A 284,367-nucleotide genomic window follows, 5' to 3' on the forward strand; every position below is an offset into this window, starting at 1 on the left:
GGAAAGCCTCGTGGGAAAGACTCGTGGGAAAGACTCGAGGGAAAACCATAGATCCTTTGATCCACGCGGCGGACTGCGTGACACTGCTGCTACCGCTCTGGAGGAAAGCGCAAGTGCATGCCCGCATTCGAGACGAGGACTGACTCCCCTGGGGAGACTCCAGAAGTACCCCAAGATCCATGTCAGCACTGGAGAGGAATCCTCAGGTTCCGGCCCCGACTCCACACAAGGTTTTAGGCGCCGGCATCGACGGGAGAGGAATCCCGAGAGGCCCCCGAGGAACTCGCATGGGGACTGGCCTTTCCTGAGGCCACCAGAGCGGGTCCCTGAGGTCCCCGTCGTAAGTCGAGAGCACCTGCCGCAACTCGAGAAAATCCAGGAGGTTTTGCCCTCCAGGCGAGATGAGGCCCATTTCCACTGAGGCTTCTCGAGGCTAATCACGTCTAACCACTGGAACTTCCAAAGGGTCCTTCACACCCTTGCTGCAACTCAAGAAGTTCCCCGACATACCCGTCTCCACTCGAGAGGAAGCACGTGGGTCCCGCACACATCCAGGGGAGCCCCGTTTCCGCCTCCTAGCTCGAGATGAGGGATCCTTTCCCTGTTTTGCAGGGAAAGAATTCCCGGCGTTCCCGTCGCATCTCAAGAGGAGGCGCTCTCCACAGGAAAGGCGAGAGGAACTCCAGGGTCATGCCACCATTCCAAGAGTCCCCCAGATGTGTCAGTCCATTCCAGAGGAACCTGTTTTCCCTGCACTGACTTGACGTTCAAGCCGAGGATCGACTCCCACCACGTGTGCAGGTGGGACAGCCCTGTGAGAAAGCCTCGTGGGAAAGCCTCGTGGGAAAGACTCGAGGGAAAACCATAGATCCTTTGATTAACGCGGCGGACTACGTGACACTGCTGCTACCGCTCTGGAGGAAAGTGCAAGTGCATGCCCGCATTCGAGACGAGGACTGACTCCCCTTGGGAGACTCCAGAAGTACCCCAAGATCCATGTCAGCACTGGAGAGGAATCCTCAGGTTCTGGCTCCGACTCCACACAAGGTCTTAGGCCCCGGCATCGACGAGAGAGGAATCCCGAGAGGCCCCCGAGGAACTCGCATGGGGACTGGCCTTTCCTGAGGCCACCAGAGCGGGTCCCTGAGGTCCACGTCGTAAGTCGAGAGCACCTGCCGCAACTCGAGAAAATCCAGGAGGTTTTGCCCTCCAGGCGAGTTGAGGCCCATTTCCGCTGAGGCTTCTCGAGGCTGATCACATCTAACCACTGGAACTTCCAAAGGGTCCTTCACACCCTTGCTGCAATTCAAGCAGTCCCGCGACATACCCGTCTCCACTCGAGAGGAAGCACGTGGTGTCCCGCACACATCCAGGGGAGCCCCGTTTCCGCCTCCTAGCTCGAGATGAGTGATCCTTTCCCTGTTTCGTAAGGAAAGAATTCCCGGCGTTCCCGTCGCATCTCAAGAGGAGGCGCTCTCCACAGGAAAGGCGAGAGGAACTCCAGGTTCGTTCCACCATTCCAAGAGTCCCCCAGATGTGTCAGTCCATTCGAGAGGAACCTGTTTTCCCTGCACTGCCTTGACGTTCAAGCCGAGGATCGACTCCCACCACGTGTGCACGTGGGACAGCCCTGTGGAAAGCCTCGTGGGAAAGCCTCGTGGGAAAGACTCGAGGGAAAACCATAGATCCTTTGATCCACGCGGCGGACTGCGTGACACTGCTGCTACCGCTCTGGAGGAAAGCGCAAGTGCATGCTCGCATTCGAGACGAAGACTGACTCCCCTGGGGAGACTCCAGAAGTACCCCAAGATCCATGTCAGCACTGGAGAGGAATCCTCAGGTTCCGGCCCCGACTCCACACAAGGTCTTAGGCCCCGGCATCGACGGGAGAGGAATCCCGAGAGGCCCCCGAGGAACTCGCATGGGGACTGGCCTTTCCTGAGGCCACCAGAGCGTGTCCCTGAGGTCCACGTCGTAAGTCGAGAGCACCTGACGCAACTCGAGAAAATCCAGGAGGTTTTGCCCTCCAGGCGATTTGAGGTCCATTTCCGCCGAGGGTTCTCGAGGCTGATCACATCTAACCACTGGAACTTCCAAAGGGTCCTTCACACCCTTGCTGCAACTCAAGCAATCCCGCGACTTACCCGTCTCCACTCGAGAGGAAGCACGTGGTGTCCCGCAAACATCCAGGGGAGCCCCGTTTCCGCCTCCTAGCTCGAGATGAGTGATCCTTTCCCTGTTTCGTAGGGAAAGAATTCCCGGCGTTCCCGTCGCATCTCAAGAGGAGGCGCTCTCCACAGGAAAGGCGAGAGGAACTCCAGGGTCGTGCCACCATTCCAAGAGTCCCCCAGATGTGTCAGTCCATTCCAGAGGAACCTGTTTTCCCTGCACTGCCTTGACGTTCAAGCCGAGGATCGACTCCCACCACGTGTGCACGAGGGACAGCCCTGTGGGAAAGCCTCGTGGGAAAGCCTCGTGGGAAAGACTCGAGGGAAAACCATAGATCCTTTGATCCACGCGGTGGACTGCGTGACACTGCTGCTACCGCTCTGGAGGAAAGCGCAAGTGCATGCCCGCATTCGAGACGAGGACTGACTCCCCTGGGGAGACTCCAGAAGTACCCCAAGATCCATGTCAGCACTGGAGAGGAATCCTCAGATTCCGGCCCCGACTCCACACAAGGTCTTAGGCCCCAGCATCGCCGGGAGAGGAATGCCGAGAGGCCCCCGAGGAACTCGCATGGGGACTGGCCTTTCCTGAGGCCACAAGAGCGGGTCCCTGAGGTCCCCGTCGTAAGTCGAGAGCACATGCCGCAACTCGAGAAAATCCAGGAGGTTTTGCCCTCCAGGTGAGATGAGGCCCATTTCCGCTGAGGCTTCTCGAGGCCAATCACATCTAACCACTGGAACTTCCAAAGGGTCCTTCACACCCTTGCTGCAACTCAAAAAGTTCCCCGACATACCCGTCTCCACTCGAGAGGAAGCACGTGGGGTCCCGCACACATCCAGGGGAGCCCCGTTTCCGCCTCCTAGCTCGAGATGAGGGATCCTTTCCCTGTTTCGTAGGGAAAGAATTCCGGCGTTCCCGTCGCATCTCAAGAGGAGGCGCTCTCCATAGGAAAGGCGAGAAGAACTCCAGGGTCGTGACACCATTCCAAGAGTCCCGCAGATGTGTCAGTCCATTCCAGAGGAACCTGTTTTCCCTGCACTGCCTTGACGTTCAAGCCGAGGATCGACTCCCACCACGTGTGCACGTGGGACAGCCCTGTGAGAAAGCCTCGTGGGAAAGCCTCGTGGGAAAGACTCGAGGGAAAACCATAGATCCTTTGATTAACGCGGCGGACTACGTGACACTGCTGCTACCGCTCTGGAGGAAAGCGCAAGTGCATGCCCGCATTCGAGACGAGGACTGACTCCCCTTGGGAGACTCCAGAAGTACCCCAAGATCCATGTCAGCACTGGAGAGGAATCCTCAGGTTCTGGCTCCGACTCCACACAAGGTCTTAGGCCCCGGCATCGACGAGAGAGGAATCCCGAGAGGCCCCCGAGGAACTCGCATGGGGACTGGCCTTTCCTGAGGCCACCAGAGCGGGTCCCTGAGGTCCACGTCGTAAGTCGAGAGCACCTGCCGCAACTCGAGAAAATCCAGGAGGTTTTGCCCTCCAGGCGAGTTGAGGCCCATTTCCGCTGAGGCTTCTCGAGGCTGATCACATCTAACCACTGGAACTTCCAAAGGGTCCTTCACACCCTTGCTGCAACTCAAGCAGTCCCGCGACATACCCGTCTCCACTCGAGAGGAAGCACGTGGTGTCCCGCACACATCCAGGGGAGCCCCGTTTCCGCCTCCTAGCTCGAGATGAGTGATCCTTTCCCTGTTTCGTAGGGAAAGAATTCCCGGCGTTCCCGTCGCATCTCAAGAGGAGGCGCTCTCCACAGGAAAGGCGAGAGGAACTCCAGGTTCGTTCCACCATTCCAAGAGTCCCCCAGATGTGTCAGTCCATTCGAGAGGAACCTGTTTTCCCTGCACTGCCTTGACGTTCAAGCCGAGGATCGACTCCCACCACGTGTGCACGTGGGACAGCCCTGTGGAAAGCCTCGTGGGAAAGCCTCGTGGGAAAGACTCGAGGGAAAACCATAGATCCTTTGATCCACGCGGCGGACTGCGTGACACTGCTGCTACCGCTCTGGAGGAAAGCGCAAGTGCATGCTCGCATTCGAGACGAAGACTGACTCCCCTGGGGAGACTCCAGAAGTACCCCAAGATCCATGTCAGCACTGGAGAGGAATCCTCAGGTTCCGGCCCCGACTCCACACAAGGTCTTAGGCCCCGGCATCGACGGGAGAGGAATCCCGAGAGGGCCCCGAGGAACTCGCATGGGGACTGGCCTTTCCTGAGGCCACCAGAGCGGGTCCCTGAGGTCCACGTCGTAAGTCGAGAGCACCTGACGCAACTCGAGAAAATCCAGGAGGTTTTGCCCTCCAGGCGATTTGAGGACCATTTCCGCTGAGGGTTCTCGAGGCTGATCACATCTAACCACTGGAAATTCCAAAGGGTCCTTCACACCCTTGCTGCAACTCAAGCAATCCCGCGACTTACCCGTCTCCACTCGAGAGGAAGCACGTGGTGTCCCGCAAACATCCAGGGGAGCCCCGTTTCCGCCTCCTAGCTCGAGATGAGTGATCCTTTCCCTGTTTCGTAGGGAAAGAATTCCCGGCGTTCCCGTCGCATCTCAAGAGGAGGCGCTCTCCACAGGAAAGGCGAGAGGAACTCCAGGGTCGTGCCACCATTCCAAGAGTCCCCCAGATGTGTCAGTCCATTCCAGAGGAACCTGTTTTCCCTGCACTGCCTTGACGTTCAAGCCGAGGATCGACTCCCACCACGTGTGCACGAGGGACAGCCCTGTGGGAAAGCCTCGTGGGAAAGCCTCGTGGGAAAGACTCGAGGGAAAACCATAGATCCTTTGATCCACGCGGCGGACTGCGTGACACTGCTGCTACCGCTCTGGAGGAATGCGCAAGTGCATGCCCGCAATCGAGACGAGGACTGACTCCCCTGGGGAGACTCCAGAAGTACCCCAAGATCCATGTCAGCACTGGAGAGGAATCCTCAGGTTCCGGCCCCGACTCCACACAAGGTCTTAGGCCCCGGCATCGACGGGAGAGGAATCCCGAGAGGCCCCCGAGGAACTCCCATGGGGACTGTCCTTTCATGAGGCCACCAGAGCGGGTCCCTGAGGTCCCCGTCGTAAGTCGAGAGCACCTGCTGCAACTCGAGAAAATCCAGGAGGTTTTGCCCTCCAGGCGAGATGAGGCCCATTTCCCCTGAGGCTTCTCGAGGCCAATCACATCTAACCACTGGAACTTCCAAAGGGTCCTTCACACCCTTGCTGCAACTCAAGAAGTTCCCCCACATACCCGTCTGCACTCGAGAGGAAGCACGTGGTGTCCCGCACACATCCAGGGGAGCCCCGTTTCCGCCTCCTAGCTCGAGATGAGGGATCCTTTCCCTGTTTTGCAGGGAAAGAATTCCCGGCGTTCCCGTCGCATCTCAAGAGGAGGCGCTCTCCACAGGAAAGGCGAGAGGAACTCCAGGGTCATGCCACCATTCCAAGAGTCCCCCAGATGTGTCAGTCCATTCCAGAGGAACCTGTTTTCCCTGCACTGACTTGACGTTCAAGCCGAGGATCGACTCCCACCACGTGTGCACGTGGAACAACCCACTGGGAAAGCCTCGTGGGAAAGCCTCGTGGGAAAGACTCGAGGGAAAACCATAGATCCTTTGATCCACGCAGTGGACTGCGTGACACTGCTGCTACCGCTCTGGAGGAAAGCGCAAGTGCATGCCCGCATTCGAGACGAGGACTGACTCCCCTGGGGAGACTCCAGAAGTACCCCAAGATCCATGTCAGCACTGGAGAGGAATCCTCAGGTTCCGGCCCCGACTCCACACAAGGTCTTAGGCCCCAGCATCGCCGGGAGAGGAATCCCGAGAGGCCCCCGAGGAACTCGCATGGGGACTGGCCTTTCCTGAGGCCACCAGAGTGGGTCCCTGAGGTCCCCGTCGTAAGTCGAGAGCACATGCCGCAACTCGACAAAATCCAGGAGGTTTTGCCCTCCAGGTGAGATGAGGCCCATTTCCGCTGAGGCTTCTCGAGGCCAATCACATCTAACCACTGGAACTTCCAAAGGGTCCTTCACACCCTTGCTGCAACTCAAAAAGTTCCCCGACATACCCGTCTCCACTCAAGAGGAAGCACGTGGGGTCCCGCACACATCCAGGGGAGCCCCGTTTCCGCCTCCTAGCTCGAGATGATGGATCCTTTCCCTGTTTCGTAGGGAAAGAATTCCAGCGTTCCCGTCGCATCTCAAGAGGAGGCGCTCTCCATAGGAAAGGCGAGAAGAACTCCAGGGTCGTGACACCATTCCAAGAGTCCCGCAGATGTGTCAGTCCATTCCAGAGGAACCTGTTTTCCCTGCACTGCCTTGACGTTCAAGCCGAGGATCGACTCCCACCACGTGTGCACGTGTGACAGCCCTGTGAGAAAGCCTCGTGGGAAAGCCTCGTGGGAAAGACTCGAGGGAAAACCATAGATCCTTTGATTAACGCGGCGGACTACGTGACACTGCTGCTACCGCTCTGGAGGAAAGCGCAAGTGCATGCCCGCATTCGAGACGAGGACGACTCCCCTTGGGAGACTCCAGAAGTACCCCAAGATCCATGTCAGCACTGGAGAGGAATCCTCAGGTTCTGGCTCCGACTCCACACAAGGTCTTAGGCCCCGGCATCGACGAGAGAGGAATCCCGAGAGGCCCCCGAGGAACTCGCATGGGGACTGGCCTTTCCTGAGGCCACCAGAGCGTGTCCCTGAGGTCCACGTCGTAAGTCGAGAGCACCTGACGCAACTCGAGAAAATCCAGGAGGTTTTGCCCTCCAGGCGATTTGAGGTCCATTTCCGCCGAGGGTTCTCGAGGCTGATCACATCTAACCACTGGAACTTCCAAAGGGTCCTTCACACCCTTGCTGCAACTCAAGCAATCCCGCGACTTACCCGTCTCCACTCGAGAGGAAGCACGTGGTGTCCCGCAAACATCCAGGGGAGCCCCGTTTCCGCCTCCTAGCTCGAGATGAGTGATCCTTTCCCTGTTTCGTAGGGAAAGAATTCCCGGCTTTCCCGTCGCATCTCAAGAGGAGGCGCTCTCCACACTAAAGGCGAGAGGAACTCCAGGGTCGTGCCACCATTCCAAGAGTCCCCCAGATGTGTCAGTCCATTCCAGAGGAACCTGTTTTCCCTGCACTGCCTTGACGTTCAAGCCGAGGATCGACTCCCACCACGTGTGCACGAGGGACAGCCCTGTGGGAAAGCCTCGTGGGAAAGCCTCGTGGGAAAGACTCGAGGGAAAACCATAGATCCTTTGATCCACGCGGTGGACTGCGTGACACTGCTGCTACCGCTCTGGAGGAAAGCGCAAGTGCATGCCCGCATTCGAGACGAGGACTGACTCCCCTGGGGAGACTCCAGAAGTACCCCAAGATCCATGTCAGCACTGGAGAGGAATCCTCAGATTCCGGCCCCGACTCCACACAAGGTCTTAGGCCCCAGCATCGCCGGGAGAGGAATGCCGAGAGGCCCCCGAGGAACTCGCATGGGGACTGGCCTTTCCTGAGGCCACAAGAGCGGGTCCCTGAGGTCCCCGTCGTAAGTCGAGAGCACATGCCGCAACTCGAGAAAATCCAGGAGGTTTTGCCCTCCAGGTGAGATGAGGCCCATTTCCGCTGAGGCTTCTCGAGGCCAATCACATCTAACCACTGGAACTTCCAAAGGGTCCTTCACACCCTTGCTGCAACTCAAAAAGTTCCCCGACATACCCGTCTCCACTCGAGAGGAAGCACGTGGGGTCCCGCACACATCCAGGGGAGCCCCGTTTCCGCCTCCTAGCTCGAGATGAGGGATCCTTTCCCTGTTTCGTAGGGAAAGAATTCCGGCGTTCCCGTCGCATCTCAAGAGGAGGCGCTCTCCATAGGAAAGGCGAGAAGAACTCCCGGGTCGTGACACCATTCCAAGAGTCCCGCAGATGTGTCAGTCCATTCCAGAGGAACCTGTTTTCCCTGCACTGCCTTGACGTTCAAGCCGAGGATCGACTCCCACCACGTGTGCACGTGGGACAGCCCTGTGAGAAAGCCTCGTGGGAAAGCCTCGTGGGAAAGACTCGAGGGAAAACCATAGATCCTTTGATTAACGCGGCGGACTACGTGACACTGCTGCTACCGCTCTGGAGGAAAGCGCAAGTGCATGCCCGCATTCGAGACGAGGACTGACTCCCCTTGGGAGACTCCAGAAGTACCCCAAGATCCATGTCAGCACTGGAGAGGAATCCTCAGGTTCTGGCTCCGACTCCACACAAGGTCTTAGGCCCCGGCATCGACGAGAGAGGAATCCCGAGAGGCCCCCGAGGAACTCGCATGGGGACTGGCCTTTCCTGAGGCCACCAGAGCGGGTCCCTGAGGTCCACGTCGTAAGTCGAGAGCACCTGCCGCAACTCGAGAAAATCCAGGAGGTTTTGCCCTCCAGGCGAGTTGAGGCCCATTTCCGCTGAGGCTTCTCGAGGCTGATCACATCTAACCACTGGAACTTCCAAAGGGTCCTTCACACCCTTGCTGCAACTCAAGCAGTCCCGCGACATACCCGTCTCCACTCGAGAGGAAGCACGTGGTGTCCCGCACACATCCAGGGGAGCCCCGTTTCCGCCTCCTAGCTCGAGATGAGTGATCCTTTCCCTGTTTCGTAGGGAAAGAATTCCCGGCGTTCCCGTCGCATCTCAAGAGGAGGCGCTCTCCACAGGAAAGGCGAGAGGAACTCCAGGTTCGTTCCACCATTCCAAGAGTCCCCCAGATGTGTCAGTCCATTCGAGAGGAACCTGTTTTCCCTGCACTGCCTTGACGTTCAAGCCGAGGATCGACTCCCACCACGTGTGCACGTGGGACAGCCCTGTGGAAAGCCTCGTGGGAAAGCCTCGTGGGAAAGACTCGAGGGAAAACCATAGATCCTTTGATCCACGCGGCGGACTGCGTGACACTGCTGCTACCGCTCTGGAGGAAAGCGCAAGTGCATGCTCGCATTCGAGACGAAGACTGACTCCCCTGGGGAGACTCCAGAAGTACCCCAAGATCCATGTCAGCACTGGAGAGGAATCCTCAGGTTCCGGCCCCGACTCCACACAAGGTCTTTGGCCCCGGCATCGACGGGAGAGGAATCCCGAGAGGGCCCCGAGGAACTCGCATGGGGACTGGCCTTTCCTGAGGCCACCAGAGCGGGTCCCTGAGGTCCACGTCGTAAGTCGAGAGCACCTGACGCAACTCGAGAAAATCCAGGAGGTTTTGCCCTCCAGGCGATTTGAGGACCATTTCCGCTGAGGGTTCTCGAGGCTGATCACATCTAACCACTGGAAATTCCAAAGGGTCCTTCACACCCTTGCTGCAACTCAAGCAATCCCGCGACTTACCCGTCTCCACTCGAGAGGAAGCACGTGGTGTCCCGCAAACATCCAGGGGAGCCCCGTTTCCGCCTCCTAGCTCGAGATGAGTGATCCTTTCCCTGTTTCGTAGGGAAAGAATTCCCGGCGTTCCCGTCGCATCTCAAGAGGAGGCGCTCTCCACAGGAAAGGCGAGAGGAACTCCAGGGTCGTGCCACCATTCCAAGAGTCCCCCAGATGTGTCAGTCCATTCCAGAGGAACCTGTTTTCCCTGCACTGCCTTGACGTTCAAGCCGAGGATCGACTCCCACCACGTGTGCACGAGGGACAGCCCTGTGGGAAAGCCTCGTGGGAAAGCCTCGTGGGAAAGACTCGAGGGAAAACCATAGATCCTTTGATCCACGCGGCGGACTGCGTGACACTGCTGCTACCGCTCTGGAGGAATGCGCAAGTGCATGCCCGCAATCGAGACGAGGACTGACTCCCCTGGGGAGACTCCAGAAGTACCCCAAGATCCATGTCAGCACTGGAGAGGAATCCTCAGGTTCCGGCCCCGACTCCACACAAGGTCTTAGGCCCCGGCATCGACGGGAGAGGAATCCCGAGAGGCCCCCGAGGAACTCCCATGGGGACTGTCCTTTCATGAGGCCACCAGAGCGGGTCCCTGAGGTCCCCGTCGTAAGTCGAGAGCACCTGCTGCAACTCGAGAAAATCCAGGAGGTTTTGCCCTCCAGGCGAGATGAGGCCCATTTCCCCTGAGGCTTCTCGAGGCCAATCACATCTAACCACTGGAACTTCCAAAGGGTCCTTCACACCCTTGCTGCAACTCAAGAAGTTCCCCCACATACCCGTCTGCACTCGAGAGGAAGCACGTGGTGTCCCGCACACATCCAGGGGAGCCCCGTTTCCGCCTCCTAGCTCGAGATGAGGGATCCTTTCCCTGTTTTGCAGGGAAAGAATTCCCGGCGTTCCCGTCGCATCTCAAGAGGAGGCGCTCTCCACAGGAAAGGCGAGAGGAACTCCAGGGTCATGCCACCATTCCAAGAGTCCCCCAGATGTGTCAGTCCATTCCAGAGGAACCTGTTTTCCCTGCACTGACTTGACGTTCAAGCCGAGGATCGACTCCCACCACGTGTGCACGTGGAACAACCCACTGGGAAAGCCTCGTGGGAAAGCCTCGTGGGAAAGACTCGAGGGAAAACCATAGATCCTTTGATCCACGCAGTGGACTGCGTGACACTGCTGCTACCGCTCTGGAGGAAAGCGCAAGTGCATGCCCGCATTCGAGACGAGGACTGACTCCCCTGGGGAGACTCCAGAAGTACCCCAAGATCCATGTCAGCACTGGAGAGGAATCCTCAGGTTCCGGCCCCGACTCCACACAAGGTCTTAGGCCCCAGCATCGCCGGGAGAGGAATCCCGAGAGGCCCCCGAGGAACTCGCATGGGGACTGGCCTTTCCTGAGGCCACCAGAGTGGGTCCCTGAGGTCCCCGTCGTAAGTCGAGAGCACATGCCGCAACTCGACAAAATCCAGGAGGTTTTGCCCTCCAGGTGAGATGAGGCCCATTTCCGCTGAGGCTTCTCGAGGCCAATCACATCTAACCACTGGAACTTCCTAAGGGTCCTTCACACCCTTGCTGCAACTCAAAAAGTTCCCCGACATACCCGTCTCCACTCAAGAGGAAGCACGTGGGGTCCCGCACACATCCAGGGGAGCCCCGTTTCCGCCTCCTAGCTCGAGATGATGGATCCTTTCCCTGTTTCGTAGGGAAAGAATTCCAGCGTTCCCGTCGCATCTCAAGAGGAGGCGCTCTCCATAGGAAAGGCGAGAAGAACTCCAGGGTCGTGACACCATTCCAAGAGTCCCGCAGATGTGTCAGTCCATTCCAGAGGAACCTGTTTTCCCTGCACTGCCTTGACGTTCAAGCCGAGGATCGACTCCCACCACGTGTGCACGTGTGACAGCCCTGTGAGAAAGCCTCGTGGGAAAGCCTCGTGGGAAAGACTCGAGGGAAAACCATAGATCCTTTGATTAACGCGGCGGACTACGTGACACTGCTGCTACCGCTCTGGAGGAAAGCGCAAGTGCATGCCCGCATTCGAGACGAGGACGACTCCCCTTGGGAGACTCCAGAAGTACCCCAAGATCCATGTCAGCACTGGAGAGGAATCCTCAGGTTCTGGCTCCGACTCCACACAAGGTCTTAGGCCCCGGCATCGACGAGAGAGGAATCCCGAGAGGCCCCCGAGGAACTCGCATGGGGACTGGCCTTTCCTGAGGCCACCAGAGCGGGTCCCTGAGGTCCACGTCGTAAGTCGAGAGCACCTGCCGCAACTCGAGAAAATCCAGGAGGTTTTGCCCTCCAGGCGAGTTGAGGCCCATTTCCGCTGAGGCTTCTCGAGGCTGATCACATCTAACCACTGGAACTTCCAAAGGGTCCTTCACACCCTTGCTGCAACTCAAGCAGTCCCGCGACATACCCGTCTCCACTCGAGAGGAAGCACGTGGTGTCCCGCACACATCCAGGGGAGCCCCGTTTCCGCCTCCTAGCTCGAGATGAGTGATCCTTTCCCTGTTTCGTAGGGAAAGAATTCCCGGCGTTCCCGTCGCATCTCAAGAGGAGGCACTCTCCACAGGAAAGGCGAGAGGAACTCCAGGGTCGTGCCACCATTCCAAGAGTCCCCCAGATGTGTCAGTCCATTCCAGAGGAACCTGTTTTCCCTGCACTGCCTTGACGTTCAAGCCGAGGATCGACTCCCACCACGTGTGCACGTGGGACAGCCCTGTGGAAAGCCTCGTGGGAAAGCCTCGTGGGAAAGACTCGAGGGAAAATCATAGATCCTTTGATCCACGCGGCGGACTGCTTGACACTGCTGCTACCGCTCTGGAGGAAAGCGCAAGTGCATGCTCGCATTCGAGACGAAGACTGACTCCCCTGGGGAGACTCCAGAAGTACCCCAAGATCCATGTCAGCACTGGAGAGGAATCCTCAGGTTCCGGCCCCGACTCCACACCAGGTCTTAGGCCCCGGCATCGACGGGAGAGGAATCCCGAGAGGCACCCGAGGAACTCGCATGGGGACTGGCCTTTCCTGAGGCCACCAGAGCGGGTCCCTGAGGTCCACGTCGTAAGTCGAGAGCACCTGACGCAACTCGAGAAAATCCAGGAGGTTTTGCCCTCCAGGCGATTTGAGGCCCATTTCCGCTGAGGGTTCTCAAGGCTGATCACATCTAACCACTGGAACTTCCAAAGGGTCCTTCACACCCTTGCTGCAACTCAAGCAATCCCGCGACTTACCCGTCTCCACTGGAGAGGAAGCACGTGGTGTCCCGCAAACATCCAGGGGAGCCCCGTTTCCGCCTCCTAGCTCGAGATGAGTGATCCTTTCCCTGTTTCGTAGGGAAAGAATTCCCGGCGTTCCCGTCGCATCTCAAGAGGAGGCGCTCTCCACAGGAAAGGCGAGAGGAACTCCAGGGTCGTGCCACCATTCCAAGAGTCCCCCAGATGTGTCAGTCCATTCCAGAGGAACCTGTTTTCCCTGCACTGCCTTGACGTTCAAGCCGAGGATCGACTCCCACCACGTGTGCACGAGGGACAGCCCTGTGGGAAAGCCTCGTGGGAAAGCCTCGTGGGAAAGACTCGAGGGAAAACCATAGATCCTTTGATCCACGCGGCGGACTGCGTGACACTGCTGCTACCGCTCTGGAGGAAAGCGCAAGTGCATGCCCGCATTCGAGACGAGGACTGACTCCCCTGGGGAGACTCCAGAAGTACCCCAAGATCCATGTCAGCACTGGAGAGGAATCCTCAGGTTCCGGCCCCGACTCCACACAAGGTCTTAGGCCCCGGCATCGACGGGAGAGGAATCCCGAGAGGCCCCCGAGGAACTCGCATGGGGACTGGCCTTTCATGAGGCCACCAGAGCGGGTCCCTGAGGTCCCCGTCGTAAGTCGAGAGCACCTGCTGCAACTCGAGAAAATCCAGGAGATTTTGCCCTCCAGGCGAGATGAGGCCCATTTCCCCTGAGGCTTCTCGAGGCCAATCACATCTAACCACTGGAACTTCCAAAGGGTCCTTCACACCCTTGCTGCAACTCAAGAAGTTCCCCCACATACCCGTCTGCACTCGAGAGGAAGCACGTGGTGTCCCGCACACATCCAGGGGAGCCCCGTTTCCGCCTCCTAGCTCGAGATGAGGGATCCTTTCCCTGTTTCGTAGGGAAAGAATTCCCGGCGTTCCCGTCGCATCTCAAGAGGAGGCGCTCTCCACAGGAAAGTAGAGAGGAACTCCAGGGTCGTGACACCATTCCAAGAGTCCCCCAGATGTGTCAGTCCATTCCAGAGGAACCTGTTTTCCCTGCACTGCCTTGACTTTCAAGCCGAGGATCGACTCCCACCACGTGTGCACGTGGGACAGCCCTGTGGGAAAGCCTCGTGGGAAAGCCTCGTGGGAAAGACTCGAGGGAAAACCATAGATCCTTTGATCCACGCGGCGGACTGCGTGACACTGCTGCTACCGCTCTGGAGGAAAGCGCAAGTGCATGCCCGCATTCGAGACGAGGACTGACTCCCCTGGGGAGACTCCAGAAGTACCCCAAGATCCATGTCAGCACTGGAGAGGAATCCTCAGGTTCCGGCCCCGACTCCACACAAGGTCTTAGGCCCCGGCATCGACGGGAGAGGAATCCCGAGAGGCCCCCGAGGAACTCGCATGGGGACTGGCCTTTCATGAGGCCACCAGAGCGGGTCCCTGAGGTCCCCGTCGTAAGTCGAGAGCACCTGCTGCAACTCGAGAAAATCCAGGAGGTTTTGCCCTCCAGGCGAGATGAGGCCCATTTCCCCTGAGGCTTCTCGAGGCCAATCACATCTCACCACTGGAACTTCCAAAGGGTCCTTCACACCCTTGCTGCAACTCAAGAAGTTCCCCCACATACCCGTCTGCACTCGAGAGGAAGCACGTGGTGTCCCGCACACATCCAGGGGAGCCCCGTTTCCGCCTCCTAGCTCGAGATGAGGGATCCTTTCCCTGTTTCATAGGGAAAGAATTCCCGGCGTTCCCGTCGCATCTCAATAGGAGGCGCTCTCCACCGGAAAGGCGAGAGGAACTCCAGGGTCATGCCACCATTCCAAGAGTCCCCCAGATGTGTCAGTCCATTCCAGAGGAACATGTTTTCCCTGCACTGCCTTGACGTTCAAGCCCAGGATCGACTCCCACCACGTGTGCTCGTGGGACAGCCCTGTGGGAAAGCTTCGTGGGAAAGCCTCGTGGGAAAGACTCGAGGGAAAAACATAGATCCTTTGATCCACGCGGCGGACTGCGTGACACTGCTGCTACCGCTCTGGAGGAAAGCGCAAGTGCATGCCCGCATTCGAGACGAGGACGACTCCCCTTGGGAGACTCCAGAAGTACCCCAAGATCCATGTCAGCACTGGAGAGGAATCCTGAGGTTCCGGCCCCGACTCCACACAAGGTCTTAGGCCCCGGCATCGATGGGAGAGGAATCCCGAGAGGCCCCCGAGGAACTCGCATGGGGACTGGCCTTTCCTGAGGCCACCAGAGCGGGTCCCTGAGGTCCCCGTCGTAAGTCGAGAGCACCTGCCGCAACTCGAGAAAATCCAGGAGGTTTTGCCCTCCAGGCGAGATGAGGCCCATTTCCAAAGCGGCTTCTCGAGGCTAATCACATCTAACCACTGGAACTTCCAAAGTGTCCTTGACACCCTTGCTGCAACTCAAGAAGTTCCCCGACATACCCGTCTCCACTCGAGAGGAAGCACGTGGGTCCCGCACACATCCAGGGGAGCCCCGTTTCCGCCTCCTAGCTCGAGATGAGGGATCCTTTCCCTGTTTCGCAGGGAAAGAATTCCCGGCGTTCCCGTCGCATCTCAAGAGGAGGCGCTCTCCACAGGAAAGGCGAGAGGAACTCCAGGGTCATGCCACCATTCCAAGAGTCCCCCAGATGTGTCAGTCCATTCCAGAGGAACCTGTTTTCCCTGCACTGCCTTGACGTTCAAGCCGAGGATCGACTCCCACCACGTGTGCACGTGGGACAGCCCTGTGGGAAAGCCTCGTGGGAAAGCCTCGTGGGAAAGACTCGAGGGAAAACCATAGTTCCTTTGATCCACGCGGCGAACTGCGTGACACTGCTGCTACCGCTCTGGAGGAAAGCGCAAGTGCATGCCCGCAATCGAGACGAGGACTGACTCCCCTGGGGAGACTCCAGAAGTACCCCAAGATCCATGTCAGCACTGGAGAGGAATCCTCAGGTTCCGGCCCCGACTCCACACAAGGTCTTAGGCCCCGGCAATGACGGGAGAGGAATCCCGAGAGGCCCCCGAGGAACTCGCATGGGGACTGGCCTTTCCTGAGGCCACCAGAGCGGGTCCCTGAGGTCCCCGTCGTAAGTGGAGAGCACCTGCCGCAACTCGAGAAAATCCAGGAGGATTTGCCTTCCAGGCGAGATGAGGCCCATTTCCGCTGAGGCTTCTCGAGGCCAATCACATCTAACCACTGGAACTTCCAAATGGTGCTTCACACCCTTGCTGCAACTCAAGAAGTTCCCCGACATACCCGTCTCCACTCGAGAGGAAGCACGTGGGTCCCGCACACATCCAGGGGAGCCCCGTTTCCGCTCCAAGCTCGAGATGAGGGATCCTTTCCCTGTTTCTTAGGGAAAGAATTCCCGGCGTTCCCGTCGCATCTCAAGAGGATGCGCTCTCCACAGGAAAGGCGAGAGGAACTCCAGGGTCGTGCCACCATTCCAAGAGTCCCCCAGATGTGTCAGTCCATTCCAGAGGAACCTGTTTTCCCTGCACTGCCTTGACGTTCAAGCCGTGGATCGACTCCCACCACGTGTGCACGTGGGACATCCCTGTGGGAAAGCCTCGTGGGAAAGCCTCGTGGGAAAGACTCGAGGGAAAACCATAGATCCTTTGATCCACGCGACGGACTGCGTGACACTGCTGATACCGCTCTGGAGGAAAGCGCAAGTGCATGCCCGCATTTGAGACGAGGACTGACTCCCCTGGGGAGACTCCAGAAGTACCCCAAGATCCATGTCAGCACTGGAGAGGAATCCTCAGGTTCCGGCCCCGACTCCACACAAGGTCTTAGGCCCGGGCATCGACGGGAGAGGAATCCCGAGAGGCCCCAGAGGAACTCGCATGGGGACTGGCCTTTCCTGAGGCCACCAGAGCGGGTCCCTGAGGTCCAAGTCGTAAGTCGAGAGCACCTGCCACAACTCGAGAAAATCCAGGAGGTTTTGCCCTCCAGGCGAGATGAGGCCCATTTCCGCTGAGGCTTCTCGAGGCCAATCACTTCTAACCACTGGAACTTCCAAAGGGTCCTTCACACCCTTGCTGCAACTCAAGAAGTTCCCCGACATACCCGTCTCCACTCGAGAGGAAGCACGTGGTGTCCCGCACACATCCAGGGGAGCCCCGTTTCCGCCTCCTAGTTCGAGATGAGGGATCCTTTCCCTGTTTCGTAGGGAAAGAATTCCCGGCGTTCCCGTCGCATCTCAAGAGGAGGCGCTCTCCACAGGAAAGGCGAGAGGAACTCCAGGGTCGTGCCACCATTCCAAGAGTCCCCCAGATGTGTCAGTCCATTCCAGAGGAACCTGTTTTCCCTGCACTGCCTTGACGTTCAAGCCGAGGATCGACTCCCACCACGTGTGCACGTGGGACAGCCCTGTGGGAAAGCCTCGTGGGAAAGCCTCGTGGGAAAGACTCGAGGGAAAACCATAGATCCTTTGATCCACGCGGCGGACTGCGTGACACTGCTGCTACCGCTCTGGAGGAAAGCGCAAGTGCATGCCCGCATTCGAGACGAGGTCTGACTCCCCTGGGGAGACTCCAGAAGTACCCCAAGATCCATGTCAGCACTGGAGAGGAATCCTCAGGTTTCGGCCCCGAATCCACACAAGGTCTTAGGCCCCGGCATCGACGGGAGAGGAATCCCGAGAGGCCCCAGAGGAACTCGCATGGGGACTGGCCTTTCCTGAGGCTACCAGAGCGGGTCCCTGAGGTCCCCGTCGTAAGTCGAAAGCACCTGCCGCAACTCGAGAAAATCCAGGAGGTTTTGCCCTCCGGGCGAGATGAGGCCCATTTCCGCTGAGGCTTCTCGAGGCCAATCACATCTAACCACTGGAACTTCCAAAGGGTCCTTCACACCCTTGCTGCAACTCAAGAAGTTCCCCGACATACCCGTCTCCACTCAAGAGGAAGCACGTGGTGTCCCGCATACATCCAGGGGAGCCCCGTTTCCTCCTCCTAGCTCGAGATGAGGGATCCTTTCCCTGTTTCGTAGGGAAAGAATTCCCGGCGTTCCCGTCGCATCTCAAGAGGAGGCACTCTCCACAGGAAAGGCGAAAGGAACTCCAGGGTCGTGCCACCATTCCAAGAGTCCCCCAGATGTGTCAGTCCATTCCAGAGGAACCTGTTTTCCCTGCACTGCCTTGACGTTCAAGCCGAGGATCGACTCCCACCACGTGTGCACGTGGGACAGCCCTGTGGGAAAGCCTCGTGGGAAAGACTCGAGGGAAAACCATAGATCCTTTGATCCACGCGGCGGACTGCGTGACACTGCTGCTACCGCTCTGGAGGAAAGCGCAATGCATGCCCGCATTCGAGACGAGGACTGACTCCCCTGGGGAGACTCCAGAAGTACCCCAAGATCCATGTCAGCACTGGAGAGGAAGCCTCAGGTTCCGGCCCCGACTCCACACAAGGTCTTAGGCCCCGGCATCGACGGGAGAGGAATCCCGAGACGCCCCAGAGGAACTCGCATGGGGACTGGCTTTTCCTGAGGCCAACAGAGCGGTTCCCTGAGGTCCCCGTCGTAAGTCGAGAGCACCTGCCGCAACTCGAGAAAATTCAGGAGGTTTTGCCCTCCAGGCGAGATGAGGCCCATTTCCGCTGAGGCTTCTCGAGGCCAATCACATCTAACCACTGGAACTTCCAAAGGGTCCTTCACACCATTGCTGCAACTCAAGAAGTTCCCCGACATACCAGTCTCCACTCAAGAGGAAGCACGTGGTGTCCCGCACACATCCAGGGGAGCCCCGTTTCCGCCTCCTAGCTCGAGATGAGAAATCCTTTCCCTGTTTCGTAGGGAAAGAATTCCCGGCGTTCCCGTCGCATCTCAAGAGGAGGCGCTCTCCACAGGAAAGGCGAGAGGAACTCCAGGGTCGTGACACCATTCCAAGAGTCCCCCAGATGTGTCACTCCATTCCAGAGGAACCTTTTTTCACTGCACTGCCTTGACGTTCAAGCCGAGGATCGACTTCCACCACGTGTGCACGTGGGACAGCCCTGTGGGAAAGCCTCGTAGGAAAGCCTCGTGGGAAAGACTCGAGGGAAAACCATAGATCCTTTGATCCACGCGGCGGACTGCGTGTCACTGCTGCTACCGCTCTGGAGGAAAGCGCAAGTGCATGCCCGCATTCGAGACGAGGACTGACTCCCCTGGGGAGACTCCAGAAGTACCCCAAGATCCATGTCAGCACTGGAGAGGAATCCTCAGGTTCCGGCCCCGACTCCACACAGGGTCTTAGGCCCCGGCATCGACGGGAGAGGAATCCCGAGAGGCCCCCGAGGAACTCGCATGGGTACTGGCCTTTCCTGAGGCCACCAGAGCGGGTCCCTGAGGTCCCCGTCGTAAGTCGAGAGCACCTGCCGCAACTCGAGAAAATCCAGGAGGTTTTGCCCTCCAGGCGAGATGAGGCCCATTTCCGCTGAGGCTTCTCGAGGCCAATCACATCTAACCACTGGAACTTCCAAAGGGTCCTTCACACCCTTGCTGCAACTCAAGAAGTTCCCCGACATACCCGTCTGCACTCGAGAGGAAGCACGTGGGGTCACGCACACATCCAGGGGAGCCCCGTTTCCGACTCCTAGCTCGAGATGAGGGATCCTTTCCCTGTTTCGTAGGGAAAGAATTCCGGGCGTTCCCGTCGCATCTCAAGAGGAGGCGCTCTCCACAGGAAAGGCGAGAGGAACTCCAGGGTCATGCCACCATTCCACGAGTCCCCCAGTTGTGTCAGTCCATTCCAGAGGAACCTGTTTTCCCTGCACTGCCTTGACGTTCAAGCCGAGGATCGACTCCCACCACGTGTGCACGTGGGACAGCCCTGTGGGAAAGCCTCGTGGGAAAGCCTCGTGGGAAAGACTCGAGGGAAAACCATAGATCCTTTGATCCACGCGGCGGACTGCGTGACACTGCTGCTACCGCTCTGGAGGAAAGCGCAAGTGCATGCCCGCATTCGAGACGAGGACTGACTCCCCTGGGGAGACTCCAGAAGTACCCCAAGATCCATGTCAGCACTGGAGAGGAATCCTCAGGTTCCGTCCCCGACTCCACACAAGGTCTTAGGCCCCGGCATCGACGGGAGAGGAATCCCGAGAGGCCCCCGAGGAACTCGCATGGGGACTGGCCTTTCTGAGGCCACCAGAGTGGGTCCCTGAGGTCCCCGTCGTAAGTCGAGAGCACCTGCCGCAACTCGAGAAAATCCAGGAGGTTTTGCCCTCCAGACGAGATGAGGCCCATTTCCGCTGAGGCTTCTCGAGGCTAATCACGTCTAACCACTGGAACTTCCAAAGGGTCCTTCACACCCTTGCTGCAACTCAAGAAGTTCCCCGAAATACACGTCTCCACTCGAGAGGAAGCACGTGGTGTCCCGCCCACATCCAGGGGAGCCCCGTTTCCGCCTCCTAGCTCGAGATGAGGGATCCTTTCCCTGTTTCGTAGGGAAAGAATTCCCGGCGTTCCCGTCGCATCTCAAGAGGAGGCGCTCTCCACAGGAAAGGCGAGAGGAACTCCAGGGTCGTGCCACCATTCCAAGAGTCCCCCAGATGTGTCAGTCCATTCCAGAGGAACCTGTTTTCCCTGCACTGCCTTGACGTTCAAGCCGAGGATCGACTCCCACCACGTGTGCACGTGGGACAGCCCTGTGGGAAAGCCTCGTGGGAAAGCCTCGTGGGAAAGACTCGAGGGAAAACCATAGATCCTTTGATTCACGAGGCGGACTGCGTGAAACTGCTGCTACCGCTCTGGAGGAAAGCGCAAGTGCATGCCCGCATTCGAGACGAGGACTGACTCCCCTGGGGAGACTCCAGAAGTACCCCAAGATCCATGTCAGCACTGGAGAGGAATCCTCAGGTTCCGGCCCCGACTCCACACAAGGTCTTAGGCCCCGGCATCGACGGGAGAGGAATCCCGAGAGGCACCCGAGGAACTCGCATGGGGACTGGCCTTTCCTGAGGCCACCAGAGCGGGTCCCTGAAGTCCCCGTCGTAAGTCGAGAGCACCTGCCGCAACTCGAGAAAATCCAGGAGGATTTGCCCTCCAGGCGAGATGAGGCCCATTTCCGCTGAGGCTTCTCGAGGCCAATCACATCTAACCACTGGAACTTCCAAAGGGTCCTTCACACCCTTGCTGCAACTCAAGAAGTTCCCCGACATACCCGTCTCCACTCGAGAGGAAGCACGTGGGTCCCGCACACATCCAGGGGAGACCCGTTTCCGCCTCCTAGCTCGAGATGAGGGATCCTTTCCCTGTTTCGTAGGGAAAGAATTCCCGGCGTTCCTGTCGCATCTCAAGAGGAGGCACTCTCCACAGGAAAGGCGAGCGGAACTCCAGGGTCGTGCCACCATTCCAAGAGTCCCCCAGATGTGTCAGTCCATTCCAGAGGAACCTGTTTTCCCTGCACTGCCTTGACGTTCAAGCCGAGGATCGACTCCCACCACGTGTGCACGTGGGACAGCCCTGTGGGAAAGCCTCGTGGGAAAGCCTCGTGGGAAAGACTCGAGGGAAAACCATAGATCCTTTGATCCACGCGGCGGACTGCGTGACACTGCTGCTACCGCTCTGGAGGAAAGCGCAAGTGCATGCCCGCATTCGAGACGAGGACTGACTCCCCTGGGGAGACTCCAGAAGTACCCCAAGATCCATGTCAGCACTGGAGAGGAATCCTCAGGTTCCGGCCCCGACTCCACACAAGGTCTTAGGCCCCGGCATCGACGGGAGAGGAATCCCGAGAGGCCCCCGAGGAACTCGCATGGGGACTGGCCTTTCATGAGGCCACCAGAGCGGGTCCCTGAGGTCCCCGTCGTAAGTCGAGAGCACCTGCTGCAACTCGAGAAAATCCAGGAGGTTTTGCCCTCCAGGCGAGATGAGGCCCATTTCCCCTGAGGCTTCTCGAGGCCAATCACATCTAACCACTGGAACTTCCAAAGGGTCCTTCACACCCTTGCTGCAACTCAAGAAGTTCCCCCACATACCCGTCTGCACTCGAGAGGAAGCACGTGGTGTCCCGCACACATCCAGGGGAGCCCCGTTTCCGCCTCCTAGCTCGAGATGAGGGATCCTTTCCCTGTTTCATAGGGAAAGAATTCCCGGCGTTCCCGTCGCATCTCAATAGGAGGCGCTCTCCACCGGAAAGGCGAGAGGAACTCCAGGGTCATGCCACCATTCCAAGAGTCCCCCAGATGTGTCAGTCCATTCCAGAGGAACATGTTTTCCCTGCACTGCCTTGACGTTCAAGCCCAGGATCGACTCCCACCACGTGTGCTCGTGGGACAGCCCTGTGGGAAAGCTTCGTGGGAAAGCCTCGTGGGAAAGACTCGAGGGAAAAACATAGATCCTTTGCTCCACGCGGCGGACTGCGTGACACTGCTGCTACCGCTCTGGAGGAAAGCGCAAGTGCATGCCCGCATTCGAGACGAGGACGACTCCCCTTGGGAGACTCCAGAAGTACCCCAAGATCCATGTCAGCACTGGAGAGGAATCCTGAGGTTCCGGCCCCGACTCCACACAAGGTCTTAGGCCCCGGCATCGATGGGAGAGGAATCCCGAGAGGCCCCCGAGGAACTCGCATGGGGACTGGCCTTTCCTGAGGCCACCAGAGCGGGTCCCTGAGGTCCCCGTCGTAAGTCGAGAGCACCTGCCGCAACTCGAGAAAATCCAGGAGGTTTTGCCCTCCAGGCGAGATGAGGCCCATTTCCAAAGCGGCTTCTCGAGGCTAATCACATCTAACCACTGGAACTTCCAAAGTGTCCTTGACACCCTTGCTGCAACTCAAGAAGTTCCCCGACATACCCGTCTCCACTCGAGAGGAAGCACGTGGGTCCCGCACACATCCAGGGGAGCCCCGTTTCCGCCTCCTAGCTCGAGATGAGGGATCCTTTCCCTGTTTCGCAGGGAAAGAATTCCCGGCGTTCCCGTCGCATCTCAAGAGGAGGCGCTCTCCACAGGAAAGGCGAGAGGAACTCCAGGGTCATGCCACCATTCCAAGAGTCCCCCAGATGTGTCAGTCCATTCCAGAGGAACCTGTTTTCCCTGCACTGCCTTGACGTTCAAGCCGAGGATCGACTCCCACCACGTGTGCACGTGGGACAGCCCTGTGGGAAAGCCTCGTGGGAAAGCCTCGTGGGAAAGACTCGAGGGAAAACCATAGATCCTTTGATCCACGCGGCGAACTGCGTGACACTGCTGCTACCGCTCTGGAGGAAAGCGCAAGTGCATGCCCGCAATCGAGACGAGGACTGACTCCCCTGGGGAGACTCCAGAAGTACCCCAAGATCCATGTCAGCACTGGAGAGGAATCCTCAGGTTCCGGCCCCGACTCCACACAAGGTCTTAGGCCCCGGCAATGACGGGAGAGGAATCCCGAGAGGCCCCCGAGGAACTCGCATGGGGACTGGCCTTTCCTGAGGCCACCAGAGCGGGTCCCTGAGGTCCCCGTCGTAAGTGGAGAGCACCTGCCGCAACTCGAGAAAATCCAGGAGGATTTGCCTTCCAGGCGAGATGAGGCCCATTTCCGCTGAGGCTTCTCGAGGCCAATCACATCTAACCACTGGAACTTCCAAATGGTGCTTCACACCCTTGCTGCAACTCAAGAAGTTCCCCGACATACCCGTCTCCACTCGAGAGGAAGCACGTGGGTCCCGCACACATCCAGGGGAGCCCCGTTTCCGCTCCAAGCTCGAGATGAGGGATCCTTTCCCTGTTTCTTAGGGAAAGAATTCCCGGCGTTCCCGTCGCATCTCAAGAGGATGCGCTCTCCACAGGAAAGGCGAGAGGAACTCCAGGGTCGTGCCACCATTCCAAGAGTCCCCCAGATGTGTCAGTCCATTCCAGAGGAACCTGTTTTCCCTGCACTGCCTTGACGTTCAAGCCGTGGATCGACTCCCACCACGTGTGCACGTGGGACATCCCTGTGGGAAAGCCTCGTGGGAAAGCCTCGTGGGAAAGACTCGAGGGAAAACCATAGATCCTTTGATCCACGCGACGGACTGCGTGACACTGCTGATACCGCTCTGGAGGAAAGCGCAAGTGCATGCCCGCATTTGAGACGAGGACTGACTCCCCTGGGGAGACTCCAGAAGTACCCCAAGATCCATGTCAGCACTGGAGAGGAATCCTCAGGTTCCGGCCCCGACTCCACACAAGGTCTTAGGCCCGGGCATCGACGGGAGAGGAATCCCGAGAGGCCCCAGAGGAACTCGCATGGGGACTGGCCTTTCCTGAGGCCACCAGAGCGGGTCCCTGAGGTCCAAGTCGTAAGTCGAGAGCACCTGCCACAACTCGAGAAAATCCAGGAGGTTTTGCCCTCCAGGCGAGATGAGGCCCATTTCCGCTGAGGCTTCTCGAGGCCAATCACTTCTAACCACTGGAACTTCCAAAGGGTCCTTCACACCCTTGCTGCAACTCAAGAAGTTCCCCGACATACCCGTCTCCACTCGAGAGGAAGCACGTGGTGTCCCGCACACATCCAGGGGAGCCCCGTTTCCGCCTCCTAGTTCGAGATGAGGGATCCTTTCCCTGTTTCGTAGGGAAAGAATTCCCGGCGTTCCCGTCGCATCTCAAGAGGAGGCGCTCTCCACAGGAAAGGCGAGAGGAACTCCAGGGTCGTGCCACCATTCCAAGAGTCCCCCAGATGTGTCAGTCCATTCCAGAGGAACCTGTTTTCCCTGCACTGCCTTGACGTTCAAGCCGAGGATCGACTCCCACCACGTGTGCACGTGGGACAGCCCTGTGGGAAAGCCTCGTGGGAAAGCCTCGTGGGAAAGACTCGAGGGAAAACCATAGATCCTTTGATCCACGCGGCGGACTGCGTGACACTGCTGCTACCGCTCTGGAGGAAAGCGCAAGTGCATGCCCGCATTCGAGACGAGGTCTGACTCCCCTGGGGAGACTCCAGAAGTACCCCAAGATCCATGTCAGCACTGGAGAGGAATCCTCAGGTTTCGGCCCCGAATCCACACAAGGTCTTAGGCCCCGGCATCGACGGGAGAGGAATCCCGAGAGGCCCCAGAGGAACTCGCATGGGGACTGGCCTTTCCTGAGGCTACCAGAGCGGGTCCCTGAGGTCCCCGTCGTAAGTCGAAAGCACCTGCCGCAACTCGAGAAAATCCAGGAGGTTTTGCCCTCCGGGCGAGATGAGGCCCATTTCCGCTGAGGCTTCTCGAGGCCAATCACATCTAACCACTGGAACTTCCAAAGGGTCCTTCACACCCTTGCTGCAACTCAAGAAGTTCCCCGACATACCCGTCTCCACTCAAGAGGAAGCACGTGGTGTCCCGCATACATCCAGGGGAGCCCCGTTTCCTCCTCCTAGCTCGAGATGAGGGATCCTTTCCCTGTTTCGTAGGGAAAGAATTCCCGGCGTTCCCGTCGCATCTCAAGAGGAGGCACTCTCCACAGGAAAGGCGAAAGGAACTCCAGGGTCGTGCCACCATTCCAAGAGTCCCCCAGATGTGTCAGTCCATTCCAGAGGAACCTGTTTTCCCTGCACTGCCTTGACGTTCAAGCCGAGGATCGACTCCCACCACGTGTGCACGTGGGACAGCCCTGTGGGAAAGCCTCGTGGGAAAGACTCGAGGGAAAACCATAGATCCTTTGATCCACGCGGCGGACTGCGTGACACTGCTGCTACCGCTCTGGAGGAAAGCGCAAGTGCATGCCCGCATTCGAGACGAGGTCTGACTCCCCTGGGGAGACTCCAGAAGTACCCCAAGATCCATGTCAGCACTGGAGAGGAAGCCTCAGGTTCCGGCCCCGACTCCACACAAGGTCTTAGGCCCCGGCAATGACGGGAGAGGAATCCCGAGAGGCCCCCGAGGAACTCGCATGGGGACTGGCCTTTCCTGAGGCCACCAGAGCGGGTCCCTGAGGTCCCCGTCGTAAGTGGAGAGCACCTGCCGCAACTCGAGAAAATCCAGGAGGATTTGCCTTCCAGGCGAGATGAGGCCCATTTCCGCTGAGGCTTCTCGAGGCCAATCACATCTAACCACTGGAACTTCCAAATGGTGCTTCACACCCTTGCTGCAACTCAAGAAGTTCCCCGACATACCCGTCTCCACTCGAGAGGAAGCACGTGGGTCCCGCACACATCCAGGGGAGCCCCGTTTCCGCTCCAAGCTCGAGATGAGGGATCCTTTCCCTGTTTCTTAGGGAAAGAATTCCCGGCGTTCCCGTCGCATCTCAAGAGGATGCGCTCTCCACAGGAAAGGCGAGAGGAACTCCAGGGTCGTGCCACCATTCCAAGAGTCCCCCAGATGTGTCAGTCCATTCCAGAGGAACCTGTTTTCCCTGCACTGCCTTGACGTTCAAGCCGTGGATCGACTCCCACCACGTGTGCACGTGGGACATCCCTGTGGGAAAGCCTCGTGGGAAAGCCTCGTGGGAAAGACTCGAGGGAAAACCATAGATCCTTTGATCCACGCGACGGACTGCGTGACACTGCTGATACCGCTCTGGAGGAAAGCGCAAGTGCATGCCCGCATTTGAGACGAGGACTGACTCCCCTGGGGAGACTCCAGAAGTACCCCAAGATCCATGTCAGCACTGGAGAGGAATCCTCAGGTTCCGGCCCCGACTCCACACAAGGTCTTAGGCCCGGGCATCGACGGGAGAGGAATCCCGAGAGGCCCCAGAGGAACTCGCATGGGGACTGGCCTTTCCTGAGGCCACCAGAGCGGGTCCCTGAGGTCCAAGTCGTAAGTCGAGAGCACCTGCCACAACTCGAGAAAATCCAGGAGGTTTTGCCCTCCAGGCGAGATGAGGCCCATTTCCGCTGAGGCTTCTCGAGGCCAATCACTTCTAACCACTGGAACTTCCAAAGGGTCCTTCACACCCTTGCTGCAACTCAAGAAGTTCCCCGACATACCCGTCTCCACTCGAGAGGAAGCACGTGGTGTCCCGCACACATCCAGGGGAGCCCCGTTTCCGCCTCCTAGTTCGAGATGAGGGATCCTTTCCCTGTTTCGTAGGGAAAGAATTCCCGGCGTTCCCGTCGCATCTCAAGAGGAGGCGCTCTCCACAGGAAAGGCGAGAGGAACTCCAGGGTCGTGCCACCATTCCAAGAGTCCCCCAGATGTGTCAGTCCATTCCAGAGGAACCTGTTTTCCCTGCACTGCCTTGACGTTCAAGCCGAGGATCGACTCCCACCACGTGTGCACGTGGGACAGCCCTGTGGGAAAGCCTCGTGGGAAAGCCTCGTGGGAAAGACTCGAGGGAAAACCATAGATCCTTTGATCCACGCGGCGGACTGCGTGACACTGCTGCTACCGCTCTGGAGGAAAGCGCAAGTGCATGCCCGCATTCGAGACGAGGTCTGACTCCCCTGGGGAGACTCCAGAAGTACCCCAAGATCCATGTCAGCACTGGAGAGGAATCCTCAGGTTTCGGCCCCGAATCCACACAAGGTCTTAGGCCCCGGCATCGACGGGAGAGGAATCCCGAGAGGCCCCAGAGGAACTCGCATGGGGACTGGCCTTTCCTGAGGCTACCAGAGCGGGTCCCTGAGGTCCCCGTCGTAAGTCGAAAGCACCTGCCGCAACTCGAGAAAATCCAGGAGGTTTTGCCCTCCGGGCGAGATGAGGCCCATTTCCGCTGAGGCTTCTCGAGGCCAATCACATCTAACCACTGGAACTTCCAAAGGGTCCTTCACACCCTTGCTGCAACTCAAGAAGTTCCCCGACATACCCGTCTCCACTCAAGAGGAAGCACGTGGTGTCCCGCATACATCCAGGGGAGCCCCGTTTCCTCCTCCTAGCTCGAGATGAGGGATCCTTTCCCTGTTTCGTAGGGAAAGAATTCCCGGCGTTCCCGTCGCATCTCAAGAGGAGGCACTCTCCACAGGAAAGGCGAAAGGAACTCCAGGGTCGTGCCACCATTCCAAGAGTCCCCCAGATGTGTCAGTCCATTCCAGAGGAACCTGTTTTCCCTGCACTGCCTTGACGTTCAAGCCGAGGATCGACTCCCACCACGTGTGCACGTGGGACAGCCCTGTGGGAAAGCCTCGTGGGAAAGACTCGAGGGAAAACCATAGATCCTTTGATCCACGCGGCGGACTGCGTGACACTGCTGCTACCGCTCTGGAGGAAAGCGCAATGCATGCCCGCATTCGAGACGAGGACTGACTCCCCTGGGGAGACTCCAGAAGTACCCCAAGATCCATGTCAGCACTGGAGAGGAAGCCTCAGGTTCCGGCCCCGACTCCACACAAGGTCTTAGGCCCCGGCATCGACGGGAGAGGAATCCCGAGACGCCCCAGAGGAACTCGCATGGGGACTGGCTTTTCCTGAGGCCAACAGAGCGGTTCCCTGAGGTCCCCGTCGTAAGTCGAGAGCACCTGCCGCAACTCGAGAAAATTCAGGAGGTTTTGCCCCCCAGGCGAGATGAGGCCCATTTCCGCTGAGGCTTCTCGAGGCCAATCACATCTAACCACTGGAACTTCCAAAGGGTCCTTCACACCATTGCTGCAACTCAAGAAGTTCCCCGACATACCAGTCTCCACTCAAGAGGAAGCACGTGGTGTCCCGCACACATCCAGGGGAGCCCCGTTTCCGCCTCCTAGCTCGAGATGAGAAATCCTTTCCCTGTTTCGTAGGGAAAGAATTCCCGGCGTTCCCGTCGCATCTCAAGAGGAGGCGCTCTCCACAGGAAAGGCGAGAGGAACTCCAGGGTCGTGACACCATTCCAAGAGTCCCCCAGATGTGTCACTCCATTCCAGAGGAACCTTTTTTCACTGCACTGCCTTGACGTTCAAGCCGAGGATCGACTTCCACCACGTGTGCACGTGGGACAGCCCTGTGGGAAAGCCTCGTAGGAAAGCCTCGTGGGAAAGACTCGAGGGAAAACCATAGATCCTTTGATCCACGCGGCGGACTGCGTGTCACTGCTGCTACCGCTCTGGAGGAAAGCGCAAGTGCATGCCCGCATTCGAGACGAGGACTGACTCCCCTGGGGAGACTCCAGAAGTACCCCAAGATCCATGTCAGCACTGGAGAGGAATCCTCAGGTTCCGGCCCCGACTCCACACAGGGTCTTAGGCCCCGGCATCGACGGGAGAGGAATCCCGAGAGGCCCCCGAGGAACTCGCATGGGTACTGGCCTTTCCTGAGGCCACCAGAGCGGGTCCCTGAGGTCCCCGTCGTAAGTCGAGAGCACCTGCCGCAACTCGAGAAAATCCAGGAGGTTTTGCCCTCCAGGCGAGATGAGGCCCATTTCCGCTGAGGCTTCTCGAGGCCAATCACATCTAACCACTGGAACTTCCAAAGGGTCCTTCACACCCTTGCTGCAACTCAAGAAGTTCCCCGACATACCCGTCTGCACTCGAGAGGAAGCACGTGGGGTCACGCACACATCCAGGGGAGCCCCGTTTCCGACTCCTAGCTCGAGATGAGGGATCCTTTCCCTGTTTCGTAGGGAAAGAATTCCGGGCGTTCCCGTCGCATCTCAAGAGGAGGCGCTCTCCACAGGAAAGGCGAGAGGAACTCCAGGGTCATGCCACCATTCCAAGAGTCCCCCAGTTGTGTCAGTCCATTCCAGAGGAACCTGTTTTCCCTGCACTGCCTTGACGTTCAAGCCGAGGATCGACTCCCACCACGTGTGCACGTGGGACAGCCCTGTGGGAAAGCCTCGTGGGAAAGCCTCGTGGGAAAGACTCGAGGGAAAACCATAGATCCTTTGATCCACGCGGCGGACTGCGTGACACTGCTGCTACCGCTCTGGAGGAAAGCGCAAGTGCATGCCCGCATTCGAGACGAGGACTGACTCCCCTGGGGAGACTCCAGAAGTACCCCAAGATCCATGTCAGCACTGGAGAGGAATCCTCAGGTTCCGTCCCCGACTCCACACAAGGTCTTAGGCCCCGGCATCGACGGGAGAGGAATCCCGAGAGGCCCCCGAGGAACTCGCATGGGGACTGGCCTTTCTGAGGCCACCAGAGTGGGTCCCTGAGGTCCCCGTCGTAAGTCGAGAGCACCTGCCGCAACTCGAGAAAATCCAGGAGGTTTTGCCCTCCAGACGAGATGAGGCCCATTTCCGCTGAGGCTTCTCGAGGCTAATCACGTCTAACCACTGGAACTTCCAAAGGGTCCTTCACACCCTTGCTGCAACTCAAGAAGTTCCCCGAAATACACGTCTCCACTCGAGAGGAAGCACGTGGTGTCCCGCCCACATCCAGGGGAGCCCCGTTTCCGCCTCCTAGCTCGAGATGAGGGATCCTTTCCCTGTTTCGTAGGGAAAGAATTCCCGGCGTTCCCGTCGCATCTCAAGAGGAGGCGCTCTCCACAGGAAAGGCGAGAGGAACTCCAGGGTCGTGCCACCATTCCAAGAGTCCCCCAGATGTGTCAGTCCATTCCAGAGGAACCTGTTTTCCCTGCACTGCCTTGACGTTCAAGCCGAGGATCGACTCCCACCACGTGTGCACGTGGGACAGCCCTGTGGGAAAGCCTCGTGGGAAAGCCTCGTGGGAAAGACTCGAGGGAAAACCATAGATCCTTTGATTCACGAGGCGGACTGCGTGAAACTGCTGCTACCGCTCTGGAGGAAAGCGCAAGTGCATGCCCGCATTCGAGACGAGGACTGACTCCCCTGGGGAGACTCCAGAAGTACCCCAAGATCCATGTCAGCACTGGAGAGGAATCCTCAGGTTCCGGCCCCGACTCCACACAAGGTCTTAGGCCCCGGCATCGACGGGAGAGGAATCCCGAGAGGCCCCCGAGGAACTCGCATGGGGACTGGCCTTTCCTGAGGCCACCACAGCGGGTCCCTGAGGTCCCCGTCGTAAGTCGAGAGCACCTGCCGCAACTCGAGAAAATCCAGGAGGTTTTGCCCTCCAGGCGAGATGAGGCCCATTTCCGCTGAGGCTTCTCGAGGCCAATCACGTCTAACCACTGGAACTTCCAAAGGGTCCTTCACACCCTTGCTGCAACTCAAGAAGTTCCCCGACATACCCGTCTCCACTCGAGAGGAAGCACGTGGTGTCCCGCACACATCCAGGGGAGCCCCGTTTCCGCCTCCTAGCTCGAGATGAGGGATCCTTTCCCTGTTTCGTAGGGAAAGAATTCCCGGCGTTCCCGTCGCATCTCAAGAGGAGGCGCTCTCCACAGGAAAGGCGAGAGGAACTCCAGGGTCGTGACACCATTCCAAGAGTCCCCCAGATGTGTCAGTCCATTCCAGAGGAACCTGTTTTCCCTGCACTGCCTTGACGTTCAAGCCGAGGATCCACTCCCACCACGTGTGCACGTGGGACAGCCCTGTGGGAAAGCCTCGTGGGAAAGCCTCGTGGGAAAGACTCGAGGGAAAACCATAGATCCTTTGATCCACGCGGTGGACTGCGTGACACTGCTGCTACCTCTGTGGAGGAAAGCGCAAGTGCATGCCCGCATTCGAGACGAGGACTGACTCCCCTGGGGAGACTCCAGAAGTACCCCAAGATCCATGTCAGCACTGGAGAGGAATCCTCAGGTTCCGGCCCCGACTCCACACAAGGTCTTAGGCCCCGGCATCGACGGGAGAGGAATCCCGAGAGGCACCCGAGGAACTCGCATGGGGACTGGCCTTTCCTGAGGCCACCAGAGCGGGTCCCTGAAGTCCCCGTCGTAAGTCGAGAGCACCTGCCGCAACTCGAGAAAATCCAGGAGGATTTGCCCTCCAGGCGAGATGAGGCCCATTTCCGCTGAGGCTTCTCGAGGCCAATCACATCTAACCACTGGAACTTCCAAAGGGTCCTTCACACCCTTGCTGCAACTCAAGAAGTTCCCCGACATACCCGTCTCCACTCGAGAGGAAGCACGTGGGTCCCGCACACATCCAGGGGAGACCCGTTTCCGCCTCCTAGCTCGAGATGAGGGATCCTTTCCCTGTTTCGTAGGGAAAGAATTCCCGGCGTTCCTGTCGCATCTCAAGAGGAGGCACTCTCCACAGGAAAGGCGAGCGGAACTCCAGGGTCGTGCCACCATTCCAAGAGTCCCCCAGATGTGTCAGTCCATTCCAGAGGAACCTGTTTTCCCTGCACTGCCTTGACGTTCAAGCCGAGGATCGACTCCCACCACGTGTGCACGTGGGACAGCCCTGTGGGAAAGCCTCGTGGGAAAGCCTCGTGGGAAAGACTCGAGGGAAAACCATAGATCCTTTGATCCACGCGGTGGACTGCGTGACACTGCTGCTACCGCTCTGGATGAAAGCGCAATGCATGCCCGCATTCGAGACGAGGACTGACTCCCCTGGGGAGACTCCAGAAGTACCCCAAGATCCATGTCAGCACTGGAGAGGAATCCTCAGGTTCCGGCCCCGACTCCACACAAGGTCTTAGGCCCCGGCATCGACGGGAGAGGAATTCCGAGACGCCCCAGAGGAACTCGCATGGGGACTGGCTTTTCCTGAGGCCAACAGAGCGGTTCCCTGAGGTCCCCGTCGTAAGTCGAGAGCACCTGCCGCAACTCGAGAAAATTCAGGAGGTTTTGCCCTCCATGCGAGATGAGGCCCATTTCCGCTGAGGCTTCTCGAGGCCAATCACATCTAACCACTGGAACTTCCAAAGGGTCCTTCACACCATTGCTGCAACTCAAGAAGTTCCCCGACATACCCGTCTCCACTCAAGAGGAAGCACGTGGGGTCCCGCACACATCCAGGGGAGCCCCGTTTCCGCCTCCTAGCTCGAGATGAGGGATCCTTTCCCTGTTTCGTAGGGAAAGAATTCCCGGCGTTCCCGTCGCATCTCAAGAGGAGGCGCTCTCCACAGGAAAGGCGAGAGGAACTCCAGGGTCGTGACACCATTCCAAGAGTCCCCCAGATGTGTCAGTCCATTCCAGAGGAACCTTTTTTCCCTGCACTGCCTTGACGTTCAAGCCGAGGATCGACTCCCACCACGTGTGCACGTGGGACAGCCCTGTGGGAAAGCCTCGTAGGAAAGCCTCGTGGGAAAGACTCGAGGGAAAACCATAGATCCTTTGATCCACGCGGCGGACTGCGTGTCACTGCTGCTACCGCTCTGGAGGAAAGCGCAAGTGCATGCCCGCATTCGAGACGAGGACTGACTCCCCTGGGGAGACTCCAGAAGTACCCCAAGATCCATGTCAGCACTGGAGAGGAATCCTCAGGTTCCGGCCCCGACTCCACACAGGGTCTTAGGCCCCGGCATCGACGGGAGAGGAATCCCGAGAGGCCCCCGAGGAACTCGCATGGGGACTGGCCTTTCCTGAGGCCACCAGAGCGGGTCCCTGAGGTCCCCGTCGTAAGTCGAGAGCACCTGCCGCAACTCGAGAAAATCCAGGAGGTTTTGCCCTCCAGGCGAGATGAGGCCCATTTCCCCTGAGGCTTCTCGAGGCCAATCACATCTAACCACTGGAACTTCCAAAGGGTCCTTCACACCCTTGCTGCAACTCAAGAAGTTCCCCGACATACCCGTCTGCACTCGAGAGGAAGCACGTGGGGTCCCGAACACATCCAGGGGAGCCCCGTTTCCTCCTCCTAGCTCGAGATGAGGGATCCTTTCCCTGTTTCGTAGGGAAAGAATTCCGTGCGTTCCCGTCGCATCTCAAGAGGAGGCGCTCTCCACAGGAAAGGCGAGAGGAACTCCAGGGTCATGCCACCATTCCAAGAGTCCCCCAGTTGTGTCAGTCCATTCCAGAGGAACCTGTTTTCCCTGAACTGCCTTGACGTTCAAGCCGAGGATCGACTCCCACCACGTGTGCACGTGGGACAGCCCTGTGGGAAAGCCTCGTGGGAAAGCCTCGTGGGAAAGACTCGAGGGAAAACCATAGATCCTTTGATCCACGCGCCGGACTGCGTGACACTGCTGCTACCGCTCTGGAGGAAAGCGCAAGTGCATGCCCGCATTCGAGACGAGGACTGACTCCCCTGGGGAGACTCCAGAAGTACCCCAAGATCCATGTCAGCACTGGAGAGGAATCCTCAGGTTCCGGCCCCGACTCCACACAAGGTCTTAGGCCACGGCATCGACGGGAGAGGAATCCCGAGAGGCCCCCGAGGAACTCGCATGGGGACTGGCCTTTCCTGAGGCCACCAGAGCGGGTCCCTGAGGTCCCCGTCGTAAGTCGAGAGCACCTGCCGCAACTCGAGAATATCCAGGAGGTTTTGCCCTCCAGGCGAGATGAGGCCCATTTCCGCTGAGGCTTCTCGAGGCCAATCACATCTAACCACTGGAACTTCCAAAGGGTCCTTCACACCCTTGCTGCAACTCAAGAAGTTCCCCGACATACCCGTCTCCACTCGAGAGGAAGCACGTGGGTCCCGCACACATCCAGGGGAGCCCCGTTTCCGCCTCCTAGCTCGAGATGAGGGATCCTTTCCCTGTTTCGTAGGGAAAGAATTCCCGGCGTTCCTGTCGCATCTCAAGAGGAGGCACTCTCCACAGGAAAGGCGAGCGGAACTCCAGGGTCGTGCCACCATTCCAAGAGTCCCCCAGATGTGTCAGTCCATTCCAGAGGAACCTGTTTTCCCTGCACTGCCTTGACGTTCAAGCCGAGGATCGACTCCCACCACGTGTGCACGTGGGACAGCCCTGTGGGAAAGCCTCGTGGGAAAGACTCGAGGGAAAACCATAGATCCTTTGATCCACGCGGCGGACTGCGTGACACTGCTGCTACCGCTCTGGAGGAAAGCGCAATGCATGCCCGCATTCGAGACGAGGACTGACTCCCCTGGGGAGACTCCAGAAGTACCCCAAGATCCATGTCAGCACTGGAGAGGAATCCTCAGGTTCCGGCCCCGACTCCACACAAGGTCTTAGGCCCCGGCATCGACGGGAGAGGAATCCCGAGAGGCCCCCGAGGAACTCGCATGGGGACTGGCCTTTCCTGAGGCCAGCAGAGCGGGTCCCTGAGGTCCCCGTCGTAAGTCGAGAGCACCTGCCGCAACTCGAGAAAATCCAGGAGGTTTTGCCCTCCAGGCGAGATGAGGCCCATTTCCGCTGAGGCTTCTCGAGGCCAATCACATCTAACCACGGGAACTTCCAAAGGGTCCTTCACACCCTTGCTGCAACTCAAGAAGTTCCCCGACATACCCGTCTGCACTCGAGAGGAAGCACGTGGGGTCCCGCACACATCCAGGGGAGCCCCGTTTCCGCCTCCTAGCTCGAGATGAGGGATCCTTTCCCTGTTTCGTAGGGAAAGAATTCCGGGCGTTCCCGTCGCATCTCAAGAGGAGGCGCTCTCCACAGGAAAGGCGAGAGGAACTCCAGGGTCATGCCACCATTCCAAGAGTCCCCCAGTTGTGTCAGTCCATTCCAGAGGAACCTGTTTTCCCTGCACTGCCTTGACGTTCAAGCCGAGGATCGACTCCCACCACGTGTGCACGTGGGACAGCCCTGTGGGAAAGCCTCGTGGGAAAGCCTCGTGGGAAAGACTCGAGGGAAAACCATAGATCCTTTGATCCACGCGCCGGACTGCGTGACACTGCTGCTACCGCTCTGGAGGAAAGCGCAAGTGCATGCCCGCATTCGAGACGAGGACTGACTCCCCTGGGGAGACTCCAGAAGTACCCCAAGATCCATGTCAGCACTGGAGAGGAATCCTCAGGTTCCGGCCCCGACTCCACACAAGGTCTTAGGCCACGGCATCGACGGGAGAGGAATCCCGAGAGGCCCCCGAGGAACTCGCATGGGGACTGGCCTTTCCTGAGGCCACCAGAGCGGGTCCCTGAGGTCCCCGTCGTAAGTCGAGAGCACCTGCCGCAACTCGAGAATATCCAGGAGGTTTTGCCCTCCAGGCGAGATGAGGCCCATTTCCGCTGAGGCTTCTCGAGGCCAATCACATCTAACCACTGGAACTTCCAAAGGGTCCTTCACACCCTTGCTGCAACTCAAGAAGTTCCCCGACATACCCGTCTCCACTCGAGAGGAAGCACGTGGGTCCCGCACACATCCAGGGGAGCCCCGTTTCCGCCTCCTAGCTCGAGATGAGGGATCCTTTCCCTGTTTCGTAGGGAAAGAATTCCCGGCGTTCCTGTCGCATCTCAAGAGGAGGCACTCTCCACAGGAAAGGCGAGCGGAACTCCAGGGTCGTGCCACCATTCCAAGAGTCCCCCAGATGTGTCAGTCCATTCCAGAGGAACCTGTTTTCCCTGCACTGCCTTGACGTTCAAGCCGAGGATCGACTCCCACCACGTGTGCACGTGGGACAGCCCTGTGGGAAAGCCTCGTGGGAAAGACTCGAGGGAAAACCATAGATCCTTTGATCCACGCGGCGGACTGCGTGACACTGCTGCTACCGCTCTGGAGGAAAGCGCAATGCATGCCCGCATTCGAGACGAGGACTGACTCCCCTGGGGAGACTCCAGAAGTACCCCAAGATCCATGTCAGCACTGGAGAGGAATCCTCAGGTTCCGGCCCCGACTCCACACAAGGTCTTAGGCCCCGGCATCGACGGGAGAGGAATCCCGAGAGGCCCCCGAGGAACTCGCATGGGGACTGGCCTTTCCTGAGGCCAGCAGAGCGGGTCCCTGAGGTCCCCGTCGTAAGTCGAGAGCACCTGCCGCAACTCGAGAAAATCCAGGAGGTTTTGCCCTCCAGGCGAGATGAGGCCCATTTCCGCTGAGGCTTCTCGAGGCCAATCACATCTAACCACGGGAACTTCCAAAGGGTCCTTCACACCCTTGCTGCAACTCAAGAAGTTCCCCGACATACCCGTCTGCACTCGAGAGGAAGCACGTGGGGTCCCGCACACATCCAGGGGAGCCCCGTTTCCGCCTCCTAGCTCGAGATGAGGGATCCTTTCCCTGTTTCGTAGGGAAAGAATTCCGGGCGTTCCCGTCGCATCTCAAGAGGAGGCGCTCTCCACAGGAAAGGCGAGAGGAACTCCAGGGTCATGCCACCATTCCAAGAGTCCCCCAGATGTGTCAGTCCATTCCAGAGGAACCTGTTTTCCCTGCACTGCCTTGACGTTCAAGCCGAGGATCGACTCCCACCACGTGTGCACGTGGGACAGCCCTGTGGGAAAGCCTCGTGGGAAAGCCTCGTGGGAAAGACTCGAGGGAAAACCATAGATTCTTTGATCCACGCGGCGGACTGCGTGACACTGCTGCTACCGCTCTGGAGGAAAGCGCAAGTGCATGCCCGCATTCGAGACGAGGACTGACTCCCCTGGGGAGACTCCAGAAGTACCCCAAGATCCATGTCAGCACTGGAGAGGAATCCTCAGGTTCCGGCCCCGACTCCACACAAGGTCTTAGGCCCTGGCATCGACGGGAGAGGAATCCCGAGAGGCCCCCGAGGAACTCGCATGGGGACTGGCCTTTCTGAGGCCACCAGAGTGGGTCCCTGAGGTCCCCGTCGTAAGTCGAGAGCACCTGCAGCAACTCGAGAAAATCCAGGAGGTTTTGCCCTCCAGACGAGATGAGGCCCATTTCCGCTGAGGCTTCTCGAGGCTAATCACGTCTAACCACTGAAACTTCCAAAGGGTCCTTCACACCCTTGCTGCAACTCAAGAACTTCCCCGAAATACACGTCTCCACTCGAGAGGAAGCACGTGGGGTCCCGCACACATCCAGGGGAGCCCCGTTCCCGCCTCCTAGCTCGAGATGAGGGATCCTTTCCCTGTTTCGTAGGGAAAGAATTCCCGGCGTTCCAGTCGCATCTCAAGAGTAGGCGCTCTCCACAGGAAAGGCGAGAGGAACCCCAGGGTCGTGCCACCATTCCAAGAGTCCCCCAGATGTGTCAGTCCATTCCAGAGGAACCTGTTTTCCCTGCACTGCCTTGACGTTCAAGCCGAGGATCGACTCCCACCACGTGTGCACGTGGGACAGCCCTATGGGAAAGCCTCGTGGGAAAGCCTCGTGGGAAAGACTCGAGGGAAAACCATAGATCCTTTGATCCACGCGGCGGACTGCGTGACACTGCTGCTACCGCTCTGGAGGAAAGCGCAAGTGCATGCCCGCATTCGAGACGAGGACTGACTCCCCTGGGGAGACTCCAGAATCCCCCAAGATCCATGTCAGCACTGAAGAGGAATCCTCAGGTTCCGGCCCCGACTCCACACAAGGTCTTAGGACCCGGCATCGACGGGAGAGGAATCCCGAGAGGCCCCCGTGGAACTCGCATGGGGACTGGCCTTTCCTGAGGCCACCAGAGCAGGTCCCTGAGGTCCCCGTCGTAAGTCGAGAGCACCTGCCGCAACTCGAGAAAATCCAGGAGGTTTTGCCCTCCAGGCGAGATGAGGCCCATTTCCACTGAGGCTTCTCGAGGCCAATCACGTCTAACCACTGGAACTTCCAAAGGGTCCTTCACACCCTTTCTGCAACTCAAGAAGTTCCCCGACATACCCGTCTCCACTCGAGAGGAAGCACGTGGGTCCCGCACACATCCAGGGGAGCCCCGTTTCCGCCTCCTAGCTCGAGATGAGGGATCCTTTCCCTGTTTCGTAGGGAAAGAATTCCCGGCGTTCCCCTCGCATTTCAAGAGGAGGCGCTCTGCACAGGAAAGGCGAGAGGAACTCCAGGGTCGTGCCACCATACCAAGAGTCCCCCAGATGTGTCAGTCCATTCCAGAGGAACCGGTTTTCCCTGCACTGCCTTGACGTTCAAGCCGAGGATCGACTCCCACCACGTGTGCACGTGGGACAGCCCTGTGGGAAAGCCTCGTGGGAAAGCCTCGTGGGAAAGACTCGAGGGAAAACCATAGATCCTTTGATCCACGCGGCGGACTGCGTGACACTGCTGCTACCGCTCTGGAGGAAAGCGCAAGTGCATGGCCGCATTCGAGACGAGGACTGACTCCCCTGGGGAGACTCCAGAAGTACCACAAGATCCATGTCAGCACTGGAGAGGAATCCTCAGGTTCCGGCCCCGACTCCACACAAGGTCTTCGGCCCCGGCATCGACGGGAGAGGAATCCCGAGAGGCCCCCGAGGAACTCGCATGGGGACTGGCCTTTCATGAGGCCACCAGAGCGGGTCCCTGAGGTCCCCGTCGTAAGTCGAGAGCACCTGCCGCAACTCGAGAAAATCCAGGAGGTTTTGCCCTCCAGGCGAGATGAGGCCCATTTCCGCTGAGGCTTCTCGAGGCTAATCACATCTAACCACTGGAACTTCCAAAGGGTCCTTCACACCATTGCTGCAACTCAAGAAGTTCCTCGACATACCCGTCTCCACTCGAGAGGAAGCACGTGGGGTCCCGCACACATCCAGGGGAGCCCCGTTTACGCCTCCTAGCTCGAGATGAGGGATCCTTTCCCTGTTTCGTAGGGAAAGAATTCCCGGCATTCCCGTCGCATCTCAAGAGGAGGCGCTCTCCACAGGAAAGGCGAGAGGAACTCCAGGGTCGTGCCACCATCCCAAGAGTCCCCCAGATGTGTCAGTCCATTCCAGAGGAACCTGTTTTCCCTGCACTGCCTTGACGTTCAAGCCGAGGATCGACTCCCACCACGTGTGCACGTGGGACAGCCCTGTGGGAAAGCCTCGTGGGAAAGCCTCGTGGGAAAGACTCGAGGGAAAACCATAGATCCTTTGATTCACGCGGCGGACTGCGTGACACTGCTGCTACCGCTCTGGAGGAAAGCGCAAGTGCATGCCCGCATTCGAGACGAGGACTGACTCCCCTGGGGAGACTCCAGAAGTACCCCAAGATCCATGTCAGCACTGGAGAGGAATCCTCAGGTTCCGGCCCCGACTCCACACAAGGTCTTAGGCCCCGGCATCGACGGGAGAGGAATCCCGAGACGCCCCCGAGGAACTCGCATGGGGACTGGCCTTTCCTGAGGCCACCAGAGCGGGTCCCTGAGGTCCCCGTCGTAAGTCGAGAGCTCCTGCCGCAACTCGAGAAAATCCAGGAGGTTTTGCCCTCCAGGCGTGATGAGGCCCATTTCCGCTGAGGCTTCTCGAGGCCAATCACATCTAACCACTGGAACTTCCAAAGGGTCCTACACACCCTTGCTGCAACTCAAGAAGTTCCGTGACATACCCGTCTCCACTCGAGGCGAAACACGTGGGGTCCCGCACACATCCACGGGAGCCCCTTTTCCGCCTCCTAGCTCGAGATGAGGGATCCTTTCCCTGTTTCGTAGGGAAAGAATTCCCGGCGTTCCCGTCGCATCTCAAAAGGAGGAGCTCTGCACAGGAAAGCCGAGAGGAACTCAAGGGTCGTGCCACCATTCCAAGAGACCCCAGATGTGTCAGTCCATTCCAGAGGAACCTGTTTTCCCTGCACTGCCTTGACGTTCAAGCCGAGGATCGACTCCCACCACGTGTGCACGTGGGACAGCCCTGTGGGAAAGCCTCGTGGGAAAGCCTCGTGGGAAAGACTCGAGGGAAAACCATAGATCCTTTGATCCACGCGGCGGACTGCGTGACACTGCTGCTACCGCTCTGGAGGAAAGCGCAAGTGCATGCCCGCATTCGAGACGAGGACTGACTCCCCTGGGGAGACTCCAGAAGTACCCCAAGATCCATGTCAGCACTGGAGAGGAATCCTCAGTTTCCGGCCCGGAATCCACACAAGGTCTTAGGCCCCGGCATCGACGGGAGAGGAATCCCCAGAGGCCCCAGAGGAACTCGCATGGGGACTGGCCTTTCCTGAGGCCACCAGAGCGGGTCCCTGAGGTCCCCGTCGTAAGTCGAGAGCACCTGCCGCAACTCGAGAAAATCCAGGAGGTTTTGCACTCCAGGCGAGATGAGGCCCATTTCCGCTGAGGCTACTCGAGGCTAATCACGTCTAACCACTGGAACTTCCAAAGGGTCCTTCACACCCTTGCTGCAACTCCAGAAGTTCCCCGACATACACGTCTCACTCGAGAGGAAGCACGTGGGGTCCCGCACACATCCAGGGGAGCCCCTTTTCCGCCTCCTCGCTCGAGATGAAGGATCCTTTCCATGTTTCTTAGGGAAAGAATTCCCGGCGTTCCCGTCGCATCTCAAGAGGAGGCACTCTCCACAGGAAAGGCGAGAGGAACTCCAGGGTCGTGCCACCATTCCAAGAGTCCCCCAGATGTGTCAGTCCATTCCAGAGGAACCTGTTTTCCCTGCACTGCCTTGACTTTCAAACCGAGGATCGACTCCCACCACGTGCGCACGTGAGACAGCCCTGTGGGAAAGCCTCGTGGGAATGCCTCGTGGGAAAGACTCGAGGGAAAACCATAGATCCTTTGATCCACGCGGCGGACTGCGTGACACTGCTGCTACCGCTCTGGAGGAAAGCGCAAGTGCATGCCCGCATTCGAGACGAGGACTGACTCCCCTGGGGAGACTCCAGAAGTACCCCAAGATCCATGTCAGCACTGGAGAGGAATCCTCAGGTTCCGGCCCCGACTCCACACAAGGTCTTAGGCCCCGGCATCGACGGGAGAGGAATCCCGAGAGGCCCCCGAGGAACTCGCATGGGGACTGGCCTTTCCTGAGGCCACCAGAGCGGGTCCCTGACGTCCCCGTCGTAAGTCGAGAGCACCTGCCGCAACTCGAGAAAATCCAGGAGGTTTTGCCCTCCAGGCGAGATGAGGCACATTTCCGCTGAGGCTTCTCGAGGCCAATCACGTCTAACCACTGGAACTTCCAAAGGGTCCTTCACACCCTTGCTGCAACTCAAGCAGTTCCCCGACATACCCGTCTCCACTCGAGAGGAAGCACGTGGGGTCCCGCACACATCCAGGGGAGCCCCGTTTCCGCCTCCTAGCTCGAGATGAGGGATCCTTTCCCTGTTTCGTAGGGAAAGAATTCCCGGCGTTCCCGTCGCATCTCAAGAGGAGGCGCTCTCCACAGGAAAGGCGAGAGGAACTCCAGGGTCGTGCCACCATTCCAAGAGTCCCCCAGATGTGTCAGTCCATTCCAGAGGAACCTGTTTTCCCTGCACTGCCTTGACGTTCAAGCCGAGGATCGACTCCCACCACGTGTGCACGTGGGACAGCCCTGTGGGAAAGCCTCGTGGGAAAGCCTCGTGGGAAAGACTCGAGGGAAAACCATAGATCCTTTGATCCACGCGGCGGACTGCGTGACACTGCTGCTACCGCTCTGGAGGAAAGCGCAAGTGCATGCCCGCATTCGAGACGAGGACTGACTCCCCTGGGGAGACTCCAGAAGTACCCCAAGATCCATGTCAGCACTGGAGAGGAATCCTCAGGTTCCGGCCCCGACTCCACACAAGGTCTTAGGCCCCGGCATCGACGGGAGAGGAATCCCGAGAGGCCCCCGAGGAACTCGCATGGGGACTGGCCTTTCCTGAGGCCACCAGAGCGGGTCCCTGAGGTCCCCGTCGTAAGTCGAGAGCACCTGCCGCAACTCGAGAAAATCCAGGAGGTTTTCACCTCCAGGCGAGATGAGGCCCATTTCCGCTGAGGCTTCTCGAGGCCAATCACATCTAACCACTGGAACTTCCTAAGGGTCCTTCACACCCTTGCTGCAACTCAAGAAGTTCCCCGACATACCCGTCTGCACTCGAGAGGAAGCACCTGGGGTCCCGCACACATCCAGGGGAGCCCCGTTTCCGCCTCCTAGCTCGAGATGAGGGATCCTTTCCCTGTTTCGTAGGGAAAGAATTCCCGGCGTTCCCGTCGCATCTCAAGAGGAGGCGCTCTCCACAGGAAAGGCGAGAGGAACTCCAGGGTCATGCCACCATTCCAAGAGTCCCCCAGATGTGTCAGTCCACTCCAGAGGAACCTGTTTTCCCTGCACTGCCTTGACGTTCAAGCCGAGGATCGACTCCCACCACGTGTGCACGTGGGACAGCCCTGTGGGAAAGCCTCGTGGGAAAGCCTCGTGGGAAAGACTCGAGGGAAAACCATAGATCCTTTGATCCACGCGGCGGACTGCGTGACACTGCTGCTACCGCTCTGGAGGAAAGCGCAAGTGCATGCCCGCATTCGAGACGAGGACTGACTCCCCTGGGGAGACTCCAGAAGTACCCCAAGATCCATGTCAGCACTGGTGAGGAATCCTCAGGTTCCGGCCCCGACTCCTCACAAGGTCTTAGGCCCCGGCATCGACGGGAGAGGAATCCCGAGAGGCCCCCGAGGAACTCGCTTGGGGACTGGCCTTTCCTGAGGCCAGCAGAGCGGGTCCCTGAGGTCCCCTTCGTAAGTCGAGAGCACCTGTCGCAACTCGAGAAAATCCAGGAGGTTTTGCCCTCCAGGCGAGATGAGGCCCATTTCCGCTGAGGCTTCTCGAGGCTAATCACGTATAACCACTGAACTTCCAAAGGGTCCTTCACACCCTTGCTGCAACTCAAGAAGTTCCCCGACATAACCGTCTCCACTCGAGAGGAAGCACGTGGGTCCCGCACACATCCAGGGGAGCCCCGTTTCCGCCTCCTAGCTCGAGATGAGGGATCCTTTCCCTGTTTCGTAGGGAAAGAATTCCCGGCGTTCCCGTCGCATCTCAAGAGGAGGTGCTCTCCACAGGAAAGGCGAGAGGAACTCCAGGGTCGTGCCACCATTCCAAGAGTCCCCCAGATGTGTCAGTCCATTCCAGAGGAACCGGTTTTCCCTGCACTGCCTTGACGTTCAAGCCGAGGATCGACTCCCACCACGTGTGCACGTGGGACAGCCCTGTGGGAAAGCCTCGTGGGAAAGCCTCGTGGGAAAGACTCGAGGGAAAACCATAGATCCTTTGATCCACGCGGCGGACTGCGTGACACTGCTGCTACCGCTCCGGAGGAAAGTGCAAGTGCATGCCCGCATTCGAGACGAGGACTGACTCCCCTGGGGAGACTCCAGAAGTACCCCAAGATCCATGTCAGTACTGGAGAGGAATCCTCAGGTTCCGGCCCGACTCCACACAAGGTCTTAGGCCCCGGCATCGACGTGAGAGGAATCCCGAGAGGCCCCCGAGGAACTCGCTTGGGGACTGGCCTTTCCTGAGGCCACCAGAGCGGGTCCCTGAGGTCCCCGTCGTAAGTCGAGAGCACCTGCCGCAACTCGAGAAAATCCAGGAGGTTTTGCCCTCCAGGCGAGATGAGGCCCATTTCCGCTGAGGCTTCTCGAGGCTAATCACGTCTAACCACTGAACTTCCAAAGGGTCATTCACACCCTTGATGCAACTCAAGAAGTTCCCCGACATACCCGTCTCCACTCGAGACGAAGCACGTGGGTCCCGCACACATCCAGGGGAGCCCCGTTTCCGCCTCCTAGCTCGAGATGAGGGATCCTTTCCCTGTTTCGTAGGGAAAGAATTCCCGGCGTTCCCGTCGCATCTCAAGAGGAGGCGCTCTCCACAGGAAAGGCGAGAGGAACTCCAGGGTCGTGCCACCATTCCAAGAGTCCCCCAGATGTGTCAGTCCATTCCAGAGGAACCGGTTTTCCCTGCACTGCCTTGACGTTCAAGCCGAGGATCGACTCCCACCACGTGTGCACGTGGGACAGCCCTGTGGGAAAGCCTCGTGGGAAAGCCTCGTGGGAAAGACTCGAGGGAAATCCATAGATCCTTTGATCCACGCGGCAGACTGCGTGACACTGCTGCTACCGCTCTGGAGGAAAGCGCAAGTGCATGCCCGCATTCGAGACGAGGACTGACTCCCCTGGGGAGACTCCAGAAGTACCCCAAGATCCATGTCAGCACTGGAGAGGAATCCTCAGGTTCCGGCCCAGACTCCACACACGGTCTTAGGCCCCGGCATCGACGGGAGAGGAATCCCGAGAGGCCCCCAAGGAAATCGCATGGGGACTGGCCTTTCCTGAGGCCACCAGAGCGGTTCCCTGAGGTCCACGTCGTAAGTCGAGAGCACCTGCCCCAACTCGAGAAAATCCAGGAGGTTTTGCCCTCCAGGGGAGATGAGGCCCATTTCCGCTGAGGCTTCTCTAGGCCAATCACGTCTAACCACTGGAACTTCCAAAGGGTCCTTCACACCCTTGCTGCAACTCAATAAGTTCCCCGACATACCCGTCTGCACTCGAGAGGAAGCACGTGGTGTCCCGCACACATCCAGGGGAGCCCCGTTTCCGCCTCCTAGCTCGAGATGAGGGATCCTTTCCCTGTTTCGTAGGGAAAGAATTCCCGGCGTTCCCGTCGCATCTCAAGAGGAGGCGCTCTCCACAGGAAAGGCGAGAGGAACCCCAGGGTCGGGCCACCATTCCAAGAGTCCCCCAGATGTGTCAGTCCATTCCAGAGGAACCTGTTTTCCCTGCACTGCCTTGACGTTCAAGCCGAGGATCGACTCCCACCACGTGTGCACGTGGGACAGCCCTGTGGGAAAGCCTCGTGGGAAAGCCTCGTGGGAAAGACTCGAGGGAAAAACATAGATCCTTTGATCCACGCGGCGGACCGCGTGACACTGCTGCTACCGCTCTGGAGGAAAGCGCAAGTGCATGCCCGCATTCGAGACGAGGACTGACTCCCCTGGGGAGACTCCAGAAGTACCCCAAGATCCATGTCAGCACTGGAGAGGAATCCTCACGTTCCGGCCCCGACTCCACACAAGGTCTTAGGCCTCAGCATCGACGGGAGAGGAATCCCGAGAGGACCCGAGGAACTCGCATGGGGACTGGCCTTTCCTGAGGCCACCAGAGCGGGTCTCTGAGGTCCCCGTCGTAAGTCGAGAGTACCTGCCGCAACTCGAGAAAATCCAGGAGGTTTTGCTCTCCAGGCGAGATGAGGCCCATTTCCGCTGAGGCTTCTCGAGGCTAATCACTTCTAACCACTGGAACTTCCAAAGGGTCCTTCACACCCTTGCTGCAACTCAAGAAGTTCCCCGACATACCCGTCTCCACTCGAGAGAAAGCACGTGGGATTCCGCACACATCCAGGGGAGCCCCATTTCCGCCTCCTAGCTCGAGATGAGGGATCCTTTCCCTGCTTCGTAGGGAAAGAATTCCCGGCGTTCCCGTCGCATCTCAAGAGGAGGCGCTCTCCACAGGAAAGGCGAGAGGAACTCCAGGGTCGTGCCACCATTGCAAGAGTCCCCCAGATGTGTCAGTCCATTCCAGAGGAACTTGTTTTCCCTGCACTGCCTTGACGTTCAAGCCGAGGATCGACTCCCACCACGTGTGCACGTGGGACAGCCCTGTGGGAAGGCCTCGTGGGAAAGACTCGAGGGAAAACCATAGATCCTTTGATGCACGCGGCGGACTGCTTGACACTGCTGTTACCGCTCTGGAGGATAGCGCAAGTGCATGCCCGCATTCCAGACGAGGACTGACTCCCCTGGGGAGACTCCAGAAGTAGCCCAAGATCCATGTCAGCACTGGAGAGGAATCCTCAGGTTCCGGCCCCGACTCCACACAAGGTCTTCGGCCCCGGCATCGACGGGAGAGGAATCCCGAGAGGCCCCCGAGGAAGTCGCATGGGGACTGACCTTTCCTGTGGCCACCAGAGCGGGTCTCTGAGGTCCCCGTCGTAAGTCGTGAGCACATGCCGCAACTCGAGAAAATCCAGGAGGTTTTGCCCTCCAGGCGAGATGAGGCCCATTTCCGCTGAGGCTTCTCGAGGCTAATCACATCTAACCACTGGAACTTCCAAAGGGTCCTTCACACCCTTGCTGCAACTCAAGAAGTTCCCCGACATACCTGTCTCCACTCGAGAGGAAGCACGTGGGGTCCCGCACACATCCAGGGGAGCCCCTTTTCCGCCTCCTAGCTCGAGATGAGGAATCCTTTCGCTGTTTCGTAGGGAAAGAATTCCCGGCGTTCCCGTCGCATCTCAAGAGGAGGCGCTCTCCACAGGAAAGGCGAGAGGAACTCCAGGGTCGTGCCACCATTCCAAGAGTCCCCCAGATGTGTCAGTCCATTCCAGAGGAACTTGTTTTCCCTGCACTGCCTTGACGTTCAAGCCGAGGATCGACTCCCACCACGTGTGCACGTGGGACAGCCCTGTGGGAAAGCCTCGTGGGAAAGCCTCGTGGGAAAGACTCGAGGGAAAACCATAGATCCTTTGATCCACGCGGCAGACTGCGTGACACTGCTGCTACCGCTCTGGAGGAAAGCGCAAGTGCTTTCCCGCATTCGAGACGAGGACTGACTCCCCTGGGGAGACTTCAGAAGTACCCCAAGATCCATGTCAGCACTGGAGAGGAATCCTCAGGTTCCGGCCCCGACTCCACACAAGGTCTTAGGCCCCGGCATCGACGGGAGAGGAATCCCGAGAGGCCCCCGAGGAACTCGCATGGGGACTGGCCTTTCCTGAGGCCACCAGAGCGGGTCCCTGAGGTCCCCATCGTAAGTCGAGAGCACCTGCCGCAACTCGAGAAAATCCAGGAGGTTTTCACCTCCAGGCGAGATGAGGCCCATTTCCGCTGAGGCTTCTCGAGGCCAATCACATCTAACCACTGGAACTTCCAAAGGGTCCTTCACACCCTTGCTGCAACTCAAGAAGTTCCCCGACATACACGTCTGCACTCGAGAGGAAGCACCTGGGGTCCCGCACACATCCAGGGGAGCCCCGTTTCCGCCTCCTAGCTCGAGATGAGGGATCCTTTCCCTGTTTCGTAGGGAAAGAATTCCCGGCGTTCCCGTCGCATCTCAAGAGGAGGCGCTCTCCACAGGAAAGGCGAGAGGAACTCCAGGGTCATGCCACCATTCCAAGAGTCCCCCAGATGTGTCAGTCCACTCCAGAGGAACCTGTTTTCCCTGCACTGCCTTGACGTTCAAGCCGAGGATCGACTCCCACCAAGTGTGCACGTGGGACAGCCCTGTGGGAAAGCCTCGTGGGAAAGCCTCGTGGGAAAGACTCGAGGGAAAACCACAGATCCTTTGATCCACGCGGCGGACTGCGTGACACTGCTGCTACCGCTCTGCAGGAAAGCGCAAGTGCATGCCCGCATTCGAGACGAGGACTGACTCCCCTGGGGAGACTCCAGAAGTACCCCAAGATCCATGTCAGCACTGGAGAGGAATCCTCAGGTTCCGGCCCCGACTCCGCACAAGGTCTTAGGCCCCGGCATCGACGGGAGAAGAATCCCGAGAGGCCCCCGAGGAACTCGCTTGGGGACTGGCCTTTCCTGAGGCCAGCAGAGCGGGTCCCTGAGGTCCCCTTCGTAAGTCGAGAGCACCTGTCGCAACTCGAGAAAATCCAGGAGGTTTTGCCCTCCAGGCGAGATGAGGCCCATTTCCGCTGAGGCTTCTCGAGGCTAATCACGTCTAACCACTGAACTTCCAAAGGGTCCTTCACACCCTTGCTGCAACTCAAGAAGTTCCCCGACATAACCGTCTCCACTCGAGAAGAAGCACGTGGGTCCCGCACACATCCAGGGGAGCCCCGTTTCCGCCTCCTAGCTCGAGATGAGGGATCCTTTCCCTGTTTCGTAGGGAAAGAATTCCCGGCGTTCCCGTCGCATCTCAAGAGGAGGTGCTCTCCACAGGAAAGGCGAGAGGAACTCCAGGGTCGTGCCACCATTCCAAGAGTCCCCCAGATGTGTCAGTCCATTCCAGAGGAACCGGTTTTCCCTGCACTGCCTTGACCTTCAAGCCGAGGATCGACTCCCACCACGTGTGCACGTCGGACAGCCCTGTGGGAAAGCCTCGTGGGAAAGCCTCGTGGGAAAGACTCGAGGGAAAACCATAGATCCTTTGATCCACGCGGCGGACTGCGTGACACTGCTGCTACCGCTCCGGAGGAAAGTGCAAGTGCATGCCCGCATTCGAGACGAGGACTGACTCCCCTGGGGAGACTCCAGAAGTACCCCAAGATCCATGTCAGTACTGGAGAGGAATCCTCAGGTTCCGGCCCGACTCCACACAAGGTCTTAGGCCCCGGCATCGACGTGAGAGGAATCCCGAGAGGCCCCCGAGGAACTCGCTTGGGGACTGGCCTTTCCTGAGGCCACCAGAGCGGGTCCCTGAGGTCCCCGTCGTAAGTCGAGAGCACCTGCCGCAACTCGAGAAAATCCAGGAGGTTTTGCCCTCCAGGCGAGATGAGGCCCATTTCCGCTGAGGCTTCTCGAGGCTAATCACGTCTAACCACTGAACTTCCAAAGGGTCATTCACACCCTTGATGCAACTCAAGAAGTTCCCCGACATACCCGTCTCCACTCGAGACGAAGCACGTGGGTCCCGCACACATCCAGGGGAGCCCCGTTTCCGCCTCCTAGCTCGAGATGAGGGATCCTTTCCCTGTTTCGTAGGGAAAGAATTCCCGGCGTTCCCGTCGCATCTCAAGAGGAGGCGCTCTCCACAGGAAAGGCGAGAGGAACTCCAGGGTCGTGCCACCATTCCAAGAGTCCCCCAGATGTGTCAGTCCATTCCAGAGGAACCTGTTTTCCCTGCACTGCCTTGACGTTCAAGCCGAGGATCGACTCCCACCACGTGTGCACGTGGGACAGCCCTGTGGGAAAGCCTCGTGGGAAAGCCTCGTGGGAAAGACTCGAGGGAAATCCATAGATCCTTTGATCCACGCGGCAGACTGCGTGACACTGCTGCTACCGCTCTGGAGGAAAGCGCAAGTGCATGCCCGCATTCGAGACGAGGACTGACTCCCCTGGGGAGACTCCAGAAGTACCCCAAGATCCATGTCAGCACTGGAGAGGAATCCTCAGGTTCCGGCCCAGACTCCACACACGGTCTTAGGCCCCGGCATCGACGGGAGAGGAATCCCGAGAGGCCCCCAAGGAAATCGCATGGGGACTGGCCTTTCCTGAGGCCACCAGAGCGGTTCCCTGAGGTCCACGTCGTAAGTCGAGAGCACCTGCCCCAACTCGAGAAAATCCAGGAGGTTTTGCCCTCCAGGGGAGATGAGGCCCATTTCCGCTGAGGCTTCTCGAGGCCAATCACGTCTAACCACTGGAACTTCCAAAGGGTCCTTCACACCCTTGCTGCAACTCAATAAGTTCCCGACATACCCGTCTGCACTCGAGAGGAAGCACGTGGTGTCCCGCACACATCCAGGGGAGCCCCGTTTCCGCCTCCTAGCTCGAGATGAGGGATCCTTTCCCTGTTTCGTAGGGAAAGAATTCCCGGCGTTCCCGTCGCATCTCAAGAGGAGGCGCTCTCCACAGGAAAGGCGAGAGGAACCCCAGGGTCGTGCCACCATTCCAAGAGTCCCCCAGATGTGTCAGTCCATTCCAGAGGAACCTGTTTTCCCTGCACTGCCTTGACGTTCAAGCCGAGGATCGACTCCCACCACGTGTGCACGTGGGACAGCCCTGTGGGAAAGCCTCGTGGGAAAGCCTCGTGGGAAAGACTCGAGGGAAAAACATAGATCCTTTGATCTACGCGGCGGACCGCGTGACACTGCTGCTACCGCTCTGGAGGAAAGCGCAAGTGCATGCCCGCATTCGAGACGAGGACTGACTCCCCTGGGGAGACTCCACAAGTACCCCAAGATCCATGTCAGCACTGGAGAGGAATCCTCACGTTCCGGCCCCGACTCCACACAAGGTCTTAGGCCTCAGCATCGACGGGAGAGGAATCCCGAGAGGACCCGAGGAACTCGCATGGGGACTGGCCTTTCCTGAGGCCACCAGAGCGGGTCTCTGAGGTCCCCGTCGTAAGTCGAGAGTACCTGCCGCAACTCGAGAAAATCCAGGAGGTTTTGCTCTCCAGGCGAGATGAGGCCCATTTCCGCTGAGGCTTCTCGAGGCTAATCACTTCTAACCACTGGAACTTCCAAAGGGTCCTTCACACCCTTGCTGCAACTCAAGAAGTTCCCCGACATACCCGTCTCCACTCGAGAGAAAGCACGTGGGGTTCCGCACACATCCAGGGGAGCCCCATTTCCGCCTCCTAGCTCGAGATGAGGGATCCTTTCCCTGCTTCGTAGGGAAAGAATTCCCGGCGTTCCCGTCGCATCTCAAGAGGAGGCGCTCTCCACAGTAAAGGCGAAAGGAACTCCAGGGTCGTGCCACCATTGCAAGAGTCCCCCAGATGTGTCAGTCCATTCCAGAGGAACTTGTTTTCCCTGCACTGCCTTGACGTTCAAGCCGAGGATCGACTCTCACCACGTGTGCACGTGGGACAGCCCTGTGGGAAGGCCTCGTGGGAAAGCCTCGTGGGAAAGACTCGAGGGAAAACCATAGATCCTTTGATGCACGCGGCGGACTGCTTGACACTGCTGCTACCGCTCTGGAGGATAGCGCAAGTGCATGCCCGCATTCCAGACGAGGACTGACTCCCCTGGGGAGACTCCAGAAGTAGCCCAAGATCCATGTCAGCACTGGAGAGGAATCCTCAGGTTCCAGCCCCGACTCCACACAAGGTCTTCGGCCCCGGCATCGACGGGAGAGGAATCCCGAGAGGCCCCCGAGGAAGTCGCATGGGGACTGACCTTTCCTGTGGCCACCAGAGCGGGTCTCTGAGGTCCCCGTCGTAAGTCGAGAGCACCTGCCGCAACTCGAGAAAATCCAGGAGGTTTTGCCCTCCAGGCGAGATGAGGCCCATTTCCGCTGAGGCTTCTCGAGGCTAATCACATCTAACCACTGGAACTTCCAAAGGGTCCTTCACACCCTTGCTGCAACTCAAGAAGTTCCCCGACATACCTGTCTCCACTCGAGAGGAAGCACGTTGGGTCCCGCACACATCCAGGGGAGCCCCTTTTCCGCCTCCTAGCTCGAGATGAGGAATCCTTTCGCTGTTTCGTAGGGAAAGAATTCACGGCGTTCCCGTCGCATCTCAAGAGGAGGCGCTCTCCACAGGAAAGGCGAGAGGAACTCCAGGGTCGTGCCACCATTCCAAGAGTCCCCCAGATGTGTCAGTCCATTCCAGAGGAACTTGTTTTCCCTGCACTGCCTTGACGTTCAAGCCGAGGATCGACTCCCACCACGTGTGCACGTGGGACAGCCCTGTGGGAAAGCCTCGTGGGAAAGCCTCGTGGGAAAGACTCGAGGGAAAACCATAGATCCTTTGATCCACGCGGCAGACTGCGTGACACTGCTGCTACCGCTCTGGAGGAAAGCGCAAGTGCTTTCCCGCATTCGAGACGAGGACTGACTCCCCTGGGGAGACTTCAGAAGTACCCCAAGATCCATGTCAGCACTGGAGAGGAATCCTCAGGTTCCGGCCCCGACTCCACACAAGGTCTTAGGCCCCGGCATCGACGGGAGAGGAATCCCGAGAGGCCCCCGAGGAACTCGCATGGGGACTGGCCTTTCCTGAGGCCACCAGAGCGGGTCCCTGAGGTCCCCATCGTAAGTCGAGAGCACCTGCCGCAACTCGAGAAAATCCAGGAGGTTTTCACCTCCAGGCGAGATGAGGCCCATTTCCGCTGAGGCTTCTCGAGGCCAATCACATCTAACCACTGGAACTTCCAAAGGGTCCTTCACACCCTTGCTGCAACTCAAGAAGTTCCCCGACATACCCGTCTGCACTCGAGAGGAAGCACCTGGGGTCCCGCACACATCCAGGGGAGCCCCGTTTCCGCCTCCTAGCTCGAGATGAGGGATCCTTTCCCTGTTTCGTAGGGAAAGAATTCCCGGCGTTCCCGTCGCATCTCAAGAGGAGGCGCTCTCCACAGGAAAGGCGAGAGGAACTCCAGGGTCATGCCACCATTCCAAGAGTCCCCCAGATGTGTCAGTCCACTCCAGAGGAACCTGTTTTCCCTGCACTGCCTTGACGTTCAAGCCGAGGATCGACTCCCACCAAGTGTGCACGTGGGACAGCCCTGTGGGAAAGCCTCGTGGGAAAGCCTCGTGGGAAAGACTCGAGGGAAAACCACAGATCCTTTGATCCACGCGGCGGACTGCGTGACACTGCTGCTACCGCTCTGCAGGAAAGCGCAAGTGCATGCCCGCATTCGAGACGAGGACTGACTCCCCTGGGGAGACTCCAGAAGTACCCCAAGATCCATGTCAGCACTGGAGAGGAATCCTCAGGTTCCGGCCCCGACTCCGCACAAGGTCTTAGGCCCCGGCATCGACGGGGGAAGAATCCCGAGAGGCCCCCGAGGAACTCGCTTGGGGACTGGCCTTTCCTGAGGCCAGCAGAGCGGGTCCCTGAGGTCCCCTTCGTAAGTCGAGAGCACCTGTCGCAACTCGAGAAAATCCAGGAGGTTTTGCCCTCCAGGCGATATGAGGCCCATTTCCGCTGAGGCTTCTCGAGGCTAATCACGTCTAACCACTGAACTTCCAAAGGGTCCTTCACACCCTTGCTGCAACTCCAGAAGTTCCCCGACATAACCGTCTCCACTCGAGAAGAAGCACGTGGGTCCCGCACACATCCAGGGGAGCCCCGTTTCCGCCTCCTAGCTCGAGATGAGGGATCCTTTCCCTGTTTCGTAGGGAAAGAATTCCCAGCGTTCCCGTCGCATCTCAAGAGGAGGCGCTCTCCACAGGAAAGGCGAGAGGAACTCCAGGGTCGTGCCACCATTCCAAGAGTCCCCCAGATGTGTCAGTCCATTCCAGAGGAACCGGTTTTCCCTGCACTGCCTTGACGTTCAAGCCGAGGATCGACTCCCACCACGTGTGCACGTGGGACAGCCCTGTGGGAAAGCCTCGTGGGAAAGCCTCGTGGGAAAGACTCGGGGAAATCCATAGATCCTTTGATCCACGCGGCAGACTGCGTGACACTGCTGCTACCGCTCTGGAGGAAAGCGCAAGTGCATGCCCGCATTCGAGACGAGGTCTGACTCCCCTGGGGAGACTCCAGAAGTACCCCAAGATCCATGTCAGCACTGGAGAGGAATCCTCAGGTTCCGGCCCAGACTCCACACACGGTCTTAGGCCCCGACATCGACGGGAGAGGAATCCCGAGAGGCCCCCAAGGAAATCGCATGGGGACTGGCCTTTCCTGAGGCCACCAGAGCGGTTCCCTGAGGTCCACGTCGTAAGTCGAGAGCACCTGCCCCAACTCGAGAAAATCCAGGAGGTTTTGCCCTCCAGGGGAGATGAGGCCCATTTCCGCTGAGGCTTCTCGAGGCCAATCACGTCTAACCACTGGAACTTCCAAAGGGTCCTTCACACCCTTGCTGCAACTCAATAAGTTCCCCGACATACCCGTCTGCACTCGAGAGGAAGCACGTGGTGTCCCGCACACATCCAGGGGAGCCCCGTTTCCGCCTCCTAGCTCGAGATGAGGGATCCTTTCCCTGTTTCGTAGGGAAAGAATTCCCGGCGTTCCCGTCGCATCTCAAGAGGAGGCGCTCTCCACAGGAAAGGCGAGAGGAACCCCAGGGTCGTGCCACCATTCCAAGAGTCCCCCAGATGTGTCAGTCCATTCCAGAGGAACCTGTTTTCCCTGCACTGCCTTGACGTTCAAGCCGAGGATCGACTCCCACCACGTGTGCACGTGGGACAGCCCTGTGGGAAAGCCTCGTGGGAAAGCCTCGTGGGAAAGACTCGAGGGAAAAGCATCGATCCTTTGATCCAAGCGGCGGACTGCGTGACACTTCTGCTACCGCTCTGGAGGAAAGCGCAAGTGCATGCCCGCATTCGAGACGAGGACTGACTCCCCTGGGGAGACTCCAGAAGTACCCCAAGATCCATGTCAGCACTGGAGAGGAATCCTCAGGTTCCGGCCCCGACTCCACACAAGGTCTTAGGCCCGGCATCGACGGGAGAGGAATCCCGAGAGGGCCCCAAGGAACTCGCATGGGGACTGGCCTTTCCTGAGGCCACCAGAGCGGGTCCCTGAGGTCTCCGTCGTAAGTCGAGAGCACCTGCCGCAACTCGAGAAAATCCAGGAGGTTTTGCCCTCCAGGCGAGATGAGGCCCATTTCCGCTGAGGCTTCTCGAGGCTAATCAGGTCTAACCACTGGAACTTCCAAAGGGTCCTTCACACCCTTGCTGCAACTCAAGAAGTTCCCCGACATACCCGTCTCCACTCGAGAGGAAGCACGTGGTGTCCCGCCCACATCCAGGGGCGCCCCGTTTCCGCCTCCTAGCTCGAGATGAGGGATCCTTTCCCTGTTTCGTAGGGAAAGAATTCCCGGCGTTCCCGTCGCATCTCAAGAGGAGGCGCTCTCCACAGGAAAGGCGAGAGGAACTCCAGGGTCGTGCCACCATTCCAAGAGTCCCCCAGATGTGTCAGTCCATTCCAGAGGAACCTGCTTTCCCTGCACTGCCTTGACGTTCAAGCCGAGGATCGACTCCCACCACGTGTGCACGTGGGACAGCCCTGTGGGAAAGCCTCGTGGGAAAGCCTCGTGGGAAAGACTCGAGGGAAAACCATAGATCCTTTGATCCACGCGGCGGACTGCGTGACACTGCTGCTACCGCTCTGGAGGAAAGCGCAAGTGCATGCCCGCATTCGAGACGAGGACTGACTCCCCTGGGGAGACTCCAGAAGTACCCCAAGATCCATGTCAGCACTGGAGAGGAATCCTCAGGTTCCGGCCCCGACTCCACACAAGGTCTTAGGCCCCGGCATCGACGGGAGAGGAATCCCGAGAGGCCCCCGAGGAACTCGCATGGGGACTGGCCTTTCTGAGGCCACCAGAGTGGGTCCCTGAGGTCCCCGTCGTAAGTCGAGAGCACCTGCCGCAACTCGAGAAAATCCAGGAGGTTTTGCCCTCCAGACGAGATGAGGCCCATTTCCGCTGAGGCTTCTCGAGGCTAATCACGTCTAACCACTGGAACTTCCAAAGGGTCCTTCACACCCTTGCTGCAACTCAAGAAGTTCCCCGAAATACATGTCTCCACTGGAGAGGAAGCACGTGGGGTCCCGCACACATCCAGGGGAGCCCCGTTCCCGCCTCCTAGCTCGAGATGAGGGATCCTTTCCCTGTTTCGTAGGGAAAGAATTCCCGGCGTTCCCGTCGCAACTCAAGAGGAGGCGCTCTCCACAGGAAAGGCGAGAGGAACTCCAGGGTCGTGCCACCATTCCAAGAGTCCCCCAGATGTGTCAGTCCATTCCAGAGGAACCTGTTTTCCCTGCACTGCCTTGACGTTCAAGCCGAGGATCGACTCCCACCACGTGTCCACGTGGGACAGCCCTGTGGGAAAGCCTCGTGGGAAAGCCTCGTGGGAAAGACTCGAGGGAAAACCATAGATCCTTTGATCCACGAGGCGGACTGCGTGAAACTGCTGCTACCGCTCTGGAGGAAAGCGCAAGTGCATGCCCGCATTCGAGACGAGGACTGACTCCCCTGGGGAGACTCCAGAAGTACCCCAAGATCCATGTCAGCACTGGAGAGGAATCCTCAGGTTCCGGCCTCGACTCCACACAAGGTCTTAGGCCCCGGCATCGACGGGAGAGGAATCCCGAGAGGCCCCCGAGGAACTCGCATGGGGACTGGCCTTTCCTGAGGCCACCAGAGCGGGTCCCTGAGGTCCCCGTCGTAAGTCGAGAGCACCTGCCGCAACTCGAGAAAATCCAGGAGGTTTTGCCCTCCAGGCGAGATGAGGCCCATTTCCGCTGAGGCTTCTCGAGGCCAATCACATCTAACCACTGGAACTTCCAAAGGGTCCTTCACACCCTTGCTGCAACTCAAGAAGTTCCCCGACATACCCGTCTCCACTCGTGAGGAAGCACGTGGTGTCCTGCACACATCCAGGGGAGCCCCGTTTCCGCCTCCTAGCTCGAGATGAGGGATCCTTTCCCTGTTTCGTAGGGAAAGAATTCCCGGCGTTCCCGTCGCATCTCAAGAGGAGGCGCTCTCCACAGGAAAGGCGAGAGGAACTCCAGGGTCCTGCCACCATTCCAAGAGTCCCCCAGATGTGTCAGTCCATTCCAGAGGAACCTGTTTTCCCTGCACTGCCTTGACCTTCAAGCCGAGGATCGACTCCCACTAAGTGTGCACGTGGGACAGCCCTGTGGGAAAGCCTCGTGGGAAAGCCTCGTGGGAAAGACTCGAGGGAAAACCACAGATCCTTTGATCCACGCGGCGGACTGCGTGACACTGCTGCTACCAGTATGGAGGAAAGCGCAAGTGCATGCCCGCATTCGAGACGAGGACTGACTCCGCTGGGGAGACTCCAGAAGTACCCCAAGGTCCATGTCAGCACTGGAGAGGAATCCTCAGGTTCCGGCCCCGACTCCACACAAGGTCTTAGGACCCGGCATCGACGGGAGAGGAATCCCGAGAGGCCCCCTAGGAACTCGCGTGAGGACTGGCCTTTCCTGAGGCCACCAGAGCGGGTCCCTGAGGTCCCCGTCGTAAGTCGAGAGCACCTGCCGCAACTCGAGAAAATCCAGGAGGTTTTGCCCTCCAGGCGAGATGAGGCCCATTTCCGCTGAGGCTTCTCGAGGCCAATCACGTCTAACCACTGGAACTTCCAAAGGGTCCTTCACACCCTTGCTGCAACTCAAGAAGTTCCCCGACATACCTGTCTCCACTCGAGAGGAAGCACGTGGTGTCCCGCACACATCCAGGGGAGCCCCGTTTCCGCCTCCTAGCTCGAGATGAGGGATCCTTTCCCTGTTTCGTAGGGAAAGAATTCCCGGCGTTCCCGTCGCACCTCAAGCGGAGGCGCTCTCCACAGGAAAGGCGAGAGGAACTCCAGGGTCGTGACACCATTCCAAGAGTCCCCCAGATGTGTCAGTCCATTCCAGAGGAACCTGTTTTCCCTGCACTGCCTTGACGTTCAAGCCGAGGATCGACTCCCACCACGTGTGCACGTGGGACAGCCCTGTGGGAAAGCCTCGTGGGAAAGCCTCGGGGGAAAGACTCGAGGGAAAACCATAGATCCTTTGATCCACGCGGCGGACTGCGTGACACTGCTGCTACCGCTCTGGAGGAAAGCGCAAGTGCATGCCCGCATTCGAGACGAGGACTGACTCCCCTGGGGAGACTCCAGAAGTACCCCAAGATCCATGTCAGCACTGGAGAGGAATCCTCAGGTTCCGGCCCCGACTCCACACAAGGTCTTAGGCCCCGGCATCGACGGGAGAGGAATCCCGAGAGGCCCCCGAGGAACTCGCATGGGGACTGGCCTTTCTAAGGCCACCAGAGTGGGTCCCTGAGGTCCCCGTCGTAAGTCGAGAGCACCTGCCGCAACTCGAGAAAATCCAGGAGGTTTTGCCCTCCAGACGAGATGAGGCCCATTTCCGCTGAGGCTTCTCGAGGCTAATCACGTCTAACCACTGGAACTTCCAAAGGGTCCTTCACACCCTTGCTGCAACTCAAGAAGTTCCCCGAAATACATGTCTCCACTCGAGAGGAAGCACGTGGGGTCCCTCACACATCCAGGGAAGCCCCGTTCCCGCCTCCTAGCTCGAGATGAGGGATCCTTTCCCTGTTTCGTAGGGAAAGAATTCCCGGCGTTCCCGTCGCATCTCAAGAGGAGGCGCTCTCCACAGGAAAGGCGAGAGGAACTCCAGGGTCGTGCCACCATTTCAAGAGTCCCCCAGATGTGTCAGTCCATTCCAGAGGAACCTGTTTTCCCTGCACTGCCTTGACGTTCAAGCCGAGGATCGACTCCCACCACGTGTCCACGTGGGACGGCCCTGTGGGAAAGCCTCGTGGGAAAGCCTCGTGGGAAAGACTCGAGGGAAAACCATAGATCCTTTGATCCACGAGGCGGACTGCGTGAAACTGCTGCTACCGCTCTGGAGGAAAGCGCAAGTGCATGCCCGCATTCGAGACGAGGACTGACTCCCCTGGGGAGACTCCAGAAGTACCCCAAGATCCATGTCAGCACTGGAGAGGAATCCTCAGGTTCCGGCCCCGACTCCACACAAGGTCTTAGGCCCCGGCATCGACGGGAGAGGAATCCCGAGAGGCCCCCGAGGAACTCGCATGGGGACTGGCCTTTCCTGAGGCCACCAGAGCGGGTCCCTGAGGTCCCCGTCGTAAGTCGAGAGCACCTGCCGCAACTCGAGAAAATCCAGGAGGTTTTGCCCTCCAGGCGAGATGAGGCCCATTTCCGCTGAGGCTTCTCGAGGCCAATCACATCTAACCACTGGAACTTCCAAAGGGTCCTTCACACCCTTGCTGCAACTCAAGAAGTTCCCCGACATACCCGTCTCCACTCGTGAGGAAGCACGTGGTGTCCTGCACACATCCAGGGGAGCCCCGTTTCCGCCTCCTAGCTCGAGATGAGGGATCCTTTCCCTGTTTCGTAGGGAAAGAATTCCCGGCGTTCCCGTCGCATCTCAAGAGGAGGCGCTCTCCACAGGAAAGGCGAGAGGAACTCCAGGGTCCTGCCACCATTCCAAGAGTCCCCCAGATGTGTCAGTCCATTCCAGAGGAACCTGTTTTCCCTGCACTGCCTTGACGTTCAAGCCGAGGATCGACTCCCACCAAGTGTGCACGTGGGACAGCCCTGTGGGAAAGCCTCGTGGGAAAGCCTCGTGGGAAAGACTCGAGGGAAAACCACAGATCCTTTGATCCACGCGGCGGACTGCGTGACACTGCTGCTACCAGTATGGAGGAAAGCGCAAGTGCATGCCCGCATTCGAGACGAGGACTGACTCCGCTGGGGAGACTCCAGAAGTACCCCAAGGTCCATGTCAGAACTGGAGAGGAATCCTCAGGTTCCGGCCCCGACTCCACACAAGGTCTTAGGACCCGGCATCGACGGGAGAGGAATCCCGAGAGGCCCCCTAGGAACTCGCGTGAGGACTGGCCTTTCCTGAGGCCACCAGAGCGGGTCCCTGAGGTCCCCGTCGTAAGTCGAGAGCACCTGCCGCAACTCGAGAAAATCCAGGAGGTTTTGCCCTCCAGGCGAGATGAGGCCCATTTCCGCTGAGGCTTCTCGAGGCCAATCACGTCTAACCACTGGAACTTCCAAAGGGTCCTTCACACCCTTGCTGCAACTCAAGAAGTTCCCCGACATACCCGTCTCCACTCGAGAGGAAGCACGTGGTGTCCCGCACACATCCAGGGGAGCCCCGTTTCCGCCTCCTAGCTCGAGATGAGGGATCCTTTCCCTGTTTCGTAGGGAAAGAATTCCCGGCGTTCCCGTCGCACCTCAAGCGGAGGCGCTCTCCACAGGAAAGGCGAGAGGAACTCCAGGGTCGTGACACCATTCCAAGAGTCCCCCAGATGTGTCAGTCCATTCCAGAGGAACCTGTTTTCCCTGCACTGCCTTGACGTTCAAGCCGAGGATCGACTCCCACCACGTGTGCACTTGGGACAGCCCTGTGGGAAAGCCTCGTGGGAAAGCCTCGTGGGAAAGACTCGAGGGAAAACCATAGATCCTTTGATCCACGCGGCGGACTGCGTGACACTGCTGCTACCGCTCTGGAGGAAAGCGCAAGTGCATGCCCGCATTCGAGACGAGGACTGACTCCCCTGGGGAGACTCCAGAAGTACCCCAAGATCCATGTCAGCACTGGAGAGGAATCCTCAGGTTCCGGCCCCGACTCCACACAAGGTCTTAGGCCCCGGCATCGACGGGAGAGGAATCCCGAGAGGCCCCCGAGGAACTCGCATGGGGACTGGCCTTTCTGAGGCCACCAGAGTGGGTCCCTGAGGTCCCCGTCGTAAGTCGAGAGCACCTGCCGCAACTCGAGAAAATCCAGGAGGTTTTGCCCTCCAGACGAGATGAGGCCCATTTCCGCTGAGGCTTCTCGAGGCTAATCACGTCTAACCACTGGAACTTCCAAAGGGTCCTTCACACCCTTGCTGCAACTCAAGAAGTTCCCCGAAATACATGTCTCCACTCGAGAGGAAGCACGTGGGGTCCCGCACACATCCAGGGGAGCCCCGTTCCCGCCTCCTAGCTCGAGATGAGGGATCCTTTCCCTGTTTCGTAGGGAAAGAATTCCCGGCGTTCCCGTCGCATCTCAAGAGGAGGCGCTCTCCACAGGAAAGGCGAGAGGAACTCCAGGGTCGTGCCACCATTCCAAGAGTCCCCCAGATGTGTCAGTCCATTCCAGAGGAACCTGTTTTCCCTGCACTGCCTTGACGTTCAAGCCGAGGATCGACTCCCACCACGTGTCCACGTGGGACAGCCCTGTGGGAAAGCCTCGTGGGAAAGCCTCGTGGGAAAGACTCGAGGGAAAACCATAGATCCTTTGATCCACGAGGCGGACTGCGTGAAACTGCTGCTACCGCTCTGGAGGAAAGCGCAAGTGCATGCCCGCATTCGAGACGAGGACTGACTCCCCTGGGGAGACTCCAGAAGTACCCCAAGATCCATGTCAGCACTGGAGAGGAATCCTCAGGTTCCGGCCCCGACTCCACACAAGGTCTTAGGCCCCGGCATCGACGGGAGAGGAATCCCGAGAGGCCCCCGAGGAACTCGCATGGGGACTGGCCTTTCCTGAGGCCACCAGAGCGGGTCCCTGAGGTCCCCGTCGTAAGTCGAGAGCACCTGCCGCAACTCGAGAAAATCCAGGAGGTTTTGCCCTCCAGGCGAGATGAGGCCCATTTCCGCTGAGGCTTCTCGAGGCCAATCACATCTAACCACTGGAACTTCCAAAGGGTCCTTCACACCCTTGCTGCAACTCAAGAAGTTCCCCGACATACCCGTCTCCACTCGTGAGGAAGCACGTGGTGTCCTGCACACATCCAGGGGAGCCCCGTTTCCGCCTCCTAGCTCGAGATGAGGGATCCTTTCCCTGTTTCGTAGGGAAAGAATTCCCGGCGTTCCCGTCGCATCTCAAGAGGAGGCGCTCTCCACAGGAAAGGCGAGAGGAACTCCAGGGTCCTGCCACCATTCCAAGAGTCCCCCAGATGTGTCAGTCCATTCCAGAGGAACCTGTTTTCCCTGCACTGCCTTGACGTTCAAGCCGAGGATCGACTCCCACCAAGTGTGCACGTGGGACAGCCCTGTGGGAAAGCCTCGTGGGAAAGCCTCGTGGGAAAGACTCGAGGGAAAACCACAGATCCTTTGATCCACGCGGCGGACTGCGTGACACTGCTGCTACCAGTATGGAGGAAAGCGCAAGTGCATGCCCGCATTCGAGACGAGGACTGACTCCGCTGGGGAGACTCCAGAAGTACCCCAAGGTCCATGTCAGCACTGGAGAGGAATCCTCAGGTTCCGGCCCCGACTCCACACAAGGTCTTAGGACCCGGCATCGACGGGAGAGGAATCCCGAGAGGCCCCCTAGGAACTCGCGTGAGGACTGGCCTTTCCTGAGGCCACCAGAGCGGGTCCCTGAGGTCCCCGTCGTAAGTCGAGAGCACCTGCCGCAACTCGAGAAAATCCAGGAGGTTTTGCCCTCCAGGCGAGATGAGGCCCATTTCCGCTGAGGCTTCTCGAGGCCAATCACGTCTAACCACTGGAACTTCCAAAGGGTCCTTCACACCCTTGCTGCAACTCAAGAAGTTCCCCGACATACCTGTCTCCACTCGAGAGGAAGCACGTGGTGTCCCGCACACATCCAGGGGAGCCCCGTTTCCGCCTCCTAGCTCGAGATGAGGGATCCTTTCCCTGTTTCGTAGGGAAAGAATTCCCGGCGTTCCCGTCGCACCTCAAGCGGAGGCGCTCTCCACAGGAAAGGCGAGAGGAACTCCAGGGTCGTGACACCATTCCAAGAGTCCCCCAGATGTGTCAGTCCATTCCAGAGGATCCTGTTTTCCCTGCACTGCCTTGACGTTCAAGCCGAGGATCGACTCCCACCACGTGTGCACGTGGGACAGCCCTGTGGGAAAGCCTCGTGGGAAAGCCTCGTGGGAAAGACTCGAGGGAAAACCATAGATCCTTTGATCCACGCGGCGGACTGCGTGACACTGCTGCTACCGCTCTGGAGGAAAGCGCAAGTGCATGCCCGCATTCGAGACGAGGACTGACTCCCCTGGGGAGACTCCAGAAGTACCCCAAGATCCATGTCAGCACTGGAGAGGAATCCTCAGGTTCCGGCCCCGACTCCACACAAGGTCTTAGGCCCCGGCATCGACGGGAGAGGAATCCCGAGAGGCCCCCGAGGAACTCGCATGGGGACTGGCCTTTCTGAGGCCACCAGAGTGGGTCCCTGAGGTCCCCGTCGTAAGTCGAGAGCACCTGCCGCAACTCGAGAAAATCCAGGAGGTTTTGCCCTCCAGACGAGATGAGGCCCATTTCCGCTGAGGCTTCTCGAGGCTAATCACGTCTAACCACTGGAACTTCCAAAGGGTCCTTCACACCCTTGCTGCAACTCAAGAAGTTCCCCGAAATACATGTCTCCACTCGAGAGGAAGCACGTGGGGTCCCGCACACATCCAGGGGAGCCCCGTTCCCGCCTCCTAGCTCGAGATGAGGGATCCTTTCCCTGTTTCGTAGGGAAAGAATTCCCGGCGTTCCCGTCGCATCTCAAGAGGAGGCGCTCTCCACAGGAAAGGCGAGAGGAACTCCAGGGTCGTGCCACCATTCCAAGAGTCCCCCAGATGTGTCAGTCCATTCCAGAGGAACCTGTTTTCCCTGCACTGCCTTGACGTTCAAGCCGAGGATCGACTCCCACCACGTGTCCACGTGGGACAGCCCTGTGGGAAAGCCTCGTGGGAAAGCCTCGTGGGAAAGACTCGAGGGAAAACCATAGATCCTTTGATCCACGAGGCGGACTGCGTGAAACTGCTGCTACCGCTCTGGAGGAAAGCGCAAGTGCATGCCCGCATTCGAGACGAGGACTGACTCCCCTGGGGAGACTCCAGAAGTACCCCAAGATCCATGTCAGCACTGGAGAGGAATCCTCAGGTTCCGGCCCCGACTCCACACAAGGTCTTAGGCCCCGGCATCGACGGGAGAGGAATCCCGAGAGGCCCCCGAGGAACTCGCATGGGGACTGGCCTTTCCTGAGGCCACCAGAGCGGGTCCCTGAGGTCCCCGTCGTAAGTCGAGAGCACCTGCCGCAACTCGAGAAAATCCAGGAGGTTTTGCCCTCCAGGCGAGATGAGGCCCATTTCCGCTGAGGCTTCTCGAGGCCAATCACATCTAACCACTGGAACTTCCAAAGGGTCCTTCACACCCTTGCTGCAACTCAAGAAGTTCCCCGACATACCCGTCTTCACTCGTGAGGAAGCACGTGGTGTCCTGCACACATCCAGGGGAGCCCCGTTTCCGCCTCCTAGCTCGAGATGAGGGATCCTTTCCCTGTTTCGTAGGGAAAGAATTCCCGGCGTTCCCGTCGCATCTCAAGAGGAGGCGCTCTCCACAGGAAAGGCGAGAGGAACTCCAGGGTCCTGCCACCATTCCAAGAGTCCCCCAGATGTGTCAGTCCATTCCAGAGGAACCTGTTTTCCCTGCACTGCCTTGACGTTCAAGCCGAGGATCGACTCCCACCAAGTGTGCACGTGGGACAGCCCTGTGGGAAAGCCTCGTGGGAAAGCCTCGTGGGAAAGACTCGAGGGAAAACCACAGATCCTTTGATCCACGCGGCGGACTGCGTGACACTGCTGCTACCAGTATGGAGGAAAGCGCAAGTGCATGCCCGCATTCGAGACGAGGACTGACTCCGCTGGGGAGACTCCAGAAGTACCCCAAGGTCCATGTCAGCACTGGAGAGGAATCCTCAGGTTCCGGCCCCGACTCCACACAAGGTCTTAGGACCCGGCATCGACGGGAGAGGAATCCCGAGAGGCCCCCTAGGAACTCGCGTGAGGACTGGCCTTTCCTGAGGCCACCAGAGCGGGTCCCTGAGGTCCCCGTCGTAAGTCGAGAGCACCTGCCGCAACTCGAGAAAATCCAGGAGGTTTTGCCCTCCAGGCGAGATGAGGCCCATTTCCGCTGAGGCTTCTCGAGGCCAATCACGTCTAACCACTGGAACTTCCAAAGGGTCCCTCACACCCTTGCTGCAACTCAAGAAGTTCCCCGACATACCCGTCTCCACTCGAGAGGAAGCACGTGGTGTCCCGCACACATCCAGGGGAGCCCCGTTTCCGCCTCTTAGCTCCAGATGAGGGATCCTTTCCCTGTTTCGTAGGGAAAGAATTCCCGGCGTTCCCGTCGCATCTCAAGCGGAGGCGCTCTCCACAGGAAAGGCGAGAGGAACTCCAGGGTCGTGACACCATTCCAAGAGTCCCCCAGATGTGTCAGTCCATTCCAGAGGAACCTGTTTTCCCTGCACTGCCTTGACGTTCAAGCCGAGGATCGACTCCCACCACGTGTGCACGTGGGACAGCCCTGTGGGAAAGCCTCGTGGGAAAGCCTCGTGGGAAAGACTCGAGGGAAAACCATAGATCCTTTGATCCACGCGGCGGACTGCATGACACTGCTGCTACCTCTGTGGAGGAAAGCGCAAGTGCATGCCCGCATTCGAGACGAGGACTGACTCCCCTGGGGAGACTCCAGAAGTACCCCAAGATCCATGTCAGCACTGGAGAGGAATCCTCAGGTTCCGGCCCCGACTCCACACAAGGTCTTAGGCCCCGGCATCGACGGGAGAGGAATCCCGAGAGGCCTCCGAGGAACTCGCATGGGGACTGGCCTTTCCTGAGGCCACCAGAGCGGGTCCCTGAAGTCCCCGTCGTAAGTCGAGAGCACCTGCCGCAACTCGAGAAAATCCAGGAGGATTTGCCCTCCAGGCGAGATGAGGCCCATTTCCGCTGAGGCTTCTCGAGGCCAATCACATCTAACCACTGGAACTTCCAAAGGGTCCTTCACACCCTTGCTGCAACTCAAGCAGTTGCGCGACATACCCGTCTCAACTCGAGAGGAAGCACGTGGTGTCCCGCACACATCCAGGGGAGCCCCGTTTCCGCCTCCTAGCTCGAGATGAGGGATCCTTTCCCTGTTTCGTAGGGAAAGAATTCCCGGCGTTCCCGTCGCATCTCAAGAGGAGGCGCTCTCCACAGGAAAGGCGAGAGGAACTCCAGGGTCGAGCCACCATTCCAAGAGTCCCCCAGATGTGTCAGTCCATTCCAGAGGAACCTGTTTTCCCTGCACTGCCTTGACGTTCAAGCCGAGGATCGACTCCCACCACGTGTGTACGTGGGACAGCCCTGTGGGAAAGCCTCGTGGGAAAGCCTCGTGGGAAAGACTCGAGGGAAAACCATAGATCCTTTGATCCACGCGGCGGACTGCGTGAAACTGCTGCTACCAGTATGGAGGAAAGCGCAAGTGCATGCCCGCATTCGAGACGAGGACTGACTCCACTGGGGAGACTCCAGAAGTATCCCAAGATCCATGTCAGCACTGGAGAGGAATCCTCAGGTTCCGGCCCCGACTCCATACAAGGTCTTAGGCCCCGGCATCGACGGGCGAGGAATCCCGAGAGGCCCCCGAGGAACTCGCATGGGGACTGGCCTTTCCTGAGGCCACCAGAGCGGGTCCCTGAGGTCCCCGTCGTAAGTCGAGAGCACCTGCCGCAACTCGAGAAAATCCAGGAGGTTTTGCCCTCCAGGCGAGATGAGGCCCATTTCCGCTGAGGCTTCTCGAGGCCAATCACATCTAACCACTGGAACTTCCAAAGGGTCCTTCACACCCTTGCTGCAACTCAAGAAGTTCCCCGACATACCCGTCTCCACTCGTGAGGAAGCACGTGGTGTCCTGCACACATCCAGGGGAGCCCCGTTTCCGCCTCCTAGCTCGAGATGAGGGATCCTTTCCCTGTTTCGTAGGGAAAGAATTCCCGGCGTTCCCGTCGCATCTCAAGAGGAGGCGCTCTCCACAGGAAAGGCGAGAGGAACTCCAGGGTCGTGCCACCATTCCAAGAGTCCCCCAGATGTGTCAGTCCATTCCAGAGGAACCTGTTTTCCCTGCAATGCCTTGACGTTCAAGCCGAGGATCGACTCCCACCACGTGTGCACGTGGGACAGCCCTGTGGGAAAGCCTCGTGGGAAAGCCTCGTGGGAAAGACTCGAGGGAAAACCATAGTTCCTTTGATCCACGCGGCGGACTGCGTGACACTGCTGCTACCGCTCTGGAGGAAAGCGCAAGTGCTTTCCCGCATTCGAGACGAGGACTGACTCCCCTGGGGAGACTCCAGAAGTACCCCAAGATCCATGTCAGCACTGGAGAGGAATCCTCAGGTTCCGGCCCCGACTCCACACAAGGTCTTAGGCCCCGGCATCGACGGGAGAGGAATCCCGAGAGGCCCCCGAGGAACTCACATGGGGACTGGCCTTTCCTGAGGGCACCAGAGCGGGTCCCTGAGGTCCCCGTCGTAAGTCGAGAGCACCTGCCGCAACTCGAGAAATCCAGGAGGTTTTGCCCTCCAGGCGAGATGAGGCCCATTTCCGCTGAGGCTTCTCGAGGCCAATCACATCTAACCACTGGAACTTCCAAAGGGTCCTTCACACCCTTGCTGCAACTCAAGAAGTTCCCCGACATACCCGTCTGCACTCGAGAGGAAGCACCTGGGGTCCCGCACACATCCAGGGGAGCCCCGTTTCCGCCTCCTAGCTCGAGATGAGGGATCCTTTCCCTGTTTCGTAGGGAAAGTATTCCCGGCGTTCCCGTCGCATCTCAAGAGGAGGCGCTCTCCACAGGAAAGGCGAGAGGAACTCCAGGGTCATGCCACCATTCCAAGAGTCCCCCAGATGTGTCAGTCCACTCCAGAGGAACCTGTTTTCCCTGCACTGCCTTGACGTTCAAGCCGAGGATCGACTCCCACCACGTGTGCACGAGGGACAGCCCTGTGGGAAAGCCTCGTGGGAAAGCCTCGTGGGAAAGACTCGAGGGAAAACCATAGATCCTTTGATCCACGCGGCGGACTGCGTGACACTGCTGCTACCGCTCTGGAGGAAAGCGCAAGTGCATGCCCGCATTCGAGACGAGGACTGACTCCCCTGGGGAGACTCCAGAAGTACCCCAAGGTCCATGTCAGCACTGGAGAGGAATCCTCAGGTTCCGGCCCCGACTCCACACAAGGTCTTAGGACCCGGCATCGACGGGAGAGGAATCCCGAGAGGCCCCCTAGGAACTCGCGTGAGGACTGGCCTTTCCTGAGGCCACCAGAGCGGGTCCCTGAGGTCCCCGTCGTAAGTCGAGAGCACCTGCCGCAACTCGAGAAAATCCAGGAGGTTTTGCCCTCCAGGCGAGATGAGGCCCATTTCCGCTGAGGCTTCTCGAGGCCAATCACGTCTAACCACTGGAACTTCCAAAGGGTCCCTCACACCCTTGCTGCAACTCAAGAAGTTCCCCGACATACCCGTCTCCACTCGAGAGGAAGCACGTGGTGTCCCGCACACATCCAGGGGAGCCCCGTTTCCGCCTCTTAGCTCCAGATGAGGGATCCTTTCCCTGTTTCGTAGGGAAAGAATTCCCGGCGTTCCCGTCGCATCTCAAGCGGAGGCGCTCTCCACAGGAAAGGCGAGAGGAACTCCAGGGTCGTGACACCATTCCAAGAGTCCCCCAGATGTGTCAGTCCATTCCAGAGGAACCTGTTTTCCCTGCACTGCCTTGACGTTCAAGCCGAGGATCGACTCCCACCACGTGTGCACGTGGGACAGCCCTGTGGGAAAGCCTCGTGGGAAAGCCTCGTGGGAAAGACTCGAGGGAAAACCATAGATCCTTTGATCCACGCGGCGGACTGCATGACACTGCTGCTACCTCTGTGGAGGAAAGCGCAAGTGCATGCCCGCATTCGAGACGAGGACTGACTCCCCTGGGGAGACTCCAGAAGTACCCCAAGATCCATGTCAGCACTGGAGAGGAATCCTCAGGTTCCGGCCCCGACTCCACACAAGGTCTTAGGCCCCGGCATCGACGGGAGAGGAATCCCGAGAGGCCTCCGAGGAACTCGCATGGGGACTGGCCTTTCCTGAGGCCACCAGAGCGGGTCCCTGAAGTCCCCGTCGTAAGTCGAGAGCACCTGCCGCAACTCGAGAAAATCCAGGAGGATTTGCCCTCCAGGCGAGATGAGGCCCATTTCCGCTGAGGCTTCTCGAGGCCAATCACATCTAACCACTGGAACTTCCAAAGGGTCCTTCACACCCTTGCTGCAACTCAAGCAGTTGCGCGACATACCCGTCTCAACTCGAGAGGAAGCACGTGGTGTCCCGCACACATCCAGGGGAGCCCCGTTTCCGCCTCCTAGCTCGAGATGAGGGATCCTTTCCCTGTTTCGTAGGGAAAGAATTCCCGGCGTTCCCGTCGCATCTCAAGAGGAGGCGCTCTCCACAGGAAAGGCGAGAGGAACTCCAGGGTCGAGCCACCATTCCAAGAGTCCCCCAGATGTGTCAGTCCATTCCAGAGGAACCTGTTTTCCCTGCACTGCCTTGACGTTCAAGCCGAGGATCGACTCCCACCACGTGTGTACGTGGGACAGCCCTGTGGGAAAGCCTCGTGGGAAAGCCTCGTGGGAAAGACTCGAGGGAAAACCATAGATCCTTTGATCCACGCGGCGGACTGCGTGAAACTGCTGCTACCAGTATGGAGGAAAGCGCAAGTGCATGCCCGCATTCGAGACGAGGACTGACTCCACTGGGGAGACTCCAGAAGTATCCCAAGATCCATGTCAGCACTGGAGAGGAATCCTCAGGTTCCGGCCCCGACTCCATACAAGGTCTTAGGCCCCGGCATCGACGGGAGAGGAATCCCGAGAGGCCCCCGAGGAACTCGCATGGGGACTGGCCTTTCCTGAGGCCACCAGAGCGGGTCCCTGAGGTCCCCGTCGTAAGTCGAGAGCACCTGCCGCAACTCGAGAAAATCCAGGAGGTTTTGCCCTCCAGGCGAGATGAGGCCCATTTCCGCTGAGGCTTCTCGAGGCCAATCACATCTAACCACTGGAACTTCCAAAGGGTCCTTCACACCCTTGCTGCAACTCAAGAAGTTCCCCGACATACCCGTCTCCACTCGTGAGGAAGCACGTGGTGTCCTGCACACATCCAGGGGAGCCCCGTTTCCGCCTCCTAGCTCGAGATGAGGGATCCTTTCCCTGTTTCGTAGGGAAAGAATTCCCGGCGTTCCCGTCGCATCTCAAGAGGAGGCGCTCTCCACAGGAAAGGCGAGAGGAACTCCAGGGTCGTGCCACCATTCCAAGAGTCCCCCAGATGTGTCAGTCCATTCCAGAGGAACCTGTTTTCCCTGCAATGCCTTGACGTTCAAGCCGAGGATCGACTCCCACCACGTGTGCACGTGGGACAGCCCTGTGGGAAAGCCTCGTGGGAAAGCCTCGTGGGAAAGACTCGAGGGAAAACCATAGTTCCTTTGATCCACGCGGCGGACTGCGTGACACTGCTGCTACCGCTCTGGAGGAAAGCGCAAGTGCTTTCCCGCATTCGAGACGAGGACTGACTCCCCTGGGGAGACTCCAGAAGTACCCCAAGATCCATGTCAGCACTGGAGAGGAATCCTCAGGTTCCGGCCCCGACTCCACACAAGGTCTTAGGCCCCGGCATCGACGGGAGAGGAATCCCGAGAGGCCCCCGAGGAACTCACATGGGGACTGGCCTTTCCTGAGGGCACCAGAGCGGGTCCCTGAGGTCCCCGTCGTAAGTCGAGAGCACCTGCCGCAACTCGAGAAATCCAGGAGGTTTTGCCCTCCAGGCGAGATGAGGCCCATTTCCGCTGAGGCTTCTCGAGGCCAATCACATCTAACCACTGGAACTTCCAAAGGGTCCTTCACACCCTTGCTGCAACTCAAGAAGTTCCCCGACATACCCGTCTGCACTCGAGAGGAAGCACCTGGGGTCCCGCACACATCCAGGGGAGCCCCGTTTCCGCCTCCTAGCTCGAGATGAGGGATCCTTTCCCTGTTTCGTAGGGAAAGTATTCCCGGCGTTCCCGTCGCATCTCAAGAGGAGGCGCTCTCCACAGGAAAGGCGAGAGGAACTCCAGGGTCATGCCACCATTCCAAGAGTCCCCCAGATGTGTCAGTCCACTCCAGAGGAACCTGTTTTCCCTGCACTGCCTTGACGTTCAAGCCGAGGATCGACTCCCACCACGTGTGCACGAGGGACAGCCCTGTGGGAAAGCCTCGTGGGAATGCCTCGTGGGAAAGACTCGAGGGAAAACCATAGATCCTTTGATCCACGCGGCGGACTGCGTGACACTGCTGCTACCGCTCTGGAGGAAAGCGCAAGTGCATGCCCGCATTCGAGACGAGGACTGACTCCCCTGGGGAGACTCCAGAAGTACCCCAAGATCCATGTCAGCACTGAAGAGGAATCCTCAGGTTCCGGCCCCGACTCCACACAAGGTCTGAGGCCCCGGCATCGACGGGAGAGGAATCCCGAGAGGCCGCCGAGGAACTCGCATGGGGACTGGCCTTTCCTGAGGCCACCAGAGCGGGTCCCTGAGGTCCCCGTCGTAAGTCGAGAGCACCTGCCGCAACTCGAGAAAATCCAGGAGGTTTTGCCCTCCAGGCGAGATGAGGCCCATTTCCGCTGAGGCTTCTCGAGGCCAATCATATCTAACCACTGGAACTTCCAAAGGGTCCTTCACACCCTTGCTGCAACTCAAGAAGTTCCCCGACATACCCGTCTGCACTCGAGAGGAAGCACGTGGGGTCCCGCACACATCCAGGGGAGCCCCGTTTCCGCCTCCTAGCTCGAGATGAGGGATCCTTTCCCTGTTTCGTAGGGAAAGAATTCCCGGCGTTCCCGTCGCATCTCAAGAGGAGGCGCTCTCCACAGGAAAGGCGAGAGGAACTCCAGGGTCGTGCCACCATTCCAAGAGTCCCCCAGATGTGTCAGTCCATTCCAGAGGAACCGGTTTTCCCTGCACTGCCTTGACGTTCAAGCCGAGGATCGACTCCCACCACGTGTGCACGTGGGACAGCCCTGTGGGAAAGCCTCGTGGGAAAGCCTCGTGGGAAAGACTCGAGGGAAAACCATAGATCCTTTGATCCACGCGGCGGACTGCGTGACACTGCTGCTACCGCCCTGGAGGAAAGCGCAAGTGCATGCCCGCATTCGAGACGAGGACTGACTCCCCTGGGGAGACTCCAGAAGTACCCCAAGATCCATGTCAGTACTGGAGAGGAATCCTCAGGTTCCGGCCCGACTCCACACAAGGTCTTAGGCCCCGGCATCGACGTGAGAGGAATCCCGAGAGGCCCCCGTGGAACTCGCTTGGGGACTGGCCTTTCCTGAGGCCACCAGAGCGGGTCCCTGAGGTCCCCGTCGTAAGTCGAGAGCACCTGCCGCAACTCGAGAAAATCCAGGAGGTTTTGCCCTCCAGGGGAGATGAGGCCCATTTCCGATGAGGCTTCTCGAGGCCAATCACGTCTAACCACTGGAACTTCCAAAGGGTCCTTCACACCCTTGCTGCAACTCAAGAAGTTCCCCGACATACCCGTCTGCACTCGAGAGGAAGCACGTGGTGTCCCGCACACATCCAGGGGAGCCCCGTTTCTGCCTCCTAGCTCGAGATGAGGGATCCTTTCCCTGTTTCGTAGGGAAAGAATTCCCGGCGTTCCCGTCGCATCTCAAGAGGAGGCGCTCTCCACAGGAAAGGCGAGAGGAACCCCAGGGTCGTGCCACCATTCCAAGAGTCCCCCAGATGTGTCAGTCCATTCCAGAGGAACCTGTTTTCCCTGCACTGCCTTGACGTTCAAGCCGAGGATCGACTCCCACCACGTGTGCACGTGGGACAGCCCTGTGGGAAAGCCTCGTGAGAAAGCCTCGTGGGAAAGACTCGAGGGAAAAACATAGATCCTTTGATCCACGCGGCGGACTGCGTGACACTGCTGCTACCGCTCTGGAGGAAAGCGCAAGTGCATGCCCGCATTCGAGACGAGGACTGACTCCCCTGGGGAGACTCCAGAAGTACCCCAAGATCCATGTCAGCACTGGAGAGGAATCCTCAGGTTCCGGCCCCGACTCCACACAAGGTCTTAGGCCCCGGCATCGACGGGAGAGGAATCCCGAGAGGCCCCCGAGGAACTCGCATGGGGACTGGCCTTTCCTGAGGCCACCAGAGCGGGTCCCTGAGGTCCCCGTCGTAAGTCGAGAGCACCTGCCACAACTCGAGAAAATCCAGGAGGTTTTGCCCTCCAGGCGAGATGAGGCCCATTTCCGCTGAGGCTTCTCGAGGCCAATCACGTCTAACCACTGGAACTTCCAAAGGGTCCTTCACACCATTGCTGCAACTCAAGAAGTTCCCCGACATACCCGTCTCCACTCGAGAGGAAGCACGTGGGGTCCCGCACACATCCAGGGGAGCCCCGTTTCCGCCTCCTAGCTCGAGATGAGGGATCCTTTCCCTGTTTCGTAGGGAAAGATTCCCCGGCGTTCCCGTCGCATCTCAAGAGGAGGCGCTCTCCACAAGAAAGGCGAGTGGAACTCCAGGGTCGTGCCACCATTCCAAGAGACCCCCAGATGTGTCAGTCCATTCCAAAGGAACCTGTTTTCCCTGCACTGCCTTGACGTTCAAGCCGAGGATCGACTCCCATCACGTGTGCACGTGGGACAGCCCTGTGGGAAAGCCTCGTGGGAAAGCCTCGTGGGAAAGACTCGAGGGAAAACCATAGATCCTTTGATCCACGCGGCAGACTGCGTGACACTGATGCTACCGCTCTGGAGGAAAGCGCAAGTGCATGCCCGCATTCGAGACGAGGACTGACTCCCCTGGGGAGACTCCAGAAGTACCCCAAGATCCATGTCAGCACTGGAGAAGAATCCTCAGGTTCCGGCCCCGACTCCACACAAAGTCTTAGGCCCCGGCATCGACGGGAGAGGAATCCCGAGAGGCCCCCGAGGAACTCGCATGGGGACTGGCCTTTCCTGAGGCCACCAGAGCGGGTCCCTGAGGTCCCCGTCGTAAGTCGAGAGCACCTGCCGCAACTCTAGAAAATCCAGGAGGTTTTGCCCTCCAGGCGAGATGAGGCCCATTTCCGCTGAGGCTTCTCGAGGCTAATCACATCTAACCACTGGAACTTCCAAAGGGTCCTTCACACCCTTGCTGCAACTCAAGCAGTTCCGCGACATACCCGTCTCCACTCGAGAGGAAGCACGTGGGGTCCCGCACACATCCAGGGGAGCCCCGTTTCCGCCTCCTAGCTCGAGATGAGGGATCCTTTCCCTGTTTCATAGGGAAAGAATTCCGGGCGTTCCCGTCGCATCTCAAGAGGAGGCGCTCTCCACAGGAAAGGCGAGAGGAACTCCAGGGTCGTGCCACCATTCCAAGAGTGCCCCAGATGTGTCAGTCCATTCCAGAGGAACCTGTTTTCCCTGCACTGCCTTGATGTTCAAGCCGAGGATCGACTCCCACCACGTGTGCACGTGGGACAGCCCTGTGGGAAAGCCTCGTGGGAAAGCCTCGTGGGAAAGACTCGAGGGAAAACCATAGATCCTTTGATCCACGCGGCGGACTGCGTGACACTGCTGCTACCGCTCTGGAGGAAAGCGCAAGTGCATGCCCGCATTCGAGACGAGGACTGACTCCCCTGGGGAGACTCCAGAAGTACCCCAAGATCCATGTCAGCACTGGAGAGGAATCCTCAGGTTCCGGCCCCGACTCCACACAAGGTCTTAGGCCCCGGCATCGACGGGAGAGGAATCCCGAGAGGCCCCCGAGGAACTCGCATGGGGACTGGCCTTTCTGAGGCCACCAGAGCGGGTCCCTGAGGTCCCCGTCGTAAGTCGAGAGCACCTGCCGCAACTCGAGAAAATCCAGGAGGTTTTGCCCTCCAGACGAGATGAGGCCCATTTCCACTGAGGCTTCTCGAGGCTAATCACGTCTAACCACTGGAACTTCCAAAGGGTCCTTCACACCCTTGCTGCAACTCAAGAAGTTCCCCGAAATACTCGTCTCCACTCGAGAGGAAGCACGTGGGGTCCCGCACACATCCAGGGGAGCCCCGTTCCCGCCTCCTAGCTCGAGATGAGGGATCCTTTCCCTGTTTCGTAGGGAAAGAATTCCCGGCGTTCCCGTCGCATCTCAAGAGGAGGCGCTCTCCACAGGAAAGGCGAGAGGAACTCCAGGGTCGTGCCACCATTCCAAGAGTCCCCCAGATGTGTCAGTCCATTCCAGAGGAACCTGTTTTCCCTGCACTGCCTTGACGTTCAAGCCGAGGATCGACTCCCACCACGTGTGCACGTGGGACAGCCCTGTGGGAAAGCCTCGTGGGAAAGCCTCGTGGGAAAGACTCGAGGGAAAACCATAGATTCTTTGATCCACGAGGCGGACTGCGTGAAACTGCTGCTACCGCTCTGGAGGAAAGCGCAAGTGCATGCCCGCATTCGAGACGAGGACTGACTCCCCTGGGGAGACTCCAGAAGTACCCCAAGATCCATGTCAGCACTGGAGAGGAATCCTCAGGTTCCGGAACCGACTCCACACAAGGTCTTAGGCCCCGGCATCGACGGGAGAGGAATCCCGAGAGGCCCCCGAGGAACTCGCATGGGGACTGGCCTTTCCTGAGGCCACCAGAGCGGGTCCCTGAGGTCCCCGTCGTAAGTCGAGAGCACCTGCCGCAACTCGAGAAAATCCAGGAGGTTTTCACCTCCAGGCGAGATGAGGCCCATTTCCGCTGAGGCTTCTCGTGGCCAATCACATCTAACCACTGGAACTTCCAAAGGGTCCTTCACACCCTTGCTGCAACTCAAGAAGTTCCCCGACATACCCGTCTGCACTCGAGAGGAAGCACCTGGGGTCCCGCACACATCCAGGGGAGCCCCGTTTCCGCCTCCTAGCTCGAGATGAGGGATCCTTTCCCTGTTTCGTAGGGAAAGAATTCCCGGCGTTCCCGTCGCATCTCAAGAGGAGGCGCTCTCCACAGGAAAGGCGAGAGGAACTCCAGGGTCATGCCACCATTCCAAGAGTCCCCCAGATGTGTCAGTCCACTCCAGAGGAACCTGTTTTCCCTGCACTGCCTTGACGTTCAAGCCGAGGATCGACTCCCACCACGTGTGCACGTGGGACAGCCCTGTGGGAAAGCCTCGTGGGAAAGCCTCGTGGGAAAGACTCGAGGGAAAACCATAGATCCTTTGATCCACGCGGCGGACTGCGTGACACTGCTGCTACCGCTCTGGAGGAAAGCGCAAGTGCATGCCCGCATTCGAGACGAGGACTGACTCCCCTGGGGAGACTCCAGAAGTACCCCAAGATCCATGTCAGCACTGGAGAGGAATCCTCAGGTTCCGGCCCCGACTCCACACAAGGTCTTAGGCCCCGGCATCGACGGGAGAGGAATCCCGAGAGGCCCCCGAGGAACTCGCATGGGGACTGGCCTTTCTGAGGCCACCAGAGCGGGTCCCTGAGGTCCCCGTCGTAAGTCTAGAGCACCTGCCGCAACTCGAGAAAATCCAGGAGGTTTTGCCCTCCAGACGAGATGAGGCCCATTTCCACTGAGGCTTCTCGAGGCTAATCACGTCTAACCACTGGAACTTCCAAAGGGTCCTTCACACCCTTGCTGCAACTCAAGAAGTTCCCCGAAATACTCGTCTCCACTCGAGAGGAAGCACGTGGGGTCCCGCACACATCCAGGGGAGCCCCGTTCCCGCCTCCTAGCTCGAGATGAGGGATCCTTTCCCTGTTTCGTAGGGAAAGAATTCCCGGCGTTCCCGTCGCATCTCAAGAGGAGGCGCTCTCCACAGGAAAGGCGAGAGGAACTCCAGGGTCGTGCCACCATTCCAAGAGTCCCGCAGATGTGTCAGTCCATTCCAGAGGAACCGGTTTTCCCTGCACTGCCTTGACGTTCAAGCCGAGGATCGACTCCCACCACGTGTGCACGTGGGACAGCCCTGTGGGAAAGCCTCGTGGGAAAGCCTCGTGGGAAAGACTCGAGGGAAAACCATAGATTCTTTGATCCACGAGGCGGACTGCGTGAAACTGCTGCTACCGCTCTGGAGGAAAGCGCAAGTGCATGCCCGCATTCGAGACGAGGACTGACTCCCCTGGGGAGACTCCAGAAGTACCCCAAGATCCAAGTCAGCACTGGAGAGGAATCCTCAGGTTCCGGCCCCGACTCCACACAAGGTCTTAGGCACCGGCATCGACGGGAGAGGAATCCCGAGAGGCCCCAGAGGAACTCGCATGGGGACTGGCCTTTCCTGAGGCCACCAGAGCGGGTCCCTGAGGTCCCCGTCGTAAGTCGAGAGCACCTGCCGCAACTCGAGAAAATCCAGGAGGTTTTCACCTCCAGGCGAGATGATGCCCATTTCCGCTGAGGCTTCTCGAGGCCAATCACATCTAACCACTGGAACTCCCAAAGGGTCCTTCACACCCTTGCTGCAACTCAAGAAGTTCCCCGACATACCCGTCTGCACTCGAGAGGAAGCACCTGGGGTCCCGCACACATCCAGGGGAGCCCCGTTTCCGCCTCCTAGCTCGAGATGAGGGATCCTTTCCCTGTTTCGTAGGGAAAGAATTCCCGGCGTTCCCGTCGCATCTCAAGAGGAGGCGCTCTCCACAGGAAAGGCGAGAGGAACTCCAGGGTCATGCCACCATTCCAAGAGTCCCCCAGATGTGTCAGTCCACTCCAGAGGAACCTGTTTTCCCTGCACTGCCTTGACGTTCAAGCCGAGGATCGACTCCCACCACGTGTGCACGTGGGACAGCCCTGTGGGAAAGCCTCGTGGGAAAGCCTAGTGGGAAAGACTCGAGGGAAAACCATAGATCCTTTGATCCACGCGGCGGACTGCGTGACACTGCTGCTACCGCTCTGGAGGAAAGCGCAAGTGCATGCCCGCATTCGAGACGAGGACTGACTCCCCTGGGGAGACTCCAGAAGTACCCCAAGATCCATGTCAGCACTGGAGAGGAATCCTCAGGTTCCGGCCCCGACTCCACACAAGGTCTTAGGCCCCGGCATCGACGGGAGAGGAATCCCGAGAGGCCCCCGAGGAACTCGCATGGGGACTGGCCTTTCTGAGGCCACCAGAGTGGGTCCCTGAGGTCCCCGTCGTAAGTCGAGAGCACCTGCCGCAACTCGAGAAAATCCAGGAGGTTTTGCCCTCCAGACGAGATGAGGCCCATTTCCGCTGAGGCTTCTCGAGGCTAATCACGTCTAACCACTGGAACTTCCAAAGGGTCCTTCACAACCTTGCTGCAACTCAAGAAGTTCCCCGAAATACACGTCTCCACTCGAGAGGAAGCACGTGGGGTCCCGCACACATCCAGGGGAGCCCCGTTCCCGCCTCCTAGCTCGAGATGAGGGATCCTTTCCCTGTTTCGTAGGGAAAGAATTCCCGGCGTTCCCGTCGCATCTCAAGAGGAGGCGCTCTCCACAGGAAAGGCGAGAGGAACTCCAGGGTCGTGCCACCATTCCAAGAGTCCCCCAGATGTGTCAGTCCATTCCAGAGGAACCTGTTTTCCCTGCACTGCCTTGACGTTCAAGCCGAGGATCGACTCCCACCACGTGTGCACGTGGGACAGCCCTGTGGGAAAGCCTCGTGGGAAAGCCTCGTGGGAAAGACTCGAGGGAAAACCATAGATTCTTTGATCCACGAGGCGGACTGCGTGACACTGCTGCTACCGCTCTGGAGGAAAGCGCAAGTGCATGCCCGCATTCGAGACGAGGACTGACTCCCCTGGGGAGACTCCAGAAGTACCCCAAGATCCATGTCAGCACTGGAGAGGAATCCTCAGGTTCCGGCCCCGACTCCACACAAGGTCTTAGGCCCCGGCATCGACGGGAGAGGAATCCCGAGAGGCCCCCGAGGAACTCGCATGGGGACTGGCCTTTCCTGAGGCCACCAGAGCGGGTCCCTCAGGTCCCCGTCGTAAGTCGAGAGCACCTGCCGCAACTCGAGAAAATCCAGGAGGTTTTGCCCTCCAGGCGAGATGAGGCCCATTTCCGCTGAGGCTTCTCGAGGCCAATCACATCTAACCACTGGAACTTCCAAAGGGTCCTTCACACCCTTGCTGCAACTCAAGAAGTTCCCCGACATACCCGTCTCCACTCGTGAGGAAGCACGTGGTGTCCTGCACACATCCAGGGGAGCCCCGTTTCCGCCTCCTAGCTCGAGATGAGGGATCCTTTCCCTGTTTCGTAGGGAAAGAATTCCCGGCGTTCCCGTCGCATCTCAAGAGGAGGCGCTCTCCACAGGAAAGGCGAGAGGAACTCCAGGGTCGTGCCACCATTCCAAGAGTCCCCCAGATGTGTCAGTCCATTCCAGAGGAACCTGCTTTCCCTGCACTGCCTTGACGTTCAAGCCGAGGATCGACTCCCACCACGTGTGCACGTGGGACAGCCCTGTGGGAAAGCCTCGTGGGAAAGCCTCGTGGGAAAGACTCGAGGGAAAACCATAGATCCTTTGATCCACGCGGCGGACTGCGTGACACTGCTGCTACCGCTCTGGAGGAAAGCGCAAGTGCATGCCCGCATTCGAGACGAGGACTGACTCCCCTGGGGAGACTCCAGAAGTACCCCAAGATCCATGTCAGCACTGGAGAGGAATCCTCAGGTTCCGGCCCCGACTCCACACAAGGTCTTAGGCACCGGCATCGACGGGAGAGGAATCCCGAGAGGCCCCCGAGGAACTCGCATGGGGACTGGCCTTTCCTGAGGCCACCAGAGCGGCTCCCTGAGGTCCCCGTCGTAAGTCGAGAGCACCTGCCGCAACTCGAGAAAATCCAGGAGGTTTTGCCCTCCAGGCGAGATGAGGCCCATTTCCTCTGAGGCTTCTGGAGCCTAATCACGTCTAACCACTGGAACTTCCAAAGGGTCCTTCACACCCTTGCTGCAAATCAAGAAGTTCCCCGACATACCCGTCTCCACTCGAGAGAAAGCACGTGGGGTCCCGCACACATCCAGGGGAGCCCCGTTTCCGCCTCTTAGCTCGAGATGAGGGATCCTTTCCCTGTTTCGTAGGGAAAGAATTCCCGGCGTTCCCGTCGCATCTCAAGAGGAGGCGCTCTCCACAGGAAAGGCGAGAGGAACTCCAGGGTCATGCCACCATTCCAAGAGTCCCCCAGATATGTCAGTCCATTCCAGAGGAACCTGTTTTCCCTTCACTGCCTTGACGTTCAAGCCGAGGATCGACTCCCACCACGTGTGCGCGTGGGACAGCCCTGTGGGAAAGCCTCGTGGGAAAGCCTCGTGGGAAAGACTCGAGGGAAAACCATAGATCCTTTGATCCACGCGGCGGACTGCGTGACACTGCTGCTACCGCTCTGGAGGAAAGCACAAGTGCATTCCCGTATTCGAGACGAGGACTGACTCCCCTGGGGAGGCTCCAGAAGTACCCCAAGATCCATGTCAGCACTGGAGAGGAATCCTCAGGTTCCGGCCCCGACTCCACACAAGGTCTTAGGCCCCGGCATCGACGGGAGAGGAATCCCGAGTGGCCCCCGAGGAACTCGCATGGGGACTGTCCTTTCCTGAGGCAACCAGAGCGGGTACCTGAGGTCCCCGTCGTAAGTCGAGAGCACCTGCCGCAACTCGAGAAAATCCAGGAGGTTTTGCCCTCCAGGCGAGATGAGGCCCATTTCCGCTGAGGCTTCTCGAGGCTAATCACGTCTAACCACTGGAACTTCCAAAGGGTCCTTCACACCCTTGCTGCAACTCAAGAAGTTCCCCGACATACCCGTCTCCACTCGAGAGGAAGCACGTGGGGTCCCGCACACATCCAGGGGAGCCCCGTTTCCGCCTCCTAGCTCGAGATGAGGGATCCTTTCCCTGTTTCGTAGGGAAAGAATTCCCGGCGTTCCCGTCGCATCTCAAGAGGAGGCGCTCACCACAGGAAAGGCGAGAGGAACTCCAGGGTCGTGCCACCATTCCAAGAGTCCCCCAGATGTGTCAGTCCATTCCAGAGGAACCTGTTTTCCCTTCACTGCCTTGACGTTCAAGCCGAGGATCGACTCCCACAACGTGTGCACGTGGGACAGCCCTGTGGGAAAGCCTCGTGGTAAAGCCTCGTGGGAAAGACTCGAGGGAAAACCATAGATCCTTTGATTCACGCGGCGGACTGCGTGACACTACTGCTACCGCTCTGGAGGAAAGCGCAAGTGCATGCCCGCATTCGAGACGAGGACTGACTCCCCTGGGAGACTCCAGAAGTACCCCAAGATCCATGTCAGCACTGGAGAGGAATCCTCAGGTTCCGGCCCCGACTCCACACAAGGTCTTAGGCCCCGGCATCGACGGGAGAGGAATGCCGAGAGGCACCTGAGGAACTCGCATGGGGACTGGCCTTTCCTGAGGCCACCAGAGCGGGTCCCTGAGGTCCCCATCGTAAGTCGAGAGCACCTGCCGCAACTCGAGAAAATCCAGGAGGTTTTGCCCTCCAGGCGAGATGAGGCCCATTTCCGCTGAGGCTTCTCGAGGCTAATCACGTCTAACCACTGGAACTTCCAAAGGGTCCTTCAAACCCTTGCTGCAACTCAAGAAGTTCCCCGACATACCCGTCTCCACTCGAGAGGAAGCACGTGAGGTCCCGCACACATCCAGGGGAGCCCCGTTTCCGCCTCCTATCTCGAGATGAGGGATCCTTTCCCTGTTTCGTAGGGAAAGAATTCCCGGCGTTCCCGTCGCATCTCAAGAGGAGGCGCTCTCCACAGGAAAGGCGAGAGGAACTCCAGGGTCGTGCCACCATTCCAAGAGTCCCCCAGATGTGTCAGTCCATTCCAGAGGAACCTGTTTTCCCTGCACTGCCTTGACGTTCAAGCCGTGGATCCACTCCCACCACGTGTGCACGTGGGACAGCCCTGTGGGAAAGCCTCGTGGGAAAGCCTCGTGGGAAAGACTCGAGGGAAAACCATAGATCCTTTGATCCACGCGGCGGACTGCGTGACACTGCTGCTACCTCTCTGGAGGAAAGCGCAAGTGCATGCCCGCATTCGAGACGAGGACTGACTCCCCTGGGGAGACTCCAGAAGTACCCCAAGATCCATGTCAGCACTGGAGAGGAATCCTCAGGTTCCGGCCCCGACTCCACACAAGGTCTTAGGCCCCGGCATCGACGGGAGAGGAATCCCGAGAGGCCCCCGAGGAACTCGCATGGGGACTGGCCTTTCCTGAGGCCACCAGAGCGGGTCCCTGAGGTCCCCGTCGTAAGTCGAAAGCACCTGCCGCAACTCGAGAAAATCCAGGAGGTTTTGTCCTCCAGGCGAGATGAGGCCCATTTCCGCTGAGGCTCCTCGAGGCTAATCACGTCTACCCACTGGAACTTCCAAAGGGTCCTTCACACCCTTGATGCAACTCAAGAAGTTCCCCGACATACCCGTCTCCACTCGAGAGGAAGCACGTGGGGTCCCGCACACATCCAGGGGAGCCCCGTTTCCGCCTCCTAGCTCGAGATGAGGGATCCTTTCCCTGTTTCGTAGGGAAAGAATTCCCGGCGTTCCCGTCGCATCTCAAGAGGAGGCGCTCTCCACAGGAAAGGCGAGAGGAACTCCAGGGTCGTGCCACCATTCCAAGAGTCCCCCAGATGTGTCAGTCCATTCCAGAGGAACCTGTTTTCCCTGCACTGCTTTGACGTTCAAGCCGTGGATCCACTCCCACCACGTGTGCACGTGGGACAGCCCTGTGGGAAAGCCTCGTGGGAAAGCCTCGTGGGAAAGACTCGAGGGAAAACCATAGATCCTTTGATCCACGCGGCGGACTGCGTGACACTGCTGCTACCGCTCTGGAGGAAAGCGCAAGTGCATGCCCGCATTCGAGACGAGGACTCACTCCCCTGGGGAGACTCCAGAAGTACCCCAAGATCCATGTGAGCACTGGAGAGGAATCCTCAGGTTCCGGCCCCGACTCCACACAAGGTCTTAGGCCCGGCATCGACGGGAGAGGAATCCCGAGAGGCCCCCGAGGAACTCGCATGGGGACTGGCCTTTCCTGAGGCCACCAGAGCGGGTCCCTGAGGTCCCCGTCGTAAGTCGAGAGCACCTGCCGCAACTCGAGAAAATCCAGGAGGTTTTGCCCTCCAGGCGAGATGAGGCCCATTTCCGCTGAGGCTTCTCGAGGCTAATCACGTCTAACCACTGGAACTTCCAAAGGGTCCTTCACACCCTTGCTGCAACTCAAGAAGTTCCCCGACAAACCCGTCTCCACTCGAGAGGAAGCACGTGGGGTCCCGCACACATCCAGGGGAGCCCCGTTTCCGCCTCCTAGCTCGAGATGAGGGATCCTTTCCCTGTTTCGTAGGGAAAGAATTCCCGGCGTTCCCGTCGCATCTCAAGAGGAGGCGCTCTCAACAGGAAAGGCGAGAGGAACTGAAGGGTCGTGCCACCATTCCAAGAGTCCCCCAGATGTGTCAGTCCATTCCAGAGGAACCTGTTTTCCCTGCACTGCCTTGACGTTCAAGCCGAGGATCGACTCCCACCACGTGTGCACGTGGGACAGCCCTGTGGGAAAGCCTCGTGGGAAAGCCTCGTGGGAAAGACTCGAGGGAAAACCATAGATCCTTTGATCCACGCGGCGGACTGCGTGACACTGCTGCTACCGCTCTGGAGGAAAGCGCAAGTGCATGCCCGCATTCGAGACGAGGACTGACTCCCCTGGGGAGACTCCAGAAGTACCCCAAGATCCATGTCAGCACTGGAGAGGAATCCTCAGGTTCCGGCCCCGACTCCACACAAGTTCTTAGGCCCCGGCATCGACGGGAGGGGAATGCCGAGAGGCCCCCGAGGAACTCGCATGGGGACTGGCCTTTCCTGAGGCCACCAGAGCGGGTCCCTGAGGTCCCCGTCGTAAGTCTAGAGCACCTGCCGCAACTCGAGAAAATCCAGGAGGTTTTGCCCTCCAGGCGAGATGAGGCCCATTTCCGCTGAGGCTTCTCGAGGCTAATCACGTCTAACCACTGGAACTTCCAAAGGGTCCTTCACACCCTTGCTGCAACTCAAGAAGTTCCCCGACATACCCGTCTCCACTCGAGAGGAAGCACGTGGGGTCCCGCACACATCCAGGGGAGCCCCGTTTCCGCCTCCTAGCTCGAGATGAGGGATCCTTTCCCTGTTTCGTAGGGAAAGAATTCCCGGCGTTCCCGTCGCATCTCAAGAGGAGCCGCTCTCCACAGGAAAGGCGAGAGGAACTCCAGGGTCGTGCCACCATTCCAAGAGTCCCCCAGATGTGTCAGTCCATTCTAGAGGAACCTGTTTTCCCTGCACTGCCTTGACGTTCAAGCCGAGGATCGACTCCCACCACGTGTGCACGTGGGACAGCCCTGTGGGAAAGCCTCGTGGGAAAGCCTCGTGGGAAAGACTCGAGGGAAAACCATAGATCCTTTGATCCACGCGGCGGACTACGTGACACTGCTGCTACCGCTCTGGAGGAAAGCCCAAGTGCATGCCCGCATTCGGAACGAGGACTGACTCCCCTGGGGAGACTCCAGAAGTACCCCAAGATCCAAGTCAGCACTGGAGAGGAATCCTCAGGTTCCGGCCCCGACTTCACACAAGGCCTTAGGCCCCGGCATCGACGGGAGAGGAATCCCGAGAGGCCCCCGAGGAACTTGCATGGGGACTGGCGTTTCCTGAGGCCACCAGAGCGGGTCCCTGACGTCCCCGTCGTAAGTCGAGAGCACCTGCCGCAACTCGAGAAAATCCAGGAGGTTTTGCCCTCCAGGCGAGATGAGGCCCATTTCCGCTGAGGCTTCTCGAGGCGAATCACGTCTAACCACTGGAACTTCCAAAGGGTGCTTCACACCCTTGCTGCAACTCAAGAAGTTCCCCGTCATACCCGTCTCCACTCGAGAGGAAGCACGTGGGGTCCCGCACACATCCAGGGGAGCCCCGTTTCCGCCTCCTAGCTCGAGATGAGGGATCCTTTCCCTGTTTCGTAGGGAAAGAATTCCCGGCGTTCCCGTCGCATCTCAAGAGGAGGCGCTCTGCACAGGAAAGGCGAGAGGAACTCCAGGGTCGTGCCACCATTCCAAGAGTCCCCCAGATGTGTCAGTCCATTCCAGAGGAACCTGTTTTCCCTGCACTGCCTTGACGTTCAAGCCGAGGATCGACTCCCACCACGTGTGCACGTGGGACAGCCCTGTGGGAAAGCCTCGTGGGAAAGCCTCGTGGGAAAGACTCGAGGGAAAACCATAGATCCTTTGATCCACGCGTTGGACTGCGTGACACTGCTGCTACCGCTCTGGAGGAAAGCGCAAGTGCATGCCCGCATTCGAGACGAGGACTGACTCCCCTGGGGAGACTCCAGAAGTACCCCAAGATCCATGTCAGCACTGGAGAGGAATCCTCAGGTTCCGGCCCCGACTCCACACAAGGTCTTAGGCCCCGGCATCGACGGGAGAGGAATGCCGAGAGGCCCCCGAGGAACTCGCATGGGGACTGGCCTTTCCTGAGGCCACCAGAGCGGGTCCCTGTGGTCCCCGTCGTAAGTCGAGAGCACCTGCCGCAACTCGAGAAAATCCAGGAGGTTTTGCCCTCCAGGCGAGATGAGGCCCATTTCCGCTGAGGCTTCTCGAGGCTAATCACGTCTAACCACTGGAACTTCCAAAGGGTGCTTCACACCCTTGCTGCAACTCAAGAAGTTCCCCGACATACCCGTCTCCACTCGAGAGGAAGCACGTGGGGTCCCGCACACATCCAGGGGAGCCCCGTTTCCGCCTCCTAGCTCGAGATGAGGGATCCTTTCCCTGTTTCGTAGGGAAAGAATTCCCGGCGTTCCCGTCGCATCTCAAGAGGAGCCGCTCTCCACAGGAAAGGCGAGAGGAACTCCAGGGTCGTGCCACCATTCCAAGAGTCCCCCACATGTGTCAGTCCATTCCAGAGGAACCTGTTTTCCCTGCACTGCCTTGACGTTCAAGCCGAGGATCGACTCCCACCACGTGTGCACGTGGGACAGCCCTGTGGGAAAGCCTCGTGGGAAAGCCTCGTGGGAAAGACTCGAGGGAAAACCATAGATCCTTTGATCCACGCGGCGGACTACGTGACACTGCTGCTACCGCTCTGGAGGAAAGCGCAAGTGCATGCCCGCATTCGGAACGAGGACTGACTCCCCTGGGGAGACTCCAGAAGTACCCCAAGATCCAAGTCAGCACTGGAGAGGAATCCTCAGGTTCCGGCCCCGACTTCACACAAGGCCTTAGGCCCCGGCATCGACGGGAGAGGAATCCCGAGAGGCCCCCGAGGAACTTGCATGGGGACTGGCGTTTCCTGAGGCCACCAGAGCGGGTCCCTGACGTCCCCGTCGTAAGTCGAGAGCACCTGCCGCAACTCGAGAAAATCCAGGAGGTTTTGCCCTCCAGGCGAGATGAGGCCCATTTCCGCTGAGGCTTCTCGAGGCGAATCACGTCTAACCACTGGAACTTCCAAAGGGTGCTTCACACCCTTGCTGCAACTCAAGAAGTTCCCCGACATACCCGTCTCCACTCGAGAGGAAGCACGTGGGGTCCCGCACACATCCAGGGGAGCCCCGTTTCCGCCTCCTAGCTCGAGATGAGGGATCCTTTCCCTGTTTCGTAGGGAAAGAATTCCCGGCGTTCCCGTCGCATCTCAAGAGGAGGCGCTCTCAATAGGAAATGATAGAGGAACTCCAGGGTCGTGCCACCATTCCAAGAGTCCCCCAGATGTGTCAGTCCATTCCAGAGGAACCTGTTTTCCCTGCACTGCCTTGACGTTCAAGCCGAGGATCGACTCCCACCACGTGTGCACGTGGGACAGCCCTGTGGGAAAGCCTCGTGGGAAAGACTCGAGGGAAAAACATAGATCCTTTGATCCACGCGGGGGACTGCGTGACACTGCTGCTACCGCTCTGGAGGAAAGCGCAAGTGCATGCCCGCATTCGATACGAGGACTGACTCCCCTGGGGAGACTCCAGAAGTACCCCAAGATCCATGTCAGCACTGGAGAGGAATCCTCAGGTTCCGGCCCCGACTCCACACAAGGTCTTAGGCCCCGGCATCGACGGGAGAGGAATGCCGAGAGGCCCCCGAGGAACTCGCATGGGGACTGCCTTTCCTGAGGCCACCAGAGCGGGTCCCTGAGGTCCCCGTCGTAAGTCGAGAGCACCTGCCGCAACTCGAGAAAATCCAGGAGGTTTTGCCCTCCAGGCGAGATGAGGCCCATTTCCGCTGAGGCTTCTCGAGGCTAATCACGTCTAACCACTGGAACTTCCAAAGGGTCCTTCACACCCTTGCTGCAACTCAAGAAGTTCTCCGACATACCCGTCTCCACTCAAGAGGAAGCACGTGGGGTCCCGCACACATCCAGGGGAGCCCCGTTTCCGCCTCCTAGCTCGAGATGATGGATCCTTTCCCTGTTTCGTAGGGAAAGAATTCCCGGCGCTCCCGTCGCATCTCAAGAGGAGGCGCTCTCCACAGGAAAGGCGAGAGGAACTCCAGGGTCGTGCCACCATTCCAAGAGTCCCCCAGATGTGTCAGTCCATTCCAGAGGAACCTGTTTTCCCTGCACTGCCTTGACGTTCAAGCCGAGGATCGACTCCCACCACGTGTGCACGTGGGACAGCCCTGTGGGAAAGCCTCGTTGGAAAGCCTCGTGGGAAAGACTCGAGGGAAAACCATAGATCCTTTGATCCACGCGGCGGACTGCGTGACACTGCTGCTACCGCTCTGGAGGAAAGCACAAGTGCATGCCCGCATTCGAGACGAGGACTGACTCCCCTGGGGAGACTCCAGAAGTACCCCAAGATCCATGTCAGCACTGGAGAGGAATCCTCAGGATCCGGCCCCGACTCCACACAAGGTCTTAGGCCCCGGCATCGACGGGAGAGGAATCCCGAGAGGCCCCCGAGGAACTCGCATGGGGACTGGCCTTTCCTGAGGCCACCAGAGCGGGTCCCTGAGGTCCCCATCGTAAGTCGAGAGCACCTGCCGCAACTCGAGAAAATCCAGGAGGTTTTGCCCTCCAGGCGAGATGAGGCCCATTTCCGCTGAGGCTTCTCGAGGCTAATCACATCTAACCGCTGGAACTTCCAAAGGGTCCTTCACACCATTGCTGCAACTCAAGCCGTTCCGCGACATACCCGTCTCCACTCGAGAGGAAGCACGTGGGGTCCCGCACACATCCAGGGGAGCCCCGTTTCCGCCTCCTAGCTCGAGATGAGGGATCCTTTCCCTGTTTCGTAGGGAAAGAATTCCCGGCGTTCCCGTCGCATCTCAAGAGGTGGCGCTCTCCACAGGAAAGGCGAGAGGAACTCCAGGGTCGTGGCACCATTCCAAGAGACCCCCAGATGTGTCAGTCCATTCCAGAGGAACCTGTTTTCCCTGCACTGCCTTGACGTTCAAGCCGAGGATCGACTCCCACCACGTGTGCACGTGGGACAGCCCTGTGGGAAAGCCTCGTGGGAAAGACTCGTGGGAAAGACTCGAGGGAAAACCATAGATCCTTTGATCCACGCGGCGGACTGCGTGACACTGCTGCTACCGCTCTGGAGGAAAGCGCAAGTGCATGCCCGCATTCGAGACGAGGACTGACTCCCCTGGGGAGACTCCAGAAGTACCCCAAGATCCATGTCAGCACTGGAGAGGAATCCTCAGGTTCCGGCCCCGACTCCACACAAGGTCTTAGGCCCCGGCATCGACGGGAGAGGAATCCCGAGAGGCCCCCGAGGAACTCGCATGGGGACTGGCCTTTCCTGAGGCCACCAGAGCGGGTCCCTGAGGTCCCCGTCGTAAGTCGAGAGCACCTGCCGCAACTCGAGAAAATCCAGGAGGTTTTGCCCTCCAGGCGAGATGAGGCCCATTTCCGCTGAGGCTTCTCGAGGCTAATCACGTCTAACCACTGGAACTTCCAAAGGGTCCTTCACACCCTTGCTGCAACTAAAGAAGTTCCCCGACATACCCGTCTCCACTCGAGAGGAAGCATGTGGGGTCCCGCACACATCCAGGGGAGCCCCGTTTCCGCCTCCTAGCTCGAGATGAGGGATCCTTTCCCTGTTTCGTAGGGAAAGAATTCCCGGCGTTCCCGTCGCATCTCAAGAGGAGGCGCTCTCCAGAGGAAAGGCGACAGGAACTCCAGGGTCGTGCCACCATTCCAAGAGTCCCCCAGATGTGTCAGTCCATTACAGAGGAACCTGTTTTCCCTGCACTGCCTTGACGTTCAAGCCGAGGTTCCACTCCCACCACGTGTGCACGTGGGACAGCCCTGTGGGAAAGCCTCGTGGGAAAGCCTCGTGGGAAAGACTCGAGGGAAAACCATAGATCCTTTGATCCACGCAGCGGACTGCGTGATACTGCTGCTACCGCTCTGGAGGAAAGCGCAAGTGCATGCCCGCATTCGAGACGAGGACTGACTCCCCTGGGGAGACTCCAGAAGTACCCCAAGATCCATGTCAGCACTGGAGAGGAATCCTCAAGTTCCGGCCCCGACTCCACACAAGGTCTTAGGCCCCGGCATCGACGGGAGAGGAATCCCGAGAGGCCCCCGAGGAACTCGCATGGGGACTGGCCTTTCCTGAGGCCACCAGAGCGGGTCCCTGAGGTCCCCGTCGTAAGTCGAGAGCACCTGCCGCAACTCGAGAAAATCCAGGAGGTTTTGCCCTCCAGGCGAGATGAGGCCCATTTCTGCTGAGGCTTCTCGAGGCTAATCACGTCTAACCACTGGAACTTCCAAAGGGTGCTTCACACCCTTGCTGCAACTCAAGAAGTTCCCCGACATACCCGTCTCCACTCGAGAGGAAGCACGTGGGGTCCCGCACACATCCAGGGGAGCCCCGTTTCCGCCTCCTAGCTCGAGATGAGGGATCCTTTCCCTGTTTCGTAGGGAAAGAATTCCCGGCGTTCCCGTCGCATCTCAAGAGGAGGCGCTCTCCACAGGAAAGGCGAGAGGAACTCCAGGGTCGTGCCACCATTCCAAGAGTCCCCCAGATGTGTCAGTCCATTCTAGAGGAACCTGTTTTCCCTGCACTGCCTTGACGTTCAAGCCGAGGATCGACTCCCACCACGTGTGCACGTGGGACAGCCCTGTGGGAAAGCCTCGTGGGAAAGCCTCGTGGGAAAGACTCGAGGGAAAACCATAGATCCTTTGATCCACGCGGCGGACTGCGTGACACTGCTGCTACCGCTCTGGAGGAAAGCGCAAGTGCATGCCCGCATTCGGAACGAGGACTGACTCCCCTGGGGAGACTCCAGAAGTACCCCAAGATCCAAGTCAGCACTGGAGAGGAATCCTCAGGTTCCGGCCACGACTCCACACAAGGTCTTAGGCCCCGGCATCGACGGGAGAGGAATCCCGAGAAGACCCCGAGGAACTCGCATGGGGACTGGCCTTTCCTGAGGCCACCAGAGCGGGTCCCTGAGTTCCCCGTCGTAAGTCGACAGCACCTGCCGCAACTCGAGATAATCCAGGAGGTTTTGCCCTCCAGGCGAGATGAGGCCCATTTCCGCTGAGGCTTCTCGAGGCGAATCACATCTAACCACTGTAACTCCCAAAGGGTCCTTCACACCCTTGCTGCAACTCAACAAGTTCCCCGACATACCCGTCTCCACTCGAGAGGAAGCACGTGGGGTCCCGCACACATCCAGGGGAGCCCCGTTTCCGCCTCCTAGCTTGAGATGAGGGATCCTTTCCCTGTTTCGTAGGGAAAGAATTCCCGGCGTTCCCGTCGCATCTCAAGAGGAGGCGCTCTCCACAGGAAAGGCGAGAGGAACTGAAGGGTCGTGCCACCATTCCAAGAGTCCCCCAGATGTGTCAGTCCATTCCAGAGGAACCTGTTTTCCCTGCACTGCCTTGACGTTCAAGCCGAGGATCGACTCCCACCACGTGTGCACGTGGGACAGCCCTGTGGGAAAGCCTCGTGGGAAAGCCTCGTGGGAAAGACTCGAGGGAAAACCATAGATCCTTTGATCCACGCAGCGGACTGCGTGACACTGCTGCTACCGCTCTGGAGGAAAGCGCAAGTGCATGCCCGCATTCGAGACGAGGACTGACTCCCCTGGGGAGACTCCAGAAGTACCCCAAGATCCATGTCAGCATTGGAGAGGAATCCTCAGGTTCCGGCCCCGACTCCACACAAGGTCTTAGGCCCCGGCATCGACGGGAGAGGAATCCCGAGACGCCCCCGAGGAACTCGCATGGGGACTGGCCTTTCCTGAGGCCACCAGAGCGGGTCCCTGAGGTCCCCGTCGTAAGTCGAGAGCACCTGCCGCAACTCGAGAAAATCCAGGAGGTTTTGCCCTCCAGGCGAGATGAGGCCCATTTCCGCTGAGGCTTCTCGAGGCTAATCACGTCTAACCACTGGAACTTCCAAAGTGTCCTTCACACCCTTCCTGCAACTCAGGAAGTTCCCCGACATACCCGTCACCACTCGAGAGGAAGCACGTGGGGTCCCGCACACATCCAGCGGAGCCCCGTTTCCGCCTCCTAGCTCGAGATGAGGGATCGTTTCCCTGTTTCGTAGGGAAAGAATTCCCGGCGTTCCCGTCGCATCTCAAGAGGAGGCGCTCTCCACAGGAAAGGCGAGAGGAACTCCAGGGTCGTGCCACCATTCCAAGAGACGCCCAGATGTGTCAGTCCATTCCAGAGGAACCTGTTTTCCCTGCACTGCCTTGACGTTCAAGCCGAGGATCGACTCCCACCACCTGTGCACGTGGGATAGCCCTGTGGGAAAGCCTCGTGGGAAAGCCTCGTGGGAAAGACTCGAGGGAAAACCATAGATCCTTTGATCCACGCGGCGGACTGCGTAACACTGCTGCTACCGCTCTAGAGGAAAGCGCAAGTGCATGCCCGCATTCGAGACGAGGACTGACTCCCCTGGGGAGACTCCAGAAGTACCCCAAGATCCATGTCAGCACTGGAGAGGAATCCTCAGGTTCCGGCCCCGACTCCACACAAGGTCTTAGGCCCCGGCATCGACGGGAGAGGTATCCCGAGAGGCCCCCGAGGAATTCTCATGGGGACTGGCCTTTCCTGAGGCCACCAGAGCGGGTCCCTGAGGTCCCCGTCGTAAGTCGAGAGCACCTGCCGCAACTCGAGAAAATCCAGGAGGTTTTGCCCTCCAGGCGAGATGAGGCCCATTTCCGCTGAGGCTTCTCGAGGCTAATCACATCTAACCACTGGAACTTCCAAAGGGTCCTTCACACCCTTGCTGCAACTCAAGAAGTTCCCCGACATACCCGTCTCCACTCGAGAGGAAGCACGTGGGGTTCCGCACACATCCAGGGGAGCCCCGTTTCCGCCTCCTAGCTCGAGATGAGGGATCCTTTCCCTGTTTCGTAGGGAAAGAATTCCCGGCGTTCCCGTCGCATCTCAAGAGGAGGCGCTCTCCACAGGAAAGGGGAGAGGAACTCCAGGGTCGTGCCACCATTCCAAGAGTCCCCCAGATGTGTCAGTCCATTCCAGAGGAACCTGTTTTCCCTGCACTGCCTTGGCGTTCAAGCCGAGGATCCACTCCCACCACGTGTGCACGTGGGACAGCCCTGTGGGAAAGCCTCGTGGGAAAGCCTCGTGGGAAAGTCTCGAGGGAAAACCATAGATCCTTTGATCCACGCGGCGGACTGCGTGACACTGCTGCTACCGCTCTGGAGGAAAGCGCAAGTGCATGCCCGCATTCGAGACGAGGACTTACTCCCCTGGGGAGACTCCAGAAATACCCCAAGATCCATGTCAGCACTGGAGAGGAATCCTCAGGTTCCGGCCCCGACTCCACACAAGGTCTTAGGCCCCGGCATCGACGGGAGAGGAATCCCGAGAGGCCCCCGAGGAACTCGCATGGGGACTGGCCTTTCTTGAGGCCACCAGAGCGGGTCCCTGAGGTCCCCGTCGTAAGTCGAGAGCACCTGCCGCAACTCGAGAAAATCCAGGAGGTTTTGCCCTCCAGGAGAGATGAGGCCCATTTCCGCTGAGGCTTCTCGAGGCTCATCACGTCTAACCACTGGAACTTCCAAAAGGTGCTTCACACCCTTGCTGCAAATCAAGAAGTTCCCCGACATACCCGTCTCCACTCGAGAGGAAGCACGTGGGTCCCGCACACATCCAGGGGAGCCCCGTTTCCGCCTCCTAGCTCTAGATGAGGGATCCTTTCCCTGTTTCGTAGGGAAAGAATTCCCGGCGTTCCCGTCGCATCTCAAGAGGAGGCGCTCTCCACAGGAAAGGCGAGAGGAACTCCAGGGTCGTGCCACCATTCCAAGAGTCCCCCAGATGTGTCAGTCCATTCCAGAGGAACCTGTTTTCCCTGCACTGCCTTGACGTTCAAGCCGAGGATCGACTCCCACCACGTGTGCACGTGGGACAGCCCTGTGGGAAAGCCTCGTGGGAAAGCCTCGTGGGAAAGACTCGAGGGAAAACCATAGATCATTTGATGCACGCGGCGGACTGCTTGACACTGCTGCTACCGCTCTGGAGGATAGCGCAAGTGCATGCCCGCATTCGAGACGAGGACTGACTCCCCTGGGGAGACTCCAGAAGTACCCCAAGATCCATGTCAGCACTGGCGAGGAATCCTCAGGTTCCGGCCCCGACTCCACACAAGGTCTTAGGCCCCGGCATCGACGGGAGAGGAATCCCGAGAGGCCCCCGAGGAAGTCGCATGGGGACTGGCCTTTCCTGAGGCCACCAGAGCGGGTCCCTGACGTCCCCGTCGTAAGTCGAGAGCACCTGCCGCAACTCGAGAAAATCCAGGAGGTTTTGCCCTCCAGGCGAGATGAGGCCCATTTCCGCTGAAGCTTCTCGAGGCTAATCACGTCTAACCACTGGAACTTCCAAAGGGTCCTTCACACCATTGCTGCAACTCAAGAAGTTCCCCGACATACCCGTCTCCACTCGAGAGGAAGCACGTGGGGTCCCGCACACATCCAGGGGAGCCCCGTTTCCGCCTCCTAGCTCGAGATGAGGGATCCTTTCCCTGTTTCGTAGGGAAAGAATTCCCGGCGTTCCCGTCGCATCTCAAGAGGAGGCGCTCTCCACAGGAAAGGCGAGAGGAACTCCAGGGTCGTGCCACCATTCCAAGAGTCCCCCAGATGTGTCAGTCCATTCCAGAGGAACCTGTTTTCCCTGCACTGCCTTGACGTTCAAGCCGAGGATCGAGTCACACCACGTGTGCACGTGAGACAGCCCTGTGGAAAGCCTCGTTGGAAAGCCTCGTGGGAAAGACTCGAGGGAAAACCATAGATCCTTTGATCCACGTGGCGGATTGCGTGACACTGCTGCTACCGCTCTGGAGGAAAGCGCAAGTGCATGCCCGCATTCGAGACGAGGACTGACTCCCCTGGGGAGACTCCAGAAGTACCCCAAGATCCATGTCAGCACTGGAGAGGAATCCTCAGGTTCCGGCCCCGACTCCACACAAGGTCTTAGGCCCCGGCATCGACGGGAGAGGAATCCCGAGAGGCCCCCGAGGAACTCGCATGGGGACTGGCCTTTCCTGAGGTCACCAGAGCGGGTCCCAGAGGTCCCCGTCGTAAGTCGAGAGCACCTGCCGCAACTCGAGAAAATCCAGGAGATTTTGCCCTCCAGGCGAGATGAAGTCCATTTACGCTGAGGCTTCTCGAGGCTAATCACATCTAACCACTTGAACTTCCAAAGGGTCCTTCACACCCTTGCTGCAACTCTAGAAGTTCCCTGACATACCCGTCTCCACTCGAGAGGAAGCACGAGGGTCCCGCACACATCCAGGGTAGCCCCGTTTCCGCCTCCTAGCTCGAGATGAGGGATCCTATCCCTGTTTCGTAGGAAAGAATTCCCGGCATTCCCGTCGCATCTCAAGAGGAGGCGCTCTCCACAGGAAAGGCGAGAGGAACTCCAGGGTCGTGCCACCATTCCAAGAGACCCCAAGATGTGTCAGTCCATTTCAGAGGAACCTGTTTTCCCTGCACTGCCTTGACGTTCAAGCCGAGGATCGACTCCCACCACGTGTGCACGTGGGACAACCCAGTGGGAAAGCCTCGTGGGAAAGCCTCGTGGGAAAGACTCGAGGGAAAACCATAGATCATTTGATCCACGCGGCGGACTGCGTGACACTGCTGCTACCGCTCTGGAGGAAAGCGCAAGTGCATGCCCGCATTCGAGACGAGGACTGACTCCTCTGGGGAGACTCCAGAAGTACCCCAAGATCCATGTCAGCACTGGAGAGGAATCCTCAGGTTCCGGCCCCGACTCCACACAAGGTCTTAGGCCCCAGCATCGACGGGAGAGGAATCCCGAGAGGACCCGAAGAACTCGCATTGGGACTGGCCTTTCCTGACGCCACCAGAGCGGGTCTCTGAGGTCCCCGTCGTAAGTCGAGAGCACCTGCCGCAACTCGAGAAAATCCAGGAGGTTTTGCCCTCCAGGCGAGATGAGGCCCATTTCCGCTGAGGCTTCTCGAGGCTAATCACATCTAACCACTGGAACTTCCAAAGGGTCCTTCACACCCTTGCTGCAACTCAAGAAGTTCCCCGACATACCTGTCTCCACTCGAGAGGAAGCACGTGGGGTCCCGCACACATCCAGGGGAGCCCCGTTTCTGCCTCCAAGCTCGAAATGAGGGATCCTTTCCCTGTTTCGTAGGGAAAGAATTCCGGCGTTCCCGTCGCATCTCAAGAGGAGGCGCTCTCCACAGGAAAGGCGAGAGGAACTCCAGGGTCGTGCCACCATTCCAAGAGTCCCCCAGATGTGTCAGTCCATTCCAGAGGAACCTGTTATCCCTGCACTGCCTTGACGTTCAAGCCGAGGATCGACTCCCACCACGTGTGCACGTGGGACAGCCCTGTGGGAAAGCCTCGTGGGAAAGCCTCGTGGGAAAGACTCGAGGGAAAACCATAGATCATTTGATGCACGCGGCGGACTGCTTGACACTGCTGCTACCGCTCTGGAGGATAGCGCAAGTGCATGCCCGCATTCGAGACGATGACTGACTCCCCTGGGGAGACTCCAGAAGTAACCCAAGATCCATGTCAGCACTGGAGAGGAATCCTCAGGTTCCGGCCCCGACTCCACACAAGGTCTTCGGCCCCGGCATCGACGGGAGAGGAATCCCGAGAGGCCCCCGAGGAAGTCGCATGGGGACTGGCCTTTCCTGAGGCCACCAGAGCGGGTCCCTGACGTCCCCATCGTAAGTCGAGAGCACCTGCCGCAACTCGAGAAAATCCAGGAGGTTTTGCCCTCCAGGCGAGATGAGGCCCATTTCCGCTGAGGCTTCTTGAGGCCAAAGACATCTAACCACTGGAACTTCCAAAGGGTCCTTCACACCCTTGCTGCAACTCAAGAAGTTCCCCGACATACCCGTCTCCACTCGAGAGGAAGCACGTGGGGTCCCGCAAACATCCAGGGGAGCCCCATTTCCGCCTCCAAGCTCGAGATGAGGGATCCTTTCCCTGTTTCGTAGGGAAAGAATTCCCGGCGATCCCGTCGCATCTCAAGAGGAGGCGCTCTCCACAGGAAAGGCGAGAGGAACTCCAGGTTCGTGCCACCATTCCAAGAGTCCCCCAGATGTGTCAGTCCATTCCAGAGGAACCTGTTTTCCCTGCACTGCCTTGACGTTCAAGCCGAGGATCGACTCCCACCACGTGTGCACGTGGGACAGCCCTGTGGAAAGCCTCGTGGGAAAGCCTCGTGGGAAAGACTCGAGGGAAAACCATAGATCCTTTGATCCACGCGGCGGACTGCGTGACACTGCTGCTACCGCTCTGGAGGAAAGCGCAAGTGCATGCCCGCATTCGAGACGAGGACTGACTCCCCTGGGGAGACTCCAGAAGTACCCCAAGATCCATGTCAGCACTGGAGAGGAATCCTCAGGTTCCGGCCCCGACTCCACACAAGGTCTTAGGCCCCGGCATCGACGGGAGAGGAATCCCGAGAGGCCCCCGAGGAACTCGCATGGGGACAGGCCTTTCCTGAGGCCACCAGAGCGGGTCCCTGAGGTCCCCGTCCGAGGTCGAGAGCACCTGCCGCAACTCGAGAAAATCCAGGAGATTTTGCCCTCCAGGCGAGATGAAGTCCATTTCCGCTGAGGCTTCTCGAGGCTAATCACATCTAACCACTTAAACTTCCAAAGGGTCCTTCGCACCCTTGCTGCAACTCTAGAAGTTCCCCGACATACCCTTCTCCACTCGAGAGGAAGCACGAGGGTCCCGCACACATCCAGGGGAGCCCCGTTTCTGCCTCCAAGCTCGAAATGAGGGATCCTTTCCCTGTTTCGTAGGGAAAGAATTCCGGCGTTCCCGTCGCATCTCAAGAGGAGGCGCTCTCCACAGGAAAGGCGAGAGGAACTCCAGGGTCGTGCCACCATTCCAAGAGTCCCCCAGATGTGTCAGTCCATTCCAGAGGAACCTGTTTTCCCTGCACTGCCTTGACGTTCAAGCCGAGGATCGACTCCCACCACGTGTGCACGTGGGACAGCCCTGTGGGAAAGCCTCGTGGGAAAGCCTCGTGGGAAAGACTCGAGGGAAAACCATAGATCCTTTGATGCACGCGGCGGACTGCTTGACACTGCTGCTTCCGCTCTGGAGGATAGCGCAAGTGCATGCCCGCATTCCAGACGAGGACTGACTCCCCTGGGGAGACTCCAGAAGTACCCCAAGATCCATGTCAGCACTGGAGAGGAATCCTCAGGTTCCGGCCCCGACTCCACACAAGGTCTTAGGCCCCGGCATCGACGGGAGAGGAATCCCGAGAGGCCCCCGAGGAACTCGCATGGGGACAGGCCTTTCCTGAGGCCACCAGAGCGGGTCCCTGAGGTCCCCGTCCGAGGTCGAGAGCACCTGCCGCAACTCGAGAAAATCCAGGAGATTTTGCCCTCCAGGCGAGATGAAGTCCATTTCCGCTGAGGCTTCTCGAGGCTAATCACATCTAACCACTTAAACTTCCAAAGGGTCCTTCGCACCCTTGCTGCAACTCTAGAAGTTCCCCGACATACCCTTCTCCACTCGAGAGGAAGCACGAGGGTCCCGCACACATCCAGGGGAGCCCCGTTTCTGCCTCCAAGCTCGAAATGAGGGATCCTTTCCCTGTTTCGTAGGGAAAGAATTCCGGAGTTCCCGTCGCATCTCAAGAGGAGGCGCTCTCCACAGAAAAGACGAGAGGAACTCCAGGGTCGTGCCACCATTCCAAGAGTCCCCCAGATGTGTCAGTCCATTCCAGAGGAACCTGTTTTCCCTGCACTGCCTTGACGTTCAAGCCGAGGATCGACTCCCACCACGTGTGCACGTGGGACAGCCCTGTGGGAAAGCCTCGTGGGAAAGCCTCGTGGGAAAGACTCGAGGGAAAACCATAGATCCTTTGATGCACGCGGCGGACTGCTTGACACTGCTGCTTCCGCTCTGGAGGATAGCGCAAGTGCATGCCCGCATTCCAGACGAGGACTGACTCCCCTGGGGAGACTCCAGAAGTACCCCAAGATCCATGTCAGCACTGGAGAGGAATCCTCAGGTTCCGGCCCCGACTCCACACAAGGTTTTCGGCCCCGGCATCGACGGGAGAGGAATGCCGAGAGGCCCCCGAGGAACTCGCATGGGGACTGGCCTTTCCTGAGGCCACCAGAGCGGGTCCCTGAGTTCCCCGTCGTAAGTCGAGAGCACCTGCTGCAACTCGAGAAAATCCAGGAGGTTTTGCCCTCCAGGCGAGATGAGGCCCATTTCCGCTGAGGCTTCTCGAGGCCAAAGACATCTAACCACTGGAACTTCCAAAGGGTCCTTCACACCCTTGCTGCAACTCAAGAAGTTCCCCGACATACCTGTCTCCACTCGAGAGGAAGCACGTGGGGTCCCGCACACATCCAGGGGAGCCCCGTTTCTGCCTCCAAGCTCGAAATGAGGGATCCTTTCCCTGTTTCGTAGGGAAAGAATTCCGGCGTTCCCGTCGCATCTCAAGAGGAGGCGCTCTCCACAGGAAAGGCGAGAGGAACTCCAGGGTCGTGCCACCATTCCAAGAGTCCCCCAGATGTGTCAGTCCATTCCAGAGGAACCTGTTTTCCCTGCACTGCCTTGACATTCAAGCCGAGGATCGACTCCCACCACGTGTGCACGTGGGACAGCCCTGTGGGAAAGCCTCGTGGGAAAGCCTCGTGGGAAAGACTCGAGGGAAAACCATAGATCCTTTGATGCACGGGGCGGACTGCTTGACACTGCTGCTACTGCTCTGGAGGATAGCGCAAGTGCATGCCCGCATTCGAGACGAGGACTGACTCCCCTGGGGAGACTCCAGAAGTACCCCAAGATCCATGTCAGCACTGGAGAGGAATCCTCAGGTTCCGGCCCCGACTCCACACAAGGTCTTCGGCCCCGGCATCGACGGGAGAGGAATCCCGAGAGGCCCCCGAGGAAGTCGCATGGGGACTGGCCTTTCCTGAGGCCACCAGAGCGGGTCCCTGTGGTCCCCGTCGTAAGTCGAGAGCACCTTCCGCAACTCGAGAAAATACAGGAGGTTTTGCCCTCCAGGCGAGATGAGGCCCATTTCCAAAGAGGCTTCTCGAGGCTAATCACATCTAACCACTGGAACTTCCAAAGGGTCCTTCACACCCTTGCTGCAACTCTAGAAGTTCCCCGACATACCCGTCTCCACTCGAGAGGAAGCACGAGGGTCCCGCACACATCCAGGGTAGCCCCGTTTCCGCCTCCTAGCTCGAGATGAGGGATCCTTTCCCTGTTTCATAGGAAAGAATTCCCGGCATTCCCGTCGCATCTCAAGAGGAGGCGCTCTCCACAGGAAAGGCGAGAGGAACTCCAGGGTCGTGACACCATTCCAAGAGTCCCCAGATGTGTCAGTCCATTTCAGAGGAACCTGTTTTCCCTACACTGCCTTGACGTTCAACCGAGGATCTACTCCCACCACGTGTGCACGTGGGACACCCCTGTGGGAAAGCCTCGTGGGAAAGACTCGAGGGAAAACCATAGATCCTTTGATCCACGCGACGGACTGCGTGACACTGCTGCTACCGCTCTGGAGGAAAGCGCAAGTGCATGCCCGCATTCGAGACGAGGACTGACTCCCCTGGGGAGACTCCAGAAGTACCCCAAGATCCATGTCAGCACTGGAGAGGAAACCTCAGGTTCCGGCCCCGACTCCACACAAGGTCTTAGGCCCCGGCATCGACGGGAGAGGAATCCCGAGAGGCCCCCGAGGAACTCGCATGGGGACTGGCCTTTCCTGAGGCCACCAGAGCGGGTCCCTGGGGTCCCCGTCGTAAGTCGAGAGCACCTGCTGCAACTCGAGAAAATCCAGGAGGTTTTGCCCTCCAGGCGAGATGAGGCCCATTTCCGCTGAGGCTTTTCGAGGCCAATCACATCTAACCACTGGAACTTCCAAACGGTCCTTCACACCCTTGCTGCAACTCAAGAAGTTCCCCCACATACCCGTCTGCACTCGAGAGGAAGCACGTGGTGTCCCGCACACATCCAGGGGAGCCCCGTTTCCGCCTCCTAGCTCGAGATGAGGGATCCTTTCCCTGTTTCGTAGGGAAAGAATTCCCGGCGTTCCCGTCGCATCTCAAGAGGAGGCGCTCTCCACAGGAAAGGCGAGAGGAACTCCAGGGTCGTGCCACCATTCCAAGAGTCCCCCAGATGTGTCAGTCCATTCCAGAGGAACCTGTTTTCCCTGCACTGCCTTGACGTTCAAGCCGAGGATCGACTCCCACCACGTGTGCTCGTGGGACAGCCCTGTGGGAAAGCCTCGTGGGAAAGCCTCGTGGGAAAGACTCGAGGGAAAACCATAGATCCTTTGATCCACGCGGCGGACTGCGTGACACTGCTGCTACCGCTCTGGAGGAAAGCGCAAGTGCATGCCCGCATTCGAGACGAGGACTGACTCCCCTGGGGAGACTCCAGAAGTACCCCAAGATCTATGTCAGCACTGGAGAGGAATCCTCAGGTTCCGGCCCCGACTCCACACAAGGTCTTAGGCCCCGGCATCGACGGGAGAGGAATCCCGAGAGGCCCCCGAGGAACTCGCATGGGGACTGGCCTTTCCTGAGGCCACCAGAGCGGGTCCCTGAGGTCCGCGTCGTAAGTCGAGAGCACCTGCCGCAACTCGAGAAAATCCAGGAGGTTTTGCCCTCCAGGCGAGATGAGGCCCATTTCCGCTGAGGCTTCTCGAGGCTAATCACATCTAACCACTGGAACTTCCAAAGGGTCCTTCACACCCTTGCTGCAACTCAAGCAGTTCCGGGACATACCCGTCTCCACTCGAGAGGAAGCACGTGGGGTCCCGCACACATCGAGGGGAGCCCGGTTTCCGCCTCCTAGCTCGAGATGAGGGATTCTTTCCCTGTTTCGCAGGGAAAGAATTCCCGGCGTTCCCGTCGCATCTCAAGAGGAGGCGCTCTCCACAGGAAAGGCGAGAGGAACTCCAGGGTCGTGGCACCATTCCAAGAGTCCCCCAGATGTGTCAGTCCATTCCAGAGGAACCTGTTTTCCCTGCACTGCCTTGACGTTCAAGCCGAGGATCGACTCCCACCACGTGTGCACGTGGGACAGCCCTGTGGGAAAGCCTCGTGGGAAAGCCTCGTGGGAAAGACTCGAGGGAAAACCATAGATCCTTTGATCCACGCGGCGGACTGCGTGACACTGCTGCTACCGCTCTGGAGGAAAGCGCAAGTGCATGCCCGCATTCGAGACGAGGACTGACTCCCCTGGGGAGACTCCAGAAGTACCCCAAGATCCATGTCAGCACTGGAGAGGAATCCTCAGGTTCCGGCCCCGACTCCACACAAGGTCTTAGGCCCCGGCATCGACGGGAGAGGAATCCCGAGAGGCCCCCGAGGAACTCGCATGGGCACTGGCCTTTCCTGAGGCCACCAGAGCGGGTCCCTGAGGTCCCCGTCGTAAGTCGAGAGCACCTGCCGCAACTCGAGAAAATTCAGGAGGTTTTGCCCTCCAGGCGAGATGAGGCCCATTTCCAAAGAGGCTTCTCGAGGCTAATCACATCTAACCACTGGAATTTACAAAGTGTCCTTCACACCCTTGCTGCAACTCAAGAAGTTCCCCGACATACCCGTCTCCACTGGAGAGGAAGCACGTGGGTCCCACACACATCCAGGGGAGCCCCGTTTCCGCCTCCTAGCTCGACATGAGGGATCCTTTCCCTGTTTCATAGGGAAAGAATTCCCGGCGTTCCCGTCGCATCTCAAGAGGAGGCGCTCTCCACAGGAAAGGCGAGAGGAACTCCAGGGTCGTGACACCATTCCAAGAGTCCCCCAGATGTGTCAGTCCATTCAAGAGGACCTCTTTTCCCTTCACTGCCTTGACGTTCAAGCCGAGGATAGACTCCCACCACGTGTGCATGTGGGACAGCCCTGTGGGAAAGCCTCTTGGGAAAGCCTCGTGGGAAAGACTCGAGGGAAAACCATAGATCCTTTGATCCACGCGGCGGACTGCGTGACACTGCTGCTACCGCTCTGGAGGAAAGCGCAAGTGCATGCCCGCATTCGAGACGAGGACTGACTCCCCTGGGGAGACTCCAGAAGTACCCCAAGATCCATGTCAGCACTGGAGAGGAATCCTCAGGTTCCGGCCCCGACTCCACACAAGGTCTTAGGCCCCGGCATCGACGGGAGAGGAATGCCGAGAGGCCCCCGAGGAACTCGCATGGGGACTGGCCTTTCCTGAGGCCACCAGAGCGGGTCCCTGAGGTCCCCATCGTAGGTCGAGAGCACCTGCCGCAACTCGAGAAAATCCAGGAGGTTTTGCCCTCCAGGCGAGATGAGGCCCATTTCCGCTGAGGCTTCTCGAGGCTAATCACATCTAACCGCTGGAACTTCCAAAGGGTCCTTCACACCATTGCTGCAACTCAAGCAGTTCCGCGACATACCCGTCTTCACACGAGAGGAAGCACGTGGGGTCCCGCACACATCCAGGGGAGCCCCGTTTCCGCCTCCTAGCTCGAGATGAGGGATCCTTTCCCTGTTTCGTAGGGAAAGAATTCCCGTCGTTCCCGTCGCATCTCAAGAGGTGGCGCTCTCCACAGGAAAGGCGAGAGGAACTCCAGGGTCGTGGCACCATTCCAAGAGACCCCCAGATGTGTCAGTCCATTCCAGAGGAACCTGTTTTCCCTGCACTGCCTTGACGTTCAAGCCGAGGATCGACTCCCACCACGTGTGCACGTGGGACAGCCCTGTGGGAAAGCCTCGTGGGAAAGCCTCGTGGGAAAGACTCGAGGGAAAAACATAGATCCTTTGATCCACGCGGCGGACTGCGTGACACTGCTGCTACCGCTCTGGAGGAAAGCGCAAGTGCATGCCCGCATTCGAGACGAGGACTGACTCCCCTGGGGAGACTCCAGAAGTACCCCAAGATCCATGTAAGCACTGGAGAGGAATCCTCAGGTTCCGGCCCCGACGCCACACAAGGTCTTAGGCCCCGGCATCGACGGGAGAGGAATCCCGAGAGGCCCCCGTGGAAGTCGTTGGGGACTGGCCTTTCCTGAGGCCACCAGAGCGGGTCCCTGAGGTCCCCGTCGTAAGTCGAGAGCACCTGCCCCAACTCGAGAAAATCCAGGAGGTTTTGCCCTCCAGGCGAGATGAGGCCCATTTCCGCTGAGGCTTCTCGAGGCTAATCACGTCTAACCACTGGAACTTCCAAAGGGTCCTTCACACCCTTCCTGCAACTCAAGAAGTTCCCCGACATACCCGTCACCACTCGAGAGGTAGCACGTGGGGTCCCGCACACATCCAGGGGAGCCCCGTTTCCGCCTCCTAGCTCGAGATGAGGGATCCTTTCCCTGTTTCGTAGGGAAAGAATTCCCGGCGTTCCCGTCGCATCTCAAGAGGAGGCGCTCTCCACAGGAAAGGCGAGAGGAACTCCAGGGTCGTGCCACCATTCCAAGAGTCCCCCAGATGTGTCAGTCCATTCCAGAGGAACCTGTTTTCCCTGCACTGCCTTGACGTTCAAGCCGAGGATCGACTCCCACCACGTGTGCACGTGGGACAGCCCTGTGGGAAAGCCTCGTGGGAAAGCCTCGTGGGAAAGACTCGAGGGAAAACCATAGATCCTTTGATCCACGCGGCTGACTGCGTGACACTGCTGCTACCGCTCTGGAGGAAAGCGCAAGTGCATGCCCGCATTCGAGACGAGGACTGACTCCCCTGGGGAGACTCCAGAAGTACCCCAAGATCCATGTCAGCACTGGAGAGGAATCCTCAGGTTCCAGCCCCGACTCCACACAAGGTCTTAGGCCCCGGACTCGACGGGAGAGGAATGCCGAGAGGCCCCCGAGGAACTCGCATGGGGACTGGCCTTTCCTGAGGCCACCAGAGCGTGTCCCTGAGGTCCCCATCGTAAGTCGAGAGCACCTGCCGCAACTCGAGAAAATCCAGGAGGTTTTGCCTTCCAGGGGAGATGAGGCCCATTTCCGCTGAGGCTTCTCGAGGCTAATCACATCTAACCACTGGAACTTCCAAAGGGTCCTTCACACCCTTGCTGCAACTCAAGCAGTTCCGCGACATACCCGTCTCCACTCGAGAGGAAGCACGTGGGGTCCCGCACACATCCAGGGGAGCCCCGTTTCCGCCTCCTAGCTCGAGATGAGGGATCCTTTCCCTGTTTCGTAGGGAAAGAATTCCCGGCTTTCCCGTAGCATCTCAAGAGGAGGCGCTCTCCACAGGAAAGGCGAGAGGAACTCCAGGGTCGTGCCACCATTCCAAGAGTCCCCCAGATGTGTCAGTCCATTCCAGAGGAACCTGTTTTCCCTGCACTGCCTAGACGTTCAAGCCGAGGATCGACTCCCACCACGTGTGCACGTGGGACAGCCCTGTGGGAAAGCCTCGTGGGAAAGCCTCGTGGGAAAGACTCGAGGGAAAACCATAGATCCTTTGATCCACGCGGCGGACTGCGTGACACTGCTGCTACCGCTCTGGAGGAAAGCGCAAGTGCATGCCCGCATTCGAGACGAGGACTAACTCCCCTGGGGAGACTCCAGAAGTACCCCAAGATCCATGTCAGCACTGGAGAGGAATCCTCAGGTTCCGGCCCCGACTCCACACAAGGTCTTAGGCCCCGGCATCGACGGGAGAGGAATCCCGAGAGGCCCCCGAGGAACTCGCATGGGGACTGGCATTTCCTGAGGTCACCAGAGCGGGTCCCCGAGGTCCCCGTCGTAAGTCGAGAGCACATGCCGCAAGTCGAGAAAATCCAGGAGGTTTTGCCCTCCAGGCGAGATGAGGCCCATTTCCTCTGAGGCTTCTCGAGGCTAATCACATCTAACCACTGGAACTTCCAAAGGGTCCTTCACACCCTTGCTGCAACTCAAGAAATTCCCCGACATACCCGTCTCCACTCGAGAGGAAGCACGTGGGGTCCCGCACACATCCAGGGGAGCCCCGTTTCCGCCTCCTAGCTCGAGATGAGGGATCCTTTCCCTGTTTCGTAGGGAAAGAATTCCCGGCGTTCCCGTCGCATCTCAAGAGGAGGGGCTCTCCACAGGAGAGGCGAGAGGAACTCCAGGGTCGTGCCACCATTCCAAGAGACGCCCAGATGTGTCAGTCCATTCCAGAGGAACCTGTTTTCCCTGCACTGCCTTGACGTTCAAGCCGAGGATCGACTCCCACCACCTGTGCACGTGGGACAGCCCTGTGGGAAAGCCTCGTGGAAAAGCCTCGTGGGAAAGACTCGAGGGAAAACCATAGATCCTTTGATCCACGCGGCGGACTGCGTAACACTGCTGCTACCGCTCTAGAGGAAAGCGCAAGTGCATGCCCGCATTCGAGACGAGGACTGACTCCCCTGGGGAGACTCCAGAAGTACCCCAAGATCCATGTCAGCACTGGAGAGGAATCCTCAGGTTCCGGCCCCGACTCCACACAAGGTCTTAGGCCCCGGCATCGACGGGAGAGGAATCCCGAGAGGCCCCCGAGGAATTCTCATGGGGACTGGCCTTTCCTGAGGCCACCAGAGCGGGTCCCTGAGGTCCCCGTCGTAAGTCGAGAGCACCTGCCGCAACTCGAGAAAATCCAGGAGGTTTTGCCCTCCAGGCGAGATGAGGCCCATTTCCGCTGAGGCTTCTCGAGGCTAATCACGTCTAACCACTGGAACTTCCAAAGGGTCCTTCACACCCTTGCTGCAACTCAAGAAGTTCCCCGACATACCCGTCTCCACTCGAGAGGAAGCACGTGGGGTCCCGCACACATCCAGGGGAGCCCCGTTTCCGCCTCCTAGCTCGAGATGAGGGATCCTTTCCCTGTTTCGTAGGGAAAGAATTCCCGGCGTTCCCGTCGCATCTCAAGAGGAGGCGCTCTCCACAGGAAAGGCGAGAGGAACTCCAGGGTCGTGCCACCATTCCAAGAGTCCCCCAGATGTGTCAGTCCATTCCAGAGGAACCTGTTTTCCCTGCACTGCCTTGACGTTCAAGCCGAGGATCGACTCCCACCACGTGTGCACGTGAGACAGCCCTGTGGAAAGCCTCGTTGGAAAGCCTCGTGGGAAAGACTCGAGGGAAAACCATAGATCCTTTGATCCACGCGGCGGACTGCGTGACACTGCTGCTTCCGCTCTGGAGGAAAGCGCAAGTGCATGCCCGCATTCGAGACGAGGACTGACTCCCCTGGGGAGACTCCAGAAGTACCCCAAGATCCATGTCAGCACTGGAGAGGAATCCTCAGGTTCCGGCCCCGACTCCACACAAGGTCTTAGGCCCCGGCATCGACGGGAGAGGAATCCCGAGAGGCCCCCGAGGAACTCGCATGGGGACTGGCCTTTCCTGAGGCCACCAGAGCGTGTCCCTGACGTCCCCGTCGTAAGTCGACAGCACCTGCCGCAACTCGAGAAAATCCAGGAGGTTTTGCCCTCCAGGCGAGATGAGGCCCATTTCCGCTGAGGCTTCTCTAGGCTAATCACGTCTAACCACTGGAACTTCCAAAGGGTGCTTCACACCCTTGCTGCAACTCAAGATGTTCCCCGACATACCCGTCTCCACTCGAGAGGAAGCACGTGGGGTCCCGCACACATCCAAGGGAGCCCCGTTTCCGCCTCCTAGCTCGAGATGAGGGATCCTTTCCCTGTTTCGTAGGGAAAGAATTCCCGGCGTTCCCGTCGCATCTCAAGAGGAGGCGCTCTCCACAGGAAAGGCGAGAGGAACTCCAGGGTCGTGCCACCATTCCAAGAGTCCCCCAGATGTGTCAGTCCATTCCAGAGGAACCTGTTTTCCCTGCACTGCCTTGACGTTCAAGCCGAGGATCCACTCCCAACACGTGTGCACGTGGGACAGCCCTGTGGGAAAGCCTCGTGGGAAAGCCTCGTGGGAAAGACTCGAGGGAAAACCATAGATCCTTTGATCCACGCGGCGGACTGCGTGACACTGCTGCTACCGCTCTGGAGGAAAGCGCAAGTGCATGCCCGCATTCGAGACGAGGACTTACTCCCCTGGGGAGACTCCAGAAGTACCCCAAGATCCATGTAAGCACTGGAGAGGAATCCTCAGGTTCCGGCCCCGACTCCACACAAGGTCTTCGGCCCCGGCATCGACGGGAGAGGAATCCCGAGAGGCCCCCGAGGAACTCGCATGGGGACTGGCCTTTCTTGAGGCCACCAGAGCGGGTCCCTGAGGTCCCCGTCGTAAGTCGAGAGCACCTGCCGCAACTCGAGAAAATCCAGGAGGTTTTGCCCTCCAGGCGAGATGAGGCCCATTTCCGCTGAGGCTTCTCGAGGCCAAAGACATCTAACCACTGGAACTTCCAAAGGTTCCTTCACACCCTTGCTGCAACTCAAGAAGTTCCCCGACATACCCTTCTCCACTCGAGAGGAAGTACGTGGGGTCCCGCAAACATCCATGGGAGCCCCATTTCCGCCTCCTAGCTCGAGATGAGGGATCCTTTCCCTGTATCGTAGGGAAAGAATTCCCGGCGTTCCCGTCGCATCTCAAGAGGAGGCGCTCTCCACAGGAAAGGCGAGAGGAACTCCAGGGTCGTGCCACCATTCCAAGAGTCCCCCAGATGTGTCAGTCCATTCCAGAGGAACCTGTTTTCCCTGCACTGCCTTGACGTTCAACCCGAGGATCGAGTCACACCACGTGTGCACGTGAGACAGCCCTGTGGAAAGCCTCGTTGGAAAGCCTCGTGGGAAAGACTCGAGGGAAAACCATAGATCCTTTGATCCACGCGGCGGACTGCGTGACACTGCTGCTACCGCTCTGGAGGAAAGCGCAAGTGCATGCCCGCATTCGAGACGAGGACTGACTCCCCTGGGGAGACTCCAGAAGTACCCCAAGATCCATGTCAGCACTGGAGAGGAATCCTCAGGTTCCGGCCCCGACTCCACACAAGGTCTTAGGCCCCGGCATCGACGGGAGAGGAATCCCGAGAGGCCCCCGAGGAACTCGCATGGGGACTGGCCTTTCCTGAGGTCACCAGAGCGGGTCCCTGAGGTCCCCGTCGTAAGTCGAGAGCACCTGCCGCAACTCGAGAAAATCCAGGAGATTTTGCCCTCCAGGCGAGATGAAGTCCATTTACGCTGAGGCTTCACGAGGCTAATCACATCTAACCACTTGAACTTCCAAAGGGTCCTTCACACCCTTGCTGCAACTCTAGAAGTTCCCTGACATACCCGTCTCCACTCGAGAGGAAGCACGAGGGTCCCCCACACATCCAGGGTAGCCCCGTTTCCGCCTCCTAGCTCGAGATGAGGGATCCTATCCCTGTTTCGTAGGAAAGAATTCCCGGCATTCCCGTCGCATCTCAAGAGGAGGCGCTCTCCACAGGAAAGGCGAGAGGAACTCCAGGGTCGTGCCACCATTCCAAGTGACCCCAAGATGTGTCAGTCCATTTCAGAGGAACCTGTTTTCCCTGCACTGCCTTGACGTTCAAGCCGAGGATCGACTCCCACCACGTGTGCACGTGGGACAACCCAGTGGGAAAGCCTCGTGGGAAAGCCTCGTGGGAAAGACTCGAGGGAAAACCATAGATCCTTTGATCCACGCGGCGGACTGCGTGACACTGCTGCTACCACTCTGGAGGAAAGCGCAAGTGCATGCCCGCATTCGAGACGAGGACTGACTCCCCTGGGGAGACTCCAGAAGTACCCCAAGATCCATGTCAGCACTGGAGAGGAATCCTCAGGTTCCGGCCCCGACTCCACACAAGGTCTTAGGCCCCGGCATCGACGGGAGACGAATGCCGAGAGGCCCCCGAGGAACTCGCATGGGGACTGGCCTTTCCTGCGGCCACCAGAGCGGGTCCCTGAGGTCCCCGTCGTAAGTCGAGAGCACCTGCCGCTACTCGAGAAAATCCACGAGGTTTTGCCCTCCAGGCGAGATGAGGCCCATTTCCGCTGAGGCTTCTCGAGGCCAATCACATCTAACCACTGGAACTTCCAGGGGGTCTTTCACACCCTTGCTGCAACTCAAGCAGTCCCGCGACATACCCGTCTCCACTCGAGAGGAAGCACGTGGTGTCCCGCACACATCCAGGGGAGCCCCGTTTCCGCCTCCTAGCTCGAGATGAGTGATCCTTTCCCTGTTTCTTAGGGAAAGAATTCCCGGCGTTCCCGTCGCATCTCAAGAGGAGGCGCTCTCCACAGGAAAGGCGAGAGGAACTCCAGGGTCCTGCCACCATTCCAAGAGTCCCCCAGATGTGTCAGTCCATTCCAGAGGAACCTGTTTTCCCTGCACTGCCTTGACGTTCAAGCCGAGGATCGACTCCCACCACGTGTGCACGTGGGACAGCCCTGTGGGAAAGCCTCGTGGGAAAGCCTCGTGGGAAAGACTCGAGGGAAAACCATAGATCCTTTGATCCACGCGGCGGACTCCGTGACACTGCTGCTACCGCTCTGGAGGAAAGCGCAAGTGCATGCCCGCATTCGAGACGAGGACTGACTCCCCTGGGGAGACTCCAGAAGTACCCCAAGATCCATGTCAGCACTGGAGAGGAATCCTCAGGTTCCGGCCCCGACTCCACACAAGGTCTTAGGCCCCGGCATCGACGGGAGAGGAATCCCGAGTGGCCCCCGAGGAACTCGCAAGGGGACTGGCCTTTCCTGAGGCCACCAGAGCGGGTCCCTGAGGTCCCCGTCGTAAGTCGAGAGCACCTGCCGCAACTCGAGAAAATCCAGGAGGTTTTGCCCTCCAGGCGAGATGAGGCCCATTTCCAAAGAGGCTTCTCGAGGCTAATCACATCTAACCACTGGAACTTCCAAAGTGTCCTTCACACCCTTGCTGCAACTCAAGAAGTTCCCCGACATACCCGTCTCCACTCGAGAGGAAGCACGTGGGTCCCGCACACATCCAGGGGAGCCCCGTTTCCGCCTCCTAGCTCGAGATGAGGGATCCTTTCCCTGTTTCGTAGGGAAAGAATTCCCGGCGTTCCCGTCGCAACTCAAGAGGAGGCGCTCTCCACAGGAAAGACGAGAGGAACTCCAGGGTCGTGCCACCATTCCAAGAGTCCCCCAGATGTGTCAGTCCATTCCAGAGGAACCTGTTTTCCCTGCACTGCCTTGACGTTCAAGCCGAGGATCGAGTCCCACCACGTGTGCACGTGGGACAGCCCTGTGGGAAAGCCTCGTGGGAAAGCCTCGTGGGAAAGACTCGAGGGAAAACCATAGATCCTTTGATCCACGCGGCAGACTGCGTGACACTACTGCTATCGCTCTGGACGAAAGCGCAAGTGCATGCCCGCATTCGAGAGGAGGACTGACTCCCCTGGGGAGACTCCAGAAGTACCCCAAGATCCATGTCAGCACTGGAGAGGAAACCTCAGGTTCCGGCCCCGACTCCACACAAGGTCTTAGGCCCTGGCATTGACGGGAGAGGAATCCCGAGAGGCCCCCGAGGAACTCGCATGGGGACTGGCCTTTTCTGAGGCCACCAGAGCGGGTCCCTGAGGTCCCCGTCGTAAGTCGAGAGCCCCTGCCACAACTCGAGAAAATCCAGGAGGTTTCGCCCTCCAGGCGAGATGAGGCCCATTTCCGCTGAGGCTTCTCGAGGCCAATCACATCTAACCACTGGAACTTCCAAACGGTCCTTCACACCCTTGCTGCAACTCAAGCAGTTCTGCGACATACCCGTCTCCACTCGAGAGGAAGCACGTGGTGTCCCGCACACATCCAGGGGAACCCCGTTTCCGCCTCCTAGCTCGAGATGAGGGATCCATTCCCTGTTTCTTGGGAAAGAATTCCCGGCGTTCCCGTCGCATCTCAAGAGGAGACGCTCTCCACAGGAAAGGCGAGAGGAACTCCAGGGTCGTGCCACCATTCCAAGAGTCCCCCAGATGTGTCAGTCCATTCCAGAGGAACCTGTTTTCCCTGCACTGCCTTGACGTTCAAGCCGAGGATCGAGTCCCACCACGTGTGCACGTGGGACAGCCCTGTGGGAAAGCCTCGTGGGAAAGCCTCGTGGGAAAGACTCGAGGGAAAACCATAGATCCTTTGATCCACGCGGCGGACTGCGTGACACTGCTGCTACCGCTCTGGAGGAAAGCGCAAGTGCATGCCCGCATTCGAGACGAGGACTGACTCCCCTGGGGAGACTCCAGAAGTACCCCAAGATCCATGTCAGCACTGGAGAGGAATCCTCAGGTTCCGGCCCCGACTCCACACAAGGTCTTAGGCCCCGGCATCGACGGGAGAGGAATCCCGAGAGGCCCCCGAGGAACTCGCATGGGGCCTGGCCTTTCCTGAGGCCACCAGAGCGGGTCCCTGGGGTACCCGTCGTAAGTCGAGTGCACCTGCTGCAACTCGAGAAAATCCAGGAGGTTTTGCCCTCCAGGCGAGATGAGGTCCATTTCCGCTGAGGCTTCTCGAGGCCAATCACATCTAACCACTGGAACTTCCAAAGGGTCCTTCACACCCTTGCTGCAACTCAAGAAGTTCCCCCACATACCCGTCTGCACTCGAGATGAAGCACGTGGTGTCCCGCACACATCCAGGGGAGCCCCGTTTCCGCCTCCTAGCTCGAGATGAGGGATCCTTTCCCTGTTTCGTAGGGAAAGAATTCCCGGTGTTCCCGTCGCATCACAAGAGGAGGCGCTCTCCACAGGAAAGGCGAGAGGAACTCCAGGGTCGTGACACCATTCCAAGAGTCCCCCAGATGTGTCAGTCCATTCAAGAGGAACCTGTTTTCCCTGCACAGCCTTGACGTTCAAGCCGAGGATCGACTCCCACCACGTGTGCTCGTGGGACAGCCCTGTGGAAAAGCCTCGTGGGAAAGCCTCGTGGGAAAGACTCGAGGGAAAACCATAGATCCTTTGATCCACGCGGCGGACTGCGTGACACTGCTGCTACCGCTCTGGAGGAAAGCGCAAGTGCATGCCCGCATTCGAGACGAGGACTGACTCCCCTGGGGAGACTCCAGAAGTACCCCAAGATCCATGTCAGCACTGGAGAGGAATCCTCAGGTTCCGGCCCCGACTCCACACAAGGTCTTAGGCCCCGGCATCGACGGGAGAGGAATCCCGAGAGGCCCCCGAGGAACTCGCATGGGGACTGGCCTTTCCTGAGGCCACCAGAGCGGGTCCCTGAGGTCCGCGTCGTAAGTCGAGAGCACCTGCCGCAACTCGAGAAAATCCAGGAGGTTTTGCCCTTCAGGCGAGATGAGGCCCATTTCCGCTGAGGCTTCTCGAGGCTAATCACATCTAACCACTGGAACTTCCAAAGGGTCCTTCACACCCTTGCTGCAACTCAAGCAGTTCCGGGACATACCCGTCTCCACTCGAGAGGAAGCACGTGGGGTCCCGCACACATCGAGGGGAGCCCGGTTTCCGCCTCCTAGCTCGAGATGAGGGATCCTTTCCCTGTTTCGTAGGGAAAGAATTCCCAGCGTTCCCGTCGCATCTCAAGAGGAGGCGCTCTCCACAGGAAAGGCGAGAGGAACTCCAGGGTCGTGCCACCATTCCAAGAGTCCCCCAGATGTGTCAGTCCATTCCAGAGGAACCTGTTTTCCCTGCACTGCCTTGACGTTCAAGCCGAGGATCGACTCCCACCACGTGTGCACGTGGGACAGCCCTGTGGGAAAGCCTCGTGGGAAAGCCTCGTGGGAAAGACTCGAGGGAAAACCATAGATCCTTTGATGCACGCGGCGGACTGCTTGACACTGCTGCTACCGCTCTGGAGTAAAGCGCAAGTGCATGCCCGCATTCGAGACGAGGACTGACTCCCCTGGGGAGACTCCAGAAGTACCCCAAGATCCATGTCAGCACTGGAGAGGAATCCTCAGGTTCCGGCCCCGACTCCACACAAGGTCTTAGGCCGCGGCATCGACGGGAGAGGAATCCCGAGAGGCCCCCGAGGAACTCGCATGGGGACTGGCCTTTCCTGAGGCCACCAGAGCGGGTCCCTGAGGTCCCCGTCGTAAGTCGAGAGCACCTTCCGCAACTCGAGAAAATCCAGGAGGTTTTGCCCTCCAGGCGAGATGAGGCCCATTTCCAAAGAGGCTTCTCGAGGCTAATCACATCTAACCACTGGAACTTCCAAAGGGTCCTTCACACCCTTGCTGCAACTCAAGAAGTTCCCCGACATACCCGTCTCCACTCGAGAGGAAGCACGTGGGTCCCGCACACATCCAGGGGAGCCCCGTTTCCGCCTCCTAGCTCGAGATGAGGGATCCTTTCCCTGTTTCGTAGGGAAAGAATTCCCGGCGTTCCCGTCGCATCTCAAGAGGAGGCGCTCTCCACAGGAAAGGCGAGAGGAACTCCAGGGTCATGCCACCATTCCAAGAGTCCCCCAGATGTGTCAGTCCATTCCAGAGGAACCTGTTTTCCCTGCACTGCCTTGACGTTCAAGCCCAGGATCGACTCCCACCACGTGTGCTCGGGGGACAGCCCTGTGGGAAAGCTTCGTGGGAAAGCCTCGTGGGAAAGACTCGAGGGAAAACCATAGATCCTTTGATCCACGCGGCGGACTGCGTGACACTGCTGCTACCGCTCTGGAGGAAAGCGCAAGTGCATGCCCGCATTCGAGACGAGGACGACTCCCCTTGGGAGACTCCAGAAGTACCCCAAGATCCATGTCAGCACTGGAGAGGAATCCTCAGGTTCCGGCCCCGACTCCACACAAGGTCTTAGGCCCCGGCATCGACGGGAGAGGAATCCCGAGAGGCCCCCGAGGAACTCGCATGGGGACTGGCCTTTCCTGAGGCCACCAGAGCGGGTCCCTGAGGTCCGCGTCGTAAGTCGAGAGCACCTGCCGCAACTCGAGAAAATCCAGGAGGTTTTGCCCTCCAGGCGAGATGAGGCCCATTTCCGCTGAGGCTTCTCGAGGCTAATCACATCTAACCACTGGAACTTCCAAAGGGTCCTTCACACCCTTGCTGCAACTCAAGCAGTTCCGGGACATACCCGTCTCCACTCGAGAGGAAGCACGTGGGGTCCCGCACACATCGAGGGGAGCCCGGTTTCCGCCTCCTAGCTCGAGATGAGGGATTCTTTCCCTGTTTCGCAGGGAAAGAATTCCCGGCGTTCCCGTCGCATCTCAAGAGGAGGCGCTCTCCACAGGAAAGGCGAGAGGAACTCAAGGGTCGTGGCACAATTCCAAGAGTCCCCCAGATGTGTCAGTTCATTCCAGAGGAACCTGTTTTCCCTGCACTGCCTTGACGTTCAAGCCGAGGATCGACTCCCACCACGTGTGCACGTGGGACAGCCCTGTGGGAAAGCCTCGTGGGAAAGCCTCGTGGGAAAGACTCGAGGGAAAACCATAGATCCTTTGATCCACGCGGCGGACTGCGTGACAATGCTGCTACCGCTCTGGAGGAAAGCGCAAGTGCATGCCCGCATTCGAGACGAGGACTGACTCCCCTGGGGAGACTCCAGAAGTACCCCAAGATCCATGTCAGCACTGGAGAGTAATCCTCAGGTTCCGGCCCCGACTCCACACAAGGTCTTAGGCCCCGGCATCGCCGGGAGAGGAATGCCGAGAGGCCCCCGAGGAACTCGCATGGGCACTGGCCTTTCCTGAGGCCACCAGAGCGGGTCCCTGAGGTCCCCGTCGTAAGTCGAGAGCACCTGCCGCAACTCGAGAAAATCCAGGAGGTTTTGCCCTCCAGGCGAGATGAGGCCCATTTCCAAAGAGGCTTCTCGAGGCTAATCACATCTAAACACTGGAACTTCCAAAGGGTCCTTCACACCCTTGCTGCAACTCAAGAAGTTCCCCGACATACCCGTCTCCACTGGAGAGGAAGCACGTGGGTCCCACACACATCCAGGGGAGCCCCGTTTCCGCCTCCTAGCTCTACATGAGGGATCCTTTCCCTGTTTCGTAGGGAAAGAATTCCCGGCGTTCCCGTCGCATCTCAAGAGGAGGCGCTCTCCACAGGAAAGGCGAGAGGAACTCCAGGGTCGTGCCACCATTCCAAGAGTCCCCCAGATGTGTCAGTCCATTCAAGAGGACCTGTTTTCCCTTCACTGCCTTGACGTTCAAGCCGAGGATCGACTCCCACCACGTGTGCACGTGGGACAGCCCTGTGGGAAAGCCTCGTGGGAAAGCCTCGTGGGAAAGACTCGAGGGAAAACCATAGATCCTTTGATCCACGCGGCGGACTGCGTGACACTGCTGCTACCGCTCTGGAGGAAATCGCAAGTGCATGCCCGCATTCGAGACGAGGACTGACTCCCCTGGGGAGACTCCAGAAGTACCCCAAGATCCATGTCAGCACTGGAGAGGAATCCTCAGGTTCCGGCCCCGACTCCACACAAGGTCTTAGGCCCCGGCATCGACGGGAGAGGAATCCCGAGAGGCCCCCGAGGAACTCGCATGGGGACTGGCCTTTCCTGAGGCCAAAAGAGCGGGTCCCTGAGGTCCCCGTCGTAAGTCGAGAGCACCTGCCGCAACTCGAGAAAATCCAGGAGGTTTTGCCCTCCAGGCGAGATGAGGCCCATTTCCGCTGAGGCTTCTCGAGGCTAATCACGTCTAACCACTGGAACTTCCAAACGGTCCTTCACACCCTTGCTGCAACTCAAGAAGTTCCCCGACATACCCGTCTCCACTCGAGAGGAAGCACGTGGGTCCCGCACACATCGAGGGGAGCCCGGTTTCCGCCTCCTAGCTCGAGATGAGGGATTCTTTCCCTGTTTCGCAGGGAAAGAATTCCGGCGTTCCCGTCGCATCTCAAGAGGAGGCGCTCTCCACAGGAAAGGCGAGAGGAACTCCAGGGTCGTGCCACCATTCCAAGAGTCCCCCAGATGTGTCAGTCCATTCCAGAGGAACCTGTTTTCCCTGCACTGCCTTGACGTTCAAGCCGAGGATCGACTCCCACCACGTGTGCACGTGGGACAGCCCTGTGGGAAAGCCTCGTGGGAAAGCCTCGTGGGAAAGACTCGAGGGAAAACCATAGATCCTTTGATCCACGCGGCGGACTGCGTGACAATGCTGCTACCGCTCTGGAGGAAAGCGCAAGTGCATGCCCGCTTTCGAGACGAGGACTGACTCCCCTGGGGAGACTCCAGAAGTACCCCAAGATCCATGTCAGCACTGGAGAGTAATCCTCAGGTTCCGGCCCCGACTCCACACAAGGTCTTAGGCCCCGGCATCGACGGGAGAGGAATGCCGAGAGGCCCCCGAAGAACTCGCATGGGCACTGGCCTTTCCTGAGGCCACCAGAGCGGTTCCCTGAGGTCCCCGTCGTAAGTCGAGAGCACCTGCCGCAACTCGAGAAAATCCAGGAGGTTTTGCCCTCCAGGCGAGATGAGGCCCATTTCCAAAGAGGCTTCTCGAGGCCAATCACATCTAACCACTGGAACTTCCAAAGGGTCCTTCACACCCTTGCTGCAACTCAAGAAGTTCCCCGACATACCCGTCTCCACTGGAGAGGAAGCACGTGGGTCCCACACACATCCAGGGGAGCCCCGTTTCCGCCTCCTAGCTCTACATGAGGGATCCTTTCCCTGTTTCGTAGGGAAAGAATTCCCGGCGTTCCCGTCGCATCTCAAGAGGAGGCGCTCTCCACAGGAAAGGCGAGAGGAACTCCAGGGTCGTGCCACCATTCCAAGAGTCCCCCAGATGTGTCAGTCCATTCAAGAGGACCTGTTTTCCCTTCACTGCCTTGACGTTCAAGCCGAGGATCGACTCCCTCCACGTGTGCACGTGGGACAGCCCTGTGGGAAAGCCTCGTGGGAAAGCCTCGTGGGAAAGACTCGAGGGAAAACCATAGATCCTTTGATCCACGCGGCGGACTGCGTGACACCGCTGCTACCGCTCTGGAGGAAAGCGCAAGTGCATGCCCGCATTCGAGACGAGGACTGACTCCCCTGGGGAGACTCCAGAAGTACCCCAAGATCCATGTCAGCACTGGAGAGGAATCCTCAGGTTCCGGCCCCGACTCCACACAAGGTCTTAGGCCCCGGCATCGACGGGAGAGGAATCCCGAGAGGCCCCCGAGGAACTCGCATGGGGACTGGCCTTTCCTGAGGCCAAAAGAGCGGGTCCCTGAGGTCCCCGTCGTAAGTCGAGAGCACCTGCCGCAACTCGAGAAAATCCAGGAGGTTTTGCCCTCCAGGCGAGATGAGGCCCATTTCCGCTGAGGCTTCTCGAGGCTAATCACGTCTAACCACTGGAACTTCCAAAGGGTCCTTCACACCCTTGCTGCAACTCAAGAAGTTCCCCGACATACCCGTCTCCACTCGAGAGGAAGCACGTGGGTCCCGCACACATCCAGGGGAGCCCCGTTTCCGCCTCCTAGCTCGAGATGAGGGATCCTTTCCCTGTTTCGTAGGGAAAGAATTCCCGGCGTTCCCGTCGCATCTCAAGAGGAGGCGCTCTCCACAGGAAAGGCGAGAGGAACTCCAGGGTCGTGCCACCATTCCAAGAGTCCCCCAGATGTGTCAGTCCATTCCAGAGGAACCTGTTTTCCCTGCACTGCCTTGACGTTCAAGCCGAGGATCGACTCCCACCACGTGTGCACGTGGGACAGCCCTGTGGGAAAGCCTCGTGGGAAAGCCTCGTGGGAACGACTCGAGGGAAAACCATAGATCCTTTGATCCACGCGGCGAAATGCGTGACACTGCTGCTACCGCTCTGGAGGAGAGCGCAAGTGCATGCCCGCATTCGAGACGAGGACTGACTCCCCTGGGGAGACTCCAGAAGTACCCCAAGATCCATGTCAGCACTGGAGAGGAATCCTCAGGTTCCGGCCCCGACTCCACACAAGGTCTTAGGCCCCGGCATCGACGGGAGAGGAATCCCCAGAAGAACTCGCATGGGGACTGGCCTTTCCTGAGGCCACCAAAGCGGGTCCCTGAGGTCCTCGTCGTAAGTCGAGAGCACATGCCGCAACTCTAGAAAATCCAGGAGGTTTTGCCCTCCAGGCGAGATGAGGCCCATTTCCGCTGAGGCTTCTCGAGGCCAATCACATCTAACCACTGGAACTTCCAAAGGGTCCTTCACACGCTTGCTGCAACTCAAGAAGTTCCCCGACATACCCATCTCCACTCCAGAGGAAGCACGTGGTGTCCCGCCCACATCCCGGGGAGCCCCGTTTCCGCCTCCTAGCTCGAGATGAGGGATCCTTTCCCTGTTTCGTAGGGAAAGAATTCCCGGCGTTCCCGTCGCATCTCAAGAGGAGGCGCTCTCCACAGGAAAGGCGAGAGGAACTCCAGGGTCGTGACACCATTCCAAGAGTCCCCCAGATGTGTCAGTCCATTACAGAGGAACCTGTTTTCCCAGCACTGCCTTGACGTTCAAGCCGAGGATCGACTCCAACCACGTGTGCACGTGGGACAGCCCTGTGGGAAAGCCTCGTGGGAAAGCCTCGTGGGAAAGACTCGAGGGAAAACCATAGATCCTTTGATCCACGCGGCGGACTGCGTGACACTGCTGCTACCGCTCTGGAGGAAAGCGCAAGTGCATGCCCGGATTCGAGACGAGGACTGACTCCCCTCGGGAGACTGCAGAAGTACCCCAAGATCCATGTCAGCACTGGAGAGGAATCCTCAGGTTCCGGCCCCGACTCCACACGAGGTCTTAGTCCCCGGCATCGACGGGAGAGGAATCCCGAGAGGCCCCCGAGGAACTCGCATGGGGACTGGCCTTTTCTGAGGCCACCAGAGCGGGTCCCTGACGTCCCCATCGTAAGTCAAGAGCACCTGCCGCAACTCGAGAAAATCCAGGAGGTTTTGCCCTCCAGGCGAGATGAGGCCCATTTCCGCTGAGGCTTCTCGAGGCCAATCACATCTAACCACTGGAACTTCCAAAGGGTCCTTCACACCATTGCTGCAACTCAAGAAGTTCCCCGACATACCCATCTCCACTCCAGAGGAAGCACGTGGTGTCCCGCCCACATCCAGGGGAGCCCCGTTTCCGCCTCCTAGCTCGAGATGAGGGATCCTTTCCCTGTTTCGTAGGGAAAGAATTCCCGGCGTTCCCGTCGCATCTCAAGAGGAGGCGCTCTCCACAGGAAAGGCGAGAGGAACTCCTGGGTCGTGACACCATTCCAAGAGTCCCCCAGATGTGTCAGTCCATTCCAGAGGAACCTGTTTTCCCTGCACTGCCTTGACGTTCAAGCCGAGGATCGACTCCCACCACGTGTGCACGAGGGACAGCCCTGTGGGAAAGCCTCGTGGGAAAGCCTCGTGGGAAAGACTCGAGGGAAAACCATAGATCCTTTGATCCACGAGGCGGACTGCGTGACACTGCTGCTACCGCTCTGGAGGAAAGCGCAAGTGCATGCCCGCATTCGAGACGAGGACTGACTCCCCTGGGGAGACTCCAGAAGTACCCCAAGATCCAGTTCAGCACTGGAGAGGAATCCTCAGGTTCCGGCCCCGACTCCACACAAGGTCTTAGGCCCCGGCATCGACGGGAGAGGTATCCCGAGAGGCCCCCGAGGAACTCGCATGGGGACTGGACTTTCCTGAGGCCACCAGAGCGGTTCCCTGAGGTCCCCGTCGTAAGTCGAGAGCACATGCCGCAAGTCGAGAAAATCCAGGAGGTTTTGCCCTCCAGGCGAGATGAGGCCCATTTCCGCTGAGGCTTCTCGAGGCCAATCACATCTAACCACTGGAACTTCCAAATGGTCCTTCACACCATTGCTGCAACTCAAGAAGTTCCCCGACATACCCGTCTCCACTCGAGAGGAAGCACGTGGGGTCCCGCACACATCCAGGGGAGCTCCGTTTCCGCTCCCTAGCTCGAGATGAGGGATCCTTACCCTGTTTCGTAGGGAAAGAATTCCCGGCGTTCCCGTCGCATCTCAAGAGGAGACGCTCTCCACAGGAAAGGCGAGAGGAACTCCAGGGTCGTGACACCATTCCAAGAGTCCCCCAGATGTCTCAGTCCATTCCAGAGGAACCTGTTTTCCCTGCACTGCCTTGACGTTCAAGCCGAGGATCGACTCCCACCACGTGTGCACGTGGGACAGCCCTGTTGGAAAGCCTCGTGGGAAAGCTTCGTGGGAAAGACTCGAGGGAAAACCATAGATCCTTTGATCCACGCGGCGGACTGCGTGACACTGCTGCTACCGCTCTGGAGGAAAGCGCAAGTGCATGCCCGCATTCGAGATGAGGACTGACTCCCCTGGGGAGACTCCAGAAGTACCCCAAGATCCATGTCAGCACTGGAGAGGAATCCTCAGGTTCCGGCCCCGACTCCACACAAGGTTTTAGGCCCCGGCATCGACGGGAGAAGAATCCCGAGAGGCCCCCGAGCAACTCGCATGGGGACTGGCCTTTTCTGAGGCCACCAGAGCGGGTCCCTGACGTCCCCATTGTAAGTCAAGAGCACCTGCCGCAACTCGAGAAAATCCAGGAGGTTTTGCCCTCCAGGCGAGATGAGGCCCATTTCCGCTGAGGCTTCTCGAGGCTAATCACGTCTAACCACTGGACCTTCCAAAGGGTCCTTCACACCATTGCTGCAACTCAAGAAGTTCCCCGACATACCCGTCTCCACTCGAGAGGAAGCACGTGGGGTCCCGCACACATCCAGGGGAGCCCCGTTTCCGCCTCCTAGCTCGAGATGAGGGATCCTTTCCCTGTTTCGTAGGGAAAGAATTCCCGGCGTTCCCGTCGCATCTCAAGAGGAGGCGCTCTCCACAGGAAAGGCGAGAGGAACTCCAGGGTCGTGCCACCATTCCAAGAGTCCCCCAGATGTGTCAGTCCATTCCAGAGGAACCTGTTTTCCCTGCACTGCCTTGACGTTCAAGCCGAGGATCGAGTCCCACCACGTGTGCACGTGGGACAGCCCTGTGGGAAAGCCTCGTGGGAAAGCCTCGTGGGAAAGACTCGAGGGAAAACCATAGATCCTTTGATCCACGCGGCGGACTGCGTGACACTGCTGTTACCGCTCTGGAGGAAAGCGCAAGTGCATGCCCGCATTCGAGACGAGGACTGACTCCCCTGGGGAGACTCCAGAAGTACCCCAAGATCCATGTCAGCACTGGAGAGGAATCCTCAGGTTCCGGCCCCGACTCCACACAAGGTCTTAGGCCCCGGCATCAACGGGAGAGGAATCCCGAGAGGCCCCCGAGGAACTCGCATGGGGACTGGCCTTTCCTGAGGCCACCAGAGCGGGTCCCTGAGGTCCCCGTCGTAAGTCGAGAGCACCTGCCGCAACTCGAGAAAATCCAGGAGGTTTTGCCCTCCAGGCGAGATGAGGCCCATTTCCGCTGAGGCTTCTCGAGGCCAATCACATCTAACCACTGGAACTTCCAAAGGGTCCTTCACACCCTTGCTGCAACTCAAGAAGTTCCCCGACATACCCGTCTCCACTCGAGAGGAAGCACGTGGGGTCCCGCACACATCCAGGGGAGCCCCGTTTCCGCCTCCTAGCTCGAGATGAGGGATCCTTTCCCTGTTTCGTAGGGAAAGAATTCCCGGCGTTCCCGTCGCATCTCAAGAGGAGGCGCTCTGCACAGGAAAGGCGAGAGGAACTCCAGGATCGTGACACCATTCCAAGAGTCGCCCAGATGTGTCAGTCCATTCCAGAGGAACCTGTTTTCCCTGCACTGCCTTGACGTTCAAGCCGAGGATCGACTCCCACCACGTGTGCACGTGGGACAGCCCTGTGGGAAAGCCTCGTGGGAAAGACTCGAGGGAAAAGCATAGATCCTTTGATCCACGCGGCGGACTGCGTGACACTGCTGCTTCCGCTGTGGAGGAAAGCGCAAGTGCATGCCTGCATTCGAGACGAGGACTGACTCCCCTGGGGAGACTCCAGAAGTACCCCAAGATCCATGTCAGCACTGGAGAGGAATCCTCAGGTTCCGGCCCCGACTCCACACAAGGTCTTAGGCCCCGGCATCGATGGGAGAGGAATCCCCAGAAGAACTCGCATGGGGACTGGCCTTTCCTGAGGCCACCAAAGCGGGTCCCTGAGGTCCTCGTCGTAAGTCGAGAGCACATGCCGCAACTCGAGAAAATCCAGGAGGTTTTGCCCTCCAGGCGAGATGAGGCCCATTTCCGCTGAGGCTTCTCGAGGCCAATCACATCTAACCACTGGAATTTCCAAAGGGTCCTTCACACCCTTGCTGCAACTCAAGAAGGTACCCGACATACCCGTCTCCACTCGAGAGGAAGCACGTGGGGTCCCGCACACATCCAGGGGAGCCCCGTTTCCGCCTCCTAGCTCGAGATGAGGGATCCTTTCCCTGTTTCTTAGGGAAAGAATTCCCGGCGTTCCCGTCGCATCTCAAGAGGAGGCGCTCTCCACAGGAAAGGCGAGAGGAACTCCAGGGTCGTGATACCATTCCAAGAGTCCCCCAGATGTGTCAGTCCATTCAAGAGGAACCTGTTTTCCCTGCACTGCCTTGACGTTCAGGCCGAGGATCGACTCCCACCACGTGTGCACGTGGGACAGCCCTGTGGGAAAGCCTCGTGGGAAAGCCTCGTGGGAAAGACTCGAGGGAAAACCACAGATCCTTTGATCCACGCGGCGGACTGCGTGACACTGCTGCTACCGCTCTGGAGCAAAGCGCAAGTGCATGCCCGCATTCGAGACGAGGACTGACTCCCCTGGGGAGACTCCAGAAGTACCCCAAGATCCATGTCAGCACTGGAGAGGAATCCTCAGGTTCCGGCCCCGACTCCACACAAGGTCTTAGGCCCCGGCATCCACGGGAGAGGAATCCCGAGAGGCCCCCGAGGAATTCTCATGGGGACTGGCCTTTCCTGAGGCCACCAGAGCGGGTCCCTGAGGTCCCCGTCGTAAGTCGAGAGCACCTGCCGCAACTCGAGAAAATCCAGGAGGTTTTGCCCTCCAGGCGAGATGAGGCCCATTTCCGCTGAGGCTTCTCGAGGCTAATCACGTCTAACCACTGGAACTTCCAAAGGGTCCTTCACACCCTTGCTGCAACTCAAGAAGTTCCCCGACATACCCGTCTCCACTCGAGAGGAAGCACGTGGGGTCCCGCACACATCCAGGGGAGCCCCGTTTCCGCCTCCTAGCTCGAGATGAGGGATCCTTTCCCTGTTTCGTAGGGAAAGAATTCCCGGCGTTCCCGTCGCATCTCAAGAGGAGGCGCTCTCCACAGGAAAGGCGAGAGGAACTCCAGGGTCGTGCCACCATTCCAAGAGTCCCCCAGATGTGTCAGTCCATTCCAGAGGAACCTGTTTTCCCTGCACTGCCTTGACGTTCAAGCCGAGGATCGACTCCCACCACGTGTGCACGTGGGACAGCCCTGTGGGAAAGCCTCGTGGGAAAGCCTCGTGGGAAAGACTCGAGGGAAAACCATAGATCCTTTGATCCACGCGGCGGACTGCGTGACACTGCTGCTACCGCTCTGGAGGAAAGCGCAAGTGCATGCCCGCATTCGAGACGAGGACTTACTCCCCTGGGGAGACTCCAGAAGTACCCCAAGATCCATGTCAGCACTGGAGAGGAATCCTCAGGTTCCGGCCCCGACTCCACACAAGGTCTTAGGCCCCGGCATCGACGGGAGAGGAATCCCGAGAGGCCCCCGAGGAACTCGCATGGGGACTGGCCTTTCTTGAGGCCACCAGAGCGGGTCCCTGAGGTCCCCGTCGTAAGTCGAGAGCACCTGCCGCAACTCGAGAAAATCCAGGAGGTTTTGCCCTCCAGGCGAGATGAGGCCCATTTCCGCTGAGGCTTCTCGAAGCCAAAGACATCTAACAACTGGAACTTCCAAAGGGTCCTTCACACCCTTGCTGCAACTCAAGAAGTTCCCCGACATACCCGTCTCCACTCGAGAGGAAGTACGTGGGGTCCCGCAAACATCCATGGGAGCCACATTTCCGCCTCCTAGCTCGAGATGAGGGATCCTTTCCCTGTTTCGTAGGGAAAGAATTCCCGGCGTTCCCGTCGCATCTCAAGAGGAGGCGCTCTCCACAGGAAAGGCGAGAGGAACTCCAGGGTCGTGCCACCATTCCAAGAGTCCCCCAGATGTGTCAGTCCATTCCAGAGGAACCTGTTTTCCCTGCACTGCCTTGACGTTCAAGCCGAGGATCGACTCCCACCACGTGTGCACGTGAGACAGCCCTGTGGAAAGCCTCGTTGGAAAGCCTCGTGGGAAAGACTCGAGGGAAAACCATAGATCCTTTGATCCACGCGGCGGACTGCATGACACTGCTGCTACCGCTCTGGAGGAAAGCGCAAGTGCATGCCCGCATTCGAGACGAGGACTGACTCCCCTGGGGAGACTCCAGAAGTACCCCAAGATCCATGTCAGCACTGGAGAGGAATCCTCAGGTTCCGGCCCCGACTCCACACAAGGTCTTAGGCCCCGGACTCGACGGGAGAGGAATGCCGAGAGGCCCCCGAGGAACTCGCATGGGGACTGCCTTTCCTGAGGCCACCAGAGCGGGTCCCTGAGGTCCCCGTCGTAAGTCGAGAGCACCTGCCGCAACTCGAGAAAATCCAGGTGGTTTTGCCCTCCAGGCGAGATGAGGCCCATTTCCGCTGAGGCTTCTCGAGGCTAATCACGTCTAACCACTGGAACTTCCAAAGGGTCCTTCACACCCTTGCTGCAACTCAAGAAGTTCCCCGACATACCCGTCTCCACTCGAGAGGAAGCACGTGGGGTCCCGCACACATCCAGGGGAGCCCCGTTTCCGCCTCCTAGCTCGAGATGAGGGATCCTTTCCCTGTTTCGTAGGGAAAGAATTCCCGGCGTTCCCGTCGCATCTCAAGAGGAGGCGCTCTCCACAGGAAAGGCGAGAGGAACTCCAGGGTCGTGCCACCATTCCAAGAGTCCCCCAGATGTGTCAGTCCATTCCAGAGGAACCTGTTTTCCCTGCACTGCCTTGACGTTCAAGCCGAGGATCCACTCCCAACACGTGTGCACGTGGGACAGCCCTGTGGGAAAGCCTCGTGGGAAAGCCTCGTGGGAAAGACTCGAGGGAAAACCATAGATCCTTTGATCCACGCGGCGGACTGCGTGACACTGCTGCTACCGCTCTGGAGGAAAGCGCAAGTGCATGCCCGCATTCGAGACGAGGACTTACTCCCCTGGGGAGACTCCAGAAGTACCCCAAGATCCATGTAAGCACTGGAGAGGAATCCTCAGGTTCCGGCCCCGACTCCACACAAGGTCTTCGGCCCCGGCATCGACGGGAGAGGAATCCCGAGAGGCCCCCGAGGAACTCGCATGGGGACTGGCCTTTCTTGAGGCCACCAGAGCGGGTCCCTGAGGTCCCCGTCGTAAGTCGAGAGCACCTGCCGCAACTCGAGAAAATCCAGGAGGTTTTGCCCTCCAGGCGAGATGAGGCCCATTTCCGCTGAGGCTTCTCGAGGCCAAAGACATCTAACCACTGGAACTTCCAAAGGTTCCTTCACACCCTTGCTGCAACCAAGAAGTTCCCCGACATACCCGTCTCCACTCGAGAGGAAGTACGTGGGGTCCCGCAAACATCCAGGGGAGCCCCATTTCCGCCTCCTAGCTCGAGATGAGGGATCCTTTCCCTGTTTCGTAGGGAAAGAATTCCCGGCGTTCCCGTCGCATCTCAAGAGGAGGCGCTCTCCACAGGAAAGGCGAGAGGAACTCCAGGGTCGTGCCACCATTCCAAGAGTCCCCCAGATGTGTCAGTCCATTCCAGAGGAACCTGTTTTCCCTGCACTGCCTTGACGTTCAACCCGAGGATCGAGTCACACCACGTGTGCACGTGAGACAGCCCTGTGGAAAGCCTCGTTGGAAAGCCTCGTGGGAAAGACTCGAGGGAAAACCATAGATCCTTTGATCCACGCGGCGGACTGCGTGACACTGCTGCTACCGCTCTGGAGGAAAGCGCAAGTGCATGCCCGCATTCGAGACGAGGACTGACTCCCCTGGGGAGACTCCAGAAGTACCCCAAGATCCATGTCAGCACTGGAGAGGAATCCTCAGGTTCCGGCCCCGACTCCACACAAGGTCTTAGGCCCCGGCATAGACGGGAGAGGAATGCCGAGAGGCCCCCGAGGAACTCGCATGGGGACTGCCCTTTCCTGCGGCCACCAGAGCGGGTCCCTGAGGTCCCCGTCGTAAGTCGAGAGCACCTGCCGCAACTCGAGAAAATCCAGGTGGTTTTGCCCTCCAGGCGAGATGAGGCCCATTTCCGCTGAGGCTTCTCGAGGCCAATCACATCTAACCACTGGACCTTCCAGGGGGTCCTTCACACCCTTGCTGCAACTCAAGCAGTCCCGCGACATACCCGTCTCCACTCGAGAGGAAGCACGTGGTGTCCCGCACACATCCAGGGGAGCCCCGTTTCCGCCTCCTAGCTCGAGATGAGTGATCCTTTCCCTGTTAGGTAGGGAAAGAATTCCCGGCGTTCCCGTCGCATCTCAAGAGGAGGCGCTCTCCACAGGAAAGGCGAGAGGAACTCCAGGGTCGTGCCACCATTCCAAGAGTCCCCCAGATGTGTCAGTCCATTCCAGAGGAACCTGTTTTCCCTGCACTGCCTTGACGTTCAAGCCGAGGATCGACTCCCACCACGTGTGCACGTGGGACAGCCCTGTGGGAAAGCCTCGTGGGAAAGCCTCGTGGGAAAGACTCGAGGGAAAACCATAGATCCTTTGATCCACGCGGCGGACTCCGTGACACTGCTGCTACCGCTCTGGAGGAAAGCGCAAGTGCATGCCCGCATTCGAGACGAGGACTGACTCCCCTGGGGAGACTCCAGAAGTACCCCAAGATCCATGTCAGCACTGGAGAGGAATCCTCAGGTTCCGGCCCCGACTCCACACAAGGTCTTAGGCCCCGGCATCGACGGGAGAGGAATCCCGAGTGGCCCCCGAGGAACTCGCAAGGGGACTGGCCTTTCCTGAGGCCACCAGAGCGGGTCCCTGAGGTCCCCGTCGTAAGTCGAGAGCACCTGCCGCAACTCGAGAAAATCCAGGAGGTTTTGCCCTCCAGGCGAGATGAGGCCCATTTCCAAAGAGGCTTCTCGAGGCTAATCACATCTAACCACTGGAACTTCCAAAGTGTCCTTCACACCCTTGCTGCAACTCAAGAAGTTCCCCGACATACCCGTCTCCACTCGAGAGGAAGCACGTGGGTCCCGCACACATCCAGGGGAGCCCCGTTTCCGCCTCCTAGCTCGAGATGAGGGATCCTTTCCCTGTTTCGTAGGGAAAGAATTCCCGGCGTTCCCGTCGCAACTCAAGAGGAGGCGCTCTCCACAGGAAAGACGAGAGGAACTCCAGGGTCGTGCCACCATTCCAAGAGTCCCCCAGATGTGTCAGTCCATTCCAGAGGAACCTTTTTTCCCTGCACTGCCTTGACGTTCAAGCCGAGGATCGACTCCCACCACGTGTGCACATGGGACAGCCCTGTGGGAAAGCCTCGAGGGAAAGCCTCGTGGGAAAGACTCGAGGGAAAACCATAGATCCTTTGATCCACGCGGCAGACTGCGTGACACTACTGCTATCGCTCTGGACGAAAGCGCAAGTGCATGCCCGCATTCGAGAGGAGGACTGACTCCCCTGGGGAGACTCCAGAAGTACCCCAAGATCCATGTCAGCACTGGAGAGGAAACCTCAGGTTCCAGCCCCGACTCCACACAAGGTCTTAGGCCCTGGCATTGACGGGAGAGGAATCCCGAGAGGCCCCCGAGGAACTCGCATGGGGACTGGCCTTTTCTGAGGCCACCAGAGCGGGTCCCTGAGGTCCCCGTCGTAAGTCGAGAGCCCCTGCCACAACTCGAGAAAATCCAGGAGGTTTCGCCCTCCAGGCGAGATGAGGCCCATTTCCGCTGAGGCTTCTCGAGGCCAATCACATCTAACCACTGGAACTTCCAAACGGTCCTTCACACCCTTGCTGCAACTCAAGCAGTTCTGCGACATACCCGTCTCCACTCGAGAGGAAGCACGTGGTGTCCCGCACACATCCAGGGGAGCCCCGTTTCCGCCTCCTAGCTCGAGATGAGGGATCCATTCCCTGTTTCTTGGGAAAGAATTCCCGGCGTTCCCGTCGCATCTCAAGAGGAGGCGCTCTCCACAGGAAAGGCGAGAGGAACTCCAGGGTCGTGACACCATTCCAAGAGTCCCCCAGATGTGTCAGTCCATTCCAGAGGAACCTGTTTTCCCTGCACTGCCTTGACGTTCAAGCCGAGGATCGACACCCACCACGTGTGCAGGTGGGACAGCCCAGTGGGAAAGCCTCGTGGGAAAGCCTCGTGGGAAAGACTCGAGGGAAAACCATAGATCCTTTGATCCACGCGGCGGACTGCGTGACACTGCTGCTACCGCTCTGGAGGAAAGCGCAAGTGCATGCCCGCATTCGAGACGAGGACTGACTCCCCTGGGGAGACTCCAGAAGTACCCCAAGATCCATGTCAGCACTGGAGAGGAATCCTCAGGTTCCGGCCCCGACTCCACACAAGGTCTTAGGCCCCGGCATCGACGGGAGAGGAATCCCGAGAGGCCCCCGAGGAACTCGCATGGGGCCTGGCCTTTCCTGAGGCCACCAGAGCGGGTCCCTGGGGTACCCGTCGTAAGTCGAGTGCACCTGCTGCAACTCGAGAAAATCCAGGAGGTTTTGCCCTCCAGGCGAGATGAGGTCCATTTCCGCTGAGGCTTCTCGAGGCCAATCACATCTAACCACTGGAACTTCCAAAGGGTCCTTCACACCCTTGCTGCAACTCAAGAAGTTCCCCCACATACCCGTCTGCACTCGAGATGAAGCACGTGGTGTCCCGCACACATCCAGGGGAGCCCCGTTTCCGCCTCCTAGCTCGAGATGAGGGATCCTTTCCCTGTTTCGTAGGGAAAGAATTCCCGGTGTTCCCGTCGCATCACAAGAGGAGGCGCTCTCCACAGGAAAGGCGAGAGGAACTCCAGGGTCGTGACACCATTCCAAGAGTCCCCCAGATGTGTCAGTCCATTCAAGAGGAACCTGTTTTCCCTGCACAGCCTTGACGTTCAAGCCGAGGATCGACTCCCACCACGTGTGCTCGTGGGACAGCCCTGTGGGAAAGCCTCGTGGGAAAGCCTCGTGGGAAAGACTCGAGGGAAAACCATAGATCCTTTGATCCACGCGGCGGACTGCGTGACACTGCTGCTACCGCTCTGGAGGAAAGCGCAAGTGCATGCCCGCATTCGAGACGAGGACTGACTCCCCTGGGGAGACTCCAGAAGTACCCCAAGATCCATGTCAGCACTGGAGAGGAATCCTCAGGTTCCGGCCCCGACTCCACACAAGGTCTTAGGCCCCTGCATCGACGGGAGAGGAATCCCGAGAGGCCCCCGAGGAACTCGCATGGGGACTGGCCTTTCCTGAGGCCACCAGAGCGGGTCCCTGAGGTCCGCGTCGTAAGTCGAGAGCACCTGCCGCAACTCGAGAAAATCCAGGAGGTTTTGCCCTTCAGGCAAGATGAGGCCCATTTCCGATGAGGCTTCTCGAGGCTAATCACATCTAACCACTGGAACTTCCAAAGGGTCCTTCACACCCTTGCTGCAACTCAAGCAGTTCCGGGACATACCCGTCTCCACTCGAGAGGAAGCACGTGGGGTCCCGCACACATCGAGGGGAGCCCGGTTTCCGCCTCCTAGCTCGAGATGAGGGATCCTTTCCCTGTTTCGTAGGGAAAGAATTCCCAGCGTTCCCATCGCATCTCAAGAGGAGGCGCTCTCCACAGGAAAGGCGAGAGGAACTCCAGGGTCGTGCCACCATTCCAAGAGTCCCCCAGATGTGTCAGTCCATTCCAGAGGAACCTGTTTTCCCTGCACTGCCTTGACGTTCAAGCCGAGGATCGACTCCCACCACGTGTGCACGTGGGACAGCCCTGTGGGAAAGCCTCGTGGGAAAGCCTAGTGGGAAAGACTCGAGGGAAAACCATAGATCCTTTGATGCACGCGGCGGACTGCTTGACACTGCTGCTACCGCTCTGGAGTAAAGCGCAAGTGCATGCCCGCATTCGAGACGAGGACTGACTCCCCTGGGGAGACTCCAGAAGTACCCCAAGATCCATGTCAGCACTGGAGAGGAATCCTCAGGTTCCGGCCCCGACTCCACACAAGGTCTTAGGCCGCGGCATCGACGGGAGAGGAATCCCGAGAGGCCCCCGAGGAACTCGCATGGGGACTGGCCTTTCCTGAGGCCACCAGAGCGGGTCCCTGAGGTCCCCGTCGTAAGTCGAGAGCACCTTCCGCAACTCGAGAAAATCCAGGAGGTTTTGCCCTCCAGGCGAGATGAGGCCCATTTCCAAAGAGGCTTCTCGAGGCTAATCACATCTAACCACTGGAACTTCCAAAGGGTCCTTCACACCCTTGCTGCAACTCAAGAAGTTCCCCGACATACCCGTCTCCACTCGAGAGGAAGCACGTGGGTCCCGCACACATCCAGGGGAGCCCCGTTTCCGCCTCCTAGCTCGAGATGAGGGATCCTTTCCCTGTTTCGTAGGGAAAGAATTCCCGGCGTTCCCGTCGCATCTCAAGAGGAGGCGCTCTCCACAGGAAAGGCGAGAGGAACTCCAGGGTCATGCCACCATTCCAAGAGTCCCCCAGATGTGTCAGTCCATTCCAGAGGAACCTGTTTTCCCTGCACTGCCTTGACGTTCAAGCCCAGGATCGACTCCCACCACGTGTGCTCGTGGGACAGCCCTGTGGGAAAGCTTCGTGGGAAAGCCTCGTGGGAAAGACTCGAGGGAAAACCATAGATCCTTTGATCCACGCGGCGGACTGCGTGACACTGCTGCTACCGCTCTGGAGGAAAGCGCAAGTGCATGCCCGCATTCGAGACGAGGACGACTCCCCTTGGGAGACTCCAGAAGTACCCCAAGATCCATGTCAGCACTGGAGAGGAATCCTCAGGTTCCGGCCCCGACTCCACACAAGGTCTTAGGCCCCGGCATCGACGGGAGAGGAATCCCGAGAGGCCCCCGAGGAACTCGCATGGGGACTGGCCTTTCCTGAGGCCACCAGAGCGGGTCCCAGAGGTCCCCGTCGTAAGTCGAGAGCACCTGCCGCAACTCGAGAAAATCCAGGAGGTTTTGCCCTACAGGCGAGTTGAGGCCCATTTCCGCTGAGGCTTCTCGAGGCTGATCACATCTAACCACTGGAACTTCCAAAGGGTGCTTCACACCCTTGCTGCAACTCAAGCAGTTCCGCGACATACCCGTCTCCACTCGAGAGGAAGCACGTGGTGTCCCGCACACATCCAGGGGAGCCCCGTTTCCGCCTCCTAGCTCGAGATGAGTGATCCTTTCCCTGTTTCGTAGGGAAAGAATTCCCGGCGTTCCCGTCGCATCTCAAGAGGAGGCGCTCTCCACAGGAAAGGCGAGAGGAACTCCAGGGTCGTGACACCATTCCAAGAGTCCCCCAGATGAGTCAGACCATTCCAGAGGAACCTGTTTTCCCTGCACTGCCTTGACGTTCAAGCCGAGGATCGACTCCCACCACGTGTGCACGTGGGACAGCCCTGTGGGAAAGCCTCGTGGGAAAGCCTCGTGGGAAAGACTCGAGGGAAAACCATAGATCCTTTGATCCACGCGGCGGACTGCGTGACACTGCTGCTACCGCTCTGGAGGAAAGCGCAAGTGCATGCCCGCATTCGAGACGAGGACTGACTCCCCTGGGGAGACTCCAGAAGTACCCCAAGATCCATGTCAGCACTGGAGAGGAATCCTCAGGTTCCGGCCCCGACTCCACACAAGGTCTTAGGCCCCGGCATCGACGGGAGAGGAATCCCGAGAGGCCCCCGAGGAACTCGCATGGGGACTGGCCTTTCCTGAGGCCACCAGAGCGGGTCCCTGGGCTCCCCGTCGTAAGTCGAGAGCACCTGCTGCAACTCGAGAAAATCCAGGAGGTTTTGCCCTCCAGGCGAGATGAGGCCCATTTCCGCTGAGGCTTTTCGAGGCCAATCACATCTAACCACTGGAACTTCCAAACGGTCCTTCACACCCTTGCTGCAACTCAAGAAGTTCCCCCACATACCCGTCTGCACTCGAGAGGAAGCACGTGGTGTCCCACACACATCCAGGGGAGCCCCGTTTCCGCCTCCTAGCTCGAGATGAGGGATCCTTTCCCTGTTTCGTAGGGAAAGAATTCCCGGCGTTCCCGTCGCATCTCAAGAGGAGGCGCTCTCCACAGGAAAGGCGAGAGGAACTCCAGGGTCGTGCCACCATTCCAAGAGTCCCCCAGATGTGTCAGTCCATTCCAGAGGAACCTGTTTTCCCTGCACTGCCTTGACGTTCAAGCCGAGGATCGACTCCCACCACGTGTGCTCGTGGGACAGCCCTGTGGGAAAGCCTCGTGGGAAAGCCTCGTGGGAAAGACTCGAGGGAAAACCATAGATCCTTTGATCCACGCGGCGGACTGCGTGACACTGCTGCTACCGCTCTGGAGGAAAGCGCAAGTGCATGCCCGCATTCGAGACGAGGACTGACTCCCCTGGGGAGACTCCAGAAGTACCCCAAGATCCATGTCAGCACTGGAGAGGAATCCTCAGGTTCCGGCCCCGACTCCACACAAGGTCTTAGGCCCCGGCATCGACGGGAGAGGAATCCCGAGAGGCCCCCGAGGAACTCGCATGGGGACTGGCCTTTCCTGAGGCCACCAGAGCGGGTCCCTGAGGTCCGCGTCGTAAGTCGAGAGCACCTGCCGCAACTCGAGAAAATCCAGGAGGTTTTGCCCTCCAGGCGAGATGAGGCCCATTTCCGCTGAGGCTTCTCGAGGCTAATCACATCTAACCACTGGAACTTCCAAAGGGTCCTTCACACCCTTGCTGCAACTCAAGCAGTTCCGGGACATACCCGTCTCCACTCGAGAGGAAGCACGTGGGGTCCCGCACACATCGAGGGGAGCCCGGTTTCCGCCTCCTGGCTCGAGATGAGGGATTCTTTCCCTGTTTCGCAGGGAAAGAATTCCCGGCGTTCCCGTCGCATCTCAAGAGGAGGCGCTCTCCACAGGAAAGGCGAGAGGAACTCCAGGGTCGTGGCACAATTCCAAGAGTCCCCCAGATGTGTCAGTCCATTCCAGAGGAACCTGTTTTCCCTGCACTGCCTTGACGTTCAAGCCGAGGATCGACTCCCACCACGTGTGCACGTGGGACAGCCCTGTGGGAAAGCCTCGTGGGAAAGCCTCGTGGGAAAGACTCGAGGGAAAACCATAGATCCTTTGATCCACGCGGTGGTCTGCGTGACAATGCTGCTACCGCTCTGGAGGAAAGCGCAAGGGCATGCCCGCATTCGAGACGAGGACTGACTCCCCTGGGGAGACTCCAGAAGTACCCCAAGATCCATGTCAGCACTGGAGAGTAATCCTCAGGTTCCGGCCCCGACTCCACACAAGGTCTTAGGCCCCGGCATCGCCGGGAGAGGAATGCCGAGAGGCCCCCGAGGAACTCGCATGGGCACTGGCCTTTCCTGAGGCCACCAGAGCGTGTCCCTGAGGTCCCCGTCGTAAGTCGAGAGCACCTGCCGCAACTCGAGAAAATCCAGGAGGTTTTGCCCTCCAGGCGAGATGAGGCCCATTTCCACAGAGGCTTCTCGAGGCTAATCACATCTAACCACTGGAACTTCCAAAGGGTCCTTCACACCCTTGCTGCAACTCAAGAAGTTCCCCGACATACCCGTCTCCACTGGAGAGGAAGCACGTGGGTCCCACACACATCCAGGGGAGCCCCGTTTCCGCCTCCTAGCTCTATATGAGGGATCCTTTCCCTGTTTCGTAGGGAAAGAATTCCCGGCGTTCCCGTCGCATCTCAAGAGGAGGCGCTCTCCACAGGAAAGGCGAGAGGAACTCCAGGGTCGTGCCACCATTCCAAGAGTCCCCCAGATGTGTCAGTCCATTCAAGAGGACCTGTTTTCCCTTCACTGCCTTGACGTTCAAGCCGAGGATCGACTCCCACCACGTGTGCACGTGGGACAGCCCTGTGGGAAAGCCTCGTGGGAAAGCCTCGTGGGAAAGACTCGAGGGAAAACCATAGATCCTTTGATCCACGCGGCGGACTGCGTGACACTGCTGCTACCGCTCTGGAGGAAAGCGCAAGTGCATGCCCGCATTCGAGACGAGGACTGACTCCCCTGGGGAGACTCCAGAAGTACCCCAAGATCCATGTCAGCACTGGAGAGGAATCCTCAGGTTCCGGCCCCGACTCCACACAAGGTCTTAGGCCCCGGCATCGACGGGAGAGGAATCCCGAGAGGCCCCCGAGGAACTCGCATGTGGACTGGCCTTTCCTGAGGCCACCAGAGCGGGTCCCTGAGGTCCCCGTCGTAAGTCGAGAGCACCTGCCGCAACTCGAGAAAATCCAGGAGGTTTTGCCCTCCAGGCGAGATGAGGCCCATTTCCGCTGAGGCTTCTCGAGGCTAATCACGTCTAACCACTGGAACTTCCAAAGGGTCCTTCACACCCTTGCTGCAACTCAAGAAGTTCCCCGACATACCCGTCTCCACTCGAGAGGAAGCACGTGGGTCCCGCACACATCGAGGGGAGCCCGGTTTCCGCCTCCTAGCTCGAGATGAGGGATTCATTCCCTGTTTCGCAGGGAAAGAATTCCGGCGTTCCCGTCGCATCTCAAGAGGAGGCGCTCTCCACAGGAAAGGCGAGAGGAACTCCAGGGTCGTGCCACCATTCCAAGAGTCCCCCAGATGTGTCAGTCCATTCCAGAGGAACCTGTTTTCCCTGCACTGCCTTGACGTTCAAGCCGAGGATCGACTCCCACCACGTGTGCACGTGGGACAGCCCTGTGGGAAAGCCTCGTGGGAAAGCCTCGTGGGAAAGACTCGAGGGAAAACCATAGATCCTTTGATCCACGCGGCGGACTGCGTGACAATGCTGCTACCGCTCTGGAGGAAAGCGCAAGTGCATGCCCGCATTCGAGACGAGGACTGACTCCCCTGGGGAGACTCCAGAAGTACCCCAAGATCCATGTCAGCACTGGAGAGTAATCCTCAGGTTCCGGCCCCGACTCCACACAAGGTCTTAGGCCCCGGCATCGACGGGAGAGGAATGCCGAGAGGCCCCCGAGGAACTCGCATGGGCACTGGCCTTTCCTGAGGCCACCAGAGCGGGTCCCTGAGGTCCCCGTCGTAAGTCGAGAGCACCTGCCGCAACTCGAGAAAATCCAGGAGGTTTTGCCCTCCAGGCGAGATGAGGCCCATTTCCAAAGAGGCTTCTCGAGGCCAATCACATCTAACCACTGGAACTTCCAAAGGGTCCTTCACACCCTTGCTGCAACTCAAGAAGTTCCCCGACATACCCGTCTCCACTGGAGAGGAAGAACGTGGGTCCCACACACATCCAGGGGAGCCCCGTTTCCGCCTCCTAGCTCTACATGAGGGATCCTTTCCCTGTTTCGTAGGGAAAGAATTCCCGGCGTTCCCGTCGCATCTCAAGAGGAGGCGCTCTCCACAGGAAAGGCGAGAGGAACTCCAGGGTCGTGCCACCATTCCAAGAGTCCCCCAGATGTGTCAGTCCATTCAAGAGGACCTGTTTTCCCTTCACTGCCTTGACGTTCAAGCCGAGGATCGACTCCCACCACGTGTGCACGTGGGACAGCCCTGTGGGAAAGCCTCGTGGGAAAGCCTCGTGGGAAAGACTCGAGGGAAAACCATAGATCCTTTGATCCACGCGGCGGACTGCGTGACACCGCTGCTACCGCTCTGGAGGAAAGCGCAAGTGCATGCCCGCATTCGAGACGAGGACTGACTCCCCTGGGGAGACTCCAGAAGTACCCCAAGATCCATGTCAGCACTGGAGAGGAATCCTCAGGTTCCGGCCCCGACTCCACACAAGGTCTTAGGCCCCGGCATCGACGGGAGAGGAATCCCGAGAGGCCCCCGAGGAACTCGCATGGGGACTGGCCTTTCCTGAGGCCAAAAGAGCGGGTCCCTGAGGTCCCCGTCGTAAGTCGAGAGCACCTGCCGCAACTCGAGAAAATCCAGGAGGTTTTGCCCTCCAGGCGAGATGAGGCCCATTTCCGCTGAGGCTTCTCGAGGCTAATCACGTCTAACCACTGGAACTTCCAAAGGGTCCTTCACACCCTTGCTGCAACTCAAGAAGTTCCCCGACATACCCGTCTCCACTCGAGAGGAAGCACGTGGGTCCCGCACACATCCAGGGGAGCCCCGTTTCCGCCTCCTAGCTCGAGATGAGGGATCCTTTCCCTGTTTCGTAGGGAAAGAATTCCGGCGTTCCCGTCGCATCTCAAGAGGAGGCGCTCTCCACAGGAAAGGCGAGAGGAACTCCAGGGTCGTGCCACCATTCCAAGAGTCCCCCAGATGTGTCAGTCCATTCCAGAGGAACCTGTTTTCCCTGCACTGCCTTGACGTTCAAGCCGAGGATCGACTCCCACCACGTGTGCACGTGGGACAGCCCTGTGGGAAAGCCTCGTGGGAAAGCCTCGTGGGAACGACTCGAGGGAAAACCATAGATCCTTTGATCCACGCGGCGGACTGCGTGACACTGCTGCTACCGCTCTGGAGGAGAGCGCAAGTGCATGCCCGCATTCGAGACGAGGACTGACTCCCCTGGGGAGACTCCAGAAGTACCCCAAGATCCATGTCAGCACTGGAGAGGAATCCTCAGGTTCCGGCCACGACTCCACACAAGGTCTTAGGCCCCGGCATCGACGGGAGAGGAATCCCGAGAGGCCCCCGAGGAACTCGCATGGGGACTGGCCTTTCCTGAGGCCACCAGAGCGGGTCCCTGAGGTCCCCGTCGTAAGTCGAGAGCAACTGCCGCAACTCGAGAAAATCCAGAAGGTTTTGCCCTCCAGGCGAGATGAGGCCCATTTCGGCTGAGGCTTCTCGAGGCCAATCACATCTAACCACTGGAACTTCCAAAGGGTCCTTCACACCATTGCTGCAACTCAAGAAGTTCCCCGACATACCCGTCTGCACTCGAGAGGAAGCACGTGATGTCCCCCACACATCCAGGGGAGCCCCGTTTCCGCCTACTAGCTCGACATGAGGGATCCTTTCCCTGTTTCGTAGGGAAAGAATTCCCGGCGTTCCCGTCGCATCTCAAGAGGAGGCGCTCTCCACAGGAAAGGCGAGAGGAACTTCAGGGTCGTGACACCATTCCAAGAGTCCCCCAGATGTGTCAGTCCATTCCAGAGGAACCTGTTTTCCCTGCACTGCCTTGACGTTCAAGCCGAGGATCGACTCCCACCACGTGTGCACGTGGGACAGCCCTGTGGGAAAACCTCGTGGGAAAACCTCATGGGAAAGACTCGAGGGAAAACCATAGATCCTTTGATCCACGCGGCGGACTGCGTGACACTGCTGCTACCGCTCTGGAGGAAAGCGCAAGTGCATGCCCGCATTCGAGACGAGGACTGACTCCCCTGGGGAGACTCCAGAAGTACCCCAAGATCCATGTCAGCACTGGAGAGGAATCCTCAGGTTCCGGCCCCGACTCCACACAAGGTCTTAGGCCCCGGCATCGACGGGAGAGGAATCCCGAGAGGCCCCCGAGGAACTCGCATGGGGACTGGCCTTTCCTGAGGCCACCAGAGCGGGTCCCTGAGGTCCGCGTCGTAAGTCGAGAGGACCTGCCGCAACTCGAGAAAATCCAGGAGGTTTTGCCCTCCAGGCGAGATGAGGCCCATTTCCGCTGAGGCTTCTCGAGGCTAATCACATCTAACCACTGGAACTTCCAAAGGGTCCTTCACACCCTTGCTGCAACTCAAGCAGTTCCGGGACATACCCGTCTCCACTCGAGAGGAAGCACGTGGGGTCCCGCACACATCGAGGGGAGCCCGGTTTCCGCCTCCTGGCTCGAGATGAGGGATTCTTTCCCTGTTTCGCAGGGAAAGAATTCCCGGCGTTCCCGTCGCATCTCAAGAGGAGGCGCTCTCCACAGGAAAGGCGAGAGGAACTCCAGGGTCGTGGCACAATTCCAAGAGTCCCCCAGATGTGTCAGTCCATTCCAGAGGAACCTGTTTTCCCTGCACTGCCTTGACGTTCAAGCCGAGGATCGACTCCCACCACGTGTGCACGTGGGACAGCCCTGTGGGAAAGCCTCGTGGGAAAGCCTCGTGGGAAAGACTCGAGGGAAAACCATAGATCCTTTGATCCACGCGGTGGTCTGCGTGACAATGCTGCTACCGCTCTGGAGGAAAGCGCAAGTGCATGCCCGCATTCGAGACGAGGACTGACTCCCCTGGGGAGACTCCAGAAGTACCCCAAGATCCATGTCAGCACTGGAGAGTAATCCTCAGGTTCCGGCCCCGACTCCACACAAGGTCTTAGGCCCCGGCATCGCCGGGAGAGGAATGCCGAGAGGCCCCCGAGGAACTCGCATGGGCACTGGCCTTTCCTGAGGCCACCAGAGCGGGTCCCTGAGGTCCCCGTCGTAAGTCGAGAGCACCTGCCGCAACTCGAGAAAATCCAGGAGGTTTTGCCCTCCAGGCGAGATGAGGCCCATTTCCACAGAGGCTTCTCGAGGCTAATCACATCTAACCACTGGAACTTCCAAAGGGTCCTTCACACCCTTGCTGCAACTCAAGAAGTTCCCCGACATACCCGTCTCCACTGGAGAGGAAGCACGTGGGTCCCACACACATCCAGGGGAGCCCCGTTTCCGCCTCCTAGCTCTATATGAGGGATCCTTTCCCTGTTTCGTAGGGAAAGAATTCCCGGCGTTCCCGTCGCATCTCAAGAGGAGGCGCTCTCCACAGGAAAGGCGAGAGGAACTCCAGGGTCGTGCCACCATTCCAAGAGTCCCCCAGATGTGTCAGTCCATTCAAGAGGACCTGTTTTCCCTTCACTGCCTTGACGTTCAAGCCGAGGATCGACTCCCACCACGTGTGCACGTGGGACAGCCCTGTGGGAAAGCCTCGTGGGAAAGCCTCGTGGGAAAGACTCGAGGGAAAACCATAGATCCTTTGATCCACGCGGCGGACTGCGTGACACTGCTGCTACCGCTCTGGAGGAAAGCGCAAGTGCATGCCCGCATTCGAGACGAGGACTGACTCCCCTGGGGAGACTCCAGAAGTACCCCAAGATCCATGTCAGCACTGGAGAGGAATCCTCAGGTTCCGGCCCCGACTCCACACAAGGTCTTAGGCCCCGGCATCGACGGGAGAGGAATCCCGAGAGGCCCCCGAGGAACTCGCATGTGGACTGGCCTTTCCTGAGGCCACCAGAGCGGGTCCCTGAGGTCCCCGTCGTAAGTCGAGAGCACCTGCCGCAACTCGAGAAAATCCAGGAGGTTTTGCCCTCCAGGCGAGATGAGGCCCATTTCCGCTGAGGCTTCTCGAGGCTAATCACGTCTAACCACTGGAACTTCCAAAGGGTCCTTCACACCCTTGCTGCAACTCAAGAAGTTCCCCAACATACCCGTCTCCACTCGAGAGGAAGCACGTGGGTCCCGCACACATCGAGGGGAGCCCGGTTTCCGCCTCCTAGCTCGAGATGAGGGATTCATTCCCTGTTTCGCAGGGAAAGAATTCCGGCGTTCCCGTCGCATCTCAAGAGGAGGCGCTCTCCACAGGAAAGGCGAGAGGAACTCCAGGGTCGTGCCACCATTCCAAGAGTCCCCCAGATGTGTCAGTCCATTCCAGAGGAACCTGTTTTCCCTGCACTGCCTTGACGTTCAAGCCGAGGATCGACTCCCACCACGTGTGCACGTGGGACAGCCCTGTGGGAAAGCCTCGTGGGAAAGCCTCGTGGGAAAGACTCGAGGGAAAACCATAGATCCTTTGATCCACGCGGCGGACTGCGTGACAATGCTGCTACCGCTCTGGAGGAAAGCGCAAGTGCATGCCCGCATTCGAGACGAGGACTGACTCCCCTGGGGAGACTCCAGAAGTACCCCAAGATCCATGTCAGCACTGGAGAGTAATCCTCAGGTTCCGGCCCCGACTCCACACAAGGTCTTAGGCCCCGGCATCGACGGGAGAGGAATGCCGAGAGGCCCCCGAGGAACTCGCATGGGCACTGGCCTTTCCTGAGGCCACCAGAGCGGGTCCCTGAGGTCCCCGTCGTAAGTCGAGAGCACCTGCCGCAACTCGAGAAAATCCAGGAGGTTTTGCCCTCCAGGCGAGATGAGGCCCATTTCCAAAGAGGCTTCTCGAGGCCAATCACATCTAACCACTGGAACTTCCAAAGGGTCCTTCACACCCTTGCTGCAACTCAAGAAGTTCCCCGACATACCCGTCTCCACTGGAGAGGAAGAACGTGGGTCCCACACACATCCAGGGGAGCCCCGTTTCCGCCTCCTAGCTCTACATGAGGGATCCTTTCCCTGTTTCGTAGGGAAAGAATTCCCGGCGTTCCCGTCGCATCTCAAGAGGAGGCGCTCTCCACAGGAAAGGCGAGAGGAACTCCAGGGTCGTGCCACCATTCCAAGAGTCCCCCAGATGTGTCAGTCCATTCAAGAGGACCTGTTTTCCCTTCACTGCCTTGACGTTCAAGCCGAGGATCGACTCCCACCACGTGTGCACGTGGGACAGCCCTGTGGGAAAGCCTCGTGGGAAAGCCTCGTGGGAAAGACTCGAGGGAAAACCATAGATCCTTTGATCCACGCGGCGGACTGCGTGACACCGCTGCTACCGCTCTGGAGGAAAGCGCAAGTGCATGCCCGCATTCGAGACGAGGACTGACTCCCCTGGGGAGACTCCAGAAGTACCCCAAGATCCATGTCAGCACTGGAGAGGAATCCTCAGGTTCCGGCCCCGACTCCACACAAGGTCTTAGGCCCCGGCATCGACGGGAGAGGAATCCCGAGAGGCCCCCGAGGAACTCGCATGGGGACTGGCCTTTCCTGAGGCCAAAAGAGCGGGTCCCTGAGGTCCCCGTCGTAAGTCGAGAGCACCTGCCGCAACTCGAGAAAATCCAGGAGGTTTTGCCCTCCAGGCGAGATGAGGCCCATTTCCGCTGAGGCTTCTCGAGGCTAATCACGTCTAACCACTGGAACTTCCAAAGGGTCCTTCACACCCTTGCTGCAACTCAAGAAGTTCCCCGACATACCCGTCTCCACTCGAGAGGAAGCACGTGGGTCCCGCACACATCCAGGGGAGCCCCGTTTCCGCCTCCTAGCTCGAGATGAGGGATCCTTTCCCTGTTTCGTAGGGAAAGAATTCCGGCGTTCCCGTCGCATCTCAAGAGGAGGCGCTCTCCACAGGAAAGGCGAGAGGAACTCCAGGGTCGTGCCACCATTCCAAGAGTCCCCCAGATGTGTCAGTCCATTCCAGAGGAACCTGTTTTCCCTGCACTGCCTTGACGTTCAAGCCGAGGATCGACTCCCACCACGTGTGCACGTGGGACAGCCCTGTGGGAAAGCCTCGTGGGAAAGCCTCGTGGGAACGACTCGAGGGAAAACCATAGATCCTTTGATCCACGCGGCGGACTGCGTGACACTGCTGCTACCGCTCTGGAGGAGAGCGCAAGTGCATGCCCGCATTCGAGACGAGGACTGACTCCCCTGGGGAGACTCCAGAAGTACCCCAAGATCCATGTCAGCACTGGAGAGGAATCCTCAGGTTCCGGCCACGACTCCACACAAGGTCTTAGGCCCCGGCATCGACGGGAGAGGAATCCCGAGAGGCCCCCGAGGAACTCGCATGGGGACTGGCCTTTCCTGAGGCCACCAGAGCGGGTCCCTGAGGTCCCCGTCGTAAGTCGAGAGCAACTGCCGCAACTCGAGAAAATCCAGAAGGTTTTGCCCTCCAGGCGAGATGAGGCCCATTTCGGCTGAGGCTTCTCGAGGCCAATCACATCTAACCACTGGAACTTCCAAAGGGTCCTTCACACCATTGCTGCAACTCAAGAAGTTCCCCGACATACCCGTCTGCACTCGAGAGGAAGCACGTGATGTCCCCCACACATCCAGGGGAGCCCCGTTTCCGCCTACTAGCTCGACATGAGGGATCCTTTCCCTGTTTCGTAGGGAAAGAATTCCCGGCGTTCCCGTCGCATCTCAAGAGGAGGCGCTCTCCACAGGAAAGGCGAGAGGAACTTCAGGGTCGTGACACCATTCCAAGAGTCCCCCAGATGTGTCAGTCCATTCCAGAGGAACCTGTTTTCCCTGCACTGCCTTGACGTTCAAGCCGAGGATCGACTCCCACCACGTGTGCACGTGGGACAGCCCTGTGGGAAAACCTCGTGGGAAAACCTCATGGGAAAGACTCGAGGGAAAACCATAGATCCTTTGATCCACGCGGCGGACTGCGTGACACTGCTGCTACCGCTCTGGAGGAAAGCGCAAGTGCATGCCCGCATTCGAGACGAGGACTGACTCCCCTGGGGAGACTCCAGAAGTACCCCAAGATCCATGTCAGCACTGGAGAGGAATCCTCAGGTTCCGGCCCCGACTCCACACAAGGTCTTAGGCCCCGGCATCGACGGGAGAGGAATCCCCAGAAGAACTCGCATGGGGACTGGCCTTTCCTGAGGCCACCAAAGCGGGTCCCTGAGGTCCTCGCCGTAAGTCGAGAGCACATGCCGCAACTCGAGAAAATCCAGGAGGTTTTGCCCTCCAGGCGAGATGAGGCCCATTTCCGCTTAGGCTTCTCGAGGCCAATCACATCTAACCACTGGAATTTCCAAAGGGTCCTTCACACCCTTGCTGCAACTCAAGAAGGTACCCGACATACCCGTCTCCACTCGAGAGGAAGCACGTGGGGTCCCGCACACATCCAGGGGAGCCCCGTTTCCGCCTCCTAGCTCGAGATGAGGGATCCTTTCCCTGTTTCTTAGGGAAAGAATTCCCGGCGTTCCCGTCGCATCTCAAGAGGAGGCGCTCTCCACAGGAAAGGCGAGAGGAACTCCAGGGTCGTGATACCATTCCAAGAGTCCCCCAGATGTGTCAGTCTATTCCAGAGGAACCTGTTTTCCCTGCACTGCCTTGACGTTCAGGCCGAGGATCGACTCCCACCACGTGTGCACGTGGGACAGCCCTGTGGGAAAGCCTCGTGGGAAAGCCTCGTGGGAAAGACTCGAGGGAAAACCACAGATCCTTTGATCCACGCGGCGGACTGCGTGACACTGCTGCTACCGCTCTGGAGGAAAGCGCAAGTGCATGCCCGCATTCGAGACGAGGACTGACTCCCCTGGGGAGACTCCAGAAGTACCCCAAGATCCATGTCAGCACTGGAGAGGAATCCTCAGGTTCCGGCCCCGACTCCACACAAGGTCTTAGGCCCCGGCATCGACGGGAGAGGAATCCCGAGAGGCCCCCGAGGAACTCGCATGGGGACTGGCCTTTCCTGAGGCCACCAGAGCGGTTCCCTGAGGTCCCCGTCGTAAGTCGAGAGCACCTGCTGCAACTCGAGAAAATCCAGGAGGTTTTGCCCTCCAGGCGAGATGAGGCCCATTTCCGCTGAGGCTTCTCGAGGCCAATCACATCTAACCACAGGAACTTCCAAAGGGTCCTTCACACGCTTGCTGCAACTCAAGAAGTTCCCCGACATACCCATCTCCACTCCAGAGGAAGCACGTGGTGTCCCGCCCACATCCCGGAGAGCCCCGTTTCCGCCTCCTAGCTCGAGATGAGGGATTTTTTCCCTGTTTCGTAGGGAAAGAATTCCCGGCGTTCCCGTCGCATCTCAAGAGGAGGCGCTCTCCACAGGAAAGGCGAGAGGAACTCCAGGGTCGTGACACCATTCCAAGAGTCCCCCAGATGTGTCAGTCCATTACAGAGGAACCTGTTTTCCCTGCACTGCCTTGACGTTCAAGCCGAGGATCGACTCCAACCACGTGTGCACGTGGGACAGCCCTGTGGGAAAGCCTCGTGGGAAAGCCTCGTGGGAAAGACTCGAGGGAAAACCATAGATCCTTTGATCCACGCGGCGGACTGCGTGACACTGCTGCTACCGCTCTGGAGGAAAGCGCAAGTGCATGCCCGCATTCGAGACGAGGACTGACTCCCCTGGGGAGACTCCAGAAGTACCCCAAGATCCATGTCAGCACTGGAGAGGAATCCTCAGGTTCCGGCCCCGACTCCACACAAGGTCTTAGGCCCCGGCATCGACGGGAGAGGAATCCCGAGAGGCCCCCGAGGAACTCGCATGGGGACTGGCCTTTTCTGAGGCCACCAGAGCGGGTCCCTGACGTCCCCATCGTAAGTCAAGAGCACCTGCCGCAACTCGAGAAAATCCAGGAGGTTTTGCCCTCCAGGCGAGATGAGGCCCATTTCCGCTGAGGCTTCTCGAGGCCAATCACATCTAACCACTGGAACTTCCAAAGGGTCCTTCACACCATTGCTGCAACTCAAGAAGTTCCCCGACATACCCATCTCCACTCCAGAGGAAGCACGTGGTGTCCCGCCCACATCCAGGGGAGCCCCGTTTCCGCCTCCTAGCTCGAGATGAGGGATCCTTTCCCTGTTTCGTAGGGAAAGAATTCCCGGCGTTCCCGTCGCATCTCAAGAGGAGGCGCTCTCCACAGGAAAGGCGAGAGGAACTCCTGGGTCGTGACACCATTCCAAGAGTCCCCCAGATGTGTCAGTCCATTCCAGAGGAACCTGTTTTCCCTGCACTGCCTTGACGTTCAAGCCGAGGATCGACTCCCACCACGTGTGCACGAGGGACAGCCCTGTGGGAAAGCCTCGTGGGAAAGACTCGAGGGAAAACCATAGATCCTTTGATCCACGAGGCGGACTGCGTGACACTGCTGCTACCGCTCTGGAGGAAAGCGCAAGTGCATGCCCGCATTCGAGACGAGGACTGACTCCCCTGGGGAGACTCCAGAAGTACCCCAAGATCCAGTTCAGCACTGGAGAGGAATCCTCACGTTCCGGCCCCGACTCCACACAAGGTCTTAGGCCCCGGCATCGACGGGAGAGGTATCCCGAGAGGCCCCCGAGGAACTCGCATGGGGACTGGCCTTTCCTGAGGCCACCAGAGCGGTTCCCTGAGGTCCCCGTCGTAAGTCGAGAGCACATGCCGCAAGTCGAGAAAATCCAGGAGGTTTTGCCCTCCAGGCGAGATGAGGCCCATTTCCGCTGAGGCTTCTCGAGGCCAATCACATCTAACCACTGGAACTTCCAAATGGTCCTTCACACCATTGCTGCAACTCAAGAAGTTCCCCGACATACCCGTCTCCACTCGAGAGGAAGCACGTGGGGTCCCGCACACATCCAGGGGAGCTCCGTTTCCGCTCCCTAGCTCGAGATGAGGGATCCTTACCCTGTTTCGTAGGGAAAGAATTCCCGGCGTTCCCGTCGCATCTCAAGAGGAGACGCTCTCCACAGGAAAGGCGAGAGGAACTCCAGGGTCGTGACACCATTCCAAGAGTCCCCCAGATGTCTCAGTCCATTCCAGAGGAACCTGTTTTCCCTGCACTGCCTTGACGTTCAAGCCGAGGATCGACTCCCACCACGTGTGCACGTGGGACAGCCCTGTTGGAAAGCCTCGTGGGAAAGCTTCGTGGGAAAGACTCGAGGGAAAACCATAGATCCTTTGATCCACGCGGCGGACTGCGTGACACTGCTCCTACCGCTCTGGAGGAAAGCGCAAGTGCATGCCCGCATTCGAGATGAGGACTGACTCCCCTGGGGAGACTCCAGAAGTACCCCAAGATCCATGTCAGCACTGGAGAGGAATCCTCAGGTTCCGGCCCCGACTCCACACAAGGTTTTAGGCCCCGGCATCGACGGGAGAAGAATCCCGAGAGGCCCCCGAGGAACTCGCATGGGGACTGGCCTTTTCTGAGGCCACCAGAGCGGGTCCCTGACGTCCCCATTGTAAGTCAAGAGCACCTGCCGCAACTCGAGAAAATCCAGGAGGTTCTGCCCTCCAGGCGAGATGAGGCCCATTTCCGCTGAGGCTTCTCGAGGCCAATCACATCTAACCACTGGAACTTCCAAAGGGTCCTTCACACCCTTGCTGCAACTCAAGAAGTTCCCCGACATACCCGTCTGCACTCGAGAGGAAGCACGTGGTGTCCCGCACACATCCAGGGGAGCCCCGTTTCCGCCTCCTAGCTCGAGATGAGGGATCCTTTCCCTGTTTCGTAGGGAAAGAATTCCCGGCGTTCCCGTCGCATCTCAAGAGGAGGCGCTCTCCACAGGAAAGGCGAGAGGAACTCCAGGGTCGTGACACCATTCCAAGAGTCCCCCAGATGTGTCAGTCCATTCCAGAGGAACCTGTTTTCCCTGCACTGCCTTGACGTTCAAGCCGAGGATCGACTCCCACAACGTGTGCACGTGGGACAGCCCTGTGGGAAAGCCTCGTGGGAAAGCCTCGTGGGAAAGACTCGAGGGAAAACCATAGATCCTTTGATCCATGCGGCGGACTGCGTGACACTGCTGCTACCGCTCTGGAGGAAAGCGCAAGTGCATGCCCGCATTCGAGACGAGGACTGACTCCCCTGGGGAGACTCCAGAAATACCCCAAGATCCATGTCAGCACTGGAGAGGAATCCTCAGGTTCCGGCCCCGACTCCACACAAGGTCTTAGGCCCGGCATCGACGGGAGAGGAATACCGAGAGGCCCCCGAGGAACTCGCATGGGGACTGGCCTTTCCTGAGGCCACCAGAGCGGGTCCCTGAGGTCCCCGTCGTAAGTCGAGAGCACCTGCCGCAACTCGAGAAAATCCAGGAGGTTTTGCCCTCCAGGCGAGATGAGGCCCATTTCCACTGAGGCTTCTCGAGGCTAATCACGTCTAACCACTGGAACTTCCAAAGGGTCCTTCACACCCTTGCTGCAACTCAAGAAGTTCCTCGACATACCCGTCTGCACTCGAGAGGAAGCACGTGGGTCCCGCACACATCCAGGGGAGCCCCGTTTCCGCCTCCTAGCTCGAGATGAGGGATCCTTTTCCTGTTTCGTAGGGAAAGAATTCCCGGCGTTCCCGTCGCATCTCAAGAGGAGGCGCTCTCCACAGGAAAGGCGAGAGGAACTCCAGGGTCGTGCCACGATTCCAAGAGTCCCCCAGATGTGTGAGTCCATTCCAGAAGAACCTGTTTTCCCTGCACTGCCTTGACGTTCAAGCGAGGATCGATTCCCACCACGTGTGCACGTGGGACAGCCCTGTGGGAAAGCCTCGTGGGAAAGCCTCTTGGGAAAGACTCGAGGGAAAACCATAGATGCTTTGATCCACGCGGCGGACTGCGTGACACTGCTGCTACCGCTCTGGAGGAAAGCGCAAGTGCATGCCCGCATTCGAGACGAGGACTGACTCCCCTGGGGAGACTCCAGAAGTACCCCAAGATCTATGTCAGCACTGGAGAGGAATCCTCAGGTTCCGGCCCCGACTCCACACAAGGTCTTAGGCCCCGGCATCGACGGGAGAGGAATCCCGAGAGGCCCCCGAGGAACTCGCATGGGGACTGGCCTTTCCTGAGGCCACCAGAGCGGGTCCCTGAAGTCCCCGTCGTAAGTCGAGAGCACCTGCCGCAACTCGAGAAAATCCAGGAGGTTTTGCCCTCCAGGCGAGATGAGGCCCATTTCCGCTGAGGCTTCTCGAGGCTAATCACGTCTAACCACTGGAACTTCCAAAGGGTCCTTCACACCCTTGCTGCAACTCAAGAAGTTCCCCGACATACCCGTCTCCACTCGAGAGGAAGCACGTGGGTCCCGCACACATCCAGGGGAGCCCCGTTTCCGCCTCCTAGCTCGAGATGAGGGATCCTTTCCCTGTTTCGTAGGGAAAGAATTCCGGCGTTCCCGTCGCATCTCAAGAGGAGGCGCTCTCCACAGGAAAGGCGAGAGGAACTCCAGGGTCGTGCCACCATTCCAAGAGTCCCCCAGATGTGTCAGTCCATTCCAGAGGAACCTGTTTTCCCTGCACTGCCTTGACGTTCAAGCCGAGGATCGACTCCCACCACGTGTGCACGTGGGACAGCCCTGTGGGAAAGCCTCGTGGGAAAGCCTCGTGGGAACGACTCGAGGGAAAACCATAGATCCTTTGATCCACGCGGCGGACTGCGTGACACTGCTGCTACCGCTCTGGAGGAGAGCGCAAGTGCATGCCCGCATTCGAGACGAGGACTGACTCCCCTGGGGAGACTCCAGAAGTACCCCAAGATCCATGTCAGCACTGGAGAGGAATCCTCAGGTTCCGGCCACGACTCCACACAAGGTCTTAGGCCCCGGCATCGACGGGAGAGGAATCCCGAGAGGCCCCCGAGGAACTCGCATGGGGACTGGCCTTTCCTGAGGCCACCAGAGCGGGTCGCTGAGGTCCCCGTCGTAAGTCGAGAGCAACTGCCGCAACTCGAGAAAATCCAGAAGGTTTTGCCCTCCAGGCGAGATGAGGCCCATTTCGGCTGAGGCTTCTCGAGGCCAATCACATCTAACCACTGGAACTTCCAAAGGGTCCTTCACACCATTGCTGCAACTCAAGAAGTTCCCCGACATACCCGTCTCCACTGGAGAGGAAGCACGTGGGTCCCACACACATCCAGGGGAGCCCCGTTTCCGCCTCCTAGCTCTATATGAGGGATCCTTTCCCTGTTTCGTAGGGAAAGAATTCCCGGCGTTCCCGTCGCATCTCAAGAGGAGGCGCTCTCCACAGGAAAGGCGAGAGGAACTCCAGGGTCGTGCCACCATTCCAAGAGTCCCCCAGATGTGTCAGTCCATTCAAGAGGACCTGTTTTCCCTTCACTGCCTTGACGTTCAAGCCGAGGATCGACTCCCACCACGTGTGCACGTGGGACAGCCCTGTGGGAAAGCCTCGTGGGAAAGCCTCGTGGGAAAGACTCGAGGGAAAACCATAGATCCTTTGATCCACGCGGCGGACTGCGTGACACTGCTGCTACCGCTCTGGAGGAAAGCGCAAGTGCATGCCCGCATTCGAGACGAGGACTGACTCCCCTGGGGAGACTCCAGAAGTACCCCAAGATCCATGTCAGCACTGGAGAGGAATCCTCAGGTTCCGGCCCCGACTCCACACAAGGTCTTAGGCCCCGGCATCGACGGGAGGGGAATCCCGAGAGGCCCCCGAGGAACTCGCATGTGGACTGGCCTTTCCTGAGGCCACCAGAGCGGGTCCCTGAGGTCCCCGTCGTAAGTCGAGAGCACCTGCCGCAACTCGAGAAAATCCAGGAGGTTTTGCCCTCCAGGCGAGATGAGGCCCATTTCCGCTGAGGCTTCTCGAGGCTAATCACGTCTAACCACTGGAACTTCCAAAGGGTCCTTCACACCCTTGCTGCAACTCAAGAAGTTCCCCGACATACCCGTCTCCACTCGAGAGGAAGCACGTGGGTCCCGCACACATCGAGGGGAGCCCGGTTTCCGCCTCCTAGCTCGAGATGAGGGATTCTTTCCCTGTTTCGCAGGGAAAGAATTCCGGCGTTCCCGTCGCATCTCAAGAGGAGGCGCTCTCCACAGGAAAGGCGAGAGGAACTCCAGGGTCGTGCCACCATTCCAAGAGTCCCCCAGATGTGTCAGTCCATTCCAGAGGAACCTGTTTTCCCTGCACTGCCTTGACGTTCAAGCCGAGGATCGACTCCCACCACGTGTGCACGTGGGACAGCCCTGTGGGAAAGCCTCGTGGGAAAGCCTCGTGGGAAAGACTCGAGGGAAAACCATAGATCCTTTGATCCACGCGGCGGACTGCGTGACAATGCTGCTACCGCTCTGGAGGAAAGCGCAAGTGCATGCCCGCATTCGAGACGAGGACTGACTCCCCTGGGGAGACTCCAGAAGTACCCCAAGATCCATGTCAGCACTGGAGAGTAATCCTCAGGTTCCGGCCCCGACTCCACACAAGGTCTTAGGCCCCGGCATCGACGGGAGAGGAATGCCGAGAGGCCCCCGAGGAACTCGCATGGGCACTGGCCTTTCCTGAGGCCACCAGAGCGGGTCCCTGAGGTCCCCGTCGTAAGTCGAGAGCACCTGCCGCAACTCGAGAAAATCCAGGAGGTTTTGCCCTCCAGGCGAGATGAGGCCCATTTCCAAAGAGGCTTCTCGAGGCCAATCACATCTAACCACTGGAACTTCCAAAGGGTCCTTCACACCCTTGCTGCAACTCAAGAAGTTCCCCGACATACCCGTCTCCACTGGAGAGGAAGAACGTGGGTCCCACACACATCCAGGGGAGCCCCGTTTCCGCCTCCTAGCTCTACATGAGGGATCCTTTCCCTGTTTCGTAGGGAAAGAATTCCCGGCGTTCCCGTCGCATCTCAAGAGGAGGCGCTCTCCACAGGAAAGGCGAGAGGAACTCCAGGGTCGTGCCACCATTCCAAGAGTCCCCCAGATGTGTCAGTCCATTCAAGAGGACCTGTTTTCCCTTCACTGCCTTGACGTTCAAGCCGAGGATCGACTCCCACCACGTGTGCACGTGGGACAGCCCTGTGGGAAAGCCTCGTGGGAAAGCCTCGTGGGAAAGACTCGAGGGAAAACCATAGATCCTTTGATCCACGCGGCGGACTGCGTGACACCGCTGCTACCGCTCTGGAGGAAAGCGCAAGTGCATGCCCGCATTCGAGACGAGGACTGACTCCCCTGGGGAGACTCCAGAAGTACCCCAAGATCCATGTCAGCACTGGAGAGGAATCCTCAGGTTCCGGCCCCGACTCCACACAAGGTCTTAGGCCCCGGCATCGACGGGAGAGGTATCCCGAGAGGCCCCCGAGGAACTCGCATGGGGACTGGCCTTTCCTGAGGCCAAAAGAGCGGGTCCCTGAGGTCCCCGTAGTAAGTCGAGAGCACCTGCCGCAACTCGAGAAAATCCAGGAGGTTTTGCCCTCCAGGCGAGATGAGGCCCATTTCCGCTGAGGCTTCTCGAGGCTAATCACGTCTAACCACTGGAACTTCCAAAGGGTCCTTCACACCCTTGCTGCAACTCAAGAAGTTCCCCGACATACCCGTCTCCACTCGAGAGGAAGCACGTGGGTCCCGCACACATCCAGGGGAGCCCCGTTTCCGCCTCCTAGCTCGAGATGAGGGATCCTTTCCCTGTTTCGTAGGGAAAGAATTCCGGCGTTCCCGTCGCATCTCAAGAGGAGGCGCTCTCCACAGGAAAGGCGAGAGGAACTCCAGGGTCGTGCCACCATTCCAAGAGTCCCCCAGATGTGTCAGTCCATTCCAGAGGAACCTGTTTTCCCTGCACTGCCTTGACGTTCAAGCCGAGGATCGACTCCCACCACGTGTGCACGTGGGACAGCCCTGTGGGAAAGCCTCGTGGGAAAGCCTCGTGGGAACGACTCGAGGGAAAAACATAGATCCTTTGATCCACGCGGCGGACTGCGTGACACTGCTGCTACCGCTCTGGAGGAGAGCGCAAGTGCATGCCCGCATTCGAGACGAGGACTGACTCCCCTGGGGAGACTCCAGAAGTACCCCAAGATCCATGTCAGCACTGGAGAGGAATCCTCAGGTTCCGGCCACGACTCCACACAAGGTCTTAGGCCCCGGCATCGACGGGAGAGGAATCCCGAGAGGCCCCCGAGGAACTCGCATGGGGACTGGCCTTTCCTGAGGCCACCAGAGCGGGTCCCTGAGGTCCCCGTCGTAAGTCGAGAGCAACTGCCGCAACTCGAGAAAATCCAGAAGGTTTTGCCCTCCAGGCGAGATGAGGCCCATTTCGGCTGAGGCTTCTCGAGGCCAATCACATCTAACCACTGGAACTTCCAAAGGGTCCTTCACACCATTGCTGCAACTCAAGAAGTTCCCCGACATACCCGTCTGCACTCGAGAGGAAGCACGTGATGTCCCCCACACATCCAGGGGAGCCCCGTTTCCGCCTACTAGCTCGACATGAGGGATCCTTTCCCTGTTTCGTAGGGAAAGAATTCCCGGCGTTCCCGTCGCATCTCAAGAGGAGGCGCTCTCCACAGGAAAGGCGAGAGGAACTTCAGGGTCGTGACACCATTCCAAGAGTCCCCCAGATGTGTCAGTCCATTCCAGAGGAACCTGTTTTCCCTGCACTGCCTTGACGTTCAAGCCGAGGATCGACTCCCACCACGTGTGCACGTGGGACAGCCCTGTGGGAAAACCTCGTGGGAAAACCTCATGGGAAAGACTCGAGGGAAAACCATAGATCCTTTGATCCACGCGGCGGACTGCGTGACACTGCTGCTACCGCTCTGGAGGAAAGCGCAAGTGCATGCCCGCATTCGAGACGAGGACTGACTCCCCTGGGGAGACTCCAGAAGTACCCCAAGATCCATGTCAGCACTGGAGAGGAATCCTCAGGTTCCGGCCCCGACTCCACACAAGGTCTTAGGCCCCGGCATCGACGGGAGAGGAATCCCCAGAAGAACTCGCATGGGGACTGGCCTTTCCTGACGCCACCAAAGCGGGTCCCTGAGGTCCTCGCCGTAAGTCGAGAGCACATGCCGCAACTCGAGAAAATCCAGGAGGTTTTGCCCTCCAGGCGAGATGAGGCCCATTTCCGCTGAGGCTTCTCGAGGCCAATCACATCTAACCACTGGAATTTCCAAAGGGTCCTTCACACCCTTGCTGCAACTCAAGAAGGTACCCGACATACCCGTCTCCACTCGAGAGGAAGCACGTGGGGTCCCGCACACATCCAGGGGAGCCCCGTTTCCGCCTCCTAGCTCGAGATGAGGGATCCTTTCCCTGTTTCTTAGGGAAAGAATTCCCGGCGTTCCCGTCGCATCTCAAGAGGAGGCGCTCTCCACAGGAAAGGCGAGAGGAACTCCAGGGTCGTGATACCATTCCAAGAGTCCCCCAGATGTGTCAGTCTATTCCAGAGGAACCTGTTTTCCCTGCACTGCCTTGACGTTCAGGCCGAGGATCGACTCCCACCACGTGTGCACGTGGGACAGCCCTGTGGGAAAGCCTCGTGGGAAAGCCTCGTGGGAAAGACTCGAGGGAAAACCACAGATCCTTTGATCCACGCGGCGGACTGCGTGACACTGCTGCTACCGCTCTGGAGGAAAGCGCAAGTGCATGCCCGCATTCGAGACGAGGACTGACTCCCCTGGGGAGACTCCAGAAGTACCCCAAGATCCATGTCAGCACTGGAGAGGAATCCTCAGGTTCCGGCCCCGACTCCACACAAGGTCTTAGGCCCCAGCATCGACGGGAGAGGAATCCCGAGAGGCCCCCGAGGAACTCGCATGGGGACTGGCCTTTCCTGAGGCCACCAGAGCGGGTCCCTGACGTCCCCATCGTAAGTCAAGAGCACCTGCCGCAACTCGAGAAAATCCAGGAGGTTTTGCCCTCCAGGCGAGATGAGGCCCATTTCCGCTGAGGCTTCTCGAGGCCAATCACATCTAACCACTGGAACTTCCAAAGGGTCCTTCACACCATTGCTGCAACTCAAGAAGTTCCCCGACATACCCATCTCCACTCCAGAGGAAGCGCGTGGTGTCCCGCCCACATCCCGGAGAGCCCCGTTTCCGCCTCCTAGCTCGAGATGAGGGATTTTTTCCCTGTTTCGTAGGGAAAGAATTCCCGGCGTTCCCGTCGCATCTCAAGAGGAGGCGCTCTCCACAGGAAAGGCGAGAGGAACTCCAGGGTCGTGACACCATTCCAAGAGTCCCCCAGATGTGTCAGTCCATTACAGAGGAACCTGTTTTCCCTGCACTGCCTTGACGTTCAAGCCGAGGATCGACTCCAACCACGTGTGCACGTGGGACAGCCCTGTGGGAAAGCCTCGTGGGAAAGCCTCGTGGGAAAGACTCGAGGGAAAACCATAGATCCTTTGATCCACGTGGCGGACTGCGTGACACTGCTGCTACCGCTCTGGAGGAAAGCGCAAGTGCATGCCCGCATTCGAGACGAGGACTGACTCCCCTGGGGAGACTCCAGAAGTACCCCAAGATCCATGTCAGCACTGGAGAGGAATCCTCAGGTTCCGGCCCCGACTCCACACAAGGTCTTAGGCCCCGGCATCGACGGGAGAGGAATCCCGAGAGGCCCCCGAGGAACTCGCATGGGGACTGGCCTTTTCTGAGGCCACCAGAGCGGGTCCCTGACGTCCCCATCGTAAGTCAAGAGCACCTGCCGCAACTCGAGAAAATCCAGGAGGTTTTGCCCTCCAGGCGAGATGAGGCCCATTTCCGCTGAGGCTTCTCGAGGCCAATCACATCTAACCACTGGAACTTCCAAAGGGTCCTTCACACCATTGCTGCAACTCAAGAAGTTCCCCGACATACCCATCTCCACTCCAGAGGAAGCACGTGGTGTCCCGCCCACATCCAGGGGAGCCCCGTTTCCGCCTCCTAGCTCGAGATGAGGGATCCTTTCCCTGTTTCGTAGGGAAAGAATTCCCGGCGTTCCCGTCGCATCTCAAGAGGAGGCGCTCTCCACAGGAAAGGCGAGAGGAACTCCTGGGTCGTGACACCATTCCAAGAGTCCCCCAGATGTGTCAGTCCATTCCAGAGGAACCTGTTTTCCCTGCACTGCCTTGACGTTCAAGCCGAGGATCGACTCCCACCACGTGTGCACGAGGGACAGCCCTGTGGGAAAGCCTCGTGGGAAAGACTCGAGGGAAAACCATAGATCCTTTGATCCACGAGGCGGACTGCGTGACACTGCTGCTACCGCTCTGGAGGAAAGCGCAAGTGCATGCCCGCATTCGAGACGAGGACTGACTCCCCTGGGGAGACTCCAGAAGTACCCCAAGATCCAGTTCAGCACTGGAGAGGAATCCTCAGGTTCCGGCCCCGACTCCACACAAGGTCTTAGGCCCCGGCATCGACGGGAGAGGTATCCCGAGAGGCCCCCGAGGAACTCGCATGGGGACTGGCCTTTCCTGAGGCCACCAGAGCGGTTCCCTGAAGTCCCCGTCGTAAGTCGAGAGCACATGCCGCAAGTCGAGAAAATCCAGGAGGTTTTGCCCTCCAGGCGAGATGAGGCCCATTTCCGCTGAGGCTTCTCGAGGCCAATCACATCTAACCACTGGAACTTCCAAATGGTCCTTCACACCATTGCTGCAACTCAAGAAGTTCCCCGACATACCCGTCTCCACTCGAGAGGAAGCACGTGGGGTCCCGCACACATCCAGGGGAGCTCCGTTTCCGCTCCCTAGCTCGAGATGAGGGATCCTTACCCTGTTTCGTAGGGAAAGAATTCCCGGCGTTCCCGTCGCATCTCAAGAGGAGACGCTCTCCACAGGAAAGGCGAGAGGAACTCCAGGGTCGTGACACCATTCCAAGAGTCCCCCAGATGTCTCAGTCCATTCCAGAGGAACCTGTTTTCCCTGCACTGCCTTGACGTTCAAGCCGAGGATCGACTCCCACCACGTGTGCACGTGGGACAGCCCTGTTGGAAAGCCTCGTGGGAAAGCTTCGTGGGAAAGACTCGAGGGAAAACCATAGATCCTTTGATCCACGCGGCGGACTGCGTGACACTGCTCCTACCGCTCTGGAGGAAAGCGCAAGTGCATGCCCGCATTCGAGATGAGGACTGACTCCCCTGGGGAGACTCCAGAAGTACCCCAAGATCCATGTCAGCACTGGAGAGGAATCCTCAGGTTCCGGCCCCGACTCCACACAAGGTTTTAGGCCCCGGCATCGACGGGAGAAGAATCCCGAGAGGCCCCCGAGGAACTCGCATGGGGACTGGCCTTTTCTGAGGCCACCAGAGCGGGTCCCTGACGTCCCCATTGTAAGTCAAGAGCACCTGCCGCAACTCGAGAAAATCCAGGAGGTTTTGCCCTCCAGGCGAGATGAGGCCCATTTCCGCTGAGGCTTCTCGAGGCCAATCACATCTAACCACTGGAACTTCCAAAGGGTCCTTCACACCCTTGCTGCAACTCAAGAAGTTCCCCGACATACCCGTCTGCACTCGAGAGGAAGCACGTGGTGTCCCGCACACATCCAGGGGAGCCCCGTTTCCGCCTCCTAGCTCGAGATGAGGGATCCTTTCCCTGTTTCGTAGGGAAAGAATTCCCGGCGTTCCCGTCGCATCTCAAGAGGAGGCGCTCTCCACAGGAAAGGCGAGAGGAACTCCAGGGTCGTGACACCATTCCAAGAGTCCCCCAGATGTGTCAGTCCATTCCAGAGGAACCTGTTTTCCCTGCACTGCCTTGACGTTCAAGCCGAGGATCGACTCCCACAACGTGTGCACGTGGGACAGCCCTGTGGGAAAGCCTCGTGGGAAAGCCTCGTGGGAAAGACTCGAGGGAAAACCATAGATCCTTTGATCCATGCGGCGGACTGCGTGACACTGCTGCTACCGCTCTGGAGGAAAGCGCAAGTGCATGCCCGCATTCGAGACGAGGACTGACTCCCCTGGGGAGACTCCAGAAATACCCCAAGATCCATGTCAGCACTGGAGAGGAATCCTCAGGTTCCGGCCCCGACTCCACACAAGGTCTTAGGCCCGGCATCGACGGGAGAGGAATCCCGAGAGGCCCCCGAGGAACTCGCATGGGGACTGGCCTTTCCTGAGGCCACCAGAGCGGGTCCCTGAGGTCCCCGTCGTAAGTCGAGAGCACCTGCCGCAACTCGAGAAAATCCAGGAGGTTTTGCCCTCCAGGCGAGATGAGGCCCATTTCCACTGAGGCTTCTCGAGGCTAATCACGTCTAACCACTGGAACTTCCAAAGGGTCCTTCACACCCTTGCTGCAACTCAAGAAGTTCCTCGACATACCCGTCTGCACTCGAGAGGAAGCACGTGGGTCCCGCACACATCCAGGGGAGCCCCGTTTCCGCCTCCTAGCTCGAGATGAGGGATCCTTTTCCTGTTTCGTAGGGAAAGAATTCCCGGCGTTCCCGTCGCATCTCAAGAGGAGGCGCTCTCCACAGGAAAGGCGAGAGGAACTCCAGGGTCGTGCCACGATTCCAAGAGTCCCCCAGATGTGTGAGTCCATTCCAGAAGAACCTGTTTTCCCTGCACTGCCTTGACGTTCAAGCGAGGATCGATTCCCACCACGTGTGCACGTGGGACAGCCCTGTGGGAAAGCCTCGTGGGAAAGCCTCTTGGGAAAGACTCGAGGGAAAAACATAGATGCTTTGATCCACGCGGCGGACTGCGTGACACTGCTGCTACCGCTCTGGAGGAAAGCGCAAGTGCATGCCCGCATTCGAGACGAGGACTGACTCCCCTGGGGAGACTCCAGAAGTACCCCAAGATCTATGTCAGCACTGGAGAGGAATCCTCAGGTTCCGGCCCCGACTCCACACAAGGTCTTAGGCCCCGGCATCGACGGGAGAGGAATCCCGAGAGGCCCCCGAGGAACTCGCATGGGGACTGGCCTTTCCTGAGGCCACCAGAGCGGGTCCCTGAAGTCCCCGTCGTAAGTCGAGAGCACCTGCCGCAACTCGAGAAAATCCAGGAGGTTTTGCCCTCCAGGCGAGATGAGGCCCATTTCCGCTGAGGCTTCTCGAGGCTAATCACGTCTAACCACTGGACCTTCCAAAGGGTCCTTCACACCATTGCTGCAACTCAAGAAGTTCCCCGACATACCCGTCTCCACTCGAGAGGAAGCACGTGGGGTCCCGCACACATCCAGGGGAGCCCCGTTTCCGCCTCCTAGCTCGAGATGAGGGATCCTTTCCCTGTTTCGTAGGGAAAGAATTCCCGGCGTTCCCGTCGCATCTCAAGAGGAGGCGCTCTCCACAGGAAAGGCGAGAGGAACTCCAGGGTCGTGACACCATTCCAAGAGTCCCCCAGATGTGTCAGTCCATTCCAGAGGAACCTGTTTTCCCTGCACTGCCTTGACGTTCAAGCCGAGGATCGACTCCCACCACGTGTGCACGTGGGACAGCCCTGTGGGAAAGCCTCGTGGGAAAGCCTCGTGGGAAAGACTCGAGGGAAAACCATAGATCCTTTGATCCACGCGGCGGACTGCGTGACACTGCTGCTACCGCTCTGGAGGAAAGCGCAAGTGCATGCCCGCATTCGAGACGAGGACTGACTCCCCTGGGGAGACTCCAGAAGTACCCCAAGATCCATGTCAGCACTGGAGAGGAATCCTCAGGTTCCGGCCCCGACTCCACACAAGGTCTTAGGCCCCGGCATCAACGGGAGAGGAATCCCGAGAGGCCCCCGAGGAACTCGCATGGGGACTGGCCTTTCCTGAGGCCACCAGAGCGGGTCCCTGAGGTCCCCGTCGTAAGTCGAGAGCACCTGCCGCAACTCGAGAAAATCCAGGAGGTTTTGCCCTCCAGGCGAGATGAGGCCCATTTCCGCTGAGGCTTCTCGAGGCCAATCACATCTAACCACTGGAACTTCCAAAGGGTCCTTCACACCCTTGCTGCAACTCAAGAAGTTCCCCGACATACCCGTCTCCACTCGAGAGGAAGCACGTGGGGTCCCGCACACATCCAGGGGAGCCCCGTTTCCGCCTCCTAGCTCGAGATGAGGGATCCTTTCCCTGTTTCGTAGGGAAAGAATTCCCGGCGTTCCCGTCGCATCTCAAGAGGAGGCGCTCTCCACAGGAAAGGCGAGAGGAACTCCAGGATCGTGACACCATTCCAAGAGTCGCCCAGATGTGTCAGTCCATTCCAGAGGAACCTGTTTTCCCTGCACTGCCTTGACGTTCAAGCCGAGGATCGACTCCCACCACGTGTGCACGTGGGACAGCCCTGTGGGAAAGCCTTGTGGGAAAGACTCGAGGGAAAAGCATAGATCCTTTGATCCACGCGGCGGACTGCGTGACACTGCTGCTTCCGCTGTGGAGGAAAGCGCAAGTGCATGCCTGCATTCGAGACGAGGACTGACTCCCCTGGGGAGACTCCAGAAGTACCCCAAGATCCATGTCAGCACTGGAGAGGAATCCTCAGGTTCCGGCCCCGACTCCACACAAGGTCTTAGGCCCCGGCATCGACTGGAGAGGAATCCCCAGAAGAACTCGCATGGGGACTGGCCTTTCCTGAGGCCACCAAAGCGGGTCCCTGAGGTCCTCGTCGTAAGTCGAGAGCACATGCCGCAACTCGAGAAAATCCAGGAGGTTTTGCCCTCCAGGCGAGATGAGGCCCATTTCCGCTGAGGCTTCTCGAGGCCAATCACATCTAACCACTGGAATTTCCAAAGGGTCCTTCACACCCTTGCTGCAACTCAAGAAGGTACCGGACATACCCGTCTCCACTCGAGAGGAAGCACGTGGGGTCCCGCACACATCCAGGGGAGCCCCGTTTCCGCCTCCTAGCTCGAGATGAGGGATCCTTTCCCTGTTTCTTAGGGAAAGAATTCCCGGCGTTCCCGTCGCATCTCAAGAGGAGGCGCTCTCCACAGGAAAGGCGAGAGGAACTCCAGGGTCATGATACCATTCCAAGAGTCCCCCAGATGTGTCAGTCCATTCCAGAGGAACCTGTTTTCCCTGCACTGCCTTGACGTTCAGGCCGAGGATCGACTCCCACCACGTGTGCACGTGGGACAGCCCTGTGGGAAAGCCTCGTGGGAAAGCCTCGTGGGAAAGACTCGAGGGAAAAACACAGATCCTTTGATCCACGCGGCGGAATGCGTGACACTGCTGCTACCGCTCTGGAGGAAAGCGCAAGTGCATGCCCGCATTCGAGACGAGGACTGACTCCCCTGGGGAGACTCCAGAAGTACCCCAAGATCCATGTCAGCACTGGAGAGGAATCCTCAGGTTCCGGCCCCGACTCCACACAAGGTCTTAGGCCCCGGCATCGACGGGAGAGGAATCCCGAGAGGCCCCCGAGGAACTCGCATGGGGACTGGCCTTTCCTGAGGCCACCAGAGCGGTTCCCTGAGGTCCCCGTCGTAAGTCGAGAGCACCTGCTGCAACTCGAGAAAATCCAGGAGGTTTTGCCCTCCAGGCGAGATGAGGCCCATTTCCGCTGAGGCTTCTCGAGGCCAATCACATCTAACCACTGGAACTTCCAAAGGGTCCTTCACACGCTTGCTGCAACTCAAGAAGTTCCCCGACATACCCATCTCCACTCCAGAGGAAGCACGTGGTGTCCCGCCCACATCCCGGGGAGCCCCGTTTCCGCCTCCTAGCTCGAGATGAGGGATCCTTTCCCTGTTTCGTAGGGAAAGAATTCCCGGCGTTCCCGTCGCATCTCAAGAGGAGGCGCTCTCCACAGGAAAGGCGAGAGGAACTCCAGGGTCGTGACCCCATTCCAAGAGTCCCCCAGATGTGTCAGTCCATTACAGAGGAACCTGTTTTCCCTGCACTGCCTTGACGTTCAAGCCGAGGATCGACTCCAACCACGTGTGCACGTGGGACAGCCCTGTGGGAAAGCCTCGTGGGAAAGCCTCGTGGGAAAGACTCGAGGGAAAACCATAGATCCTTTGATCCACGCGGCGGACTGCGTGACACTGCTGCTACCGCTCTGGAGGAAAGCGCAAGTGCATGCCCGCATTCGAGACGAGGACTGACTCCCCTGGGGAGACTCCAGAAGTACCCCAAGATCCAGTTCAGCACTGGAGAGGAATACTCAGGTTCCGGCCCCGACTCCACACAAGGTCTTAGGCCCCGGCATCGACGGGAGAGGTATCCCGAGAGGCCCCCGAGGAACTCGCATGGGGACTGGCCTTTCCTGAGGCCACCAGAGCGGTTCCCTGAGGTCCCCGTCGTAAGTCGAGAGCACATGCCGCAAGTCGAGAAAATCCAGGAGGTTTTGCCCTCCAGGCGAGATGAGGCCCATTTCCGCTGAGGCTTCTCGAGGCCAATCACATCTAACCACTGGAACTTCCAAATGGTCCTTCACACCATTGCTGCAACTCAAGAAGTTCCCCGACATACCCGTCTCCACTCGAGAGGAAGCACGTGGGGTCCCGCACACATCCAGGGGAGCTCCGTTTCCGCTCCCTAGCTCGAGATGAGGGATCCTTACCCTGTTTCGTAGGGAAAGAATTCCCGGCGTTCCCGTCGCATCTCAAGAGGAGACGCTCTCCACAGGAAAGGCGAGAGGAACTCCAGGGCCGTGACACCATTCCAAGAGTCCCCCAGATGTCTCAGTCCATTCCAGAGGAACCTGTTTTCCCTGCACTGCCTTGACGTTCAAGCCGAGGATCGACTCCCACCACGTGTGCACGTGGGACAGCCCTGTTGGAAAGCCTCGTGGGAAAGCTTCGTGGGAAAGACTCGAGGGAAAACCATAGATCCTTTGATCCACGCGGCGGACTGCGTGACACTGCTCCTACCGCTCTGGAGGAAAGCGCAAGTGCATGCCCGCATTCGAGATGAGGACTGACTCCCCTGGGGAGACTCCAGAAGTACCCCAAGATCCATGTCAGCACTGGAGAGGAATCCTCAGGTTCCGGCCCCGACTCCACACAAGGTTTTAGGCCCCGGCATCGACGGGAGAAGAATCCCGAGAGGCCCCCGAGCAACTCGCATGGGGACTGGCCTTTTCTGAGGCCACCAGAGCGGGTCCCTGACGTCCCCATTGTAAGTCAAGAGCACCTGCCGCAACTCGAGAAAATCCAGGAGGTTTTGCCCTCCAGGCGAGATGAGGCCCATTTCCGCTGAGGCTTCTCGAGGCCAATCACATCTAACCACTGGAACTTACAAAGGGTCCTTCACACCCTTGCTGCAACTCAAGAAGTTCCCCGACATACCCGTCTGCACTCGAGAGGAAGCACGTGGTGTCCCGCACACATCCAGGGGAGCCCCGTTTCCGCCTCCTAGCTCGAGATGAGGGATCCTTTCCCTGTTTCGTAGGGAAAGAATTCCCGGCGTTCCCGTCGCATCTCAAGAGGAGGCGCTCTCCACAGGAAAGGCGAGAGGAACTCCAGGGTCGTGACACCATTCCAAGAGTCCCCCAGATGTGTCAGTCCATTCCAGAGGAACCTGTTTTCCCTGCACTGCCTTGACGTTCAAGCCGAGGATCGACTCCCACCACGTGTGCACGTGGGACAGCCCTGTGGGAAAGCCTCGTGGGAAAGCCTCGTGGGAAAGACTCGAGGGAAAACCATAGATCCTTTGATCCATGCGGCGGACTGCGTGACACTGCTGCTACCGCTCTTTAGGAAAGCGCAAGTGCATGCCCGCATTCGAGACGAGGACTGACTCCCCTGGGGAGACTCCAGAAATACCCCAAGATCCATGTCAGCACTGGAGAGGAATCCTCAGGTTCCGGCCCCGACTCCACACAAGGTCTTAGGCCCGGCATCGACGGGAGAGGAATCCCGAGAGGCCCCCGAGGAACTCGCATGGGGACTGGCCTTTCCTGAGGCCACCAGAGCGGGTCCCTGAGGTCCCCGTCGTAAGTCGAGAGCACCTGCCGCAACTCGAGAAAATCCAGGAGGTTTTGCCCTCCAGGCGAGATGAGGCCCATTTCCGCTGAGGCTTCTCGAGGCTAATCACGTCTAACCACTGGAACTTCCAAAGGGTCCTTCACACCCTTGCTGCAACTCAAGAAGTTCCTCGACATACCCGTCTCCACTCGAGAGGAAGCACGTGGGTCCCACACATACAGGGGAGCCCCGTTTCCGCCTCCTAGCTCGAGATGAGGGATCCTTTTCCTGTTTCGTAGGGAAAGAATTCCCGGCGTTCCCGTCGCATCTCAAGAGGAGGCGCTCTCCACAGGAAAGGCGAGAGGAACTCCAGGGTCGTGCCACGATTCCAAGAGTCCCCCAGATGTGTGAGTCCATTCCAGAAGAACCTGTTTTCCCTGCACTGCCTTGACGTTCAAGCGAGGATCGATTCCCACCACGTGTGCACGTGGGACAGCCCTGTGGGAAAGCCTCGTGGGAAAGCCTCTTGGGAAAGACTCGAGGGAAAACCATAGATGCTTTGATCCACGCGGCGGACTGCGTGACACTGCTGCTACCGCTCTGGAGGAAAGCGCAAGTGCATGCCCGCATTCGAGATGAGGACTGACTCCCCTGGGGAGACTCCAGAAGTACCCCAAGATCCATGTCAGCACTGGAGAGGAATCCTCAGGTTCCGGCCCCGACTCCACACAAGGTTTTAGGCCCCGGCATCGACGGGAGAAGAATCCCGAGAGGCCCCCGAGCAACTCGCATGGGGACTGGCCTTTTCTGAGGCCACCAGAGCGGGTCCCTGACGTCCCCATTGTAAGTCAAGAGCACCTGCCGCAACTCGAGAAAATCCAGGAGGTTTTGCCCTCCAGGCGAGATGAGGCCCATTTCCGCTGAGGCTTCTCGAGGCCAATCACATCTAACCACTGGAACTTACAAAGGGTCCTTCACACCCTTGCTGCAACTCAAGAAGTTCCCCGACATACCCGTCTGCACTCGAGAGGAAGCACGTGGTGTCCCGCACACATCCAGGGGAGCCCCGTTTCCGCCTCCTAGCTCGAGATGAGGGATCCTTTCCCTGTTTCGTAGGGAAAGAATTCCCGGCGTTCCCGTCGCATCTCAAGAGGAGGCGCTCTCCACAGGAAAGGCGAGAGGAACTCCAGGGTCTTGACACCATTCCAAGAGTCCCCCAGATGTGTCAGTCCATTCCAGAGGAACCTGTTTTCCCTGCACTGCCTTGACGTTCAAGCCGAGGATCGACTCCCACCACGTTTGCACGTGGGACAGCCCTGTGGGAAAGCCTCGTGGGAAAGCCTCGTGGGAAAGACTCGAGGGAAAACCATAGATCCTTTGATCCATGCGGCGGACTGCGTGACACTGCTGCTACCGCTCTTTAGGAAAGCGCAAGTGCATGCCCGCATTCGAGACGAGGACTGACTCCCCTGGGGAGACTCCAGAAATACCCCAAGATCCATGTCAGCACTGGAGAGGAATCCTCAGGTTCCGGCCCCGACTCCACACAAGGTCTTAGGCCCGGCATCGACGGGAGAGGAATCCCGAGAGGCCCCAGAGAAACTCGCATGGGGACTGGCCTTTCCTGAGGCCACCAGAGCGGGTCCCTGAGGTCCCCGTCGTAAGTCGAGAGCACCTGCCGCAACTCGAGAAAATCCAGGAGGTTTTGCCCTCCAGGCGAGATGAGGCCCATTTCCGCTGAGGCTTCTCGAGGCTAATCACGTCTAACCACTGGAACTTCCAAAGGGTCCTTCACACCCTTGCTGCAACTCAAGAAGTTCCTCGACATACCCGTCTCCACTCGAGAGGAAGCACGTGGGTCCCGCACACATCCAGGGGAGCCCCGTTTCCGCCTCCTAGCTCGAGATGAGGGATCCTTTTCCTGTTTCGTAGGGAAAGAATTCCCGGCGTTCCCGTCGCATCTCAAGAGGAGGCGCTCTCCACAGGAAAGGCGAGAGGAACTCCAGGGTCGTGCCACGATTCCAAGAGTCCCCCAGATGTGTGAGTCCATTCCAGAAGAAACTGTTTTCCCTGCACTGCCTTGACGTTCAAGCGAGGATCGATTCCCACCACGTGTGCACGTGGGACAGCCCTGTGGGAAAGCCTCGTGGGAAAGCCTCTTGGGAAAGACTCGAGGGAAAACCATAGATGCTTTGATCCACGCGGCGGACTGCGTGACACTGCTGCTACCGCTCTGGAGGAAAGCGCAAGTGCATGCCCGCATTCGAGACGAGGACTGACTCCCCTGGGGAGACTCCAGAAGTACCCCAAGATCTATGTCAGCACTGGAGAGGAATCCTCAGGTTCCGGCCCCGACTCCACACAAGGTCTTAGGCCCCGGCATCGACGGGAGAGGAATCCCGAGAGGCCCCCGAGGAACTCGCATGGGGACTGGCCTTTCCTGAGGCCACCAGAGCGGGTCCCTGAGGTCCCCGTCGTAAGTCGAGAGCACCTGCCGCAACTCGAGAAAATCCAGGAGGTTTTGCCCTCCAGGCGAGATGAGGCCCATTTCCGCTGAGGCTTCTCGAGGCTAATCACGTCTAACCACTGGACCTTCCAAAGGGTCCTTCACACCATTGCTGCAACTCAAGAAGTTCCCCGACATACCCGTCTCCACTCGAGAGGAAGCACGTGGGGTCCCGCACACATCCAGGGGAGCCCCGTTTCCGCCTCCTAGCTCGAGATGAGGGATCCTTTCCCTGTTTCGTAGGGAAAGAATTCCCGGCGTTCCCGTCGCATCTCAAGAGGAGGCGCTCTCCACAGGAAAGGCGAGAGGAACTCCAGGGTCGTGACACCATTCCAAGAGTCCCCCAGATGTGTCAGTCCATTCCAGAGGAACCTGTTTTCCCTGCACTGCCTTGACGTTCAAGCCGAGGATCGACTCCCACCACGTGTGCACGTGGGACAGCCCTGTGGGAAAGCCTCGTGGGAAAGCCTCGTGGGAAAGACTCGAGGGAAAACCATAGATCCTTTGATCCACGCGGCGGACTGCGTGACACTGCTGCTACCGCTCTGGAGGAAAGCGCAAGTGCATGCCCGCATTCGAGACGAGGACTGACTCCCCTGGGGAGACTCCAGAAGTACCCCAAGATCCATGTCAGCACTGGAGAGGAATCCTCAGGTTCCGGCCCCGACTCCACACAAGGTCTTAGGCCCCGGCATCGACGGGAGAGGAATGCCGAGAGGCCCCCGAGGAACTCGCATGGGGACTGGCCTTTCCTGAGGCCACCAGAGCGGGTCCCTGAGGTCCCCGTCGTAAGTCGAGAGCACCTGCCGCAACTCGAGAAAATCCAGGAGGTTTTGCCCTCCAGGCGAGATGAGGCCCATTTCCGCTGAGGCTTCTCGAGGCCAATCACATCTAACCACTGGAACTTCCAAAGGGTCCTTCACACCCTTGCTGCAACTCAAGAAGTTCCCCGACATACCCGTCTCCACTCGAGAGGAAGCACGTGGGGTCCCGCACACATCCAGGGGAGCCCCGTTTCCGCCTCCTAGCTCGAGATGAGGGATCCTTTCCCTGTTTCGTAGGGAAAGAATTCCCGGCGTTCCCGTCGCATCTCAAGAGGAGGCGCTCTCCACAGGAAAGGCGAGAGGAACTCCAGGATCGTGACACCATTCCAAGAGTCGCCCAGATGTGTCAGTCCATTCCAGAGGAACCTGTTTTCCCTGCACTGCCTTGACGTTCAAGCCGAGGATCGACTCCCACCACGTGTGCACGTGGGACAGCCCTGTGGGAAAGCCTCGTGGGAAAGACTCGAGGGAAAAGCATAGATCCTTTGATCCACGCGGCGGACTGCGTGACACTGCTGCTTCCGCTGTGGAGGAAAGCGCAAGTGCATGCCTGCATTCGAGACGAGGACTGACTCCCCTGGGGAGACTCCAGAAGTACCCCAAGATCCATGTCAGCACTGGAGAGGAATCCTCAGGTTCCGGCCCCGACTCCACACAAGGTCTTAGGCCCCGGCATCGACGGGAGAGGAATCCTGAGAGGCCCCCGAGGAACTCGCATGGGGACTGGCCTTTCCTGAGGCCACCAGAGCGGGTCCCTGAGGTCCCCGTCGTAAGTCGAGAGCACCTGCCGCAACTCGAGAAAATCCAGGAGGTTTTGCCCTCCAGGCGAGATGAGGCCCATTTCCGCTGAGGCTTCTCGAGGCCAATCACATCTAACCACTGGAACTTCCAAAGGGTCCTTCACACCATTGCTGCAACTCAAGAAGTTCCCCGACATACCCGTCTCCACTCGAGAGGAAGCACGTGGGGTCCCGCACACATCCAGGGGAGCTCCGTTTCCGCCCCCTAGCTCGAGGTGAGGGATCCTTTCCCTGTTTCGTAGGGAAAGAATTCCCGGCGTTCCCGTCGCATCTCAAGAGGTGGCGCTCTCCACAGGAAAGGCGAGAGGAACTCCAGGGTCGTGCCACCATTCCAAGAGTCCCCCAGATGTGTCAGTCCATTCCAGAGGAACCTGTTTTCCCTGCACTGCCTTGACGTTCAAGCCGAGGATCGACTCCCACCACGTGTGCACGTGGGACAGCCCTGTGGGAAAGCCTCGTGGGAAAGCCTCGTGGGAAAGACTCGAGGGAAAACCATAGATCCTTTGATCCACGCGGCGGACTGCGTGACACTGCTGCTACCGCTCTGGAGGAAAGCGCAAGTGCATGCCCGCATTCGAGACGAGGACTGACTCCCCTGGGGAGACTCCAGAAGTACCCCAAGATCCATGTCAGCACTGGAGAGGAATCCTCAGGTTCCGGCCCCGACTCCACACAAGGTCTTAGGCCCCGGCATCGACGGGAGAGGAATCCCGAGTGGCCCCGGAGGAACTCGCATGGGGACTGGCCTTTCCTGAGGCCACCAGAGCGGGTCCCTGAGGTCCCCGTCGTAAGTCGAGAGCACCTGCCGCAACTAGAGAAAATCCAGGAGGTTTTGCCCTCCAGGCGAGATGAGGCCCATTTCCGCTGAGGCTTCTCGAGGACAATCACATCTAACCTCTGGAACTTCCAAAGGGTCCTTCACACCATTGCTGCAACTCAAGAAGTTCCCCGACATACCCGTCTCCAATCGAGAGGAAGCACGTGGGGTCCCGCACACATCCAGCGGAGCCCCGTTTCCACCTAATAGCTCGAGATGAGGGATCCTTTCCCTGTTTCGTAGGGAAAGAATTCCCGGCGTTCCCGTCGCATCTCAAGAGGAGGCGCTCTCCACAGGAAAGGCGAGAGGAACTCCAGGGTCGTGCCACCATTCCAAGAGTCCCCCAGATGTGTCAGTCCATTCCAAAGGAACCTGTTTTCCCTGCACTGCCTTGACGTTCAAGCCGAGGATCGACTCCCACCACGTGTGCACGTGGGACAGCCCTGTGGGAAAGCCTCGTGGGAAAGCCTCGTGGGAAAGACTCGAGGGAAAACCATAGATCCTTTGATCCACGCGGCGGACTGCGTGACACTGCTGCTACCGCTCTGGAGGAAAGCGCAAGTGCATGCCCGCATTCGAGACGAGGACTGACTCCCTTGGGGAGACTCCAGAAGTACCCCAAGAACCATGTCAGCACTGGAGAGGAATCCTCAGGTTCCGGCCCCGACTCCACACAAGGTCTTAGGCCCCGGCATCGACGGGAGAGGAATCCTGAGAGGCCCCCGAGGAACTCGCATGGGGACTGGCCTTTCCTGAGGCCACCAGAGCGGGTCCCTGAGGTCCCCGTCGTAAGTCGAGAGCACCTGCGGCAACTCGAGAAAATCCAGGAGGTTTTGCCCTCCAGGCGAGATGAGGCCCATTTCCGCTGAGGCTTCTCGAGGCTAATCACGTCTAACCACTGGAACTTCCAAAGGGTCCTTCACACCCTTGCTGCAACTCAAGAAGTTCCCCGACATACCCGTCTCCACTCGAGAGGAAGCACGTGGGTCTCGCACACATCCAGGGGAGCCCCGTTTCCGCCTCCTAGCTCGAGATGAGGGATCCTTTCCCTGTTTCGTAGGGAAAGAATTCCCGGCGTTCCCGTCGCATCTCAAGAGGAGGCGCTCTCCACAGGAAAGGCGAGAGGAACTCCAGGGTCGTGCCACCATTCCAAGAGTCCCCCAGATGTGTCAGTCCATTCCAGAGGAACCTGTTTTCCCTGCACTGCCTTGACGTTCAAGCCGAGGATCGACTCCCACCACGTGTGCACGTGGGACAGCCCTGTGGGAAAGCCTCGTGGGAAAGCCTCGTGGGAAAGACTCGAGGGAAAACCATAGATCCTTTGATCCACACGGCGGACTGCGTGACACTGCTGCTACCGCTCTGGAGGAAAGCGCAAGTGCATGCCCGCATTCGAGACGAGGACTGACTCCCCTGGGGAGACTCCAGAAGTACCCCAAGATCCAGTTCAGCACTGGAGAGGAATCCTCAGGTTCCGGCCCCGACTCCACACAAGGTCTTAGGCCCCGGCATCGACGGGAGAGGAATCCCGAGTGGCCCCCGAGGAACTCGCATGGGGACTGGCCTTTCCTGAGGCCACCAGAGCGGGTCCCTGAGGTCCCTGTCGTAAGTCGAGAGCACCTGCCGCAACTAGAGAAAATCCAGGAGGTTTTGCCCTCCAGGCGAGATGAGGCCCATTTCCGCTGAGGCTTCTCGAGGACAATCACATCTAACCTCTGGAACTTCCAAAGGGTCCTTCACACCATTGCTGCAACTCAAGAAGTTCCCCGACATACCCGTCTCCAATCGAGAGGAAGCACGTGGGGTCCCGCACACATCCAGGGGAGCCCCGTTTCCACCTAATAGCTCGAGATGAGGGATCCTTTCCCTGTTTCGTAGGGAAAGAATTCCCGGCGTTCCCGTCGCATCTCAAGAGGAGGCGCTCTCCACAGGAAAGGCGAGAGGAACTCCAGGGTCGTGCCACCATTCCAAGAGTCCCCCAGATGTGTCAGTCCATTCCAAAGGAACCTGTTTTCCCTGCACTGCCTTGACGTTCAAGCCGAGGATCGACTCCCACCACGTGTGCACGTGGGACAGCCCTGTGGGAAAGCCTCGTGGGAAAGCCTCGTGGGAAAGACTCGAGGGAAAACCATAGATCCTTTGATCCACGCGGCGGACTGCGTGACACTGCTGCTACCGCTCTGGAGGAAAGCGCAAGTGCATGCCCGCATTCGAGACGAGGACTGACTCCCTTGGGGAGACTCCAGAAGTACCCCAAGTACCATGTCAGCACTGGAGAGGAATCCTCAGGTTCCGGCCCCGACTCCACACAAGGTCTTAGGCCCCGGCATCGACGGGAGAGGAATCCTGAGAGGCCCCCGAGGAACTCGCATGGGGACTGGCCTTTCCTGAGGCCACCAGAGCGGGTCCCTGAGGTCCCCGTCGTAAGTCGAGAGCACCTGCCGCAACTCGAGAAAATCCAGGAGGTTTTGCCCTCCAGGCGAGATGAGGCCCATTTCCGCTGAGGCTTCTCGCGGCTAATCACGTCTAACCACTGGAACTTCCAAAGGGTCCTTCACACCCTTGCTGCAACTCAAGAAGTTCCCCGACATACCCGTCTCCACTCGAGAGGAAGCACGTGGGTCTCGCACACATCCAGGGGAGCCCCGTTTCCGCCTCCTAGCTCGAGATGAGGGATCCTTTCCCTGTTTCGTAGGGAAAGAATTCCCGGCGTTCCCGTCGCATCTCAAGAGGAGGCGCTCTCCACAGGAAAGGCGAGAGGAACTCCAGGGTCGTGCCACCATTCCAAGAGTCCCCCAGATGTGTCAGTCCATTCCAGAGGAACCTGTTTTCCCTGCACTGCCTTGACGTTCAAGCCGAGGATCGACTCCCACCACGTGTGCACGTGGGACAGCCCTGTGGGAAAGCCTCGTGGGAAAGCCTCGTGGGAAAGACTCGAGGGAAAACCATAGATCCTTTGATCCACGCGGCGGATTGCGTGACACTGCTGCTACCGCTCTGGAGGAAAGCGCAAGTGCATGCCCGCATTCGAGACGAGGACTGACTCCCCTGGGGAGACTCCAGAAGTACCCCAAGATCCATGTCAGCACTGGAGAGGAATCCTTAGGTTCCGGCCCCGACTCCACACAAGGTCTTAGGCCCCGGCATCGCCGGGAGAGGAATCCCGAAAGGCCCCCGAGGAACTCGCATGGGGACTGGCCTTTCCTGAGGCCACCAGAGCGGGTCCCTGAGGTCCCCGTCGTAAGTCGAGAGCACCTGCCACAACTCGGGAGAATCCAGGAGGTTTTACCCTCCAGGCGAGAGGAGGCCCAATTCCGCTGAGGCTTCTCGAGGCCAATCACATCTAACCACTGGAACTTCGAAAGGGTCCTTCACACCATTGCTGCAACTCAAGAAGTTCCCCGACATACCGTCTGCACTCGAGAGGAAGCACGTGGGGTCCCGCACACATCCAGGGGAGCCCCGTTTCCGCCTCCTAGCTCGAGATGAGGGATCCTTTCCCTGTTTCGTAGGGAAAGAATTCCCGGCGTTCCCGTCGCATCTCAAGAGGAGGCGCTCTCCACAGGAAAGGCGAGAGGAACTCCAGGGTCGTGACACCATTCCAAGAGTCCCCCAGATGTGTCAGTCCATTCCAGAGGAACCTGTTTTCCCTGCACTGCCTTGACGTTCAAGCCGAGGATCGACTCCCACCACGTGTGCTCGTGGGACAGCCCTGTGGGAAAGCCTCGTGGGAAAGCCTCGTGGGAAAGACTCGAGGGAAAACCATAGATCCTTTGATCCACGCGGCGGACTGCGTGACACTGCTGCTACCGCTCTGGAGGAAAGCGCAAGTGCATGCCCGCATTCGAGACGAGGACTGACTCCCCTGGGGAGACTCCAGAAGTACCCCAAGATCCATGTCAGCACTGGAGAGGAATCCTCAGGTTCCGGCCCCTACTCCACACAAGGTCTTAGGCCCCGGCATCGACGGGAGAGGAATCCCGAGAGGCCCCCGAGGAACTCGCATGGGGACTGGCCTTTCCTGAGGCCACCAGAGCGGGTCCCTGAGGTCCCCGTCGTAAGTCGAGAGCACCTGCCGCAACTCGAGAAAATCCCGGAGGTTTTGCCCTCCAGGCGAGATGAGGCCCATTTCCGCTGAGGCTTCTCGAGGCCAATCACATCTAACCACTGGAACTTCCAAAGGGTCCTTCACACCTTGCTGCAACTCAAGAAGTTCCCCGACATACCCGTCTCCACTCGAGAGGAAGCACGTGGGGTCCCGCACACATCGAGGGGAGCCCGGTTTCCGACTCCTAGCTCGAGATGAGGGATCCTTTCCCTGTTTCATAGGGAAAGAATTCCCGGCGTTCCCGTCGCATCTCAAGAGGAGGCGCTCTCCACAGGAAAGGCGAGAGGAACTCCAGGGTCGTGCCACCATTCCAAGAGTCCCCCAGATGTGTCAGTCCATTCCAGAGGAACCTGTTTTCCCTGCACTGCCTTGACGTTCAAGCCGAGGATCGACTCCCACCACGTGTGCACGTGGGACAGCCCTGTGGGAAAGCCTCGTGGGAAAGCCTCGTGGGAAAGACTCGAGGGAAAACCATAGATCCTTTGATCCACGCGGCGGACTGCGTGACACTGCTGCTACCGCTCTGGAGGAAAGCGCAAGTGCATGCCCGCATTCGAGACGAGGACTGACTCCCCTGGGGAGACTCCAGAAGTACCCCAAGATCCATGTGAGCACTGGAGAGGAATCCTCAGGTTCCGGCCCCGACTCCACACAAGGTCTTAGGCCCCGGCATCGACGGGAGAGGAATCCCGAGAGGCCCCCGAGGAACTCGCATGGGGACTGGCCTTTCCTGAGGCCACCAGAGCGGGTCCCTGAGGTCCCCGTCGTAAGTCGAGAGCACCTGCCGCAACTCGAGAAAATCCAGGAGGTTTTGCCCTCCAGGCGAGATGAGGCCCATTTCCGCTGAGGCTTCTCGAGGCCAATCACATCTAACCACTGGAACTTCCAAAGGGTCCTTCACACCCTTGCTGCAACTCAAGAAGTTCCCCGACATACCCGTCTCCACTCGAGAGGAAGCACGTGGTGTCCCGCACACATCCAGGGGTGCCCCGTTTCCGCCTCCTAGCTCGAGATGAGGGATCCTTTCCCTGTTTCGTAGGGAAAGAATTCCCGGCGTTCCCGTCGCATCTCAAGAGGAGGCGCTCTCCACAGGAAAGGCGAGAGGAACTCCAGGGTCGTGCCACCATTCCAAGAGTCCCCCAGATGTGTCAGTCCATTCCAGAGGAACCTGTTTTCCCTGCACTGCCTTGACGTTCAAGCCGAGGATCGACTCCCACCACGTGTGCACGTGGGACAGCCCTGTGGGAAAGCCTCGTGGGAAAGCCTCGTGGGAAAGACTCGAGGGAAAACCATAGATGCTTTGATCCACGCGGCGGACTGCGTGACACTGCTGCTACCGCTCTGGAGGAAAGCGCAAGTGCATGCCCGCATTCGAGACGAGGACTGACTCCCCTGGGGAGACTCCAGAAGTACCCCAAGATCTATGTCAGCACTGGAGAGGAATCCTCAGGTTCCGGCCCCGACTCCACACAAGGTCTTAGGCCCCGGCATCGACGGGAGAGGAATCCCGAGAGGCCCCCGAGGAACTCGCATGGGGACTGGCCTTTCCTGAGGCCACCAGAGCGGGTCCCTGAGGTCCCCGTCGTAAGTCGAGAGCACCTGCCGCAACTCGAGAATATCCAGGAGGTTTTGCCCTCCAGGCGAGATGAGGCCCATTTCCGCTGAGGCTTCTCGAGGCTAATCACGTCTAACCACTGGACCTTCCAAAGGGTCCTTCACACCATTGCTGCAACTCAAGAAGTTCCCCGACATACCCGTCTCCACTCGAGAGGAAGCACGTGGGGTCCCGCACACATCCAGGGGAGCCCCGTTTCCGCCTCCTAGCTCGAGATGAGGGATCCTTTCCCTGTTTCGTAGGGAAAGAATTCCCGGCATTCCCGTCGCATCTCAAGAGGAGGCGCTCTCCACAGGAAAGGCGAGAGGAACTCCAGGGTCGTGACACCATTCCAAGAGTCCCCCAGATGTGTCAGTCCATTCCAGAGGAACCTGTTTTCCCTGCACTGCCTTGACGTTCAAGCCGAGGATCGACTCCCACCACGTGTGCTCGTGGGACAGCCCTGTGGGAAAGCCTCGTGGGAAAGCCTCGTGGGAAAGACTCGAGGGAAAACCATAGATCCTTTGATCCACGCGGCGGACTGCGTGACACTGCTGCTACCGCTCTGGAGGAAAGCGGAAGTGCATGCCCGCATTCGAGACGAGGACTGACTCCCCTGGGGAGACTCCAGAAGTACCCCAAGATCCATGTCAGCACTGGAGAGGAATCCTCAGGTTCCGGCCCCGACTCCACACAAGGTCTTAGGCCCGGGAATCGACGGGAGAGGAATCCCGAGAGGCCCCCGAGGAACTCGCATGGGGACTGGCCTTTCCTGAGGCCACCAGAGCGTGTCCCTGAGGTTCCCGTCGTAAGTCGAGAACACCTGCCGCAACTCGAGAAAATCCAGGAGGTTTTGCCCTCCAGGCGAGATGAGGCCCATTTCCGCTGAGGCTTCTCGAGGCCAATCACGTCTAACCACTGGAACTTCCAAAGGGTCCTTCACACCCTTGCTGCAACTCAAGAAGTTCCCCGACATACCCGTCTCCACTCGAGAGGAAGCACGTGGTGTCCCGCACACATCCAGGGGAGCCCCGTTTCCGCCTCCTAGCTCGAGATGAGGGATCCTTTCCCTGTTTCGTAGGGAAAGAAGTCCCGGCGTTCCCGTCGCATCTCAAGAGGAGGCGCTCTCCACAGGAAAGGCGAGAGGAACTCCAGGGTCGTGCCACCATTCCAAGAGTCCCCCAGATGTGTCAGTCCATTCCAGAGGAACCTGTTTTCCCTGCACTGCCTTGACGTTCAAGCCGAGGATCGACTCCCACCACGTGTGCACGTGAGACAGCCCTGTGGGAAAGCCTCGTGGGAAAGCCTCGTGGGAAAGACTCGAGGGAAAAACATAGATCCTTTGATCCACACGGCGGACTGCGTGACACTGCTGCTACCGCTCTGGAGGAAAGCGCAAGTGCATGCCCGCATTCGAGACAAGGACTGACTCCCCTGGGGAGACTCCAGAAGTACCCCAAGATCCATGTCAGCACTGGAGAGGAATCCTCAGGTTCCGGCCCCTACTCCACACAAGGTCTTAGGCCCCGGCATCGACGGGAGAGGAATCCCGAGAGGCCCCCGAGGAACTCGCATGGGGACTGGCCTTTCCTGAGGCCACCAGAGCGGGTCCCTGAGGTCCCCGTCGTAAGTCGAGAGCACCTGCCGCAACTCGAGAAAATCCCGGAGGTTTTGCCCTCCAGGCGAGATGAGGACCATTTCCGCTGAGGCTTCTCGAGGCCAATCACATCTAACCACTGGAACTTCCAAAGGGTCCTTCACACCTTGCTGCAACTCAAGAAGTTCCCCGACATACCCGTCTCCACTCGAGAGGAAGTACGTGGGGTCCCGCACACATCCAGGGGAGCCCCGTTTCCGACTCCTAGCTCGAGATGAGGGATCCTTTCCCTGTTTCATAGGGAAAGAATTCCCGGCGTTCCCGTCGCATCTCAAGAGGAGGCGCTCTCCACAGGAAAGGCGAGAGGAACTCCAGGGTCATGCCACCATTCCAAGAGTCCCCCAGATGTGTCAGTCCATTCCAGAGGAACCTGTTTTCCCTGCACTGCCTTGACGTTCAAGCCGAGGATCGACTCCCACCACGTGTGCACGTGGGACAGCCCTGTGGGAAAGCCTCGTGGGAAAGCCTCGTGGGAAAGACTCGAGGGAAAACCATAGATCCTTTGATCCACGCGGCGGACTGCGTGACACTGCTGCTACCGCTCTGGAGGAAAGCGCAAGTGCATGCCCGCATTCGAGACGAGGACTGACTCCCCTGCGGAGACTCCAGAAGTACCCCAAGATCCATGTGAGCACTGGAGAGGAATCCTCAGGTTCCGGCCCCGACTCCACACAAGGTCTTAGGCCCCGGCATCGACGGGAGAGGAATCCCGAGAGGCCCCCGAGGAACTCGCATGGGGACTGGCCTTTCCTGAGGCCACCAGAGCGGGTCCCTGAGGTCCCCGTCGTAAGTCGAGAGCACCTGCCGCAACTCGAGAAAATCCAGGAGGTTTTGCCCTCCAGGCGAGATGAGGCCCATTTCCGCTGAGGCTTCTCGAGGCCAATCACATCTAACCACTGGAACTTCCAAAGGGTCCTTCACACCCTTGCTGCAACTCAAGAAGTTCCCCGACATACCCGTCTCCACTCGAGAGGAAGCACGTGGTGTCCCGCACACATCCAGGGGTGCCCCGTTTCCGCCTCCTAGCTCGAGATGAGGGATCCTTTCCCTGTTTCGTAGGGAAAGAATTCCCGGCGTTCCCGTCGCATCTCAAGAGGAGGCGCTCTCCACAGGAAAGGCGAGAGGAACTCCAGGGTCGTGCCACCATTCCAAGAGTCCCCCAGATGTGTCAGTCCATTCCAGAGGAACCTGTTTTCCCTGCACTGCCTTGACGTTCAAGCCGAGGATCGACTCCCACCACGTGTGCACGTGGGACAGCCCTGTGGGAAAGCCTCGTGGGAAAGCCTCGTGGGAAAGACTCGAGGGAAAACCATAGATGCTTTGATCCACGCGGCGGACTGCGTGACACTGCTGCTACCGCTCTGGAGGAAAGCGCAAGTGCATGCCCGCATTCGAGACGAGGACTGACTCCCCTGGGGAGACTCCAGAAGTACCCCAAGATCTATGTCAGCACTGGAGAGGAATCCTCAGGTTCCGGCCCCGACTCCACACAAGGTCTTAGGCCCCGGCATCGACGGGAGAGGAATCCCGAGAGGCCCCCGAGGAACTCGCATGGGGACTGGCCTTTCCTGAGGCCACCAGAGCGGGTCCCTGAGGTCCCCGTCGTAAGTCGAGAGCACCTGCCGCAACTCGAGAATATCCAGGAGGTTTTGCCCTCCAGGCGAGATGAGGCCCATTTCCGCTGAGGCTTCTCGAGGCTAATCACGTCTAACCACTGGACCTTCCAAAGGGTCCTTCACACCATTGCTGCAACTCAAGAAGTTCCCCGACATACCCGTCTCCACTCGAGAGGAAGCACGTGGGGTCCCGCACACATCCAGGGGAGCCCCGTTTCCGCCTCCTAGCTCGAGATGAGGGATCCTTTCCCTGTTTCGTAGGGAAAGAATTCCCGGCGTTCCCGTCGCATCTCAAGAGGAGGCGCTCTCCACAGGAAAGGCGAGAGGAACTCCAGGGTCGTGACACCATTCCAAGAGTCCCCCAGATGTGTCAGTCCATTCCAGAGGAACCTGTTTTCCCTGCACTGCCTTGACGTTCAAGCCGAGGATCGACTCCCACCACGTGTGCTCGTGGGACAGCCCTGTGGGAAAGCCTCGTGGGAAAGCCTCGTGGGAAAGACTCGAGGGAAAACCATAGATCCTTTGATCCACGCGGCGGACTGCGTGACACTGCTGCTACCGCTCTGGAGGAAAGCGCAAGTGCATGCCCGCATTCGAGACGAGGACTGACTCCCCTGGGGAGACTCCAGAAGTACCCCAAGATCCATGTCAGCACTGGAGAGGAATCCTCAGGTTCCGGCCCCGACTCCACACAAGGTCTTAGGCCCCGGCATCAACGGGAGAGGAATCCCGAGAGGCCCCCGAGGAACTCGCATGGGGACTGGCCTTTCCTGAGGCCACCAGAGCGGGTCCCTGAGGTCCCCGTCGTAAGTCGAGAGCACCTGCCGCAACTCGAGAAAATCCAGGAGGTTTTGCCCTCCAGGCGAGATGAGGCCCATTTCCGCTGAGGCTTCTCGAGGCCAATCACATCTAACCACTGGAACTTCCAAAGGGTCCTTCACACCCTTGCTGCAACTCAAGAAGTTCCCCGACATACCCGTCTCCACTCGAGAGGAAGCACGTGGGGTCCCGCACACATCCAGGGGAGCCCCGTTTCCGCCTCCTAGCTCGAGATGAGGGATCCTTTCCCTGTTTCGTAGGGAAAGAATTCCCGGCGTTCCCGTCGCATCTCAAGAGGAGGCGCTCTCCACAGGAAAGGCGAGAGGAACTCCAGGGTCGTGACACCATTTCAAGAGTCGCCCAGATGTGTCAGTCCATTCCAGAGGAACCTTTTTTCCCTGCACTGCCTTGACGTTCAAGCCGAGGATCGACTCCCACCACGTGTGCACGTGGGACAGCCCTGTGGGAAAGCCTCGTGGGAAAGACTCGAGGGAAAAGCATAGATTCTTTGATCCACGCGGCGGACTGCGTGACACTGCTGCTTCCGCTGTGGAGGAAAGCACAAGTGCATGCCTGCATTCGATACGAGGACTGACTCCCCTGGGGAGACTCCAGAAGTACCCCAAGATCCATGTCAGCACTGGAGAGGAATCCTCAGGTTCCGGCCCCGACTCCACACAAGGTCTTAGGCCCCGGCATCGACGGGAGAGGAATCCTGAGAGGCCCCCGAGGAACTCGCATGGGGACTGGCCTTTCCTGAGGCCACCAGAGCGGGTCCCTGACGTCCCCGTCGTAAGTCGAGAGCACCTGCCGCAACTCGAGAAAATCCAGGAGGTTTTGCCCTCCAGGCGAGATGAGGCCCATTTCCGCTGAGGCTTCTCGAGGCCAATCACATCTAACCACTGGAACTTCCAAAGGGTCCTTCACACCATTGCTGCAACTCAAGAAGTTCCCCGACATACCGGTCTCCACTCGAGAGGAAGCACGTGGGGTCCCGCACACATCCAGGGGAGCTCCGTTTCCGCCCCCTAGCTCGAGGTGAGGGATCCTTTCCCTGTTTCGTAGGGAAAGAATTCCCGGCGTTCCCGTCGCATCTCAAGAGGTGGCGCTCTCCACAGGAAAGGCGAGAGGAACTCCAGGGTCGTGCCACCATTCCAAGAGTCCCCCAGATGTGTCAGTCCATTCCAGAGGAACCTGTTTTCCCTGCACTGCCTTGACGTTCAAGCCGAGGATCGACTCCCACCACGTGTGCACGTGGGACAGCCCTGTGGGAAAGCCTCGTGGGAAAGCCTCGTGGGAAAGACTCGAGGGAAAACCATAGATCCTTTGATCCACACGGCGGACTGCGTGACACTGCTGCTACCGCTGTGGAGGAAAGCGCAAGTGCATGCCCGCATTCGAGACGAGGACTGACTCCCCTGGGGAGACTCCAGAAGTACCCCAAGATCCATGTCAGCACTGGAGAGGAATCCTCAGGTTCCGGCCCCGACTCCACACAAGGTCTTAGGCCCCGGCATCGACGGGAGAGGAATCCCGAGTGGCCCCCAAGGAACTCGCATGGGGACTGGCCTTTCCTGAGGCCACCAGAGCGGGTCCCTGAGGTCCCCGTCGTAAGTCGAGAGCACCTGCCGCAACTCGAGAAAATCCAGGAGGTTTTGCCCTCCAGGCGAGATGAGGCCCATTTCCGCTGAGGCTTCTCGAGGACAATCACATCTAACCACTGGAACTTCCAAAGGGTCCTTCACACCATTGCTGCAACTCAAGAAGTTCCCCGACATACCCGTCTCCAATCGAGAGGAAGCACGTGGGGTCCCGCACACATCCAGGGGAGCCCCGTTTCCACCTAATAGCTCGAGATGAGGGATCCTTTCCCTGTTTCGTAGGGAAAGAATTCCCGGCGTTCCCGTCGCATCTCAAGAGGAGGCGCTCTCCACAGGAAAGGCGAGAGGAACTCCAGGGTCGTGCCACCATTCCAAGAGTCCCCCAGATGTGTCAGTCCATTCCAAAGGAACCTGTTTTCCCTGCACTGCCTTGACGTTCAAGCCGAGGATCGACTCCCACCACGTGTGCACGTGGGACAGCCCTGTGGGAAAGCCTCGTGGGAAAGCCTCGTGGGAAAGACTCGAGGGAAAACCATAGATCCTTTGATCCACGCGGCGGACTGCGTGACACTGCTGCTACCGCTGTGGAGGAAAGCGCAAGTGCATGCCCGCATTCGAGACGAGGACTGACTCCCTTGGGGAGACTCCAGAAGTACCCCAAGAACCATGTCAGCACTGGAGAGGAATCCTCAGGTTCCGGCCCCGACTCCACACAAGGTCTTAGGCCCCGGCATCGACGGGAGAGGAATCCTGAGAGGCCCCCGAGGAACTCGCATGGGGACTGGCCTTTCCTGAGGTCACCAGAGCGGGTCCCTGAGGTCCCCGTCGTAAGTCGAGAGCACCTGCCGCAACACGAGAAAATCCAGGAGGTTTTGCCCTCCAGGCGAGATGAGGCCCATTTCCGCTGAGGCTTCTCGAGGCTAATCACGTCTAACCACTGGAACTTCCAAAGGGTCCTTCACACCCTTGCTGCAACTCAAGAAGTTCCCCGACATACCCGTCTCCACTCGAGAGGAAGCACGTGGGTCTCGCACACATCCAGGGGAGCCCCGTTTCCGCCTCCTAGCTCGAGATGAGGGATCCTTTCCCTGTTTCGTAGGGAAAGAATTCCCGGCGTTCCCGTCGCATCTCAAGAGGAGGCGCTCTCCACAGGAAAGGCGAGAGGAACTCCAGGGTCGTGCCACCATTCCAAGAGTCCCCCAGATGTGTCAGTCCATTCCAGAGGAACCTGTTTTCCCTGCACTGCCTTGACGTTCAAGCCGAGGATCGACTCCCACCACGTGTGCACGTGGGACAGCCCTGTGGGAAAGCCTCGTGGGAAAGCCTCGTGGGAAAGACTCGAGGGAAAACCATAGATGCTTTGATCCACGCGGCGGACTGCGTGACACTGCTGCTACCGCTCTGGAGGAAAGCGCAAGTGCATGCCCGCATTCGAGACGAGGACTGACTCCCCTGGGGAGACTCCAGAAGTACCCCAAGATCTATGTCAGCACTGGAGAGGAATCCTCAGGTTCCGGCCCCGACTCCACACAAGGTCTTAGGCCCCGGCATCGACGGGAGAGGAATCCCGAGAGGCCCCCGAGGAACTCGCATGGGGACTGGCCTTTCCTGAGGCCACCAGAGCGGGTCCCTGAGGTCCCCGTCGTAAGTCGAGAGCACCTGCCGCAACTCGAGAAAATCCAGGAGGTTTTGCCCTCCAGGCGAGATGAGGCCCATTTCCGCTGAGGCTTCTCGAGGCTAATCACGTCTAACCACTGGACCTTCCAAAGGGTCCTTCACACCATTGCTGCAACTCAAGAAGTTCCCCGACATACCCGTCTCCACTCGAGAGGAAGCACGTGGGGTCCCGCACACATCCAGGGGAGCCCCGTTTCCGCCTCCTAGCTCGAGATGAGGGATCCTTTCCCTGTTTCGTAGGGAAAGAATTCCCGGCGTTCCCGTCGCATCTCAAGAGGAGGCGCTCTCCACAGGAAAGGCGAGAGGAACTCCAGGGTCGTGCCACCATTCCAAGAGTCCCCCAGATGTGTCAGTCCATTCCAAAGGAACCTGTTTTCCCTGCACTGCCTTGACGTTCAAGCCGAGGATCGACTCCCACCACGTGTGCACGTGGGACAGCCCTGTGGGAAAGCCTCGTGGGAAAGCCTCGTGGGAAAGACTCGAGGGAAAACCATAGATCCTTTGATCCACGCGGCGGACTGCGTGACACTGCTGCTACCGCTGTGGAGGAAAGCGCAAGTGCATGCCCGCATTCGAGACGAGGACTGACTCCCTTGGGGAGACTCCAGAAGTACCCCAAGAACCATGTCAGCACTGGAGAGGAATCCTCAGGTTCCGGCCCCGACTCCACACAAGGTCTTAGGCCCCGGCATCGACGGGAGAGGAATCCTGAGAGGCCCCCGAGGAACTCGCATGGGGACTGGCCTTTCCTGAGGTCACCAGAGCGGGTCCCTGAGGTCCCCGTCGTAAGTCGAGAGCACCTGCCGCAACACGAGAAAATCCAGGAGGTTTTGCCCTCCAGGCGAGATGAGGCCCATTTCCGCTGAGGCTTCTCGAGGCTAATCACGTCTAACCACTGGAACTTCCAAAGGGTCCTTCACACCCTTGCTGCAACTCAAGAAGTTCCCCGACATACCCGTCTCCACTCGAGAGGAAGCACGTGGGTCTCGCACACATCCAGGGGAGCCCCGTTTCCGCCTACTAGCTCGACATGAGGGATCCTTTCCCTGTTTCGTAGGGAAAGAATTCCCGGCGTTCCCGTCGCATCTCAAGAGGAGGCGCTCTCCACAGGAAAGGCGAGAGGAACTCCAGGGTCGTGCCACCATTCCAAGAGTCCCCCAGATGTGTCAGTCCATTCCAGAGGAACCTGTTTTCCCTGCACTGCCTTGACGTTCAAGCCGAGGATCGACTCCCACCACGTGTGCACGTGGGACAGCCCTGTGGGAAAGCCTCGTGGGAAAGCCTCGTGGGAAAGACTCGAGGGAAAACCATAGATCCTTTGATCCACGCGGCGGATTGCGTGACACTGCTGCTACCGCTCTGGAGGAAAGCGCAAGTGCATGCCCGCATTCGAGACGAGGACTGACTCCCCTGGGGAGACTCCAGAAGTACCCCAAGATCCATGTCAGCACTGGAGAGGAATCCTCAGGTTCCGGCCCCGACTCCACACAAGGTCTTAGGCCCCGGCATCAACGGGAGAGGAATCCCGAGAGGCCCCCGAGGAACTCGCATGGGGACTGGCCTTTCCTGAGGCCACCAGAGCGGGTCCCTGAGGTCCCCGTCGTAAGTCGAGAGCACCTGCCGCAACTCGAGAAAATCCAGGAGGTTTTGCCCTCCAGGCGAGATGAGGCCCATTTCGGCTGAGGCTTCTCGAGGCCAATCACATCTAACCACTGGAACTTCCAAAGGGTCCTTCACACCCTTGCTGCAACTCAAGAAGTTCCCCGACATACCCGTCTCCACTCGAGAGGAAGCACGTGGGGTCCCGCACACATCCAGGGGAGCCCCGTTTCCGCCTCCTAGCTCGAGATGAGGGATCCTTTCCCTGTTTCGTAGGGAAAGAATTCCCGGCGTTCCCGTCGCATCTCAAGAGGAGGCGCTCTCCACAGGAAAGGCGAGAGGAACTCCAGGGTCGTGACACCATTTCAAGAGTCGCCCAGATGTGTCAGTCCATTCCAGAGGAACCTGTTTTCCCTGCACTGCCTTGACGTTCAAGCCGAGGATCGACTCCCACCACGTGTGCACGTGGGACAGCCCTGTGGGAAAGCCTCGTGGGAAAGACTCGAGGGAAAAGCATAGATTCTTTGATCCACGCGGCGGACTGCGTGACACTGCTGCTTCCGCTGTGGAGGAAAGCACAAGTGCATGCCTGCATTCGATACGAGGACTGACTCCCCTGGGGAGACTCCAGAAGTACCCCAAGATCCAGTTCAGCACTGGAGAGGAATCCTCAGGTTCCGGCCCCGACTCCACACAAGGTCTTAGGCCCCGGCATCGACGGGAGAGGAATCCCGAGAGGCCCCCGAGGAACTCGCATGGGGACTGGCCTTTCCTGAGGCCACCAGAGCGGGTCCCTGAGGTCCCCGTCGTAAGTCGAGAGCACCTGCCGCAACTCGAGAAAATCCAGGAGGTTTTGCCCTCCAGGCGAGATGAGGCCCATTTCCGCTGAGGCTTCTCGAGGCCAATCACATCTAACCACTGGAACTTCCAAAGGGTCCTTCACACCATTGCTGCAACTCAAGAAGTTCCCCGACATACCGGTCTCCACTCGAGAGGAAGCACGTGGGGTCCCGCACACATCCAGGGGAGCTCCGTTTCCGCCCCCTAGCTCGAGGTGAGGGATCCTTTCCCTGTTTCGTAGGGAAAGAATTCCCGGCGTTCCCGTCGCATCTCAAGAGGTGCCGCTCTCCACAGGAAAGGCGAGAGGAACTCCAGGGTCGTGCCACCATTCCAAGAGTCCCCCAGATGTGTCAGTCCATTCCAGAGGAACCTGTTTTCCCTGCACTGCCTTGACGTTCAAGCCGAGGATCGACTCCCACCACGTGTGCACGTGGGACAGCCCTGTGGGAAAGCCTCGTGGGAAAGCCTCGTGGGAAAGACTCGAGGGAAAACCATAGATCCTTTGATCCACACGGCGGACTGCGTGACACTGCTGCTACCGCTGTGGAGGAAAGCGCAAGTGCATGCCCGCATTCGAGACGAGGACTGACTCCCCTGGGGAGACTCCAGAAGTACCCCAAGATCCATGTCAGCACTGGAGAGGAATCCTCAGGTTCCGGCCCCGACTCCACACAAGGTCTTAGGCCCCGGCATCGACGGGAGAGGAATCCCGAGTGGCCCCCGAGGAACTCGCATGGGGACTGGCCTTTCCTGAGGCCACCAGAGCGGGTCCCTGAGGTCCCCGTCGTAAGTCGAGAGCACCTGCCGCAACTCGAGAAAATCCAGGAGGTTTTGCCCTCCAGGCGAGATGAGGCCCATTTCCGCTGAGGCTTCTCGAGGACAATCACATCTAACCACTGGAACTTCCAAAGGGTCCTTCACACCATTGCTGCAACTCAAGAAGTTCCCCGACATACCCGTCTCCAATCGAGAGGAAGCACGTGGGGTCCCGCACACATCCAGGGGAGCCCCGTTTCCACCTAATAGCTCGAGATGAGGGATCCTTTCCCTGTTTCGTAGGGAAAGAATTCCCGGCGTTCCCGTCGCATCTCAAGAGGAGGCGCTCTCCACAGGAAAGGCGAGAGGAACTCCAGGGTCGTGCCACCATTCCAAGAGTCCCCCAGATGTGTCAGTCCATTCCAAAGGAACCTGTTTTCCCTGCACTGCCTTGACGTTCAAGCCGAGGATCGACTCCCACCACGTGTGCACGTGGGACAGCCCTGTGGGAAAGCCTCGTGGGAAAGCCTCGTGGGAAAGACTCGAGGGAAAACCATAGATCCTTTGATCCACGCGGCGGACTGCGTGACACTGCTGCTACCGCTGTGGAGGAAAGCGCAAGTGCATGCCCGCATTCGAGACGAGGACTGACTCCCTTGGGGAGACTCCAGAAGTACCCCAAGAACCATGTCAGCACTGGAGAGGAATCCTCAGGTTCCGGCCCCGACTCCACACAAGGTCTTAGGCCCCGGCATCGACGGGAGAGGAATCCTGAGAGGCCCCCGAGGAACTCGCATGGGGACTGGCCTTTCCTGAGGTCACCAGAGCGGGTCCCTGAGGTCCCCGTCGTAAGTCGAGAGCACCTGCCGCAACACGAGAAAATCCAGGAGGTTTTGCCCTCCAGGCGAGATGAGGCCCATTTCCGCTGAGGCTTCTCGAGGCTAATCACGTCTAACCACTGGAACTTCCAAAGGGTCCTTCACACCCTTGCTGCAACTCAAGAAGTTCCCCGACATACCCGTCTCCACTCGAGAGGAAGCACGTGGGTCTCGCACACATCCAGGGGAGCCCCGTTTCCGCCTCCTAGCTCGAGATGAGGGATCCTTTCCCTGTTTCGTAGGGAAAGAATTCCCGGCGTTCCCGTCGCATCTCAAGAGGAGGCGCTCTCCACAGGAAAGGCGAGAGGAACTCCAGGGTCGTGCCACCATTCCAAGAGTCCCCCAGATGTGTCAGTCCATTCCAGAGGAACCTGTTTTCCCTGCACTGCCTTGACGTTCAAGCCGAGGATCGACTCCCACCACGTGTGCACGTGGGACAGCCCTGTGGGAAAGCCTCGTGGGAAAGCCTCGTGGGAAAGACTCGAGGGAAAACCATAGATGCTTTGATCCACGCGGCGGACTGCGTGACACTGCTGCTACCGCTCTGGAGGAAAGCGCAAGTGCATGCCCGCATTCGAGACGAGGACTGACTCCCCTGGGGAGACTCCAGAAGTACCCCAAGATCTATGTCAGCACTGGAGAGGAATCCTCAGGTTCCGGCCCCGACTCCACACAAGGTCTTAGGCCCCGGCATCGACGGGAGAGGAATCCCGAGAGGCCCCCGAGGAACTCGCATGGGGACTGGCCTTTCCTGAGGCCACCAGAGCGGGTCCCTGAGGTCCCCGTCGTAAGTCGAGAGCACCTGCCGCAACTCGAGAAAATCCAGGAGGTTTTGCCCTCCAGGCGAGATGAGGCCCATTTCCGCTGAGGCTTCTCGAGGCTAATCACGTCTAACCACTGGACCTTCCAAAGGGTCCTTCACACCATTGCTGCAACTCAAGAAGTTCCCCGACATACCCGTCTCCACTCGAGAGGAAGCACGTGGGGTCCCGCACACATCCAGGGGAGCCCCGTTTCCGCCTCCTAGCTCGAGATGAGGGATCCTTTCCCTGTTTCGTAGGGAAAGAATTCCCGGCGTTCCCGTCGCATCTCAAGAGGAGGCGCTCTCCACAGGAAAGGCGAGAGGAACTCCAGGGTCGTGCCACCATTCCAAGAGTCCCCCAGATGTGTCAGTCCATTCCAAAGGAACCTGTTTTCCCTGCACTGCCTTGACGTTCAAGCCGAGGATCGACTCCCACCACGTGTGCACGTGGGACAGCCCTGTGGGAAAGCCTCGTGGGAAAGCCTCGTGGGAAAGACTCGAGGGAAAACCATAGATCCTTTGATCCACGCGGCGGACTGCGTGACACTGCTGCTACCGCTGTGGAGGAAAGCGCAAGTGCATGCCCGCATTCGAGACGAGGACTGACTCCCTTGGGGAGACTCCAGAAGTACCCCAAGAACCATGTCAGCACTGGAGAGGAATCCTCAGGTTCCGGCCCCGACTCCACACAAGGTCTTAGGCCCCGGCATCGACGGGAGAGGAATCCTGAGAGGCCCCCGAGGAACTCGCATGGGGACTGGCCTTTCCTGAGGTCACCAGAGCGGGTCCCTGAGGTCCCCGTCGTAAGTCGAGAGCACCTGCCGCAACACGAGAAAATCCAGGAGGTTTTGCCCTCCAGGCGAGATGAGGCCCATTTCCGCTGAGGCTTCTCGAGGCTAATCACGTCTAACCACTGGAACTTCCAAAGGGTCCTTCACACCCTTGCTGCAACTCAAGAAGTTCCCCGACATACCCGTCTCCACTCGAGAGGAAGCACGTGGGTCTCGCACACATCCAGGGGAGCCCCGTTTCCGCCTCCTAGCTCGAGATGAGGGATCCTTTCCCTGTTTCGTAGGGAAAGAATTCCCGGCGTTCCCGTCGCATCTCAAGAGGAGGCGCTCTCCACAGGAAAGGCGAGAGGAACTCCAGGGTCGTGCCACCATTCCAAGAGTCCCCCAGATGTGTCAGTCCATTCCAGAGGAACCTGTTTTCCCTGCACTGCCTTGACGTTCAAGCCGAGGATCGACTCCCACCACGTGTGCACGTGGGACAGCCCTGTGGGAAAGCCTCGTGGGAAAGCCTCGTGGGAAAGACTCGAGGGAAAACCATAGATCCTTTGATCCACGCGGCGGATTGCGTGACACTGCTGCTACCGCTCTGGAGGAAAGCGCAAGTGCATGCCCGCATTCGAGACGAGGACTGACTCCCCTGGGGAGACTCCAGAAGTACCCCAAGATCCATGTCAGCACTGGAGAGGAATCCTCAGGTTCCGGCCCCGACTCCACACAAGGTCTTAGGCCCCGGCATCAACGGGAGAGGAATCCCGAGAGGCCCCCGAGGAACTCGCATGGGGACTGGCCTTTCCTGAGGCCACCAGAGCGGGTCCCTGAGGTCCCCGTCGTAAGTCGAGAGCACCTGCCGCAACTCGAGAAAATCCAGGAGGTTTTGCCCTCCAGGCGAGATGAGGCCCATTTCCGCTGAGGCTTCTCGAGGCCAATCACATCTAACCACTGGAACTTCCAAAGGGTCCTTCACACCCTTGCTGCAACTCAAGAAGTTCCCCGACATACCCGTCTCCACTCGAGAGGAAGCACGTGGGGTCCCGCACACATCCAGGGGAGCCCCGTTTCCGCCTCCTAGCTCGAGATGAGGGATCCTTTCCCTGTTTCGTAGGGAAAGAATTCCCGGCGTTCCCGTCGCATCTCAAGAGGAGGCGCTCTCCACAGGAAAGGCGAGAGGAACTCCAGGGTCGTGACACCATTTCAAGAGTCGCCCAGATGTGTCAGTCCATTCCAGAGGAACCTGTTTTCCCTGCACTGCCTTGACGTTCAAGCCGAGGATCGACTCCCACCACGTGTGCACGTGGGACAGCCCTGTGGGAAAGCCTCGTGGGAAAGACTCGAGGGAAAAGCATAGATTCTTTGATCCACGCGGCGGACTGCGTGACACTGCTGCTTCCGCTGTGGAGGAAAGCGCAAGTGCATGCCTGCATTCGATACGAGGACTGACTCCCCTGGGGAGACTCCAGAAGTACCCCAAGATCCAGTTCAGCACTGGAGAGGAATCCTCAGGTTCCGGCCCCGACTCCACACAAGGTCTTAGGCCCCGGCATCGACGGGAGAGGAATCCTGAGAGGCCCCCGAGGAACTCGCATGGGGACTGGCCTTTCCTGAGGCCACCAGAGCGGGTCCCTGAGGTCCCCGTCGTAAGTCGAGAGCACCTGCCGCAACTCGAGAAAATCCAGGAGGTTTTGCCCTCCAGGCGAGATGAGGCCCATTTCCGCTGAGGCTTCTCGAGGCCAATCACATCTAACCACTGGAACTTCCAAAGGGTCCTTCACACCATTGCTGCAACTCAAGAAGTTCCCCGACATACCCGTCTCCACTCGAGAGGAAGCACGTGTTGTCCCGCACACATCCAGGGGAGCCCCGTTTCCGCCTCCTAGCTCGAGATGAGGGATCCTTTCCCTGTTTCCTACGGATAGAATTCCCGGCGTTCCCGTCGCATCTCAAGAGGAGGCGCTCTCCACAGGAAAGGCGAGAGGAACTCCAGGGTCGTGCCACCATTCCAAGAGTCCCCCAGATGTGTCAGTCCATTCCAGAGGAACCTGTTTTCCCTGCACTGCCTTGACGTTCAAGCCGAGGATCGACTCCCACCACGTGTGCACGTGGGACAGCCCTGTGGGAAAGCCTCGTGGGAAAGCCTCGTGGGAAAGACTCGAGGGAAAACCATAGATGCTTTGATCCACGCGGCGGACTGCGTGACACTGCTGCTACCGCTCTGGAGGAAAGCGCAAGTGCATGCCCGCATTCGAGACGAGGACTGACTCCCCTGGGGAGACTCCAGAAGTACCCCAAGATCTATGTCAGCACTGGAGAGGAATCCTCAGGTTCCGGCCCCGACTCCACACAAGGTCTTAGGCCCCGGCATCGACGGGAGAGGAATCCCGAGAGGCCCCCGAGGAACTCGCATGGGGACTGGCCTTTCCTGAGGCCACCAGAGCGGGTCCCTGAGGTCCCCGTCGTAAGTCGAGAGCACCTGCCGCAACTCGAGAAAATCCAGGAGGTTTTGCCCTCCAGGCGAGATGAGGCCCATTTCCGCTGAGGCTTCTCGAGGCTAATCACGTCTAACCACTGGACCTTCCAAAGGGTCCTTCACACCATTGCTGCAACTCAAGAAGTTCCCCGACATACCCGTCTCCACTCGAGAGGAAGCACGTGGGGTCCCGCACACATCCAGGGGAGCCCCGTTTCCGCCTCCTAGCTCGAGATGAGGGATCCTTTCCCTGTTTCGTAGGGAAAGAATTCCCGGCGTTCCCGTCGCATCTCAAGAGGAGGCGCTCTCCACAGGAAAGGCGAGAGGAACTCCAGGGTCGTGACACCATTCCAAGAGTCCCCCAGATGTGTCAGTCCATTCCAGAGGAACCTGTTTTCCCTGCACTGCCTTGACGTTCAAGCCGAGGATCGACTCCCACCACGTGTGCTCGTGGGACAGCCCTGTGGGAAAGCCTCGTGGGAAAGCCTCGTGGGAAAGACTCGAGGGAAAACCATAGATCCTTTGATCCACGCGGCGGACTGCGTGACACTGCTGCTACCGCTCTGGAGGAAAGCGCAAGTGCATGCCCGCATTCGAGACGAGGACTGACTCCCCTGGGGAGACTCCAGAAGTACCCCAAGATCCATGTCAGCACTGGAGAGGAATCCTCAGGTTCCGGCCCCGACTCCACACAAGGTCTTAGGCCCCGGCATCAACGGGAGAGGAATCCCGAGAGGCCCCCGAGGAACTCGCATGGGGACTGGCCTTTCCTGAGGCCACCAGAGCGGGTCCCTGAGGTCCCCGTCGTAAGTCGAGAGCACCTGCCGCAACTCGAGAAAATCCAGGAGGTTTTGCCCTCCAGGCGAGATGAGGCCCATTTCCGCTGAGGCTTCTCGAGGCCAATCACATCTAACCACTGGAACTTCCAAAGGGTCCTTCACACCCTTGCTGCAACTCAAGAAGTTCCCCGACATACCCGTCTCCACTCGAGAGGAAGCACGTGGGGTCCCGCACACATCCAGGGGAGCCCCGTTTCCGCCTCCTAGCTCGAGATGAGGGATCCTTTCCCTGTTTCGTAGGGAAAGAATTCCCGGCGTTCCCGTCGCATCTCAAGAGGAGGCGCTCTCCACAGGAAAGGCGAGAGGAACTCCAGGGTCGTGACACCATTTCAAGAGTCGCCCAGATGTGTCAGTCCATTCCAGAGGAACCTGTTTTCCCTGCACTGCCTTGACGTTCAAGCCGAGGATCGACTCCCATCACGTGTGCACGTGGGACAGCCCTGTGGGAAAGCCTCGTGGGAAAGACTCGAGGGAAAAGCATAGATTCTTTGATCCACGCGGCGGACTGCGTGACACTGCTGCTTCCGCTGTGGAGGAAAGCGCAAGTGCATGCCTGCATTCGATACGAGGACTGACTCCCCTGGGGAGACTCCAGAAGTACCCCAAGATCCATGTCAGCACTGGAGAGGAATCCTCAGGTTCCGGCCCCGACTCCACACAAGGTCTTAGGCCCCGGCATCGACGGGAGAGGAATCCTGAGAGGCCCCCGAGGAACTCGCATGGGGACTGGCCTTTCCTGAGGCCACCAGAGCGGGTCCCTGAGGTCCCCGTCGTAAGTCGAGAGCACCTGCCGCAACTCGAGAAAATCCAGGAGGTTTTGCCCTCCAGGCGAGATGAGGCCCATTTCCGCTGAGGCTTCTCGAGGCCAATCACATCTAACCACTGGAACTTCCAAAGGGTCCTTCACACCATTGCTGCAACTCAAGAAGTTCCCCGGCATACCCGTCTCCACTCGAGAGGAAGCACGTGGGGTCCCGCACACATCCAGGGGAGCTCCGTTTCCGCCCCCTAGCTCGAGGTGAGGGATCCTTTCCCTGTTTCGTAGGGAAAGAATTCCCGGCGTTCCCGTCGCATCTCAAGAGGTGGCGCTCTCCACAGGAAAGGCGAGAGGAACTCCAGGGTCGTGCCACCATTCCAAGAGTCCCCCAGATGTGTCAGTCCATTCCAGAGGAACCTGTTTTCCCTGCACTGCCTTGACGTTCAAGCCGAGGATCGACTCCCACCACGTGTGCACGTGGGACAGCCCTGTGGGAAAGCCTCGTGGGAAAGCCTCGTGGGAAAGACTCGAGGGAAAACCATAGATCCTTTGATCCACACGGCGGACTGCGTGACACTGCTGCTACCGCTCTGGAGGAAAGCGCAAGTGCATGCCCGCATTCGAGACGAGGACTGACTCCCCTGGGGAGACTCCAGAAGTACCCCAAGATCCATGTCAGCACTGGAGAGGAATCCTCAGGTTCCGGCCCCGACTCCACACAAGGTCTTAGGCCCCGGCATCGACGGGAGAGGAATCCCGAGTGGCCCCCGAGGAACTCGCATGGGGACTGGCCTTTCCTGAGGCCACCAGAGCGGGTCCCTGAGGTCCCCGTCGTAAGTCGAGAGCACCTGCCGCAACTCGAGAAAATCCAGGAGGTTTTGCCCTCCAGGCGAGATGAGGCCCATTTCCGCTGAGGCTTCTCGAGGACAATCACATCTAACCACTGGAACTTCCAAAGGGTCCTTCACACCATTGCTGCAACTCAAGAAGTTCCCCGACATACCCGTCTCCAATCGAGAGGAAGCACGTGGGGTCCCGCACACATCCAGGGGAGCCCCGTTTCCACCTAATAGCTCGAGATGAGGGATCCTTTCCCTGTTTCGTAGGGAAAGAATTCCCGGCGTTCCCGTCGCATCTCAAGAGGAGGCGCTCTCCACAGGAAAGGCGAGAGGAACTCCAGGGTCGTGCCACCATTCCAAGAGTCCCCCAGATGTGTCAGTCCATTCCAAAGGAACCTGTTTTCCCTGCACTGCCTTGACGTTCAAGCCGAGGATCGACTCCCACCACGTGTGCACGTGGGACAGCCCTGTGGGAAAGCCTCGTGGGAAAGCCTCGTGGGAAAGACTCGAGGGAAAACCATAGATCCTTTGATCCACGCGGCGGACTGCGTGACACTGCTGCTACCGCTGTGGAGGAAAGCGCAAGTGCATGCCCGCATTCGAGACGAGGACTGACTCCCTTGGGGAGACTCCAGAAGTACCCCAAGAACCATGTCAGCACTGGAGAGGAATCCTCAGGTTCCGGCCCCGACTCCACACAAGGTCTTAGGCCCCGGCATCGACGGGAGAGGAATCCTGAGAGGCCCCCGAGGAACTCGCATGGGGACTGGCCTTTCCTGAGGTCACCAGAGCGGGTCCCTGAGGTCCCCGTCGTAAGTCGAGAGCACCTGCCGCAACTCGAGAAAATCCAGGAGGTTTTGCCCTCCAGGCGAGATGAGGCCCATTTCCGCTGAGGCTTCTCGAGGCTAATCACGTCTAACCACTGGAACTTCCAAAGGGTCCTTCACACCCTTGCTGCAACTCAAGAAGTTCCCCGACATACCCGTCTCCACTCGAGAGGAAGCACGTGGGTCTCGCACACATCCAGGGGAGCCCCGTTTCCGCCTCCTAGCTCGAGATGAGGGATCCTTTCCCTGTTTCGAAGGGAAAGAATTCCCGGCGTTCCCGTCGCATCTCAAGAGGAGGCGCTCTCCACAGGAAAGGCGAGAGGAACTCCAGGGTCGTGCCACCATTCCAAGAGTCCCCCAGATGTGTCAGTCCATTCCAGAGGAACCTGTTTTCCCTGCACTGCCTTGACGTTCAAGCCGAGGATCGACTCCCACCACGTGTGCACGTGGGACAGCCCTGTGGGAAAGCCTCGTGGGAAAGCCTCGTGGGAAAGACTCGAGGGAAAACCATAGATCCTTTGATCCACGCGGCGGATTGCGTGACACTGCTGCTACCGCTCTGGAGGAAAGCGCAAGTGCATGCCCGCATTCGAGACGAGGACTGACTCCCCTGGGGAGACTCCAGAAGTACCCCAAGATCCATGTCAGCACTGGAGAGGAATCCTTAGGTTCCGGCCCCGACTCCACACAAGGTCTTAGGCCCCGGCATCGACGGGAGAGGAATCCCGAGAGGCCCCCGAGGAACTCGCATGGGGACTGGCCTTTCCTGAGGCCACCAGAGCGGGTCCCTGAGGTCCCCGTCGTAAGTCGAGAGCACCTGCCGCAACTCGAGAAAATCCAGGAGGTTTTGCCCTCCAGGCGAGATGAGGCCCATTTCCGCTGAGGCTTCTCGAGGCCAATCACATCTAACCACTGGAACTTCCAAAGGGTCCTTCACACCATTGCTGCAACTCAAGAAGTTCCCCGACATACCCGTCTCCACTCGAGAGGAAGCACGTGGGGTCCCGCACACATCCAGGGGAGCTCCGTTTCCGCCCCCTAGCTCGAGGTGAGGGATCCTTTCCCTGTTTCGTAGGGAAAGAATTCCCGGCGTTCCCGTCGCATCTCAAGAGGTGGCGCTCTCCACAGGAAAGGCGAGAAGAACTCCAGGGTCGTGCCACCATTCCAAGAGTCCCCCAGATGTGTCAGTCCATTCCAGAGGAACCTGTTTTCCCTGCACTGCCTTGACGTTCAAGCCGAGGATCGACTCCCACCACGTGTGCACGTGGGACAGCCCTGTGGGAAAGCCTCGTGGGAAAGCCTCGTGGGAAAGACTCGAGGGAAAACCATAGATCCTTTGATCCACACGGCGGACTGCGTGACACTGCTGCTACCGCTCTGGAGGAAAGCGCAAGTGCATGCCCGCATTCGAGACGAGGACTGACTCCCCTGGGGAGACTCCAGAAGTACCCCAAGATCCATGTCAGCACTGGAGAGGAATCCTCAGGTTCCGGCCCCGACTCCACACAAGGTCTTAGGCCCCGGCATCGACGGGAGAGGAATCCCGAGTGGCCCCCGAGGAACTCGCATGGGGACTGGCCTTTCCTGAGGCCACCAGAGCGGGTCCCTGAGGTCCCCGTCGTAAGTCGAGAGCACCTGCCGCAACTCGAGAAAATCCAGGAGGTTTTGCCCTCCAGGCGAGATGAGGCCCATTTCCGCTGAGGCTTCTCGAGGCTAATCACGTCTAACCACTGGAACTTCCAAAGGGTCCTTCACACCCTTGCTGCAACTCAAGAAGTTCCCCGACATACCCGTCTCCACTCGAGAGGAAGCACGTGGGTCTCGCACACATCCAGGGGAGCCCCGTTTCCGCCTCCTAGCTCGAGATGAGGGATCCTTTCCCTGTTTCGTAGGGAAAGAATTCCCGGCGTTCCCGTCGCATCTCAAGAGGAGGCGCTCTCCACAGGAAAGGCGAGAGGAACTCCAGGGTCGTGCCACCATTCCAAGAGTCCCCCAGATGTGTCAGTCCATTCCAGAGGAACCTGTTTTCCCTGCACTGCCTTGACGTTCAAGCCGAGGATCGACTCCCACCACGTGTGCACGTGGGACAGCCCTGTGGGAAAGCCTCGTGGGAAAGCCTCGTGGGAAAGACTCGAGGGAAAACCATAGATCCTTTGATCCACGCGGCGGATTGCGTGACACTGCTGCTACCGCTCTGGAGGAAAGCGCAAGTGCATGCCCGCATTCGAGACGAGGACTGACTCCCCTGGGGAGACTCCAGAAGTACCCCAAGATCCATGTCAGCACTGGAGAGGAATCCTTAGGTTCCGGCCCCGACTCCACACAAGGTCTTAGGCCCCGGCATCGCCGGGAGAGGAATCCCGAGAGGCCCCCGTGGAACTCGCATGGGGACTGGCCTTTCCTGAGGCCACCAGAGCGGGTCCCTGAGGTCCCCGTCGTAAGTCGAGAGCACCTGCCGCAACTCGGGAGAATCCAGGAGGTTTTGCCCTCCAGGCGAGATGAGGCCCATTTCCGCTGAGGCTTCTCGAGGCCAATCACATCTAACCACTGGAACTTACAAAGGGTCCTTCACACCCTTGCTGCAACTCAAGAAGTTCCCCGACATACCCGTCTCCACTCGAGAGGAAGCACGTGGTGTCCCGCACACATCCAGGGCTGCCCCGTTTCCGCCTCCTAGCTCGAGATGAGGGATCCTTTCCCTGTTTCGTAGGGAAAGAATTCCCGGCGTTCCCGTCGCATCTCAAGAGGAGGCGCTCTCCACAGGAAAGGCGAGAGGAACTCCATGGTCGTGACACCATTCCAAGAGTCCCCCAGATGTGTCAGTCCATTCCAGAGGAACCTGTTTTCCCTGCACTGCCGTGACGTTCAAGCCGAGGATCGAATCCTACCACGCGTGCACGTGGGACAGCCCTGTGGGAAAGCCTCGTGGGAAAGCCTCGTGGGAAAGACTCGAGGGAAAACCATAGATCCTTTGATCCACGCGGCGGACTGCGTGACACTGCTGCTACCGCTCTGGAGGAAAGCGCAAGTGCATGCCCGCATTCGAGACGAGGACTGACTCCCCTGGGGAGACTCCAGAAGTACCCCAAGATCCATGTCAGCACTGGAGAGGAATCCTCAGGTTCCGGCCCCGACTCCACACAAGGTCTTAGGCCCCGGCATCGACGGGAGAGGAATCCCGAGAGGCCCCCGAGGAACTCGCATGGGGACTGGCCTTTCCTGAGGCCACCAGAGCGGGTCCCTGAGGTCCCCGTCGTAAGTCGAGAGCACCTGCCGCAACTCGAGAAAATCCAGGAGGTTTTGCCCTCCAGGCGAGATGAGGCCCATTTCCGCTGAGGCTTCTCGAGGCCAATCACATCTAACCACTGGAACTTCCAAAGGGTCCTTCACACCCTTGCTGCAACTCAAGAAGTTCCCCGACATACCCGTCTCCACTCGAGAGGAAGCACGTGTTGTCCCGCACACATCCAGGGGAGCCCCGTTTCCGCCTCCTAGCTCGAGATGAGGGATCCTTTCCCTGTTTCCTACGGATAGAATTCCCGGCGTTCCCGTCGCATCTCAAGAGGAGGCGCTCTCCACAGGAAAGGCGAGAGGAACTCCAGGGTCGTGCCACCATTCCAAGAGTCCCCCAGATGTGTCAGTCCATTCCAGAGGAACCTGTTTTCCCTGCACTGCCTTGACGTTCAAGCCGAGGATCGACTCCCACCACGTGTGCACGTGGGACAGCCCTGTGGGAAAGCCTCGTGGGAAAGCCTCGTGGGAAAGACTCGAGGGTAAACCATAGATCCTTTGATCCACGCGGCGGACTGCGTGACACTGCTGCTACCGCTCTGGAGGAAAGCGCAAGTGCATGCCCGCATTCGAGACGAGGACTGACTCCCCTGGGGAGACTCCAGAAGTACCCCAAGATCCATGTCAGCACTGGAGAGGAATCCTCAGGTTCCGGCCCCGACTCCACACAAGGTCTTAGGCCCGGGAATCGACGGGAGAGGAATCCCGAGACGCCCCCGAGGAACTCGCATGGGGACTGGCCTTTCCTGAGGCCACCAGAGCGTGTCCCTGAGGTCCCCGTCGTAAGTCGAGAACACCTGCCGCAACTCGAGAAAATCCAGGAGGTTTTGCCCTCCAGGCGAGATGAGGCCCATTTCCGCTGAGGCTTCTCGAGGCCAATCACGTCTAACCACTGGAACTTCCAAAGGGTCCTTCACACCCTTGCTGCAACTCAAGAAGTTCCCCGACATACCCGTCTCCACTCGAGAGGAAGCACGTGGTGTCCCGCACACATCCAGGGGAGCCCCGTTTCCGCCTCCTAGCTCGAGATGAGGGATCCTTTCCCTGTTTCGTAGGGAAAGAAGTCCCGGCGTTCCCGTCGCATCTCAAGAGGAGGCGCTCTCCACAGGAAAGGCGAGAGGAACTCCAGGGTCGTGCCACCATTCCAAGAGTCCCCCAGATGTGTCAGTCCATTCCAGAGGAACCTGTTTTCCCTGCACTGCCTTGACGTTCACGCCGAGGATCGACTCCCACCACGTGTGCACGTGAGACAGCCCTGTGGGAAAGCCTCGTGGGAAAGCCTCGTGGGAAAGACTCGAGGGAAAACCATAGATCCTTTGATCCACACGGCGGACTGCGTGACACTGCTGCTACCGCTCTGGAGGAAAGCGCAAGTGCATGCCCGCATTCGAGACAAGGACTGACTCCCCTGGGGAGACTCCAGAAGTACCCCAAGATCCATGTCAGCACTGGAGAGGAATCCTCAGGTTCCGGCCCCTACTCCACACAAGGTCTTAGGCCCCGGCATCGACGGGAGAGGAATCCCGAGAGGCCCCCGAGGAACTCGCATGGGGACTGGCCTTTCCTGAGGCCACCAGAGCGGGTCCCTGAGGTCCCCGTCGTAAGTCGAGAGCACCTGCCGCAACTCGAGAAAATCCCGGAGGTTTTGCCCTCCAGGCGAGATGAGGCCCATTTCCGCTGAGGCTTCTCGAGGCCAATCACATCTAACCACTGGAACTTCCAAAGGGTCTTTCACACCTTGCTGCAACTCAAGAAGTTCCCCGACATACCCGTCTCCACTCGAGAGGAAGCACGTGGGGTCCCGCACACATCCAGGGGAGCCCCGTTTCCGACTCCTAGCTCGAGATGAGGGATCCTTTCCCTGTTTCATAGGGAAAGAATTCCCGGCGTTCCCGTCGCATCTCAAGAGGAGGCGCTCTCCACAGGAAAGGCGAGAGGAACTCCAGGGTCGTGCCACCATTCCAAGAGTCCCCCAGATGTGTCAGTCCATTCCAGAGGAACCTGTTTTCCCTGCACTGCCTTGACGTTCAAGCCGAGGATCGACTCCCACCACGTGTGCACGTGGGACAGCCCTGTGGGAAAGCCTCGTGGGAAAGCCTCGTGGGAAAGACTCGAGGGAAAACCATAGATCCTTTGATCCACGCGGCGGACTGCGTGACACTGCTGCTACCGCTCTGGAGGAAAGCGCAAGTGCATGCCCGCATTCGAGACGAGGACTGACTCCCCTGCGGAGACTCCAGAAGTACCCCAAGATCCATGTGAGCACTGGAGAGGAATCCTCAGGTTCCGGCCCCGACTCCACACAAGGTCTTAGGCCCCGGCATCGACGGGAGAGGAATCCCGAGAGGCCCCCGAGGAACTCGCATGGGGACTGGCCTTTCCTGAGGCCACCAGAGCGGGTCCCTGTGGTCCCCGTCGTAAGTCGAGAGCACCTGCCGCAACTCGAGAAAATCCAGGAGGTTTTGCCCTCCAGGCGAGATGAGGCCCATTTCCGCTGAGGCTTCTCGAGGCCAATCACATCTAACCACTGGAACTTACAAAGGGTCCTTCACACCCTTGCTGCAACTCAAGAAGTTCCCCGACATACCCGTCTCCACTCGAGAGGAAGCACGTGGTGTCCCGCACACATCCAGGGCTGCCCCGTTTCCGCCTCCTAGCTCGAGATGAGGGATCCTTTCCCTGTTTCGTAGGGAAAGAATTCCCGGCGTTCCCGTCGCATCTCAAGAGGAGGCGCTCTCCACAGGAAAGGCGAGAGGAACTCCATGGTCGTGACACCATTCCAAGAGTCCCCCAGATGTGTCAGTCCATTCCAGAGGAACCTGTTTTCCCTGCACTGCCTTGACGTTCAAGCCGAGGATCGAATCCTACCACGCGTGCACGTGGGACAGCCCTGTGGGAAAGCCTCGTGGGAAAGCCTCGTGGGAAAGACTCGAGGGAAAACCATAGATCCTTTGATCCACGCGGCGGACTGCGTGACACTGCTGCTACCGCTCTGGAGGAAAGCGCAAGTGCATGCCCGCATTCGAGACGAGGACTGACTCCCCTGGGGAGACTCCAGAAGTACCCCAAGATCCATGTCAGCACTGGAGAGGAATCCTCAGGTTCCGGCCCCGACTCCACACAAGGTCTTAGGCCCCGGCATCGACGGGAGAGGAATCCCGAGAGGCCCCCGAGGAACTCGCATGGGGACTGGCCTTTCCTGAGGCCACCAGAGCGGGTCCCTGAGGTCCCCGTCGTAAGTCGAGAGCACCTGCCGCAACTCGAGAAAATCCAGGAGGTTTTGCCCTCCAGGCGAGATGAGGCCCATTTCCGCTGAGGCTTCTCGAGGCCAATCACATCTAACCACTGGAACTTCCAAAGGGTCCTTCACACCCTTGCTGCAACTCAAGAAGTTCCCCGACATACCCGTCTCCACTCGAGAGGAAGCACGTGGGGTCCCGCACACATCCAGGGGAGCCCCGTTTGCGCCTCCTAGCTCGAGATGAGGGATCCTTTCCCTGATTCGTAGGGAAAGAATTCCCGGCGTTCCCGTGGCATCTCAAGAGGAGGCGCTCTCCACAGGAAAGGCGAGAGGAACTCCAGGGTCGTGCCACCATTCCAAGAGTCCCCCAGATGTGTCAGTCCATTCCAGAGGAACCTGTTTTCCCTGCACTGCCTTGACGTTCAAGCCGAGGATCGACTCCCACCACGTGTGCACGTGGGACAGCCCTGTGGGAAAGCCTCGTGGGAAAGCCTCGTGGGAAAGATTCGAGGGAAAACCATAGATCCTTTGACCCATTTGGCAGACTGCGTGACACTGCTGCTACCGCTCTGGAGGAAAGCGCAAGTGCATGCCCGCATTCGAGACGAGGACTGACTCCCCTGGGGAGACTCCAGAAGTACCCCAAGATCCATGTCAGCACTGGAGAGGAATCCTCAGTTTCCGGCCCCGACTCCACACAAGGTCTTAGGCCCCGGCATCGACGGGAGAGGAATCCCGAGAGGCCCCCGAGGAACTCGCATGGGGACTGGCCTTTCCTGAGGCCACCAGAGCGGGTCCCTGAGGTCCCCGTCGTAAGTCGAGAGCACCTGCCGCAACTCGAGAAAATCCAGGAGGTTTTGCCCTCCAGGCGAGATGAGGCCCATTTCCGCTGAGGCTTCTCGAGGCCAATCACATCTAACAACTGGAACTTCCAAAGGGTCCTTCATACCCTTGCTGCAACTCAAGAAGTTCCCCGACATACCCGTCTCCACTCGAGAGGAAGCACGTGTTGTCCCGCACACATCCAGGGGAGCCCCGTTTCCGCCTCCTAGCTCGAGATGAGGGATCCTTTCCCTGTTTCCTACGGATAGAATTCCCGGCGTTCCCGTCGCATCTCAAGAGGAGGCGCTCTCCACAGGAAAGGCGAGAGGAACTCCAAGGTCGTGGCACCATTCCAAGAGACCCCCAGATGTGTCAGTCCATTCCAGAGGAACCTGAGTTCCCTGCACTGCCTGACGTTCAAGCCGAGGATCGACTCCCACCACGTGTGCACGTGGGACAGCCCTGTGGGACAGCCTCGTGGGAAAGCCTCGTGGGAAAGACTCGAGGGAAAACCATAGATACTTTGATCCACGCGGCGGACTGCGTGATACTGCTGCTACCGCTCTGGAGGAAAGCACAAGTGCATGCCCGCATTCGAGACGAGGACTGACGCCCCTGGGGATACTCCAGAAGTACCCCAAGATCCACGACAGCACTGGAGAGGAATCCTCAGGTTCCGGCCCCGACTCCACACAAGGTCTTAGGCCCCGGCATCGATGGGAGAGGAATCCCCAGAGGCCCCCGAGGAACTCGCATGCGGACTGGCCTTTCCTGAGGCCACCAGAGCGGGTCCCTGAGGTCCCCGTCGTAAGTCGAGAGCACCTGCCGCAACTCGAGAAAATCCAGGAGGTTTTGCCCTCCAGACGAGATGAGGCCCATTTCCGCTGAGGCTTCTCGAGGCGAATCACGTCTAACCACTGGAACTTCCAAAGGGTCCTTCACACCCTTGCTGCAACTGAAGAAGTTCCCCGACATACCCGTCTCCACTCGAGAGGAAGCACGTGGGGTCCCGCACACATCCAGGGGAGCCCCGTTTCCGCCTCCTAGCTCGAGATGAGGGATCCTTTCCCTGCTTCGTAGGGAAAGAATTCCCGGCGTTCCCGTCGCATCTCAAGAGGAGGCGCTCTCCACAGGAAAGGCGAGAGGAACTCCAGGGTCGTGCCACCATTCCAAGAGTCCCCCAGATGTGTCAGTCCATTCCAGAGGAACCTGTTTTCCCTGCACTGCTTTGACGTTCAAGCCGAGGATCCACTCCCACCACGTGTGCACGTGGGACAGCCCTGTGGGAAAGCCTCGTGGGAAAGCCTCGTGGGAAAGACTCGAGGGAAAACCATAGATCCTTTGATCCACGCGGCGGACTGCGTGACACTGCTGCTACCGCTCTGGAGGAAAGCGCAAGTGCATGCCCGCATTCGAGACGAGGACTGACTCCCCTGGGGAGACTCCAGAAGTACCCCAAGATCCATGTCAGTACTGGGGAGGAATCCTCAGGTTCCGGCCCCGACTCCACACAAGGTCTTAGGCCCCGGCATCGACGGGAGAGGAATCCCGAGAGGCCCCCGAGGAACTTGCATGGGGACTGGCCTTTCCTGAGGCCACCAGAGCGGGTCCGTGAGGTCCCCGTCGTAAGTCGAGAGCACCTGCCGCAACTCGAGAAAATCCAGGAGGTTTTGCCCTCCAGGCGAGATGAGGCCCATTTCCGCTGAGGCTTCTCGAGGCTAATCACGTCTAACCACTGGAACTTCCAAAGGGTCCTTCACACCCTTGCTGCAACTCAAGAAGTTCCCCGACATACCCGTCTCCACTCGAGAGGAAGCACGTGGGGTCCCGCACACATCCAGGGGAGCCCTGTTTCCGCCTCCTAGCTCGAGATGAGGGATCCTTTCCCTGTTTCGTAGGGAAAGAATTCCCGGCGTTCCCGTCGCATCTCAAGAGGAGGCGCTCTCCACAGGAAAGGCGAGAGGAACTCCAGGGTCGTGCCACCATTCCAAGAGTCCCCCAGATGTGTCAGTCCATTCCAGAGGAACCTGTTTTCCCTGCACTGCCTTGACGTTCAAGCCGAGGATCGACTCGCACCACCTGTGCACGTGGGACAGCCCTGTGGGAAAGCCTCGTGGGAAAGCCTCGTGGGAAAGACTCGAGGGAAAGCCATAGATCCTTTGATCCACGCGGCGGACTGCGTGACACTGCTGCTACCGCTCTGGAGGAAAGCGCAAGTGCATGCCCGCATTCGAGACGAGGACTGACTCCCCTGGGGAGACTCCAGAAGTACCCCAAGATCCATGTCAGCACTGGAGAGGAATCCTCAGGTTCCGGCCCCGACTCCACACAAGGTCTTAGGCCCCGGCATCGACGGGAGAGGAATGCCGAGAGGCCCCCGAGGAAGTCGCATGGGGACTGGCCTTTCCTGAGGCCACCAGAGCGGGTCCCTGAGGTCCCCATCGTAAGTCGAGAGCACCTGCCGCAACTCGAGAAAATCCAGGAGGTTTTGCCCTCCAGGCGAGATGAGGCCCATTTCCGCTGAGGCTTCTCGAGGCTAATCACATCTAACCGCTGGAACTTCCAAGGGTCCTTCACACCATTGCTGCAACTCAATCAGTTCCGCGACATACCCGTGTCCACTCGAGAGGAAGCACGTGGGGTCCCGCACCCATTCAGGGGAGCCCCGTTTCCGCCTCCTAGCTCGAGATGAGGGATCCTTTCCCTGTTTCGTAGGGAAAGAATTCCCGGCGTTCCCGTCGCATGTCAAGAGGAGGCGCTCTCCACAGGAAAGGCGAGAGGAACTCCAAGGTCGTGGCACCATTCCAAGAGACCCCCAGATGTGTCAGTCCATTCCAGAGGAACCTGAGTTCCCTGCACTGCCTGACGTTCAAGCCGAGGATCGACTCCCACCACTTGTGCACGTGGGACAGCCCTGTGGGACAGCCTCGTGGGAAAGCCTCGTGGGAAAGACTCGAGGGAAAACCATAGATCCTTTGATCCACGCGGCGGACTGCGTGATACTGCTGCTACCGCTCTGGAGGAAAGCACAAGTGCATGCCCGCATTCGAGACGAGGACTGACGCCCCTGGGGATACTCCAGAAGTACCCCAAGATCCACGACAGCACTGGAGAGGAATCCTCAGGTTCCGGCCCCGACTCCACACAAGGTCTTAGGCCCCGGCATCGATGGGAGAGGAATCCCCAGAGGCCCCCGAGGAACTCGCATGCGGACTGGCCTTTCCTGAGGCCACCAGAGCGGGTCCCTGAGGTCCCCGTCGTAAGTCGAGAGCACCTGCCGCAACTCGAGAAAATCCAGGAGGTTTTGCCCTCCAGACGAGATGAGGCCCATTTCCGCTGAGGCTTCTCGAGGCGAATCACGTCTAACCACTGGAACTTCCAAAGGGTCCTTCACACCCTTGCTGCAACTGAAGAAGTTCCCCGACATACCCGTCTCCACTCGAGAGGAAGCACGTGGGGTCCCGCACACATCCAGGGGAGCCCCGTTTCCGCCTCCTAGCTCGAGATGAGGGATCCTTTCCCTGCTTCGTAGGGAAAGAATTCCCGGCGTTCCCGTCGCATCTCAAGAGGAGGCGCTCTCCACAGGAAAGGCGAGAGGAACTCCAGGGTCGTGCCACCATTCCAAGAGTCCCCCAGATGTGTCAGTCCATTCCAGAGGAACCTGTTTTCCCTGCACTGCTTTGACGTTCAAGCCGAGGATCCACTCCCACCACGTGTGCACGTGGGACAGCCCTGTGGGAAAGCCTCGTGGGAAAGCCTCGTGGGAAAGACTCGAGGGAAAACCATAGATCCTTTGATCCACGCGGCGGACTGCGTGACACTGCTGCTACCGCTCTGGAGGAAAGCGCAAGTGCATGCCCGCATTCGAGACGAGGACTGACTCCCCTGGGGAGACTCCAGAAGTACCCCAAGATCCATGTCAGTACTGGAGAGGAATCCTCAGGTTCCGGCCCCGACTCCACACAAGGTCTTAGGCCCCGGCATCGACGGGAGAGGAATCCCGAGAGGCCCTCGAGGAACTCGAATGGGGACTGGCATTTCCTGAGGCCACCAGAGCGGGTCCGTGAGGTCCCCGTCGTAAGTCGAGAGCACCTGCCGCAACTCGAGAAAATCCAGGAGGTTTTGCCCTCCAGGCGAAATGAGGCCCATTTCCGCTGAGGCTTCTCGAGGCGAATCACGTCTAACTACTGGAACTTCCAAAGGGTCCTTCACACCCTTGTTGCAACTCAAGAAGTTCCCCGACATACCCGTCTCCACTCGAGAGGAAGCACGTGGGGTCCCTCACACATCCAGGGGAGCCCTGTTTCCGCCTCCTAGCTCGAGATGAGGGATCCTTTCCCTGTTTCATAGGGAAAGAATTCCCGGTGTTCCCGTCGCATCTCAAGAGGAGGCGCTCTCCACAGGAAAGGCGAGAGGAACTCCAGGGTCGTGCCACCATTCCAAGAGTCCCCCAGATGTGTCAGTCCATTCCAGAGGAACCTGTTTTCCCTGCACAGCCTTGACGTTCAAGCCGAGGATCCACTCCCACCACGTGTGCACGTGGGACAGCCCTGTGGGAAAGCCTCGTGGGAAAGCCTCGTGGGAAAGACTCGAGGGAAAACCATAGATCCTTTGATCCACGCGGCGGACTGCGTGACACTGCTGCTACCGCTCTGGAGGAAAGCGCAAGTGCATGCCCGCATTAGAGACGAGGACTGACTCCCCTGCGGAGACTCCAGAAGTACCCCAAGATCCATGTCAGCACTGGAGAGGAATCCTCAGGTTCCGGCCCCGACTCCACACAAGGTCTTAGGCCCCGGCATCGACGGGAGAGGAATCCCGAGAGGCCCCCGAGGAACTCGCATGGGGACTCGCCTTTCCTGAGGCCACCAGAGCGGGTCCCTGAGGTCCCCGTCGTAAGTCGAGAGCACCTGCCGCAACTCGAGAAAATCCAGGAGGTTTTGCCCTCCAGGCGAGATGAGGCCCATTTCCGCTGAGGCTTCTCCAGGCTAATCACGTCTAACCACTGGAACTTCCAAAGGGTCCTTCACACCCTTGCTGCAACTCAAGAAGTTCCCCGACATACCCGTCTCCACTCGAGAGGAAGCACGTGGGGTCCCGCACACATCCAGGGGAGCCCTGTTTCCGCCTCCTAGCTCGAGATGAGGGATCCATTCCCTGTTTCGTAGGGAAAGAATTCCCGGCGTTCCCGTCGCATCTCAAGAGGAGGCGCTCTCCACAGGAAAGGCGAGAGGAACTCCAGGGTCGTGCCACCATTCCAAGAGTCCCCCAGATGTGTCAGTCCATTCCAGAGGAACCTGTTTTCCCTGCACTGCCTTGACGTTCAAGCCGAGGATCGACTCGCACCACCTGTGCACGTGGGACAGCCCTGTGGGAAAGCCTCGTGGGAAAGCCTCGTGGGAAAGACTCGAGGGAAAACCATAGATCCTTTGATCCACGCGGCGGACTGCGTGACACTGCTGCTACCGCTCTGGAGGAAAGCGCAAGTGCATGCCCGCATTCGAGACGAGGACTGACTCCCCTGGGGAGACTCCAGAAGTACCCCAAGATCCATGTCAGCACTGGAGAGGAATCCTCAGGTTCCGGCCCCGACTCCACACAAGGTCTTAGGCCCCGGCATCGACGGGAGAGGAATGCCGAGAGGCCCCCGAGGAAGTCGCATGGGGACTGGCCTTTCCTGAGGCCACCAGAGCGGGTCCCTGAGGTCCCCATCGTAAGTCGAGAGCACCTGCCGCAACTCGAGAAAATCCAGGAGGTTTTGCCCTCCAGGCGAGATGAGGCCCATTTCCGCTGAGGCTTCTCGAGGCTAATCACATCTAACCGCTGGAACTTCCAAGGGTCCTTCACACCATTGCTGCAACTCAAGCAGTTCCGCGACATACCCGTCTCCACTCGAGAGGAAGCACGTGGAGTCCCGCACCCATTCAGGGGAGCCCCGTTTCCGCCTCCTAGCTCGAGATGAGGGATCCTTTCCCTGTTTCGTAGGGAAAGAATTCCCGGCGTTCCCGTCGCATCTCAAAAGGTGGCGCTCTCCACAGGAAAGGCGAGAGGAACTCCAAGGTCGTGGCACCATTCCAAGAGACCCCCAGATGTGTCAGTCCATTCCAGAGGAACCTGTTTTCCCTGCACTGCCTTGACGTTCAAGCCGAGGATCCACTCCCACCACGTGTGCACGTGGGACAGCCCTGTGTGAAAGCCTCGTGGGAAAGCCTCGGGGGAAAGACTCGAGGGAAAACCATAGATCCTTTGATCCACGCGGCGGACTGCGTGACACTGCTGCTACCGCTCTGGAGGAAAGCGCAAGTGCATGCCCGCATTCGAGACGAGGACTGACTCCCCTGGGGAGACTCCAGAAGTACCGCAAGATCCATGTCAGCACTGGAGAGGAATCCTCAGGTTCCGGCCCCGACTCCACACAAGGTCTTAGGCCCCGGCATCGACGGGAGAGGAATCCCGAGAGGCCCCCGAGGAACTCGCATGGGGACTGGCCTTTCCTGAGGCCACCAGAGCGGGTCCCTGAGGTCCCCGTCGTAAGTCGAGAGCACCTGCCGCCACTCGAGAAAATCCAGGAGGTTTTGCCCTCCAGGCGAAATGAGGCCCATTTCCGCTGAGGCTTCTCGAGGCGAATCACGTCTAACCACTGGAACTTCCAAAGGGTCCTTCACACCCTTGCTGCAACTCAAGAAGTTCCCCGACATACCCGTCTCCACTCGAGAGGAAGCACGTGGGGTCCCGCACACATCCAGGGGAGCCCCGTTTCCGCCTCCTAGCTCGAGATGAGGGATCCTTTCCCTGTTTCGTAGGGAAAGAATTCCCGGCGTTCCCGTCGCATCTCAAGAGGAGGCGCTCTCCACAGGAAAGGCGAGAGGAACTCCAGGGTCGTGCCACCATTCCAAGAGTCCCCCAGATGTGTCAGTCCATTCCAGAGGAACCTGTTTTCCCTGCACTGCCTTGACGTTCAAGCCGAGGATCCACTCCCACCACCTGTGCACGTGGGACAGCCCTGTGGGAAAGCCTCGTGGGAAAGCCTCGTGGGAAAGACTCGAGGGAAAACCATAGATCCTTTGATCCACGCGGCGGACTGCGTGACACTGCTGCTACCGCTCTGGAGGAAAGCGCAAGTGCATGCCCGCATTGGAGACGAGGACTGATTCCCCTGGGGAGACTCCAGAAGTACCCCAAGATCCATGATAGCACTGGAGAGGAATCCTCAGGTTCCGGCCCCGACCTCACACAAGGTCTTCGGCGCCGGCATCGACGGGAGAGGAATCCCGAGAGGCCCCCGAGGAACTCCCATGGGGACTGGCCTTTCCTGAGGCCACCAGAGCGGGTCCCTGAGGTCCCCGTCGTAAGTCGAGAGCACCTGCCGCAACTCGAGAAAATCCAGGAGGTTTTGCCCTCCAGGCGAGATGAGGCCCATTTCCGCTGAGGCTTCTCGAGGCCAATCACATCTAACCACTGGAACTTCCAAAGGGTCCTTCACACCCTTGCTGCAACTCAAGAAGTTCCCCAACATACCCGTCTGCACACGAGAGGAAGCACGTGGTGTCCCGCACACATCCAGGGGAGCCCGTTTCCGCCTCCTAGCTCGAGATGAGGGATCCTTTCCCTGTTTCGTAGGGAAAGAATTCCCGGCGTTCCCGTCGCATCTCAAGAGTAGGCGCTCTCCACAGGAAAGGCGAGAGGAACTGAAGGGTCGTGCCACCATTCCAAGAGTCCCCCAGATGTGTCAGTCCATTCCAGAGGAACCTGTTTTCCCTGCACTGCCTTGACGTTCAAGCCAAGGATCGACTCCCACCACGTGTGCACGTGGGACAGCCCTGTGGGAAAGCCTCGTGGGAAAGCCTCGTGGAAAAGACTCGAGGGAAAACCATAGATCCTTTGTTCCACGAGACAGACTGCGTGACACTGCTGCCACTGCTCTGGAGGAAAGCGCAAGTGCATGCCCGCATTCGAGACGAGGACTGACTCCCCTGGGGAGACTCCAGAAGTACCCCAAGATCCATGTCAGCACTGGAGAGGAATCCTCAGGTTCCGGCCCCGACTCCACACAAGGTCTTAGGCCCCAGCATCGACGGGAGAGGAATCCCGAGAGGCCCCCGAGGAACTCGCATGGGGACTGGCCTTTCCTGAGGCCACCAGAGCGGGTCCCTGAGGTCCCCGTCGTAAGTCGAGAGCACCTGCCGCAACTCGAGAAAATCCAGGAGGTTTTGCCCTCCAGGCGAGATGAGGCCCATTTCCGCTGAGGCTTCTCGAGGCCAATCACATCTAACCACTGGAACTTCCAAAGGGTCCTTCACACCATTGCTGCAACTCAAGAAGTTCCCCGACATACCCGTCTCCACTCGAGAGGAAGCACGTGGGTCCCGCACACATCCAGGGGAGCCCCGTTTCCGCCTCCTAGCTCGAGATGATGGATCCTTTCCCTGTTTCGTAGGGAAAGAATTCCCGGCGTTACCGTCGCATCTCAAGAGGAGGCGCTCCCACAGAAAAGGCGAGAGGAACTCCAGGGTCGTGCGACCATTCCAAGAGACCCCAGATGTGTCTGTCCATTACAGAGGAACCTGTTTTCCCTGCACTGCCTTGATGTTCAAGCCGAGGATCGACTCCTACCACGTGTGCTCGTGGGAGAGCCCTGTGGGAAAGCCTCGTGGGAAAGCCTCGTGGGAAAGACTCGAGGGAAAACCATAGATCCTTTGATCCACGCGGCGGACTGCGTGACACTGCTGCTACCGCTCTGGAGGAAAGCGCAAGTGCATGCCCGCATTCGAGACGAGGACTGACTCCCCTGGGGAGACTCCAGAAGTACCCCAAGATCCATGTCAGCACTGGAGAGGAATCCTCAGGTTCCGGCCCCGACTCCACACAAGGTCTTAGGCCCCTCATCGACGGGAGAGGAATCCCGAGAGGCCCCCGAGGAACTCGCATGGGGACTGGCCTTTCCTGAGGCCACCAGAGCGGGTCCCTGAGGTCCCCGTCGTAAGTCGAGAGCACCTGCCGCAACTCGAGAAAATCCAGGAGGTTTTGCCCTCCAGGCGAGATGAGGCCCATTTCCGCTGAGGCTTCTCGAGGCTAACCATATCTAACCACTGGAACTTCCAAAGGGTCCTTCACACCCTTGATGCAACTCAAGCAGTTCCGCGACATACCCGTCTCCACTCGAGAGGAAGCACGTGGGGTCCCGCACACATCCAGGGGAGCCCCGTTTCCGCCTCCTAGCTCGAGATGAGGGATCCTTTCCCTGTTTCGTAGGGAAAGAATTCCCGGCGTTCCCGTCGCATCTCAAGAGGAGGCGCTCTCCCCAGGAAAGGAGAGAGGAACTGAAGGGTCGTGCCACCATTCCAAGAGTCCCCCAGATGTGTAAGTCCATTCCAGAGGAACCTGTTTTCCCTGCGCTGCCTTGACGTTCAAGCCGAGGATCGACTCCCACCACGTGTACACGTGGGACAGCCCTGTGGGAAACCTCGTGGGAAAGCCTCGTGGGAAAGACTCGAGGGAAAACCATAGATCCTTTGATCCACGCGGCGGACTGCGTGACACTGCTGCTACCGCTCTGGAGGAAAGCGCAAGTGCATGCCCGCATTCGAGACGAGGACTGACTCCCCTGGGGAGACTCCAGAAGTACCCCAAGATCCATGTCAGCACTGGAGAGGAATCCTCAGGTTCCGGCCCCGACTCCACACAAGGTCTTAGGCCCCGGCATCGACGGGAGAGGAATCCCCAGAGGCCCCCGAGGAACTCGCATGGGGACTGGCCTTTCCTGAGTCCACCAGAGCGGGTCCCTGAGGTCCCCGTCGTAAGTCGAGAGCACCTGCCGCAACTCGAGAAAATCCAGGAGGTTTTGCCCTCCAAGCTAGATGAGGCCCATTTCCGCTGAGGCTTCTCGAGGCCAATCACGTCTAACCACTGGAACTTCCAAAGGGTCCTTCACACCCTTGCTGCAACTCAAGAAGTTCCCCGACATACCCGTCTCCACTCGAGAGGAAGCACGTGGTGTCCCGCACACATCCAGGGGAGCCCCGTTTCCACCTCCTAGCTCGAGATGAGGGATCCTTTACCTGTTTCGTAGGGAAAGAATTCCCGGCGTTCCCGTCGCATCTCAAGAGGAGGCGCTCTCCACAGGAAAGGCGAGAGGAACTCCAGGGTCGTGCCACCATTCCAAGAGTCCCCCAGATGTGTCAGTCCATTAGAGAAACCTGTTTTCCCTGAACTGCCTTGATGTTCAAGCCGAGGATCCACTCCCACCACGTGTGCACGTGGGACAGCCCTGTGGGAAAGCCTCGTTGGAAAGACTCGAGGGAAAACCATAGATCCTGTGATCCACGCGGCGGACTGCGTGACACTGCTGCTACCGCTCTGGAGGAAAGCGCAAGTGCATGCCCGCATTCGAGACGAGGACTGACTCCCCTAGGGAGACTCCAGAAGTACCCCAAGATCCATGTCAGCACTGGAGAGGAATCCTCAGGTTCCGGCCCCGACTCCACACAAGGTCTTAGGCCCCAGCATCGACGGGAGAGGAATCCCGAGAGGCCCCCGAGGAACTCGCATGGGGACTGGCCTTTCCTGAGTCCACCAGAGCGGGTCCCTGAGGTCCCCATCGTAAGTCGAGAGCACCTGCCGCAACTCGAGAAAATCCAGGAGGTTTTGCCCTCCAGGCGAGATGAGGCCCATTTCCGCTGAGGCTTCTCGAGGCCAATCACATCTAACCACTGGAACTTCCAAAGGGTCCTTCACACCCTTGCTGCAACTCAAGAAGTTCCCCGATATACCCGTCTCCACTCGAAAGGAAGCACGTGGGGTCCCGCAAACGTCCAGGGCAGCCCCATTTCCGCCTCCTAGCTCGAGATGAGGGATCCTTTACCTGTTTCGTAGGGAAAGAATTCCCGGCGTTCCCGTCGCATCTCAAGAGGAGGCGCTCTCCACAGGAAAGGCGAGAGGAACTTCAGGGTCGTGCCACCATTCCAAGAGTACCCCAGATGTGTCAGTCCATTCCAGAGGAACCTGTTTTCCCTGCACTGCCTTGACGTTCAAGCCGAGGATCGAGTCCCACCACGTGTGCACGTGGGACAGCCCTGTGGAAAGCCTCGTGGGAAAGCCTCGTGGGAAAGACTCGAGGGAAAACCATAGATCCTTTGATCCACGAGGCGGACTGCCTGACACTGCTGCCACTGCTCTGGAGGAAAGCGCAAGTGCATGCCCGCATTCGAGACGAGGACTGACTCCCCTGGGGAGACGCCAGAAGTACCCCAAGATCCATGTCAGCACTGGAGAGGAATCCTCAGGTTCCGGCCCCGACTCCACACAAGGTCTTAGGCCCCAGCATCGACGGGAGAGGAATCCCGAGAGGCCCCCGAGGAACTCGCATGGGGACTGGCCTTTCCTGAGGCCACCAGAGCGGGTCCCTGAGGTCCCCGTCGTAAGTCGAGAGCACCTGCCGCAACTCGAGAAAATCCAGGAGGTTTTGCCCTCCAGGCGAGATGAGGCCCATTTCCGCTGAGGCTTCTCGAGGCCAATCACATCTAACCACTGGAACTTCCAAAGGGTCCTTCACACCATTGCGGCAACTCAAGAAGTTCCCCGACATACCCGTCTCCACTCGAGAGGAAGCACGTGGTGTCCCGCACACATCCTGGGGAGCCCCGTTTCCGCCTCCCAGCTCGAGATGAGGGATCCTTTCCCTGTTTCGTAGGGAAAGAATTCCCGGCGTTCCCGTCGAAACTCAAGAGGAGGCGCTCTCCACAGGAAAGGCGAGAGGAACTCCAGGGTCGTGCCACCATTCCAAGAGTCCCCCAGATGTGTCAGTCCATTCCAGAGGAACCTGTTTTCCCTGCACTGCCTTGACGTTCAAGCCGAGGATCCACTCCCACCACGTGTGCACGTGGGACAGCCCTGTGGTAAAGCCTCGTGGGAAAGCCTCGTGGAAAAGACTCGAGGGAAAACCATAGATCCTTTGATCCACGAGGCGGACTGCCTGACACTGCTGCCACTGCTCTGGAGGAAAGCGCAAGTGCATGCCCGCATTCGAGACGAGGACTGACTCCCCTGGGGAGACGCCAGAAGTACCCCAAGATCCATGTCAGCACTGGAGAGGAATCCTCAGGTTCCGGCCCCGACTCCACACAAGGTCTTAGGCCCCAGCATCGACGGGAGAGGAATCCCGAGAGGCCCCCGAGGAACTCGCATGGGGACTGGCCTTTCCTGAGGCCACCAGAGCGGGTCCCTGAGGTCCCCGTCGTAAGTCGAGAGCACCTGCCGCAACTCGAGAAAATCCAGGAGGTTTTGCCCTCCAGGCGAGATGAGGCCCTTTTCCACTGATGCTTCTCGAGGCCAATCACATCTAACCACTGGAACTTCCAAAGGGTCCTTCACACCATTGCTGCAACTCAAGAAGTTCCCCGACATACCCGTCTCCACTCTTGAGGAAGCACGTGGTGTCCCGCACACATCCAGGGGAGCCCCGTTTCCGCCTCCTAGCTCGAGATGAGGGATCCTTTCCCTGTTTCGTAGGGAAAGAATTCCCGGCGTTCCCGTCGAATCTCAAGAGGAGGCGCTCTCCACAGGAAAGGCGAGAGGAACTCCAGGGTCGTGCCACCATTCCAAGAGTCCCCCAGATGTGTCAGTCCATTGCAGAGGAACCTGTTTTCCCTGCACTGCCTTGACGTTCAAGCCGAGGATCGACTCCCACCACGTGTGCACGTGGGACAGCCCTGTGGGAAAGCCTCGTGGGAAAGCCTCGTGGGAAAGACTCGAGGGAAAACCATAGATCCTTTGATCCACGCGGCGGACTGCGTGACACTGCTGCTACCGCTCTGGAGGAAAGCGCAAGTGCATGCCCGCATTCGAGACGAGGACTGACTCCCCTGGGGAGACTCCAGAAGTACCCCAAGATCCATGTCAGCACTGGAGAGGAATCCTCAGGTTCCGGCCCCGACTCCACACAAGGTCTTAGGCCCCGGCATCGACGGGAGAGGAATCCCCAGAGGCCCCCGAGGAACTCGCATGGGGACTGGCCATTCCTGAGGCCACCAGAGCGGGTCCCTGAGGTCCCCGTCGTAAGTCGAGAGCACCTGCCGCAACTCGAGAAAATCAGGGAGGTTTTGCCCTCCAAGCTAGATGAGGCCCATTTCTGCTGAGGCTTCTGGAGGCTAATCACGTCTAACCACTGGAACTTCCGAAGGGTCCTTCACACCCTTGCTGCAACTCAAGAAGTTCCCCGACATACCCGTCTCCACTCGAGAGGAAGCACGAGGGTCCCGCACACATCCAGGGGATCACCGTTTCCGCCTCCCAGCTCGAGATGAGGGATCCTTTCACTGTTTTGTAGGCAAAGATTTCCCGGCGTTCCCTTCGCATCTCAAGAGGAAGCGCTCTCCACAGGAAAGGCGAGAGGAACTCCAGGTCGTGCCACCATTCCAGGAGTCCCCCAGATGTGTCAGTCCATTCCAGAGGAACCTGTTTTCCCTGCACTGCCTTGACGTTCAAGCAGAGCATCGACTCCCAACACGTGTGCACGTTGGACATCCCTGTGGGAAAGCCTCGTGGGAAAGCCTCGTGTGAAAGACTCGAGGGAAAACCATAGATCCTTTGATCCAGGCGGCGGACTGCGTGACACTGCTGCTACTGCTCTGGAGGATAGCGCAAGTGCATGCCCGCATTCGAGACGAGGACTGACTCCCCTGGGGAGACTCCAGAAGTACCCCAAGATCCATGTCAGCACTGGAGAGGAATCCTCAGGTTCCGGCCCCGACTCCACACAAGGTCTTAGGCCCCGGCATCGACGGGAGAGGAATCCCGAGAGGCCCATGAGGAAGTCGAATGGGGACTGGCCTTTCCTGAGGCCACCAGAGCGGGTCCCTGAGGTCCCCGTCGTAAGTCGAGAGCACCTGCCGCAACTCGAGAAAATCCAGGAGGTTTTGCCCTCCAGGCGAGATGAGGCCCATTTCCGCTGAGGCTTCTCGAGGCTAATCACATCTAACCACTGGAACTTCCAAAGGGTCCTTCACACCCTTGCTGCAACTCAAGAAGTTCCCCGACATACCCGTCTCCACTCGAGAGGAAGCACGTGGGGTCCCGCACACATCCAGGGGAGCCCCGTTTCCGCCTCCTAGCTCGAGATGAGGGATCCTTTCCCTGTTTCGTAGGGAAAGAATTCCCGGCGTTCCCGTCGCATCTCAAGAGGAGGCGCTCTCCACAGGAAACGGGAGAGGAACTCCAGGGTCGTGGCACCATTCCAAGAGACCCCCAGATGTGTCAGTCCATTCCAGAGGAACCTGTTTTCCCTGCACTGCCTTGACGTTCAAGCCGAGGATCGACTCCCACCACGTGTGCACGTGGGACAGCCCTGTGGGAAAGCCTCGTGGGAAAGACTCGAGAGAAAACCACAGATCCTTTGATCCACGCGGTGGACTGCGTGACACTGCTGCTATCGCTCTGGAGGAAAGCGCAAGTGCATGCCCGCATTCGAGACGAGGACTGACTCCCCTGGGGAGACTCCAGAAGTACCCCAAGATCCATGTCAGCACTGGAGAGGAATCCTCAGGTTCCGGCCCCGACTCCACACATGGTCTTCGGCGCCGGCAACGACGGGAGAGGAATCCCCAGAGGCCCCCGAGGAACTCGCATGGGGACTGGCCTTTCCTGAAGCCACCAGAGCGGGTCCCTGACGTCCCCGTCGTAAGTCGAGAGCCCCTGCCGCAACTCGAGAAAATCCAGGAGGTTTTGCCCTCAAGGCGAGATGAGGCCCATTTCCGCTGAGGGTTCTCGAGGCCAATCACATCTAACCACTGGAACTTCCAAAGGGTCCTTCACACCCTTGATGCAACTCAAGAAGTTCCCCGACATACCCGTCTCCACTCGAGAGGAAGCACGTGGGGTCCCGCAAATATCCAGGGGAGCCCCATTTCCGCCTCCTAGCTCGAGATGAGGGATCCTTTCCCTGTTTCGTAGGGAACGAATTCCCGACGTTCCCGTCGCATCTCAAGAGGAGGCGCTCTCCACAGGAAAGGCGAGAGGAACTCCAGGGTCGTGCCACCATTCCAAGAGTCCCCCAGATGTGTCAGTCCATTCCAGAGGAACGTGTTTTCCCTGCACTACCTTGACGTTCAAGCCGAGGATAGAGTCCCACCACGTGTCCACGTGGGACAGCCCTGTGGAAAGCCTCGTGGGAAAGCCTCGTGTGAAAGACTCGAGGGAAAACCATAGATCCTTTGATCCACCCGGCGGACTGCGGACACTGCTGCTACCGCTCTGGAGGAAAGCGCAAGTGCATGCCCGCATTCGAGACGAGGACTGACTCCCCTGGGGAGACTCCAGAAGTACCCCAAGATCCATGTCAGCACTGGAGAGGAATCCTCAGGTTCCGGCCCCGTCTCCACACAAGGTCTTAGGCCCCGGCATCGACGGGAGGGGAATCCCGAGAGGCCCCCGAGGCACTCGCATGGGGACTGGCCTTTCCTGAGGCCACCAGAGCGGGTCCCTGACGTCCCCGTCGTAAGTCGAGAGCACCTGCCGCAACTCGAGAAAATCCAGGAGGTTTTGCCCTCCAGGCGAGATGAGGCCCATTTCCGCTGAGGCTTCTCGAGGCCAATCACATCTAACCACTGGAACTTCCAAAGGGTCCTTCACACCCTTGCTGTAAATCAAGAAGTTCCCCGACATACCCGTCTCCACTCGAGAGGAAGCACGAGGGTCCCGCTCACATCCAGGGGAGCCCCGTTTCCGCCTCCCAGCTCGAGATGAGGGATCCTTTCACTGTTTTGTAGGGAAAGATTTCCCGGCGTTCCCTTCGCATCTCAAGAGGAGGCGCTCTCCACAGGAAAGGCGAGAGGAACTCCAGGTCGTGCCACCATTCCAGGAGTCCCCCAGATATGTCAGTCCATTCCAGAGGAAACTGTTTTCCCTGCACTGCCTTGACGTTCAAGCCGAGGATCCACTCCCACCACGTGTGCACGTGGGACAGCCCTGTGGGAAAGCCTCGTGGGAAAGCCTCGTGGGAAAGACTCGAGGGAAAACCATAGATCCTTTGATCCACGCGGCGGACTGCGTGACACTGCTGCTACTGCTCTGGAGGATAGCGCAAGTGCATGCCCGCATTCCAGACGAGGACTGACTCCCCTGGGGAGACTCCAGAAGTACCCCAAGATCCATGTCAGCACTGGAGAGGAATCCTCAGGTTCCGGCCCCGACTCCACACAAGGTCTTCGGCGCCGGCATGGACGGGAGAGGAATCCCCAGTGGCCCCCGAGGAACTCGCATGGGGACTGGCCTTTCCTGAGGCCACCAGAGCGGGTCCCTGACGTCCCCGTCGTAAGTCGAGAGCACCTGCCGCAACTCGAGAAAATCCAGGAGGGTTTGCCCTCCAGGCGAGATGAGGCCCATTTCCGCTGAGGCTTCTCGAGGCCAATCACATCTAACCACTGGAACTTCCAAAGGGTCCTTCACACCCTTGCTGCAACTCAAGAAGTTCCCCGACATACCCGTCTCCACTCGAGAGGAAGCACGTGGGGTCCCGCAAACATCCAGGGGAGCCCCGTTTCCGCCTCCTAGCTCGAGATGAGGGATCCTTTCCCTGTTTCGTAGGGAAAGAATTCCCGGCGTTCCCGTCGCATCTCAAGAGGAGGCGCTCTCCACAGGAAAGGCGAGAGGAACTCCAAGGTCGTGGCACCATTCCAAGAGACTCCCAGATGTGTCAGTCCATTACAGAGGAACCTGTTTTCCCTGCACTGCCTGACGTTCAAGCCGAGGATCGACTCCCACCACGTGTGCACGTGGCACAGCCCTGTGGGACAGCCTCGTGGGAAAGCCTCGTGGGAAAGACTCGAGGGAAAACCATAGATCCTTTGATGCACGCGGCGGACTGCGTGACACTGCTGCTACCGCTCTGGAGGAAAGCGCAAGTGCATGCCCGCATTCGAGACGAGGACTGACGCCCCTGGGGAGACTCCAGAAGTACCCCAAGATCCATGTCAGCACTGGAGAGGAATCCTCAGGTTCCGGCCCCGACTCCACACAAGGTCTTAGGCCCCGGGATCGGCGGGAGAGGAATCCCGAGAGGCCCCCGAGGAACTCGCATGGGGACTGGCCTTTCCTGAGGCCACCAGAGTGGGTCCCTGAGGTCCCCGTCGTAAGTCGAGAGCACCTGCCGCAACTCGAGAAAATCCAGGAGGTTTTGCCCTCCAGGCGAGATGAGGCCCATTTCCGCTGAGGCTTCTCGAGGCTAATCACGTCTAACCACTGGAACTTCCAAAGGGTACTTCACACCCTTGCTGCAACTCAAGAAGTTCCCCGACATACCCGTCTCCACTCGAGAGGAAGCACGTGCGGTCCCGCACACATCCAGGGGAGCCCCGTTTCCGCCTCCTAGCTCGAGATGAGGGATCCTTTCCCTGTTTCGTAGGGAAAGAATTCCCGGCGTTCCCGTCGCATCTCAAGAGGAGGCGCTCTCCACAGGAAAGGCGAAAGGAACTCCAGGGTCGTGCCACCATTCCAAGAGTCCCCCAGATGTGTCAGTCCATTCCAGAGGAACCTGTTTTCCCTGCACTGCCTTGACGTTCAAGCCGAGGATCGACTCCCACCACGTGTGCACGTGGGACAGCCCTGTGGGAAAGCCTCGTGGGAAAGCCTCGTGGGAAAGACTCGAGGGAAAACCATAGATCCTTTGATCCACGCGGCGGACTGCGTGACACTGCTGCTACCGCTCTGGAGGAAAGCACAAGAGCATGCCCGCATTGGAGACGAGGACTGACTCCCCTGGGGTGACTCCAGAAGTACCCCAAGATCCATGTCAGCACTGGAGAGGAATCCTCAGGTTCCGGCCCGGACTCCACACAAGGTCTTAGGCCCCGGTATCGACGGGAGAGGAATCCCGAGAGGCCCCCGAGGAACTCGCATGGGGACTGGCCTTTCCTGAGGCCACCAGAGCGGGTCCCTGAGGTCCCCGTCGTAAGTCGAGAGCACCTGCCGTAACTCGAGAAAATCCAGGAGGTTTTGCCCTCCAGGCGAGATGAGGCCCATTTCCGCTGAGGCTCCTCGAGGCCAATCACATCTAACCACTGGAACTTCCAAAGGGTCCTTCACACCCTTGCTGCAACTCAAGAAGTTCCCCGACATACCCGTCTCCACTCGAGAGGAAGCACGTGGGGTCCCGCACACATCCAGGGGAGCCCCGTTTCCGCCTCCTAGCTCGAGATGAGGGATCCTTCCCCTGTTTCGTAGGGAAAGAATTCCCGGCGTTCCCGTCGCATCTCAAGAGGAGGCGCTCTCCACAGGAAAGGCGAGAGGAACTCCAAGGTCGTGGCACCATTCCAAGAGACTCCCAGATGTGTCAGTCCATTACAGAGGAACCTGTTTTCCCTGCACTGCCTGACGTTCAAGCCGAGGATCGACTCCCACCACGTGTGCACGTGGGACAGCCCTGTGGGACAGCCTCGTGGGAAAGCCTCGTGGGAAAGACTCGAGGGAAAACCATAGATCCTTTGATGCACGCGGCGGACTGCGTGACACTGCTGCTACCGCTCTGGAGGAAAGCGCAAGTGCATGCCCGCATTCGAGACGAGGACTGACGCCCCTGGGGAGACTCCAGAAGTACCCCAAGATCCATGTCAGCACTGGAGAGGAATCCTCAGGTTCCGGCCCCGACTCCACACAAGGTCTTAGGCCCCGGCATCGACGGGAGAGGAATCCCGAGAGGCCCCCGAGGAACTCGCATGGGGACTGGCCTTTCCTGAGGCCACCAGAGCGGGTCCCTGAGGTCCCGGTCGTAAGTCGAGAGCACCTGCCGCAACTGGAGAAAATCCAGGAGGTTTTGCCCTCCAGGCGAGATGAGGCCCATTTCCGCTGAGGCTTCTCGAGGCTAATCACGTCTAATCACTGGAACTTCCAAAGGGTCCTTCACACCCTTGCTGCAACTCAAGAAGTTACCCGACATGCACGTCTCCACTCGAGAGGAAGCACGAGGGTCCCGCACACATCCAGGGGAGCCCCGCTTCCGCCTCCTAGCTCGAGATGAGGGATCCTTTCCCTGTTTCGTAGGGAAAGAATTCCCGGCGTTCCCGTCGCATCTCAAGAGGAGGCGCTCTCCACAGGAAAGGCGAGAGGAACTCCAGGGTCGTGCCACCATTCCAAGAGTCCCCCAGATGTGTCAGTCCATTCCAGAGGAACCTGTTTTCCCTGCACTGCCTTGACGTTCAAGCCGAGGATCCACTCCCACCACGTGTGCACGTGGGACAGCCCTGTGTGAAAGCCTCGTGGGAAAGCCTCGTGGGAAAGACTCGAGGGAAAACCATAGATCCTTTGATCCACGCGGGGGACTGCGTGACACTGCTGCTACCGCTCTGGAGGAAAGCGCAAGTGCATGCCCGCATTCGAGACGAGGACTGACTCCCCTGGGGAGACTCCAGAAGTACCCCAAGATCCATGTCAGCACTGGAGAGGAATCCTCAGGTTCCGGCCCCGACTCCACACAATGTCTTAGGCCCCGGCATCGATGGGAGAGGAATCCCGAGAGGCCCCCGAGGAACTCGCATGGGGACTGGCCTTTCCTGATGTCACCAGAGCGGGTCCCCGAGGTCCCCGTCGTAAGTCGAGAGCACATGCCGCAACTCGAGAAAATCCAGGAGGTTTTGCCCTCCAGGCGAGATGAGGCCCATTTCCGCTGAGGCTTCTCGAGGCTAATCACATCTAACCACTGGAACTTCCAAAGGGTCCTTCACACACTTGCTGCAACTCAAGAAGTTCCCCGACATACCCGTCTCAACTCGAGAGGAAGCACGTGGGGTCCCGCACACATCCAGGGGAGCCCCGTTTCCGCCTCCTAGCTCGAGATGAGGGATCCTTTCCCTGTTTCGTAGGGAAAGAATTCCCGGCGTTCCCGTCGCATCTCAAGAGGAGGCGCTCTCCACAGGAGAGGCGAGAGGAACTCCAGGGTCGTGCCACCATTCCAAGAGACGCCCGGATGTGTCAGTCCATTACAGAGGAAACTGTTTTCCCTGCACTGCCTTGACGTTCAAGCCGAGGATCGACTCCCACCACCTGTGCACGTGGGACAGCCCTGTGGGAAAGCCTCGTGGGAAAGCCTCGTGGGAAAGACTCGAGGGAAAACCATAGATCCTTTGATCCACGCGGCGGACTGCGTGACACTGCTGCTACCGCTCAGGAGGAAAGCGCAAGTGCATGCCCGCATTCGAGACGAGGACTGACTCCCCTGGGGAGACTCCAGAAGTACCCCAAGATCCATGTCAGCACTGGAGAGGAATCCTCAGGTTCCGGCCCCGACTCCACACAAGGTCTTAGGCACCAGCATCGACGGGAGAGTAATTCCGAGAGGCCCCCGAGGAATTCGCATGGGGACTGGCCTTTCCTGAGGCCACCAGAGCGGGTCCCTGAGGTCCCCGTCGTAAGTCGAGAGCACCTGCCGCAACTCGAGAAAATCCAGGAGGTTTTGCCCTCCAGGCGAGATGAGGCCCATTTCCGCTGAGGCTTCTCGAGGCGAATCACGTCTAACCACTGGAACTTCCAAAGGGTCCTTTACACCCTTGCTGCAACTCAAGAAGTTCCCCGACATACCCGTCTCCACTCGAGAGGAAGCACGTGTGGTCCCGCACACATCCAGGGGAGCCCCGTTTCCGCCTCCTAGCTCGAGATGAGGGATCCTTTCCCTGTTTCGTAGGGAAAGAATTCCCGGCGTTCCCGTCGCATCTCAAGAGGAGGCGCTCTCCACAGGAAAGGCGAGAGGAACTCCAGGGTCGTGCCACCATTCCAAGAGTCCCCCAGATGTGTCAGTCCATTCCAGAGGAACCTGTTTTCCCTGCACTGCCTTGACGTTCAAGCCGAGGATCGAATCCCACCACGTGTGCACGTGGGACAGCCCTGTGGGAAAGCCTCGTGGGAAAGCCTCGTGGGAAAGCCTCGAGGGAAAACCATAGATCCTTTGATCCACGCGGCGGACTGCGTGACACTGCTGCTACCGCTCTGGAGGAAAGCGCAAGTGCATGCCCGCATTCGAGACGAGGACTGACTCCCCTGGGGAGACTCCAGAAGTACCCCAAGATCCATGTCAGCACTGGAGAGGAATCCTCAGGTTCTGGCCCCGACTCCACACAAGGTCTTAGGCCCCAGCATCGACGGGAGAGGAATCCCGAGAGGACCCGAGGAACTCGCATGGGGACTGGCCTTTCCTGAGGCCACCAGAGCGGGTCTCTGAGGTCCCCGTCGTAAGTCGAGAGCACCTGCCGCAACTCGAGAAAATCCAGGAGGTTTTGCTCTCCAGGCGAGATGAGGCCCATTTCCGCTGAGGCTTCTCGGGGCTAATCACTTCTAACCACTGGAACTTCCAAATGGTCCTTCACACCCTGGCTGCAACTCAAGAAGTTCCCCGACATACCCGTCTCCACTCGAGAGGAAGCACGTGGGGTCCCGCACACATCCAGGGGAGCCCCGTTTCCGACTCCTAGCTCGAGATGAGGGATCCTTTCCCTGTTTCTTAGGGAAAGAATTCCCGGCGTTCCCGTCACATCTCAAGAGGAGGCGCTCTTCACAGGAAAGGCGAGAGGAACTCCAGGGTCGTGCCACCATTCCAAGAGTCCCCCAGATGTGTCAGTCCATTCCAGAGGAACCTGTTTTCCCTGCACTGCCTTGACGTTCAAGCCGAGGATCCACTCCCACCACGTGTGCACGTGGGACAGCCCTGTGGGAAACCCTCGTGGGAAAGCCTCGTGGGATAGACTCGAGGGAAAACCATAGATCCTTTGATCCACGCGGCGGACTGCGTGACACTGCTGCTACCGCTCTGGAGGAAAGCGCAAGTGCATGCCCGCATTCGAGACGAGGACTGACTCCCCTGGGGAGACTCCAGAAGTACCCCAAGATCCATGTCAGCACTGGAGAGGAATCCTCAGGTTCCGGCCCCGACTCCACACAAGGTCTTAGGCCCCGGCATCAATGGGAGAGGAATCCCGAGAGGCCCCCGAGGAACTCGCATGGGGACTGGCATTTCCTGAGGCCACCAGAGCGGATCCCTGAGGCCCACGTCGTAAGTCGAGAGCACCTGCCGCAACTCGAGAAAATCCAGGAGGTTTTGCCCTCCAGGCGAGATGAGGCCCATTTCCGCTGAGGCTTCTCGAGGCCAATCACATCTAACCACTGGAACTTCCAAAGGGTCCTTCAAACCATTGCTGCAACTCAAGAAGTTCCGCGACATACCCGTCTCCACTCGAGAGGAAGCACGTGGGGTCCCGCACACATCCAGGGGAGCCCCGTTTCCGCCTCCTAGCTCGAGATGAGGGATCCTTTCCCTGTTTCGCAGGGAAAGAATTTCCGGCGTTCCCGTCGCATCTCAAGAGGAGGCGCTCTCCACAGGAAAGGAGAAGGGAACTCCAGGGTCGTGCCACCATTCCAAGAGTCCTCCAGATGTGTCAGTCCATTCCAGAGGAACCTGTTTTCCCTGCACTGCCTTGACGTTCAAGCCAAGGATCGACTCCCACCACGTGTGCACGTGGGACAGCCCTGTGGGAAAGCCTCGTGGGAAAGCCTCGTGGGAAAGACTCGAGGGAAAACCATAGATCCTTTGATCCAAGCGGCGGACTGCGTGACACTGCTGCTACCGCTCTGGAGGAAAGCGCAAGTGCATGCCCGCATTCGAGACGAGGACTGACTCCCCTAGGGAGACTCCAGAAGTACCCCAAGATCCATGTCAGCACTGGAGCGGAATCCTCAGGTTCCGGCCCCGACTCCACACAAGGTCTTAGGCCCCGGCATCGACGGGAGAGGAATCCCGAGAGGCCCCCGAGGAACTCGCATGGGGACTGGCCTTTCCTGAGGCCACCAGAGCGGGTCCCTGTGGTCCCGGTCGTCAGTCGAGAGCACCTGCCGCAACTGGAGAAAATCCAGGAGGTTTTGCCCTCCAGGCGAGATGAGGCCCATTTCCGCTGAGGCATCTCGGGGCTAATCACTTCTAACCACTGGAACTTCCAAATGGTCCTTCACACCCTGGCTGCAACTCAAGAAGTTCCCCGACATACCCGTCTCCACTCGAGAGGAAGCACGTGGGGTCCCGCACACATCCAGGGGAGCCCCGTTTCCGACTCCTAGCTCGAGATGAGGGATCCTTTCCCTGTTTCTTAGGGAAAGAATTCCCGGCGTTCCCGTCACATCTCAAGAGGAGGCGCTCTCCTCAGGAAAGGCGAGAGGAAGTCCATGGTCGTGCCACCATTCCAAGAGTCCCCCAGATGTGTCAGTCCATTCCAGAGGAACCTGTTTTCCCTGCACTGCCTTGACGTTCAAGCCGAGGATCGACTCCCAACACGTGTGCACGTGGGACAGCCCTGTGGGAAAGCCTCGTGGGAAAGCCTCGTGGGAAAGACTCGAGGGAAAACCATAGATCCTTTGATCCACGCGGCGGACTGCGTGACACTGCTGCTACCGCTCTGGAGGAAAGCGCAAGTGCATGCCCGCATTCGAGACGAGGACTGACTCCCCTGGGGAGACTCCAGAAGTACCCCAAGATCCATGTCAGCACTGGAGAGGAATCCTCAGGTTCCGGCCCCGACTCCACACATGGTCTTAGGCCCCGGCATCGACGGGAGAGGAATCCGGAGACGCCCCCGAGGAACTCGCATGGGGCTGGCCTTTCCTGAGGCCACCAGAGCGGTTCCCTGAGGTCCCCGTCGTAAGTCGAGAGCACCTGCCGCAACTCGAGAAAATCCAGGAGGTTTTGCCGTCCAGGCGAGATGAGGCCCATTTCCGCTGAGGCTTCTCGAGGCCAATCACATCTAACCACTGGAACTTCCAAAGGGTCCTACACACCCTTGCTGCAACTCAAGAAGTTCCCCGACATACCCGTCTCCACTCGAGAGGAAGCACGTGGGGACCCGCACACATCCAGGGGAGCCCCGTTTCCGCCTCCTAGCTCGAGATGAGGGATCCTTTCCCTGTTTCGTAGGGAAAGAATTCCCGGCGTTCCCGTCGCATCTCAAGAAGAGGCGCTCTCCACAGGAAAGGCGAGAGGAACTCCAGGGTCGTGACACCATTCCAAGAGTCCCCCAGATGTGTCAGTCCATTCCAGAGGAACCTGTTTTCCCTGCACTGCCTTGACGTTCAAGCCGAGGATCGACTCCCACCACGTGTGCACGTGGGACAGCCCTGTGGGAAAGCCTCGTGGGAAAGCCTCGTGGGAAAGACTCGAGGGAAAACCATAGATCCTTTGATCCACGCGGCGGACTGCGTGACACTGCTGCTACCGCTCTGGAGGAAAGCGCAAGTGCATGCCCGCATTCGAGACGAGGACTGACTCCCCTGGGGAGACTCCAGAAGTACCCCAAGATCCATGTCAGCACTGGAGAGGAATCCTCAGGTTCCGGCCCCGACTCCACACAAGGTCTTAGGCCCCGGCATCGACGGGAGAGGAATCCTGAGAGGCCCCCGTGGAACTCGCATGGGGACTGGCCTTTCCTGAGGCCACCAGAGCGGGTCCCTGAGGTCCCCGTCGTAAGTCGAGAGCACCTGCCGCAACTCGAGAAAATCCAGGAGGTTTTGCCCTCCAGGCGAGATGAGGCCCATTTCCGCTGAGGCTTCTCGAGGCCAATCACATCTGACCACTGGAACTTCCAAAGGGTCTTTCACACCCTTGCTGCAACTCAAGAAGTTCCCCGACATACCCGTCTCCACTCGAGAGGAAGCACGTGGTGTCCCGCACACATCCAGGGGAGCCCCGTTTCCGCCTCCTAGTTCGAGATGAGGGATCCTTTCCCTGTTTCGTAGGGAAAGAATTCCCGGCGTTCCCGTCGCATCTCAAGAGGAGGCGCTCTCCTCAGGAAAGGCGAGAGGAAGTCCATGGTCGTGCCACCATTCCAAGAGTCCCCCAGATGTGTCAGTCCATTCCAGAGGAACCTGTTTTCCCTGCACTGCCTTGACGTTCAAGCCGAGGATCGACTCCCAACACGTGTGCCCGTGGGACAGCCCTGTGGGAAAGCCTCGTGGGAAAGCCTCGTGGGAAAGACTCGAGGGAAAACCATAGATCCTTTGATCCACGCGGCGGACTGCGTGACACTGCTGCTACCGCTCTGGAGGAAAGCGCAAGTGCATGCCCGCATTCGAGACGAGGACTGACTCCCCTGGGGAGACTCCAGAAGTACCCCAAGATCCATGTCAGCACTGGAGAGGAATCCTCAGGTTCCGGCCCCGACTCCACACATGGTCTTAGGCCCCGGCATCGACGGGAGAGGAATCCCGAGACGCCCCCGAGGAACTCGCATGGGGCTGGCCTTTCCTGAGGCCACCAGAGCGGGTCCCTGAGGTCCCCGTCGTAAGTCGAGAGCACCTGCCGCAACTCGAGAAAATCCAGGAGGTTTTGCCGTCCAGGCGAGATGAGGCCCATTTCCGCTGAGGCTTCTCGAGGCCAATCACATCTAACCACTGGAACTTCCAAAGGGTCCTACACACCCTTGCTGCAACTCAAGAAGTTCCCCGACATACCCGTCTCCACTCGAGAGGAAGCACGTGGGGACCCGCACACATCCAGGGGAGCCCCGTTTCCGCCTCCTAGCTCGAGATGAGGGATCCTTTCCCTGTTTCGTAGGGAAAGAATTCCCGGCGTTCCCGTCGCATCTCAAGAAGAGGCGCTCTCCACAGGAAAGGCGAGAGGAACTCCAGGGTCGTGACACCATTCCAAGAGTCCCCCAGATGTGTCAGTCCATTCCAGAGGAACCTGTTTTCCCTGCACTGCCTTGACGTTCAAGCCGAGGATCGACTCCCACCACGTGTGCACGTGGGACAGCCCTGTGGGAAAGCCTCGTGGGAAAGCCTCGTGGGAAAGACTCGAGGGAAAACCATAGATCCTTTGATCCAGGCGGCGGACTGCGTGACACTGCTGCCACCGCTCTGGAGGAAAGCGCAAGTGCATGCCCGCATTCGAGACGAGGACTGACTCCCCTGGGGAGACTCCAGAAGTACCCCAAGATCCATGTCAGCACTGGAGAGGAATCCTCAGGTTCCGGCCCCGACTCCACACATGGTCTTAGGCCCCGGCATCGACGGGAGAGGAATCCCGAGAGGCCCCCGAGGAACTCGCATGGGGACTGGCCTTTCCTGAGGCCACCAGAGCGGGTCCCTGAGGTCCCCGTCGTAAGTCGAGAGCACCTGCCGCAACTCGAGAAAATCCAGGAGGTTTTGCCCTCCAGGCGAGATGAGGCCCATTTCCGCTGAGGCTTCTCGAGGCCAATCACTTCTAACCACTGGAACTTCCAAAGGGTCCTTCACACCATTGCTGCAACTCAAGAAGTTCCCCGACATACCCGTCTGCACTCGAGAGGAAGCACGTGGTGTTCCGCACACATCCAGGGGAGCCCCGTTTCTGCCTCCTAGCTCGAGATGAGGGATCCTTTCCCTGTTTCGTAGGGAAAGAATTCCCGGCGTTCCCGTCGCATCTCAAGAGGAGGCGCTCTCCTCAGGAAAGGCGAGAGGAACTCCAGGGTCGTGCCACCATTCCAAGAGTCCCCCAGATGTGTCAGTCCATTCCAGAGGAACCTGTTTTCCCTGCACTGCCTTGACGTTCAAGCCGAGGATCGACTCCCACCACGTGTGTACGTGGGACAACCCTGTGGGAAAGCCTCGTGGGAAAGCCTCGTGGGAAAGACTCGAGGGAAAACCATAGATCCTTTGATCCACGCGGCGGACTGCGTGACACTTCTGCTACCGCTCTGGAGGAAAGCGCAAGTGCATGCCCGCATTCGAGACGAGGACTGACTCCCCTGGGGAGACTCCAGAAGTACCCCAAGATCCATGTCAACACTGGAGAGGAATCCTCAGGTTCCGGCCCCGACTCCACACAAGGTCTTAGGCCCCGGCATCGACGGGAGAGGAATCCCGAGAGGCCCCCGAGGAACTCGCAAGGGGACTGGCCTTTCCTGAGGCCACCAGAGCGGGTCCCTTAGGTCCCCGTCGTAAGTCGAGAGCACCTGCCGCAACTCGAGAAAATCCAGTAGGTTTTGCCCTCCAGGCGAGATGAGGCCCATTTCCGTTGAGGCTTCTCGAGGCTCATCACGTCTAACCACTGGAACTTCCAAAGGGTCCTTCACACCCTTGCTGCAACTCAAGAAGTTCCCCGACATAACCGTCTCCACTCGAGAGGAAGCACGTGGGTCCCGCACACATCCAGGGGAGCCCCGTTTCCGCCTCCTAGCTCGAGATGAGGGATCCTTTCCCTGTTTCGTAGGGAAAGATTTCCGGCGTTCCCGTCGCATCTCAAGAGGAGGCGCTCTCCACAGGAAAGCCGAGAGGAACTCCAGGGTCGTGACACCATTCCAAGAGTCCCCCAGATGTGTCAGTCCATTCCAGAGGAACCTGTTTTCCCTGCACTGCCTTGACGTTCAAGCCGAGGATCGACTCCCACCACGTGTGCACGTGGGACAGCCCTGTGGGAAAGCCTCGTGGGAAAGCCTCGTGGGAAAGACTCGAGGGAAAACCATAGATCCTTTGATCCACGCGGCAGACTGCGTGACACTGCTGCTACCGCTCTGGAGGAAAGCGCAATGCATGACCGCATTCGAGACGAGGACTGACTCCCCTGGGGAGACTCCAGAAGTACCCCAAGATCCATGTCAGCACTGGAGAGGAATCCTCAGGTTCCGGCCCCGACTCCACACAAGGTCTTAGGCCCCGGCATCGACGGGAGAGGAATCCCGAGACGCCCCCGAGGAACTCGCATGGGGACTGGCCTTTCCTGAGGCCACCAGAGCGGTTCCCTGAGGTCCCCGTCGTAAGTCGAGAGCACCTGCCGCAACTCGAGAAAATCCAGGAGGTTTTGCCCTCCAGGCGAGATGAGGCCCAATTCCGCTGAGGCTTCTCAAGGCCAATCACATCTAACCACTGGAACTTCCAAAGGGTCCTTCACACCCTTGCTGCACCTCAAGAAGTTCCCCGACATACCCGTCTCCACTCGAGAGGAAGCTGTGGGGACCCGCACACATCCAGGGGAGCCCCGTTTCCGCCTCCTAGCTCGAGATGAGGGATCCTTTCCCTGTTTCGTAGGGAAAGAATTCCCGGCGTTCCCGTCGCATCTCAAGAGGAGGCGCTCTCCACAGGAAAGGCGAGAGGAACTCCAGGGTCGTGCCACCATTCCAAGAGTCCCCCAGATGTGTCAGTCCATTCCAGAGGAACCTGTTTTCCCTGCACTGCCTTGACGTTCAAGCCGAGGATCGACTCCCACCACGTGTGCACGTGGGACAGCCCTGTGGGAAAGCCTCGTGGGAAAGCCTCGTGGGAAAGACTCGAGGGAAAACCATAGATCCTTTGATCCACGGGGCGGACTGCGTGACACTGCTGCTACCGCTCTGGAGGAAAGCGCAAGTGCATGCCCGCATTCGAGACGAGGACTGACTCCCCTGGGGAGACTCCAGAAGTACCCCAAGATCCATGTCAGCACTGGAGAGGAATCCTCAGGTTCCGGCCCCGACTCCACACAAGGTCTTAGGCCCCGGCATCGACGGGAGAGGAATCCCGAGACGCCCCCGAGGAACTCGCAAGGGGACTGGCCTTTCCTGAGGCCACCAGAGCGGGTCCCTTAGGTCCCCGTCGTAAGTCGAGAGCACCTGCCGCAACTCGAGAAAATCCAGTAGGTTTTGCCCTCCAGGCGAGATGAGGCCCATTTCCGCTGAGGCTTCTCGAGGCTCATCACGTCTAACCACTGGAACTTCCAAAGGGTCCTTCACACCCTTGCTGCAACTCAAGAAGTTCCCAGACATAACCGTCTCCACTCGAGAGGAAGCACGTGGGTCCCGCACACATCCAGGGGAGCCCCGTTTCCGCCTCCTAGCTCGAGATGAGGGATCCTTTCCCTGTTTCGTAGGGAAAGATTTCCGGCGTTCCCGTCGCATCTCAAGAGGAGGCGCTCTCCACAGGAAAGCCGAGAGGAACTCCAGGGTCGTGACACCATTCCAAGAGTCCCCCAGATGTGTCAGTCCATTCCAGAGGAACCTGTTTTCCCTGCACTGCCTTGACGTTCAAGCCGAGGATCGACTCCCACCACGTGTGCACGTGGGACAGCCCTGTGGGAAAGCCTCGTGGGAAAGACTCGAGGGAAAACCATAGATCTTTTGATCCACGCGGCAGACTGCGTGACACTGCTGCTACCGCTCTGGAGGAAAGCGCAATGCATGACCGCATTCGAGACGAGGACTGACTCCCCTGGGGAGACTCCAGAAGTACCCCAAGATCCATGTCAGCACTGGAGAGGAATCCTCAGGTTCCGGCCCCGACTCCACACAAGGTCTTAGGCCCCGGCATCGACGGGAGAGGAATCCCCAGAGGCACCCGAGGAACTCGCATGGGGACTGGCCTTTCCTGAGGCCACTAGAGCGGGTCCCTGAGGTCCCCGTCGTAAGTCGAGAGCACCTGCCGCAACTCGAGAAAATCCAGGAGGTTTTGCCCTCCAGGCGAGATGAGGCCCATTTCCGCTGAGGCTTCTCGAGGCTAATCACGTCTAACCACTGGAACTTCCAAAGGGTCCTTCACACCCTTGCTGCAACTCAAGAAGTTCCCCGACAAACCCGTCTGCACTCGAGAGGAAGCACGTGGTGTCCCGCACACATCCAGGGGAGCCCCGTTTCCGCCTCCTAGCTCGAGATGAGGGATCCTTTCCCTGTTTCCTAGGGAAAGAATTCCCGGCGTTCCCGTCGCATCTCAAGAGGAGGCGCTCTCCACAGGAAAGGAGAGAGGAACTCCAGGGTCATGCCACCATTCCAAGAGTCCCCCAGATGTGTCAGTCCATTCCAGAGGAACCTGTTTTCCCTGCACTGCCTTGACGTTCAAGCCGAGGATCGACTCCCACCACGTGTGCACGTGGGACAGCCCTGTGGGAAAGCCTCGTGGGAAAGCCTCGTGGGAAAGACTCGAGGGAAAACCATAGATCCTTTGATCCACGCGGCGGACTGCGTGACACTGCTGCTACCGCTCTGGAGGAAAGCGCAAGTGCATGCCCGCATTCGAGAAGAGGACTGACTCCCCTGGGGAGACTCCAGAAGTACCCCAAGATCCATGTCAGCACTGGAGAGGAATCCTCAGGTTCCGGTCCCGACTCCACACAAGGTCTTAGGCCCCGGCATCGATGGGAGAGGAATCCCGAGAGGCCCCCGAGGAACTCGCATGGGGACTGGCCTTTCCTGAGGCCACCAGAGCGGGTCCCTGAGGTCCCCATCGTAAGTCGAGAGCACCTGCCGCAACTCGAGAAAATCCAGGAGGTTTTGCCCTCCAGGCGAGATGAGGCCCATTTCCGCTGAGGCTTCTCGAGGCCAATCACATCTAACCACTGGAATTTCCACAGGGTCCTTCACACCCTTGCTGCAACTCAAGAAGTTCCCCGACATACCCGTCTGCACTCGAGAGGAAGCACGTGGTGTCCTGCACACATCCAGGGGAGCCCCGTTTCCGCCTCCTAGCTCGAGATGAGGGATCCTTTCCCTGTTTCGTAGGGAAAGAATTCCCGGCGTTCCCGTCGCATCTCAAGAGGAGGCGCTCTCCACAGGAAAGGCGAGAGGAACTCCAGGGTCGTGCCACCATTCCAAGAGTCCCCCAGATGTGTCAGTCCATTCCAGAGGAACCTGTTTTCCCTGCACTGCCATGACGTTCAAGCCGAGGATGGACTCCCACCACGTGTGCACGTGGGACAGCCCTGTGGGAAAGCCTCGTAGGAAAGCCTCGTGGGAAAGACTCGAGGGAAAACCATAGATCCTTTGATCCACGCGGCGGACTGCGTGTCACTGCTGCTACCGCTCTGGAGGAAAGCGCAAGTGCATGCCCGCATTCGAGACGAGGACTGACTCCCCTGGGGAGACTCCAGAAGTACCCCAAGATCCATGTCAACACTGGAGAGGAATCCTCAGGTTCCGGCCCCGACTCCACACAAGGTCTTAGGCCCCGGCATTGACGGGAGAGGAATCCCGAGAGGCCCCCGAGGAACTCGCTTGGGGACTGGCCTTTCCTGAGGCCACCAGAGCGGGTCCCTGAGGTCCCCGTCGTAAGTCGAGAGCACCTGCCGCAACTCGAGAAAATCCAGGAGGTTTTGCCCTCCAGGCGAGATGAGGCCCATTTCCGCTGAGGCTTATCGAGGCCAATCACATCTAACCACTGGAACTTCCAAAGGGTCCTTCACACCCTTGCTGCAACTCAAGAAGTTCCCCGACATACCCGTCTGCACTCGAGAGGAAGCACGTGGTGTCCCGCACACATCCAGGGGAGACCCGTTTCCGCCTCCTAGCTCGAGATGAGGGATCCTTTCCCTGTTTCGTAGGGAAAGAATTCCCGGCGTTCCCGTCGCATCTCAAGAGGAGGCGCTCTCCACAGGAAAGGCGAGAGGAACTCCAGGGTCGTGCCACCATTCCAAGAGTCCCCCAGATGTGTCAGTCCATTCCAGAGGAACCTGTTTTCCCTGCACTGCCTTGACGTTCAAGCCGAGGATCCAACCCACCACGTGTGCACGTGGGACAGCCCTGTGGGAAAGCCTCGTGGGAAAGCCTCGTGGGAAAGACTCGAGGGAAAACCATAGATCCTTTGATCCACGCGGCGGACTGCGTGACACTGCTGCTACCGCTCTGGAGGAAAGCGCAAGTGCATGCCCGCATTCGAGACGAGGACTATCTCCCCTGGGGAGACTCCAGAAGTACCCCAAGATCCATGTCAGCACTGGAGAGGAATCCTCAGGTTCCGGCCCCGACTCCAAACAAGGTCTTAGGCCCCGGCATTGACGGGAGAGGAATCCCGAGAGGCCCCCGAGGAACTCGCTTGGGGACTGGCCTTTCCTGAGGCCACCAGAGCGGTTCCCTGAGGTCCCCGTCGTAAGTCGAGAGCACCTGCCGCAACTCGAGAAAATCCAGGAGGTTTTGCCCTCCAGGCGAGATGAGGCCCATTTCCGCTGAGGCTTATCGAGGCCAATCACATCTAACCACTGGAACTTCCAAAGGGTCCTTCACACCCTTGCTGCAACTCAAGAAGTTCCCCGACATACCCGTCTCCACTCGAGAGGAAGCACGTGGTGTCCCGCACACATCCAGGGGAGCCCCGTTTCCGCCTCCTAGCTCGAGATGAGGGATCCTTTCCCTGTTTCGCAGGGAAAGAATTCCCGGCGTTCCCGTCGCATCTCAAGAGGAGGCGCTCTCCACAGGAAAGGCGAGAGGAACTCCAGGGTCGTGCCACCATTCCAAGAGTCCCCCAGATGTGTCAGTCCATTCCAGAGGAACCTGTTTTCCCTGCACTGCCTTGACGTTCAAGCCGAGGATCGACTCCCACCACGTGTGCACGTGGGACAGCCCTGTGGGAAAGCCTCGTGGGAAAGCCTCGTGGGAAAGCCTCGAGGGAAAACCATAGATCCTTTGATCCACGCGGCGGACTGCATGACACTGCTGCTACCGCTCTGGAGGAAAGCGCAAGTGCATGCCCGCATTCGAGACGAGGACTGACTCCCCTGGGGAGACTCCAGAAGTACCCCAAGATCCATGTCAGCACTGGAGAGGAATCCTCAGGTTCCGGCCCCGACTCCACACAAGGTCTTAGGCCCCGGCATCGACGGGAGAGGAATCCCGAGACGCCCCCGAGGAACTCGCATGGGGACTGGCCTTTCCTGAGGCCACCAGAGCGGGTCCCTGAGGTCCCCGTCGTAAGTCGAGAGCACCTGCCGCAACTCGAGAAAATCCAGGAGGTTTTGCCCTCCAGGCGAGATGAGGCCCATTTCCGCTGAGGCTTATCGAGGCCAATCACATCTAACCACTGGAACTTCCAAAGGGTCCTTCACACCCTTGCTGCAACTCAAGAAGTTCCCCGACAAACCCGTCTGCACTCGAGAGGAAGCACGTGGTGTCCCGCACACATCCAGGGGAGCCCCGTTTCCGCCTCCTAGCTCGAGATGAGGGATCCTTTCCCTGTTTCGTAGGGAAAGAATTCCCGGCGTTCCCGTCGCATCTCAAGAGGAGGCGCTCTCCACAGGAAAGGAGAGAGGAACTCCAGGGTCATGCCACCATTCCAAGAGTCCCCCAGATGTGTCAGTCCATTCCAGAGGAACCTGTTTTCCCTGCACTGCCTTGACGTTCAAGCCGAGGATCGACTCCCACCACGTGTGCACGTGGGACAGCCCTGTGGGAAAGCCTCGTGGGAAAGCCTCGTGGGAAAGACTCGAGGGAAAACCATAGATCCTTTGATCCACGCGGCGGACTGCGTGACACTGCTGCTACCGCTCTGGAGGAAAGCGCAAGTGCATGCCCGCATTAGAGAAGAGGACTGACTCCCCTGGGGAGACTCCAGAAGTACCCCAAGATCCATGTCAGCACTGGAGAGGAATCCTCAGGTTCCGGTCCCGACTCCACACAAGGTCTTAGGCCCCGGCATCGATGGGAGAGGAATCCCGAGAGGCCCCCGAGGAACTCGCATGGGGACTGGCCTTTCCTGAGGCCACCAGAGCGGGTCCCTGAGGTCCCCGTCGTAAGTCGAGAGCACCTGCCGCAACTCGAGAAAATCCAGGAGGTTTTGCCCTCCAGGCGAGATGAGGCCCATTTCCGCTGAGGCTTCTCGAGGCCAATTACATCTAACCACTGGAATTTCCACAGGGTCCTTCACACCCTTGCTGCAACTCAAGAAGTTCCCCGACATACCCGTCTCCACTCGAGAGGAAGCACGTGGGGTCCCGCACACATCCAGGGGAGCCCCGTTTCCGCCTCCTAGCTCGAGATGAGGGATCCTTTCCCTGTTTCATAGGGAAAGAATTCCCGGCGTTCCCGTCGCATCTCAAGAGGAGGCGCTCGCCACAGGAAAGGCGAGAGGAACTCCTGGGTGGTGCCACCATTCCAAGAGTCCCACAGATGTGTCAGTCCATTCCAGAGGAACCTGTTTTCCCTGCACTGCCTTGACGTTCAAGCCGAGGATCGACTCCCACTACGTGTGCACGTGGGACAGCCCTGTGGGAAAGCCTCATGGGAAAGCCTCGTGGGAAAGACTCGAGGGAAAATCATAGATCCTTTGATCCACGCGGCGGACTACGTGACACTGCTGCTACCGCTCTGGAGGAAAGCGCAAGTGCATGCCCGCTTCGAGACGAGGACTGACTCCCCTGGGGAGACCCCAGAAGTACCCCAAGATCCATGTCAGCAGTGGAGAGGAATCCTCAGGTTCCGGCCCCGACTCCACACAAGGTCTTAGGCCACGGCATCGACGGGAGAGGAATCCCGAGAGGCCCCCGAGGAACTCTCATGGGGGCTGGCTTTTCCTGAGGCCACCAGAGCGGGTCCCTGATGTCCCCGTCGTAAGTCGAGAGCACCTGCCGCATCTCTAGAAAATCCAGGAGGTTTTGCCCTCCAGGCGAGATGAGGCCCATTTCCGCTGAGGCTTCTCGAGGCCAATCACATCTAACCACTGGAACTTCCAAAGGGTCCTTCACACCCTTGCTGCAACTCAAGAAGTTCCCCGACATACCCGTCTGCACTCGAGAGGAAGCACGTGGTGTCCCGCACACATCCAGGGGAGCCCCGTTTCCGCCTCCTAGCTCGAGATGAGGGATCCTTTCCCTGTTTTGTAGGGAAAGAATTCCCGGCGTTCCCGTCGCATCTCAAGAAGAGGCGCTCTCCACAGGAAAGGCGAAGGAACTCCAGGGTCGTGGCACCATTCCAAGAGACCCCCAGATGTGTCAGTCCATTCCAGAGGAACCTGTTTTCCCTGCACTGCCTTGACGTTCAAGCCGAGGATCGACTCCCACCACGTGTGCACGTGGGACAGCCCTGTGGGAAAGCCTCGTGGGAAAGCCTCGTGGGAAAGACTCGAGGGAAAACCATAGATCCTTTGATCCACGCGGCGGAGTGCGTGACACTGCTGCTACCGCTCTGGAGGAAAGTGCAAGTGCATGCCCGCATTCGAGACGAGGACTGACTCCCCTGGGGAGACTCCAGAAGTACCCCAAGATCCATGTCAGCACTGGAGAGGAATCCTCAGGTTCCGGCCCCGACTCCACACAAGGTCTTAGGCCCCGGCATCGACGGGAGAGGAATCCCGAGAGGCCCCCGAGGAACTCGCATGGGGACTGGCCTTTCCTGAGGCCACCAGAGCGGGTCCCTGAGGTCCCCGTCGTAAGTCGAGAGCACCTGCCGCAACTCGAGAAAATCCAGGAGGTTTTGCCCTCCAGGCGAGATGAGGCCCATTTCCGCTGACGCTTCTCGAGCCTAATCACGTCTAACCACTGGAACTTCCAAAGGGTCCTTCACACCCTTGCTGCAACTCAAGAAGTTCCCCGACATACCCGTCTCCACTCGAGAGGAAGCACGTGGGGTCCCGCACACATCCAGGGGAGCCCCGTTTCCGCCTCCTAGCTCGAGATGAGGGATCCTTTCCCTGTTTCGTAGGGAAAGAATTCCCGGCGTTCCCATCGCATCTCAAGAGGAGGCGCTCTCCACAGGAAAGGCGAGAGGAACTCCCGGGTCGTGCCACCATTCCAAGAGTCCCCCAGATGTGTCAGTCCATTCCAGAGGAACCTGTTTTCCCTGCACTGCCTTGACGTTCAAGCCGAGGATCGACTCCCACCACGTGTGCACGTGGGACAGCCCTGTGGGAAAGCCTCGTGGGAAAGCCTCGTGGGAAAGACTCGAGGGAAAACCATAGATCCTTTGATCCACGCGGCGGACTGCGTGACACTGCTGCTACCGCTCTGGAGGAAAGCGCAAGTGCATGCCGGCATTCGAGACGAGGACTGACTCCCCTGGGGAGACTCCAGAAGTACCCCAAGGTCCATGTCAGCACTGGAGAGGAATCTTCAGGTTCCGGCCCCGACTCCACACAAGGTCTTAGGCCCCGGCATCGACGGGAGAGGAATCCCGAGAGGCCCCCGAGGAACTCGCATGGGGACTGGCCTTTCCTGAGGCCACCAGAGCGGGTCCCTGAGGTCCCCGTCGTAAGTCGAGAGCACCTGCCGCAACTCGAGAAAATCCAGGAGGTTTTGCCCTCCAGGCGAGATGAGGCCCATTTCCGCTGAGGCTTCTCGAGGCTAATCACGTCTAACCACTGGAACTTCCAAAGGGTCCTTCACACCCTTGCTGCAACTCAAGAAGTTCCCCGACATACCCGTCTGCACTCGAGAGGAAGCACGTGGGTCCCGCACACATCCAGGGGAGCCCCGTTTCCGCCTCCTAGCTCGAGATGAGGGATCCTTTCCCTGTTTCGTAGGGAAAGAATTCCCGGCGTTCCCGTCGCATCTCAAGAGGAGGCGCTCTCCACAGGAAAGGCGAGAGGAACTCCAGGGTCGTGCCACCATTCCAAGAGTCCCCCAGATGTGTCAGTCCATTCCAGAGGAACCTGTTTTCCCTGCACTGCCTTGACGTTCAAGCCGAGGATCGACTCCCACCACGTGTGCACGTGGGACAGCCCTGTGGGAAAGCCTCGTGGGAAAGCCTCGTGGGAAAGACTCGAGGGAAAACCATAGATCCTTTGATCCACGCGGCGGACTGCGTGACACTGCTGCTACCGCTCTGGAGGAAAGCGCAATGCATAACCGCTTTCGAGACGAGGACTGACTCCCCTGGGGAGACTCCAGAAGTACCCCAAGATCCATGTCAGCACTGGAGAGGAATCCTCAGGTTCCGGCCCCGACTCCACACAAGGTCTTAGGCCCCGGCATCGACGGGAGAGGAATCCCGAGACGCCCCCGAGAAACTCGCATGGGGACTGGCCTTTCCTGAGGCCACCAGAGCGGTTCCCTGAGGTCCCCGTCGTAAGTCGAGAGCACCTGCCCCAACTCGAGAAAATCCAGGAGGTTTTGCCCTCCAGGCGAGATGAGGCCCATTTCCGCTGAGGCTTCTCGAGGCCAATCACATCTAACCACTGGAACTTCCAAAGGGTCCTTCACACCCTTGCTGCAACTCAAGAAGTTCCCCGACATACCCGTCTCCACTCGAGAGGAAGCACGTGGGTCCCGCACACATCCAGGGGAGCCCCGTTTCCGCCTCCTAGCTCGAGATGAGGGATCCTTTCCCTATTTCGTAGGGAAAGAATTCCCGGCGTTCCCGTCGCATCTCAAGAGGAGGCGCTCTCCACAGGAAAGGCGAGAGGAACTCCAGGGTCGTGCCACCATTCCAAGAGTCGCCCAGATGTGTCAGTCCATTCCAGAGGAACCTGTTTTCCCTGCACTGCCGTGACGTTCAAGCCGAGGATCGACTCCCACCACGTGTGCACGTGGGACAGCCCTGTGGGAAAGCCTCGTGGGAAAGCCTCGTGGGAAAGACTCGAGGGAAAAATAGATCCTTTGATCCACGCGGCGGACTGCGTGACACTGCTGCTACCGCTCTGGAGGAAAGCGCAATGCATGACCGCTTTCGAGACGAGGACTGACTCCCCTGGGGAGACTCCAGAAGTACCCCAAGATCCATGTCAGCACTGGAGAGGAATCCTCAGGTTCCGGCCCCGACTCCACACGAGGTCTTAGGCCCCGGCATCGACGGGAGAGGAATCCCGAGACGCCCCCGAGGAACTCGCATGGGGACTGGCCTTTCCTGAGGCCACCAGAGCGGTTCCCTGAGGTCCCCGTCGTAAGTCGAGAGCACCTGCCGCAACTCGAGAAAATCCAGGAGGTTTTGCCCTCCAGGCGAGATGAGGCCCATTTCCGCTGAGGCTTCTCGAGGCCAATCACATCTAACCACTGGAACATCCAAAGGGTCCTTCACACCCTTGCTGCAACTCAAGAACTTCCCCGACATACCCGTCTCCACTCGAGAGGAAGCACGTGGGGTCCCGCACACATCCAGGGGAGCCCCGTTTCCGCCTCCTAGATCGAGATGAGGGATCCTTTCTCTGTTTCATAGGGAAAGAATTCCCGGCGTTCCCGTCGCATCTCAAGAGGAGGCGCTCTCCACAGGAAAGGCGAGAGGAACTCCAGGGTCGTGACACCATTCCAAGAGTCCCCCAGATGTGTCAGTCCATTCCAGAGGAACCTGTTTTCCCTGCACTGCCTTGACGTTCAAGCCGAGGATCGACTCCCACCACGTGTGCACGTGGGACAGCCCTGTGGGAAAGCCTCATGGGAAAGCCTCGTGGGAAAGACTCGAGGGAAAATCATAGATCCTTTGATCTACGCGGCGGACTACGTGACACTGCTGCTACCGCTCTGGAGGAAAGCGCAAGTGCATGCCCGCATTCGAGACGAGGACTGACTCCCCTGGGGAGACTCCAGAAGTACCCCACGATCCATGTCAGCACTGGAGAGGAATCCTCAGGTTCCGGCCCCGACTCAACACAAGGTCTTAGGCCACGGCATCGACGGGAGAGGAATCCCGAGAGGCCCCCGAGGAACTCGCATGGGGACTGGCCTTTCCTGAGGCCACCAGAGCGGGTCCCTGAGGTCCCCGTCGTAAGTCGAGAGCACCTGACGCAACTCGAGAAAATCCAGGAGGTTTTGCCCTCCAGGCGAGATGAGGCCCATTTCCACTGAGGCTTCTCGAGGCCAATCACATCTAACCACTGGAACTTCCAAAGGGTCCTTCACACCCTTGCTGCAACTCAAGAAGTTCCCCGACATACCCGTCTCCACTCGAGAGGAAGCACGTGGGTCCCGCACACATCCAGGGGAGCCCCGTTTCCGCCTCCTAGCTCGAGATGAGGGATCCTTTCCCTGTTTCGTAGGGAAAGAATTCCCGGCGTTCCCGTCGCATCTCAAGAGGAGGCGCTCTCCACACGAAAGGCGAGAGGAACTCCTGGGTCGTGCCACCATTCCAAGAGTCCCCCAGATGTGTCAGTCCATTCCAGAGGAACCTGTTTTCCCTGCACTGCCTTGACGTTCAAGCCGAGGATCGACTCCCACCACGTGTGCACGTGGGACAGCCCTGTGGGAAAGCCTCGTGGGAAAGCCTCGTGGGAAAGACTCGAGGGAAAACCATAGATCCTTTGATCCACGCGGCGGACTGCGTGACACTGCTGCTACCGCTCTGGAGGAATGCGCAATGCATGACCGCATTCGAGACGAGGACTGTCTCCCCTGGGGAGACTCCAGAAGTACCCCAAGATCCATGTCAGCACTGGAGAGGAATCCTCAGGTTCCGGCCCCGGCTCCACACAAGGTCTTAGGCCCCGGCATCGACGGGAGAGGAATCCCGAGAGGCCCCCGAGGAACTCGCATGGGGACTGGCCTTTCCTGAGGCCACCAGAGCGGGTCCCTGAGGTCCCCGTAGTAAGTCGAGAGCACCTGCCGCAACTCGAGAAAATCCAGGAGGTTTTGCCCTCCAGGCGAGATGAGGCCCATTTCCGCTGAGGCTTCTCTAGGCCAATCACATCTATCCACTGGAACTTCCAAAGGGTCCTTCACAACCTTGCTGCAACTCAAGAAGTTCCCCGACATACCCGTGTGCACTCGAGAAGAATCACGTGGTGTCCCGCACACATCCAGGGGAGCCCCGTTTCCGCCTCCTAGTTCGAGATGAGGGATCCTTTCCCTGTTTCGTAGGGAAAGAATTCCCGGCGTTCCCGTCTCATCTCAAGAGGAGGCGCTCTCCACAGGAAAGGCGAGAGGAACTCCAGGGTCGTGCCACCATTCCAAGAGTCCCCCAGATGTGTCAGTCCATTCCAGAGGAACCTGTTTTCCCTGCACTGCCTTGACGTTCAAGCCGAGGATCGACTCCCACCACGTGTGCACGTGGGACAGCCCTGTGGGAAAGCCTCGTGGGAAAGCCTCGTGGGAAAGACTCGAGGGAAAACCATAGATCCTTTGATCCACGCGGCGGACTGCGTGACACTGCTGCTACCGCTCTGGAGGAAAGCGCAAGTGCATGCCCGCATTCGAGTCGAGGACTGACTCCCCTGGGGAGACTCCAGAAGTACCCCAAGATCCATGTCAGCACTGGAGAGGAATCCTCAGGTTCCGGCCCCGACTCCACACACGGCCTTAGGCCCCGGCATCGACGGGAGAGGAATCCCGAGAGGCCCCCGAGGAACTCGCATGGGGACTGGCCTTTCCTGAGGCCACCAGAGCGGGTCCCTGAGGTCCCCGTCGTAAGTCGAGAGCACCTGCCGCAACTCGAGAAAATCCAGGAGGTTTTGCCCTCCAGGCGAGATGAGGCCCATTTCCGCTGAGGCTTCTCGAGGCCAATCACATCTAACCACTGGAACTTCCAAAGGGTCCTTCACACCCTTGCTGTAACTCAAGAAGTTCCCCGACATACCCGTCTCCACTCGAGAGGAAGCACGTGGGTCCCGCACACATCCAGGGGAGCCCCGTTTCCGCCTCCTAGCTCGAGATGAGGGATCCTTTCCCTATTTCGTAGGGAAAGAATTCCCGGCGTTCCCGTCGCATCTCAAGAGGAGGCGCTCTCCACAGGAAAGGCGAGAGGAACTCCAGGGTCGTGCCACCATTCCAAGAGTCCCCCTGATGTGTCAGTCCATTCCAGAGGAACCTGTTTTCCCTGCACTGCCGTGACGTTCAAGCCGAGGATCGACTCCCACCACGTGTGCACGTGGGACAGCCCTGTGGGAAAGCCTCGTGGGAAAGCCTCGTGGGAAAGACTCGAGGGAAAACCATAGATCCTTTGATCCACGCGGCGGACTGCGTGACACTGCTGCTACCGCTCTGGAGGAAAGCGCAATGCATGACCGCTTTCGAGACGAGGACTGACTCCCCTGGGGAGACTCCAGAAGTACCCCAAGATCCATGTCAGCACTGGAGAGGAATCCTCAGGTTCCGGCCCCGACTCCACACAAGGTCTTAGGCCCCGGCATCGACGGGAGAGGAATCCCGAGACGCCCCCGAGGAACTCGCATGGGGACTGGCCTTTCCTGAGGCCACCAGAGCGGTTCCCTGAGGTCCCCGTCGTAAGTCGAGAGCACCTGCCGCAACTCGAGAAAATCCAGGAGGTTTTGCCCTCCAGGCGAGATGAGGCCCATTTCCGCTGAGGCTTCTCGAGGCCAATCACATCTAACCACTGGAACTTCCAAAGGGTCCTTCACACCCTTGCTGCAACTCAAGAACTTCCCCGACATACCCGTCTCCACTCGAGAGGAAGCACGTGGGGTCCCGCACACATCCAGGGGAGCCCCGTTTCCGCCTCCTAGATCGAGATGAGGGATCCTTTCTCTGTTTCATAGGGAAAGAATTCCCGGCGTTCCCGTCGCATCTCAAGAGGAGGCGCTCTCCACAGGAAAGGCGAGAGGAACTCCAGGGTCGTGCCACCATTCCAAGAGTCCCCCAGATGTGTCAGTCCATTTTAGAGGAACCTGTTTTCCCTCCACTGCCTTGACGTTCAAGCCGAGGATCGACTCCCACCACGTGTGCACGTGGGACAGCCCTGTGGGAAAGCCTCGTGGGAAAGCCTCGTGGGAAAGACTCGAGGGAAAACCATAGATCCTTTGATCCACGCGGCGGACTGGGTGACACTGCTGCTACCGCTCTGGAGGAAAGCGCAATGCATGACCGCATTCGAGACGAGGACTGACTCCCCTGGGGAGACTCCAGAAGTACCCCAAGATCCATGTCAGCACTGGAGAGGAATCCTCAGGTTCCGGCCCCGACTCCACACAAGGTCTTAGGCCCCGGCATCGACGGGAGAGGAATCCCGAGAGGCCCCCGAGGAACTCGCATGGGGACTGGCCTTTCCTGACGCCACCAGAGCGGGTCCCTGAGGTCCCCGTCGTAAGTCGAGAGCACCTGCCGCAACTCGAGAAAATCCAGGAGGTTTTGCCCTCCAGGCGAGATGAGGCCCATTTCCGCTGACGCTTCTCGAGCCTAATCACGTCTAACCACTGGAACTTCCAAAGGGTCCTTCACACCCTTGCTGCAACTCAAGAAGTTCCCCGACATACCCGTCTCCACTCGAGAGGAAGCACGTGGTGTCCCGCACACATCCGGGGGAGCCCCGTTTCCGCCTCCTAGCTCGAGATGAGGGATCCTTTCCCTGTTTCGTACGGAAAGAATTCCCGGCGTTCCCGTCGCATCTCAAGAGGAGGCGCTCTCCACAGGAAAGGCGAGAGGAACTCCAGGGTCGTGACACCATTCCAAGAGTCCCCCAGATGTGTCAGTCCATTCCAGAGGAACCTGTTTTCCCTTCACTGCCTTGACGTTCAAGCCGAGGATCCACTCCCACCACGTGTGCACGTGGGACAGCCCTGTGGGAAAGCCTCGTGGGAAAGCCTCGTGGGAAAGACTCGAGGGAAAAACATAGATCCTTTGATCCACGCGGCGGACTGCGTGACACTGCTGCTACCGCTCTGGAGGAAAGCCCAAGTGCATGCCCGCATTCGAGACGAGGACTGACTCCCCTGGGGAGACTCCAGAAGTACCCCAAGATCCATGTCAGCACTGGAGAGGAATCCTCAGGTTCCGGCCCCGACTCCACACAAGGTCTTAGGCCCCGGCATCGACGGGAAAGAAATCCCGAGAGGCCCCCGAGGAACTCGCATGGGGACTGGCCTTTCCTGAGGCCACCAGAGCGGGTCCCTGAGGTCCCCGTCGTAAGTCGAGAGCACCTGCCGCAACTCGAGGAAATCCAGGAGGTTTTGCCCTCCAGGCGAGATGAGGACCATTTCCGCTGAGACTTCTCGAGGCTAATCACGTCTAACCACTGGAACTTCCAAAGGGTCCTTCACACCCTTGCTGCAACTCAAGAAGTTCCCCGACATACCCGTCTCCACTCGAGAGGAAGCACGTGGGTCCCGCACACATCCATGGGAGCCCCGTTTCCGCCTCCTAGCTCGAGATGAGGGATCCTTTCCCTGTTTCGTAGGGAAAGAATTCCCGGCGTTCCCGTCTCATCTCAAGAGGAGGCGCTCTCCACAGGAAAGGCGAGAGGAACTCCAGGGTCGTGCCACCATTCCAAGAGTCCCCCAGATGTGTCAGTCCATTCCAGAGGAACCTGTTTTCCCTGCACTGCCTTGACGTTCAAGCCGAGGATCGACTCCCACCACGTGTGCACGTGGGACAGCCCTGTGGGAAAGCCTCGTGGGAAAGCCTCGTGGGAAAGACTCGAGGGAAAACCATAGATCCTTTGATCCACGCGGCGGACTGCGTGACACTGCTGCTACCGCTCTGGAGGAAAGCGCAAGTGCATGCCCGCATTCGAGTCGAGGACTGACTCCCCTGGGGAGACTCCAGAAGTACCCCAAGATCCATGTCAGCACTGGAGAGGAATCCTCAGGTTCCGGCCCCGACTCCACACACGGCCTTAGGCCCCGGCATCGACGGGAGAGGAATCCCGAGAGGCCCCCGAGGAACTCGCATGGGGACTGGCCTTTCCTGAGGCCACCAGAGCGGGTCCCTGAGGTCCCCGTCGTAAGTCGAGAGCACCTGCCGCAACTCGAGAAAATCCAGGAGGTTTTGCCCTCCAGGCGAGATGAGGCCCATTTCCGCTGAGGCTTCTCGAGGCCAATCACATCTAACCACTGGAACTTCCAAAGGGTCCTTCACACCCTTGCTGCAACTCAAGAAGTTCCCCGACATACCCGTCTCCACTCGAGAGGAAGCACGTGGGTCCCGCACACATCCATGGGAGCCCCGTTTCCGCCTCCTAGCTCGAGATGAGGGATCCTTTCCCTGTTTCGTAGGGAAAGAATTCCCGGCGTTCCCGTCGCATCTCAAGAGGAGGCGCTCTCCACAGGAAAGGCGAGAGGAACTCCTGGGTCGTGTCACCATTCCAAGAGTCCCCCAGATGTGTCAGTCCATTCCAGAGGAACCTGTTTTCCCTGCACTGCCGTGACGTTCAAGCCGAGGATCGACTCCCACCACGTGTGCACGTGGGACAGCCCTGTGGGAAAGCCTCGTGGGAAAGCCTCGTGGGAAAGACTCGAGGGAAAACCATAGATCCTTTGATCCACGCGGCAGACTGCGTGACACTGCTGCTACCGCTCTGGAGGAAAGCGCAAGTGCATGCCCGCATTCGAGACGAAGACTGACTCCCCTGGGGAGACTCCAGAAGTACCCCAAGATCCATGTCAGCACTGGAGAGGAATCCTCAGGTTCCGGCCCCGACTCCACACAAGGTCTTAGGCCCCGGCATCGACGGGAGAGGAATCCTGAGAGGCCCCCGAGGAACTCGCATGGGGACTGGCCTTTCCTGAGGCCACCAGAGCGGGTCCCTGAGGTCCCCGTCGTAAGTCGAGAGCACCTGCCGCAACTCGAGGAAATCCAGGAGGTTTTGCCCTCCAGGCGAGATGAGGCCCATTTCCGCTGAGGCTTCTCGAGGCTAATCACGTTTAACTACTGGAACTTCCAAAGGGTCCTTCACACCCTTGCTGCAACTCAAGAAGTTCCCCGACATACCCGTCTCCACTCGAGAGGAAGCACGTGGGTCCCGCACACATCCAGGGGAGCACCGTTTCCGCCTCCTAGCTCGAGATGAGGGATCCTTTCCCTGTTTCGTAGGGATAGAATTCCCGGCGTTCCCGTCGCATCTCAAGAGATGGCGCTCTCCACAGGAAACGCGAGAGGAACTCCTGGGTCGTGCCACCATTCCAAGAGTCCCCCAGATGTGTCAGTCCATTCCAGAGGAACCTGTTTTCCCTGCACTGCCTTGACGTTCAAGCCGAGGATCGACTCCCACCACGTGTGCACGTGGGACAGCCCTGTGGGAAAGCCTCGTGGGAAAGCCTCGTGGGAAAGACTCGAGGGAAAACCATAGATCCTTTGATCCACGCGGCAGACTGCGTGACACTGCTGCTACCGCTCTGGAGGAAAGCGCAATGCATGACCGCATTCGAGACGAGGACTGACTCCCCTGGGGAGACTCCAGAAGTACCCCAAGATCCATGTCAGCACTGGAGAGGAATCCTCAGGTTCTGGCCCCGACTCCACACACGGTCTTAGGCCCCGGAATCGACGGGAGAGGAATCCCGAGAGGCCCCCGAGGAACTCGCATGGGGACTGGCCTTTCCTGACGCCACCAGAGCGGGTCCCTGAGGTCCCCGTCGTAAGTCGAGAGCACCTGCCGCAACTCGAGAAAATCCAGGAGGTTTTGCCCTCCAGGCGAGATGAGGCCCATTTCCGCTGAGGCTTCTCGAGGCCAATCACATCTATCCACTGGAACTTCCAAAGGGTCCTTCACACCCTTGCTGCAACTCAAGAAGTTCCCCGACATACCCGTCTCCACTCGAGAGGAAGCACGTGGTGTCCCGCACACATCCAGGGGAGCCCCGTTTCCGCCTCCTAGATCGAGATGAGGGATCCTTTCCCTGTTTCGTAGGGAAAGAATTCCCGGCGTTCCCGTCGCATCTCAAGAGGAGGCGCTCTCCACAGGAAAGGCGAGAGGAACTCCAGGGTCGTGACACCATTCCAAGAGTCCCCCAGATGTGTCAGTCCATTCCAGAGGAACCTGTTTTCCCTGCACTGCCTTGACGTTCATGCCGAGGATCGACTCCCACCACGTGTGCACGTGGGACAGCCCTGTGGGAAAGCCTCGTGGGAAACCTCGTGGGAAAGACTCGAGGGAAAACCATAGATCCTTTGATCCACGCGGCAGACTGCGTGACACTGCTGCTACCGCTCTGGAGGAAAGCGCAAGTGCATGCCCGCATTCGAGACAAGGACTGACTCCCCTGAGGAGACTCGAGAAGTACCCCAAGATCCATGTCAGCACTGGAGAGGAATCCTCAGGTTCCGGCCCCGACTCCACACAAGGTCTTAGGCCCCGGCATCGACGGGAGAGGAATCCCGAGAGGCCCCCGAGGAACTCGCATGGGGACTGGCTTTTCCTGAGGCCACCAGAGCGGGTCCCTGAGGTCCCCGTCGTAAGTCGAGAGCACCTGCCGCAACTCGAGAAAATCCAGGAGGTTTTGCCCTCCAGGCGAGATGAGGCCCATTTCCGCTGAGGCTTCTCGAGGCCAATCACATCTAACCACTGGAACTTCCAAAGGGTCCTTCACACCCTTGCTGCAACTCAAGAACTTCCCCGACATACCCGTCTCCACTCGAGAGGAAGCACGTGGGGTCCCGCACACATCCAGGGGTGACCCGTTTCCGCCTCCTAGCTCGAGATGAGGGATCCTTTCCCTGTTTCGTAGGGAAAGAATTCCCGGCGTTCCCGTCGCATCTCAAGAGGAGGCGCTCTCCACAGGAAAGGCGAGAGGAACTCCAGGGTCGTGCCACCATTCCAAGAGTCCCCCAGATGTGTCAGTCCATTTTAGAGGAACCTGTTTTCCCTCCACTGCCTTGACGTTCAAGCCGAGGATCGACTCCCACCACGTGTGCACGTGGGACAGCCCTGTGGGAAAGCCTCGTGGGAAAGCCTCGTGGGAAAGACTCGAGGGAAAACCATAGATCCTTTGATCCACGCGGCGGACTGGGTGACACTGCTGCTACCGCTCTGGAGGAAAGCGCAATGCATGACCGCATTCGAGACGAGGACTGACTCCCCTGGGGAGACTCCAGAAGTACCCCAAGATCCATGTCAGCACTGGAGAGGAATCCTCAGGTTCCGGCCCCGACTCCACACAAGGTCTTAGGCCCCGGCATCGACGGGAGAGGAATCCCGAGAGGCCCCCGAGGAACTCGCATGGGGACTGGCCTTTCCTGAGGCCACCAGAGCGGGTCCCTGAGGTCCCCGTCGTAAGTCGAGAGCACCTGCCGCAACTCGAGAAAATCCAGGAGGTTTTGCCCTCCAGGCGAGATGAGGCCCATTTCCGCTGAGGCTTCTCGAGGCCAATCACATCTAACCACTGGAACTTCCAAAGGGTCCTTCACACCCTTGCTGCAACTCAAGAAGTTCCCCGACATACCCGTCTCCACTCGAGAGGAAGCACGTGGTGTCCCGCACACATCCGGTGGAGCCCCGTTTCCGCCTCCTAGCTCGAGATGAGGGATCCTTTCCCTGTTTCGTACGGAAAGAATTCCCGGCGTTCCCGTCGCATCTCAAGAGGAGGCGCTCTCCACAGGAAAGGCGAGAGGAACTCCAGGGTCGTGACACCATTCCAAGAGTCCCCCAGATGTGTCAGTCCATTCCAGAGGAACCTGTTTTCCCTTCACTGCCTTGACGTTCAAGCCGAGGATCCACTCCCACCACGTGTGCACGTGGGACAGCCCTGTGGGAAAGCCTCGTGGGAAAGCCTCGTGGGAAAGACTCGAGGGAAAACCATAGATCCTTTGATCCACGCGGCGGACTGCGTGACACTGCTGCTACCGCTCTGGAGGAAAGCCCAAGTGCATGCCCGCATTCGAGACGAGGACTGACTCCCCTAGGGAGACTCCAGAAGTACCCCAAGATCCATGTCAGCACTGGAGAGGAATCCTCAGGTTCCGGCCCCGACTCCACGCAAGGTCTTAGGCCCCGGCATGGACGGGAGAGGAATCCCGAGAGGCCCCCGAGGAACTCGCATGGGGACTGGCCTTTCCTGAGGCCACCAGAGCGGGTCCCTGAGGTCCCCATCGTAAGTCGAGAGCACCTGCCGCAACTCGAGAAAATCCAGGAGGTTTTGCCCTCCAGGCGAGATGAGGCATATTTCCGCTGAGGCTTCTCGAGGCCAATCACATCTAACCACTGGAACTTCCAAAGGGTCCTTCACACCCTTGCTGCAACTCAAGAACTTCCCCGACATACCCGTCTCCATTCGAGAGGAAGCACGTGGGGTCCCGCACACATCCAGGGGAGAACCGTTTCCGCCTCCTAGCTCGAGATGAGGGATCCTTCCCCTGTTTCGTAGGGAAAGAATTCCCGGCGTTCCCGTCGCATCTCAAGAGGAGGCGCTCTCCACAGCAAAGGCGAGAGGAACTCCAGGGTCGTGCCACCATTCCAAGAGTCCCCCAGATGTGTCAGTCCATTTTAGAGGAACCTGTTTTCCCTCCACTGCCTTGACGTTCAAGCCGAGGATCGACTCCCACCACGTGTGCACGTGGGACAGCCCTGTGGGAAAGCCTCGGGGGAAAGCCTCGTGGGAAAGACTCGAGGGAAAACCATAGATCCTTTGATCCACGCGGCGGACTGCGTGACACTGCTGCTACCGCTCTGGAGGAAAGCGCAAGTGCATGCCCGCATTCGAGATCAGGACTGACTCCCCTGGGGAGACTCCAGAAGTACCCCAAGATCCATGTCAGCACAGGAGAGGAATCCTCAGGTTCCGGCCCCGACTCCACACAAGGTCTTAGGCCCCGGCATCGACGGGAGAGGAATCCCGAGAGGCCCCCGAGGAACTCGCATGGGGACTGGCCTTTCCTGAGGCCACCAGAGCGGGTCCCTGAGGTCCCCGTCGTAAGTTGAGAGCACCTGCCGCAACTCGAGAAAATCCAGGAGGTTTTGCCCTCCAGGCGAGATGAGGCCCATTTCCGCTGAGGCTTCTCGAGGCCAATCACATCTAACCACTGGAACTTCCAAAGGGTCCTTCACACCCTTGCTCCAACACAAGAAGTTCCCCGACATACCCGTCTGCACTCGAGAGGAAGCACGTGGTGTCCCGAACACATCCAGGGGAGCCCCGTTTCCGCCTCCTAGATCGAGATGAGGGATCCTTTCCCTGTTTCGTAGGGAAAGAATTCCCGGCTTTCCCGTCGCATCTCAAGAGATGGCGCTCTCCACAGGAAAGGCGAGAGGAACTCCTGGGTCGTGCCACCATTCCAAGAGTCCCCCAGATGTGTCAGTCCATTCCAGAGGAACCTGTTTTCCCTGCACTGCCTTGACGTTCAAGCCGAGGATCGACTCCCACCACGTGTGCACGTGGGACAGCCCTGTGGGAAAGCCTCGTGGGAAAGCCTCGTGGGAAAGACTCGAGGGAAAACCATAGATCTTTTGATCCACGCGGCAGACTGCGTGACACTGCTGCTACCGCTCTGGAGGAAAGCGCAATGCATGACCGCATTCGAGACGAGGACTGACTCCCCTGGGGAGACTCCAGAAGTACCCCAAGATCCATGTCAGCACTGGAGAGGAATCCTCAGGTTCCGGCCCCGACTCCACACACGGTCTTAGGCCCTGGCATCGACGGGAGAGGAATCCCGAGAGGCCCCCGAGGAACTCGCATGGGGACTGGCCTTTCCTGAGGCCACCAGAGCGGGTCCCTGAGGTCCCCGTCGTAAGTCGAGAGCACCTGCCGCAACTCGAGAAAATCCAGGAGGTTTTGCCCTCCAGGCGAGATGAGGCCCATTTCCGCTGAGGCTTCTCGAGGCCAATCAAATCTAACCACTGGAACTTCCAAAGGGTCCTTCACACTCTTGCTGCAACTCAAGAAGTTCCCCGACATACCCGTCTCCACTCGAGAGGAAGCACGTGGTGTCCCGCACACATCCAGGGGAGCCCCGTTTCCGCCTCCTAGATCGAGATGAGGGATCCTTTCCCTGTTTCGTAGGGAAAGAATTCCCGGCGTTCCCGTCGCATCTCAAGAGGAGGCGCTCTCCACAGGAAAGGCGAGAGGAACTCCAGGGTCGTGCCACCATTCCAAGAGTCCCCCAGATGTGTCAGTCCATTCCAGAGGAACCTGTTTTCCCTGCACTGCCTTGACGTTCAAGCCGAGGATCGACTCCCACCACGTGTGCACGTCGGACTGCCCTGTGGGAAAGCCTCGTGGGAAAGCCTCGTGTGAAAGACTCGAGGGAAAACCATAGATCCTTTGATCCACGCGGCAGACTGCGTGACACTGCTGCTACCGCTCTGGAGGAAAGCGCAAGTGCATGCCCGCATTCGAGACGAGGACTGACTCCCCTGGGGAGACTCCAGAAGTTCCCCAAGATCCATGTCAGCACTGGAGAGGAATCCTCAGGTTCCGGCCCCGACTCCACACAAGGTCTTAGGCCCCGGCATCGACGGGACAGGAATCCCGAGAGGCCCCCGAGGAACTCGCATGGGGACTGGCCTTTCCTGAGGCCACCAGAGCGGGTCCCTGAGGTCCCCGTCGTAAGTCGAGAGCACCTGCCGCAACTCGAGGAAATCCAGGAGGTTTTGCCCTCCAGGCGAGATGAGGCCCATTTCCGCTGAGGCTTCTCGAGGCTAATCACGTCTAACCACTGGAACTTCCAAAGGGTCCTTCACACCCTTGCTGCAACTCAAGAAGTTCCCCGACATACCCGTCTCCACTCGAGAGGAAGCACGTGGGTCCCGCACACATCCATGGGAGCCCCGTTTCCGCCTCCTAGCTCGAGATGAGGGATCCTTTCCCTGTTTCGTAGGGAAAGAATTCCCGGCTTTCCCGTCGCATCTCAAGAGGAGGCGCTCTCCACAGGAAAGGCGAGAGGAACTCCAGGGTCGTGCCACCATTCCAAGAGTCCCCTAGATGTGTCAGTCCATTCCAGAGGAACCTGTTTTCCCTGCACTGCCGTGACGTTCAAGCCGAGGATCGACTCCCACCACGTGTGCACGTGGGACAGCCCTGTGGGAAAGCCTCGTGGGAAAGCCTCGTGGGAAAGACTCGAGGGAAAACAATAGATCCTTTGATCCACGCGGCGGACTGCGTGACACTGCTGCTACCGCTCTGGAGGAAAGCGCAATGCATGACCGCATTCGAGACGAGGACTGACTCCCCTGGGGAGACTCCAGAAGTACCCCAAGATCCATGTCAGTACTGGAGAGGAATCCTCAGGTTCCGGCCCCGACTCCACACAAGGTCTTAGGCCCCGGCATCGACGGGAGAGGAATCCCGAGAGGCCCCCGAGGAACTCGCATGGGGACTGGCCTTTCCTGACGCCACCAGAGCGGGTCCCTGAGGTCCCCGTCGTAAGTCGAGAGCACCTGCCGCAACTCGAGAAAATCCAGGAGGTTTTGCCCTCCAGGCGAGATGAGGCCCATTTCCGCTGAGGCTTCTCGAGGCCAATCACATCTATCCACTGGAACTTCCAAAGGGTCCTTCACACCCTTGCTGCAACTCAAGAAATTCCCCGACATACCCGTCTCCACTCGAGAGGAAGCACGTGGGGTCCCGCACACATCCAGGGGAGCCCCGTTTCCGCCTCCTAGATCGAGATGAGGGATCCTTTCCCTGTTTCGTAGGGAAAGAATTCCCGGCGTTCCCGTCGCATCTCAAGAGGAGGCGCTCTCCACAGGAAAGGCGAGAGGAACTCCAGGGTCGTGACACCATTCCAAGAGTCCCCCAGATGTGTCAGTCCATTCCAGAGGAACCTGTTTTCCCTGCACTGCCTTGACGTTCAAGCCGAGGATCGACTCCCACCACGTGTGCACGTGGGACAGCCCTGTGGGAAAGCCTCGTGGGAAACCTCGTGGGAAAGACTCGAGGGAAAACCATAGATCCTTTGATCCACGCGGCAGACTGCGTGACACTGCTGCTACCGCTCTGGAGGAAAGCGCAAGTGCATGCCCGCATTCGAGACAAGGACTGACTCCCCTGAGGAGACTCGAGAAGTACCCCAAGATCCATGTCAGCACTGGAGAGGAATCCTCAGGTTCCGGCCCCGACTCCACACAAGGTCTTAGGCCCCGGCATCGACGGGAGAGGAATCCCGAGAGGCCCCCGAGGAACTCGCATGGGGACTGGCCTTTCCTGAGGCCACCAGAGCGGGTCCCTGAGGTCCCCGTCGTAAGTCGAGAGCACCTGCCGCAACTCGAGAAAATCCAGGAGGTTTTGCCCTCCAGGCGAGATGAGGCCCATTTCCGCTGAGGCTTCTCGAGGCCAATCACATCTAACCACTGGAACTTCCAAAGGGTCCTTCACACCCTTGCTGCAACTCAAGAACTTCCCCGACATACCCGTCTCCACTCGAGAGGAAGCACGTGGGGTCCCGCACACATCCAGGGGAGCCCCGTTTCCGCCTCCTAGCTCGAGATGAGGGATCCTTTCCCTGTTTCGTAGGGAAAGAATTCCCGGCGTTCCCGTCGCATCTCAAGAGGAGGCGCTCTCCACAGGAAAGGCGAGAGGAACTCCAGGGTCGTGACACCATTCCAAGAGTCCCCCAGATGTGTCAGTCCATTCCAGAGGAACCTGTTTTCCCTGCACTGCCTTGACGTTCAAGCCGAGGATCGACTCCCACCACGTGTGCACGTGGGACAGCCCTGTGGGAAAGCCTCGTGGGAAACCTCGTGGGAAAGACTCGAGGGAAAACCATAGATCCTTTGATCCACGCGGCAGACTGCGTGACACTGCTGCTACCGCTCTGGAGGAAAGCGCAAGTGCATGCCCGCATTCGAGACAAGGACTGACTCCCCTGAGGAGACTCGAGAAGTACCCCAAGATCCATGTCAGCACTGGAGAGGAATCCTCAGGTTCCGGCCCCGACTCCACACAAGGTCTTAGGCCCCGGCATCGACGGGAGAGGAATCCCGAGAGGCCCCCGAGGAACTCGCATGGGGACTGGCCTTTCCTGAGGCCACCAGAGCGGGTCCCTGAGGTCCCCGTCGTAAGTCGAGAGCACCTGCCGCAACTCGAGAAAATCCAGGAGGTTTTGCCCTCCAGGCGAGATGAGGCCCATTTCCGCTGAGGCTTCTCGAGGCCAATCACATCTAACCACTGGAACTTCCAAAGGGTCCTTCACACCCTTGCTGCAACTCAAGAACTTCCCCGACATACCCGTCTCCACTCGAGAGGAAGCACGTGGGGTCCCGCACACATCCAGGGGTGACCCGTTTCCGCCTCCTAGCTCGAGATGAGGGATCCTTTCCCTGTTTCGTAGGGAAAGAATTCCCGGCGTTCCCGTCGCATCTCAAGAGGAGGCGCTCTCCACAGGAAAGGCGAGAGGAACTCCAGGGTCGTGCCACCATTCCAAGAGTCCCCCAGATGTGTCAGTCCATTTTAGAGGAACCTGTTTTCCCTCCACTGCCTTGACGTTCAAGCCGAGGATCGACTCCCACCACGTGTGCACGTGGGACAGCCCTGTGGGAAAGCCTCGTGGGAAAGCCTCGTGGGAAAGACTCGAGGGAAAACCATAGATCCTTTGATCCACGCGGCGGACTGGGTGACACTGCTGCTACCGCTCTGGAGGAAAGCGCAATGCATGACCGCATTCGAGACGAGGACTGACTCCCCTGGGGAGACTCCAGAAGTACCCCAAGATCCATGTCAGCACTGGAGAGGAATCCTCAGGTTCCGGCCCCGACTCCACACAAGGTCTTAGGCCCCGGCATCGACGGGAGAGGAATCCCGAGAGGCCCCCGAGGAACTCGCATGGGGACTGGCCTTTCCTGAGGCCACCAGAGCGGGTCCCTGAGGTCCCCGTCGTAAGTCGAGAGCACCTGCCGCAACTCGAGAAAATCCAGGAGGTTTTGCCCTCCAGGCGAGATGAGGCCCATTTCCGCTGAGGCTTATCGAGGCCAATCACATCTAACCACTGGAACTTCCAAAGGGTCCTTCACACCCTTGCTGCAACTCAAGAAGTTCCCCGACATACCCGTCTCCACTCGAGAGGAAGCACGTGGTGTCCCGCACACATCCGGGGGAGCCCCGTTTCCGCCTCCTAGCTCGAGATGAGGGATCCTTTCCCTGTTTCGTACGGAAAGAATTCCCGGCGTTCCCGTCGCATCTCAAGAGGAGGCGCTCTCCACAGGAAAGGCGAGAGGAACTCCAGGGTCGTGACACCATTCCAAGAGTCCCCCAGATGTGTCAGTCCATTCCAGAGGAACCTGTTTTCCCTTCACTGCCTTGACGTTCAAGCCGAGGATCCACTCCCACCACGTGTGCACGTGGGACAGCCCTGTGGGAAAGCCTCGTGGGAAAGCCTCGTGGGAAAGACTCGAGGGAAAACCATAGATCCTTTGATCCACGCGGCGGACTGCGTGACACTGCTGCTACCGCTCTGGAGGAAAGCCCAAGTGCATGCCCGCATTCGAGACGAGGACTGACTCCCCTGGGGAGACTCCAGAAGTACCCCAAGATCCATGTCAGCACTGGAGAGGAATCCTCAGGTTCCGGCCCCGACTCCACACAAGGTCTTAGGCCCCGGCATCGACGGGAAAGAAATCCCGAGAGGCCCCCGAGGAACTCGCATGGGGACTGGCCTTTCCTGAGGCCACCAGAGCGGGTCCCTGAGGTCCCCGTCGTAAGTCGAGAGCACCTGCCGCAACTCGAGGAAATCCAGGAGGTTTTGCCCTCCAGGCGAGATGAGGACCATTTCCGCTGAGACTTCTCGAGGCTAATCACGTCTAACCACTGGAACTTCCAAAGGGTCCTTCACACCCTTGCTGCAACTCAAGAAGTTCCCCGACATACCCGTCTCCACTCGAGAGGAAGCACGTGGGTCCCGCACACATCCATGGGAGCCCCGTTTCCGCCTCCTAGCTCGAGATGAGGGATCCTTTCCCTGTTTCGTAGGGAAAGAATTCCCGGCGTTCCCGTCTCATCTCAAGAGGAGGCGCTCTCCACAGGAAAGGCGAGAGGAACTCCAGGGTCGTGCCACCATTCCAAGAGTCCCCCAGATGTGTCAGTCCATTCCAGAGGAACCTGTTTTCCCTGCACTGCCTTGACGTTCAAGCCGAGGATCGACTCCCACCACGTGTGCACGTGGGACAGCCCTGTGGGAAAGCCTCGTGGGAAAGCCTCGTGGGAAAGACTCCAGGGAAAACCATAGATCCTTTGATCCACGCGGCGGACTGCGTGACACTGCTGCTACCGCTCTGGAGGAAAGCGCAAGTGCATGCCCGCATTCGAGTCGAGGACTGACTCCCCTGGGGAGACTCCAGAAGTACCCCAAGATCCATGTCAGCACTGGAGAGGAATCCTCAGGTTCCGGCCCCGACTCCACACACGGCCTTAGGCCCCGGCATCGACGGGAGAGGAATCCCGAGAGGCCCCCGAGGAACTCGCATGGGGACTGGCCTTTCCTGAGGCCACCAGAGCGGGTCCCTGAGGTCCCCGTCGTAAGTCGAGAGCACCTGCCGCAACTCGAGAAAATCCAGGAGGTTTTGCCCTCCAGGCGAGATGAGGCCCATTTCCGCTGAGGCTTCTCGAGGCCAATCACATCTAACCACTGGAACTTCCAAAGGGTCCTTCACACCCTTGCTGCAACTCAAGAACTTCCCCGACATACCCGTCTCCACTCGAGAGGAAGCACGTGGGTCCCGCACACATCCATGGGAGCCCCGTTTCCGCCTCCTAGCTCGAGATGAGGGATCCTTTCCCTGTTTCGTAGGGAAAGAATTCCCGGCGTTCCCGTCGCATCTCAAGAGGAGGCGCTCTCCACAGGAAAGGCGAGAGGAACTCCTGGGTCGTGTCACCATTCCAAGAGTCCCCCAGATGTGTCAGTCCATTCCAGAGGAACCTGTTTTCCCTGCACTGCCGTGACGTTCAAGCCGAGGATCGACTCCCACCACGTGTGCACGTGGGACAGCCCTGTGGGAAAGCCTCGTGGGAAAGCCTCGTGGGAAAGACTCGAGGGAAAACCATAGATCCTTTGATCCACGCGGCAGACTGCGTGACACTGCTGCTACCGCTCTGGAGGAAAGCGCAAGTGCATGCCCGCATTCGAGACGAAGACTGACTCCCCTGGGGAGACTCCAGAAGTACCCCAAGATCCATGTCAGCACTGGAGAGGAATCCTCAGGTTCCGGCCCCGACTCCACACAAGGTCTTAGGCCCCGGCATCGACGGGAGAGGAATCCTGAGAGGCCCCCGAGGAACTCGCATGGGGACTGGCCTTTCCTGAGGCCACCAGAGCGGGTCCCTGAGGTCCCCGTCGTAAGTCGAGAGCACCTGCCGCAACTCGAGGAAATCCAGGAGGTTTTGCCCTCCAGGCGAGATGAGGCCCATTTCCGCTGAGGCTTCTCGAGGCTAATCACGTTTAACTACTGGAACTTCCAAAGGGTCCTTCACACCCTTGCTGCAACTCAAGAAGTTCCCCGACATACCCGTCTCCACTCGAGAGGAAGCACGTGGGTCCCGCACACATCCAGGGGAGCACCGTTTCCGCCTCCTAGCTCGAGATGAGGGATCCTTTCCCTGTTTCGTAGGGATAGAATTCCCGGCGTTCCCGTCGCATCTCAAGAGATGGCGCTCTCCACAGGAAACGCGAGAGGAACTCCTGGGTCGTGCCACCATTCCAAGAGTCCCCCAGATGTGTCAGTCCATTCCAGAGGAACCTGTTTTCCCTGCACTGCCTTGACGTTCAAGCCGAGGATCGACTCCCACCACGTGTGCACGTGGGACAGCCCTGTGGGAAAGCCTCGTGGGAAAGCCTCGTGGGAAAGACTCGAGGGAAAACCATAGATCCTTTGATCCACGCGGCAGACTGCGTGACACTGCTGCTACCGCTCTGGAGGAAAGCGCAAGTGCATGCCCGCATTCGAGACAAGGACTGACTCCCCTGAGGAGACTCGAGAAGTACCCCAAGATCCATGTCAGCACTGGAGAGGAATCCTCAGGTTCCGGCCCCGACTCCACACAAGGTCTTAGGCCCCGGCATCGACGGGAGAGGAATCCCGAGAGGCCCCCGAGGAACTCGCATGGGGACTGGCCTTTCCTGACGCCACCAGAGCGGGTCCCTGAGGTCCCCGTCGTAAGTCGAGAGCACCTGCCGCAACTCGAGAAAATCCAGGAGGTTTTGCCCTCCAGGCGAGATGAGGCCCATTTCCGCTGAGGCTTCTCGAGGCCAATCACATCTAACCACTGGAACTTCCAAAGGGTCCTTCACACCCTTGCTGCAACTCAAGAACTTCCCCGACATACCCGTCTCCACTCGAGAGGAAGCACGTGGGGTCCCGCACACATCCAGGGGTGACCCGTTTCCGCCTCCTAGCTCGAGATGAGGGATCCTTTCCCTGTTTCGTAGGGAAAGAATTCCCGGCGTTCCCGTCGCATCTCAAGAGGAGGCGCTCTCCACAGGAAAGGCGAGAGGAACTCCAGGGTCGTGCCACCATTCCAAGAGTCCCCCAGATGTGTCAGTCCATTTTAGAGGAACCTGTTTTCCCTCCACTGCCTTGACGTTCAAGCCGAGGATCGACTCCCACCACGTGTGCACGTGGGACAGCCCTGTGGGAAAGCCTCGTGGGAAAGCCTCGTGGGAAAGACTCGAGGGAAAACCATATATCCTTTGATCCACGCGGCGGACTGGGTGACACTGCTGCTACCGCTCTGGAGGAAAGCGCAATGCATGACCGCATTCGAGACGAGGACTGACTCCCCTGGGGAGACTCCAGAAGTACCCCAAGATCCATGTCAGCACTGGAGAGGAATCCTCAGGTTCCGGCCCCGACTCCACGCAAGGTCTTAGGCCCCGGCATCGACGGGAGAGGAATCCCGAGAGGCCCCCGAGGAACTCGCATGGGGACTGGCCTTTCCTGAGGCCACCAGAGCGGGTCCCTGAGGTCCCCGTCGTAAGTCGAGAGCACCTGCCGCAACTCGAGAAAATCCAGGAGGTTTTGCCCTCCAGGCGAGATGAGGCCCATTTCCGCTGAGGCTTCTCGAGGCCAATCACATCTAACCACTGGAACTTCCAAAGGGTCCTTCACACCCTTGCTGCAACTCAAGAACTTCCCCGACATACCCGTCTCCATTCGAGAGGAAGCACGTGGGGTCCCGCACACATCCAGGGGAGAACCGTTTCCGCCTCCTAGCTCGAGATGAGGGATCCTTCCCCTGTTTCGTAGGGAAAGAATTCCCGGCGTTCCCGTCGCATCTCAAGAGGAGGCGCTCTCCACAGGAAAGGCGAGAGGAACTCCAGGGTCGTGCCACCATTCCAAGAGTCCCCCAGATGTGTCAGTCCATTTTAGAGGAACCTGTTTTCCCTCCACTGCCTTGACGTTCAAGCCGAGGATCGACTCCCACCACGTGTGCACGTGGGACAGCCCTGTGGGAAAGCCTCGGGGGAAAGCCTCGTGGGAAAGACTCGAGGGAAAACCATAGATCCTTTGATCCACGCGGCGGACTGCGTGACACTGCTGCTACCGCTCTGGAGGAAAGCGCAAGTGCATGCCCGCATTCGAGACCAGGACTGACTCCCCTGGGGAGACTCCAGAGGTACCCCAAGATCCATGTCAGCACTGGAGAGGAATCCTCAGGTTCCGGCCCCGACTCCACACAAGGTCTTAGGCCCCGGCATCGACGGGAGAGGAATCCCGAGAGGCCCCCGAGGAACTCGCATGGGGACTGGCCTTTCCTGAGGCCACCAGAGCGGGTCCCTGAGGTCCCCGTCGTAAGTCGAGAGCACCTGCCGCAACTCGAGAAAATCCAGGAGGTTTTGCCCTCCAGGCGAGATGAGGCCCATTTCCGCTGAGGCTTCTCGAGGCCAATCACATCTAACCACTGGAACTTCCAAAGGGTCCTTCACACCCTTGCTCCAACACAAGAAGTTCCCCGACATACCCGTCTGCACTCGAGAGGAAGCACGTGGTGTCCCGAACACATCCAGGGGAGCCCCGTTTCCGCCTCCTAGATCGAGATGAGGGATCCTTTCCCTGTTTCGTAGGGAAAGAATTCCCGGCTTTCCCGTCGCATCTCAAGAGATGGCGCTCTCCACAGGAAAGGCGAGAGGAACTCCTGGGTCGTGCCACCATTCCAAGAGTCCCCCAGATGTGTCAGTCCATTCCAGAGGAACCTGTTTTCCCTGCACTGCCTTGACGTTCAAGCCGAGGATCGACTCCCACCACGTGTGCACGTGGGACAGCCCTGTGGGAAAGCCTCGTGGGAAAGCCTCGTGGGAAAGACTCGAGGGAAAACCATAGATCTTTTGATCCACGCGGCAGACTGCGTGACACTGCTGCTACCGCTCTGGAGGAAAGCGCAATGCATGACCGCATTCGAGACGAGGACTGACTCCCCTGGGGAGACTCCAGAAGTACCCCAAGATCCATGTCAGCACTGGAGAGGAATCCTCAGGTTCCGGCCCCGACTCCACACACGGTCTTAGGCCCCGGCATCGACGGGAGAGGAATCTCGAGAGGCCCCCGAGGAACTCGCATGGGGACTGGCCTTTCCTGAGGCCACCAGAGCGGGTCCCTGAGGTCCCCGTCGTAAGTCGAGAGCACCTGCCGCAACTCGAGAAAATCCAGGAGGTTTTGCCCTCCAGGCGAGATGAGGCCCATTTCCGCTGAGGCTTCTCGAGGCCAATCACATCTAACCACTGGAACTTCCAAAGGGTCCTTCACACTCTTGCTGCAACTCAAGAAGTTCCCCGACATACCCGTCTCCACTCGAGAGGAAGCACGTGGTGTCCCGCACACATCCAGGGGAGCCCCGTTTCCGCCTCCTAGATCGAGATGAGGGATCCTTTCCCTGTTTCGTAGGGAAAGAATTCCCGGCGTTCCCGTCGCATCTCAAGAGGAGGCGCTCTCCACAGGAAAGGCGAGAGGAACTCCAGGGTCGTGCCACCATTCCAAGAGTCCCCCAGATGTGTCAGTCCATTCCAGAGGAACCTGTTTTCCCTGCACTGCCTTGACGTTCAAGCCGAGGATCGACTCCCACCACGTGTGCACGTCGGACTGCCCTGTGGGAAAGCCTCGTGGGAAAGCCTCGTGTGAAAGACTCGAGGGAAAACCATAGATCCTTTGATCCACGCGGCAGACTGCGTGACACTGCTTCTACCGCTCTGGAGGAAAGCGCAAGTGCATGCCCGCATTCGAGACGAGGACTGACTCCCCTGGGGAGACTCCAGAAGTACCCCAAGATCCATGTCAGCACTGGAGAGGAATCCTCAGGTTCCGGCCCCGACTCCACACAAGGTCTTAGGCCCCGGCATCGACGGGAGAGAAATCCCGAGAGGCGCCCGAGGAACTCCCATGGGGACTGGCCTTTCCTGAGGCCACCAGAGCGGGTCCCTGAGGTCCCCGTCGTAAGTCGAGAGCACCTGCCGCAACTCGAGGAAATCCAGGCGGTTTTGCCCTCCAGGCGAGATGAGGCCCATTTCCGCTGAGCCTTCTCGAGGCCAATCACGTCTAACAACTGGAACTTCCAAAGGGTCCTTCACACCCTTGCTGCAACTCAAGAAGTTCCCCGACATACCCGTCTCCACTAGATAGGAAGCACGTGGGGTCCCGCACACATCCAGGGGAGCCCCGTTTCTTCCTCCTAGCTCGAGATGAGGGATCCTTTCCCTGTTTCGTAGGGAAAGAATTCCCGGCGTTCCCGTCGCATGTCAAGAGGAGGCGCTCTCCACAGGAAAGGCGAGAGGAACTGAAGGGTGGTGCCACCATTCCACGAGTCCCCCAGATGTGTCAGTCCATTCCAGAGGAACCTGTTTTCCCTGCACTGCCTTGACGTTCAAGCCGAGGATCGACTCCCACCACGTGTGCACGTGGGACAGCCCTGTGGGAAAGCCTCTTGGGAGAGCCTCGTGGGAAAGACTCGAGGGAAAACCATAGATACTTTGATCCACGCGGCGGACTGCGTGACACTGCTGCTACCGCTCTGGAGGAAAGCGCAAGTGCATGCCCGCATTCGAGACGAGGACTGACACCCCTGGGGAGACTGCAGAAGTACCCCAAGATCCATGTCAGCACTGGAGAGGAATCCTCAGGTTGCGGCCCCGACTCCACACAAGGTCTTAGGCCCCGGCATCGACGGGAGAGGAATCCCGAGAGGCCCCCGAGGAACTCGCATGGGGACTGGCCTTTCCTGAGTCCACCAGAGCGGGTCCCTGAGGTCCCCGTCGTAAGTCGAGAGCACCTGCCGCAACTCGAGAAAATCCAGGAGGTTTTGCCCTCCAGGCGAGATGAGGCCCATTTCCGCTGAGGCTTCTCGAGGTCAATCACATCAAACCACTGGAAATTCCAAAGGGTCCTTCACACCCTTGCTGCAACTCAAGAAGTTCCCCGACATACCCGTCTCCACTCGAGAGGAAGCACGTGGGGTCCCGCACACATCCAGGGGAGCCCCGTTTCCGCCTCCTAGCTCGAGATGAGGGATCCTTTCCCTGTTTCGTAGGGAAAGAATTCCCGGCGTTCCCGTCGCATCTCAAGAGGAGGCGCTCTCCACAGGAAAGGCGAGAGGAACTGAAGGGTCGTGCCACCATTCCAAGAGTCCCCCAGATGTGTCAGTCCATTCCAGAGGAACCTGTTTTCCCTGCACTGCCTTGACGTTCGAGCCGAGGATCGACTCCCACCACGTGTGCACGTGGGACAGCCCTGTGGGAAAGCCTCGTGGGAAAGCCTCGTGGGAAAGACTCGAGGGAAAACCATAGATCCTTTGATCCACGCGGCGGACTGCGTGACACTGCTGCTACCGCTCTGGAGGAAAGCGCAAGTGCATGCCCGCATTCGAGACGAGGACTTACTCCCCTGGGGAGACTCCAGAAGTACCCCAAGATCCATGTCAGCACTGGAGAGGAATCCTCAGGTTCCGGCCCCGACTCCACACAAGGTCTTAGGCCCCGGCATCGACGGAAGAGGAATCCCGAGAGGCCCCCGAGGAACTCGCATGGGGACTGGCCTTTCCTGAGGCCACCAGAGCGGGTCCCTGAGGTCCCCATCGTAAGTCGAGAGCACCTGACGCAACTCGAGAAAATCCAGGAGGTTTTGCCCTCCAGGCGAGATGAGGCCCATTTCCGCTGAGGCTTCTCGAGGCTAATCACATCTAACCACTTGAACTTCCAACGGGTCCTTCACACCCTTGCTGCAACTCAAGAAGTTCCCCGACATACCCGTCTCCACTCGAGAGGAAGCACGTGGGGTCCCGCACACATCCAGGGGAGCCCCTTTCCCGCCTCCTAGCTCGAGATGAGGGATCCTTTCCCTGTTTCGTAGGGAAAGAATTCCCGGCGTTCCCGTCGTATCTCAAGAGGTGGCGCTCTCCACAGTAAAGGCGAGAGGAACTCCAGGGTCGTGGCACCATTCCAAGAGACCACCAGATGTGTCAGTCCATTCCAGAGGAACCTGTTTTCCCTGCACTGCCTTGACGTTCAAGCCGAGGATCGACTCCCACCACGTGTGCACGTGGGACAGCCCTGTGGGAAAGTCTCGTGGGAAAGCCTCGTGGGAAAGACTCGAGGGAAAACCATAGATCCTTTGATCCACGCGGCGGACTGCGTGACACTGCTGCTACCGCTCTGGAGGAAAGCGCAAGTGCATGCCCGCATTCGAGACGAGGACTGACTCCCCTGGGGAGACTCCAGAAGTACCCCAAGATCCATGTCAGCACTGGGGAGGAATCCTCAGGTTCCGGCCCCGACTCCACACAAGGTTTTAGGCCCCGGCATCGACGGGAGAGGAATCCCGAGAGGCCCCCGAGGAACTCGCATGGGGACTGGCCTTTCCTGAGGCCACCAGAGCGGGTCCCTGAGGTCCCCGTCGTAAGTCGAGAGCGCCTGCCGCAACTCGAGAAAATCCAGGAGGTTTTGCCCTCCAGGCGAGATGAGGCCCATTTCCGCTGAGGCTTCTCGAGGCTAATCACGTCTAACCACTGGAACTTCCAAAGGGTCCTTCACACCCTTGCTGCAACTCAAGAAGTTCCCCGACATACCCGTCTCCACTCGAGAGGAAGCACGTGGGGTCCCGCACACATCCAGGGGAGCCCCGTTTCCGCCTCCTAGCTCGAGATGAGGGATCCTTTCCCTGTTTCGTAGGGAAAGAATTCCCGGCGTTCCCGTCGCATCTCAAGAGGAGGCGCTCTCCACAGGAAAGGCGAGAGGAACTCCAGGGTCGAGACACCATTCCAAGAGTCCCCCAGATGTGTCAGTCCATTCCAGAGGAACCTGTTTTCCCTGCACTGCCTTGACGTTCAAGCCGAGGATCGACTCCCACCACGTGTGCACGTGGGACAGCCTCGTGGGAAAGCCTCGTGGGAAAGACTCGAGGGAAAACCATAGATCTTTTGATCCACGCGGCGGACTGCGTGACACTGCTGCTACCGCTCTGGAGGAAAGCGCAAGTGCATGCCCGCATTCGAGACGAGGACTGACTCCCCTGGGGAGACTCCAGAAGTACCCCAAGATCCATGTCAGCACTGGAGAGGAATCCTCAGGTTCCGGCCTCGACTCCACACAAGGTCTTAGGCCCCGGCATCGACGGGAGAGGAATCCCGAGAGGCCCCCGAGGAACTCGCATGGGGACTGGCCTTTCCTGAGGCCACCAGAGCGGGTCCCTGAGGTCCCCGTCGTAAGTCGAGAGCACCTGCCGCAACTCGAGAAAATCCAGGAGTTTTTGCCCTCCAGGCGAGATGAGGCCCATTTCCGCTGAGGCTTCTCGAGGCTAATCACGTCTAAACACTGAAACTTCCAAAGGGTCCTTCACACCCTTGCTGCAACTCAAGAAGTTCCCCGACATACCCGTCTCCACTCGAGAGGAAGCACGTGGGTCCCGCACACATCCAGGGGAGCCCCGTTTCCGCCTCCTAGCTCGAGATGAGGGATCCTTTCCCTGTTTCGTAGGGAAAGAATTCCCGGCGTTCCCGTCGCATCTCAAGAGGAGGCGCTCTCCACAGGAAAGGCGAGAGGAACTCCAGGGTCTTGACACCATTCCAAGAGTCCCCCAGATGTGTCAGTCCATTCCAGAGGAACCTGTTTTCCCTGCACTGCCTTGACGTTCAAGCCGAGGATCGACTCCCACCACGTGTGCACGTGGGACAGCCTCGTGGGAAAGCCTCGTGGGAAAGACTCGAGGGAAAACCATAGATCCTTTGATCCACGCGGCGGACTGCGTGACACTGCTGCTACCGCTCTGGAGGAAAGCGCAAGTGCATGCCCGCATTCGAGACGAGGACTGACTCCCCTGGGGAGACTCCAGAAGTACCCCAAGATCCATGTCAGCACTGGAGAGGAATCCTCAGGTTCCGGCCCCGACTCCACACAAGGTCTTAGGCCCCGGCATCGACGGGAGAGGAATCCCGAGAGGCCCCCGAGGAACTCGCATGGGGACTGGCCTTTCCTGAGGCCACCAGAGCGGGTCCCTGAGGTCCCCGTCGTAAGTTGAGAGCACCTGCCGCAACTCGAGAAAATCCAGGAGGTTTTGCCCTCCAGGCGAGATGAGGCCCATTTCCGCTGAGGCTTCTCGAGCCTAATCACGTCTAACCACTGGAACTTCCAAAGGGTCCTTCACACCCTTGCTGCAACTCAAGAAGTTCCCCAACATACCCGTCTCCACTCGAGAGGAAGCACGTGGGGTCCCGCACACATCCAGGGGAGCCCCGTTTCCACCTCCTAGCTCGAGATGAGGGATCCTTTCCCTGTTTTGTAGGGAAAGAATTCCCGGCGTTCCCGTCGCATCTCAAGAGGAGGCGCTCTCCACAGGAAAGGCGAGAGGAACTCCAGGGTCGAGACACCATTCCAAGAGTCCCCCAGATGTGTCAGTCCATTCCAGAGGAACCTGTTTTCCCTGCACTGCCTTGACGTTCAAGCCGAGGATCGACTCCCACCACGTGTGCACGTGGGACAGCCTCGTGGGAAAGCCTCGTGGGAAAGACTCGAGGGAAAACCATAGATCCTTTGATCCACGCGGCCGACTGCGTGACACTGCTGCTACCGCTCTGGAGGAAAGCGCAAGTGCATGCCCGCATTCGAGACGAGGACTGACTCCCCTGGGGAGACTCCAGAAGTACCCCAAGATCCATGTCAGCACTGGAGAGGAATCCTCAGGTTCCGGCCCCGACTCCACACAAGGTCTTAGGCCCCGGCATCGACGGGAGAGGAATCCCGAGAGGCCCCCGAGGAACTCGCATGGGGACTGGCCTTTCCTGAGGCCACCAGAGCGGGTCCCTGAGGTCCCCGTCGTAAGTCGAGAGCACCTGCCGCAACTCGAGAAAATCCAGGAGGTTTTGCACTCCAGGCGAGATGAGGCCCATTTCCGCTGAGGCTTCTCGAGGCTAATCACGTCTAACCACTGGAACTTCCAAAGGGTCCTTCACACCCTTGCTGCAACTCAAGAAGTTCCCCAACATACCCGTCTCCACTCGAGAGGAAGCACGTGGGGTCCCGCACACATCCAGGGGAGCCCCGTTTCCGCCTCCTAGCTCGAGATGAGGGATCCTTTCCCTGTTTCGTAGGGAAAGAATTCCCGGCATTCCCGTCGCATCTCAAGAGGAGGCGCTCTCCACAGGAAAGGCGAGAGGAACTCCAGGGTCGTGCCACCATTCCAAGAGTCCCCCAGATGTGTCAGTCCATTCCAGAGGAACCTGTTTTCCCTGCACTGCCTTGACGTTCAAGCCGAGGATCGACTCCCACCACCTGTGCACGTGGGACAGCCCTGTGGGAAAGCCTCGTGGGAAAGCCTCGTGGGAAAGACTCGAGGGAAAACCATAGATCCTTTGATCCACGCGGCGGACTGCGTGACACTGCTGCTACCGCTCTGGAGGGAAGCGCAAGTGCATGCCCGCATTCGAGACGAGGACTGACTCCCCTGGGGAGACTCCAGAAGTACCCCAAGATCCATGTCAGCACTGGAGAGGAATCCTCAGGTTCCGGCCCCGACTCCACACAAGGTCTTAGGCCCCGGCATCGACGGGAGAGGAATCCCGAGAGGCCCCCGAGGAACTCGCATGGGGACTGGCCTTTCCTGAGGCCACCAGAGCAGGTCCCTGAGGTCCCCGTCGTAAGTCGAGAGCACCTGCCGCAACTCGAGAAAATCCAGGAGGTTTTGCCCTCCAGGCGAGATGAGGCCCATTTCCGCTGAGGCTTCTCGAGGCTAATCACGTCTAACCACTGGAACTTCCAAAGGGTCCTTCACACCCTTGCTGCAACTCAAGAAGTTCCCCGACATACCCGTCTCCACTCGAGAGGAAGCACGTGGGGTCCCGCACACATCCAGGGGAGCCCCGTTTCCGCCTCCTAGCTCGAGATGAGGGATCCTTTCCCTGTTTTGTAGGGAAAGAATTCCCGGCGTTCCCGTCGCATCTCAAGAGGAGGCGCTCTCCACAGGAAAGGCGAGAGGAACTCCAGGGTCGTGCCACCATTCCAACAGTCCCCCAGATGTGTCAGTCCATTCCAGAGGAACCTGTTTTCCCTGCACTGCCTTGACGTTCAAGCAGAGGATCGACTCCCACCACGTGTGCACGTGGGACAGCCTCGTGGGAAAGCCTCGTGGGAAAGACTCGAGGGAAAACCATAGATCCTTTGATCCACGCGGCGGACTGCGTGACACTGCTGCTACCGCTCTGGAGGAAAGCGCAAGTGCATGCCCGCATTCGAGACGAGGACTGACTCCCCTGGGGAGACTCCAGAAGTACCCCAAGATCCATGTCAGCACTGGAGAGGAATCCTCAGGTTCCGGCCTCGACTCCACACAAGGTCTTAGGCCCCGGCATCGACGGGAGAGGAATCCCGAGAGGCCCCCGAGGAACTCGCATGGGGACTGGCCTTTCCTGAGGCCACCAGAGCGGGTCCCTGAGGTCCCCGTCGTAAGTCGAGAGCACCTGCCGCAACTCGAGAAAATCCAGGAGTTTTTGCCCTCCAGGCGAGATGAGGCCCATTTCCGCTGATGCTTCTCGAGGCTAATCACGTCTAAACACTGAAACTTCCAAAGGGTCCTTCACACCCTTGCTGCAACTCAAGAAGTTCCCCGACATACCCGTCTCCACTCGAGAGGAAGCACGTGGGTCCCGCACACATACAGGGGAGCCCCGTTTCCGCCTCCTAGCTCGAGATGAGGGATCCTTTCCCTGTTTCGTAGGGAAAGAATTCCCGGCGTTCCCGTCGCATCTCAAGTGGAGGCGCTCTCCACAGGAAAGGCGAGAGGAACTCCAGGGTCGTGACACCATTCCAAGAGTCCCCCAGATGTGTCAGTCCATTCCAGAGGAACCTGTTTTCCCTGCACTGCCTTGACGTTCAAGCCGAGGATCGACTCCCACCACCTGTGCACGTGGGACAGCCTCGTGGGAAAGCCTCGTGGGAAAGACTCGAGGGAAAACCATAGATCCTTTGATCCACGCGGCGGACTGCGTGACACTGCTGCTACCGCTCTGGAGGGAAGCGCAAGTGCATGCCCGCATTCGAGACGAGGACTGACTCCCCTGGGGAGACTCCAGAAGTACCCCAAGATCCATGTCAGCACTGGAGAGGAATCCTCAGGTTCCGGCCCCGACTCCACACAAGGTCTTAGGCCCCGGCATCGACGGGAGAGGAATCCCGAGAGGCCCCCGAGGAACTCGCATGGGGACTGGCCTTTCCTGAGGCCACCAGAGCGGGTCCCTGACGTCCCCGTCGTAAGTCGAGAGCACCTGCCGCAACTCGAGAAAATCCAGGAGGTTTTGCCCTCCAGGCGAGATGAGGCCCATTTCCGCTGAGGCTTCTCGAGGCTAATCAAGTCTAACCACTGGAACTTCCAAAGGGTCCTTCACACCCTTGCTGCAACTCAAGAAGTTCCCCGACATACCCGTCTCCACTCGAGAGGAAGCACGTGGGGTCCCGCACACATCCAGGGGAGCCCCTTTTCCGCCTCCTAGCTCGAGATGAGGGATCCTTTCCCTGTTTCGTAGGGAAAGAATTCCCGGCATTCCCGTCGCATCTCAAGAGGAGGCGCTCTCCACACGAAAGGCGAGAGGAACTCCAGGGTCGTGCCACCATTCCAAGACTCCCCCAGATGTGTCAGTCCATTCCAGAGGAACCTGTTTTCCCTGCACTTGACGTTCAAGCCGAGGATCGACTCCCACCACGTGTGCACGTGGGACAGCCCTGTGGGAAAGCCTCGTGGGAAAGCCTCGTGGGAAAGACTCGAGGGAAAACCATAGATCCTTTGATCCACGCGGCGGACTGCGTGACACTGCTGCTACAGCTCTGGAGGAAAGCGCAAGTGCATGCCCGCATTCGAGACGAGGACTGACTCCCCTGGGGAGACTCCAGAAGTACCCCAAGATCCATGTCAGCACTGGAGAGGAATCCTCAGGTTCCGGCCCCGACTCCACACAAGGTCTTAGTCCCCGGCATCGACGGGAGAGGAATCCCGAGAGGCCCCCGAGGAACTCGCATGGGGACTGGCCTTTCCTGAGGCCACCAGAGCGGGTCCCTGAGGTCCCCGTCGTAAGTCAAGAGCACCTGCCTCAACTCGAGAAAATCCAGGAGGTTTTGCCCTCCAGGCGAGATGAGGCCCATTTCCTCTGAGGCTTCTCGAGGCCAATCACATCTAACCACTGGAACTTCCAAAGGGTCCTTCACACCCTTGCTGCAACTCAAGAAGTTCCCCGACATACCCGTCTCCACTCGAGAGGAAGCAAGTGGTGTCCCGCACACATCCAGGGGAGCCCCGTTTCCGCCTCCTAGCTCGAGATGAGGGATCCTTTCCTGTTTCGTAGGGATAGAATTCCCGGCGTTCCCGTCGCATCTCAAGAGGAGGCGCTCTCCACAGGAAAGGCGAGAGGAACTCCAGGGTCGTGCCACCATTCCAAGAGTCCCCCAGATGTGTCAGTCCATTCCAGAGGAACCTGTTTTCCCTGCACTGCCTTGACGTTCAAGCCGAGGATCGACTCCCACCACGTGTGCACGTGGGACAGCCCTGTGGGAAAGCCTCGTGGGAAAGCCTCGTGGGAAAGACTCGAGGGAAAACCATAGATCCTTTGTCCACGGGGCGGACTGCGTGACACTGCTGCTACCGCTCTGGAGGAAAGCGCAAGTGCATGCCGGCATTCGAGACGAGGACTGACTCCCCTGGGGAGACTCCAGAAGTACCCCAAGATCCATGTCAGCACTGGAGAGGAATCCTCAGGTTCCGGCCCCGACTCCACACAAGGTCTTAGTCCCCGGCATCGACGGGAGAGGAATCCCGAGAGGGCCCCGAGGAACTCGCATGGGGACTGGCCTTTCCTGAGGCCACCAGAGCGGGTCCCTGAGGTCCCCGTCGTAAGTCGAGAGCACCTGCCTCAACTCGAGAAAATCCAGGAGGTTTTGCCCTCCAGGCGAGATGAAGCCCATTTCCGCTGAGGCTTCTCGAGGTCAATCACATCTAACCACTGGAACTTCCAAAGGGTCCTTCACACCATTGCTGCAACTCAAGAAGTTCCCCGACATACCCGTCTCCACTCGAGAGGAAGCACGTGGGGTCCCGCACACATCCAGGGGAGCCCCGTTTCCGCCTCCTAGCTCGAGATGAGGGATCCTTTCCCTGTTTCGTAGGGAAAGTATTCCCGGCGTTCCCGTCGCATCTCAAGAGGAGGCGCTCTCCACAGGAAAGGCGAGAGGAACTCCAGGGTCGTGCCACCATTCCAAGAGTCCCCCAGATGTGTCAGTCCATTCCAGAGGAACCTGTTTTCCCTGCACTGCCTTGACGTTCAAGCCGAGGATCGACTCCCACCACGTGTGCACGTGGGACAGCCCTGTGGGAAAGCCTCGTGGGAAAGACTCGAGGGAAAACCATAGATCCTTTGATCCACGCGGCGGACTGCGTGACACTGCTGCTACCGCTCTGGAGGAAAGCGCAAGTGCATGCCCGCATTCGAGACGAGGACTGACTCCCCTGGGGAGACTCCAGAAGTACCCCAAGATCCCTGTCAGCACTGGAGAGGAATCCTCAGGTTCCGGCCCCGACTCCACACAAGGTCTTAGGCCCCGGCATCGACGGGAGAGGAATCCCGAGACGCCCCCGAGGAACTCGCATGGGGACTGGCCTTTCCTGAGTCCACCAGAGTGGGTCCCTGAGGTCCCCGTCGTAAGTCGAGAGCACCTGCCGCAACTCGAGAAAATCCAGGAGGTTTTGCCCTCCAGGCGAGATGAGGCCCATTTCCGCTGAGGCTTCTCGAGGCCAATCACATCTAACCACTGGAACTTCCAAAGGGTCCTTCACACCATTGCTGCAACTCAAGAAGTTCCCCGACATACCCGTCTCCACTCGAGAGGAAGCACGTGGGTTCCCGCACACATCCAGGGGAGCCCCGTTTCCGCCTCCTAGCTCGAGATGAGGGATCCTTTCCCTGTTTCATAGGGAAAGAATTCCCGGCGTTCCCGTCGCATCTCAAGAGGAGGCGCTCTCCACAGGAAAGGTGAGAGGAACTCCAGGATCGTGCCACCATTCCAAGAGACCCCAGATGTGTCAGTCCAATCCAGAGGAACCTGTTTTCCCTGCACTGCCTTGACGTTCAAGCCGAGGATCTACTCCCACCACGTGTGCACGTGGGACAGCCCTGTGGGAAAGCCTCGTGGGAAAGCCTCGAGGGAAAACCATAGATTCTTTGATCCACGCGGCGGATGCGTGACACTGCTGCTACCGCTCTGGAGGAAAGCGCAAGTGCATGCCCGCATTTGAGACGAGGACTGACTCCCCTGGGGAGACTCCAGAAGTACCCCAAGATCCATGTCAGCACTGGAGAGGAATCCTCAGGTTCCGGCCCCGACTCCACACAAGGTCTTAGGCCCCGGCATCGACGGGAGAGGAATTCCGAGAGGCCCCCGAGGAACTCGCATGGGGACTGGCCTTTCCTGAGGCCACCAGAGCGGTTCCCTGAGGTCCCCATCGTAAGTCGAGAGCACCTGCCGCAACTCGAGAAAATCCAGGAGGTTTTTCCCTCCAGGCCAAATGAGGCCCATTTCCGCTGTGGCTTCTCGAGGCCAATCACATCTAACCACTCGAACTTCCAAAGGGTCCTTCACACCATTGCTGCAACTCAAGAAGTTCCCCGACATACCCGTCTCCACTCGAGAGGAAGCACGTGGGGTCCCGCACACATCCAGGGGAGCCCCGTTTCCGCCTCCTAGCTCGAGATGAGGGATCCTTTCCCTGTTTCATAGGGAAAGAATTCCCGGCGTTCCCGTCGCACCTCAAGAGAAGGCGCTCTCCACAGGAAAGGCGAGAGGAACTCCAGGGTCGTGCCACCATTCCAAGAGTCCCCCAGATGTGTCAGTCCATTCCAGAGGAACCTGTTTTCCCTGCACTGCCTTGACGTTCAAGCCGAGGATCGACTCCCACCACGTGTGCACGTGGGACAGCCCTGTGGGAAAGCCTCGTGGGAAAGCCTCGTGGGAAAGACTCGAGGGAAAACCATAGATCCTTTGATCCACGCGGCGGACTGCGTGACACTGCTGCTACCGCTCTGGAGGAAAGCGCAAGTGCATGCCCGCATTCGAGACGAGGACTGACTCCCCTGGGGAGACTCCAGAAGTACCCCAAGATCCATGTAAGCACTGGAGAGGAATCCTCAGGTTCCGGCCCCGACTCCACACAAGGTCTTAGGCCCCGGCATCGACGGGAGAGGAATCCCGAGACGCCCCCAAGGAACTCGCATGGGGACTGGCCTTTCCTGAGGCCACCAGAGCGGGTCCCTGAGGTCCCCGTCGTAAGTCGAGAGCACCTGCCGCAACTCGAGAAAATCCAGGAGGTTTTGCCCTCCAGGCGAGATGAGGCCCATTTCCGCTGAGGCTTCTCGAGGCTACTCAAGTCTAACCACTGGAACTTCCAAAGGGTCCTTCACACCCTTGCTGCAACTCAAGAAGTTCCCCGACATACCCGTCTCCACTCGAGAGGAAGCACGTGGGGTCCCGCACACATCCAGGGGAGCCCCTTTTCCGCCTCCTAGCTCGAGATGAGGGATCCTTTCCCTGTTTCGTAGGGAAAGAATTCCCGGCATTCCCGTCGCATCTCAAGAGGAGGCGCTCTCCACACGAAAGGCGAGAGGAACTCCAGGGTCGTGCCACCATTCCAAGACTCCCCCAGATGTGTCAGTCCATTCCAGAGGAACCTGTTTTCCCTGCACTTGACGTTCAAGCCGAGGATCGACTCCCACCACGTGTGCACGTGGGACAGCCCTGTGGGAAAGCCTCGTGGGAAAGCCTCGTGGGAAAGACTCGAGGGAAAACCATAGATCCTTTGATCCACGCGGCGGACTGCGTGACATTGCTGCTACCGCTCTGGAGGAAAGCGCAAGTGCATGCCCGCATTCGAGACGAGGACTGACTCCCCTGGGGAGACTCCAGAAGTACCCCAAGATCCATGTCAGCACTGGAGAGGAATCCTCAGGTTCCGGCCCCGACTCCACACAAGGGCTTAGGCCCCGGCATCGACGGGAGAGGAATCCCGAGAGGCCCCCGAGGAACTCGCATGGGGACTGGCCTTTCCTGAGACCACCAGAGCGGGTCCCTGAGGTCCCCGTCGTAAGTCGAGAGCACCTTCCGCAACTAGAGAAAATCCAGGAGGTTTTGCCCTCCAGGCTAGATGAGGCCCATTTCCGCTGAGGCTTCTGGAGGCTAATCACGTCTAACCACTGGAACTTCCAAAGGGTCCTTCACACCCTGGCTGCAACTCAAGAAGTTCCCCGACATACCGGTCTCCACTCGAGAGGAAGCACGTGGGTCCCGCACACATCCAGGGGAGCCCCGTTTCCGCCTCCTAGCTCGATATGAGGGATCCTTTCCCTGTTTCGTAGGGAAAGAATTCCCGGCATTCCCGTCGCATCTCAAGAGGAGGCGCTCTCCACAGGAAAGGCGAGAGGAACTCCAGGGTCATGACACCATTCCAAGAGTCCCCCAGATGTGTCAGTCCATTCCAGAGGAACCTGTTTTCCCTGCACTGCCTTGACGTTCAAGCCGAGGATCGACTCCCACCACGTGTGCACGTGGGACAGCCCTGTGGGAAAGCCTCGTGGGAAAGCCTCGTGGGAAAGACTCCAGGGAAAACCATAGATCCTTTGATCCACGCGGCGGACTGCGTGACACTGCTGCCACTGCTCTGAAGGAAAGCGCAAGTGCATGCCCGCATTCGAGACGAGGACTGACTCCCCTGGGGAGACTCCAGAAGTACCCCAAGATCCATGTCAGCACTGGAGAGGAATCCTCAGGTTCCGGCCCCGACTCCACACAAGGTCTTAGGCCCCGGCATCGACGGGAGAGGAATCCCGAGAGGCCCCCGAGGAACTCGCATGGGGACTGGCCTTTCCTGAGGCCACCAGAGCGGGTCCCTGAGGTCCCCGTCGTAAGTCGAGAGCACCTGCCGCAACTCGAGAAAATCCAGGAGGTTTTGCCCTCCAGGCGAGATGAGGCCCATTTCCGCTGAGGCTTCTCGAGGCCAATCACATATAACCACTGGAACTTCCAAAGGGTCCTTCACACCATTGCTGCAACTCAAGAAGTTCCCCGACATACCCTTCTCCACTCGAGAGGAAGCACGTGGAGTCCCGCACACATCCAGGGGAGCCCCGTTTCCGCCTCCTAGCTCGAGATGAGGGATCCTTTCCCTGTTTCGTAGGGAAAGAATTTCCGGCGTTCCCGTCGCATCTCAAGAGGAGGCGCTCTCCACAGGAAAGGCGAGAGGAACTCCAGGGTCGTGCCACCATTCCAAGAGTCCCCCAGATGTGTCAGTCCATTCCAGAGGAACCTGTTTTCCCTGCACTGCCTTGACGTTCAAGCCGAGGATCGACTCCCACCACGTGTGCACGTGGGACAGCCCTGTGGGAAAGCCTCGTGGGAAAGCCTCCTGGGAAAGACTCGAGGGAAAACCATAGATCCTTTGATCCACGCGGCGGACTGCGTGACACTGCTGCTACCGCTCTGGAGGAAAGTGCAAGTGCATGCCCGCTTTCGAGACGAGGACTGACTCCCCTGGGGAGACTCCAGAAGTACCCCAAGATCCATGTCAGCACTGGAGAGGAATCCTCAGGTTCCGGCCCCGACTCCACACAAGGTCTTAGGCCCCGGCATCGACGGGAGAGGAATCCCGAGAGGCCCCCGAGGAACTCGCATGGGGACTGGCCTTTCCTGAGGCCACCAGAGCGGGTCCCTGAGGTCCCCGTCGTAAGTCGAGAGCACCTGCCGCAACTCGAGAAAATCCCGGAGGTTTTGCCCTCCAGACGAGATGAGGCCCATTTCCGCTGAGGCTTCTCGAGGCCAATCACATCTAACCACTGGAACTTCCAAAGGGTCCTTCACACCCTTGCTGCAACTCAAGAAGTTCCCCGACATACCGTCTCCACTCGAGAGGAAGCACGTGGGATCCCGCACACATCCAGGGGAGCCCCGTTTCCGCCTCCTAGCTCGAGATGAGGGATCCTTTCCCTGTTTCGTAGGGAAAGAATTCCCGGGGTTCCTGTCGCATCTCAAGAGGAGGCGCTCTCCACAGGAAAGGCGAGAGGAACTCCAGGGTCGAGACACCATTCGAAGAGTCCCCCAGATGTGTCAGTCCATTCCAGAGGAACCTGTTTTCCCTGCACTGCCTTGACGTTCAAGCCGAGGATCGACTCCCACCACGTGTGCACGTGGGACAGCCCTGTGGGAAAGCCTCGTGGGAAAGACTCGAGGGAAAACCATAGATCCTTTGATCCACGCGGCGGACTGCGTGACACTGCTGCTACCGCTCTGGAGGAAAGCGCAAGTGCATGCCCGCATTCGAGACGAGGACTGACTCCCCTGGGGAGACTCCAGAAGTACCCCAAGATCCATGTCAGACCTGGAGAGGAATCCTCAGGTTCCGGCCCCGACTCCACACAAGGTCTTAGGCCCCGGCATCGACGGGAGAGGAACCTCGAGAGGCCCCCGAGGAACTGGCATGGGGACTGGCCTTTCCTGAAGCCACCAGAGCGGGTCCCTGAGGTCCCCGTCGTAAGTCGAGAGCACCTGCCGCAACTCGAGAAAATCCAGGAGGTTTTGCCCTCCAGGCGAGATGAGGCCCATTTCTGCTGAGGCTTCTCGAGGCCAATCACGTCTAACCACTGGAACTTCCAAAGGGTCCTTCACACCCTTGCTGCAACTCAAGAAGTTCCCCGACATACCCGTCTCCACTCGAGAGGAAGCACGTGGTGTCCTGCACACATCCAGGGGAGCCCCGTTTCCGCCTCCTAGCTCGAGATGAGGGATCCTTTCCCTGTTTCGTAGGGAAAGAATTCCCGGCGTTCCCGTCGCATCTCAAGAGGAGGCGCTCTCCACAGGAAAGGCGAGAGGAACTCCAGGGTCGTGCCACCATTCCAAGAGTCCCCCAGATGTGTCAGTCCATTCCAGAGGAACCTGTTTTCCCTGCACTGCCTTGACGTTCAAGCCGAGGATCGACTCCCACCACGTGTGCACGTGGGACAGCCCTGTGGGAAAGCCTCGTGGGAAAGCCTCGTAGGAAAGACTCGAGGGAAAACCATAGAGCCTTTGATCCACGCGGCGGACTGCGTGACACTGCTGCTACCGCTCTGGAGGAAAGCGCAAGTGCATGCCCGCATTCGAGACGAGGACTGACTCCCCTGGGGAGACTCCAGAAGTACCCCAAGATCCATGTCAGCACTGGAGAGGAATCCTCAGGTTCCGGCCCCGACTCCACACAAGGTCTTAGGCCCCGGCATCGACGGGAGAGGAATCCCCAGAGGCCCCCGAGGAACTCGCATGGGGACTGGCCTTTCCTGAGGCCACCAGAGCGGGTCCCTGAGGTCCCCGTCGTAAGTCGAGAGCACCTGCCGCAACACGAGAAAATCCAGGAGGTTTTGCCCTCCAGGCCAGATGAGGCCCATTTCCGCTGAGGCTTCTCGAGGCCAATCGCATCTAACCACTGGAACTTCCAAAGGGTCCTTCACACCCTTGCTGCAACTCAAGAAGTTCCCTGACATACCCGTCTCCACTCGAGAGGAAGCACGTGGGGTCCCGCACACATCCAGGGGAGCCCCGTTTCCGCCTCCTAGCTCGAGATGAGGGATCCTTTCCCTGTTTCGTGGGGAAAGAATTCCCGACGTTCCCATCGCATCTCAAGAGGAGGCGCTCTCCACAGGAAAGTCGAGAGGAACTCCAGGGTCGAGACACCATTCCAAGAGTCCCCCAGATGTGTCAGTCCATTCCAGAGGAACCTGTTTTCCCTGCACTGCCTTGACGTTCAAGCTGAGGATCGACTCCCACCACGTGTGCACGTGGGACAGCCCTGTGGGAAAGCCTCGTGGGAAAGCCTAGTGGGAAAGACTCAAGGGAAAACCATAGATCCTTTGATCCACGCGGCGGACTGCGTGACACTGCTGCTACCGCTCTGGAGGAAAGTGCAAGTGCATGCCCGCATTCGAGACGAGGACTGACTCCCCTGGGGAGACTCCAGAAGTACCCCAAGATTCATGTCAGCACTGGAGAGGAATCCTCAGGTTCCGGCCCCAACTCCACACATGGTCTTAGGCCCCGGCATCGACGGGAGAGGAATCCCGAGAGGCCCCCGAGGAACTCGCATGGGGACTGGCCTTTCCTGAGGCCACCAGAGCGGGTCCCTGAGGTCCCCGTCGTAAGTCGAGAGCACCTGCCGCAACTCGAGAAAATCCAGGAGGTTTTGCCCTCCAGGCGAGATGAGGCCCATTTCCGCTGAGGCTTCTCGAGGCCAATCACATCTAACCACTGGAACTTCCAAAGGGTCCTTCACACCCTTGCTGCAACTCAAGAAGTTCCCCGACATACCCGTCTGCACAGGAGAGGAAGCACGTGCTGTCCCGCACACATCCAGGGGAGCCCCGTTTCCGCCTCCTAGCTTGAGATGAGGGATCCTTTCCCTGTTTCGTAGGGAAAGAATTCCCGGCGTTCCCGTCGCATCTCAAGAGGAGGCGCTCTCCACCCGAAAGGCGAGAGGAACTCCAGGGTCATGCCACCATTCCAAGAGTCCCCCAGATGTGTCAGTCCATTCCAGAGGAACCTGTTTTCCCTGCACTGCCTTGACGTTCAAGCCGAGGATCGACTCCCACCACGTGTGCACGTGGGACAGCCCTGTGGGAAAGCCTCGTGGGAAAGCCTCGTGGGAAAGACTCGAGGGAAAACCATAGATCCTTTGATCCACGCGGCGGACTGCGTGACACTGCTGCTACCGCTCTGGAGGAAAGCGCAAGTGCATGCCCGCATTCGAGACGAGGACTGACTCCCCTGGGGAGACTCCAGAAGTACCCCAAGATCCATGTCAGCACTGGAGAGGAATCCTCAGGTTCCGGCCCCGACTCCACACAAGGTCTTAGGCCCCGGCATCGACGGGAGAGGAATCCCCAGAGGCCCCCGAGGAACTCGCATGGGGACTGGCCTTTCCGGAGGCCAACAGAGCGGGTCCCTGAGGTCCCCGTCGTAAGTCGAGAGCACCTGCCGCAACTCGAGAAAATCCAGGAGGTTTTGCCCTCCAGGCGAGATGACGCCCATTTCCGCTCAGGCTTCTCGAGGCTAATCACGTCTAACCACTGGAACTTCCAAAGGGTCCTTCACACCCTTGCTGCAACTCAAGAAGTTCCCCGACATACCCGTCTCCACTCGAGAGGAAGCACGTGGGGTCCCGCACACATCCAGGGGAGCCCCGTTTCCGCCTCCTAGCTCGAGATGAGGGATCCTTTCCCTGTTTCGTAGGGAAAGAATTCCCGGCGTTCCCGTCGCATCTCAAGAGGAGGCGCTCTCCACAGGAAAGGCGAGAGGAACTCCAGGGTCGTGCCACCATTCCAAGAGTCCCCCAGATGTGTCAGTCCATTCCAGAGGAACCTGTTTTCTCTGCACTGCCTTGACGTTCAAGCCGAGGATCGACTCCCACCACGTGTGCACGTGGGACAGCCCTGTGGGAAAGCCTCGTGGGAAAGCCTCGTGGCAAAGACTCGAGGGAAAACCATAGATCCTTTGATCCACGCGGCGGACTGCGTGACACTGCTGCTATCGCTCTGGAGGAAAGCGCAAGTGCATGCCCGCATTCGAGACGAGGACTGACTCCCCTGGGGAGACTCCAGAAGTACCCCAAGATCCATGTCAGCACTGGAGAGGAATCCTCAGGTTCCGGCCCCGACTCCACACAAGGTCTTAGGCCCCGGCATCGACGGGAGAGGAATCCCGAGAGGCCCCCGAGGAACTCGCATGGGGACTGGCCTTTCCTGAGGCCACCAGAGCGGTTCCCTGAGATCCCCGTCGTAAGTCGAGAGCACCTGCCACAACTCGAGAAAATCCAGGAGGTTTTGCCCTCCAGGCGCGATGAGGCCCATTTCCGCTGAGGCTTCTCGAGGCCAATCACATCTAACCACTGGAACTTCCAAAGGGTCCTTCACACCCTTGCTGCAACTCAAGAAGTTCCCCGACATACCCGTCTCCACTCGAGAGGAAGCACGTGGGGTCCCGCACACATCCAGGGGAGCCCCGTTTCCGCCTCCTAGCTCGAGATGAGGGATCCTTTCCCTGTTTCGTAGGGAAAGAATTCCCGGCGTTTCCGTCGCATCTCAAGAGGAGGTGCTCTCCACAGGAAAGGCGAGAGGAACTCCAGGGTCGTGCCACCATTCCAAGAGTCCCCCAGATGTGTCAGTCCATTCCAGAGGAACCTGTTTTCCCTGCACTGCCTTGACGTTCAAGCCGAGGATCGACTCCCACCACGTGTGCACGTGGGACAGCCCTGTGGGAAAGCCTCGTGGGAAAGCCTCGTGGGAAAGACTCGAGGGAAAACCATAGATCCTTTGATCCACGCGGCGGACTGCGTGACACTGCTGCTACCTCTCTGGAGGAAAGGGCAAGTGCATGCCCGCATTCGAGACGAGGACTGACTCCCCTGGGGAGACTCCAGAAGTACCCCAAGATCCATGTCAGCACTGGAGAGGAATCCTCAGGTTCCGGCCCCGACTCCACACAAGGTCTTAGGCCCCGGCATCGACGGGAGAGGAATCCCGAGAGGCCCCCGAGGAACTCGCATGGGGACTGGCCTTTCCTGAGGCCACCAGAGCGGTTCCCTGAGATCCCCGTCGTAAGTCGAGAGCACCTGCCACAACTCGAGAAAATCCAGGAGGTTTTGCCCTCCAGGCGAGATGAGGCCCATTTCCGCTGAGGCTTCTCGAGGCCAATCACATCTAACCACTGGAACTTCCAAAGGGTCCTTCACACCCTTGCTGCAACTCAAGAACTTCCCCGACATACCCGTCTCCACTCGAGAGGAAGCACGTGGGGTCCCGCACACATCCAGGGGAGCCCCGTTTCCGCCTCCTAGCTCGAGATGAGGGATCCTTTCCCTGTTTCGTAGGGAAAGAATTCCCGGCGTTTCCGTCGCATCTCAAGAGGAGGCGCTCTCCACAGGAAAGGCGAGAGGAACTCCAGGGTCGTGCCACCATTCCAAGAGTCCCCCAGATGTGTCAGTCCATTCCAGAGGAACCTGTTTTCCCTGCACTGCCTTGACGTTCAAGCCGAGGATCGACTCCCACCACGTGTGCACGTGGGACAGCCCTGTGGGAAAGCCTCGTGGGAAAGCCTCGTGGGAAAGACTCGAGGGAAAACCATAGATCCTTTGATCCACGCGGCGGACTGCGTGACACTGCTGCTACCGCTCTGGAGGAAAGTGCAAGTGCATGCCCGCATTCGAGACGAGGACTGACTCCCCTGGGGAGACTCCAGAAGTACCCCAAGATCCATGTCAGCACTGGAGAGGAATCCTCAGGTTCCGGCCCCGACTCCACACAAGGTCTTAGGCCCCGGCATCGACGGGAGAGGAATCCCGAGACGCCCCCGAGGAACTCGCATGGGGACTGGCCTTTCCTGAGGCCACCAGAGCGGGTCCCTGAGGTCCCCGTCGTAGGTCGAGAGCACCTGCCGCAACTCGAGAAAATCCAGGAGTTTTTGCCCTCCAGGCGAGATGAGGCCCATTTCCGCTGAGGCTTCTCGAGGCCAATCACATCTAACCACTGGAACTTCCAAAGGGTCCTTCACACCCTTGCTGCAACTCAAGAAGTTCCCCGACATACCCGTCTGCACTCGAGAGGAAGCACGTGGGGTCCCGCACACATCCAGGGGAGCCCCGTTTCCGCCTCCTAGCTCGAGATGAGGGATCCTTTCCCTGTTTCGTAGGGAAAGAATTCCCGGCGTTCCCGTCGCATCTCAAGAGGAGGCGCTCTCCACAGGAAAGGCGAGAGGAACTCCAGGGTCGTGCCACCATTCCAGGAGTCCCCCAGATGTGTCAGTCCATTCCAGAGGAACCTGTTTTCCCTACACTGCCTTGACGTTCAAGCCGAGGATCGACTCCCACCACGTGTGCACGTGGGACAGCCCTGTGGGAAAGCCTCGTGGGAAAGCCTCGTGGGAAAGACTCGAGGGAAAACCATAGATCCTTTGATCCACGCGGCGGACTGCGTGACACTGCTGCTACCGCTCTGGAGGAAAGCGCAAGTGCATGCCCGCATTCGAGACGAGGACAGACTCCCCTGGGGAGACTCCAGAAGTACCCCAAGATCCATGTCAGCACTGGAGAGGAATCCTCAGGTTCCGGCCCCGACTCCACACAAGGTCTTAGGCCCCGGCATCGACGGGAGAGGAATCCCGAGACGCCCCCGTGGAACTCGCATGGGGACTGGCCTTTCCTGAGGCCACCAGAGCGGGTCCCTGAGGTCCCCGTCGTAAGTCGAGAGCACCTGCCGCAACTCGAGAAAATCCAGGAGGTTTTGCCCTCCAGGCGAGATGAGGCCCATTTCCGCTGAGGCTTCACGAGGCCAATCACATCTAACCACTGGAACTTCCAAAGGGTCCTTCACACCATTGCTGCAACTCAAGAAGTTCCCCGACATACCCGTCTCCACTCGAGAGGAAGCACGTGGGGACCCGCACACATCCAGGGGAGCCCCGTTTCCGCTTCCTAGCTCGAGATGAGGGATCCTTTCCCTGTTTCGTAGGGAAAGAATTCCCGGCGTTCCCGTCGCATCTCAAGAGGAGGCGCTCTCCACAGGAAAGGGGAGAGGAATTCAAGGGTCGAGACACCATTCCAAGAGTCCCCCAGATGTGTCAGTCCATTCCAGAGGAACCTGTTTTCCCTGCACTGCCTTGACGTTCAAGCCGAGTATCGACTCCCACAACGTGTGCACGTGGGACAGCCCTGTGGGAAAGCCTCGTGGGAAAGCCTCGTGGGAAAGACTCGAGGGAAAACCATAGATCCTTTGATCCACGCGGCGGACTGCGTGACACTGCTGCTACCGCTCTGGAGGAAAGCGCAAGTGCATGCCCACATTCGAGACGAGGACTGACTCCCCTGGGGAGACTCCAGAAGTACCCCAAGATCCATGTCAGCACTGGAGAGGAATCCTCAGGTTCCGGCCCCGAATCCACACAAGGTCTTAGGCCCCGGCATCGACAGAGAGGAATCCCGAGACGCCCCAGAGGAACTCGCATGGGGACTGGCCTTTCCTGAGGCCACCAGAGCGGGTCCCTGAGGTCCCCATCGTAAGTCGAGAGCACCTGCCGCAACTCGAGAAAATCCAGGAGGTTTTGCCCTCCAGGCGAGATGAGGCCCATTTCCGCTGAGGCTTCTCGAGGCCAATCACATCTAACCACTGGAACTTCCAAAGGGTCCTTCACACCCTTGCTGCAACTCAAGAAGTTCCCCGACATACCCGTCTGCACAGGAGAGGAAGCACGTGGTGTCCCGCACACATCCAGGGGAGCCCCGTTTCCGCCTCCTAGCTCGAGATGAGGGATCCTTTCCCTGTTTCGTAGGGAAAGAATTCCCGGCGTTCCCGTCGCATCTCAAGAGGAGGCGCTCTCGACAGGAAAGGCGAGAGGAACTCCAGGGTCGTGCCACCATTCCAAGAGTCCCCCAGATGTGTCAGTCCATTCAGGAGGAACCTGTTTTCCCTTCACTGCCTTGACGTTCAAGCCGAGGATCGACTCCCACCATGTGTGCACGTGGGACAGCCCTGTGGGAAAGCCTCGTGGGAAAGCCTCGTGGGAAAGACTCGAGGGAAAACCATAGATCCTTTGATCCACGCGGCGGACTGCGTGACACTGCTGCTACCGCTCTGGAGGAAAGCGCAAGTGCATGCCCGCATTCGAGACGAGGACTGACTCCCCTGGGGAGATCCAGAAGTACCCCAAGATCCAAGTCAGACCTGGAGAGGAATCCTCAGGTTCCGGCCCCGACTCCACACAAGGTCTTAGGCCCCGGCATCGACGGGAGAGGAATCCTGAGACGCCCCCGAGGAACTCGCATGGGGACTGGCCTTTCGTGAGGCCACCAGAGCGGTTCCCTGAGGTCCCCGTGGTAAGTCGAGAGCACCTGCCGCAACTCGAGAAAATCCAGGAGGTTTTGCCCTCCAGGCGAGATGAGGCCCATTTCCGCTGAGGCTTCTCGAGGCCAATCACATCTAACCACCTGAACTTCCAAAGGGTCCTTCACACCCTTGCTGCAACTCAAGAAGTTCCCCGACATACCCGTCTCCACTCGAGAGGAAGCACGTGGGGTCCCGCACACATCCAGGGGAGACCCGTTTCCGCCTCCTAGCTCGAGATGAGGGATCCTTTCCCTGTTTCGTAGGGAAAGAATTCCCGGCGTTCCCGTCGCATCTCAAGAGCAGGCGCTCTCCACAGGAAAGGCGAGAGGAACTCCAGGGTCGTGACACCATTCCAAGAGTCCCCCAGATGTATCAGTCCATTCCAGAGGAACCTGTTTTGCCTGCACTGCCTTGACGTTCAAGCCGAGGATCGACTCCCACCACGTGTGCACGTGGGACAGCCCTGTGGGAAAGCCTCGTGGGAAAGCCTCGTGGGAAAGACTCGAGGGAAAACCATAGATCCTTTGATCCACGCGGCGGACTGCGTGACACTGCTGCTACCGCTCTGGAGGAAAGCGCAAGTGCATGCCCGCATTCGAGACGAGGACTGACTCCCCTGGGGAGACTCCAGAAGTACCCCAAGATCCATGTCAGCACTGGAGAGGAATCCTCAGGTTCCGGCCCCGACTCCACACAAGGTCTTAGGCCCTGGCATCGACGGGAGAGGAATCCCGAGAGGCCCCCGAGGAACTCGCATGGGGACTGGCCTTTCCTGAGGCCACCAGAGCGGGTCCCTGAGGTCCCCGTCGTAAGTCGAGAGCACCTGCCGCAACTCGAGAAAATCCAGGAGGTTTTGCCCTCCAGGCGAGATGAGGCCCATTTCCGCTGAGGCTTCTCGAGGCTAATCACGTCTAACCACTGGAACTTCCAAAGGGTCATTCACACCCTTGCTGCAACTCAAGAAGTACCCCGACATACCCGTCTCCACTCGAGAGGAAGCACGTGGGGTCCCGCACACATCCAGGGGAGCCCCGTTTCCGCCTCCTAGCTCGAGATGAGGGATCCTTTCCCTGCTTCGTAGGGAAAGAATTCCCGCCGATCCTGTCGCATCTCAAGAGGAAGCGCTCTCCACAGGAAAGGGGAGAGGAACTCCAGGGTCGTGCCACCATTCCAAGAGACCCCCAGATGTGTCAGTCCATTACAGAGGAACCTGTTTTCCCTGCACTGCCTTGAGGTTCAAGCCGAGGATCGACTCCCACCACGTGTGCACGTGGGACAGCCCTGTGGGAAAGCCTCGTGGGAAAGCCTCGTGGGAAAGACTCGAGGGAAAACCATAGATCCTTTGATCCAGGCGGCGGACTGCGTGACACTGCTGCTACCGCTCTGGAGGAAAGCGCAAGTGCATGCCCGCATTCGAGACGAGGACTGACTCCCCTGGGGAGACTCCAGAAGTACCCCAAGATCCATGTCAGCACTGGAGAGGAATCCTCAGGTTCCGGCCCCGACTCCACACAAGGTCTTAGGCCCCGTCATCGACGGGAGAGGGATCCCGAGAGGCCCCCGAGGAACTCGCATGGGGACTGGCTTTTCCTGAGGCCACCAGAGCGGTTCCCTGAGGTCCCCGTCGTCAGTCGAGAGCACCTGCCGCAACTCGAGAAAATCCAGGCGGTTTTGCCCTCCAGGCGAGATGAGGCTCATTTCCGCTGAGGCTTGTCGAGGCTAATCACGTCTAAACACTGGAACTTCCAAAGGGTCCTTCACACCCTTGCTGCAACTCAAGAAGTTCCCCGACATACCCGTCTCCACTCGAGAGGAACCACGTGGGGTCCCGCACACATCCAGGGGAGCCCCGTTTCCGCCTCCTAGCTCGAGATGAGGGATCCTTTCCCTGTTTCGTAGGGAAAGAATTCCCGGCGTTCCCGTCGCATCTCAAGAGGAGGCGCTCTCCACAGGAAAGGCGAGAGGAACTCCAAGGTCGTGCCACCATTCCAAGAGTCCCCCAGATGTGTCAGTCCATTCCAGAGGAACCTGTTTTCCCTCCACTGCCTTGACGTTCAAGCCGAGGATCGAGTCCCACCACGTGTGCACGTGGGACAGCCCTGTGGGAAAGCCTCGTGGGAAAGCCTCGTGGGAAAGGCTCGAGGGAAAACCATAGATCCTTTGATCCAGGCGGCGGACTGCGTGACACTGCTGCTACCGCTCTGGAGGAAAGCGCAAGTGCATGCCCGCATTCGAGACGAGGACTGACTCCCCTGGGGAGACTCCAGAAGTACCCCAAAATCCATGTCAGCACTGGAGAGGAATCCTCAGGTTCCGACCCCGACTCCACACAAGGTCTTAGGCCCTGGCATCGACGGGAGAGGAATCCCCAGAAGCCCCCGAGGAACTCGCATGGGGACTGTCCTTTCCTGAGGCCACCAGAGCGGTTCCCTGAGGTCCCCGTCGTAAGTCGAGAGCACCTGCCGCAACTCGAGAAAATCCAGGAGGTGTTGCCCTCCAGGCGAGATGAGGCCCATTTCCGCTGAGGCTTCTCGAGGCCAATCACATCTAACCACTGGAACTTCCAAAGGGTCCTTCACACCCTTGCTGCAACTCAAGTAGTTCCCCGACATACCCGTCTCCACTCGAGAGGAAGCACGTGGTGTCCCACACACATCCAGGGGAGCCCTGTTTCGCCTCCTAGCTCGAGATGAGGGATCCTTTCCCTGTTTCGTAGGGAAAGAATTCCCGGCGTTTCCGTCGCATCTCAAGAGGAGGCGCTCTCCACAGGAAAGGCGAGAGGAACTCCAGGGTCGTGCCACCATTCCAAGAGTCCCCCAGATGTGTCAGTCCATTCCAGAGGAACCTGTTTTCCCTGCACTGCCTTGACGTTCAAGCCGAGGATCGACTCCCACCACGTGTGCACGTGGGACAGCCCTGTGGGAAAGCCTCGTGGGAAAGCCTCGTGGGAAAGACTCGAGGGAAAAACATAGATCCTTTGATCCACGCGGCGGACTGCGTGACACTGCTGCTACCGCTCTGGAGGAAAGCGCAAGTGCATGCCCGCATTCGAGACGAGGACTGACTCCCCTGGGGAGACTCCAGACGTACCCCAAGATCCATGTCAGCACTGGAGAGGAATCCTCAGGTTCCGGCCCCGACTCCACACAAGGTCTTAGGCCCCGGCATCGACCAGAGAGGAATCCCGAGACGCCCCCGAGGAACTCGCATGGGGACTGGCCTTTCCTGAGGCCACCAGAGCGGGTCCCTGAGGTCCCCGTCGTAAGTCGAGAGCACCTGCCGCAACTCGAGAAAATCCAGGAGGTTTTGCCCTCCAGGCGAGATGAGGCCCATTTCCGCTGAGGCTTCTCGAGGCTAATCACGTCTAACCACTGGAACTTCCAAAGGGTCCTTCACACCCTTGCTGCAACTCAAGAAGTTCCCCGACATACCCGTCTCCACTCGAGAGGAAGCACGTGGTGTCCCGCCCACATCCAGGGGAGCTCCGTTTCCGACTCCTAGCTCGAGATGAGGGATCCTTTCCCTGTTTCGTAGGGAAAGAATTCCCGGCGTTCCCTTCGCACTTAAGAGGAGGCGCTCTCCACAGGAAAGGCGAGAGGAACTCCAGGGTCGTGCCACCATTCCAAGAGTCCCCCAGATGTGTCGGTCCATTCCAGAGGAACCTGTTTTCCCTGCACTGCCTTGACGTTCAAGCCAAGGATCGAGTCCCACCACGTGTGCACGTGGGACAGCCCTGTGGGAAAGCCTCGTGGGAAAGCCTCGTGGGAAAGACTCGAGGGAAAACCATAGATCCTTTGATCCATGCGGCGGACTGCGTGACACTGCTGCTACCGCTCTGGAGGAAAGCGCAAGTGCATGCCCGCATTCGAGACGAGGACTGACTCCCCTGGGGAGACTCCAGAAGTACCCCAAGATCCATGTCAGCACGGGAGAGGAATAATCAGGTTCCGGCCCCGACTCCACACAAGGTCTTAGGCCCCGGCATCGACGGGAGAGGAATCCCCAGAGGAACTCGCATCGGGACTGGCCTTTCCTGAGGCCACCAGAGAGGGTCCCTGAGGTCCTCGTCGTAAGTCGAGAGCACCTGCCGCAACTCGAGAAAATCCAGGCGGTTTTGCCCTCCAGGCGAGATGAGGCCCATTTCCGCTGAGGCTTCTCGAGGCCAATCACATCTAACCATTTGAACTTCCAAAGGGTCCTACACACCCTTGCTGCAACTCAAGAAGTTCCCCGACATACCCGTCTCCACTCGAGAGGAAGCACGTGGGGTCCCGCACACATCCAGGGGAGCCCCGTTTCCGCCTCCTAGCTCGAGATGAGGGATCCTTTCCCTGTTTCGTAGGGAAAGAATTCCCGGCGTTCCCGTCGCATCTCAAGAGGAGGCGCTCTCGACAGGAAAGGCGAGAGGAACTCCAGGGTCGTGCCACCGTTCCAGGAGTCCCCCAGATGTGTCAGTCCATTCCAGAGGAACCTGTTTTCCCTGCACTGCCTTGACGTTCAAGCCGAGGATCGACTCCCACCACGTGTGCACGTGGGACAGCCCTGTGGGAAAGCCTCGTGGGAAAGCCTCATGGGAAAGACTCGAGGGAAAACCATAGATCCTTTGATCCACGCGGCGGACTGCGTGACACTGCTGCTACCGCTCTGGAGGAAAGCGCAAGTGCATGCCCGCATTCGAGACGAGGACTGACTCCCCTGGGGAGACTCCAGAAGTACCCCAAGATCCATGTCAGCACTGGAGAGGAATCCTCAGGTTCCGGCCCCGACTCCACACAAGGTCTTAGGCCCCGGCATCGACGGGAGAGGAATCCCGAGACGCCCCCGTGGAACTCGCATGGGGACTGGCCTTTCCTGAGGCCACCAGAGCGGGTCCCTGAGGTCCCCGTCGTAAGTCGAGAGCACCTGCCGCAAC

The sequence above is a fragment of the Ovis canadensis genome, chromosome 25 (assembly GCF_042477335.2).
Source record: "Ovis canadensis isolate MfBH-ARS-UI-01 breed Bighorn chromosome 25, ARS-UI_OviCan_v2, whole genome shotgun sequence".
NCBI classification, from domain to species: Eukaryota; Metazoa; Chordata; class Mammalia; order Artiodactyla; family Bovidae; genus Ovis; species Ovis canadensis.